The sequence below is a fragment of the Ranitomeya imitator genome, chromosome 1, assembly GCF_032444005.1.
Source record: "Ranitomeya imitator isolate aRanImi1 chromosome 1, aRanImi1.pri, whole genome shotgun sequence".
NCBI lineage: Eukaryota > Metazoa > Chordata > Amphibia > Anura > Dendrobatidae > Ranitomeya > Ranitomeya imitator.
In genome coordinates this window covers 9,251,588-9,510,521 of record NC_091282.1, presented here as the reverse complement: position 1 = coordinate 9,510,521, position 258,934 = coordinate 9,251,588, and the positions used below count along the sequence as shown (strand labels likewise).

General features: G+C 46.2%; 3 protein-coding genes across 5 annotated transcripts; 1 reads left to right on the top strand and 2 right to left on the bottom strand.

Annotated features, from left to right (window-relative positions):
* Positions 1-30,837: 30,837 nt before the first annotated feature.
* LOC138657442 (zinc finger protein 665-like) lies at positions 30,838-58,185 on the bottom strand. 2 transcript variants are annotated; one of them, XM_069745235.1, is made up of 5 exons: positions 58,077-58,185; positions 47,904-48,012; positions 38,677-38,774; positions 38,431-38,545; positions 30,838-32,867 (listed from the first exon to the last, which is right to left on the bottom strand). In XM_069745235.1, the coding sequence occupies exons 2-5, from the start codon at positions 47,971-47,973 to the stop codon at positions 31,174-31,176; spliced, it is 1,977 nt and encodes a 658-aa protein (XP_069601336.1). In that variant the 5' UTR covers positions 47,974-48,012; positions 58,077-58,185; the 3' UTR covers positions 30,838-31,173. The 2 variants fall into 2 exon arrangements, with proteins under 2 accessions (XP_069601336.1, XP_069601337.1); XM_069745236.1 differs by lacking the exon at positions 58,077-58,185 and having other exon boundaries at positions 47,904-49,199.
* Positions 58,186-129,353: 71,168 nt separating this feature from the next.
* Positions 129,354-183,046, bottom strand: LOC138657453 (zinc finger protein 84-like). The gene is made up of 5 exons (XM_069745247.1): positions 182,937-183,046; positions 169,810-169,916; positions 154,238-154,335; positions 153,991-154,105; positions 129,354-131,639 (listed from the first exon to the last, which is right to left on the bottom strand). Exons 2-5 carry the CDS (start codon positions 169,877-169,879, stop codon positions 130,156-130,158), a joined length of 1,767 nt encoding a protein of 588 aa, XP_069601348.1. The 5' UTR covers positions 169,880-169,916; positions 182,937-183,046; the 3' UTR covers positions 129,354-130,155.
* A 95-nt stretch (positions 183,047-183,141) lies between these two features.
* On the top strand, positions 183,142-258,672 carry LOC138657447 (zinc finger protein 879-like). Of its 2 annotated transcripts, none has more exons than XM_069745241.1 (9): positions 183,142-183,506; positions 184,996-185,142; positions 185,446-185,625; positions 200,216-200,339; positions 245,020-245,117; positions 245,189-245,267; positions 245,365-245,462; positions 245,585-245,702; positions 257,501-258,672. In XM_069745241.1, the coding sequence occupies exons 2-9, from the start codon at positions 185,053-185,055 to the stop codon at positions 258,622-258,624; spliced, it is 1,911 nt and encodes a 636-aa protein (XP_069601342.1). In that variant the 5' UTR covers positions 183,142-183,506; positions 184,996-185,052; the 3' UTR covers positions 258,625-258,672. The 2 variants fall into 2 exon arrangements, with proteins under 2 accessions (XP_069601342.1, XP_069601341.1); XM_069745240.1 differs by having other exon boundaries at positions 183,143-183,506; positions 184,936-185,142.
* The last annotated feature ends 262 nt before the right edge of the window (positions 258,673-258,934 follow it).

Here is a 258,934-nt window from a genome sequence, read left to right as displayed (position 1 = left end):
TCAGCAGAGCGAGTGTGAGCGAGCTGAGTGTGAGCTGAGCGTAAGTGTGGACGGCGGTAAGTGTGACTTGTGATTCAGTGACTTTGGAGTCAGGGAGTTTCCAAGGGTGGAATTACTGAATTGCTGTCTGATTTGTATTAATACTTTGTATTTATTTTTTATTTTTTTTATTGAACTGTTCTGTCTGGTGCAATCCCCATTAGGAAATGTGCTCCACGATTGTTAATGCCATCCAGTGCACATCTTGCCACATGTATGCAATCCTTGAGCAGCCGATCGAGGGTGCATACTGCTGTGCGAGATGTGAGCATGTTGTGCATTTGGAAACCCAGATTCTGACTCTAAATGTGCAGCTGGCAACACTGAGATCCATAGACAATATGGAGAGGAGTCTTCTGCTCACGGAGCAGACGCTCAATGGGACAGATGAGGGGGGGGATGATGGGATGGAGCTGCAGGACAATGAAGTAGCAAGCTGGGTGACAGTTAGGAAGCGGGGTAGAGGGAAGAGTGCCAGGGAGGCTAGTCCTGATCTGGAACACCCCAATAAGTTTGCTAAGTTGGCAGATGAGGGGGGGTGCCAGTACAGGGGTAGCACTGCTGCAGCCAGGCATGTCCTCTGAAAGCCGGGGGAGTGACTGCTCCAGTAAGGAGGGAAATAGGAGAGCAGGGCAGGCCAGACAGGTGCTGGTAGTGGGCGACTCAATTATTAGGGGAACAGATAGGGCAATCTGTCACAAAGACAGGGATCGTCGAACGGTGTGCTGCCTACCTGGCGCTCGAGTCTGACACATCGCTGATCGGGTGGACAGATTATTGGGAGGGGCTGGTGACCCAGCGGTCATGGTGCACATTGGCACTAATGACAAAGTTAGAGGTAGGTGGAAGGTCCTTAAAGATGATTTCAGGGAATTAGGCTGCAAGCTGAAAGCAAGGACCACCAACGTGGTATTTTCCGAAATACTGCCGGTACCACGTGCCACGCCAGAGAGGCAACGGGAGATTAGGGAGGTTAATAAGTGGCTCAAGAATTGGTGTAGGAAAGAGGGGTTTGGGTTCCTGCAGAACTGGGCCGACCTCTCAGTTGGCTACAGGCTCTACGCTAGGGACGGGCTGCACCTCAATGGGGAGGGTGCAGCTGTGCTGGGGGAGAGAATGGCTAGAAGGTTGGAGGAGTGTTTAAACTAGGAATTGGGGGGGAGGGTGTTCATTTTATAGGAGGGGAAGATAGTGCAGACAGAGACCTGGGCACAAATAAGGAAGTTGGGGGTGGCGGTGGCATGGGGGGTGGGGTCAGAACAGTTAATAATTTAAGAAATAGAAGTACAGAGAGGAACATAAAGTGCATGTATACTAATGCAAGAAGCCTCTCCAACAAAATGGACGAATTAGAACTAATGTTGTTGGAGCATAATTATGACATGGTGGGGATATCTGAAACGTGGCTGGATGAGAGCCATGACTGGGCTGTTAACTTGCAGGATTATAGTCTGTTCAGAAATGACCATACAGATAAGCGAGAGGGAGGGATGTGTCTATATGTCAAATCATCCTTAAAACCCATCCTGCGTGATAATATAGGTGAATTTAATGAAAATGTAGAGTCCCTGTGGGTGGAGATAAGGGGAGGGGGAAAAAAATAAAATTACTGATAGGGGTTTGTTATAAATCTCCAAAAATAATGGAAGCAATGGAGAATATCCTCGTAAAGCAAATAGATGAAGCTGCGACTCAAGGAGAAGTCATTATTATGGGGGACTTCAACTACCCTGAAATAGATTGGGGAACAGAAACCTGCAGTTCCAGCAAAGGTAATCGGTTTTTGACAATTATGAGAGACAATTACCTTTCACAACTGGTTCAGGACCCAACAGAAGGGGGGCACTGCTAGACCTAATATTAACCAACAGGCCAGACCGCATATCAAATATAAGGGTTGGGGGTCACTTGGGAAATAGTGATCACAAAATAATAAGTTTTCATGTATCCTTCAATAAGATGTGTAGTAGAGGGGTTACACGGACACTAAACTTCAGGAGGGCAAATTTCCAACGGATGAGAGAGGATCTTGGTGCAATTAACTGGTACGATATCCTGAGACACAAAAATACACAAAGAAAATGGGAGACATTTATTAGCATCCTGGATAGGACCTGTGCACAGTATATACCGTATGGGAATAAACATACTAGAAATAGGAGGAAACCAATATGGCTAAATAGAGCTGTAAGGAAGTAGGTAGTGAGGAGGCATTAAATAAATACAGAAAATTAAATAAATTCTGTAAAAAGCAAATCAAGGCAGCAAAGATTGAGACAGAGAGACTCATTGCCAGAGAGAGTAAAAATAATCCTAAAATATTCTTTAACTACATAAATAGTAAGAAACTAAAAAATGATAGTGTTGGCCCCTTAAAAATATTCTGGGTGAGATGGTGGATGAGGATGAGGAAAAGCCAATATGCTAAATGACTTTTTTTCATCAGTATTTACACAAGAAAATCCCATGGCAGACAAAATGTCTAGTGATAAAAATTCCCAATTAAATGTCTCCTGCTTAACCCAGCAGGAAGTGCGGCGGCATCTAAAAATCACTAAAATTGACAAATCTCCGGGCCCGGATGGGATACACCCTCGAGTACTGCAGGAATTGAGTACAGTCATTGATAGACCATTATTTTTAATCTTTAAAGACTCCATAATAACAGGGTCTGTGCCACAGGACTGGCGTATAGCAAATGTGGTGCCAATATTCAAAAAGGGAACAAAAACTGAACTCGGAAATTATAGGCCATTAAGCTTAACCTCTACTGTGGGTAAAATCCTGGAGGGCATTCTAAGAGATGGTATACTGGAGTATCTGAAGAGGAATAACCTCATGACCCAGTATCAGCACGGGTTTACTAGGGACCGTTCATGTCAGACTAATTTGATCAGTTTCTATGAAGAGGTAAGTTCCGGATTGGACCAAGGGAACCCAGTGGATGTAGTGTATATGGACTTTTCAAAAGCTTTTGATACGGTGCCACACAAAAGGTTGATACATAAAATGAGAATAATGGGGATAGGGGAAAATATGTGTAAGTGGGTTGAGAGCTGGCTCAGGGATAGGAAACAAAGGGTGGTTATTAATGGAGCATACTCGGACTGGATCGCGGTTAGCAGTGGGGTACCACAGGGGTCAGTATTGGGCCCTCTTCTTTTTAACATATTTATTAATGACCTTGTAGGGCGCATTCAGAGTAGAATTTCAATATTTGCAGATGACACTAAACTCTGCAGGGTAATCAATACAGAGGAGGACAATTTTATATTACAGGATGATTTATGTAAACTAGAAGCTTGGGCTGATAAATGGCAAATGAGCTTTAATGGGGATAAATGTAAGGTCATGCACTTGGGTAGAAGTAATAAGATGTATAATTATGTGCTTAATTCTAAAACTCTGGGCAAAACCGTCAATGAAAAAGACCTGGGTGTATGACAAACTTATATTCAGTGGCCAGTGTCAGGCAGCTGCTACAAAGGCAAATAAAATAATGGGATGCATTAACCCTGCTGTTCTGTTCGGTCTGGGGAGACCTATTTTGAACTTTGGTATTTTTTGGGGTGTTCAAGATGCGGTTCTGAAACTTGTGGTTGATTGACTTAAATGAGGATGGGTCGGTCTGCCACGGGTTTCAGAGCCGCATCTTGAATATTTTAAAGAATATTGAAGTTCAAAGTCGGTCATTTTTGACCAACAGAACAGCAGGGTTAAAAGAGGCATAGATGCTCATGAGGAGAATATAATTTTACCTCTATACAAGTCACTAGTTCGACCACACTTAGAATACTGTGCACAGTTCTGGTCTCCGGTGTTTAAGAAAGACATAGCTGAACTGGAGCGGGTGCAGAGAAGAGCGACCAAGGTAATTAGAGGACTGGGGGGTCTGCAATACCAAGATAGGTTATTACACTTGGGGCTATTTAGTTTGGAAAAACAAAGACTAAGGGGTGATCTTATTTTAATGTATAAATATATGAGGGGACAGTACAAAGACCTTACTGATGATATTTTTAATCATAGACCTGAAACAGGGAGAAGGGGGCATCCTCTGCGGTTGGAGGAAAAAAGGTTTAAGCATAATAACAGACGCGGATTCTTTACTGTAAGAGCAGTGTGACTATGGAACTCTCTGCCGTATAATGTTGTAATGAGTGATTCATTACTTAAATTTAAGAGGGGACTGGATACCTTTCTGGAAAAGTATAATGTTACAGGGTATATACACTAGATTCCTTGATAGGGCGTTGATCCAGGGAACTAGTCTGATTGCCGTATGTGGAGTCGGGAAGGAATTTTTTTCCCCAATGTGGAGCTTACTCTTTGCCACATGGGTTTTTTTTGCCTTCCTCTGGATCAACATGTTAGGGCATGTTAGGTTAGGCTATGGGTTGAACTAGATGGACATATAGTCTTCCTTCAACCTTAATAACTATATAGCCCTTACACAGCCTGAAGGTGTGTTTGGGGTCATTGTCCTGTTGAAAAATAAATGATGGTCTAACTAAACGCAAAATGGATGGAATAGCATGCCGCTGCAAGATGCTGTGGTAGCCATGCTGGTTCAGAATGCCTTCAATTTTGAATAAATCCCCAACAGTGTCACCAGCAAGGCACCCCCACACCATCACACCTCCTCCATGCTTCACGGTGGGAACCAGGCATGTAGGGTCCATCCGTTCACCTTTTATGCCTCGCACAAAGACACAGTAGTTGGAACCAAAACTTATCCTCAGAAGCAGAGGTGACTCTTGGTCTTCCTTTCCTGGGGCGGTCCTCATGTGAGCCAGTTTCTTTGTAGCGCTTGATGGTTTTTGCCACTGCACTTGGGGACACTTTCAAAGTTTTCCCAATTTTTTTCGGACTGACTGACCTTTATTTCTTAAAGTAATGATGGCCACTCGTTTTTCTTTACTTAGCTGCTTTTTTCTTGCTATAATACAAATTCTAACTGTCTATTCAGTAGGACTATCAGCTGTGTATCAACCAGACTTCTGCTCAACACAACTGATGGTCCCAACCCCATTTATAAGGCAAGAAATCCCACTTATTAAATCTGAGAGGGCACACCTGTGAAGTGAAAACCATTCCTGGTGACTACCTCTTGAAGCTCATCAAGAGAATGCCAAAAGTGTGCAAAGTAGTCATCAAAGCAAAATGTGGCTACTTTGAAGAAGCTAGAAAATAAGGCCGGGGTCACACTAGCGAGTTTTACGGATGTATGAGAGGCGCAAAAACTATGCACTGCCCACTGACCAATGATTCTCTATGGGGCAGCTCCTATCTGCCGTATATTTCTCTGTCGTATTTTACAGGCATAGAAAATCGCAGCATGCTGCGTTTGTCAGCGTATTGCACAAAAATCCGCCAATGAAAGTAAATGGGGGCGAGAAAAATATGGATTACACACGGACCAACAGTGTGACTTGCGAGAAATACGCACCGGTGTTCTATAGAAAAGCTGGCAATTCAGCGCGGTGTACAGTAAAATCACACTGACAGGTTAGAATAGAATAGCTGAAATAAATGTCTACACATAGAATAGGTATATATATATATATATTTATATTTCATACAGCGCTAGATAGCAGAAAAGCTGGTAATTCAATTGCCGGCTTTTGCTATCTCCTTCCCAAACCCAACAGGATATGAGACATGGTTTACATACAGTAAACCATTTTATATCCCTTATTTTTTAACATATTCCTCAATAATAATGTTCCAAGTGTCTGTGTGCAAAATTTGGGGGCTCTAGCTATTAAAATAAAGGGTTAAATCACAGAAACAATTGGCGTGGGCTCCCGCACAATTTTCTCTGCCAGAGTAGTAAAGCCAGTGACTGAGGGCAGATATTAATAGCCTAGAGAGGGACCATGGTTATAGGACCCCCCCTGGCTAAAAACATCTGCCCCCAGCCACCCCAGAAAAGGCGCATCTGGCTTTCCCACTCTGACAGAGAAAATTGCGCGGGAGCCCATGCCAATTTTTTTCCGTGATTTAACCCTTTATTTTAATAGCTAGAGCCCCCAAATTTGGCACACAGACACTTGGAACATTATTAGTGAGGAATATGTTAAAAAATAAGGGATATGAAATGGTTTACTGTATGTAATCATGTCTCATATCCTGTCAGGTTTAGGAAGGAGATAGCTTAAAAGCCAGTAATTCAATTGCCGGCTTTTGCTATCTAGCGCTGTATTAAATATATATATATATATATATATATATATATATATATATATATATATGTGTGTGTGTCTATCTGATATATATATGTTTTCATGAATATTTGAGCCCATGGATCCAGTGTATGTCCGTTTTGCAAGCCGGCGCGAAAATCTCGCTGTACGGATGCCATACGGATTACATACGGAGGTTTACATGTGCAAAATACGCTGACACACCCTGCCTACGGATGACTTATGGATCACTATATTGGGAATATTTCTGCGTATTACGCATGTAAAATACGGACCGTATTTCCCTACGCTGAGTGTGACTCCGGCCTAAGACATATTTTCAGTTGTTTCACACTTTTTTTGTTAAGTATATAATTCCACATGTTTTAATTCATAGTTTTGATGCCTTCAGTGTGAATGTACAATTTTCATAGTCATGAAAATACAGAAAAATCTTTAAATGAGAAGGTGTGTCCAAACTTTTGGTCTGTACTGTAAGTATACATCATATTACAGGATTAGGCACATGATGTGGTTCAAGCTATAGCCAAGAGCAAATAAAACTGAATACATACTGTATATGAATGAGACAAATAGAACGTGCCATGTCCGAGGATATATACTATGTACACGTCATATAACAAACATACTGTTGATAGGAACATGTCTTTCCTTTCTTGTATTTATCAGAAAAATGTTTATTTCCCGGTTTGTCTGGATACGAACACTGAAATGTTGTGAGCTTTCATTGCATTTTTCCATATTTTGGCCGACAGTCATGTGACCGCTTGTTTTTTTGTGGGACAATTTGACGTTTTTATTGGTATCATTTTTTACACATAATGTTTTTTGATCGCTTTCTATTGCGATTTTTGGAAGGCAGAATGAACAGAAAACTAAAATTCAGGATGTGTTTATGCTTTTCCACGTGTGGTAAGATTGATAAGGCAGTTTTATTCCTAGGGTCAGTTGTTACGGGTCTGCAACTCAGGACTAGGATAGAAGGGGGAAAAGCTGACCCTGAACTATGACTAGGCTGGAACACTACGATGGAGTGGGTGACCTATTCCTTGTGAATAGACCCACCGACGTTTCCTAGGCTAAACTCAAATGAAGACCTACAGGTAAGGGGAAAGGATATACCTGAACGATATAGGGACTGAGAACAAAAACAGGTAACCTCCTAGTAGGAAAATAGAGGAAGCTGCCGAAACTAATGGAAAACCAAAAACTAAACTGGCAGAACTAGAGATCCCAGAACTGCCCAATACAATACACAGAAAGCTAACAAGGCACCCAGCCAGAACACTAGCGGATTAACACTTGTCCAGCAAGGACTGGGAGGCAGGTGCTGGGTAGTAAAGGGTGATACAATCACCTGACCTAGGACAAACCCAGCACCGTGGGAAAAAGACCAGCAGCCTGAAAACCACAACAAGATGGCGGATGGTCAAAACGAAATAGATTCTAACAGTACCTCCCTTACTACGAGGATCCTCCGGATCCTCTTGGCCAAGCCTAATTCGGAAATCTGTGAAAAGCCTTAACAGCCTTGAGGCTGAGACGTCCTCAGCTTTCACCCAGGAATTATCCTAGGGACCGAAACCCTTCCAGGATACGAGATACTGCAACCTTCCTCACGGCCCCCCGAGGAAGCCCAATGCGAAACGCGCGTCGGGGCTGCTGGTGACACGCACTGGCACATTCATATGGGTAAGATTGGCGGTGTACCCTTTTTTATCTACTTACCTTCTTGATAACCCTATATAGGACTGGCTACACACTATGACTACTATACTCATAGGGATATAGCTTCATATATCGTGGCATTTTTACTCTGCAATAAGCACTTCAGGGATGTATGTTGTACTATACCCAGCTATAGGTTATCCGCTTGTTATGCCTTTGGTGTTATTACAGTGTTAGTGTCTTTTGTATACGCATCATCCCTGTACCTTGTGTTGCTGACTTGTATGTATGTGATTTATATGTTTAATAAACTTACTGTTTAATGTCTTATACCTGTATATGGGACTTTTGTACTCCTTGGTTGTTGTAGGATTGGTTAGTTTGGAGTGTCCTGGTAACTATTAGATCGTCCTTATTAATATGGGATTTTGTCCCGGTATTTAACTTTAGGATATGTATCAGTGGTATCAGTTCTTAACCTTCCTCTTTGCCACCTGGAATCAAGAATGCGTGAAATCTCACACTCGCCATCCTCATCAATTGGAGGAACAATCGGCATCGTCTCCTTATCTGGCATGTCAACTCTTTTAAGTAAAGATACATGAAAACTGAATTCTCCAGGACGAGGGGATGTCCAATCTCATCGCTGCCAAGTTGACAACCTGAACCAGTTTGAACGGTACTACAAACTTAGGCCCCAGTTTTTTAGAAGGGATCTTCAAGCGCAGATTCCTAGAGGACAACCAGACCATGTCCCCAACTACAAACAACACCTCCCTTCTTTTCTTGTCAAAATATTTCTTTGATCTCCTATTCACCTCTTCCAGATTATGGTGTACACTGGTCCAAACCCTTTCCAAATTTCCAGAAAAACTCCCCTCCTCAGGCACCGTCACCCCAATCTTAGAAAATGGACCGAAAGATGGATGTCTCCCTGTACAACAAAAAAAAGGAGAACACCCAGCCGAGGAAGACGTATGATTATTAATAGCAAACTTAGCTAATGGTAGATATTCCGACCACATCTCCTGATTGTCTGCTACAAAACATCTCAAAAACTGCTCGACGTCCTGGTTCTTCCTTTCGATCTGTCCAGTGGACTATGGATGATGACATGACGAAAATGACAAATAAACCTTTAATATGTCGCAAAAAGCATGCCAGAAACGAGCCACAAACTCTGTGGTCCTCTATCGGAAACAATGTCAATGGGAACCCCATGGAGCCTGACAATCTTTCGCAAATGCTTTAGCTAGAGTCTTGGCACAGGGTAATTTATTGAATGGAACCAGATAACACATCTTACTAAACCGATCCACAACAACCCAGATGACAGAAAAACCCTCAGAGACCGGCAGATCGGTGATAAAATTCATAGCAAGATGTGAACTAGGAACTTCCAAAGGGCAAAGCAACCCTGCAGCCGGGGCATGTGATGCCTTAGACCTAGCGCACACGGTACACTGACGCACCCATTTCATGATTTCTCTTTGCCACCCTGGCCACCAGAAACTTCGATCGATTGACTTTCTAGTTTCCGAAATCCCTGGATGACCCGCCAACTGAGACTCATGACATTCAGCAAACAAAGCTCTCTGCAAGGCTCTAGGCACAAAAAAGTTACCATACGGAGTGTTAGTTGGTGCAGCATTCTGGGCTTCTAAGATGCTATTCTCCAACTCAGAACCCAATGCTGCTACCACCGCCCCTCTCTGAAAATACATTCCTCCTTCTCAGTATTAACTGCTGGAGGGAAGCTACGAGACAAAGCATCTGCTTTGACATTCTTTGACCCAGGGATATAAGTTACAAAGAATTGGATGCGAGCAAAATACAGTGCCCACCTATCTTCACGGGCATTCAAATGTTTAGCAGCATCCAGATCTATCAGATTCTTATGATCAGTAAAAACCTGTATCGGAAGTCTGGCCCCCTCCAAAAAATGTCGCCAATGCTCAAATGCAAGTTTAATAGCCAGCAACTCTCGGTTCCCAATATCATAGTTGAGCTCAGTCTCTGAAAATTTTTTAGAAAAGAAAGCACAGGGATGCACCCCATTCTCTCTCTCCTGGAACAGAACTGCCCCCACCCCTGATGAGGCATCCACCTCTACCAAAAACGGCTTAATCTCGTCTGTCTGGATCAATGTATCTGCACCAAAATGGTATTAAAAGCATCAGCTCAGTTTGCAAAAAATTGGCCCTCACCTAACCCGAGATCCCGAAAAATGGAGACACTACGGGTCTCTGAGAATTGCGCAAGTTTTATTATTTTTTTTGCAAAGTTTGGAATTTGTTTTCACCACTTAGATAAAAAAGAACCTAGACATGTTTGGTGTCTATGAACTCATAATGACCTAGAGAATCATAATGGCAGAGCAGTTTTAGCATTTAGTGAACCTAGCAAAAAAGCCAAACAAAAAACCAGTGTGATTGCACTTTTTTTTGCAATTTCACCGCACTTGGAAATTTTTTTCCCATTTTCGAGTACACAACATGGTAAAACCAATGGAGTTGTTCAAAAGTACAACTCGTCCCACAAAAAAATAAGCCCTCACATGGCCATATTGACAGAACAATAAAAAAGTTATGGCTATGGGGAGGAGGGGAGCGAAAAACGAAAAAGGAAAACTGAAAAAAGCTCCTGGGGTTAAGGGGTTAAACATCACGTCTACATAACAAACCATATACAAGAAAAGGTTGCACTCTATCGTGCCAAAGAATGTCTAATATGAAATACATGAAATATGAATAGCAAAATGGCTTTTGAACATTAGGGAAAATATTTGAGAGACGCTTTGCACAAGATTTGGCCAAATAGTGTGAGCCCATCAACCATCGTCAAGGTGGTCTCATTAAAAACTGATGGGTCCCTGACCTCCCTGTCCAAATGTGAACACTTACCGCAGGAGCAGCTGCTCCTGGTATGCACCTATTCACACTAGTTTGGATGTGCCAGTCGTTTTTCTGTCATTTCTATGTTAGCATACGGACTGAGCACTCCTCCCGTCACCATCTGGTTTTTAATTACATCTAAATCACACTTGGTTCCGGCCAACCCATATGTAGGCTTTGCTGACAGAGGTGTCCACATTCACCCAAGCATACAGACATTGGCCTTCGGTAAGTGTTCACATTTGGACAGGGAGGTCAGGGACCCATCAGTTTTTAATGAGACCACCTTGACGATGGTTGATGGGCTCACACTATTAGGCCAAATCCTGTGCAAAGCGTCAATCAAAATTTTTTCCTAACGTTCAAAAGCCATTTTGCTCTTCATATTTCATGTATTTCATATTAGACATGCTTTGGCACGATAGAGTGCAACCTTTTCTTGTATATTATATGGAGGTAGCTGCTCCTGGTATGCACCTATTCACACTAGTTTGGATGTGCCAGTCTTTTTTCTGTCATTTACATAACAAACTATGACACAAAAATATCAGACAGATCTCATGTATTATTTAAGCCTAGAGGATATATCTGATATTAACCTTTTTTTTGTAATATGTCACCAATATTTATGTTTTTTTCTATTTGTGACTAATGGTTTACTTTGAGCTATTTTCTAAGATCTTTATGGCTTTCTAGCAAATCCCAGTTTTTCCTAATTGCATTTTTTTATCAGATTCATACTTTTTACTACTATCATTTTTTTCTGGATTGATTAATTCTAGTAGTGGTTTTTCTTTTGCCTTACTGTATGCTCCCTTTAGTAAAGCTAAAGGGTAACCCCTCTCTCTAAAGTTTTTAGTGAGTTCTTTTGCTTGTGCTTCAAAACCTGCATCACTACTGTTAATTTGTCTTAGTCTAAGGTATTGGCTAAAAGGTACACCTCTTTCTGTATGGCTGGGATGTGCACTTCTATAACGTAGGAGCAAATTAGAAGCCGTTGGTTTCTTAAAGGTTTTTGTTACAGTGTTACCATTTACTATGGTTATTTTTACATCTAAAAACTAGTTAGTGTTAGATTAGTGTGTGCTGTGAATTTCATGTTTATAGAATTATAGTTATTCGAATAGGTGACGAATTGATTGAAGTCTGATTCAGAACCCGCCCATACAACAACTATATCGTCCACGTATCGTTGACTCACACTGATATACTTGATATATGGGTTATTGACACTATAGATATAATCATTTTCGAAGCTCGCAAGAAACAAATTTGCAAAAACACAAGCGACCGGCGTACCCATCATTGTACCAGTAATAATGTTTCTGGAGGGAGCACTGGAAGATTTAAACAAAGTTCTGCAACAAGGTATTTCTAGTATCCACATCCATAGGAAGGGTATCCTTGAGGTTATACAATTTACGATAGAAATCATGGAAACATTTTGAAATTTCGGGGTTATAGTGGATTGTGCCGTCATCTCCTCTTATAGCCTGGGGATACGAGGTAGACACTCTCTCCCTAAGTTGCATAGCCAGTAATGAATGGGCCGTATTGCCCCCTTTGTAGTATTTTTGCTTCGTATATAGGAGTAGTTTATCAACTTTACATATAGAAATGTCCTTTAACCTGTTCCTAATCCCCACAACCTTCCTCAATGTCCCCAAAGAAGGCGAATCTGCCAATTTACGTTCTAGTATTTTAAGGCGAGAGGCTAGACCATTATATTCCGATTTTAGCATTCTTTTTCAATCTAGAACCCTCCTTTATGCAATCACTGCCTTGTGAGCCTCGCACAGAACCGAGGGAGAAGAGATTGAACCCTCATTAAGATGAAAGAATTCAGTGAGATGGTCCAAAAGAGTCTTTCTAATCTATTGGGCTCTTTGATTAAGAACTCATTCAGACACCGATGACACGCCCTAGTAGGGTGTTGAGTGGCTTTAAGGCCCAACACAACCAGGGCATGATTCACTTTATGAGGTAATAACTCTGGAACGCTTCAACAGATCCCGGTGATTCTGAGATTGTTTTCTCGTGACATACTGTATTTTATGATAGCGGTAAAATTTATTTGATATGACTTGTGTTTATTTGTTAAATGTTAAACGGGAATTTGGCGAAAAGTTTGAACATTTTGCAATTTTCAAACTTTTAATTTTTATGCCCTTAAATTAGAGAGTCATATCGCATAACATAGTTAATAAATAACATTTACCACATGTCTACTTTACATCAGCACAATATTGGAAACAATTTATTTATTTTTTTGTTAGGGAATTATAAGAGTTAGAAGTTGACCAGCGATTTCTCATTTTTACAACAAAATTTACAAAACCATTTTTTTTAGGGACCACCTCACATTTGAAGTCACATTTAGAACTCTATATGGCAGAAAATGCCCAAAAGTGACACCATTCTAAAAACTGCACCCCTCAAGCTGATCAAAACTGCATTCAAGAAGTTTATTAACCCTTCAGGTGTTTCACTGGAGCAGAAGCAACATGGAAGGAAAAAATGAACATTTAACTTTTTAGTCACAAAAAATTATCTTTTAGCAACAATTTTTTTTATTTTCCCAAGGGTAAAAGAGAAATTGGACCCTAAAAGTTGTTGTCCAATTTGTCCTGAGTACGCTGATACCCCACATGTGTGGGGAACCACTGTTTGGGTGCACGGGAGGGCTCGGAAGGGAAGGAGCCTCGTTTGATTTTTTCAACCTAAAATTGGCTGGAATTGCAATCGGACACCATGTCTCGTTGGACGAGCCACTGATGTGCCTAAACAGTGGAAACTGCCCCCAACAGTGACCCCATTTTGGAAACTAGACCCCCTTAGGAACTTATCTGGGCTTCCCAGAAGTTTATACCGCCCAGGCGTGAAAATAAAAAATCATATTTTTTCCACAAACATTATCGTTTAGTCCCCAATTTTTTATTTTCCCAAAGGTAACAGGAGAAATTGGACCACGAAAGTTGTTGTCCAGTTTGTCCTGAGTACGCCGCTACCCCACAAAATTTGCAAAACCATTTTTTAGAGACCACCTCACACTTGAAGTGACTTTGAGGGGCCTATATGACAAAAAATAACCAAAAATGACACCATTCTAAAAACTTCACCCCTCTTGGTGCTCAAAACCACATTCAAGAAGTTTATTAACCCTTCAGGTGCTTCACAGGAATTTTTAGAATGTGGAAGGAAAAAATAAACATTTACTTTTCTTTCATAAAAATTTTCCTTTAGACCTATTTTTTTTTTTTTTACTTTCGCAAGGGTAACAGAAAAAGGACCATACATTTTGTTGTGCAATTTCTCCTGAGCATGCTGATGCTCCATATGTGGGGGAAATCTACTGTTTGAGTGCACGGCAGAGCACTGAGGGGGATCATGGGGGGGAGGTCGTGCTGAGGTGTGGGACTTAATCGGGGGGAGGCTAGTGGGGACTGGGCAGCATGTTAGAGGGAGAGGTCAGGAGGGGCAGGAGTGGTGTTAAATATTAATTATTAATTGAATTATTCTTAGAGTATGTGCACACATTGCAGATTTGACTGTGGAATTTTCTGTGCAGATTCTGAATTTCTTGGCAGAAAACGCAGGTCAGAATCTGCATCTTTTTTTTGGTATGTGCACACGTTGCAGATTTTTGTGCAGATTTCTTCCTTTTTTTACCCCTGCAGATTTCCTTTTTTGAATCTGCTGCGTTTTCCGTGCAGATTTTTCCGCACCATCAGCACAGCATTTTTTTTTTACCATTGATTTATATTGTACTGTAAATCACTTGCAGATCTGCAGTGTTTCTGTGCGGAAAAAAAAGCTGCAGATCTGCAGGAAATCTGCAATGTGTTCACATACCCTCTCAATTCTGTACTGAGCACATTGCCTCTCGTTGACATTACATGAGTTATTTCTGTATACTTAGTTCAGAGTAAAGTCAGCACCATATAGAGAGAATACGTGCTCTGTGGGACATATATATAATCACCTCTCTTAGGAGGCGGAGGGCAGTCACGTGGGGGCTGTCACTTCCTGCCTTCTCCATCATTCTCCATGGACTTCAGACAACTTACAGAAGGAATGAACAACTGGTAGCCAAGATGACTTCCACTGAAGACAGACAGACACTTTTACCATCTCAGGAAAGAAGAGGAACAAACACTGATATGGGCAATCTGTTCGTAACTATTTCACCTATTTTATGTTTTGCTGCAATGTGGATTTTCTGTGGACAAACCAATAAACCACTACATTTTTTATGAAAATATTATATTTTTTCTTTAAGAGTAACTCATCAGAGTGGTGGAAAAGGGGGGAGTGGTTGAAAGGGGGGGGGGGGGAATTGGGCACTGAACAGTGTTTTACTCTAGTTTTAGCCATATAGGCTCCCCAGTCAGAGGCACGTTCCTTATTTAGTACCTTGCCTGCCAGTACGCTGTAGTGACCAGTACATTATGCCCAGCTCATGCTTCTGGAGACACGCAACCGTAAGTTAGGCGGGTTCTCATCACTACAGAAATGCCAAACGTGGGAGCTAAATGTGATTTAAGCACATTGGGGCTCAGAAGGGGGGTGGGTATTTGGGAGTGCAGAATTTCGGGATTTCTTTTGGGGGGTGAGGAGCCATTTCACTTTTCCAGAGCCTTTGTGCTACCAGTAACGTTGAAGCCCCCTATATTTCCGCTAACAGATGATGGACCTGAGTGGGTACCTGCTTTTTTGTGGATTGAGTTGAAGGTTTTATTGGGAACATTTTACATAACGTTTGGGATCACATTTATCCAGCGCTCTACGCTGAGCACTTAATTTGCGGTTTCCATCTAAATCTCTGAGTGACGTGACTCAGATGAAGCCCACAATGGATCCATTCTCTATAATGAGGCAGCAGAGTTACTCTGAAGTCCATCTGGCCTCTGTTCCAAGGTTTCCATTTTTTTCAGAAGTGCAAAAAACTGTGGCCGACTGCACTTTTATGCCCGATCACAGGTCCTATGGCGTCCACAGTGCCTCTATCTGCATTATTATAGAGAATCTTCCAATGGAGGTTCTGTCTGAATCATGTATTTCAGAGATTTACACGGAAACCCCGGTGTAAGCGCTCAGCACAGAGTGCAGCATAAATGTGAGCCGAGTCTTACTGCAATCTTTGGAAGGCAGAATAAAAAAAATCAACAGCATGTGAAGAATTGGTTTTATTTATTTTTTATTCCGTTCTTCGTGCGGTATAAGTGATTAAGCAACTTTATTCTTTGGGTCGGTGCAACTACAGCAAATTAACAAAAACCAGCAATTCAGGAATTGCTTTTTTTATATACCGTTCCGTGTGTGGTAATATTGATAAGGCAGCTTGATTATTCGGATCAGTACGATTACAGCGATACCACATTTATATAATTTTTTAATGTTTTGGCACTTTTACAAAATAATAACTATTTTATAGAAAGAAACTGTTTTTGCATTGCTTTATTCTGAGAGATAACTTTTTTGTTTTTCTGCTGATGGAGCTGTATGGCGGCTTGTTTTTTTTGCGGGACAAGATGATGTTTTCAGCTGTACCATTTTTATTTACATACATCTTTTTGTTCGCGTTTTATTGCACGTTTTGTTCAATGGTATGATGATAAAGCATTGTTTTTTGCCTTTTTTTTTACAGTGATCACTGAAAGGGTTAACTAGTGGGACAGATTTATAGAGCAGGTCCTTATGGACACGGTGATACAAAATATCTATTTTTATTGTGTTTTTATTTACATAAATAAATCTATTTATTGGTAAAATAATTATTTTTTTCTTTATTTGAGGATTTAAAAAAAAATATTTGTACACATTAGAAATTTTTTTTTTTTTTAACTTTATTACATTGTCCCTGGATGGGACATCTCTGTATAATGTCAGATCGCTGATCTGACACCTTGCATAGCAGAGTGTCAGATCAGGATCTGACAGGCAGGGAAGGAGGCGTCTCAGATCCTGCTCTCAGTAGGCGTTTGTCAGGGCCACAACCTTCTGTGGCCGTGCCTGCTGGCAGGACCATCGACGCTCCCTCTGCTCATACTTACCCGCTGCGGCGCACTCCTCCTGCAGGCGCGCGTCCTCTCTTTCATTCTTCTCTGCTCCCTGGTCCTCGTCGGGTGCGCGTGTGCACTGCTCACTCCAGCACTTCCTCTTTCTGTATCTCCTCTCTGTGATCCTGAAGGATCGTGACCCGGAAGTCCTTCAGAACTCCATGTTACATAGTTACATAGTTATTAAGGTTGAATCAAGACTTTAAGTCCATCTAGTTCAACCCATAGCCTAACCTAACATGCCCTAACATGTTGATCCAGAGGAAGGCAAAAAAACCCATGTGGCAAAGAGTAAGCTCCACAATGGGGAAAAAAATTCCTTCCCGACTCCACATACGGCAATCAGACTAGTTCCCTGGATCAACGCCCTATCAAGGAATCTAGTATATATACCCTGTAACATTATACTTTTCCAGAAAGGTATCCAGTCCCCTCTTAAATTTAAGTAATGAATCCCTCATTACAACATCATACGGCAGAGAGTTCCATAGTCTCACTGCTCTTACAGTAAAGAATCCGCGTCTGTTATTATGCTTAAACCTTCTTTCCTCCAGACGCAGAGGATGCCCCCTTGTCCCTGTTTCAGGTCTATGATTAAAAAGATCATCAGAAAGGTCTTTGTACTGTCCCCTCATATATTCATACATTAAAATAAGATCACTCCTTAGTCTTCGTTTTTCCAAACTAAATAGCCCCAAGTATAATAACCTATCTTGGTATTGCAGACCCCCCATTCCTCTAATAGCCTTGGTCGCTCTTCTCTGCACCCGCTGCAGTTCAGCTATGTCTTTCTTATACACCGGAGACCAGAACTGTGCACAGTATTCTAAGTGTGGTCGAACTAGTGACTTGTATAGAGGTAAAATTATGTTCTCCTCATGAGCATCTATGGCTCTTTTACTGCATCCCATTATTTTATTTTATTATGTATATAAGGCGATTCCTTCCTCTGCTCCTTGCCTGTCTGTCATTTGTGCTTCTGTGACTCAGGTCCACCTTTGTCTTTGCTCTGCCTCTTCTGAGTCTCCACTCTGTCCAGCCAGTTCAGCTTCTCTGCCTTTCCCAGGCCTCCTTGTCTCCTCGTCCAGTCCAGCCTTCCCAGTGTCCTCTCCGTACTCTGTTAGTCTGGTGTCTGTCCTGTCCTGCTTCCTTTGCGTCTTCCCCTTCCCAGTGCTCCTTTGGTCTCGCCTGTATTCAGCTCTTACCAAACTGTACTTCATCTTTCCTCGCTCTGTCGGTCTTACGCCTAGCTTCTCTATTTTGTACCTCCTACTACCTGTCTCCGGGTTCCAGCGTCTGCGGCAATAGTCTCCCTTGGGTCTGCCCCTAACGCTCCCTGTATAGAGGGTGGTCTACCTGGTCAGCTCACCCTTGGGAGGTTCGTTGTCATGGATCTTCAGGTTCACTGCAGGTGTTCCAAAAGATCTCACAGCGCTGACAAGCCACCTCCCTGCGGAAGGACCCCGTGGCCATCTTTGTGCTGGGGGTCTCCATGGAGACCATGAGAACAACGCAATTGCATCGTGTTATTCTGATAGAAGAACGCAGGGAGGGGGCTCCCTCCCTGCGCGATGCTGCTCTATGCCGCTGTCACTACTGACCGTGGCATCAGAGGGGTTAAATGCCCATGATCAGTGTTAGTACCGATTGTGGGCATTGCTGTGGGGTGTCAGCTTTCACATACAGCTGACACCCACACGCGATTGCCGCTGCACTCAGTGTGAGGCCGCAGCGATCGCGGAACCATACTAGTACTGCTCTGGGCATGAACGCACCTCCCACAGAGCAGTACTAGTATGGCGCATGTCGCAAAGGGGTTAAATTCCACTGCCACCACTAAAGCCACCTGCAGTAGTTTCTAAAGAAGAGAAAAGACTCTTCTCAAAAATCCAATCTGTCCTGTGTTTGTGGCATACAGGTTACACACATTAATAGGCTTGCCCCTTCAAGAGGTCTCCAACACAATAAATTTGCCCTGAGGATCAATAAGTGTCCCATTCACCTGTAGAAGGCAGAGTGAAGATACTAATATTGCAACCCCTCCCCACTTATTATTGCTATAAGCCGAGTAAGACAAAGGAAAGGAGCCAAGAGCAAACTTAAACTTTCCAGTCTTTTCGTAGTGGGTTTTGTTGGATGAAAGCAAGATCAGATCTCTGAGATTTAAGTTCCTGTAAGGTGAGCCAATGTTTTCTAGATCAGCAGATTTGGCTTTCAGTACCATCTTTACGCTGATGACACACAACTATACACGTCATCCCCTGACCTTACTACCGCTGTACTCCAGAACGCTAGTGACTGTCCGCAGTCTCCAACATCATGTCTGCTCTCTATCTGAAACTCAACCTCTCCAAAACTGAACTTCTTCTGCTCCCGCCATCTACTAACCTCCCTAAATCTGACATTTCCCTCTCTGTGGATGGCACCATAATAACACCCTGGCAGCAGGCGCGCTGTCTGGGTGTTGTTTGACTCCGATCTCTCCTTCACCTCCCATATACAATCTCTTGCCCGCTCGTGCCGCTTACACCTAAAGAACATCTCTAGAATCCCCCCTTTTCTCACCATGGAAACAACAAAAACCCTCAGTCGCCCTGATCCACTCCCGCCTGGACTACTGTAACGCTCTATTAATTGGCCTCCCCCTCACTCGACTTTCCCCTCTCCAGTCCATCCTTAATGCAGCAGCCAGGGTCGTCCATCTGGCTAATCGTTACTCAGACACGTCCGCTCTTCGCCAGTCATTACACTGGCTGCCCATTCATTACAGGATACAATTCAAAGTACTTGTTCTCACCCACAAAGCTCTGCACAGTGCGGCACCACCCTACATCTCCTCCCTCATTTCTGTCTATCGGCCTAACAGACCACTGCACTCTGCAAATGACTTTCAACTAACCTCTGCACTAATCCGTACCTCCCACTGCCGACTCCAAGACTTCTCCCGTGCTGCGCTAATCCTCTGGAATGCTCTACCCCAAGATATTAGGACCATCCATAATTTGCATAGTTTTAGGCGCTCGCTCAAAACACATTTGTTCAGAGCGGCCTATCACGTTCCCTAATCAAAGTTATGTTATGTTTGTGTGTGTGTAGCCCATTCTCTATCTCCATCTATCCCCCACCCCCTGAAGATGGCCGGACCATCATTTTAAATATATCACTGTAAATACACTCCTGTGCTTTGTATCTCCCCCTCCTCATCGTAGATTGTAAGCTCTCATGAGCAGGGTCATCTTATTTCGCTTTATTGTATTGTTAACGTTGTTACTTATGACTTTTGTGTTTGAAACTGTTAAACTGTAAAGCACTGCGGAATATGTTGGCGCTATATATATATAATATAAAGATTATTATTCTTATTATTTTCTAGGGGAATTCAGACCCTTATCATTCAATAAGATTAAGTGAGCCATGATGGACAGAAGAGATACTCACATAAGTCATGGACCCCGAAACCATCCTCCCACCAGGACCCACCATCAGATGAAGAAACTCCAAGTTCCTTCTGCAGAGATAAGTCCTCCAACACATCCCAACGCATCAGCTGTGCCTGGGCAAATAGAAAGCGTAGAGACTCAACAGGAGGGGGAAGACTGAGACAACATATAAAAACATACACACAAATACCCAACCAAAATAGGTTGAGTGCTATATTTCCCAGGACGGTACTCCTGGTATAGGGTTACTCCTCTGGCCGAAACTGAACCCACCAGGAATGCAAAAATAGCAATGTAGACCAAAAGAGTTCTCCTAGAGGGGAGGGTCCAAAGCCTGATGTGCCTGAAAGCAAGAAAATAAAAACGAGAGCAAAGAGCTGGGGCTCCACCAGACTATTACAAATGACACCCTGTGGATAAATCCGCAAAACTACTAAACAGCTTAAAAAAAACTAACATATTAATATACGAAAGTGTCTGTACCAGTTAGTGCTTGCTTAGATATGAAAAATGCTAAAAGAAAGATTCTTTATTATACTATAAGACATTAAACTTTATATTCAGACAACCCCCAATAAGGACTCTTTCAATGCAGTCCTTTGGAGGGTAGTCCTCTTTAACCGCTCTTTCTCCTGGACCTCTCTGCTCCTTTTTCATCCTCTGGTTCCAGACTGGGGATAGCGGTGGTCCAACCAGCAGCAGAGTGTCCCAGTCCTCTATCTTTGGTATCTGCAGACCCAAAGCTTCACAAAAAGCCAGAAGGTCATCCAGGGAATGCAGCTTTGCTGAGATTCCTTCTCTTCGAGCCATCAGGGCAAAAGGAAAGCCCCATCTGTACAGAATGCAAAGGTTCTTTTCTGTAGTGTAAAACGAGACAAATTCGGGAACAATTGGATCACAGTCCCCCCAAATATGAAATCTCTTTCTGTATCCAAGCCTTTGCCACAATCTTTTCCTTAGTCATAGGCTGCTGTCACACGATCAGTATCTGGTCAGTATTTTATATCAGTATTTGTAGCCAAAACCAGGAGTGGAACAAATAGAGGAAAAGTATAATAGAAACATCTGCATCACTTCTGCATTTATCACCCACTCCTGGTTTTGGCTACAAATACTGATATAAAACACTGACCAAATACTGCTAGTGTGACGGCAGCCATATAATAATGGAGACAGCAAATAATGTCACATGGATATGGGTTCGACCTCTTACGTTTTAAGGCACGATGAGCTCTGTCAAATTTGATAGGCGTTGAGGGAGGCTCTCCCAACACAGCATTAAAGATCTCCTGAAGGATTTATTTCGGGTTTTCTTGTTCATTAGATTCCGGAAAGCCCATTACTCTTATGCTGCACCTCCTCCCCCTATTATCCAGGTCTTCCACGTGTTCCCATAATTCTCTAACAGACCCTTGTTTTGAAGAGGTTAAATGGTGGAGATCAGCAGCAGGCCTTCATGGTATAATAGCTGCTAGGAAACCACTGCTAAGGACAGGCAACAAGCAGAAGAGACGTGTTTGGGCTAAAGAACACAAGGAATGGACATTAGACCAGTGGAAATCTGTGATTTCATAGTTACATAGTTATTAAGGTTGAAGGAAGACTTTAAGTCCATCTAGTTCAACCCATAGCCTAACCTAACATGCCCTAACATGTTGATCCAGAGGAAGGCAAAAAAAACCCATGTGGCAAAGAGTAAGCTCCACATTGGGGAAAAAAATTCCTTCCCGACTCCACATACGGCAATCAGACTAGTTCCCTGGATCAACGCCCTATCAAGGAATCTAGTGTATATACCCTGTAACATTATACTTTTCCAGAAATGTATCCAGTCCCCTCTTAAATTTAAGTAATGAATCACTCATTACAACATCATACGGCAGAGAGTTCCATCGTCTCACTGCTCTTACAGTAAAGAATCCGCGTCTGTTATTATGCTTAAACCTTCTTTCCTCCAGAGGTAGAGGATGCCCCCTTGTCCCTGTCTCAGGTCTATGATTAAAAAGATCATCAGAAAGGTCTTCATACTGTCCCCTAATATATTTATACATTAACATAAGATCACCCCTTAGTCTTTGTTTTTCCAAACTAAATAGCCCCAAGTGTAATAACCTATCTTGTATTGCAGACCCCCCAGTCCTCTAATAACCTTGGTCGCTCTTCTCTGCACCCGCTCCAGTTCAGCTATGTCTTTCTTATACACCGGAGACCAGAACTGTGCACAGTATTCTAAGTGTGGTCGAACTAGTGACTTGTATAGAGGTAAAATTATGTTGTCCTCATGAGCATGTATGCCTCTTTTAATGCATCCCATTATTTTATTTGCCTTTGTAGCAGCTGCCTGACACTGGCCACTGAATAATAATAATAATAATAATAATAATTTTTTATTTATATAGCGCCAACATATTCCGCAGCGCTTTACAAATTATAGAGGGGACTTGCACAGACAATAGACATTACAGCATAACAGGAATACAGTTCAAAACAGATACCAGGAGGAATGAGGGCCCTGCTCGCAAGCTTACAAACTATGAATATGAGTTTGTCATCCACCCATACTCCCAGGTCTTTTTCATTGACGGTTTTGCCCAGTTTTAGAATTAAGCACATAATTATACATCTTATTACTTCTACCCAAGTGCATGACCTTACATTTATCCCCATTAAAGCTCATTTGCCATTTATCAGCCCAAGCTTCTAGTTTACATAAATCATCCTGTAATATAAAATTGTCCTCCTCTGTATTGATTACCCTGCAGAGTTTAGTGTCATCTGCAAATATTGAAATTCTACTCTGAATGCCCCCTACAAGGTCATTAATAAATGTTAAAAAGAGGGCCCAATACTGACCCCTGTGGTACCCCACTGCCAACCGCGACCCAGTCCGAGTGTGCTCCATTAATAACCACCCTGTTTCCTATCCCTGAGCCAGCTCTCAACCCACTTGCACATATTTTCCCCTATCCCCATTATTCTCATTTTATGTATCAACCTTTTGTGTGGCACCGTATCAAAAGCTTTTGAAAAGTCCATATACACTACATCCACTGGGTTCCCTTGGTCCAGTCCGGAACTTACCTCTTCATAGAAGCTGATCAAAATAGTCTGACATGAACGGTCCCTAGTAAACCCGTGCTGATACTGGGTCATGAGGTTATTCCTCTTCAGATACTCCAGTATAGCATCCCTTAGAATGCCCTCCAGTATTTTACCCACAGTAGAGGTTAAGCTTACTGGCCGATAATTACCCAGTTCAGTTTTTGTCCCCTTTTTGAATATTGGCACCACATTTGCTATACGCCAGTCCTGTGGTACAGACCCTGTTATTATGGAGTCTTTAAAGATTAAAAATAATGGTCTATCAATGACTGTACTTAATTCCTGCAGTACTCGGGGGTGTATCCCATCCGGGCCCGGAGATTTGTCAATTTTAGTGATTTTTAGATGCAGCCGCACTTCCTGCTGGGTTAAGCAGGTGACACTTAATGGGGAATTTTTATCACTAGTCATTTTGTCTGCCATGGGATTTTATTGTGTAAATACTGATGAAAAAAAGTCATTTAGCATATTGGCTTTTTCCTCATCCTCATCCACCATTTCACCCAGACTATTTTTAAGGGGGCCAACACTATCATTTTTTAGTTTCTTACTATTTATGTAGTTAAAGAATATTTTGGGATTGTTTTTACTCTCTCTGGCAATGAGTCTCTGTCTCAATCTTTGCTGCCTTGATTTGCTTTTTACAGAATTTAATTTTTTGTATTTATTTAATGCCTCATCACTACCTACTTCCTTTAATTCTCTAAATCAGTGTTCCCCAACTCCGGTCCTCAAGAGCCACCAACAGGTCATGTTTTGAGGATTTCCTTAGTATTGCACAAGTGATTGAATGCTTGCTTGTCCAGGTGATGCAATTATCACCTGTGCAATACTAAGGAAATCCTCAAAACATGACCTGTTGGTGGCTCTTGAGGACCGGACTTGGGGAACACTGCTCTAAATGCTTTCTTTTTGTCCCTTACTGCGCCCCTTACAGCTCTATTTAGCCATATTGGTTTCCTCCTATTTCTAGTATGTTTATTCCCATACGGTATATACTGTGCACAGGTCCTATCCAGGATGCTAATAAACGTCTCCCATTTTCTTTGTGTATTTTTGTGTCTCAGGATATCGTCCCAGTTAATTGCACCAAGATCCTCTCTCATCCGTTGGAAATTTGCCCTCCTGAAGTTTAGTGTCCTTGTAACCCCTCTATTACACATCTTTTTAAAGGATACATGAAAACTTATTATTTTGTGATCGCTATTTCCCAAGTGACCCCCAACCCTTATATTTGATATGCGGTATGGCCTGTTGGTTAATATTAGGTCTAGCAGTGCCCCCCTTCTTGTTGGGTCCTGAACCAGCTGTGAAAGGTAATTGTCTCATAGTTGTCAGACCCCGATCACCTTTGCTGGAACTGCAGGTTTCTGTTCCCCAATCTATTTCAGGGTAGTTGAAGTCCCCCATAATAATGACTTCTCCTTGAGTCGCAGCTTCATCTATTTGCTTTACGAGGATATTCTCCATTGCTTCCATTATTTTTGGAGATTTATAACAAACCCCTATCAGTAATTTATTATTTTCCCCCCTCCCCTTATCTCCACCCACAGGGATTCTACATTTTCATTAAATTCACCTATATTATCACGCAGGATGGGTCCAAATTTGAGATCTTTGGTTCCAACCACCGTGTCTTTGTGCGAAACAGAAAAGGTGAATGGATGGACTCTACATGCCTGGTTCCCACCGTGAAGCATGGAGGAGGTGTGATGGTGTGGGGGTGCTTTGCTGGTGACACTGTTGGGGATTTATTCAAAATTGAAGGCATACTGAACCAGCATGGCTACCACAGCATCTTGCAGCGGCATGCTATTCCATCCGGTTTGCGTTTAGTTGGACCATCATTTATTTTTCAACAGGACAATGACCCCAAACACACCTCCAGGCTGTGTAAGGGCTATTTGACCAAGAAGATGGAGAGTGATGGGGTGCTATGCCAGATGACCTGGCCTCCACAGTCATCAGACCGGTTTGGGGTGAGCTGGACTGCAGAGTGAAGGCAAAAGGGAAAACAAGTGCTAAGCATCTCTGGGAACTCCTTCAAGATTGTTGGAAGACCATTCCCGGTGACTACCTCTTGAAGTTCATCAAGAGAATGCCAAGAGTGTGTAAAGCAGTCATCAAAGCAAAAGGTGGCTACATTGAAGAACCTAGAGTATAATACATAATTTCAGTTGTTTCACACTTTTTTGTTAATTCCATATGTATTAATTCATTGTTCTGATGCCTTCAGTGTGAATGTACAATTTTCATAGTCATGAAAATGCAGAAAAATCTTTAAATGAGAAGGTGTATACAAACTTTTGGTCTGTACATGTGCTAAAAAAATGAGTAAAAAGCAGTTCTAATATATACACAAACCTACAAAGAAAAGAAGTAACAACTAAAATCTAATTATTTTTATTAGATTACAAAAAGAATATAAAAACAAATAAAAAGTTGGAAAATGTACAGAGAAGCTATGTCACTTGGGTACCCCAGCATATAATAAGGAGTAATGTTGTGGGCATATCAAAATCCAAGAAATATGCAGTCAAATAGAAGGTAACAAAAACTGCTGCAGGGTTGTACAACGGCTCATAGTAATAGTAGTACTCCTTGATGCCTTGAAGTTAAGACCAATTGGCCATAAAAGTAAATGATTGACACTCCAATACTTGTATACCAAGTGTAAGACAATTAAGGTAATTCATGCAGCCACAAGGAAATTAAATAAAAAGATCACATACAGATAAGGCATATCACGACAAATGAACTGCTAGTGGAATAATGCAGAGCTGGGAAAGTAACCCGAGTGAAAATGGAGAGGACCCCTACGCGTGTTTCACATATAGCTTCTTCTGGGGAGGGGGGGTGGTTTAGGGAAACCTCGGACCCTGACCTGACTATGCCTTTGTCTTCCCCTTAGCTTACAATGATCTCTATTGTTATCTGACCCAGACTTCTTGACTACCCTTCCTCCCGGCTTGTTCAATTAGGGATTAGCTTCACAATTTTTTTTTATATATATCACATGGTGTACCTCATAACAGCATCTTGAGAGGCATTTGAATATTGGCCCCAATTACTGGAGAAATTCAGCCTCCTGGAACCTAGCAGTTCCTGCTCCCTCCCTACGACCACCGATCAATTGACTTCTTGGTCCAGAAGAGGAAACACTGCTACTGCTTCCTATTACTGTATACATAGCGCATGCCTAGTGCTGTGTATACAGTGACGGGGAAAGCAAATAAACATTTTCTGCCTTCCCTATGGGAAATCTGGCTTTAGCTGACAATCCATACAATGATCAGGTGCACTTGCTCTACTGTTCAGTGACATTTTAAAATGTCGCTGAAGAGTAGGATACGGACTGCCCGGACGTTCTCCATCTATGGGTATTCTGGAAGTAGTTAATGTACCAACACTTTGAAATGATTTTCTAAATTTGAACAGTGCACTCATACAGTCATGGCCAAAAGTATTATCACCCCTGCAATTCTGTCAAATAATACTCAGTTTCTTCCTGAAAACGATTGCAATCACAAATTGTTTGGTATTATTATCTTCATTTAAGTTGTCTTAAATGAAAAAACACAGAAAAGAATGAAGCAAAAAATTGATCTTTTCACACAAAACTCCAAAAATGGGCCAGACAAAAGTATTGGCACCCTCAGCCTAATACTTGGTTGCACAACCTTTAGCCAAAATAACTGCGACCAACCGCTTCCGGTAACCATCAGTGAGTTTCTTACAATGCTCTGCTGGAATTTTAGACCATTCTTCTTTGGCAAACTGCTCCAGGTCCCTGATATTTGAAGGGTGCCTTCTCCAAACTGCAATTTTTAGATCTCTCCACAGATGCTCTATGGGATTCAGGTCTGGACTCATTGCTGGCCATCTTAGAAGTCTCCAGTGCTTTCTCTCAAACCATTTTCTAGTGCTTTTTGAAGTGTGTTTTGGGTCATTGTCCTGCTAGAAGACCCATGACCTCTGAGGGAGACCCAGCTTTCGCACACTGGGCCCTACATTATGCTGCAAAACTTGTTGGTAGTCTTCAGACTTCATAATGCCATGCACACGGTCAAGCAGTCCAGTGCCAGAGGCAGCAAAGCAACCCCAAAACATCAGGGAATCACCATGTTTGGCTGTAGGGACCGTGTTCTTTTCTTTGAATGCCTCTTTTTTTCTCTATGTTGATGCCTTTGCCCAAAAAGCTCTACTTTTGTCTCATCTGACCAGAGAACATTCTTCCAAAATGTTTTAGGCTTTTTCAGGTAAGTTTTGGCAAACTCCAGCCTGGCTTTTTTATGTCTCGGGGTAAGAAGTGGGGTCTTCCTGGGTCTCCTACCATACAGTCCTTTTTCATTCAGACGCCAACGGATAGTACGGGTTGACACTGTTGTACCCTCGGACTGCAGGACACCTTGAACTTGTTTGGATGTTAGTCGAGGTTCTTTAGCCAACATCCGCACAATCTTGCGTTGAAATCTCTTGTCAATTTTTCTTTTCCATCCACATCTAGGGAGGTTAGCCACAGTGCCATGGGCTTTACACTTCTTGATGACACTGTGCACGGTAGACACAGGAACATTCAGGTCTTTGGAGATGGACTTGTAGCCTTGAGATTGCTCATGCTTCCTCACAATTTGGTTTCCCAAGTCCTCAGACAGTTCTTTGGTCGTCTTTCTTTTCTCCATGCTCAATGTGGTACACACAAGGACACAGGACAGCGGTTGAGTCAACTTTGATTCATGTCAACTGGCTGCAAGTGTGATTTAGTTATTGCCAACACCTGTTAGGTGCCACAGGTAAGTTACAGGTGCTGTTAATTACACAAATTAGGGAAGCATCACATGATTTTTCGAAAAGTGTGAATACTTTTGTCCACCCCCTTTTTTATGTTTGGTGTGGAATTATATCCAGTTTGGCTTTAGGACAATTCTTTTTGTGTTTTTTCATTTAAGACAAATTAAATGAAGATAATAATACCAAAGAATTTGCGATTGCAATCATTTTCAGGAAGAAACTGAGTATTATCTGACAGAATTGCAGGGGTGTTAATACTTTTGGCCATGACTGTATATTGTTGTTAATATTTGTTGGCAGATGCGGTTTAACAATAACAAATGTAAGGTTATACACATGGGAAGAAGGAATCAATATCACCATTACACACTGAATGGGAAACCACTGGGTAAATCTGACATGGAGGACTTGGGCATCCTAGTTAATGATAAACTTACCTGGAGCAGCCAGAGCCAGGCAGCGGCTGCCAAGGAAACAGGATCATGAGGTGCATAAAAAGAGGTCTGGATAAACATGATGAGAACATTATACTGCCTCTGTACAAATTATTATTATTATTTATTGTTATAGCGCCATATGTTCCATGGCGCGTTCCATGTGAGGAGGGGTATACATAATAAAAACAAGTACAATAATCTTGAACAATACAAGTCATAACTGGTACAGGAGGAGAGAGGACCCTGCCCGCGGAGGCTCACAATCTACAAGGGATGGGTGAGGATACAGTAGGCGAGGGTAGAGCTGGTCATGCAGCGGTTTGGTCGATCGGTGGTTACTGCAGGTTGTAGGCTTGCCGGAAGAGGTGGGTCTTCAGGTTCTTTTTGAAGGTTTTGATGGTAGGCGAGAGTCTGATGTGTTGTGGTAGAGGGTTCCAGAGTAGAGGTGATACGCGAGAGAAATCTTGTATACGATTGTGGGAAGAGGAGATAAGAGGGGAGTAGAGAAGGAGATCTTGTGAGGATCGGAGGTTGCGTGTAGGTAAGTACCGGGAGACGAGGTCACAGATGTATGGAGGAGACAGGTTGTGGATGGCTTTGTACGTCATGGTTAGGGTTTTGCAGTGGAGTCTCTGGGCAATGGGGAGCCAGTGAAGGGATTGACAGGGTGGAGAGGCCGGGGAATAGCGGGGGGACAGGTGGATTAGTCGGGAAGCAGAGTTTAGAATAGATTGGAGGGGTGCGAGAGTGTTATGGGGGAGGCCACAGAGCAGGGGATTGCAGTAGTCAAGGCGAGAGATGATGAGGGTATGGACTAGGGTTTTTGCAGATTCTTGGTTGAGAAATGTACGGATTCGTGAAATATTTTTGAGTTGAAGTCGGCAGGAAGTGGAAAGGTCTTGGATATGTGGTTTGAAGGAAAGATCAGCGTCAAGGATTACCCCGAGGCAGCGAGCTTGTGGGACTGGGGAGAGGGGGCAGCCATTTACGGTAAGGGATAGGTTCGTTGCGGGGGTTGCGCGAGATGGGGGAAAGATGATGAATTTTGTTTTGTCCATGTTAAGTTTCAGAAATCTAGCGGAGAAGAAGGTTAGACCGCACATAGAGTACTGTGTACAGTTTTGGGCACCGATGCTTAGGAAGGATATAATGGAACTAGAGGGAGGGCAACAAAATTAATAAAGGGGATGGGGGAACTACAAAACCCAGAGAGATTAGCAAAATTAGGATTATTTAGCCTAGAAAAAAGGCGACTGAGGAGCGATCTAATAACCATGTATAAGTATATAAGAGAAAAATACAAATATCTCTCCGAGGATCTGTTTATACCAAGGAAGGTGACTGTCACAAGGGGGCATTCTCGGCGTCTGGAGAAGTTTTTCCACCAACATAGAAGAGAATTCATTCCTTGCCTGAGGAGGTGGTGATAGCGAACTCAGTCGAGGGGTTCAGGAGAGGCCTGGATGTCTTCCTGGAGCGCAACAATATTGTATCTTACAGTTATTAGGTTCTTTAGAAGGACGTAGATATGGGGATTTATTCTGAAGGAATATAGGGTGAACTGGATGGACAAATGGCTTTTTTCGGCTTTGCTATCTATGTTACTATGCTACTTTGCAAGACTAATTGGATACATGTTTGGCTTTTTTCACGCCTCTTCACATTTATCAAGAAAATCTTCAATAAAAAATATATTGAAAATGAAAAAAGTTATATCGTCACCTCAAACTCAATGTTACTCTCAAGCCAGATAATCCATATACATACAATGAAAACACTCAGATGTTTGGGACAATTTTTAGTGAAGAAATTCCAGCTGCAAGTCTGAAAGTGGGAAAAAGCACACAAAGAAAGAAAAATTGGGAAATCCTCACAGTGTGGTAAATTTAGCGTTGCTCCATGTTAACACAACATGGATCCAATACCAAAAAAGTCACAGAGAAAAACGCAAAGATGTTTACCTGCTGAAGCCTCCAACCAAATGCACTGCAGGGTGCAGCGGACCCGATTAACGATGGCAAATGCACAGGTGCAAAAAAATACCGATGAAACAACCACTCCAGTGTTGGCTGTTTGGCATTAGTGCACAAAAAGATAAGCGATAATAGTCTGCATGTGGCGTTGTTCACACAGGCAATGCAGAGCATCTGGTTTACAGCCTATTACTAACGCACATATATGCGGGCCGCCCAGTGCTACAAAATGCATGCTGTGCGAACAGAGGCCAACAGTTTACAGAGCCATCTTGGTCCGAGGTAGGTAAACATCTCTGCATTTTTCTGTGACTTTTTTCAATTTATGGGGGGATTTTTAAGTCCTCTTTTTGTGTCGGTGAGCTTTTATTGGCCTCTGTTCGCACAGCATACATTTTGTAGCACTGGGCGGCCCGCATATATGTGCATCAGTAATAGGCCGTAAACCAGATGCTCTGCATTACCTGTGTGAACAATGCCACATACAGACTATTATCGCTTAATTCTATAATGTTTAACAATTTCAAATATCTCTGTAAAGAACTTTTTACAATTTTAACATAATTACGCCTTTTCCCCTGTGTGAAACCTTTTATGGTAAACCAGACTTGACTGATGTGTAAATGTTTTTTTACATTCCGAACATGAAAATGGCTTCTCTCCTGTGTGGATTCTCTCATGTGTAACAAGATTTGCTTTTAGTGTAAAGCATTTCCCACAAAATGAACAAAAAAATGGCTTCTCCCCTGTGTGACTTCGATGATGATCAAGAAGTCTGGCTTTAACAATAAAACATTTCCCACATTCAGAACATGAATAAGAATTATCTCCTGTGTGAATTCTCTCATGTGCAGCAAGACTTGATTTAAGTGCAAAGCATTTCCCACAAAAAGAACATGAAAATGGCTTCTCCCCTGTGTGACTTCGATGATGATCAAGAAGTTTGGTTTTAGAAATAAAACATTTCCCACATTCAGAACATGAATAAGACTTCTCTCCTGTGTGGATTCTCTCATGTGTAACAAGGTATGACTTAAATGCAAAGCCTTTCCCACAAAAAGAACATGAAAATGGCTTCTCCCCTGTGTGACTTCGAAGATGGTCACGAAGTTTGGGTTTAGAAATAAAACATTTCTCACATTCAGAACATGAATAAGACTTCTCTCCGGTATGGATTTTCTCATGTGTAACAAGACTTGATTTAATGACAAAGCTTCTTCCACAAACCAAGCAAGAAAATGGCTTCTCCCCTGTGTGACTTCGATGATGATCAAGAAGTTTGGCTTTAGAAATAAAACATTTCCCACATTCAGAACATGAAAATGGCTTCTCTCCTGTGTGAATTTTCTGATGACGAACAAGATGTGACTTATATGCAAAACATTTTCCACATTCTGAACATGAATACGGCTTCTCTCCTGTGTGAATTCTCTGATGTTTTGCAACATCAGCTTGATGTATAAAACATTTCCCACATTCTGAACATGAATATGGTTTCTCTCCTGTGTGAATCTTCTTATGATTTACTAAAGCCGAATTATCTGAAAAACTTTTCCCACATTCCGTACAAGAATATAGCTTCTCTCCTGTGTGAGCTCTCTGATGAGCTAGTAAACCAGATTTATCTGAAAAACATTTCCCACATTCTGAACATGAATAAGGCTTCTCTCCTGTGTGGATTCTCTCATGCGTAGCAAGATTTGATTTAATTGCAAAGCATTTCCCACAAAATGAACAAGAAAATGGCTTATCCCCGGTGTGACTTCGTTGATGATCAAGAAGTTTGGTTTTAGAAATAAAACATTTACCACATTCAGAACATGAATGCGGTTTCTCTCCTGTGTGAATCTTCTTATGTCTGACAAGATGTGAATTATTTCCAAAACATTTCCCACATTCCGAACATGAAAATGGCTTGTCTCTTGTGTGCCATCTTTCATGTGTTACAAAACTTGATTTATTGCTAAAGCTTTTCCCACATTCTGAACAAGAGTATGGTGGCTTCTCCCCTGTGTGAATTTTTTCACATTGAAGCTCTCTGCTTACGGTCTGATCTATACTTGTAACAATCTGAGATTGGTTAGGAGACGGTTCCTCAGGATTAGGTGGATTACATGTTAGATCTGTACAGTTGAATCCTGAATGTACGCTCGGGCTGGTGAGATTTTCTTCTTTAGAGTGCGGCTTCATATCTTCATCTTCTAATTTATAATTTACCGATAACCTGAAGCTTCTCTCAGCATTGTTATTGTCATTTTCTGTAACGAGCAAACATGAATTTTGTAAGTTTTTTCACAATCCAAAGTAGATATAATGTTACTATTAGGGTATGTTCACACATGGTATAATTGCAGTGGATTTTTTTTGCATCAAAGGAAAAATGCTGCGTACAATATGGGCATTTGAGACTTTTGATGGGTTTTCACTTTTTTTTTTTCATTAATTTGGATGGGTGAAAAAGGCTTAAAGAATTAACAAGTTGTTTATCTGAGGAAATATATTGATGCTTAAAATATGCAAGGAAATAAAAAAGCAGCATGTACGTGAGAATTCAGAAATCTCATTCATTTTATAGTACTGTAAAATACAAAATATGCTGGTTAAAATGCGCAGCAGAAACGCTGCAATAATGCCCCGTGTGAACATAGCCTTAACCCAGTCACTCCCAAGCCGCTTTTCACCTTCATAACCAGGCCATATTTTACAATTCTGACCACTATCACTTTATGTGGTAATAGTTCTGGAACACTTCAAAAGATGCCACTGATTCTGAGCCTTTTTTCATGACACATTGTACTTTAGCTTAGTGGTAAAAATTAGCTTGATATGACTTGAACTTATTTGTGAAAAGAATTGAAATTTGGCAACAAGTTTGGAAACTCTTGCAATTTTCACATTTATTTATTTTTATGCCCGTAAATCCAGTTGTGTCACACAAAAAAGTTAATATATCACATTTCTCACATGTTTACTTTACATCAGCACAATTTTTGATTTTTTTTTTCTTTTGTTAGGAAGTTAGAAGGGTTAAAAGTTGACCAGCGATTTGTCATATTTTCAACAAAATTTGCAAAGCTTTTTTTTTTTAGGGACCACATCCCATTTCAAGTCACTTTGAGGGTCTGTATGTCAGAAAATACCCAAAGATGCTCACAGTTTATTAACCCTTCAGGTCCATCACAGGAATTAATGGAATGTGGAAAGAAAAAAAAAAAACATTTACCTTTCTTCACAAAAAGTTTACTGTAGACCCAAGCTTTTTATTTTCGCAAGGGTAACAGGAAAAAAAATGGACCCCAAAATTTGTTGTGCAATTACTCCTGAACATACCAATATTCTATATGTAGGAGAAAACCTCTGTTTAGGCGCACGGCAGAACACGAAAGGGAAGGAGACACATTTGACTTTTTTGAATGTAAAATTTGCTGGAATAATTAATTAGTGGACACCATGTCACGTTTGGAGAGCCGCGGCAAACACCGCTTCTGATCGGCGGTGAAATGATCAACGTAGGTCAGACAGCTGCAGTTCCCATGCTGTCAAAAGACAGCATGAGTGCTCAGCTGTGATCTGAGGTATTAAGCTTACCTCCAGTCACTGGTGTCAGCTGATGGGACTACTGCTCCCATCAGCCGACGCCTGCTGCCGCTAATAAACAGCGAGAGCAGGAGCGGCTGATGGGTGTATTCATCAGCCAGATCCTTTGTGTAAATAATTTAAAAAAAAGGGTTCCCCTGTATTTTTGATAACCAGGCATGCAAAACTCACAGCTGGGGGGCTGCAACCCTCAGCTGTCAGCATTAGCAAGGCTGGTTATCAAGACTAGAGGGGTCCCCACAACGTATTTTTTAAATTATTTATATAATGTAAAAAACGGCATGGGGTCCCCCAATTTTTGACAACCAGTCTTGCTAAAGCAGACAGCTGTGGGCTGGTAATCTCAGGCTGGTAAGGAGCCATGGATATTGGCCCCCCCAGATCGGCTTACGTGAGTTGTGTAGAGGGCATCAGGTCAGCATACGTGAGTAGTGTAGAGGGCATCAGGTTGTTATACGTGAGTAGTGTAGAGGGCATCAGGTTGTCATACGTGAGTTGTGTAGAGGGCATCAGGTTGTCATACGTGAGTAGTGTAGAGGGCATCAGGTTTTCATACACGAGTTGTGAAGAGGGCATCAGGTTGTCATACGCAAGTTGTGTAGAGGGAATCAGGTTGTCATACGTAAGTTGTGTAGAGGGCATCAGGTTGTCATACGTGAGTTGTGCAGAGTACATCAGGTCGGCATACGTGAGTTGTGTAGAGTGTATCAGGTCGGCATACGTGAGTAGTGTAGAGGGCATCAGGTCGTTATACGTGAGTAGTGTAGAGGGCATCAGGTTGTCATACGTGAGTAGTGTAGAGGGCATCAGGTTGTCATACGTGAGTAGTGTAGAGGGCATCAGGTCGGCATACGTGAGTAGTGTAGAGGGCATCAGGTTGTCATACGTGAGTTGTGCAGAGTACATCAGGTCGGCATACGTGAGTTGTGTAGAGGGCATCAGGTTGTCATACGTGAGTTGTGTAGAGGGCATCAGGTCGTCATACGTGAGTAGTGTAGTGGGCATCAGATCGGCATACGTGAGTTGTGTAGAGGGCATCAGGTTGTCATACGCGAGTTGTGTAGAGGGCATCAGGTTGTCATACGCAAGTTGTGTAGAGGGCATCAGGTTGTCATACGTAAGTTGTGCAGAGTACATCAGGTCGGCATACGTGAGTTGTGTAGAGTGTATCAGGTCGGCATACGTGAGTAGTGTAGAGGGCATCAGGTTGTCATACGTGAGTTGTGTAGAGGGCATCAGGTTGGCATACGTGAGTAGTGTAGAGGGCATCAGGTTGTCATACGTGAGTAGTGTAGAGGGCATCAGGTCGGCATACGTGAGTAGTGTAGAGGGCATCAGGTTGTCATACGTGAGTTGTGCAGAGTACATCAGGTCGGCATACGTGAGTAGTGTAGAGGGCATCAGGTTGTCATACGTGAGTTGTGCAGAGTACATCAGGTCGGCATACGTGAGTTGTGTAGAGTACATCAGGTTGTCATACGTGAGTTGTGTAGAGGGCATCAGGTCGGCATACGTGAGTAGTGTAGAGTGCATCAGGTCGTTATACGTGAGTAGTGTAGAGGGCATCAGGTTGGCATACGTGAGTAGTGTAGAGGGCATCAGGTTGGCATACGTGAGTTGTGTAGAGGGCATCAGGTTGTCATACGCGAGTTGTGTAGAGGGCATCAGGTCGTTATACGTGAGTAGTGTAGAGGGCATCAGGTTGCCATACGTGAGTTGTGTAAGTCACAAATGAAGATGGTAGTACAGTTTGAAACATTCTTTTATACACAGGCGAGGTTTGGTGGGGCATGTGTTGCACTCATAAGTGTAAAACACTTTGCGCTTTTTTTTTTTTTGAGACCTTCCTCTCTCTTCAGTATGAAGGACCTCACAGGGGACATGTTGGCGTCGTACAATATGAGCATCTTCAATTCCGGAAGTACTGAGGCCCGCTGCTTCCTTATGTCCAAACATTAGGGCCTTAATCACTACCTGCTGGAACTGAAGATACAACGTACCGACTTGTCCTACACATAGTGATAGCACAAAAGCGTTATACATCTCCATCTGTACGATGTGCGCGGCGAGCTTGTTGTACCACACTTTGGCTTTTCTTATGGCACTGCATGGCTGGAGAATCAGGGATATCAACTCCCCCCATATCTTGTTGTACCCTAGAACACAGCCTGGTTTGGTGACCTGTGTAGTGGTACCTCGTACAGTGCTGAGGGTGGTGCCATCACCTTGTAATGGTGGTCAAGAAAAGGACATCCCTCTTGTACTTGACCACCAGCATGTTGTCACTCCATTGTGCTCTGCTCTCACCCTTTCTGAGCAGCTGCCCAAATAGTGCCCTAGGGAGGCCTTTCTGATATTTGCAGACAGTACCACACAGACAGGGTCTTGAAGAGTGCGAAGCTGATATAAAAGTTATCTTCATAGAGTTGATAAACTTGATCCAGCAGTGGGTGCACACTCAGGACAGGAGGCATTCAGGGGGTTGAATCTGGGTGTCCTTCTCTTCATAAACCCTAAACTTGTGGGTGTACCCTGAGGTACTCACACAGTTTGTACAGCTTAATTATGTACCTGGCCATCTTTCTGGACAGATATTGCCATGCGTTGTACTGTAAACGCATGGAAAGCTGCTGTGGATCCACAGCAAAATCCGCAAAGTGTGCACATAGCCTAATACTCGCCTACTTGTGCCTGAGGGTGAGGGCTTTTACTGACCCCCTGCAGTTGGCGTACCAGCAGAGATTGGGGTGGATGATGCTGTAGTGTCTCTGCTACATACAGTACATTCATTCTTGGACAATGATGGATCTGTAGTGCGCGCCATGTTTTTTGACTCCTCAAGAGCTTTCAATACCTTACAGCCGCCCTTACTAGGTAATAAGCTGACTGATATGGCGGTAGATGAGGGGATGGTGAACTGGATAAGCGACTACCTGACGGAAAGGCCGCAGTTTGTAAGGATGGGGGGGTGGTATCTGGCAGTGCTGGACCCCCTCAGGGTCTGCCCCCCTTCATCTTCACATTGTATACAGATGACTTTCAGTATAAATCAGATTTTTGTCATGTCACCTCCAAAAATTCTCAGCTGACTCAGTAATTGTAGGGGGCATTGTAGGGGGCCGGGGGGAAGAGGAATATAGAAGGGCGGTTTCTGACTTTGTGGATTGGTGCCGGACTGTCTAGAACTAAATGTAAAGAAAACCAAGGAGTTGGTGGTGAGTTATAGAAAGAAAAAGGAGGATTACTTACCGATCACTAATGCTGGCCAGGAGGTTGAGATCGTTGAGAGCTACAAATATTTGGGGGTTCACCTTGATAGTAAACTCGATTGGAAGTGTCATACGGAGGAGGTTTACAAGAAGGGAATGAGCAGACTGTACTTTCTGAGGAAGCTCAGGTCATTCAATGTGTGCAGTAAAATGCTGGAAATGTTCTACCAGTCCGCTGTGGCGCCATCTTTTTTGCTATCACATGCTGGGGCAGTAGTGTGCGAGTATCTGCTGACGCTAATAAGCTCAACAAACTTCTGAAGAAGGCAGCGTGGCTGTTGGCCTCCATCTGGACTCTTCTGAGGAGGTATTGGAGCATAGTGTGGGGCTATAATGATCAATAATACACACCCGCTATACGAGCAGAAGAGCACATTCAGGAGCTGCCTAATCTTACTAAGGTGCAAGAAGGAGAAATTCAGGAAATCGTTTGTACCTATGGGGATGTAGAATACTTTCCAAAGGATGGTAGACAATAATGACTGATTGCTGGTGCACTAATGTCAATTAACAGTGACTTATATACCTGAACCACCCACATTTATTTGTTATGTAATGTTGGTATACCTGTGCAAGATTTGTGTCCAAATATTTTATGTACTGCTGTTTGTATTGCTGCTGTAATATATATATATTACACACCCATGAAGGATGGACGTGTAACTGGTGCAGGAGAGTCCACAGAGCACCTTGTAAAGGATGTCTCTGCACCCAGCTCCCTTATATCCTGCCCTGTACATGACTCCGTGTACAGCTCCTGACTCATGTGTCACTTATATAGTATATGTATATATTTATGTTACACACCTATGAAGGATGGACGTGTAACTGGTGCAGGAGAGTTCACAGAACACCTTGTAGACAAAGTCTCTGTGCTCCCTTATATCCTGCCCTGTACATGGCTCCGTGTACAGCTCCTGCCTCATGTGTCACACAACGTATATATATTACATACCTGTGGAAACATCTTCCGGAATCTCCTCCTTCCCGTCACTCACACACGGCTGATCCCCCCTCATCATCACTTCTTCTTCTTCATCCTTCACTTTAATAATAATCAGATCTTCCCCCTGAAACATCAGATGGAACAATAAGTACAATATGAGATAAGTGGGAAATAAGAAACCACCAAAATCAATGACTAAAACTACAGGATCAGAAAAGCCCCAAACCCTCCATATACAGTGTCAGTGTCGTCTACCTGATGATCCTCCGGGATGTTGTGATTCTCCTCCGGACAGTCCTGGGGATACAGAGGACGGGGACATCTCTCTGGTGGATTTCTCCTCCTGGATCCATCTGTGGAGACACAACCACATATTGACTGATTACACAGCCCCTGTATATCTATACACCAGAAACTTCTCTATCAGAACCAGTTTTTCTGTTGCGGTCTTCTCCACAAAAATCAGAGTCCCAGGGCGTCTAGTGTAGACCTGACGTGGACAATCGCCTATGAGACAAGATGGACGGGCAGGAAGCATATAATATTTTTACAAATGTCCTGTTGGACAAAGGATTCATTCAACTTCCACCGATCATAAACACTAAGTTGTATCAGTGTGATGAACCCGCACCTCGCCTGATGTCATTATTGCGTCAGAAGGATCACATAATGCTGTTTCCCCACAATCACCAATGTGTTCCATACCCCCTGGGAACACGCAAGGTCAGCTTGGTACAGTTTTACACAAAGACCACTGTCCACATGGGCCCAGGAAGGCACGGGTAGTGAGAGGATGTGGTCCATGCAGTCACTGATGTGGCATCACACTCGCTCACAACCCTGACAGGCTTTGAGGCCCCTTTCACTAGCATCAGTGAAACAGGACTACCACCATCTCCTCGCTAGATATAAGCCCGGTCCGTTAATGGGATTATATTGGGCCAGAAACCAGCCCCGGTAGCTTGGAAGGTTAAGCCGAGAATACGGACATGTGATACGTGGATCGAGATAAAAGACCATTGGCCATGCCCTGGGGATCTTGGAAATATACACGATGTACAGCTAGGAGGTATAGTATTTCCATAACTCCTTACGAAATCATAGCTGGCTGAACAAAGGACTGAGGAGAGCATGGCTTGGATCCACAGGAGATCTTCCTGTAGAAGGTTGCATACTAGCTAGCTGGTGGGGGTATGCAGCTCACTTGTTTGAAGCTGGCCAGGTGTCATTTTACAACCGCAAATGCTTAAGGGGGTTTTATAATCCCATGCCACATAGGATACAGATCATTGACATGGAATTATATCTCCAATATTCTTCACAAGATGGGTCATAACCAAGGATGAGCAAATACCTTCAGATAACTCCTTATCCGAATAGCTATAGTGCTTACCGAATAGCTGCATTGGGAACCTGGATACCTGGAGCGCTCCCGATAATCCGCTGTTCGGCACTGCAGATGCATGTGTCGCAGCTGTGTGACAGTCACAACACATGCATGGAGAGCCTTTTTGTTGCATGTGTTGTGACTGTTACACAGCCGCGACACATGCAGCTGCAGCGCCGAACAGCGGATTAACGGGAGTGCTCCAGGTATCCAAGTTCCCGATGCAGCTATTCGGTAAGCACTATAGCTATTCGGATAAGGAGTTGTCTGAAGTTATTCGCTTATCCCTAGTCTTAACGCCTTAATAGATGATCTTAGGAGGCAGTTTTGACGCCAACGGATCCAGCCAGGCTCCTGCTACACATTGAGAATAAACACATCTTTGCTATCTTATTCCTACTAGTCATTCTATATATCTCCCCTACCTAGGGTGTTCGAACAGATCAATATCCTGGAAGGAGTTCAACCCGTTCCAGAAATCTCGAAAATGTACCCGGTGTGTGGCAAGGACATATGGTAAAATTCATATTCTCCTTACGAAATATAAAATGTCTGAATAAAGCAGCTAGACCACATAGTTTGGATCCACATGGGGTCTTATTGTACTAGCCAGTTCCTTCTTTGAAGCCAAGAAGTTGGATCCATCTGCCTGATGAGCCAGGTGTCCTGTTACAGCTGCTTGTTTTCAGGAGGAATGTAATCTTTCAATAAATCCCTCCATCCTTCAAAATTAGCATTTGTGAAAAATAAAGGGTCCCTATTTCTCTTACTAATTCTAGAGAATGAGCAGCCAACGAGCTATTGGCCATTGTGGTAGAGCAGAATCTGAAACATTGTGGTATTACTGTATGTACACACAACATCTTCAGGAGAGTGAACCTAAAGAGTTTTATCTAAAGGACGACACTTTAGGAAACGCCAGAGATTTTTTTTTAAAAACTCCATTGAACAAATGAAAAAAAAAAACACTTTGAAGCAAAGATGCTGGAAAAATAGTGAAAAAGTCGCACATGTGTTTTTAGTCTTCCCATTCAGTTCTATTATATAACACAGTATAGTGCATCCAGCTGGCAGTTCAATCTCTGGAAGTCTAAGGAGCACTCTGGACAAAAAGGGACAATTCATTTTCAACAAAAACTAATAAAAGTTATGTTTTATGAGAGATGGAGGTGTTCGGTACCCTCTGCCCAAAAGTCATTATTCTTCATATTTAAGGCCTTTCCTGGCCCCGAGCAGTGGAGATTTCGATGCTGCCTTGTCCTGCCGAACAATACTGGTTTTCTGGAGAGACACAGACTTTTTCCCTTCTCCACTGCAGGAAGAAAGTGTCTTCAAATCACTGGCAGGAGGTTTGGAAGGTAATTGCGATCCACCTTCAACCTGAAAAGGTCCACCAAAGTCCCCTGTAATAATTCTATTATTATGCCTCGCTGGCATCTCAAGGGAACTGGAGGTCTGTGCCCATTACTGATCCATTCATCTGCTCTGTCCAGTGGCGTCTCATCTAATCAGTCCATAAAACCTGGGAATTATCTGTATCAGATATTTCTTGGCCCAGACTTGATGTTTTCACTTGTGTTTTGCTCAGTGGTGGTCGGGCTCAGCCTCTTCAGCTCAGCCATGTCTCTGGTCACATTGTACTTCTGTATTTTGCTCAGTGGTGGTCAGCCTCAGGCTTCTTTCACACTTCCGTTTTACAATCTGCACAGGATCCGTCAAAATGTTATAAAGGCTATGTGCACCTGTTGTGTATGCGTCTTCAAAGCAGTTTTCCACTTCGAAAACGCATACACAACACAACTCAGGTTAAAAATAATAATAAAAAAAAAAATTTAAATAAAAAAATAAAAATCGTAATATTCTTACCTTCTGGTGTCCCACGCAGTGTTACCGATGCTCGCGATGCTCCCGGCAGCTAGCGTTCCCAGCTAGTAATGCCTTGCGTGCAATGACCTCTGATGACGTAGCATTCTCGCGGTCTTGATGACATCACGTGGGCCGGGTTGTGGGATGTAGTCAGCCCTTCAGAATTTTATGAAATTTCCAACTTCACTCCTGATGAAAGCAGAGGTTCAAGATCGCTGCCATATTTTCACCAGGATTTTACCTTTCCCCAGAGATCAAACATGACATTGCTATTGTCAGTTATCTGGCCACAATGAATTTGGAGCTTATAGGCGGTGGTTACAGTTAGGAAAAAATATGCACATTCTCGCCCTATTAGCCTTCAATTCGAAAACGTATGCCCTATCTTTATCGGATTAATACAAACTTTGATATTTAACATTTTTGTTCCACAGACATTCAGTCTATTGCAGTTGCAATATTTCTCTTACATGGACAAAGCTGTCAACTGTAAAATTATGGCATTTCCTCTGAAAGGACAATGTATTTCCTGGGGACAAAAGGCTTCTTCCACTTCTGTGTCTATGTGTAAACACATGTCCCTGCTTTTGTCCCAAAAGGAGATCTTACATGTTAACAAAGCTAGTTCCCTATTCAACTTCCTACTTGTATTAGTCTATTGCAGATCGGGGCAAAGTGCGGCCCACATCCGGCCCTCTCTGGCTGTCTCAGTCCGGTCCGACCGAAACAGCCATGGGGCTGAAAACCAGAGGTCCACTGACCGCACAGTTCCCGGCCACCCGCTGTCTCCATCTGCGCTGACTGCATTGGTGAAGGTGGGGCCTCTGGCCACTTCCTCCACCAGTCAGCATGTGAAACAGCTGACGAGATGAACTGTGTACTCAGGAAAATAAGCGCACCCGAGACATGGAGACAGGAACAGAAGCAAAGCGCCGAGATACAGGACCGAGGCGAGTATGTGGTGTTCTTTCTTTTTCATATGTATGGGATGTTTGGGTGGGCATGGGAATTTTATGGGGGTCTCATGCAGAACATGGGGATGCTATGGGGGTGTCATGCAGCACATGGAAAGGCTATGGGGGTCTCGTGCAGAACACGAGGAGGCTATGGGGGTGTTGTGCAGAACACGGGGAGGCGATGGGGGTGACATGCTGCACATGGGAAGGCTATGGGGGTGACATGCAGCACATGGGGAGGCTATGGGGGTGTCGTGCAGAACATGGGGAGGATATGGGGGTGTCGTGCAGAACATGGGGAGGCAATGGGGTGATATGTTGCCCATGACGAGGCTGTGGGGGTGATATGTAATATATGGGGAGGCTATGGGGGCCTCATGCAGTACATAGGGAGGCTGTGTGAGGTCTCATGCTGTATATAGTGAGGCTGTGGGGGCCTCATGCAGTGTACAGTACATAGGGAGGCTGTGTGGGGCTCATGCAGTATATGGGGAGGATGTGCAGGGCTTATGCTGTCTATAGGGAGGCTGTCTATATAGGGAGGCTGTGTGGGGCTCATGCACTGTATATAGGGAGGCTGTGTGAGGCCTCATGCAGTGTACATGGCGAGGCTGTGTGGGGCTCATGCTGTATATGGGGGGCTGTGTGGGGCTCATGCAGTATATATAGGGAGGGGCTGTACTCGGGTTCAAATGATATATAGCGGGATGTCAGCATACCTAATTCCGATCAATATTAAGTGATACAATTAATATAACTATCAATAATATAATATTTATAATATATCAATATTAAGTAGAATTAATTAGATGTGAAAAAAAGTAATTTAAGAAAATCTGTCAGCAGGCTTTTGCTATGTAATCTGAGGACAGCAGCATTATGTAGGGGTTCAAAAGGGATTTCAGAGATGCCAGTCTTAATAAGCTCCATGGTTTTGTTTACTTTCCAGGATCTGATCATTGCAGGACACAGCAGCACCTGCAATCTAGTCTGACTCTGCCCCTCCTGTGATAATCTGCAATAAGCTTCATGTGATTCACTACCTTTTTCTCTCTCACAAGCTCGCCTTCCTCGGCCTCACAGAAACATGGCTGACACCCTCTGACACCGCCTGCCCTGCTGCGCTGTGTTACGGCGGCCTCCACTTCACCCACACCCCTCGCCCCGGCAGCAGACATGGTGGAGGAGTGGGTCTTCTCCTTTCTTCTAACTGCACCTTTAACCCAAAGCCACCTCTACCCTCCCTTATCCTCCCCTCTTTTGAAGTCCACTCTGTCCGCATATACTCTCCCCTACAACCTCCAAGTGGCCGTCATATACCGACCTCCGGGCCCGGCCACTGCCTTTATTGACCAATTCTCCACCTGGCTTCTTCACTTTCTCTCTGTTGACATTCCCACCATCATCATGGGTGACTTCAACATTTCCACTGATATCCTTCAGTCAACAGCCTCCAAACTTCTGTCACTTACTTCATCTTTTGGACTTACTCAGTGGTCCTCTGCAGCCACCCACACAGACGGACATACCCTAGACCTGGTCTTCACCCATCTCTGCTCTCTATCTAACTTCATCACCTCACCTCTCCCTCTATCCGACCACCATCTGCTCACCTTCTCATCCCTGTCCTCCTCATCGGTCACCCATGTCCAGCAACATGCGCACCCCCGCAAAAAACCTTGCACACCTAGACACCCACACACTCTCTGACTCTATCCTACCACTGACATTAATATCCTTACTTCACGACACAGACAGTGCCACTGCTTTCTACAATTCCACTCTCCCATCAGCTATTGACGCGGCCGCCCCTCTCTTTCATGACAGAGTGCGACGTATCAATAGACAACCCTGGCACAATGACACCACTAAAAAGCTCTGGCAAGTGTCCAGGGTTGCAGAGAGGCATTTGAAAAAAAAAAAACAAATTCGCAAGACGACTTCACTGCATTCAAACCGGCAACACTCGCTTTAAAATCTGCTCTCACCTCTGCTAAACAGGCCTACTTCACAACCCTCGTATCCTCCCTATCCTACAACTGGAAACAGTTATTCAAAACCTTTAACTCCCTCCTCCGCCCTCCTCTGCCCCCTCCAACCTCCCTCATCTCTGCTGAGGATTTTGCCACACTTTAAAAATAAGATCGATCAAACAAGTTAAGTCTTCAATGTTCAACCGCAACAACCCCTTTGTATACCAGACGAATGCCCAAACCCTATAACCTCCCTCTCCAACATCACTGAAGGGGGACTTAATTGTTTCCTCTCCAAATCGCACCTCACCACCTGTGCGCTTGACCCCATCCCATCTCCTCCCCAACCTCGCCACCGCTCTTATCCCATCCCTAACCCACCTCTTCAACCTATCACTAACTTCTGGGACCTTCCCTTCTGCTTTCATGCCACAATCACGCCTATCCTTAAAAAGCCAACCCTCGATCCAACAGCTATGTCCAGCTATCGCCCAATACCGCTGCTCCCATTCGCTTCCAAACTCCTGGAGCAGCACGTCCACGCTGAACTCTCCTCCCACCTCTCATCTAACTTGCTCTTTGACAATCTACAATCTGGTTTCCGTCCCCATAACTCAACTGAGACAGCCCTGACCAAAATTACTAACGACCTACTTACAGCCAAAGATAAAGGTACCGTCACACTAAGCGACGCTGCAGCGATACCGACAACGATGTCGATCGCTGCAGCGTCGCTGTTTGATCGCTGGAGAGCTGTCACACAGACAGCTCTCCAGCGACCAACGATCCCGAAGTCCCCGGGTAACCAGGGTAAACATCGGGTTACTAAGCGCAGGGCCGCGCTTAGTAACCCGATGTTTACCCTGGTTACAATTGTAAATGTAAAAAAAAAAACACTACATACTTACATTCCCGATGTCTGGTCAGGTCCCTCGCCTTCAGCTTCCAGCACTGACTGAGCTCACCAGTCAGTGCGGGAAGCTGACGGCGAGGGACATGACCAGACACCGGGAATGTAAGTATGTAGTGTTTTTTTTTAACATTTACAACGGTAACCAGGGTAAACATTGGGTTACTAAGCGCGGCCCTGCGCTTAGTAACCCGATATTTACCCTGGTTACCAGTGAAGACATCGCTGAATCGGCATCACACACGCCGATTCAGCGATGTCAGCGGGAGATCCAGCGACAAAACAAAGTGCTGGACTTTCCCCAGCGACCAACGATCTCCCAGCAGGGGCCTGATCATTGGTCGCTGTCACACATAACGATTTCGTTAACGATATCGTTGCTACGTCACAAAAAGCAACGATATAGTTATGTGTGACGGTACCTTTACGGACAATACTCTGTACTCCTCCTTCTAGACCTGTCCTCTCGACAGTTGACCACTGCCTCCTACTACAGATCCTCTCCTCCTTTGGCATCAAAGACCTCGCCCTGTCCTGGATCTCCTCATATCTTTCCAACCGCACATTCAGCGTCTCCCACACTACCTCCTCATCCCACCCTTTGTTGGGAGTCCCCCAAGGCTCTGTTCTAGGACCCCTACTCTTCTGAATCTATACACTCAACCTGGGACAACTCAAAGTCTCATGGATTCCAGTACCACCGTTATGCTGATGACACTCAGATCTACCTCTCTGGCCCAGACAACAACTCTCTACTGTCCAGAATCCCGGAGTGTCTATCAGCCATATCCTCCTTCTCCTCTCGCTTCCTCAAACTCAATGTGGACAAATCTGAACTCATCATCTTTCCTCCATCTCATAGATCTTCCTTACCTCACCCATCTATTGCAATTAACGACATAACGCTTTCCCCTGTACCGGAAGTCCGCTGCCTCAGAGTAACTCTTGACTCTGCCCTGTCCTTCAAACCGCACATCCAAGCTCTTTCCACCTCCTGTCGACTCCAGCTCAAAAATATCTACAGAATCCATCCTTTCCTCAACCGTCAATCTAGTAAAATGCTTGTGCATGCCCTCATCATCTCCCTCCATGACTACTGCAACATCCTTTTCTGTGGCCTCCCTGCTATCACCCTTGCACCTCTCCAGTCCATCCTTAACTCTGCTGCCCGACTAATTCATCTCTCTCCTCGCTACTCCTCCGCTTCCCCCTCTGAAAATCTCTTCACTGGCTCCCATTCCCTCTGCGTATCCAGTTGAAATGACTAATACTGACCTACAAAGCCATCCATAACCTGTCTCCTCCATATATCTCTGAACTAATCTCCCGATATCTGTCCTCACGTGATCTCCGGTCCTCCCAAGACCTCCTCCTCTCCTCCACACTTATTCGCTCCTCACCCAACCGCCTTCAAGACTTCTCCAGAATATCCCCCATCCTCTGGAATTCTTTGCCCCAACACGTCCGACTATCAACCACATTCGCATCCTTCAGACGGAACCTGAAAACCCATCTCTTCAGGAAAGCCTACAGCCTGCACTGACCCCGCTGCCTCCTCACCATTACCAAAGCTACCGCCTCACCAACACCGGAGCTACCGCCTCACCAACACCGGAGCTACCGCCTCACCAACACTGAAGCTACCACCTCACCAACACGGGAGCTACCGCCTCACCAACACCGGAGCTCCTACAACCCTCAACCTACTGTCTCCTTCCCTATAATCCTGTAGAATGTAAGCCTGCAAGGGCAGGGTCCTCGCCCCTCTGTATCAGTCTGTCATTGTTAGTTTACTGTAAGTGATATCTGTAACTTGTATGTAACCCATTCTCATGTACAGCACCATGGAATCAATGGTGCTATATAAATAGATAATAATAATAATCAGCTCAATGTCTATAGACATTGTATATAGAGAACCGCAGTGTGGGCGGGGGCGACATTCTCAGCTTTTCTTCTTAGTAAATCTATAAACTCTGTGTGAAAACAGCTGCATCCAGTAATGTAAGCGTTAGATAGTTGGATTCAGGATTTCTCTGCCAAAATCCTGCTCCTCTCAGATGAGGGAACAATAACCTGCTGACAGATTCCCTTTAAAGCAGGGATGTCAAACTGCATTCCTCAAGGGCTGCAAACAGGTCATGTTTTCAGGATTTCCTTGCATTGCACAGGTGATAATTTAATCACCTGCAGAGAATGATTCCAGCACCTTGTGTAAAGCTAAGGAAATCTTGAAAACACGCACGGTCTGAGCTGAGGCCCTCGACGAATGCAGTTTGACACCCCTGGTTTAAAGGATCTTCTCTATTATTACAGAAACGTATCTACACATTGTACATGACATCAACATGGCAGCCAGCGCCCACAGTAATAACCACATATGTCCTCACCTGGTGTAAGAGGCCGGAGCTCCTCCATCATCTCCTCCTTGTGTCCTCCTAGATACTCCCACTCCTCCATGGAGAGATAGACAGCGACGTCCTGACACCTTATAGGAACCTGACAACAGCCACACCGTCATCACCCAGAATCCTCCAGTGCTGTACAATGTCCCAGCAGTCACCTCTCCGCTCATCACCCAGAATCCTCCAGTGCTGTATAATGTCCCAGCAGTCACCTCTCCGCTCATCACCCAGAATCCTCCAGTGCTGTATAATGTCCCAGCAGTCACCTCTCCGCTCATCACCCAGAATCCTCCAGTCCTGTATAATGTCCCAGCAGTCACCTCTCCGCTCATCACCCAGAATCCTCCAGTGCTGTATAATGTCCCAGCAGTCACCTCTCCGCTCATCACCCAGAATCCTCCAGTGCTGTATAATGTCCCAGCAGTCACCTCTCCACTCATCACCCAGAATCCTCCAGTCCTGTATAATGTCCCAGCAGTCACCTCTCCGCTCATCTCCCAGAATCCTCCAGTGCTGTATAATGTCCCAGCAGTCACCTCTCCGCCCATCACCCAGAATCCTCCAGTGCTGTATAATGTCCCAGCAGTCACCTCTCCGCTCATCACCCAGAATCCTCCAGTGCTGTATAATGTCCCAGCAGTCACCTCTCCGCTCATCACCCAGAATCCTCCAGTGCTGTATAATGTCCCAGCAGTCACCTCTCCGCTCATCACCCAGAATCCTCCAGTCCTGTATAATGTCCCAGCAGTCACCTCTCCGCTCATCACCCAGAATCCTCCAGTGCTGTATAATGTCCCAGCAGTCACCTCTCCGCTCATCACCCAGAATCCTCCAGTCCTGTATAATGTCCCAGCAGTCACCTCTCCGCTCATCACCCAGAATCCTCCAGTGCCGTATAATGTCCCAGCAGTCACCTCTCCGCTCATCACCCAGAATCCTCCAGTCCTGTATAATCTCCCAGCAGTCACCTCTCCGCTCATCACCCAGAATCCTCCAGTGCTGTATAATCTCCCAGCAGTCACCTCTCCGCTCATCACCCAGAATCCTCCAGTGCTGTATAATGTCCCAGCAGTCACCTCTCCGCTCATCACCCAGAATCCTCCTGTCCTGTATAATCTCCCAGCAGTCACCTCTCCGCTCATCACCCAGAATCCTCCAGTGCTGTATAATCTCCCAGCAGTCACCTCTCCGCTCATCACCCAGAATCCTCCAGTGCTGTATAATGTCCCAGCAGTCACCTCTCCGCTCATCACCCAGAATCCTCCTGTCCTGTATAATCTCCCAGCAGTCACCTCTCCGCTCATCACCCAGAATCCTCCAGTCCTGTATAATGTCCCAGCAGTCACCTCTCCGCTCATCACCCAGAATCCTCCTGTCCTGTATAATCTCCCAGCAGTCACCTCTCCGCTCATCACCCAGAATCCTCCAGTGCTGTATAATGTCCCAGCAGTCACCTCTCCGCTCATCACCCAGAATCCTCCAGTCCTGTATAATGTCCCAGCAGTCACCTCTCCGCTCATCACCCAGAATCCTCCTGTCCTGTATAATGTCCCAGCAGTCACCTCTCCGCTCATCACCCAGAATCCTCCTGTCCTGTATAATGTCCCAGCAGTCACCTCTCATCACCCAGAATCCTCCAGTGCTGTATAATGTCCCAGCAGTCACCTCTCCTCTCATCACCCAGAATCCTCCAGTCCTGTATAATGTCCCAGCAGTCACCTCTCCTCTCATCACCCAGAATCCTCCAGTCCTGTATAATGTCCCAGCAGTCACCTCTCATCACCCAGAATCCTCCAGTGCTGTATAATGTCCCAGCAGTCACCTCTCCGCTCATCACCCAGAATCCTCCAGTCCTGTATAATGTCCCAGCAGTCACCTCTCCTCTCATCACCCAGAATCCTCCAGTGCTGTATAATGTCCCAGCAGTCACCTCTCCGCTCATCACCCAGAATCCTCCAGTGCTGTATAATGTCCCAGCATTCACCTCTCCGCTCATCACCCAGAATCCTCCAGTCCTGTATAATGTCCCAGCAGTCACCTCTCCGCTCATCACCCAGAATCCTCCAGTGCTGTATAATGTCCCAGCAGTCACCTCTCCACTCATCACCCAGAATCCTCCAGTCCTGTATAATGTCCCAGCAGTCACCTCTCCGCTCATCACCCAGAATCCTCCAGTCCTGTATAATGTCCCAGCAGTCACCTCTCCGCTCATCACCCAGAATCCTCCAGTCCTGTATAATGTCCCAGAAGTCACCTTTCCGCTCATCACCCAGAATCCTCCAGTGCTGTATAATGTCCCAGCAGTCACCTCTCCGCTCATCACCCAGAATCCTCCAGTCCTGTATAATGTCCCAGCAGTCACCTCTCCGCTCATCACCCAGAATCCTCCAGTCCTGTATAATGTCCCAGCAGTCACCTCTCCGCTCATCACCCAGAATCCTCCAGTGCTGTATAATGTCCCAGCAGTCACCTCTCCGCTCATCACCCAGAATCCTCCAGTGCTGTATAATGTCCCAGCAGTCCCCTCTCCGCTCATCACCCAGAATCCTCCAGTGCTGTATAATGTCCCAGCAGTCACCTCTCCGCTCATCACCCAGAATCCTCCAGTGCTGTATAATGTCCCAGCAGTCACCTCTCCGCTCATCACCCAGAATCCTCCAGTCCTGTATAATGTCCCAGCAGTCACCTCTCCGCTCATCACCCAGAATCCTCCAGTGCTGTATAATGTCCCAGCAGTCACCTCTCCGCTCATCACCCAGAATCCTCCAGTGCTGTATAATGTCCCAGCAGTCACCTCTCCGCTCATCACCCAGAATCCTCCCGTGCTGTATAATGTCCCAGCAGTCACCTCTCCGCTCATCACCCAGAATCCTCCAGTCCTGTATAATGTCCCAGCAGTCACCTCTCCGCTCATCCCCCAGAATCCTCCAGTGCTGTATAATGTCCCAGCAGTCACCTCTCCGCTCATCACCCAGAATCCTCCAGTGCTGTATAATGTCCCAGCCAGTCACCTCTCCGCTCATCACCCAGAATCCTCCAGTGCTGTATAATGTCCCAGCAGTCACCTCTCCGCTCATCACCCAGAATCCTCCCGTGCTGTATAATGTCCCAGCAGTCACCTCTCCGCTCATCACCCAGAATCCTCCAGTCCTGTATAATGTCCCAGCAGTCACCTCTCCGCTCATCCCCCAGAATCCTCCAGTGCTGTATAATGTCCCAGCAGTCACCTCTCCGCTCATCACCCAGAATCCTCCAGTCCTGTATAATGTCCCAGCAGTCACCTCTCCGCCCATCACCCAGAATCCTCCAGTGCTGTATAATGTCCCAGCAGTCACCTCTCCGCTCATCACCCAGAATCCTCCAGTCCTGTGTAATGTCCCAGCAGTCACCTCTCCGCTCATCACCCAGAATCCTCCAGTGCTGTATAATGTCCCAGCAGTCACCTCTCCGCTCATCACCCAGAATCCTCCAGTGCTGTATAATGTCCCAGCAGTCACCTCTCCGCTCATCACCCAGAATCCTCCAGTCCTGTATAATGTCCCAGCAGTCCCCTCTCCGCTCATCACCCAGAATCCTCCAGTGCTGTATAATGTCCCAGCAGTCACCTCTCGGCTCATCAACCAGAATCCTCCAGTGCTGTATAATCTCCCAGCAGTCACCTCTCCGCTCATCACCCAGAATCCTCCAGTCCTGTATAATGTCCCAGCAGTCACCTCTCCGCTCATCACCCAGAATCCTCCAGTGCTGTATAATGTCCCAGCAGTCACCTCTCCGCTCATCACCCAGAATCCTCCAGTGCTGTATAATGTCCCAGCAGTCACCTCTCCGCTCATCACCCAGAATCCTCCAGTGCTGTATAATGTCCCAGCAGTCTCCTCTCCGCTCATCACCCAGAATCCTCCAGTCCTGTATAATGTCCCAGCAGTCACCGCTCATCACCCAGAATCCTCCAGTGCTGTATAATGTCCCAGCAGTCACCTCTCCGCTCATCACCCAGAATCCTCCAGTCCTGTATAATGTCCCAGCAGTCACCTCTCCGCTCATCACCCAGAATCCTCCAGTGCTGTATAATGTCCCAGCAGTCACCTCTCCGCTCATCACCCAGAATCCTCCAGTGCTGTATAATGTCCCAGCAGTCACCTCTCCGCTCATCACCCAGAATCCTCCAGTCCTGTATAATGTCCCAGCAGTCTCCTCTCCGCTCATCACCCAGAATCCTCCAGTGCTGTATAATGTCCCAGCAGTCACCTCTCCGCTCATCACCCAGAATCCTCCAGTGCTGTATAATGTCCCAGCAGTCACCTCTCCGCTCATCACCCAGAATCCTCCAGTGCTGTATAATGTCCCAGCAGTCACCTCTCCGCTCATCACCCAGAATCCTCCAGTGCTGTATAATGTCCCAGCAGTCACCTCTCCGCTCATCACCCAGAATCCTCCAGTGCTGTATAATGTCCCAGCAGTCACCTCTCCGCTCATCACCCAGAATCCTCCAGTCCTGTATAATGTCCCAGCAGTCACCTCTCCGCCCATCACCCAGAATCCTCCAGTGCTGTATAATGTCCCAGCAGTCACCTCTCCGCTCATCACCCAGAATCCTCCAGTCCTGTGTAATGTCCCAGCAGTCACCTCTCCGCTCATCACCCAGAATCCTCCAGTGCTGTATAATGTCCCAGCAGTCACCTCTCCGCTCATCACCCAGAATCCTCCAGTGCTGTATAATGTCCCAGCAGTCACCTCTCCGCTCATCACCCAGAATCCTCCAGTGCTGTATAATGTCCCAGCAGTCACCTCTCCGCTCATCACCCAGAATCCTCCAGTGCTGTATAATGTCCCAGCAGTCTCCTCTCCGCTCATCACCCAGAATCCTCCAGTCCTGTATAATGTCCCAGCAGTCACCGCTCATCACCCAGAATCCTCCAGTGCTGTATAATGTCCCAGCAGTCTCCTCTCCGCTCATCACCCAGAATCCTCCAGTGCTGTATAATGTCCCAGCAGTCACCTCTCCGCTCATCACCCAGAATCCTCCAGTGCTGTATAATGTCCCAGCAGTCACCTCTCCGCTCATCACCCAGAATCCTCCAGTGCTGTATAATGTCCCAGCAGTCACCTCTCCGCTCATCACCCAGAATCCTCCAGTCCTGTATAATGTCCCAGCAGTCACCTCTCCGCCCATCACCCAGAATCCTCCAGTGCTGTATAATGTCCCAGCAGTCACCTCTCCGCTCATCACCCAGAATCCTCCAGTCCTGTGTAATGTCCCAGCAGTCACCTCTCCGCTCATCACCCAGAATCCTCCAGTGCTGTATAATGTCCCAGCAGTCACCTCTCCGCTCATCACCCAGAATCCTCCAGTGCTGTATAATGTCCCAGCAGTCACCTCTCCGCTCATCACCCAGAATCCTCCAGTGCTGTATAATGTCCCAGCAGTCACCTCTCCGCTCATCACCCAGAATCCTCCAGTGCTGTATAATGTCCCAGCAGTCTCCTCTCCGCTCATCACCCAGAATCCTCCAGTCCTGTATAATGTCCCAGCAGTCACCTCTCCGCTCATCACCCAGAATCCTCCAGTGCTGTATAATGTCCCAGCAGTCACCTCTCCGCTCATCACCCAGAATCCTCCAGTGCTGTATAATGTCCCAGCAGTCACCTCTCCGCTCATCACCCAGAATCCTCCAGTCCTGTATAATGTCCCAGCAGTCACCTCTCCGCTCATCACCCAGAATCCTCCAGTGCTGTATAATGTCCCAGCAGTCACCTCTCATCACCCAGAATCCTCCAGTCCTGTATAATGTCCCAGCAGTCACCGCTCATCACCCAGAATCCTCCAGTGCTGTATAATGTCCCAGCAGTCTCCTCTCCGCTCATCACCCAGAATCCTCCAGTGCTGTATAATGTCCCAGCAGTCACCTCTCCGCTCATCACCCAGAATCCTCCAGTGCTGTATAATGTCCCAGCAGTCACCTCTCCGCTCATCACCCAGAATCCTCCAGTCCAGTATAATGTCCCAGCAGTCACCTCTCCGCTCATCACCCAGAATCCTCCAGTGCTGTATAATGTCCCAGCAGTCACCTCTCCGCTCATCACCCAGAATCCTCCAGTCCTGTGTAATGTCCCAGCAGTCACCTCTCCGCTCATCACCCAGAATCCTCCAGTCCTGTGTAATGTCCCAGCAGTCACCTCTCCGCTCATCACCCAGAATCCTCCAGTCCTGTGTAATGTCCCAGCAGTCACCTCTCCGCTCATCACCCAGAATCCTCCAGTGCTGTATAATGTCCCAGCAGTCACCTCTCCGCTCATCACCCAGAATCCTCCAGTGCTGTATAATGTCCCAGCAGTCACCTCTCCGCTCATCACCCAGAATCCTCCAGTGCTGTATAATGTCCCAGCAGTCACCTCTCCGCTCATCACCCAGAATCCTCCAGTGCTGTATAATGTCCCAGCAGTCACCTCTCCGCTCATCACCCAGAATCCTCCAGTGCTGTATAATGTCCCAGCAGTCACCTCTCCGCTCATCACTCAGAATCCTCCAGTCCTGTATAATGTCCCAGCAGTCACCTCTCCGCTCATCACTCAGAATCCTCCAGTCCTGTATAATGTCCCAGCAGTCACCTCTCTGCTCATCACCCAGAATCCTCCAGTCCTGTATAATGTCCCAGCAGTCCCCTCTCCGCTCATCACCCAGAATCCTCCAGTGCTGTATAATCTCCCAGCAGTCACCTCTCCGCTCATCACCCAGAATCCTCCAGTCCTGTATAATGTCCCAGCAGTCACCACTCCGCCCATCACCCAGAATCCTCCAGTCCTGTATAATGTCCCAGCAGTCACCTCTCCGCTCATCACCCAGAATCCTCCAGTGCTGTATAATCTCCCAGCAGTCACCTCTCCGCTCATCACCCAGAATCCTCCAGTCCTGTATAATGTCCCAGCAGTCACCTCTCCGCTCATCACCCAGAATCCTCCAGTGCTGTATAATGTCCCAGCAGTCACCTCTCCGCTCATCACCCAGAATCCTCCAGTGCTGTATAATGTCCCAGCAGTCACCTCTCCGCTCATCACCCAGAATCCTCCAGTGCTGTATAATGTCCCAGCAGTCTCCTCTCCGCTCATCACCCAGAATCCTCCAGTCCTGTATAATGTCCCAGCAGTCACCGCTCATCACCCAGAATCCTCCAGTGCTGTATAATGTCCCAGCAGTCTCCTCTCCGCTCATCCCCCAGAATCCTCCAGTGCTGTATAATCTCCCAGCAGTCACCTCTCCGCTCATCACCCAGAATCCTCCAGTCCTGTATAATCTCCCAGCAGTCACCTCTCCGCTCATCACCCAGAATCCTCCAGTGCTGTATAATGTCCCAGCAGTCACCTCTCCGCTCATCACCCAGAATCCTCCAGTGCTGTATAATGTCCCAGCAGTCTCCTCTCCGCTCATCACCCAGAATCCTCCAGTCCTGTATAATGTCCCAGCAGTCACCGCTCATCACCCAGAATCCTCCAGTGCTGTATAATGTCCCAGCAGTCTCCTCTCCGCTCATCACCCAGAATCCTCCAGTGCTGTATAATGTCCCAGCAGTCACCTCTCCGCTCATCACCCAGAATCCTCCAGTGCTGTATAATGTCCCAGCAGTCACCTCTCCGCTCATCACCCAGAATCCTCCAGTGCTGTATAATGTCCCAGCAGTCACCTCTCCGCTCATCACCCAGAATCCTCCAGTCCTGTATAATGTCCCAGCAGTCACCTCTCCGCCCATCACCCAGAATCCTCCAGTGCTGTATAATGTCCCAGCAGTCACCTCTCCGCTCATCACCCAGAATCCTCCAGTCCTGTGTAATGTCCCAGCAGTCACCTCTCCGCTCATCACCCAGAATCCTCCAGTGCTGTATAATGTCCCAGCAGTCACCTCTCCGCTCATCACCCAGAATCCTCCAGTGCTGTATAATGTCCCAGCAGTCACCTCTCCGCTCATCACCCAGAATCCTCCAGTGCTGTATAATGTCCCAGCAGTCACCTCTCCGCTCATCACCCAGAATCCTCCAGTGCTGTATAATGTCCCAGCAGTCTCCTCTCCGCTCATCACCCAGAATCCTCCAGTCCTGTATAATGTCCCAGCAGTCACCTCTCCGCTCATCACCCAGAATCCTCCAGTGCTGTATAATGTCCCAGCAGTCACCTCTCCGCTCATCACCCAGAATCCTCCAGTGCTGTATAATGTCCCAGCAGTCACCTCTCCGCTCATCACCCAGAATCCTCCAGTCCTGTATAATGTCCCAGCAGTCACCTCTCCGCTCATCACCCAGAATCCTCCAGTGCTGTATAATGTCCCAGCAGTCACCTCTCATCACCCAGAATCCTCCAGTCCTGTATAATGTCCCAGCAGTCACCGCTCATCACCCAGAATCCTCCAGTGCTGTATAATGTCCCAGCAGTCTCCTCTCCGCTCATCACCCAGAATCCTCCAGTGCTGTATAATGTCCCAGCAGTCACCTCTCCGCTCATCACCCAGAATCCTCCAGTGCTGTATAATGTCCCAGCAGTCACCTCTCCGCTCATCACCCAGAATCCTCCAGTCCAGTATAATGTCCCAGCAGTCACCTCTCCGCTCATCACCCAGAATCCTCCAGTGCTGTATAATGTCCCAGCAGTCACCTCTCCGCTCATCACCCAGAATCCTCCAGTCCTGTGTAATGTCCCAGCAGTCACCTCTCCGCTCATCACCCAGAATCCTCCAGTCCTGTGTAATGTCCCAGCAGTCACCTCTCCGCTCATCACCCAGAATCCTCCAGTCCTGTGTAATGTCCCAGCAGTCACCTCTCCGCTCATCACCCAGAATCCTCCAGTGCTGTATAATGTCCCAGCAGTCACCTCTCCGCTCATCACCCAGAATCCTCCAGTGCTGTATAATGTCCCAGCAGTCACCTCTCCGCTCATCACCCAGAATCCTCCAGTGCTGTATAATGTCCCAGCAGTCACCTCTCCGCTCATCACCCAGAATCCTCCAGTGCTGTATAATGTCCCAGCAGTCACCTCTCCGCTCATCACCCAGAATCCTCCAGTGCTGTATAATGTCCCAGCAGTCACCTCTCCGCTCATCACTCAGAATCCTCCAGTCCTGTATAATGTCCCAGCAGTCACCTCTCCGCTCATCACTCAGAATCCTCCAGTCCTGTATAATGTCCCAGCAGTCACCTCTCTGCTCATCACCCAGAATCCTCCAGTCCTGTATAATGTCCCAGCAGTCCCCTCTCCGCTCATCACCCAGAATCCTCCAGTGCTGTATAATCTCCCAGCAGTCACCTCTCCGCTCATCACCCAGAATCCTCCAGTCCTGTATAATGTCCCAGCAGTCACCACTCCGCCCATCACCCAGAATCCTCCAGTCCTGTATAATGTCCCAGCAGTCACCTCTCCGCTCATCACCCAGAATCCTCCAGTGCTGTATAATCTCCCAGCAGTCACCTCTCCGCTCATCACCCAGAATCCTCCAGTCCTGTATAATGTCCCAGCAGTCACCACTCCGCCCATCACCCAGAATCCTCCAGTCCTGTATAATGTCCCAGCAGTCACCTCTCCGCTCATCACCCAGAATCCTCCAGTGCTGTATAATCTCCCAGCAGTCACCTCTCCGCTCATCACCCAGAATCCTCCAGTCCTGTATAATGTCCCAGCAGTCACCTCTCCGCTCATCACCCAGAATCCTCCAGTGCTGTATAATGTCCCAGCAGTCACCTCTCCGCTCATCACCCAGAATCCTCCAGTGCTGTATAATGTCCCAGCAGTCTCCTCTCCGCTCATCACCCAGAATCCTCCAGTCCTGTATAATGTCCCAGCAGTCACCGCTCATCACCCAGAATCCTCCAGTGCTGTATAATGTCCCAGCAGTCTCCTCTCCGCTCATCCCCCAGAATCCTCCAGTGCTGTATAATCTCCCAGCAGTCACCTCTCCGCTCATCACCCAGAATCCTCCAGTCCTGTATAATCTCCCAGCAGACACCTCTCCGCTGTCCTGTATAATGTCCCGTGAGATGAGGAGCAGACGCTGCACATCCCCCACACAACACTGAGGAGCCGCAGTCACAGGGAGCAGGAGCCTCCACAGGAACAGCTCTGATCTCACCCCACACTCTCCTCTCACAGATTTACCACAAACCCTCCTGTAATCTCACCGGAATGGCGGGAAATCTGCTGCTGGCTGACACCAGAGAACACGAGCTGCGCACAACCAGGACGGAGCTGCTGCACTGAGAGAGGAAGGACCTGTGGTGACGTCACCGTCAGGTGACCAGGGGGCGGGGCTCAGAAGAGAAGTGGTGGAGGAGCTGTGGTAACATCACTATCATGTGACCATGGGTGAGAGTGATGTCACAGGAGGGGGCGGAGCCTCTTCCTCCAAAGACCAGACAATGATATCAGGAAGCCGAAGAGGATGAAGTTGGTTTCTTATTCTCAGTTTTCTATACATCAAACCCAGTGGCTGAGGGGGAGGGGAAGCTGAGGAGCTGCAGGTTTATATCAGTCTCCTCTGTACCAGAGAGGAGGGTGTGTGTGTGTACGCATCTGTAGTGTGTGTGATATCTGTAGTGTGTGTGTGATATCTGTAGTGTGTGTGTGATATAAAAATAATAATAATAATAATGATAATCTTTATTTTTATATAGCGCTAACATATTCCGCAGCGCTTTACAGTTTTGCACACATTATCATCACTGTCCCCGATGGGGCTCACAATCTAAATTCAGTATGTCTTTGGAATGTGGGAGGAAACCGGAGAACCCGGAGGAAACCCACGCAAACACGGAGAGAACATACAAACTCTTTGCAGATGTTGTCCTGGGTGGGATTCGAACCCAGGACTCCAGCGCTGCAAGGCTGCTGTGCTAACCACTGCACCACTGTGCCGCCCTTGATATCTGTAGTGTGTGTGTGATATCTGTAGTGTGTGTGTGATATCTGTAGTGTGTGTGTGTGTGATATCTGTAGTGTGTGATATCTGTAGTGTGTGTGTGTGTGATATCTGTAGTATGTGTGTGATATCTGTAGTGTGTGTGATATCTGTAGTGTGTGATATCTGTAGTGTGTGTGTGATATCTGTAGTGTGTGTGTGATATCTGTAGTGTGTGTGATATCTGTAGTGTGTGTGTGATATCTGTAGTGTGTGTGATATCTGTAGTGTGTGTGTGATATCTGTAGTGTGTGTGTGATATCTGTAGTATGTGTGTGATATCTGTAGTGTGTGTGATATCTGTAGTGTGTGATATCTGTAGTGTGTGTGTGATATCTGTAGTGTGTGTGTGATATCTGTAGTGTGTGTGATATCTGTAGTGTGTGTGTGATATCTGTAGTGTGTGTGATATCTGTAGTGTGTGTGTGATATCTGTAGTGTGTGTGTGATATCTGTAGTGTGTGTGTGATATCTGTAGTGTGTGTGTGATATCTGTAGTGTGTGTGTGTGTGATATCTGTAGTGTGTGATATCTGTAGTGTGTGTGTGATATCTGTAGTGTGTGTGTGATATCTGTTGTGTGTGTGTGATATCTGTAGTGTGTGTGATATCTGTAGTGTGTGTGTGATATCTGTAGTGTGTGTGATATCTGTAGTGTGTGTGTGATATCTGTAGTGTGTGTGTGATATCTGTAGTGTGTGTGTGATATCTGTAGTGTGTGTGTGATATCTGTAGTGTGTGTGTGTGTGATATCTGTAGTGTGTGATATCTGTAGTGTGTGTGTGATATCTGTAGTGTGTGTGTGTGTGATATCTGTAGTGTGTGTGTGTGTGATATCTGTAGTGTGTGATATCTGTAGTGTGTGTGTGATATCTGTAGTGTGTGTGTGTGTGATATCTGTAGTGTGTGTGTGATATCTGTAGTGTGTGTGTGATATCTGTAGTGTGTGATATCTGTAGTGTGTGTGTGATATCTGTAGTGTGTGTGTGATATCTGTAGTGTGTGATATCTGTAGTGTGTGTGTGATATCTGTAGTGTGTGTGATATCTGTTGTGTGTGTGTGTGATATCTGTAGTGTGTGTGATATCTGTAGTGTGTGTGTGTGTGATATCTGTAGTGTGTGTGTGATATCTGTAGTGTGTGTGATATCTGTAGTGTGTGTGTGATATCTGTAGTGTGTGATATCTGTAGTGTGTGATATCTGTAGTGTGTGTGTGATATCTGTAGTGTGTGTGTGATATCTGTAGTGTGTGATATCTGTAGTGTGTGTGTGATATCTGTTGTGTGTGTGTGATATCTGTAGTGTGTGTGATATCTGTAGTGTGTGTGTGATATCTGTAGTGTGTGTGTGATATCTGTAGTGTATGTGATATCTGTAGTGTATGTGATATCTGTAGTGTGTGTGTGATATCTGTAGTGTGTGTGTGATATCTGTAGTGTGTGTGTGATATCTGTAGTGTGTGTGTGATATCTGTAGTGTGTGTGTGATATCTGTAGTGTGTGTGTGATATCTGTAGTGTGTGTGTGATATCTGTAGTGTGTGTGTGATATCTGTAGTGTGTGTGATATCTGTAGTGTGTGTGATATCTGTAGTGTGTGTGTGATATCTGTAGTGTGTGTGATATCTGTAGTGTGTGTGATATCTGTAGTGTGTGTGATATCTGTAGTGTGTGATATCTGTAGTGTGTGTGATATCTGTAGTGTGTGTGATATCTGTAGTGTGTGTGTGATATCTGTAGTGTGTGATATCTGTAGTGTGTGTGTGATATCTGTAGTGTGTGTGTGATATCTGTAGTGTGTGATATCTGTAGTGTGTGTGTGATATCTGTAGTGTGTGATATCTGTTGTGTGTGTGTGTGTGATATCTGTAGTGTGTGATATCTGTAGTGTGTGTGTGATATCTGTAGTGTGTGTGTGATATCTGTAGTGTGTGATATCTGTAGTGTGTGTGTGATATCTGTAGTGTGTGATATCTGTTGTGTGTGTGTGTGTGATATCTGTAGTGTGTGATATCTGTAGTGTGTGTGTGATATCTGTAGTGTGTGATATCTGTAGTGTGTGTGTGATATCTGTAGTGTGTGTGTGATATCTGTAGTGTGTGTGATATCTGTAGTGTGTGTGTGATATCTGTAGTGTGTGTAATATCTGTAGTGTGTGTGTGATATCTGTAGTGTGTGTGTGATATCTGTAGTGTGTGTGTGATATCTGTGGTGTGTGTGTGATATCTGTAGTGTGTGTGTGTGATATCTGTAGTGTGTGTGTGATATCTGTAGTGTGTGTGATATATGTAGTGTGTTTGTTAGTTATCTGTAGTGTGTGTGTGATATCTGTAGTGTGTGTGATATCTGTACTGTGTGTGGTATCTGTAGTGTGTGTGTGATATCTGTAGTGTGTGTGTGATATCTGTAGTGTGTGTGATATCTGTAGTGTGTTTGTTAGTTATCTGTAGTGTGTGTGTGATATCTGTAGTGTGTGTGATATCTGTAGTGTGTTTGTTAGTTATCTGTAGTGTGTGTGTGATATCTGTAGTGTGTGTGATATCTGTAGTGTGTGTGATATCTGTACTGTGTGTGGTATCTGTAGTGTGTGTGTGATATCTGTAGTGTGTGTTGTCACGATTCCCCTGACCGCTGTCACCAATGGGTCAGGAGTCACACCGTGACCGTCACCCCTATGTCACGGATTGAGGTGACTTTAGGCCAACAGATGGCTATCACATGTGCAGGGGGGCTTATCTTAGTTATCCCTCCACTCCACGATGTGATGAAAAACCACACACAAGGCTATTGACCTCTTAGTTTACAGCAGGGGCTTATTCTAGGTATCCCACTGCTCTTCAATATACCACGAACTGCAGGGATTTATGTATATCCCGCTTACAGTTCCACTTAACCCTTGCAGCTCTCTGGCGCCCCCTTACTCTCAGGTCAGATTAGGTACTGCACCCTGGGTAATTAGTCGCCAGGAAGGCTGCCTGCTATGTACTGGCTATTGGGCACGCTGCAGCGACGCAATAACTACTCCCACTCAGGCAGGAACAATAATTATCAAACCCGCAGTTGCTTCAGCATAATCCAACAGTCAGCACACTTTCGCTGCCACCAGCTTCGATTAAGCGGGTCCGAAGCTAACCCAACACAACAGTAACAGTAGCGTTTTCCCTTCAGAAGACAGGGTAAGTTTAGAGCATGGATGAACGAACTAATATATAATAGTATATTCCATTGAAATTAATTTGGCAGTGCTTTATCAAAAATATTTTATAAAGAAGTTACAAATGAGACAATTGCAAATATGTACAAGGGTAATTATAACATAAAGGGAATAAATGAGAAAAAGCAACACTTACATGTTCAAAGCATGACAGGCAACCAGGCTAGGGCAGTTTTTCCCATACGTCCCAGCTCATTTGGACGTGAGCAGGGCTCTTCCAGGACAAGACAAGAAATCAAGCAGCAAGTGACTACTCAGAGCCTGCCAGACACTTAAAACATTAAGGCTGTGACATCACAGAAAGGCTGGCTTATCCAGACCCTCCTCTCTCTACATTCTGCCTAAACTTTAAACTATTCTCTCTAATTTCTATAACTTCACTACAAAACACGTCATAGTTCTAACAAACCCATCAATCATCTCGGGTTAACGTGAGCATTCTAATGAGATCAAATATGTCCTATCTGGGATACATATTTACAGAGAAAACCCTACTTCTTTACCAGACGGAGTTAGAAGCCCGAGTTTAAAGGGATGGGTACCTACACCGAGTGGGAATACGAATATATATTTTCGTGTTCTTACCGTAAACATGGTGCATAATATCGTACCAAAACCAAACAAAGGATCTTTCATGAATTTTGGAGCCACTTTACCAGTTCTGACTAGTGAAGGTGGGAGGGGTGAGGGACTTTCCTCTGAGCCTGGAATTTACGACCCCAGGGCAATAAAACCCCCTTCTAGCATACAGTCCGTAGCCCAGAGAGAAACAAGTAGAGTCAGCTAGTGAAGGGGGGGTTTAGCCCACCTCATGAGCTGATGAGCAACTAAACTTATATGATATTTCATACCATATCGTGACATGTGTGTGATATCTGTAGTGTGTGTGTGATATCTGTAGTGTGTGTGTGATATCTGTGGTGTGTGTGATATCTGTAGTGTGTGTGTGTGATATCTGTAGTGTGTGTGTGATATCTGTAGTGTGTGTGTGTGATATCTGTAGCGTGTGTGTGATATCTGTAGTGTGTGTGTGATACCTGTAGTGTGTGTGTGTGTGTGATATCTGTAGTGTGTGTGTGATATCTGTAGTGTGTGTGTGATATCTGTGGTGTGTGTGATATCTGTAGTGTGTGTGTGTGATATCTGTAGTGTGTGTGTGATATCTGTAGTGTGTGTGTGATATCTGTGGTGTGTGTGATATCTGTAGTGTGTGTGTGTGATATCTGTAGTGTGTGTGTGATATCTGTAGTGTGTGTGTGTGATATCTGTAGCGTGTGTGTGATATCTGTAGTGTGTGTGTGATATCTGTAGTGTGTGTGTGTGATATCTGTAGTGTGTGTGATATCTGTAGTGTGTGTGTGATATCTGTAGTGTGTGTGATATCTGTAGTGTGTGTCTGATATCTGTAGTGTATGTGATATCTGTAGTGTGTGTGATATCTGTAGTGTGTGTGTGATATCTGTAGTGTGTGTGTGATATCTGTAGTGTGTGTGTGATATCTGTAGTGTGTGTGATGTCTGTAGTGTGTGTGTGATATCTGTAGTGTGTGTGTGATATCTGTAGTGTGTGTGATATCTGTAGTGTGTGTGTGATATCTGTAGTGTGTGTGTGATATCTGTAGTGTTTGTGTGATATCTGTAGTGTGTGTGTGATATCTGTAGTGTGTGGGTGATATCTGTAGTGTGTGTGATATCTGTAGTGTGTGATATCTGTAGTGTGTGTGTGATATCTGTAGTGTGTGTGATATCTGTAGTGTGTGTGTGTGATATCTGTAGTGTGTGTGATATCTGTAGTGTGTGTGTGATATCTGTACTGTGTGTGTGATATCTGTAGTGTGTGTGATATCTGTAGTGTGTGTGTGATATCTGTAGTGTGTGTGTGTGATATCTGTAGTGTGTGATATCTGTAGTGTGTGTGTGTGATATCTGTAGTGTGTGATATCTGTAGTGTGTGTGATATCTGTAGTGTGTGTGTGATACCTGTAGTGTGTGATATCTGTAGTGTGTGTGTGTGATATCTGTAGTGTGTGATATCTGTAGTGTGTGTGTGATATCTGTAGTGTGTGTGTGATATCTGTAGTGTGTGTGTGATATCTGTAGTGTGTGTGATATCTGTAGTGTGTGTGATATCTGTAGTGTGTGATATCTGTAGTGTGTGTGTGTGATATCTGTAGTGTGTGATATCTGTAGTGTGTGTGTGATATCTGTAGTGTGTGATATCTGTAGTGTGTGTGTGATATCTGTAGTGTGTGTGTGATATCTGTAGTGTGTGTGTGATATCTGTAGTGTGTGTGATATCTGTAGTGTGTGTGATATCTGTAGTGTGTGTGTGATATCTGTAGTGTGTGATATCTGTAGTGTGTGATATCTGTAGTGTGTGTGTGTGATATCTGTAGTGTGTGTGATATCTGTAGTGTGTGATATCTGTAGTGTGTGTGATATCTGTAGTGTGTGTGATATCTGTAGTGTGTGTGTGATATCTGTAGTGTGTGTGATATCTGTAGTGTGTGTGATATCTGTAGTGTGTGTGTGTGATACCTGTAGTGTGTGTGTGTGTGTGATACCTGTGGTGTGTGTGAGATATCTGTAGTGTGTGTGATATCTGTAGTGTGTGTGAGATATCTGTAGTGTGTGTGTGATACCTGTAGTTTGTGTGATATCTGTAGTGTGTGTGTGATACCTGTAGTTTGTGTGATACCTGTAGTGTGTGTGTGTGTGATACCTGTAGTGTGTGTGTGTGTGTGTGATATCTGTAGTGTGTGTGAGATATCTGTAGTGTGTGTGTGATACCTGTAGTTTGTGTGATACCTGTAGTTTGTGTGATATCTGTAGTGTGTGTGATATCTGTAGTGTGTGTGTGTGTGTGTGATACCTGTAGTGTGTGTGTGATATCTGTAGTGTGTGTGATATCTGTAGTGTGTGTGATACCTGTAGTGTGTGTGATATCTGTAGTGTGTGTGATATCTGTAGTGTGTGTGATATCTGTAGTGTGTGTGTGTGTGATACCTGTAGTGTGTGTGTGATATCTGTAGTGTGTGTGATATCTGTAGTGTGTGTGTGTGTGTGATACCTGTAGTGTGTGTGTGTGATACCTGTGGTGTGTGTGAGATATCTGTAGTGTGTGTGTGATACCTGTAGTGTGTGTGTGTGTGATACCTGTAGTGTGTGTGTGTGTGATATCTGTAGTGTGTGAGATATCTGTAGTGTGTGTGTGATACCTGTAGTTTGTGTGATATCTGTAGTGTGTGTGTGATACCTGTAGTTTGTGTGATACCTGTAGTGTGTGTGTGTGTGTGTGATACCTGTAGTGTGTGTGTGTGATATCTGTAGTGTGTGTGAGATATCTGTAGTGTGTGTGATACCTGTAGTTTGTGTGATACCTGTAGTGTGTGTGTGTGTGATACCTGTAGTGTGTGTGTGTGTGTGATATCTGTAGTGTGTGTGAGATATCTGTAGTGTGTGTGTGATATATGTAGTGTGTGTGATACCTGTAGTTTGTGTGATACCTGTAGTGTGTGTGTGTGTGTGATACCTGTAGTGTGTGTGTGTGTGTGTGTGATATCTGTAGTGTGTGTGAGATATCTGTAGTGTGTGTGTGATATATGTAGTGTGTGTGATACCTGTAGTTTGTGTGATATCTGTAGTTTGTGTGATATCTGTAGTGTGTGTGTGTGTGATACCTGTAGTGTGTGTGTGTGTGATATCTGTAGTGTGTGTGTGATACCTGTAGTTTGTGTGATATCTGTAGTGTGTGTGTGTGTGTGTGAGTGATATCTGTAGTATTTACTGGGGAATGCATTTACTGTGTGTTTTGTATTTAGTGTATGGGGGTATTTACTGTGTGTGTGGAGGTGTTTACGGTGTATGGGTAGTAATAGGCTATGTGCACACGTTGCGGATTAGGCTTAGGAATTTCTGGTTCGGATTCTGCCTCTCCTGGCAGAAAACGCACCTGTGGATTTGTTGCGTTTTTTTGTGCGGTTCCGCAGCGTTTTTTGTGCGTTTTTTACCCCTGCGGTTTTCTATAATGGAATGGGTACAAAAATGCTGCAGATTCACAAAAAAGAAGTGACATGCTACTTCTTTTAAACCGCAGCGGATTTTCCGCAAAGTGTGCACAGCATTTTTTTTCTCATTGATTTACATTGTACTGTAAATCAATTGCGGATCTGCAGCGTTTCTGCACCGCAAAAAACGCGAATCCGCAATGTGTGCACATAGCCTTAGGAAATATTTACTGTGTGTATGGGGGGGGGGGGGTATTTACTGTGTGTGGATATTTACTGTGTTTGAAGGGGTATTTACTGTAACGGGCAGAAGGGGATTTACTATGATGGGGGTATTTAGTATAGCACGGCTGTGTGAGATTTTGTGTAACGGTATGATTTGAGGACACAAATTTGGGGAGCAAAGGAAGGGACAGGTGCAGACACGATATGGGGAGTGGGAGAAATTAGAAGACACAATATGAGGAGGAAGGTATGAGATGGGGGATGGGTGCAGACATTATGGTGAGTGGTGGTATAGGTGTGGACACAGTATGGGAAGTGAGGGTGATGGGATGGGCGTGGACACAGTATGGGGAGTGAGGGTGATGGGATTGGCGTGGACACAGTATGGGGAGTGAGGGTGATGGGGTGGGCGTGGACACAGTATGGGGAGTGAGGGTGATGGGATGGGCGTGGACACAGTATGGGGATTGAGGGTGATGGGATGGGCGTGGACACAGTATGGGGAGCGAGGGTGATGGGATGGGCGTGGACACAGTATGGGGAGTGAGGGTGATGGGATGGGCGTGGACACAGTATGGGGAGTGAGGGTGATGGGATGGGCGTGGACACAGTATGGGGAGTGAGGGTGATGGGATGGGCGTGGACACAGTATGGGAAGTGAGGGTGATGGGATGGGCGTGGACACAGTATGGGGAGTGGGGGTGATGGGATGGGCGTGGACACTTTATGGGAAGTTGGAGGAATATGTGAGGATGCAGTATGGTTGGAAAAAGTGTGAGTGGTTACAGAATAGAGACTGATTAGTGTGGAGGGTGTAGCATGGGGGAACAGTGTAAGGGCACAGCCAGGAGGCAAACAGTATACCGAGGAGGAGTGTGATAAGGGGGCACAGTATAGAGACTGGGCCCTATGGGGGTGACTCAGTGTGAGAGAACAGCGTGAAGTATGGAAAGAAGGGGGCAGTGTGAAGAGCATGTGCCATAAGACGGACAGTGTGGGGTAATATTTTGTGCAGGGAATATAGTGACGGGCAATTGTTATTTAGGGTTCAGGGTAAGGCAGATATTTTATAATGACACTGCAATCTTTAAGGGCGTCATGTGGGGAGGTGCTGAACAAGACCGGAGAAGATAGAAGTCTGCAGAGACGGCTGTGGATGAGAAAACTCATGAAGTCTGGACAAGATGAAGAAAAGAAGGAGAACGACTCCAGAGATGACGTCATCTATAAGGTACCTGGATGTAAATGTTTTCTGTTATACTAATTCTCATATTTTTATGTTAAGCGCATTAAAGGGAACCTGTCACCCCCAAAATCGAAGGTGAGCTAAGCCTGCCAGCAACAGAGGCTTATCTACACTGCGTGCAGAATTATTAGGCAAGTTGTATTTTGATCACATGATGCTTTTTATACATGTTGTCCTACTCCAAGCTGTTCAGGCTTGAGAGCCAACTACCAATTAAGTAAATCAGGTGATGTGCATCTCTGTAATGAGGAGGGGTGTTGTCTAATGACATCAGAACCCTATATAAGGTGTGCTTAATTATTAGGCAACTTCCTTTCCTTTGGCAAAATGGGTCAGAAGAGAGATTTGACGGCTCTGAAAAGTCCAAAATTGTGAGATGTCTTGCAGAAGGATGCAGCAGTCTTGAAATTGCCAAACTTTAGAAGCGTGATCACCGAACAATCAAGCGTTTCATGGCAAATAGCCAACAGGGTCACAAGAAGCGCGTTGGGCAAAAATGGTGCAAAATAACTGCCCATGAATTGAGGAAAATCAAGCGTGAAGCTGCCAAGATGCCATTTGCAACCAGTTTTGCCGTATTTCAGAGCTGCAACGTTACTGGAGTAACAGAAAGCACAAGGTGTGCGATACTCAGGGACATGGCGCAAGGTAAGGAAGGCTGAAAAACGACCACCTCTGAACAAGAAACATAAGATAAAATGTCAAGACTGGGCCAAGAAATATCTGAGGACTGACTTTTCAAAGGTTTTCTGGACTGATGAAATGAGAGTGACTCTTGATGGGCCAGATGGACGGGCCGGAGGCTGGATCAGTAAGGGGCAGAGAGCACCACTCCGACTCAGACCCAGCAAGGTGGAGGTGGGGACTGGTATGGGCTGGGATCACCAAAGATGGACTTGTGGGACCTTCTCGGGTTGAGGATGGAGTGAAGCTCAACTCCCAGACCTACTGCCAGTTTCTGGAAGACAACTTCTTCAAGCAGTGGTACAGGAAGAAGTCGGTATCGGTCAAGAAAAACATGATTTTCATGCAGGACAATGCTCAATCACATGCCTCCAACTACTCCACAGCGTGGCTGGCCAGTAAAGGTCTCTAAGAAGAAAAAATAATGGCATGGCCCCCTTGTTCACCTGATCTGAACCCCATAGAGAACCTGTGGTCCCTCATAAAATGTGAGATCTACAGGGAGGGAGAACAGTCCACCTCTCGGAACAGTGTCTGGAGGCTGTGGTGGCCGCTGCACCAATGTTGGTCGTAAACAGATCAAGCAACTGACAGAATCTATGGATGGAGGCTGCTGAGTGTCATCAGAAAGAAAGGGGGCTATATTGGGCACTAATTTTTGGGGTTTGTTTTTGCATGTCAGAAATGTTTACTTCTAAATTTTGTGCAGTGATATTGGTTTACCTGGTGAAAATAAACAAGTGAGTTAAGAATATATTTGGTTTTTATTAAGTTGCCTAATAATTCTGCACAGTAATAGTTACTTGCACAAACAGATATCCTCCTAAGATAGCCAAATCTAAAAAAAAAAACCACAACAACCTCCAAAAATATTAAGCTTTGATATTTATGAGTCTTTTGGGTTGATTGAGAACATAGTTGTTGATCAATAATAAAAATAATCCTCTAAAATACAACTTGCCTAATAATTCTGCACACAGTGTACACATTCTGTAATGCATTCTGTAATGCTGTAGATAAGCCTCCGATGTATCCTAAAAGATGAGAAAAAGAGGTTAGATTATACTCACCCAGGGGCGGTCCCGGTCCTGTCCGATGGGTGTCGAGGTCCCGCTCCGGCACCTCCCATCTTCTTACGATGACGTCCTCTTGTCTTCACGCTGCGGCTCCGGTGCAGGAGCACTTATGTGCCCTGTTGAGGGCAGCGCAAAGTACTGCAGTGCGCAGGCTTCGGGCCTCTGACCTTTCCCGGCGCCTGCGCACTGCAGTACTTTGCTCTACCCTCAACAGGCCAGATAAAGTACGCCTGTGCCGGAGCCGCAGCGTGAAGACAAAAAGAGGACGTCCTAGTAAGAAGATGGGAGGCCCCGGACTGGAACGCGACGCCCATCGGACCCGGACCAGCAGCAGGACCGCCCCTGGGTGAGTATAATCTAACTTCTTTTTCTCATCTTTCAGGATACATTTGGAGCTTATCTACAGCATTACAGAATGCTGTAGATAAGCCCCTGATGCCGGTGGCCTTAGCTCACCTTCAATTTTGGGGGTGACAGGTTCCTTTTAAAGGGGATGTCCAAGTTTGTGCTGAGTCTGCAGTCTTTCTACGTGACTGCAGACTTCTGAATTCTCACAGTGCGCACTGCACACTCTCTGGTGCTGGTGATCTGCATACATGCGGTCACATGCTGACTAGACATGTGTGGCCATGAAAATGAATTGAGCGAGGCCAGAAGTATCCAAATCACATACTTGTGCAAAGGAGAATTGTAAATGTGTGCAGTGCCTGTGCTGTGAAAATTCAGAAGCCTGCAGCCACCTATAGTGACTGCAGACTTTCATCTAAAACCTGGACGCACCCTTTAATTATACAAGAAGCCAATCCTATGCCCACTGTCAGGATTCAGCTCTGCTTGCTGCAGCAGTCATCACATGGCCGCTTCACTCGGATGCGATTTTCATACTGTTGGGTAACAACGAGCTTCTCTTTCTGCTTCTCTCAGTTTTTAACTGAACATTGAATTAGTGAGAGCAGTTCGTTGGCACGTGATTAAGTGTACAAATCGCATATGTGCTTGGGGGGCTGGGGGCGCCCCGGGTGCCAGAAAACTTATACACCTCTGGCAGCAGTTAACAGCCACCGGCCAATCACAGGCTGGCAGCTGACGTCAGCGCGCACGTCACCGACGTATGATGTCACTTGTTATACGCTGGAATGACGCTGCACACCTCAGCCGAATCGTGGGTGAGGACATCGCCTTTTTTTTTTTTGTTTGTAAAGCTGTGGTATGGGGCACATTATACCAGTATGGGGGTGCATTATACTACTATGTGGGGTGCAGGGGAAGCATTATACTTCTATGGGGTTGCTGCATTATACTACATATGACACTTTATAGGAGGACTATGAGGTGCATTTTACTATTATGAAGTACTATGGGGTGCATTATACTTTATATATATTTATATATTATATACTTTTATATATTTTTTTACCATCCTGCAGATTTTATTGTATATATCAACATATCTCATATTTTATGTTTATTTTAGGACCTTTCTGGTCTAATTTACATATGTCATGTGATTCCTTCTGTCTTTTTGATTGGTCGTTAGAGATTTATAAACTTGTCTTGCTGGTGGTAAGATGAGAGCTTTGACAAAGATCACTGCTGTGATCGAACGTGTCGCTCTGTCTGCTCACGTCATATATTGTCCTGGATTCTCACATGGAAATTTTAATGATTTTCTAAATAAAGGAGTATTCTACTCACCAGTAGACCAGACCCGCACTTCACATTGTGGAGTTATTGGGAAACCCGTCTGCAGGGACGTCCTCACCAGTAGACCGGACCCGCACTTCACATTGTGGAGTTATTGGGAAACCTGTCTGCAGGGACGTCCTCACCAGTAGACCGGACCCGCACTTCACATTGTGGAGTTATTGGGGAAACTATCTGCAGGGACGTCCTCACCAGTAGACCGGACCCGCACTTCACATTGTGGAGTTATTGGGGAAACTATCTGCAGGGACGAACTCACGAGTTGACCGGACCCGCACTTCACATTGTGGAGTTATTGGAGAAACTATCTGCAGGGACGTCCTCACCAGTAGACCGGACCCGCACTTCACATTGTGGAGTTATTGGGGAAACTATCTGCAGGGACGTCCTCACCAGTTGACCGGACCCGCACTTCACATTGTGGAGTTATTGGGAAACCTGTCTGCAGGGACGTCCTCACCAGTAGACCGGACCCGCACTTCACATTGTGGAGTTATTGGGGAAACTATCTGCAGGGACGACCTCACGAGTTGACCGGACCCGCACTTCACATTGTGGAGTTATTGGGGAAACTATCTGCAGGGACGTCCTCACCAGTTGACCGCACCCGCACTTCACATTGTGGAGTTATTGGGGAAACTATCTGCAGGGACGTCCTCACCAGTAGACCGGACCCGCACTTCACATTGTGGAGTTATTGGGAAACCTGTCTGCAGGGACGTCCTCACCAGTAGACCGGACCCGCACTTCACATTGTGGAGTTATTGGGGAAACTATCTGCAGGGACGACCTCACGAGTTGACCGGACCCGCACTTCACATTGTGGAGTTATTGGAGAAACTATCTGCAGGGATGTCCTTACCAGTTGACCGGACCCGCACTTCACATTGCGGAAACTATCTGCAGGGACGTCCTCACCAGTAGACCGGACCCGCACTTCACATTGTGGAGTTATTGGGGAAACTATCTGCAGGGACGTCCTCACCAGTTGACCGGACCCGCACTTCACATTGTGGAGTTATTGGGGAAACTATCTGCAGGGACGTCCTCACCAGTAGACCGGACCCGCACTTCACATTGCGGTTTATTGGGGAAACTATCTGCAGGGACGTCCTCACCAGTAAACCGGACCCGCACCTTCACATTGCGGTTTATTGGGGAAACTATCTGCAGGGACGTCCTCACCAGTAGACCGGACCCGCACTTCACATTGCGGTTTATTGGGGAACTATCTGCAGGGACGTCCTCACCAGTTGCCCGGACCAGCACTTCACATTGCGGTTTATTGGGGAAACTATCTGCAGGGACGTCCTCACCAGTAGACCGGACCCGCACTTCCATGCAGCAGGACTAACTGTACGTTTTGGTTTTTAAAGCCATAATTGTTTTTTCTTAAAAAGCCATGAGCTGCTTTTTGCTGAGAGTTTGACTGCCCCACCACTGATGGGACAGGCGATGGCAGATTTTCCAGAGGAAAAATCTATCTTCGTAATGTTCTTTGTAATGTTAGGCAATATTCACATTTTTTTTTTTGTTCTAATGGTTTACAATATTCTGACGACCTGTGACAGAGCTGGAATAAATGTGTTGCATGTACTTATGTCTTGCTACATCAATTAAGGAATGTTCCCCTCAGACCTCCTGGAGACTTCACAACCCTGGATCAGACCTAAATCACAGGACAATAAAACCTCACCCTCCTTATCTATGAACAGTCCCAATATTTATGGCCACAACTGTGTCCCCCTCCCATATCGATAGTTCTGCGTCACTTGTCTTATTTCCTCTTGGTTCTGTAGAATATGGGACTCTTCACATGTGTCTCATGCTCGTATAACAATCAGACGAGTGCGATCCTGTAAATATTGGCCGCACGAGTAGCAATGTTCTTCTATCAGGCCGGGCCGATCGGTGGAGTCACAGCTGGATTCGGATGGGTGTGAGCAGAAAACATTGGACTCCGTACGGCCCATTAGTGCGACATTTCTAAAGATGCAATTCTGTCATATGGAACATTGAAAATGGTCCTGGAAAAGATGAATAAAATCTGGGCGAGCTCAGCACTGAGGACTGAGAACAAATCCTGCCGCTCTCCTGGATGAGGATGGCAGCGCTTTCTGTATACACTGCTGTCAGCCTCCTCTTATACTGAAAACCCAAATAAAGACCATAAGAAAAATATATACAGGTCCTTCTCAAAAAATTAGCATATAGTGTTAAATTTCAATATTTACCATAATGTAATGATTACAATTAAACTTTCATATATTATAGATTCATTATCCACCAACTGAAATTTGTCAGGTCTTTTATTGTTTTAATACTGATGATTTTGGCATACAACTCCTGATAACCCAAAAAACCTGTCTCAATAAATTAGCATATCAAGAAAAGGTTCTCTAAACGACCTATTACCCTAATCTTCTGAATCAACTAATTAACTCTAAACACATGCAAAAGATACCTGAGGCTTTTATAAACTCCCTGCCTGGTTCATTACTCAAAACCCCCATCATGGGTAAGACTAGCGAACTGACAGATGTCAAGAAGGCCATCATTGACACCCTCAAGCAAGAGGGTAAGACCCAGAAAGAAATTTCTCAACAAATAGGCTGTTCCCAGAGTGCTGTATCAAGGCACCTCAATGGTAAGTCTGTTCGAAGGAAACAATGTGGCAGAAAACGCTGTACAACGAGAAGAGGAGACCGGACCCTGAGGAAGATTGTGGAGAAGGACCGATTCCAGACCTTGGGGAACTTGAGGAAGCAGTGGACTGAGTCTGGTGTGGAAACATCCAGAGCCACCGTGCACAGGCGTGTGCAGGAAATGGGCTACAGGTGCCGCATTCCCCAGGTAAAGCCACTTTTGAGCTACAGAGAAGCAGCACTGGACTGTTGCTAAGTGGTCCCAAGTACTTTTTTCTGATGAAAGCAAATTTTGCATGTCATTCGGAAATCAAGGTGCCAGAGTCTGGAGGAAGACTGGGGAGAAGGAAATGCCAAAATGCCTGAAGTCCAGTGTCAAGTACCCACAGTTAGTGATGGTGTGGGGTGCCATGTCAGCTGCTGGTGTTGGTCCACTGTGTTTCATCAAGGGCAGGGTCAATGCAGCTAGCTATCAGGAGATTTTGGAGCACTTCATGCTTCCATCGGCTGAAATGCTTTATGGAGATGAAGATTTCATTTTTCAGCACGACCTGGCACCTGCTCACAGTGCCAAAACCACTGGTAAATGGTTTACTGACCATGGTATTACTGTGCTCAATTGGCCTGCCAACTCTCCTGACCTGAACCCCATAGAGAATCTGTGGGATATTGTGAAGAGAAAGTTGAGAGACACAAGACCCAACACTCTGGATGAGCTTAAGGCCGCTATTGAAGCATCCTGGGCCTCCATAACATCTCAGCAGTGTCACAGGCTGATTGCCTCCATGCCACGCCGCATTGAAGCAGTCATTTCTGCCAAAGGATTCCCGACCAAGTATTGAGTGCATAACTGAACATTATTATTTGTTGGTTTTTTTGTTTGTTATTAAAAAACACTTTTATTTGATTGGATGGGTGAAATATGCTAATTTATTGAGACAGGTTTTTTGGGTTATCAGGAGTTGTATGCCAAAATCATCAGTATTAAAACAATAAAAGACCTGACAAATTTCAGTTGGTGGATAATGAATCTATAATATATGAAAGTTTAATTGTAATCATTACATTATGGTAAATAATGAAATTTAACACTATATGCTAATTTTTTGAGAAGGACCTGTAGGTTCACCTCCAAAATAAGCGAATGAGCCAAAAAGATAAGTACAAATCCCAGAGTAAAATAGATTGATTTTATTAGTATATAAATCAAAATATTCAGGCAAAGGAATACAGAACAAGGCAGAGTCAGCTCCAAGCAACCTCCACCATAATCAGTCAGTACAGGTGAATATGATGACATATTCCATAGACAGCCACATGCAATAATAGATAACAATATTCATCCAATGTATAGACATAAAAGAAAGCAATCCTAGCATTGAATACAATTTTTTTATAGGCAGGTGCACCAGCAGGCCCTGGAATGATAAAATGTATATGTGCAAGGACCACGGTGTGGCAAGGGCCAGGAAAAGGGAGGTCAATCCTGTAAAGTAGAATGTGCTGAAGTGCCTAGCAAATAGGAATATCTAAGTCTAGCATGACCCTTGCAACAGCAGGGTCCTAGACCAAGTACAGAGCAATTATTATAGTGCTGCCAGTGCCTGTGGTATGGGGGAGGATGCCATAGGAGGGAAACCCCTGTTGTTGGAAGAGTATATGGAGTCACGTGGACATAAATGGGAGAGTTCTGTAAAATCTCACTTTATAACTTCTGTAGTATGATTGTAAGGGTCTGTGCAGACGTTGGCGGATTTGACTGCGGTTCTGCAGCAGTTTTCCATGCGGTGTACAGTACCATGTAAAGCTATGGAAAACAAAATCCGCCGTACACATGCTGCGGGAAATTCCACACGGAAACGCTGCTGTTTATTTGATGTCAATTCTTTGTGCGGATTCCGCAGCGGTTTACACCTGTTCCATTATAGGAATCCGCAGATGTAAAACCGCAGGTGGAATCCACACAAAAAACGCTGGAAATCTGCGCATAAAAATCCGCAACGTGTGCACATACCCTAAATGCCTGATTGTTTAATACGCCTATAAAAGCGCACCTGGTTGTAACATCCACTGCTGGAGAAAGGCTCCATGTGAGCCGAAACGTCACCCCAGACGTGAGGGTCTGAATAAACGCTACCCCTTATTTTCACCGCAAGGAGTTTGGAGTGCTGCCTTCATTTTAGTCTTCTATATAGATGTGTTTGTGTTTTGAGTCCTAGTCACGAAAAAAAGCCTCCTGTAATCCCATTTCTTCCTGTGCATCACTGTAACCCTTCACTGCAGGGGCTACTCTGCAGGTAAATGGTCTCTAATGCCCGCTGTAGGGTCTTCTCCAGCTTGCAAGTTATTCTCTGTCCATGGGATGGATTACTGTACAATCTCGGGGGAACTCGCCAATCCTGAGGACAGAGTCTCTGGAGCCCTGTGTGAATCATGTGCTTCTTCTCCATTTATTCATGATGGGAGCTGTGGGGGCGGCCACATGTTTCTCTTGTCCAGTATCTCACATATACGTAATCACTTCCAAACGTCAGAATACCCCATTAATCCCATATCTGTAGGTAATCAGATTGTTTTGGACACGTCTGATTCTCTTCGTCTGATTCTCTTTAACCCCTTTCTGACCTCGGACGGGATAGTACGTCCGAGGTCAGATCCCCCGCTTTGAGGTGGGCTCTGGCGGTGAGCCCACATCAAAGCCGGGACATGTCAGCTGTTTTGTACAGCTGACATGTGCACGCAATAGCAACGGGCGGAATCACAATCCACCCGCTGCTATTAACTAGTTAACTACCGCTTCTGGCCATCAGGATGGAAAGGAGCGCATTGGTGACCCCAGTCATGTGATCGGGGGTCAGCGATGTGTCGCCATGACAACCATAGAGGTCTATTGAAGACCTTTATGGTTGTTGATGCCGGCTTGCTGTGAGCGCCACCCTGTGGTCGGCGCTCATAGCAATGCAGGAATTCTACTACATAGAGGTGATGCTCAGATCGCTCCTATGTAGCAGAGCCGATCGAGTTGTACTAGCTTCCCATGTCGGCTATTGAAGCATGGCAAAAGTAAAAAAAAAAATAAAATAAATTATGAAAAAAATAAAAAAAATAGAAGCTTTAAAGGGAACCTGTCACCTGAATTTGGCGGGACAGGTTTGCGGTCATATGGGCGGGGGTTTCGGGTGTTTGATTCACCCTTTCCTTACCCGCTGGCTGCATGCTGGCGCCAATATTGGGTTGAAGATCATGCTGTGTCCTCCGAAGTACACGCCTGCGCAAGGCAATCTTGCCTTGCGCAGGCGTGTACTACGGGGGACACAGCATTAAGTTCAACCCAATATTGCGGCCAGCATGCAGCCAGCGGGTAAGGAAAGGGTGAATCAAACACCCGAAAACCCCGCCCATATGACCGCAAACCTGTCCCGCCAAATTCAGGTGACAGGTTCCCTTTAAATCACCCCCCTTTTCGCTCCATTCAAAAAAAAAAAAAAAAAAAAATCAAACCTACACATATTTGGTATCGTTGTGTTCAGAATCGCCCGATCTATCAATAAAAAAAGCATTAGCCGGCGTAGAGAAGCAAAATCAAAACGCCAGAATTACTTTTTTTGGTTGTCGCGACATTGCATTAAAATGCAAGAACGGGCGATCAAAAGAACGTATCTACACCAAAATGGTATCATTAAAAACATCAGCTCGGTACGTTAAAAAAAAGCCCTCAATTGACCCCAGATCATGAAAAATGGAGACGCTACGGGTATCGGAATATTGCGCAATTTTATTTTTTTTTTTTAGCAAAGTTTGGAATTTTTTTACCACTTAGATAAAAGAGAACCTAGACATGTTTGGTGTCAATGAACTCCTAATGACCTGGAGAATCAAAAAAGCCCCCAAAAAAACACGCATGGGATTGCACTTTTTTTTTGCAATTTCACCGCACTTGGAATTTTTTTTCTAGTACACAATATGGTAAAACCAATAGTGTTGTTCAAAAGTACATCTTGTCCCGCAATAAGCCCTCACATGGCCATATTGATGAAAAATAAAAAAGTTACGGCTCTAGGACGGAGGGGAGCAAAAAACTAAAGCGCAAAATCAAAACTCCAGGGGTGAAGGGGTTAATCAAAAATTTTCTTTGTATCCACCGGAAAAGTTGTCAATGTAAAAATCACGGAAGTTCTGGTTATTCACTGTCAACAGGTAACTTCAAATACTACGAATCTGTATGATCTCACATTGTAAATGACTACATAGCAAAACATGTGCTTCTAATCCAATAATCATTAACGTTTATACAGGCAGTCCCTGTGTTACTAATTGTATTCTGTAGGTTTGTTCCTAACCTTAATTAGCATTTTATTTGTAATGGGTCTTGTAAAATAATAACAAAATAATAATACTCTCCTAATCACTGAGCTCTCAGGCTGCCTGTATTTTACAGCTGTGTTTGTAAGCCAAGAAGTAGACGCAGAGAAAAGTATAATGGAGCCACATCTTAACATTTCTTGCCAAGACCCTCACTTCTTACTTTAAGTCATTTTAGCCAAATATTTAAGCAACATAAAGTGAAAAAATATTTTACTTCATGTGAACAAAATGGCAGAACAGGTTTTATTGTTTTCCAATTATAAACAAGGTTTTCGGTTTTCTTAGGATTAATTATTAAAGTATTGAACATGGAATCGTTTCTGGTGTCCCCTGACTTCGCTAATAACATGTCAGCCTTCCACTTACACACCTTATTAATAAGCATTAACACCACACTGTGAAGGTTGTAAATGTGAAGCGTTACAGATTTATTTCTATAAAACGTCTCAAATATTTTATTTTTGTTGATTGCTCATAACACAGAAAAAAGAAAGTCATCTAAAAAAAGAGACTTCCCTTGCAAAGCATTGTAATAAACTTGCAGTTACTCACACCTATACAGTTACGTTTCCAAATTTGTAATAAAATATTAACACCTGCGCTAAACTGAGATTAAGTGGCTAAAAAATGAGCTTTTGATAGAGTACTCCACTAAATAAAAGTTATGTATTTATTAAAACAATGTTTCATTACACTTATAAGAGATAAATAACTAGTAAAAATGCAAAAATATGTATTTATGCAAAAAAATGATGTTGGCGAAGAAATTTTTTGTGTGAAAAATGTGCTGTTGGGAATTATAAGATATTATATAATAAAGATAAAAGAAAAAAGAACGGGGGGTGGGGGGGTAAGGGGGAGACAATTTAGGGATATCTGACCCTATGTACAGGTACGTTAAAATTCGCCCAACGTGATTATAAAAATTGGTATCAAAAAGGTGGGTTTAAAACGCATAGAGTTCTATCTCATGATTCAATCCTTTTGGAGCTAAGCAATCGAGAGTAAAAATCCATCTGGATTCCACTCTGGACATTGCCTTCAGATAATCACCCTCCCTGGGGTTTTGGTGGACCCTCTGAATCCCATAGGAGACTCCTGAACAGGAGTTATGTACTTCGGCAAAATGGCGTGATAGTGGGTGTCCCTTAAATCCTTTGTTGATATTATCGAGATGCTCCTTTATTCTGTCCATTAAGGGTCTTTTTGTTGTGCCCACATACAACTTGTCACATGGCAAATTAATATAGATCACCCCTGTTTGATTGACATTTATTTTTGTATTCAATTTATATTGGTTAATTTTATTTGAATCCATGAAGGTAGTGTATAGTTCCTTCTTCATAGCTGTACGTTTGCACCAGGAGCATTAGCCGCGTGGTATAAAACCAGATGTTTGAGTTGAGGGATTTAACCATGATGGTTCCCTCTTCTTATTGATAGTTGGTATAACGGCTTTTGTTGTAGGTTCTAGCATAAGGCCTAGGGTTTGAGCTTTTGTATAGACAAACTTAGGTTGTTTTGGTAGGAGATCACCAATACATTTGTCTCCTTTATCACGTGAGGTTTGATCACACAAAATGAAATAAAGTGACCTAGACCATGGTACTTATAAAAACTAACAGTTTTATTAGAAAATAATTCTTTTAAAAACAGGGTATGATTATGGAAAAAGAGGGTACTGGACCATATAAACGAGGGACAAAAATGCCATAGGCTACATCCAAACAGTGGGCCGACACAACAAACAGGCATGAAAACACACCAGTGGAATATATACCATATGTACATTACAACCTATATGTATGATATATGTGATGAGAAAACCATCTAATGAAGTGTGCTCATGTTATCCATACTATCCTGAGGTGGGCTATGCTCATCCTCTGATGTGGCACATGATTCTCTACAATAGGCACTATGTATTGTACAGGGATGGGTGAATTACCTTAAGGTCAGCCACGCGGGTGAAGGCCTCGGCGTCCCTCTGCCCCGACGCGCGTTTCGCACTGCTTCTTCGGGAGGCGTGTCAGGGCAGGAGGCTAGCCGATTTAAATGTGGTGGGCAAGATGTTGATTGGATATGGGGCACTCCATTCACTTGGATCAGGTGGATATTAATGGCCGTGATTGTTCGCGCTGTTGCATAGACGCCGAATCTTGGCGTATTGGTGTGCGGCCATAGGAGCCCCAAACAGGAAACTCCCATATTTACTCCCATATACTCCCATATACTCCCATATAACTCCCAGGAAACTCTGGACACACACGCCCACATCCTCCCTCTCAGCTGTGAGCCCTTAGGTGCCCATAAATTCATAGCCATGAGTCTGACCAGACGTGTCTGACCATCTTAGAAATTGCATTTTTAAATTGCAGTTTTTTAATTGCTATGAATTAGACTAGAATTGGACTGGAATTGACTGGAAGGTAAAGGAATAGAAAACCACTATAATGTTTCGGTTTCTCTTCACATTCACCCCCATACTACTTTATTTCTTCCTAACTCCTGTAGTCCCTCCACCCAGTAAGGAACTAGTCATTTCTCCCTCCATCCTCCCCAGTCATCTCACCTCCTCCACAGAACTATTCCTCCACATACAATCCTTTCTCGCCAGGCACACACGGCCACATCATGACCTATCCAGCTCACACCTTCTAACACTCTGTCTGCTGCTCCTCATTGCTGGCGACATATCCCCAAATCCTGGCCCTACTCATCACATCCCCACACTCATTTCTAATCCCCTGCCACGATCCTCTACACATCCTCGCAACCACAGTAACCTCATACCCATTCATCCAGTCCCCACTCCCCCAATTTCCCTATCTGGAGCACTATGGAACGCACGCTCTGTCTGCAATAAACTGTCATTTATCCATGACCTCTTTATCAATAACAAACTCTCCTTCCTCGGCATCACTGAAACCTGGCTCACCCCTTCTGACACAGCCTCCCCTGCGGCACTCTCTTACGGTGGCTTCCACCTTTCTCACACACCCCGCCCCAGCAGCAAACATGGCGGAGGAGTTGGTTTTCTCCTGTCAGATAACTGCTCCTTCACCCCAATCCCACTGCCACCCTCTGTTACCCTCCCTTCCTTTGAGGTGCACTCTGTGCGCATCTACTCCCCCTCCAACCTCCAACTGGCTGTCATCTACCGTCCCCCAGGGCCAGCCACCACCTTCTTCGACCACTTCACCACCTGGCTACTCCATTTCCTCGCCGCTGACATCCCCACTATCATCATGGGCGACTTCAACATCCCCATTGACACTTCCCTCTCAGCTGCCACTAAACTTCTATCCCTCACTTCCTCCTTTGGCCTTACTCAATGGTCTTCTACAGCCACCCACAAAGATGGTCACACACTGGACCTCATTCTCACCCGCCTCTGCTCCCTATCTAACCTCTCAAACTCACCTCTTCCTCTTTCTGACCACAACCTACTTACATTCTCTTCCCTTTCCACTCCTTGTCTACAACCCCCACCCCACAAACTCTCACACCCTCGCAGAAATCTTAAACACCTTGATCTTCACTCACTCTCTGAATCCCTCCTCCCTCTCACAGACATAAGCTCCCTACACAATGCGGATGATGCTGCCGCTCTATATAACACCACAATAGCTGCAGCTTTGGAATCTCTTGCCCCTCTCACACATACCAAAGCTCGCAAAATCAACAGACAACCCTGGCACACCAGCATGACCAAAGAACTGAGGCGAGCTTCCAGAGCTGCTGAGCGCAGATGGAAAAGATCCCACTCCATCGAGCACTTCATCGCATTCAAACAGTCCCTCACTGCTTTCAAAACCACGCTCGCCACAGCAAAACAAACCTACTTCTCATCTCTCATATCCTCCCTGTCTCACAACCCCAAACAGTTATTCAACACCTTCAACTCTCTCCTCCGTCCCCCAGCACCTCCTCCCTCCCCACTCATCTCAGCTGAAGACTTTGCCTCATTTTTCAAGCAGAAAATTGAGAACATCAGAGACAATTTTAGTAAACAACCCCCAGAACCCTTCCTCCCAACTACCCAGCCCTCCACCTCCAAAACCAACTTCTCCACCATTACAGAAGATGGACTCTCCACTCTACTCTCAAGATCGCATCTCACCACCTGTGCACTTGACCCACTCCCATCCCACTTCATCCCAAACCTCACCACAGTCTTCATCCCAACCCTAACCCATCTCTTTAACCTATCACTAACAACTGGCATTTTCCCCTCAAGCTTTAAACATGCCTCAATCACACCTATCCTCAAAAAGCCCTCTCTTGACCCATCCTCTGCATCTAGCTATCGCCCTATATCACTTCTCCCCTTTGCCTCAAAACTACTGGAACAACATGTCCATCTTGAACTGTCCTCCCATCTATCTTCCTGCTCCTTCTTCGACCGCTTTCAATCAGGCTTCCGGTCACACCACTCCACTGAAACTGCCCTAACTAAGGTCACCAATGACCTATTAACCGCCAAGAGCAAGCGACACTACTCTGTCCTCCTCCTCCTGGACCTGTCCTCTGCCTTTGACACAGTGGACCATTCCCTGCTGCTGCAGACCCTCTCATCCCTTGGAATCACAGAATTGGCCCTATCCTGGATCTCATCATACCTAACTGACCGTACATTCAGCGTCTCCCACTCACACATCACCTCCTCACCTCGCCCCCTATCTGTCGGAGTCCCGCAAGGTTCAGTTCTAGGACCCCTGCTCTTCTCCATCTACACCTTTGGCCTGGGACAGCTCATAGAATCTCACGGCTTTCAGTATCATCTCTATGCTGACGACACACAGATCTACATCTCTGGACCAGATATCACCTCCCTACTAACCAGAATCCCTCAATGTCTGTCTGCTATTTCATCCTTCTTCTCCACTAGATTTCTAAAACTTAACATGGACAAAACAGAATTCATCATCTTTCCCCCATCTCACGCGACCTCCCCAACGAACCTATCCATTACAGTAAACGGCTGCCCACTCTCCCCAGTCCCACAAGCCCGCTGTCTTGGGGTAATCCTTGACACTGATCTCTCCTTTAAACCACATATCCAAACCCTTTCCACTTCCTGCCGCCTCCAACTCAAAAATATTTCACGGATCCGCACATTCCTAAACCAAGAATCTGCAAAGACCCTAGTCCATGCCCTCATCATCTCCCGCCTTGACTACTGTAACCTCCTGCTCTGTGGCCTCCCCTCTAACACTCTTGCACCCCTCCAATCTATTCTAAACTCTGCTGCCCGACTAATCCACCTGTCCCCCCGCTATTCCCCGGCCTCTCCCCTCTGTCAATCCCTGCACTGGCTCCCCATCACCCAGAGACTCCAGTACAAAAACCTAACCATGACATACAAAGCCATCCACAACCTGTCTCCTCCATACATCTGCGACCTCGTCTCCCGGTACTTTCCTGCACGCAACCTCCGATCCTCACAAGATCTCCTTCTCTACTCCCCTATTATCTCCTCTTCCCACAATCGCATACAAGATTTCTCTCGTGCATCCCCCCTACTCTGGAATGCTCTACCACAACATATCAGACTCTCGCCTACCATCGAAACCTTCAAAAAGAACCTGAAGACCCACCTCTTCCGACAAGCCTACAACCTGCAGTAACCACCGATTGACCAAACCGCTGCACAGCCAGCTCTACCCTCACCTACTGTATCCTCACCCATCCCTTGTAGATTGTGAGCCCTCACGGGCAGGGTCCTCTCTCCTCCTGTACCAGTTGTGACTTGTATTGTTAAAGATTATTGTACTTGTTTTATTATGCATACCCCTCCTCACATGTAAAGCGCCATGGAATAAATGGCGCTATAATAATAAATAATAATAATAATAATAATAATAATATTGCTATGGTGTACGGAAACCGGAAGTTCCATTCACAAGCTGTGTTGTACGGATACCGGAAGTGCGACTAGAGGGGCTCCAGTGGATAGATGCGGCTAAACAGATGCCGGAAATCCAAACCGGAAGCTCCCATGTCGCAGTGTACGGACACCGGAAACAACACAGCAGGGGATATGGTGTACGGATGCCGGTTGTATCCCAGCGTAGACTAAGGTGGGCGGACTCTACAAGATAAAATGGACATATCGGCGCCTGCGCAGATCTGCATAGACCTGTCACAATGGATGATCGGATCGCAGTCATGGGGTTAGAGAAAGCAGATCGTCCAAAAGTGCGACTATGCCTTCTCGTTCCCCTAGTGTCCGCTCGCCAATCATCCCAGGCGCACTGTCCATAATGAGCACTGAAGGATGAAATGAAACAGGGGTCTCAATCTAATCTAAATGAGTGACCTAATAGCGATGGTGGAATAAAGTGGAAAATGTAGCCTAACTCCTAAAGGGGTGGAATGAAAGCATTAAACCCTACCTCTGTTGAGTGTATAAATTAAAGTGGCAGATTAAAAAAAAAAAAAACGGCCATTGTTTTTTGGATAATATTAATAAAACTCTTATGGCCAGAAAAAAATTGTGCAAGTAAGGGGAGTTGATAAATCTGTTCATGAAGAGTAGGAGGGTCCCCATTGTTTTTAGTTTTATAAATTAGAGTTTCCCTAGGAATACTCTGTACCTCTTGTCGGGCTTTGTGTAGAGCCGATAAGTTGGACCCTTTCTCTTTAAATTGTGCCACTAAATTGTCAGTTTGCATGTGATAATCCTCAATGTTGGTACAATTCCGTCTTGAAAAACCCAATAACAATAGTACGGAATCTCAGAGACATATAAACACCAAAACAGAAAACAGAGATCCCTAAAAAATAACTTTTAATAATACCATAAAAAACTATATTTATCCAAGATATTAAAACAGTATTAAATGTACCTAATGGACCCTAGCATGAACTACAATGAGTCCTACCTGGCAGTGGAGGTTGGCACCCTACTTTTCTGCGGTTGGCGCCCCCACTCCTCGACGGCTAACCCTTTAAGGCCCTATTAAGGACCTAGAATAGAAGAAAGGCTAAATACGCCCTACTCTCAACACCTATACTAATCACCTGCCTGCCAGTGGAGGTTGGCACCCTACTTTACTGCGGTAGGCGCCCCCACTCAACGGTGGCTAGCCCTAGGGTCCCTAATAATCCCTAACATAAAGGATAGACAAACAGATATTGTCCCACAAACACCGCGATACCCGTAGAAGAGAGAAAAAAAAAAAAAAAAACACAAAACGAGAAAATAAGATCCCAGAAATAGATAAATAATAAATTTAGAAATCATAAGAAATAGCACTGTACTCTAATGCTATACCACAAAGGGTAAGCCAATAATGTTATAGTGGAGGCACTATGTTAGCCTCCAGGTAATATGATACTGCCCAAATACGGGTATGCTGGGTGCAGCAATTTTAATGTCCACAAACAGAAACCCAGCACTCAACTGAGGAACCACTCTCGTGACATTGTATATCAGTATTTGATGTCAAAATAACAGATAGTATGTGTCCATAAATATGGCACAACAACCATGACACAGAGTGGACAAAAAAGACAAGCTACAAGGCAGCACCTGGGATCACAATCACCACTAAACAATAAAGTGGCGAAACTTCATCAAAATATATAACACATGAGAATTTAAGGACACAATCGTCCTCATGGTGCAGAAATAGACAGTCAGACTTAGATGTCACCAATATACTCATCTATTTGTTGTATTCTCATGGTTTGAACCCGGCTGCTGCCACAAAATCCAGAGCGGTACTATGGACCTAACCAGCATCTGTCAGATGGTCCCCAAGCAATGCCCGACGCGTTTCCCCCCCATAGGGAATGGCGGGGGTTCATCAGGGGTAATGCAGTCACATAAAAGATGAAGGTGCTGTAACGGCAAACGCCACTCACCAAGACCGCCTTTTTATACAAACACAGGGCGCACCCTGGAAGCGTCGGCCGGACTGTGCCGGAAATGACGCCGCCAGGGCGCTCAGAACACAAGGCGTCGCATCATGTGAGCCCTGGCCACACAAAAATGGAGGAGCGGCCAGAATACGACCACAGGAAAAATGGCCAACACTCCCCGCGCATGCGCATACCAGCGCTCTGTTACAAAAGAGTCACACGCATACGGTTACATAGAGATAATCAAGACCGCAGCGCAGGCGCACTAATAAACCCCAGCAGACGCTGGGCAATAGCAGTGCACCACTGAAGGCCAATGTATTGTGCTACACAGCGCGGCAAAATACTAACCCGGCCACTTAGAAATGGAAGAGCGGCCATAGAACCGGCCACACCATTATGGCCAAATTCAAATATGAATACGCATAAGAGGCGCTCTGTATAAACAGAGTGCAAGCAATTACATCATAATAGCGCATGCGTGCTAGAGTGCCCCAGCAAATGCAAGGTAATATCAGGAGCTGGGGGTAAACATGTATTATGAGACCACAGCCGTGATCTATACATACAATAAATGGTGAATGGCCTATGGACAAAACTACAACGAATAAATAAAGTCAAAATAACAAAAGATAACAAGATAAGAGTCGATCAATGCGACCCTAACAATACATAAAGTATAAATATACATGGCCATAAATAAATACAAAGACCCACCCTGCATGGCTATATGAAACTAGCAAAAGACAACTGCTCATTAAGGCCCAGAGGGCTCACGGATTGAAGTAAATATGTCCACCTGGCCTCACGTTGTAGTATCCTTCTATCAAAGTCACCGAGTCTGACCGTAGGAGTGATTACTTCAATGACCTTAAATGAAAGACACCTACTGTCACCTCCATGATCAATGTTGACGTGTCTCGCTAATGGTGTATCTCTATTGTGTCTAATATCACCAAGGTGTTCACTCATGCGAATACGTAGTTCACGTTTGGTTTTACCAACATAGTCCCTGGGACAAGAACACGTGCAGAGATACACCAAGCCAGCAGTTCTACAATTGGCAAACTGTCTGATAGAAAATATCCTGCCTGTAGCCGAACTGCTGAAAGTTTTGGACACGTCAACGTATTTACAAAAAGAGCAATGCCCGCATTTGAAGGTACCTGTGGATCTATTGGCAAGCCATGTACTCTGTTTTTTAGGGGGGATAAAGTGACTATGCACGACACTATCTTTGATAGATCTACCCCTTCTATAGGTAATTGACGGATGGGAAGAAACAAATTTGCCAATAACAGGGTCAGAATTAAGTATCCGCCAGTGTCGCTTAAACACTTCATAGACCCTATTAGATTGGTCATCAAAGGTACCAATTAACCGTGTAATGGTTGAACCCTCAATTTCAGTCTTTGGTACCAACAAGGATGATCTATTAGATCTTAGAGCTGCATGGTAAGCGGAGTCAACCACATCTTGTGGATAGCCCCTTACCCTAAAACGGTCCCTAAGTTCAAGCGACTTCCTCTCAAAATCATTTAGGGAGGAACAGTTCCTACGAAGTCGCAGGAACTGTCCTTTAGGGATACCCCTCTTTAGCGGAAAAGGGTGGTGGCTCTCCCATCTCAGCAAGCTATTTGTAGCTGTTGGTTTACGGAAAATAGTTGTGCTGAGAGAGCCATCTCCTTGTCTACAAATATTGACATCAAGAAAGTTTATGCTTTGTCCCCCGATCTCAAAAGTAAAAAATAAGCCTTCGATAGTAGTGTTGAGATATGCCACGAAGTCGGAGAAGGAACAAGCATCACCCCTCCAGAGGACCAGGATGTCATCGATAAATCGGCCCCAGAAAATAATCCTGGGGCTCCAGATCTCATCCTCATCTTTAAATATCAATGTGTCCTCCCACCAGCCCAGGAGCAAATTAGCGTAAGTAGGAGCACAGGGGCTCCCCATCGCTGTGCCCCTGAGCTGGTGGTAGTACTTCCCGCCAAACAGGAAGTAGTTCCGCTGTAACACAAAACCAAGAAGCTCCAAAAGAAATGTGTTATGACGTCCACAATGAACGCCCCTGCTACTGATGTAATGTTCAATGGCCCCAAGACCATCCTTGTGTCGGATACTACTGTACAATGCCTCCACATCAATGGAGGCGATGATGGTATCAGGTTCAACCATGACCCCCTCCAACTTAGTTAGTAAATCACTCGTATCCCTTATATAAGATGGCAGGGCCGTGACAAAAGGTCTTAAAAGTCTATCTAGGTAGATGCTCGAGTTTTGGGATAAAGCATCTACCCCTGATACTATAGGCCGGCCCTTCAGGGGATTGTACCCCTTATGGATTTTAGGTAAAGCATAGAAGGTTGATACCATAGGGAACTTAGGTAAAAGAAAACTGAATTCACTTTTAGATATAAGTTTAGACTCAAAAGCCCGTGTCAGCAGCCTAGATAGTTCGGCAGTATAGTCAGCCGTCGGGTTGCCCTTTAATATCTCATAAGATGATACATCAGATAAAATAGACATGCACATTTTAGTATAATTCTCGTAATCCATAATGACCGTATTACCACCTTTATCGGAAGGTTTAATAACTAAAGATGTATTGTTCTTAAGGTCATTCAGAGATCTCCTCTCTGAAGAGGTCAAATTGGGATGAGTTGGATCCAAGCTCGGAATGATACTATTGATCTCATCCGTTACCAATTTTTGGAACACATCAATGCTACCGAAATCACAGGATGGTGGCATTCTACTGCTGGTTGGTTTGAGATCCGAGAAAGGGCCCTCACCCGCGACTCTGCTGCCTTCTTCACTAAGCTCCGTAAGGATATCAAGATCACTTAGGTCCTCAACCGAGATACCCAGTTGTTGACATTTTTGTGAGTCATTTTTGTAGAAGAAATTCCTCCACCTAAGCTTCCTAGTGAAAAGATTAAGGTCCTTGATCCAAGTAAACGGATCAAAACGCATAGTTGGAACAAAGGTAAGACCCTTTTTAAGCACTTGTTTCTCAGACATGGTGAGTATATATGACGACAGGTTAATAACCTGATTGTCGTCCTGTTCGAACTGTGTCACTGCTAATGGTGGCTGATAGGGTTTCGGTTTCGTAGATGGTACATAAACCCCCCCCGGTCCTCTAAAAAAGAAGAGGAAGACGAGGAGGTAGAGGGTTGATAACCCCTGTCTGATCCATAATTTTGCCATCTCCGTCCACCCCTTCGACCACGATTCTTTGGTCTAGAAAACTGTTTGGACAATGCCCCCCTTGGTGCTGAATCTATGTCCGAAGAGTCAATGTCAGAGGAGGAAATATCCCCCCTCGTTGCTGTAGTAACCTGTAAGGAAGGATAGGCCCTCTTCTCCTTAAATTCTGAACAATCCTTCACAAAGCGTTTATGCTTCCTCTCCTTAATTTCTAGATGGAATTTTTCAACAGAGTTTTTGAGGGATTCCTCCTTATTGATAAATTCAGGGTCACTCTTAAACTTCAGGATATTATCCACAAGTTCTTTTAACTTAGTTGAGGAGTTTTCTAGAGTCTTTTTCTCTTCCTCTAAAAGTATGTGCATAAACCTCAATGATGAGGCCACTGACTCTTCTTCCCACTTAGCTAGTAGTGTGGGGGATACGCACCTAGGGGCTGGTAGCAAGTGTATTCTAAGACCACGTGGTACAATTTTATGTTTCATATAGTTGTCCAAAGATTGGACCTCCCACCATGACTTTATATTATTCTTATATGCTGCCAAAAGATCTGCAAACAGTGACCTCAGGGTTGGGGTGGATGAGGAGCCACTCTGACCCTCAATGTCAGAAAATACTTCCCTAGCATCATCAAGCCATCTTTTATTGTCCAGTGGTCCTGAAAGAAAACTGGCCATCACAAAAAAACTTGAAAAACCCAATAACAATAGTACGGAATCTCAGAGACATATAAACACCAAAACAGAAAACAGAGATCCCTAAAAAATAACTTTTAATAATACCATAAAAAACTATATTTATCCAAGATATTAAAACAGTATTAAATGTACCTAATGGACCCTAGCATGAACTACAATGAGTCCTACCTGGCAGTGGAGGTTGGCACCCTACTTTTCTGCGGTTGGCGCCCCCACTCCTCGACGGCTAACCCTTTAAGGCCCTATTAAGGACCTAGAATAGAAGAAAGGCTAAATACGCCCTACTCTCAACACCTATACTAATCACCTGCCTGCCAGTGGAGGTTGGCACCCTACTTTACTGCGGTAGGCGCCCCCACTCAACGGTGGCTAGCCCTAGGGTCCCTAATAATCCCTAACATAAAGGATAGACAAACAGATATTGTCCCACAAACACCGCGATACCCGTAGAAGAGAGAAAAAAAAAAAAAAAAACACAAAACGAGAAAATAAGATCCCAGAAATAGATAAATAATAAATTTAGAAATCATAAGAAATAGCACTGTACTCTAATGCTATACCACAAAGGGTAAGCCAATAATGTTATAGTGGAGGCACTATGTTAGCCTCCAGGTAATATGATACTGCCCAAATACGGGTATGCTGGGTGCAGCAATTTTAATGTCCACAAACAGAAACCCAGCACTCAACTGAGGAACCACTCTCGTGACATTGTATATCAGTATTTGATGTCAAAATAACAACTAGTATGTGTCCATAAATATGGCACAACAACCATGACACAGAGTGGACAAAAAAGACAAGCTACAAGGCAGCACCTGGGATCACAATCACCACTAAACAATAAAGTGGCGAAACTTCATCAAAATATATAACACATGAGAATTTAAGGACACAATCGTCCTCATGGTGCAGAAATAGACAGTCAGACTTAGATGTCACCAATATACTCATCTATTTGTTGTATTCTCATGGTTTGAACCCGGCTGCTGCCACAAAATCCAGAGCGGTACTATGGACCTAACCAGCATCTGTCAGATGGTCCCCAAGCAATGCCCGACGCGTTTCCCCCCCATAGGGAATGGCGGGGGTTCATCAGGGGTAATGCAGTCACATAAAAGATGAAGGTGCTGTAACGGCAAACGCCACTCACCAAGACCGCCTTTTTATACAAACACAGGGCGCACCCTGGAAGCGTCGGCCGGACTGTGCCGGAAATGACGCCGCCAGGGCGCTCAGAACACAAGGCGTCGCATCATGTGAGCCCTGGCCACACAAAAATGGAGGAGCGGCCAGAATACGACCACAGGAAAAATGGCCAACACTCCCCGCGCATGCGCATACCAGCGCTCTGTTACAAAAGAGTCACACGCATACGGTTACATAGAGATAATCAAGACCGCAGCGCAGGCGCACTAATAAACCCCAGCAGACGCTGGGCAATAGCAGTGCACCACTGAAGGCCAATGTATTGTGCTACACAGCGCGGCAAAATACTAACCCGGCCACTTAGAAATGGAAGAGCGGCCATAGAACCGGCCACACCATTATGGCCAAATTCAAATATGAATACGCATAAGAGGCGCTCTGTATAAACAGAGTGCAAGCAATTACATCATAATAGCGCATGCGTGCTAGAGTGCCCCAGCAAATGCAAGGTAATATCAGGAGCTGGGGGTAAACATGTATTATGAGACCACAGCCGTGATCTATACATACAATAAATGGTGAATGGCCTATGGACAAAACTACAACGAATAAATAAAGTCAAAATAACAAAAGATAACAAGATAAGAGTCGATCAATGCGACCCTAACAATACATAAAGTATAAATATACATGGCCATAAATAAATACAAAGACCCACCCTGCATGGCTATATGAAACTAGCAAAAGACAACTGCTCATTAAGGCCCAGAGGGCTCACGGATTGAAGTAAATATGTCCACCTGGCCTCACGTTGTAGTATCCTTCTATCAAAGTCACCGAGTCTGACCGTAGGAGTGATTACTTCAATGACCTTAAATGAAAGACACCTACTGTCACCTCCATGATCAATGTTGACGTGTCTCGCTAATGGTGTATCTCTATTGTGTCTAATATCACCAAGGTGTTCACTCATGCGAATACGTAGTTCACGTTTGGTTTTACCAACATAGTCCCTGGGACAAGAACACGTGCAGAGATACACCAAGCCAGCAGTTCTACAATTGGCAAACTGTCTGATAGAAAATATCCTGCCTGTAGCCGAACTGCTGAAAGTTTTGGACACGTCAACGTATTTACAAAAAGAGCAATGCCCGCATTTGAAGGTACCTGTGGATCTATTGGCAAGCCATGTACTCTGTTTTTTAGGGGGGATAAAGTGACTATGCACGACACTATCTTTGATAGATCTACCCCTTCTATAGGTAATTGACGGATGGGAAGAAACAAATTTGCCAATAACAGGGTCAGAATTAAGTATCCGCCAGTGTCGCTTAAACACTTCATAGACCCTATTAGATTGGTCATCAAAGGTACCAATTAACCGTGTAATGGTTGAACCCTCAATTTCAGTCTTTGGTACCAACAAGGATGATCTATTAGATCTTAGAGCTGCATGGTAAGCGGAGTCAACCACATCTTGTGGATAGCCCCTTACCCTAAAACGGTCCCTAAGTTCAAGCGACTTCCTCTCAAAATCATTTAGGGAGGAACAGTTCCTACGAAGTCGCAGGAACTGTCCTTTAGGGATACCCCTCTTTAGCGGAAAAGGGTGGTGGCTCTCCCATCTCAGCAAGCTATTTGTAGCTGTTGGTTTACGGAAAATAGTTGTGCTGAGAGAGCCATCTCCTTGTCTACAAATATTGACATCAAGAAAGTTTATGCTTTGTCCCCCGATCTCAAAAGTAAAAAATAAGCCTTCGATAGTAGTGTTGAGATATGCCACGAAGTCGGAGAAGGAACAAGCATCACCCCTCCAGAGGACCAGGATGTCATCGATAAATCGGCCCCAGAAAATAATCCTGGGGCTCCAGATCTCATCCTCATCTTTAAATATCAATGTGTCCTCCCACCAGCCCAGGAGCACATGTTTACCCCCAGCTCCTGATATTACCTTGCATTTGCTGGGGCACTCTAGCACGCATGCGCTATTATGATGTAATTGCTTGCACTCTGTTTATACAGAGCGCCTCTTATGCGTATTCATATTTGAATTTGGCCATAATGGTGTGGCCGGTTCTATGGCCGCTCTTCCATTTCTAAGTGGCCGGGTTAGTATTTTGCCGCGCTGTGTAGCACAATACATTGGCCTTCAGTGGTGCACTGCTATTGCCCAGCGTCTGCTGGGGTTTATTAGTGCGCCTGCGCTGCGGTCTTGATTATCTCTATGTAACCGTATGCGTGTGACTCTTTTGTAACAGAGCGCTGGTATGCGCATGCGCGGGGAGTGTTGGCCATTTTTCCTGTGGTCGTATTCTGGCCGCTCCTCCATTTTTGTGTGGCCAGGGCTCACATGATGCGACGCCTTGTGTTCTGAGCGCCCTGGCGGCGTCATTTCCGGCACAGTCCGGCCGACGCTTCCAGGGTGCGCCCTGTGTTTGTATAAAAAGGCGGTCTTGGTGAGTGGCGTTTGCCGTTACAGCACCTTCATCTTTTATGTGACTGCATTACCCCTGATGAACCCCCGCCATTCCCTATGGGGGGGAAACGCGTCGGGCATTGCTTGGGGACCATCTGACAGATGCTGGTTAGGTCCATAGTACCGCTCTGGATTTTGTGGCAGCAGCCGGGTTCAAACCATGAGAATACAACAAATAGATGAGTATATTGGTGACATCTAAGTCTGACTGTCTATTTCTGCACCATGAGGACGATTGTGTCCTTAAATTCTCATGTGTTATATATTTTGATGAAGTTTCGCCACTTTATTGTTTAGTGGTGATTGTGATCCCAGGTGCTGCCTTGTAGCTTGTCTTTTTTGTCCACTCTGTGTCATGGTTGTTGTGCCATATTTATGGACACATACTAGTTGTTATTTTGACATCAAATACTGATATACAATGTCACGAGAGTGGTTCCTCAGTTGAGTGCTGGGTTTCTGTTTGTGGACATTAAAATTGCTGCACCCAGCATACCCGTATTTGGGCAGTATCATATTACCTGGAGGCTAACATAGTGCCTCCACTATAACATTATTGGCTTACCCTTTGTGGTATAGCATTAGAGTACAGTGCTATTTCTTATGATTTCTAAATTTATTATTTATCTATTTCTGGGATCTTATTTTCTCGTTTTGTGTTTTTTTTTTTTTTTTCTCTCTTCTACGGGTATCGCGGTGTTTGTGGGACAATATCTGTTTGTCTATCCTTTATGTTAGGGATTATTAGGGACCCTAGGGCTAGCCACCGTTGAGTGGGGGCGCCTACCGCAGTAAAGTAGGGTGCCAACCTCCACTGGCAGGCAGGTGATTAGTATAGGTGTTGAGAGTAGGGCGTATTTAGCCTTTCTTCTATTCTAGGTCCTTAATAGGGCCTTAAAGGGTTAGCCGTCGAGGAGTGGGGGCGCCAACCGCAGAAAAGTAGGGTGCCAACCTCCACTGCCAGGTAGGACTCATTGTAGTTCATGCTAGGGTCCATTAGGTACATTTAATACTGTTTTAATATCTTGGATAAATATAGTTTTTTATGGTATTATTAAAAGTTATTTTTTAGGGATCTCTGTTTTCTGTTTTGGTGTTTATATGTCTCTGAGATTCCGTACTATTGTTATTGGGTTTTTCAAGTTTTTTTGTGATGGCCAGTTTTCTTTCAGGACCACTGGACAATAAAAGATGGCTTGATGATGCTAGGGAAGTATTTTCTGACATTGAGGGTCAGAGTGGCTCCTCATCCACCCCAACCCTGAGGTCACTGTTTGCAGATCTTTTGGCAGCATATAAGAATAATATAAAGTCATGGTGGGAGGTCCAATCTTTGGACAACTATATGAAACATAAAATTGTACCACGTGGTCTTAGAATACACTTGCTACCAGCCCCTAGGTGCGTATCCCCCACACTACTAGCTAAGTGGGAAGAAGAGTCAGTGGCCTCATCATTGAGGTTTATGCACATACTTTTAGAGGAAGAGAAAAAGACTCTAGAAAACTCCTCAACTAAGTTAAAAGAACTTGTGGATAATATCCTGAAGTTTAAGAGTGACCCTGAATTTATCAATAAGGAGGAATCCCTCAAAAACTCTGTTGAAAAATTCCATCTAGAAATTAAGGAGAGGAAGCATAAACGCTTTGTGAAGGATTGTTCAGAATTTAAGGAGAAGAGGGCCTATCCTTCCTTACAGGTTACTACAGCAACGAGGGGGATATTTCCTCCTCTGACATTGACTCTTCGGACATAGATTCAGCACCAAGGGGGGCATTGTCCAAACAGTTTTCTAGACCAAAGAATCGTGGTCGAAGGGGTGGACGGAGATGGCAAAATTATGGATCAGACAGGGGTTATCAACCCTCTACCTCCTCGTCTTCCTCTTCTTTTTTAGAGGACCGGGGGGGGTTTATGTACCATCTACGAAACCGAAACCCTATCAGCCACCATTAGCAGTGACACAGTTCGAACAGGACGACAATCAGGTTATTAACCTGTCGTCATATATACTCACCATGTCTGAGAAACAAGTGCTTAAAAAGGGTCTTACCTTTGTTCCAACTATGCGTTTTGATCCGTTTACTTGGATCAAGGACCTTAATCTTTTCACTAGGAAGCTTAGGTGGAGGAATTTCTTCTACAAAAATGACTCACAAAAATGTCAACAACTGGGTATCTCGGTTGAGGACCTAAGTGATCTTGATATCCTTACGGAGCTTAGTGAAGAAGGCAGCAGAGTCGCGGGTGAGGGCCCTTTCTCGGATCTCAAACCAACCAGCAGTAGAATGCCACCATCCTGTGATTTCGGTAGCATTGATGTGTTCCAAAAATTGGTAACGGATGAGATCAATAGTATCATTCCGAGCTTGGATCCAACTCATCCCAATTTGACCTCTTCAGAGAGGAGATCTCTGAATGACCTTAAGAACAATACATCTTTAGTTATTAAACCTTCCGATAAAGGTGGTAATACGGTCATTATGGATTACGAGAATTATACTAAAATGTGCATGTCTATTTTATCTGATGTATCATCTTATGAGATATTAAAGGGCAACCCGACGGCTGACTATACTGCCGAACTATCTAGGCTGCTGACACGGGCTTTTGAGTCTAAACTTATATCTAAAAGTGAATTCAGTTTTCTTTTACCTAAGTTCCCTATGGTATCAACCTTCTATGCTTTACCTAAAATCCATAAGGGGTACAATCCCCTGAAGGGCCGGCCTATAGTATCAGGGGTAGATGCTTTATCCCAAAACTCGAGCATCTACCTAGATAGACTTTTAAGACCTTTTGTCACGGCCCTGCCATCTTATATAAGGGATACGAGTGATTTACTAACTAAGTTGGAGGGGGTCATGGTTGAACCTGATACCATCATCGCCTCCATTGATGTGGAGGCATTGTACAGTAGTATCCGACACAAGGATGGTCTTGGGGCCATTGAACATTACATCAGTAGCAGGGGCGTTCATTGTGGACGTCATAACACATTTCTTTTGGAGCTTCTTGGTTTTGTGTTACAGCGGAACTACTTCCTGTTTGGCGGGAAGTACTACCACCAGCTCAGGGGCACAGCGATGGGGAGCCCCTGTGCTCCTACTTACGCTAATTTGCTCCTGGGCTGGTGGGAGGACACATTGATATTTAAAGATGAGGATGAGATCTGGAGCCCCAGGATTATTTTCTGGGGCCGATTTATCGATGACATCCTGGTCCTCTGGAGGGGTGATGCTTGTTCCTTCTCCGACTTCGTGGCATATCTCAACACTACTATCGAAGGCTTATTTTTTACTTTTGAGATCGGGGGACAAAGCATAAACTTTCTTGATGTCAATATTTGTAGACAAGGAGATGGCTCTCTCAGCACAACTATTTTCCGTAAACCAACAGCTACAAATAGCTTGCTGAGATGGGAGAGCCACCACCCTTTTCCGCTAAAGAGGGGTATCCCTAAAGGACAGTTCCTGCGACTTCGTAGGAACTGTTCCTCCCTAAATGATTTTGAGAGGAAGTCGCTTGAACTTAGGGACCGTTTTAGGGTAAGGGGCTATCCACAAGATGTGGTTGACTCCGCTTACCATGCAGCTCTAAGATCTAATAGATCATCCTTGTTGGTACCAAAGACTGAAATTGAGGGTTCAACCATTACACGGTTAATTGGTACCTTTGATGACCAATCTAATAGGGTCTATGAAGTGTTTAAGCGACACTGGCGGATACTTAATTCTGACCCTGTTATTGGCAAATTTGTTTCTTCCCATCCGTCAATTACCTATAGAAGGGGTAGATCTATCAAAGATAGTGTCGTGCATAGTCACTTTATCCCCCCTAAAAAACAGAGTACATGGCTTGCCAATAGATCCACAGGTACCTTCAAATGCGGGCATTGCTCTTTTTGTAAATACGTTGACGTGTCCAAAACTTTCAGCAGTTCGGCTACAGGCAGGATATTTTCTATCAGACAGTTTGCCAATTGTAGAACTGCTGGCTTGGTGTATCTCTGCACGTGTTCTTGTCCCAGGGACTATGTTGGTAAAACCAAACGTGAACTACGTATTCGCATGAGTGAACACCTTGGTGATATTAGACACAATAGAGATACACCATTAGCGAGACACGTCAACATTGATCATGGAGGTGACAGTAGGTGTCTTTCATTTAAGGTCATTGAAGTAATCACTCCTACGGTCAGACTCGGTGACTTTGATAGAAGGATACTACAACGTGAGGCCAGGTGGACATATTTACTTCAATCCGTGAGCCCTCTGGGCCTTAATGAGCAGTTGTCTTTTGCTAGTTTCATATAGCCATGCAGGGTGGGTCTTTGTATTTATTTATGGCCATGTATATTTATACTTTATGTATTGTTAGGGTCGCATTGATCGACTCTTATCTTGTTATCTTTTGTTATTTTGACTTTATTTATTCGTTGTAGTTTTGTCCATAGGCCATTCACCATTTATTGTATGTATAGATCACGGCTGTGGTCTCATAATACATGTTTACCCCCAGCTCCTGATATTACCTTGCATTTGCTGGGGCACTCTAGCACGCATGCGCTATTATGATGTAATTGCTTGCACTCTGTTTATACAGAGCGCCTCTTATGCGTATTCATATTTGAATTTGGCCATAATGGTGTGGCCGGTTCTATGGCCGCTCTTCCATTTCTAAGTGGCCGGGTTAGTATTTTGCCGCGCTGTGTAGCACAATACATTGGCCTTCAGTGGTGCACTGCTATTGCCCAGCGTCTGCTGGGGTTTATTAGTGCGCCTGCGCTGCGGTCTTGATTATCTCTATGTAACCGTATGCGTGTGACTCTTTTGTAACAGAGCGCTGGTATGCGCATGCGCGGGGAGTGTTGGCCATTTTTCCTGTGGTCGTATTCTGGCCGCTCCTCCATTTTTGTGTGGCCAGGGCTCACATGATGCGACGCCTTGTGTTCTGAGCGCCCTGGCGGCGTCATTTCCGGCACAGTCCGGCCGACGCTTCCAGGGTGCGCCCTGTGTTTGTATAAAAAGGCGGTCTTGGTGAGTGGCGTTTGCCGTTACAGCACCTTCATCTTTTATGTGACTGCATTACCCCTGATGAACCCCCGCCATTCCCTATGGGGGGGAAACGCGTCGGGCATTGCTTGGGGACCATCTGACAGATGCTGGTTAGGTCCATAGTACCGCTCTGGATTTTGTGGCAGCAGCCGGGTTCAAACCATGAGAATACAACAAATAGATGAGTATATTGGTGACATCTAAGTCTGACTGTCTATTTCTGCACCATGAGGACGATTGTGTCCTTAAATTCTCATGTGTTATATATTTTGATGAAGTTTCGCCACTTTATTGTTTAGTGGTGATTGTGATCCCAGGTGCTGCCTTGTAGCTTGTCTTTTTTGTCCACTCTGTGTCATGGTTGTTGTGCCATATTTATGGACACATACTAGTTGTTATTTTGACATCAAATACTGATATACAATGTCACGAGAGTGGTTCCTCAGTTGAGTGCTGGGTTTCTGTTTGTGGACATTAAAATTGCTGCACCCAGCATACCCGTATTTGGGCAGTATCATATTACCTGGAGGCTAACATAGTGCCTCCACTATAACATTATTGGCTTACCCTTTGTGGTATAGCATTAGAGTACAGTGCTATTTCTTATGATTTCTAAATTTATTATTTATCTATTTCTGGGATCTTATTTTCTCGTTTTGTGTTTTTTTTTTTTTTTTTCTCTCTTCTACGGGTATCGCGGTGTTTGTGGGACAATATCTGTTTGTCTATCCTTTATGTTAGGGATTATTAGGGACCCTAGGGCTAGCCACCGTTGAGTGGGGGCGCCTACCGCAGTAAAGTAGGGTGCCAACCTCCACTGGCAGGCAGGTGATTAGTATAGGTGTTGAGAGTAGGGCGTATTTAGCCTTTCTTCTATTCTAGGTCCTTAATAGGGCCTTAAAGGGTTAGCCGTCGAGGAGTGGGGGCGCCAACCGCAGAAAAGTAGGGTGCCAACCTCCACTGCCAGGTAGGACTCATTGTAGTTCATGCTAGGGTCCATTAGGTACATTTAATACTGTTTTAATATCTTGGATAAATATAGTTTTTTATGGTATTATTAAAAGTTATTTTTTAGGGATCTCTGTTTTCTGTTTTGGTGTTTATATGTCTCTGAGATTCCGTACTATTGTTATTGGGTTTTTCAAGTTTTTTTGTGATGGCCAGTTTTCTTTCAGGACCACTGGACAATAAAAGATGGCTTGATGATGCTAGGGAAGTATTTTCTGACATTGAGGGTCAGAGTGGCTCCTCATCCACCCCAACCCTGAGGTCACTGTTTGCAGATCTTTTGGCAGCATATAAGAATAATATAAAGTCATGGTGGGAGGTCCAATCTTTGGACAACTATATGAAACATAAAATTGTACCACGTGGTCTTAGAATACACTTGCTACCAGCCCCTAGGTGCGTATCCCCCACACTACTAGCTAAGTGGGAAGAAGAGTCAGTGGCCTCATCATTGAGGTTTATGCACATACTTTTAGAGGAAGAGAAAAAGACTCTAGAAAACTCCTCAACTAAGTTAAAAGAACTTGTGGATAATATCCTGAAGTTTAAGAGTGACCCTGAATTTATCAATAAGGAGGAATCCCTCAAAAACTCTGTTGAAAAATTCCATCTAGAAATTAAGGAGAGGAAGCATAAACGCTTTGTGAAGGATTGTTCAGAATTTAAGGAGAAGAGGGCCTATCCTTCCTTACAGGTTACTACAGCAACGAGGGGGGATATTTCCTCCTCTGACATTGACTCTTCGGACATAGATTCAGCACCAAGGGGGGCATTGTCCAAACAGTTTTCTAGACCAAAGAATCGTGGTCGAAGGGGTGGACGGAGATGGCAAAATTATGGATCAGACAGGGGTTATCAACCCTCTACCTCCTCGTCTTCCTCTTCTTTTTTAGAGGACCGGGGGGGGGTTTATGTACCATCTACGAAACCGAAACCCTATCAGCCACCATTAGCAGTGACACAGTTCGAACAGGACGACAATCAGGTTATTAACCTGTCGTCATATATACTCACCATGTCTGAGAAACAAGTGCTTAAAAAGGGTCTTACCTTTGTTCCAACTATGCGTTTTGATCCGTTTACTTGGATCAAGGACCTTAATCTTTTCACTAGGAAGCTTAGGTGGAGGAATTTCTTCTACAAAAATGACTCACAAAAATGTCAACAACTGGGTATCTCGGTTGAGGACCTAAGTGATCTTGATATCCTTACGGAGCTTAGTGAAGAAGGCAGCAGAGTCGCGGGTGAGGGCCCTTTCTCGGATCTCAAACCAACCAGCAGTAGAATGCCACCATCCTGTGATTTCGGTAGCATTGATGTGTTCCAAAAATTGGTAACGGATGAGATCAATAGTATCATTCCGAGCTTGGATCCAACTCATCCCAATTTGACCTCTTCAGAGAGGAGATCTCTGAATGACCTTAAGAACAATACATCTTTAGTTATTAAACCTTCCGATAAAGGTGGTAATACGGTCATTATGGATTACGAGAATTATACTAAAATGTGCATGTCTATTTTATCTGATGTATCATCTTATGAGATATTAAAGGGCAACCCGACGGCTGACTATACTGCCGAACTATCTAGGCTGCTGACACGGGCTTTTGAGTCTAAACTTATATCTAAAAGTGAATTCAGTTTTCTTTTACCTAAGTTCCCTATGGTATCAACCTTCTATGCTTTACCTAAAATCCATAAGGGGTACAATCCCCTGAAGGGCCGGCCTATAGTATCAGGGGTAGATGCTTTATCCCAAAACTCGAGCATCTACCTAGATAGACTTTTAAGACCTTTTGTCACGGCCCTGCCATCTTATATAAGGGATACGAGTGATTTACTAACTAAGTTGGAGGGGGTCATGGTTGAACCTGATACCATCATCGCCTCCATTGATGTGGAGGCATTGTACAGTAGTATCCGACACAAGGATGGTCTTGGGGCCATTGAACATTACATCAGTAGCAGGGGCGTTCATTGTGGACGTCATAACACATTTCTTTTGGAGCTTCTTGGTTTTGTGTTACAGCGGAACTACTTCCTGTTTGGCGGGAAGTACTACCACCAGCTCAGGGGCACAGCGATGGGGAGCCCTTGTGCTCCTACTTACGCTAATTTGCTCCTGGGCTGGTGGGAGGACACATTGATATTTAAAGATGAGGATGAGATCTGGAGCCCCAGGATTATTTTCTGGGGCCGATTTATCGATGACATCCTGGTCCTCTGGAGGGGTGATGCTTGTTCCTTCTCCGACTTCGTGGCATATCTCAACACTACTATCGAAGGCTTATTTTTTACTTTTGAGATCGGGGGACAAAGCATAAACTTTCTTGATGTCAATATTTGTAGACAAGGAGATGGCTCTCTCAGCACAACTATTTTCCGTAAACCAACAGCTACAAATAGCTTGCTGAGATGGGAGAGCCACCACCCTTTTCCGCTAAAGAGGGGTATCCCTAAAGGACAGTTCCTGCGACTTCGTAGGAACTGTTCCTCCCTAAATGATTTTGAGAGGAAGTCGCTTGAACTTAGGGACCGTTTTAGGGTAAGGGGCTATCCACAAGATGTGGTTGACTCCGCTTACCATGCAGCTCTAAGATCTAATAGATCATCCTTGTTGGTACCAAAGACTGAAATTGAGGGTTCAACCATTACACGGTTAATTGGTACCTTTGATGACCAATCTAATAGGGTCTATGAAGTGTTTAAGCGACACTGGCGGATACTTAATTCTGACCCTGTTATTGGCAAATTTGTTTCTTCCCATCCGTCAATTACCTATAGAAGGGGTAGATCTATCAAAGATAGTGTCGTGCATAGTCACTTTATCCCCCCTAAAAAACAGAGTACATGGCTTGCCAATAGATCCACAGGTACCTTCAAATGCGGGCATTGCTCTTTTTGTAAATACGTTGACGTGTCCAAAACTTTCAGCAGTTCGGCTACAGGCAGGATATTTTCTATCAGACAGTTTGCCAATTGTAGAACTGCTGGCTTGGTGTATCTCTGCACGTGTTCTTGTCCCAGGGACTATGTTGGTAAAACCAAACGTGAACTACGTATTCGCATGAGTGAACACCTTGGTGATATTAGACACAATAGAGATACACCATTAGCGAGACACGTCAACATTGATCATGGAGGTGACAGTAGGTGTCTTTCATTTAAGGTCATTGAAGTAATCACTCCTACGGTCAGACTCGGTGACTTTGATAGAAGGATACTACAACGTGAGGCCAGGTGGACATATTTACTTCAATCCGTGAGCCCTCTGGGCCTTAATGAGCAGTTGTCTTTTGCTAGTTTCATATAGCCATGCAGGGTGGGTCTTTGTATTTATTTATGGCCATGTATATTTATACTTTATGTATTGTTAGGGTCGCATTGATCGACTCTTATCTTGTTATCTTTTGTTATTTTGACTTTATTTATTCGTTGTAGTTTTGTCCATAGGCCATTCACCATTTATTGTATGTATAGATCACGGCTGTGGTCTCATAATACATGTTTACCCCCAGCTCCTGATATTACCTTGCATTTGCTGGGGCACTCTAGCACGCATGCGCTATTATGATGTAATTGCTTGCACTCTGTTTATACAGAGCGCCTCTTATGCGTATTCATATTTGAATTTGGCCATAATGGTGTGGCCGGTTCTATGGCCGCTCTTCCATTTCTAAGTGGCCGGGTTAGTATTTTGCCGCGCTGTGTAGCACAATACATTGGCCTTCAGTGGTGCACTGCTATTGCCCAGCGTCTGCTGGGGTTTATTAGTGCGCCTGCGCTGCGGTCTTGATTATCTCTATGTAACCGTATGCGTGTGACTCTTTTGTAACAGAGCGCTGGTATGCGCATGCGCGGGGAGTGTTGGCCATTTTTCCTGTGGTCGTATTCTGGCCGCTCCTCCATTTTTGTGTGGCCAGGGCTCACATGATGCGACGCCTTGTGTTCTGAGCGCCCTGGCGGCGTCATTTCCGGCACAGTCCGGCCGACGCTTCCAGGGTGCGCCCTGTGTTTGTATAAAAAGGCGGTCTTGGTGAGTGGCGTTTGCCGTTACAGCACCTTCATCTTTTATGTGACTGCATTACCCCTGATGAACCCCCGCCATTCCCTATGGGGGGGAAACGCGTCGGGCATTGCTTGGGGACCATCTGACAGATGCTGGTTAGGTCCATAGTACCGCTCTGGATTTTGTGGCAGCAGCCGGGTTCAAACCATGAGAATACAACAAATAGATGAGTATATTGGTGACATCTAAGTCTGACTGTCTATTTCTGCACCATGAGGACGATTGTGTCCTTAAATTCTCATGTGTTATATATTTTGATGAAGTTTCGCCACTTTATTGTTTAGTGGTGATTGTGATCCCAGGTGCTGCCTTGTAGCTTGTCTTTTTTGTCCACTCTGTGTCATGGTTGTTGTGCCATATTTATGGACACATACTATCTGTTATTTTGACATCAAATACTGATATACAATGTCACGAGAGTGGTTCCTCAGTTGAGTGCTGGGTTTCTGTTTGTGGACATTAAAATTGCTGCACCCAGCATACCCGTATTTGGGCAGTATCATATTACCTGGAGGCTAACATAGTGCCTCCACTATAACATTATTGGCTTACCCTTTGTGGTATAGCATTAGAGTACAGTGCTATTTCTTATGATTTCTAAATTTATTATTTATCTATTTCTGGGATCTTATTTTCTCGTTTTGTGTTTTTTTTTTTTTTCTCTCTTCTACGGGTATCGCGGTGTTTGTGGGACAATATCTGTTTGTCTATCCTTTATGTTAGGGATTATTAGGGACCCTAGGGCTAGCCACCGTTGAGTGGGGGCGCCTACCGCAGTAAAGTAGGGTGCCAACCTCCACTGGCAGGCAGGTGATTAGTATAGGTGTTGAGAGTAGGGCGTATTTAGCCTTTCTTCTATTCTAGGTCCTTAATAGGGCCTTAAAGGGTTAGCCGTCGAGGAGTGGGGGCGCCAACCGCAGAAAAGTAGGGTGCCAACCTCCACTGCCAGGTAGGACTCATTGTAGTTCATGCTAGGGTCCATTAGGTACATTTAATACTGTTTTAATATCTTGGATAAATATAGTTTTTTATGGTATTATTAAAAGTTATTTTTTAGGGATCTCTGTTTTCTGTTTTGGTGTTTATACAATTCCGTCTTACTCTCATAAATTTTCCCTTAGGAATGTTAGCCATACCGGTAAATGGCAGCTATCGATGTGAATAAAGCTGTTAGAGTCCACCTCTTTGCGGAATCACCTTGTAGTTAGTCTTTTATTGTCTACACAAATAGTGAGGGTCCAGGAAATTTACACTAGTTCGACTAAGTACGGGTGAACTCCAAGCCAAAATCATTTGTGTTCAGGCTAGAGAGGAATGTTTTTAGTTCATCAAGTGTACCCTGCCAAATAAATAGAATATCATCTATAAAGCACCGCCAAAGTTTATGGCCCTTACATAGAGTGTCAGGTTTATAAATATTCTCATGTTCCCACCTCCCTACGTATAAATTAGCATAGCTTGGTGCAAAGCGAGTACCCATTGCGGTCCCGTGCGTTTGTAAATAGTAGTTTTTCATACATGAAATAATTATGGGTTTAAATAAAATCAATACAGTCTACAATGAATTTGATTTGTGTTTCCTTATATGAACCCAAATTATGGAGGAAGAAATTTGCTGCCTGGCAACCTAATTGCGGATCAATCACTGTGTACAATAATTTGATGTCTAACGTACCCAGGATAAAATTGTCATTCCATTCAAACTGATCAAAGATTTGTAGGGTATGGGTGGTGTCCTTTAGGTGGTGGCAGGTAATAGGGGCATGCATTTTTGTAAGTGGGTGTCTACACAACGGGATAGATTCGCTGTCAGGCAGTTAATGCCCGAGATAATGGGTCTCCCAGGAGGGTTTGTTTTGTCTTTATGAATTTTTGGAATGTGATAGAAAATTGCTACGGACGGGGTCTTATTATTGATGAATAGGAATTCCTTCTTGGCGAGGATACCTTAGGCTTTGCCTTTTAAAGCTAATATATTAAGTTCCCTAGTCTATTTAATAGTGGGATCCATAGATATTTTTTTGTAGGTGATAGTATCTCCCAGGAGCCTTAATGGTTCATTGTGGTACATTGAGCGGTCAAGCACTACAGTGCCACCACCTTTATCAGCAGGGCGAATGATAATATGGTTATTTTCTTAAAGTTTGATGATGGACGATTCTATTGCGGATGATCCAGCAGCACCAGTCTAATAGGTGAGAACCTCCCCAGCATCCAGCACAGCGATCATTGTGAGCCCAACAGCCCAAATCTTCTCCCGACTACGTGCAGCCGCACCACCAATGGCAACACAAGGAAGTGTCTGTTAGTAGTTACACGCTCCTCACTGTGTGCGCCGTGGTGATATACCTTAATCAGCACAAAACAGCAATATCATCTGTAATTGTAGAGATTTTATTCAGTGACTCAGCTGTAAAGTGCAAACCCAGTCCACTGCAAGCAGGCAGGTGGGAGATATTTGTCAAATCCTCTATACAAATTGTGTATTTGATTTATATAGCACCTCGGGGCACTTAACAGCAAATCCCAAGGATCTGACTGCTCCGACAAGGATCTACCCTTACTAGTCATACTTCTAGTGAGTATTTCTATGGACATTATCAATAGGACCATAGCACACTGAACATTGAGAGATATGTATCACCTATTTTTTCAGCAACCCTTTCTAACAAGCACTAAAATCTCCTGCTGACCCCACAGAGATCAAACATATCTCTTACCAGTACTATATATTTATTAACCACCATTTTCTCAACCATTTTTCTAGCTATCTCACTTGTCTATAGGTACACTTAATCCACCTCTCCGGTCTTTCACAGACAAGAGCATCATTCCCAGTACAAGTGAGTACTTATCTATTAAAAGCTGTACATAATATCGATTTATCTATCCCCCATTTTTTAGCCACTTAATCTCAGTTTAGCGCAGGTGTTAGGCTATGTGCACACGTAGAATGCGTTTTTTGCTGCAGATTTATCGTGGATTTACCGCGGTTATTCTGCGGATTTCACTGCGGGTTTACAACTGCGGTTTTCTATAGGAGCAGCTGTAAAACAGCTGCGGAATCCGCAGAAAGAAGTGACATGCTGCGGAATGTAAACCGTTGCGTTTCCGCGCGTTTTTTTCCGCAGCATGTGCACAGCGTTTTTGGTTTCCCATAGGTTTACATTGTAATGTAAACTCATGGGAAACAGCAGCTGCGGATCCGCATCGTGTGCACATACCCTTAATCTTTTATTACATTTTCCAAATCTCATTAATCACAGGGACCAACACAAAACCTGTTTAAACATCAGCTGCTTCTGAGTCTTCGCTCCCCTCCCTCCTCGGGTGAAGCGCCAGTGTAAATCCTCTCTTAACTTACGTTTCCAAATTTAATGGATCATTAAAATCATGCTACAAGTGGAGAGGTAAAGAATTCAAAGTATATATTTTTAATGCTACATCTGCATGCGACTATATATGATGCAATATTTTTATTTTAATTATGTTTCAATTTCCTTGATTTAAGATTGCTAACATCAGAGAAAAATGGATCCGAGAGTTCACAAGAGTAATAGCGCTATACAGAGGTGGACTAAGAACAGTCAAGTGATATTATGATACAACTAAATTTCCTTTGTTTTGTGATGGTGAAGCCAATGAACTGTCAAGAAGAAGGTTGTATCCAACAAGAAAAGATATCGCAAATATTGTAAAATTGAGGCAAGATAATCAAAATTCCTTGTTGGATCAATAAAGCATTAGAAAGTTGTTAATTCTGTGGGAAAAGCAGATGCTAGAAGATCATTTGTTTTTTTAAGAGAAAATACCACCACGGATGAGAAACATGATCAGCAAACATTTTTATTTTGCTACCAAGCACATTGGCAGAGAAAAATCTTGAGTATGCATGGAAGCATAGTGCTTTTGGATGCTCCCTATAGGACTATTTGATATGCACTGCCGTTATACTTCCTATGTATAAGAGCAAATGTGTGTTACTTGGTAGTCGGAGCTTGTGTAACACAAGACCTCAGATTGCATCCAAGAGGCATTGCGTATGTTTCAGTCATGGAACCCTGACTGGAAGTCAGATAACTTCACGGTTGATTTTTGCTTGGAGGAAATCAATGCATTTGCTAAAATATTTCCAAATAATAAATGTATATAACGGTACAGCGGTACAGTTTTTGGAATTTATTAATATATTTTCTCTTTCCCCCATGACGGCACCACAAAGAGAAGGGATCCGCCCCAGAGGGACAGGAAACCCACAGATAATAAAGGCAATACCTCTCTCCTGCATCAGTTGGCCCTGGGACCTGAACTTAGTTCTTACTGCGCTAACCATAGCTCCCTTTGAACCTCTGTCGGAAGCCCCGCTGAAAATGATATCCCTTAAAACCTCTCTACTTGTAGCTTTAACATCAGCATGCAGAGTTAGCAATATACAGGCTTTGTTAGCATACCCAGCCTTTCACACAGATACTGGAGGATAGAGTTCTTAAAAATGACCCAGCCTATCTTCCAAAAGTGGCATCGCAGTTCGACAGGTCGCAAGAAATCTCCTTGCCCTCTTTCTGCTCTAATCCCCAAAAATGGGGGGAAGAAGCCCTACATACATTAGACGTAAAAAAAATGCCTAATCCAGTATCTGGTAGCTACAAGTGTAGGAAGGATAGGTCTCTTTGCATGCTTGCAGGGTCCATTAAGAGGACAAAAGCATTAAAGGCCACACTGGCAAGGTGGATAAGAGATGCTATCACCCTATCATATTCCTCATGTGGCACATCCGTTCCGGAGATCACAGCCCATTCGACTAGAGCAGTGGCGACTTCCTGGGCAGAAAGAGCCAGTGCCCCGATGGAGAAGACCAAGTAGCGGCTCTACATATCTGCTCTCTCTACAGTCTTTAACCATTATCGGCTGTACCTGGCCTTTTCAGATCTTACCTTTGGGAGAAGGGTTCTGGAGGCAGTGGTCCCCCCAATGTACAATCTGGAGGCAGTGGTCCCCCCCAATGTACAATCTATGTAATTCTCTCCGTGGTGCCGTCATGGGGGGGAAAGAGAAAATCATACTTACCGATAACTATTCCTCTGATCCCATGACTGCACCCGTACATTCCCTCCCTTCACGTGTGAGTGTGCACACTGACATTAGTTTGATAAATAGCCATGTGGTGTCTCTATTTTAATGTTAAATAATTTTTTGTTTTGTATAACTATTCCACTTGCAGTCTGAATTTCTGTTAATGCTCTATAAACCAACTGATGCGGGAGAGAAGTACCGCCTTTCTTATCTGTAGGTTTCCTGTCCCTGTGGGGTGGATCCCCTCTCTCCATGGTGCCGTCATGGCATCAGAGTAATACCATTATCGGTAAGTGACTACGATTTTCTAGGGTTTCTTTTTAACAAAACTTGTATATAGAGATAGTATCCTTACACGAGTTCACCAATATTTCATTAGACAGGTTGCCAGCACACTGAGTGGTTTGACCTGTTTATTGCATACAATGCCAAGCTCTGAAAGCTCCAATTTACTTTAATGGGACAGACCAAGGCCCTATGACGAATATGCCTCATTTACCAGGTCTAAGAAGATAATGCAGCACTCTCCTGACCCTCATAGCATTTTCAATAAACAAATCTAATATTGATCTCCTATCGTAATGATGATTGGACATCAATGTGTAACTACCCAAAATAAATGCTGGAAGAAAGCATTTGTGAATGATGTTTCCTAAATTTTGAAAAATTTGAAGCCACTTTTTACAAGGTTGATGAATTTCGATTGTGAGCCCCAAATAGGGACATCGATGCTGAAGTCTCTAAAGCGCTGCGAAAACAAATTGCGCTATAAGTTGAGTAAAATAAAACAACAAAAATCTGTTAAACTCTAAAAGATGATAATCTAAGACTTGCATACCTTATTTGAGCGTTCTCAAAGGTTCTTAAAATTATCTTTAAACACCTCACCCATCATAGTCAGTAAATCTGTTGGGAGTGCTACTTTAAAGCAAAAGATGGAGCGTATACACTGCACACTCAAATCGATGCACGAGAAAGTTTCTTGAAGACGGAGCACATTATTGGAAGTATTAATAGTGCTCCTTAAGTGCGAACATCATGTGACTTCTCGGTTTGATAACTTTTTTTTTTATAAAGCACATGCGCTCTAAGTGTATTCTGGGGCGCTATACAACGCCTGGTGTATCATACAATAATACATACATACACCCACCAGGAGTGGTATAGCGCCCTAGAATACACTTCATGCCATATGCTTCATATTCAGCTACTTTTTGAAAAAGTTGTGTCAAACAGGAAAACATTATTTTTACAGAGAAAAGGCATGGACAGAGTGGGTGAAAAAAGATGATGTGTCACAGCATCAGGTCATTTTGGAGGACGCTTCGCAATATTGCTTATGCAAATACAATCGAACCTTTCAATAATGCGTTGAAAGCTTTTAAGTGACATTTGGAAGAAAAAAACAGTTTCAGCAATGGTTTTCAACTAAATGGCTCAAAAGGTTATACTTTATCTAAAATGTTTAGTCATTGGCAACAGGAAGACATATGGACTTGACATGAGCTGCAGCCATTCTCTCACTAAAGGTGACATCACTGATGAATACACATTAGGCAGAAGTGCCAAAACTGACTAAAATAAACCTTTTGCTACCTACAGGAATCAGTCACAGGGAAACTTTTTGAAAAGGAAGCTGCATGTTGTGACAACAAAGCAGTTTTTATTTTAGACAGTTTAGAACATTTTGGACTATTATCTAGGCAGCACTTTGTCGCATCTACTCATATACGTTATGCTTGACACTAATCTGTAATCAGCACTTGACTGCTTAACAAATAAATGTTTTAGTAATATACTGCAGGGTCAGCAGACTAAAGGCCCCTTCACATTAAGCGACGCTGCAGCGATACCGACAACGATCCGGATCGCTGCAGCGTCGCTGTTTGGTCGCTGGAGAGCTGTCACACAGACCGCTCTCCAGCGACCAACGATGCCGGTAACCAGGGTAAACATCGGGTAACTAAGCGCAGGGCCGCGCTTAGTAACCCGATGTTTACCCTGGTTACCATCCTAAAAGTAAAAAAAACAAACAGTACATACTTACCTACCGCTGTCTGTCCTCCAGCGCTGTGCTCTGCTCTCCTCCTGTACTGACTGTGAGCACAGCGGCCGGAAAGCAGAGCAGTGACGTCACCGCTCTGCTTTCCGGCTGACCGAAGCTCACAGCCAGTACAGGAGGAGTGCAGAGCACAGCGCCAGGGACAGACAGCGGTAGGTAAGTATGTAGTGTTTGTTTTTTTTACTTTTAGGATGGTAACCAGGGTAAACATCGGGTTACTAAGCACGGCCCTGCGCTTAGTTACCCGATGTTTACCCTGGTTACCAGTGAAGACATCGCTGGTTCGGTGTCACACACGCCGATCCAGCGATGTCCACGGGAGATCCAGCGACGAAATAAAGTTCTGGACTTTGTTCAGCGACCAACGATGGCACAGCAGGGGCCTGATCGTTGGTCGCTGTCACACATAGCAATTTCCTTAACGATATCGTTGCAACGTCACCAAAAGCAACGATATCGTTAACGATATCGTTATGTGTGAAGGTACCTTAAGTAATATATGTAAAAACAACAGTTAAAAGTGAAATGGAGAACGAGATAATACACATGTAAGAAAGACGAATGTTCACACTGGCAAAAGAGACAAAACCTACAAAGGACACAATGATCACAAACCCCACACTATTAAAACTAGACAGTGTAGGACCGTCCTGTATAGGGTCACCTTGTTGCAGGTGGGATGGCTTTTATACTTTTTTTTTTTAATGAAAAACAGTTTACTAAGTACCCTACGTTATTCATATGCAACTTTCTACTTATTTAATGACGGTAAGGTATGTGATCATTTTGTAGGTTTAAGTAATATGTTTATTAAAACTATTTTTATGTTTCATATCTTCTACACAGATGTGGGCGCATGTTTTTTTAACTAAAAGTGTGCAGTTTAGAATTACAACAAATAATGGAATAGAAAGGCTGCATGAAACCTTAAAACCTGCCTGCGTGGTTACAGAGACTGCACACTTGGGGAATTAATACAAGTGCTTAATTCACGTTTCTTTCCAGAGAGTTATAAAAAGTAAGATTATTTTTATTAATTTACAGTTATTTACACTATAGGAGAAATATTGATAAACACGACCAGAACAGTAAAGTACCTGTAATCTAGAATTGGGCTATCTACAGTATTCTGTTGACATACAATAGTAGTTATTAATAAGTTTAGATTACTACTACAGAATTGGTTACACTAGGTGTAATAAAAGACTATTATACTCCCAAATTATTCTAATAATGTCTTATTTCTTGTCAGCTACATACAACTAAATGTCCAAGGGTCAGAACATTACAGAAAATTTCAGGAGGACCTGCCGCCATTCCTAAAAAAACAGGCCAAGAGATTTTGTTAAACCTATTCTGAGGAGGTGGACAAGTAACCTAAATGAAGAAAATATTACTCCTTTAAATGAGCAGACTGGCAAATTTGATGTCAAAAGTGAATCTATTTTGGAAATAAAGCATACAGTTATCTTAGGGGGCGAAGCTCCCTCGTGTACATTCATGGATTGGAAAAAATATCTATGGCCATGCAAACGGGTGTGATTTTGCGTTTATTGCTGGCACCGGGATAAATAAACCCACTATACACTGAAAATGCATCACTTGTGTTAGACAAGGACTGCAAAACACAGAACACGATGACATTGACCAAAAAGGTCTGTTTGGTCCAATACAAGAAACATCCCTTACCCCTTCGCCGAAGAACTAAAAAATACAATTAAAATGTGTCCAAACCTATAGAAAGGTTATAGACCATAATAAATATATATATTTGGGCAACATGACCAATTTACAGAATTGATAATGGTGAAGAGATTTTTTTAAAAGTTACATTATGTGCCAAAAGATCATGGATTACCAATCATTCAGTCGCCCAAACAAACAGAAAGAATAGCGATAAAGCCACTGCCGACCAGAAAATATGGAGGACCCAAGCTGCCAGGTGCAAAGAGATTTGGACAGCAAGCTGAGGCACAAAAATGTGACATCTGGAATAATACAACTGCATCTGATCAAAAATTTACGGAAAAAGAAGCTATGTCTAAATGCGGGGAATGGATTTTGGTGCATGGCATAAAACTGTCCCACCAAGATAGACGTGAGGTCTGTGATGGCAGTTGGTTGCATGAGAACTTGATTAATGTATCCCAGTACTTAATATCAAAACAGCATCCAACTTTTGGCTTCGTGGACACATTGATCCTAATACACAGCAGCAGCGTTGATGTTCCTGTAGTGGAGCACATGCTTCAGATTCATCACTTCGGTGACGCATCTGGGACCAAAGATACAATCTATGACTCAATCCCATTTTCAGGAATTGCAGAGATTCTTTGCAAACCAATTGTAAAAATGTATGGTCATCTTTTTTTTACAGGAATAAATAAGGTTTTGACAGTTAATTAGGGTTGTGCACAAAAACAGGATGGTGCAAGTGATTGTGGTCTCTTTGCAATAGCAAATTGTTTGGCTTTAGCCAGAAAAAAAAAGACCCCACAAAAATGTTTCTCATTCAAAACCAAATGAGCATTTGGTGGAATGCTTGGACCAGCAAAATCTTCAACTTTTTTCCATATTCTGCCTCGTAAAACAAGTCAAAAGTAAAAAAAAAATCGTCTCACATTGTATTGCATCTGTCTTCTGTATACTTCAGAGGGATGATACAGTGTGACAACTGCAAAATGTGGCTTCACTTTACATGTTCACAAATATCAGCAAAGGAGAAACGAGTTGCTGCAAAAATACATTTTTTTTATGTAAATTATGCAAACAATGTTTTTTAGTGTAATTTCTCGGACTACAGTATTTCAGTCAACTGTAGTGTAAATTTGTAAAAAAAAAAATTTTTTTCTATGTTTATTATTGGACAAAGTTATCTAAAAAAAATTTAAACTACATCATGGTTGTTTTTCATAAAAAAAAAAAAAATAAAAAAATAAAAAGCATTCATGTTCACAGCCGCTTGGGTATCTCGACTTTCTTAAGCTATATTAACATTTAAGAAAAAATGGAACACACTGGCGCTATACTATAAGGGGGGGGGGGGGGGGGGTTTCTCAGGTGATGCAGGTATTTAGGCAGTCCTGTGCCTGTTCTGCCAAAATGAGGGTAAACTGATTTGATGTAAAATGCCGCGCTACCAGAGCCTAAGAACCAATGAATGGCTGCCTTAAACGAATAGATAAATAAAATAGTTATTTATATATTCATTTATCCAGCTAACTAAATCTCACACCCGTAGGATGTGATATGAATACCCCCTAAAAATAAAAATAATTTTTTTTATATTGATCACAGTTCATTTGCCGTTATTAGGGTACACCAGACTGTTTACTGTTGGTATGTCATTCCGTATGAATTTTCTTCCCTATATATACACATATATCCACATACATCCAGTATTGCATTTGTACTAGTAATATTAGTATTTTTATCGTGGGGGTGTAGCAAGGTGGTCACATTATAACAATGGGGTGCGGCAATTTAATTGAAACCACAGCCAGGATGGGGCTCGCAGCGGGGCGCCCATAGAGGTGTTTATATACTGAGCAAGTTACGTGGGGTGGTAACCCTGATGAAGGAGTGCGCTACACTCCGAAACGCGTTGGTTAGTCTTTTTCCCCAGCAAGGCTCCGTAGGCCTGTGACGTCACACGCTGTTTTGACAGCGTCGGCTATCTTTTTCCAGTGTAACCAGGGACGCCTCCGGCCGGGACGTTCCCTGGCTCTGCACTGTGCAGCAGCAACTTTCACCAAACGCGGGCAGCACAAGCCGACTTGCTCCTACCCTATTACAGACCCCTGCAAGCCACCTTTCTTCCACCTTCGCCGGAGATATCGGTGGAGGGCGGCACTCTGTTCCCGGCACTCACTGTGGACATTGTATGCAGACAGCAGCAGCTGGTGTGAGCCTGTTTTTCCCCCACTAGCTTCTACAAGCCACCTTGCCTCAACACTCACGGGCATCGCTCTATTTCAACCACGGACGGCTTCAAATCCATTTAGGTTGGCGGGCACCCCATGCGGTAAGATACCTACCTATTACAGCTATAAGCACGCAGTTACTATACATCAAATCACTGTGGTCACTATATTTGTGCATTTTGCATTATGCGGTTTGTGCGCGCTGGATAGGCAGCGCATTATTTAGTATTGTATGTGCGCCAACTATTTTTATTTTTAGGGGGTATTCATATCACATCCTACGGGTGTGAGATTTAGTTAGTTATTTATATATTCATTTATCCAGCTATTTTATTTATCTATTCGTTTTAGGCAGCCATTCATTGGTTCTTAGGCTCTGGTAGCGCGGCATTTTGCATCAAATCAGTATATTAACATTTACGCTTTTTCTAAGTTTTTGGGGAATAAAAAGAGCTAGCAATGAAATGACAGCATTCAATGCAAATAGAAGCAGTTCGAGTTAGTAACTTACAGCGGACTTTCTTTCTGATTTAGTCTGTCACTTTTTCAGTCCTTCCCATCTGTCCCCGACAGACATGACAACTCCAGACATGACTCATCTACAGATATTGGAACTATGGATAGCCAAACACGAATGGTAAAGTTTGTGGTTTGGACGGGATAACTAGTGTCTGGTACCGATTCCCAAACACGGACTTCTAACTGGAAATCCGTTTAATGTTTGGATTTGGCAAATAGCTTGTTGAAAGGCTACAGCGCAGCCACCCCTCTGGAGGGAGGCGCTAGTCCGGTCCTCCTACTTAAGGAGCCCAAGGCAGAAGTTCAAGTAAGGTAGAACAAACTGTGGGTAGCATGGACTCTGATCCTTCCCTCTCTGCGTCTGTGGAGCCCAGCACTGTTCCGATCCCTGTAAGCATACAGGCACTGGATCCCCTCCATGGTGTAGGTAGAGATACTTAAATCCTTTTTACAGTCTCCTCTCTTTCAGGGGGACAAGGAACCTGCACCAAGGAGTAAATACAAGGCCACTAGCCCTAAATGTGCGATATGTGGAAAAAAGCTCTCCTCACGTGGAAATCCCCTGTCTGGAGTGTATAGAGATGGTTCTAAAGGAAGAACAACTCTCTTTAAGAGAAGAAATTAAAAGGGATAGTACGTCAGGAGATACAATCTTCCCTAGCATCCTTCTCCCATGCAATACCTGATCCTAGTGTCCCTCCGGCAGCAAGAAATAAAGAGGATTTGGACTCCCAGGCATCCATGCCAGAGGAATTCCTAGAAGAAGGCGAGCTGAGACCTGGCCCAGAGATACAGGAGAAGAGATATTACTTTCCTCCGAAAACATGGAGGAACTCCTCACGGCTGTGAGAAGAACCATGGAAGTGGAAGAGCAAAAGCCAGCACTTATAGTGCAAGAATAAATGTTTGGAGGTCTCCGATCAAAAAGGAAGCTGGTTTTCCCAATACACAAGCATATCCGGGAGCTGGAAGAATGGGAAATTCCAGAGAAAAGATTAAGCATTCTCTCAGAGTTAAAAGAATAAATTCCTAGTGGATGACGAGACTGCAGAATGCTGGTCCAAGGTGCTGAAGGTAGACGTTCAGGTTGCCTGGGTGGCCAAGAGAACTACCTTGCCGTTTGCGGATTCCTCTCAGGTAAAGGATCCTCTAGAGTGCAAAATGAAGGGAATCCTCAGGAAAACCTGGGAAACATCAGCAGGATTACTAAACACAAATGCGGTCTTTACATCAGTAGCCAGATCCAGGTCTTGCTGGTTGCGGCAGCTGTAATTATTGTGTTTTGCACAGGTTTTGGCTTTGGTATTATGGACTATAGAGCCAGAGAAAAGTCCTGGCTTGGACAAGCTGAACAAGTTTTTGGACAGGATGGGACTGGTGGTATGCGGGACAGTGATCACGGGAGCGATACACTATTTGACTCCACTAGGAGCATGTTGATGAAAAGAACAAGACTTTGGTGGAATAGGATGTTTTTAGAAAAGTATATATCAAGGAATATGATCCCCAGAGGGCTCAGGGTCCAAATGATGCCCACCTTCCCCATAGATGATCAGGAGTTTATCCTGGGAAGGAAGGAGGCATGTAGCACATGTTCAGAGACTCTTATGAAATTGTTGGTGGGCCTTAATACAAAATCAATAAATAATCTGGATAAGGACATTGATCAAACATTATCAGAATTACGCACTAAGTGTTCTGAAGACAAATTAAAAACATGAAGTTCAACGTGAGAAAGCTTTGGATACTGTTAAGAAAATTAGTGAGACAGACCTCTAAATTTAATAGGGATCTAAAAGACTACCAAACCAAACATGTATACCAATGGAGAAAGATGCCATCGTATCCCCAGCATATGCAACGCAGTATGTCCAGCTCTTCGGTTTCCTCGCTTAGTGCACAATCAGATACCTGTGTATCATCAGCGGTCACACGCTCAGGCGCTAATTATAAAAGGACGAGAAATCACAACTTTCATCCCTACAAAAGATAAAAGCACCGTTCATCCAATACGGGTAACAGGGATAATAAGGTAATCAACCTGAGCAATCATGTATTGTCAACGGCAGATTGCTCACTCCTTTATAAAGGCCTATCTTTCTCTCCGATGGCAGGGTTTGACAGATTCACCACTGTTAAAGACCTTCACATTTTGGCTCGTTCAACTGCTATTCAAACGTTATTTCTATGACGATGACCTACATAAATTGTTCCCAACAGAAACTGAACAGTCAGCACTGAGGATTCTTGAGGAACTGTCTAGCGAACATCTGACTACTAAAGGAGGTAGGATACCTCAATCAATTCATGTGCATTCCAAAACGTTCCCCCCCTTTGTCCAACTGTAGTGCTATTGATTTATTTGAAAAAGTTGTAAGCAATGAACTCGCTCAAATTCCTCAATATATACAATCTGACAACTTAACTAGGGAGGAGAGGGTGCGGCTTGGTTATCTACGAAGTCTTCCTGATGTGATCAAGCCAGCAGACAAGGGAGGTAATATTGTAATATGGCCTAAAATAATGTATGAAAAAGAAGCTATGCACCAGTTGTCAAATGCAATTTGTTATAAAAACCTAACAAAATCTCCGAGTTGTGAGCAAAAGGCGGAAAAGGGATTGTAACTAGAGCCATGGATAATGGCATCACGAAAGATCTCCTTACAGCACTTACTGTTATAGAACCAACCATACCAACCTTATAACTGCTTCCCAAAACGCACAAAAACCTGCAGACCCCAACCGGGGCACCCGATTATCTCGGGGAAGGGAAACTATTTGGAATGCATAAACAAATGGATTGATTCAATTTTACAACCACTTGTTGAAGAATTACCATCATTCCTCAAAGACACCAATCAGTTTCTTCGCGAGACAGATAACCTCATATTGGATGATGATACTATCATGGTAACTCTAGATGTTGAGTCCCTATACACTAGTAAAAGGCATAGTGACGGTTTATGAGCCAGAGTTTTTTCTTTCCATGTCAAATTGTTCCCCTGACTTAAGAGCCTTTCTACTGGAAGTCCTTGAGTTTACACTTAAACACAACTTTTTCACTTTTAGGGGGTCCTTCTTCCTGCAGCTCCAGGGTACAGCCATGGGAGCACCCGTTGCACCCTCCTATGCCAATCTGTTCCTGGGGATGTGGGAGAGGGACCTCCTATTGTCTGACCAACAGTCATCTAAGGGGCGCGTCCTACTTTGGACGCGCTACATAGATGAAATTTTTTGGGTCTGGCAAGGCAGCCATAGTTCTCTTGAAGAGTTTGCTGTAGGCCTTAATGATAACTTCAATATTCATCTGACTGCCACGTCAAATAAAGACAAAATTGAATTTTTGGACGTGACATTAAATCGAGGTAGAGAGGGTACTATTCAGACGAGTGTTTTTAGGAAACCCACATCAACAACCATGTTGCTTCATGCATCCTCCTCCCATCCTGGTCATATGGTCTGGTCGGTTCCAGTTGGTCAATTTTTGTGTCTCAGACGTATATGTTCAACAGACGAGGACTTTGAGATACAAGCTAGGGATCTCAAGAGCCGCCTTAAGGGAGCGAGGATATAGCCGTCTTATAAAAAAAAAGCCTATCTCCGGGCCAAACATAGTAAGAGAGATTCCTTACTGTATAAGACAAGTAATGAGGTACAGATAACAGATGAAGTTAGATTTGTGACCAACTTATAATTCCCGCTCTCAACATGAACGAAAAACATTGGAAGAGTCCTGACCCATCTTAAGGACAGACCCAATCATTGCAAAATTAATAACCGACAAACTACGAATTACATATCAGAGGGCCAAAAATCTGCGTGACAACTTAGTACGGAGTCACTATGTGAGAGATCCCCCCCAACACATTTCTAGATGGTATCAGGGATAAGAGGAAGGGTGGATGCAAAGCCTGTGGCTATTGTGTGGCATGTGTAAACATAGCCAGGGAAGACATGTTTGTTGACTCCTGGCACAAAAGAATTTAAGATATTAAAAACGAATACATGTATATCTAAAAAATGTGATTTATTACGCATCCTGCCTCTGTCCACTGATATATGTAGGATTGACTACCCGGCAGTTAAACGTCAGGGTCAGGGAACACGTGCTAGGTATACAAGCAGCGGTTAATGAAGAGGATATATCCTCTCTTAAGATAATACAGAGACACTTCAAGCAATATCACAATTGTGATAGTACTGTCCTCCGTGTTAAAAGGTATCGACATGATCGACTTGGGGATTAGAGGAGGCAAGACCTCACAACGTCTAGCACAATTAGAAACCCGTTGGATATGGACCCTGAAGTCAGTACATCCTCAAGGTCTTAATGAGACTATTAGTTACGGGCCGTTCCTGTGATTGCTGTTTCGTGCGGGTGCGTGCAGTCACGTGATTGTGCTTGACTTTAAATTTGTTTTTATTATTTTAGATTTATATTCACGCTTTGCCCGGTGTTGGTGTTTGACTCCGCCTCCATATTGTCTCGCTCTGCCCATGAACTTTGAAATACAGCCGTGATCTAATTATATGCTATGATTTTGGAATAATTGTATAATAATATTACTTAACTTATGTACAGGGTGGAGCGCGGTAATTTGCTGATTTGGGAATGAAATAAAAAAATTATGATCATTAGAAAAATTTATTTTATATTTTAATTATACTGAACAGTAATGGAATTTTTAAATTACATGGTTTTAAATAGTGTATCTGGCAAATGTCGACCTTTGCTATCCACACACTGCTGCATACGTTTTCTGAAGTTTTCATGAACTCTAACAAGCATGTCCACTGGTATTCTGCCAATTTCAGCTTCAATATTGTTCCTTAGGTCTTCCAAGGTGTTGGGACGGTTGATATACACCTTAAGACTTCAGGTAACCCCAAAGGAAAAAAAATCGCATGGGGCTAAATCTGGTGAGCGTGCTGGCCAGTTCACATCTCCCCTCAAAGAGATAAGCCGTCCAGGAAACATTTGCCTCAAACAATTCATGGTAACCCTCGCTGTGTGTGCAGTGGCACCATCCTGTTGGAACCATGTATCCTCTAGTTCCATTGCCTCAAGAGCCGGCTGAAAATAATCCTGTATCATAGACAAGTACCGTTCGGAGTTCACAGTTATGGCACGACCATTATCCTGAAAAAAGTAAGGACCAATGATGCCTACTCGTGATATGGCGCACCACACAGTGACGCGGTCCGAATGCAGAGGTCTCTCGTGAACTTCTCTGGGGTTTGTTTCACTCCAGTAACGCATATTTTGTTGTACACATGACACATTCCCTGCTGTTCTGAATGCATTCACCCAATTTGCAATTGATTGCCGTCCAGGAACACGTCCGCGTGGAGGAACAGCGAATTGTAAACGAAAAGCACGCTGCACTGCAATGATCGAGTGGGCATTTGAAAAATACGCTTCAACACAAAATTACCTCTCCTCACGTGTCCACTGCATGATGGCAACTGAAAGGCAGAGGAATACAAATCTCCCATCAGCCACTGTAAGCCACACCCACTCTCCCCTCTCTTCGACCGACAGTGCCGCCACAGCATGCAGTGCAAAAAAGCAAATTACCGCGCTCCACCCTGTATATGCACGTGAATTTGGATATACATGTCATGTTTTATTAGACAAAGTTGACATATTCTAGTACATGCAATTTTGAATGCTCCATATGGGCTATATGATCACGATATGTATTGTGCATGCATTCCATTTAGGAAACTTAATTTGTGGTTAAAATGTAACATGGTGGCTATTATGTGCCCAGGATTTGTTATTGATATAGCGTGGGTACCCTTGTAATTCCATAGTAAGGATTGCTATTTGAGTCTAGTCACGTTGGGTATAATTTACCACATACCATTGGCTAGGATGCTTCTTATTTGGCAGTAGAAGACACTGACGATAGGTAGGCAGAGTTAACGGGGCACAACCATGTACACACCCGCGCCTGGCCCCGGCACGCTGTGCGGCTCTTGGCATCTCTTGCGGGGAGGTTGTCATGGTATCCTGTGTCGGCACCTCCGCTTGACGCCGACGCTTAAAACATCCTGATATAGATGTGTTGAAATGTACTAAGATACATCATACTGACTCATCCATTTTTTAGAGGTCGGACAGCGTTTTCATTGTTGATAAGATTCTGCCGAATACCTAATTTGGGATATATGCATACTATAAATACTGAATGTGGTATGTTCTGATCCAAACGTCATTTTTTGCACAGTTGCACTTTCTGCCTGTATTTGCACGTTCTCCAGTAGCCCCATCTTACAATAAAGGATTCTTGTATTTATATATTTGATTGTTGTGTCACTTTTTGTGGTTTCCACAACTCCCTGTTTTGGTTGGGGCAGCTAGGTCACCTGGCAGCAGGGACCCTAGATAAGAGATCCTCACCTCACTACCCCTTCTCCAAAATGCTACAGCTTTTCTGGCAGACGCCTCAGCGGAAACCCTCAGAGTAGCGGCAAGATTAACTCAGCGAGATGAACCTTGTGGCTAAAATCATGGAGTGGGAAAGTAGCATCTAAGATCAAGCTATGTTCCATACCCTTTAAAGGGAAAATATATGTTCGGGACAGCTCTGGATGACTAATTGGAGGTTTCAGACAAGAAAAAGTCACTGCACGAGCGAAAGTGCCAAAAAGAGGTTCGTTTGGCCCCTACAGGAGCAGTCTTTCCAGTATAGAGTAAAGGAAAGACGGGAAGGTGGAACTACCGCAAAGGAGGCCGGAGCAGAAATTTCTCTCCCAGGGCCAGCATCAGGGTAAACCATGATGCTCAAAGGAGCGTAGGAGGTTGCATTTCTCATTTCCATCCACAATGGCGGGAGATATCCACCAACCCATGGGTCCTAAGATCCATCCAGGAAGGGGTGAAGATAGAATTTACCTCCTACCCTTCACAGAGTAAGAATTACGTAACTCTCTGCACAAACACTCCAAGGTGCCCTGGAGTCAGGCCTCAGAAACTTAAGACCTCAGGAGCAATTTCGCTAGTCCCGGAGATGGAGAACAGGGGTTACTACTCCAGGCTTTTTTTTTTTTCTTAAAAAAACAAAAAAAACAACAAAAACACACCAAAAGGATTCCACCAGATTATAATAAACTTGAAGCCTCTGAACCAATATATCTGTCATAGGAGGTTCAAGATGGAGTCCATCAAGTCGGCAGTTTCTCTGATAGAGAAAAAGTTTGCCATGGCAACAATAGATCTGCGGGACACATACTAACATGTCCCGATCCTTCCCAACTATAGGAATTACCTGAAATTTGCAGTTGCCCAAGCGGAGCGGATAACTCATTACCAAATCAACATACTCCCATTTGGAATATCGTTGGCACCCCGAATATTCATGAAAATTATGACAGAGTTCATGACTCATATCAGAAGTCAGCAGATTTGTATCATCCCATAACTTGACGACTTTCTGTTGGTAGTACCATCAGTAAGGGCATTACAGGAGCACATAGAGACAACTTCTCAGAGTCTGACGTCACTGGGATAGCAAATAAATCAACAGAAGTCAGATATGATTCCCTCTACAAAAGACTTTCTTAGAGGAGTTCTCCTGGATTCTCAGGGACAAACATCCTACTTGCCCAAAGACAATATGTCAAAAGGCTCTCTGCTAGGATTCGAACTCATGACATCATATTCAACAGACAAGCAGATTCAACTGAGGGCAAAGAAACATCCTGCGGAGCAGAAAATCGGTGTTCATGAGATTTGCCATGTTGGTCCTCAGCTCTATGAAATCTTGTATCCAGTCAGTAGCCTGGGCCCAGGCTACACCAGAGACCTGAAGAGTTATGTGCAAGCAGGACGATTCCCCCAGATCACTGGACAAGAAGGTGTTGATACCGGCCCAAATACAGATATCATTATCCTGGTGAAACAACCCAAGGAAACTGAATAACGGAGTGCCTTGGATCCAGACCCCGCTAATCACCATTGAAGTAGATGCCAGCAAAAGGGGAAGGGGTGCCGTAGTCTCTCAGACATCCTTCCAGGGTCTCTGGTCAGCCCAAGTCAGCAGAAAATCTGCAAACTTCAGAGAGTTGAAGGCAGTGGTAGAGACCCTCAAGGCAGCAACATCAGTGGCCCGAGGTGCTCACGTGAGGGTCTATTCGGACATTGTAACCACGATAGCACACCTACATCACAAGGGAAGTTCGAAGCATGAATACCTAAAGGGTATCTAAGCAAGAATATTTTCCTGGGCTGAAAAGAATCTTCTCTGTGTGTCATCCCTTCATATAAAGAGAACAGACAACAAGCGAGCATACTTCCTGAGCAGAAGAGATATCAACCCGGGAGAGTGGAGTCAGAATCCGGATGTGTTCCAGATGTTGACCAGGAGATGGGGCTATCCAGAGGTCGATCTGTTTGCGGGACGCGAGAATGCAGAAGTGACCCACTATTTCTCACTCAACCGAGATGAGCATAGACGCCTTCGTTCACCAGTGGCAATTCAATCTGGCTTGAGCCTTTCCCCCAATCCCAGTCTTACCAAGGAATCTACAGAAAATAAGATGCGAACAGACCAGAGTCATTCTAGCGGCAACCCTCTGGCCGAAGAGAAGCTGGTACGGTACCATAACTAGCCTGTGTGTTGATGGGCCTCTAATCCTTACACCAATCGAGGATCTTCTACACCAGGCACCAGTCTATCAACCAGACATAGAGAACTTGCATCTAGTGGCATGGCTTCTGAGTTCTCGATTCTGAGGGTCAAGGGTCTCTGAGTCATTAACACGCTACAGAAAAGTAAAAAGCCGGTGACAAACACCATATACCAAAAAACATGGAAGATGTTTGTCATGGTGTGCACCAGACTGGCCGGATCCCCAACAGGCCAATATTGCACAGATCCTAGATTTTCTGCAGGAAGGTTTAGGAAAACGACTCAGACCCAGTACTCAAAGTACAGGTGGCGGAGTTGAGATCATACTTTGACCAGGCCCTTGCTGAACATCGGTGGGTGAGATGGTTCTTGATAGCAGCTACATGACTTCGTCCTAGACTGGTCAGTCTGGTCCCCGCCTGGGTCCTCCAATATCGTTCTTAAAGGATTAATGCTTCCACCATTTGAACCCCTACCCTCGATAATGTTGGACAAGCTGTCCTGGGAAATGCAATCACAATGGCCAGGAGAGTGGGGGAGTTACAGGCTCTTTAAATAGGGGAGCCCTACCTCAGGATATTAGAAGACTGGCTGGTGTTCTGACTCGATCCGACATTTTTGCCAAAAGTGGTTTCAGACTTTCATAGAAATCAGGATATAATAATACCTTCCATCTGCCAGATCTCAAAGAACAAAAAAAAAAGAAAAAAAAGAAGAGTTCCATTCTCTTGATGTAAGGCTAGGTTCCCATTGCGTTAATGGGACAGCGCTAACGGACAGCGTTGCACGGCGAAATTAACGTCCATTAAAGCCCATTGACAGCAATGTTATTTGTTTTTGTAGCGCATCGCTAGCGCGTGCCATTTTCGGCACGCGCTAGCGATGTGCCGTTCATTTGTGACGCACCTCGGACGCTATGCGCTTAACGGATTGTCCTAACGCAATGGGAACCTAGCCTAAGGAGAGTGGTCCTACATTATCTCCACATAACCAAAGAGTGGAGGAAAGATAAGAACCTGTTTTTTTTCCTCTATTCTGGCCATAGGGTTAAATAGACAACCAAGACTACCTTGGCAAATTGGATGAAGAAAGCAATCACTGAAGCTTATCAGGTGCAAAATCTCACACCTCCACAGAAGTTCATGGCTCATTCCTCCAGAGTAGTAGTAGTTTCATGGGTGGAAAAAGCCAGCACCTCCATTGAACAGATATGCAGAGCCGCTACCTTGTCATTTGTCCACACCTTTGTCAGACATTATAAGCTTGGTTTAACATCCATCAAAGATAGATCATTTGGAAGAAAGATTCTCCAGGTGGTAGTCCCTCCCCAGACATTAGTCTTTGGTATTCCTCCTGTGTGCTGTCATGGGGGTTATTAGAAAAAACAGAATTAGACTTACCGGTAATTCGGTTTCTACTAACCTACCATGACAGTATGGGTAATTCACCCCCCTTTTACTCAATTATTGGATCTAGTAGTAATAAATATGTTAAAGCATTCATACTATTGAGGTCCTTTATAACAGAGGTCCCCAACTCCAGTCCTCAAGGCCCACCAACAGGTCATGTTTTCAGGATTTCCTTTGCATTGCACAGGTGATCCAATCATTACCTGGCCAAAACTAAGGAAATCCTGAAAACATGACATGTTGGTGGGCCTTGAGGACTGGAGTTGGGGACCTCTGCTTTATAACACTAGGGAAAGGATGTGGGAGGGGCTATTTGACCTCTTTCGTATTTCCTGTCCCTATTAGGATGAGATGACATCCTCCTGTGTGCTGTCCTGGTAAGTTATTAGAAACCGAATTACCGGTAAGTCTAATTCTATTTTTGACAGTTTTTTTTTTTTATAAATTGACAACTTGCTTTTCGCTCAGGGTCTGACTGTTGGTGCGCCCTCTGTTCACCAGTGAAATTCTCCCAGTGAACTCGCTTCTGCACCGTGAGACTTTCTCATAGTGCTAGCGGGGATCTCACCGCAGCTCAGCCCAGCTGGGAATGCAGCTCCAGTGACCGGCAGTAACCTCGATGATGTCACTGACGCTGCGCTTGCAGCAGCTCACTCATCAGTGGTCCTCAGCCTGGACGGTCGCATCTTGAACCGTGCAGAAAGAAAACTTTATCCTCAAACATGGATTACGGCGTGGGTGCAGAACAGTGGACAGGTGAGGGATATTGTTGTTTTATTACAGGAGACGAGGGATTCAGTGGAATCCCACACCGTTGTTGTTTTTTTAATTATTTAAATACGGCGTGGGGACCCTTCTATTCTTGATAACCAACCTTGCTGTAGTTGACAGCTGAGGGTTGCAACCCCCAGCTGTGAGTTTTGCCTAGCTATTTATTAAAAATGCAGGGGAACCCATGACATTTTATTTATTTACAGCGCAGGCTTCTGAGTAACCCCATCAGCCGCTCCTGTTCTCACTGTTAGCAGGCGTCAACTGATGGGAACAGTAGACCCATCAGATGACACCAGTGACCTTAAACTTCATACCTTCGATCACAGCTGCACGCTCACATTTTGTCATCTGACAGCATGAGAACTGCGGCTGTTTTACCAGCGGTGATGATTTTTACCACTGATCACGCACATGACAGAATGACAAATACCCGGTGTTCAGGGGGGCCGAACCTGAACAGTAACATGGACTTCTTTGTGAAGTCCATGTTCGGTGTTCACGCCCTAACAGTAGGTGTTCGGGAACGGATGCCGAACTTTACAGTTTGAATTCGTCCATCTCTACTGACTACATTACAGAAGCACACAGCTGACAGACACAGTGCCACACCAAACTGGACCAAGTCCTAGTCCTAGTCTGTGTACAGATTCCACAAACCTGGGCTTCATCCCAGAGAATACCAGGATAGGAATTTTCTACATGCTTCCTGAGATTCGTAAAAACCAGGTAACCAGGAAGGCCAATCGTCTCAGGGATGGGAACACTCACTGAAAACATCTCCGAGTAGAAAATGTCCTTAAACCGCTGGTAAGCAGGAGAGCCAGCTATTTTTAGGACACCACAGACCTTTTAAAAAAAAAAAAAAAAAAAAAAAAAAAGTAATCTACAATAGGTCCTCCCCTAAGAATGCCATCTTAGCCACTATGGATGTGGAATACCTATATTCAAACATCCCACATGAAGATGGACTATATGCCTACCGAATGTTTCTTGAAGCTAATCAGATCCCTTCTGTAGTCTGTATTAAGACTCACCAGATTGATCCTTTCACAGCTTTCTCTCTTTCGACGAGGAGATATATCTACAACACACCGAAACTACTATGCCAACCTTTTCATGGCTAAACTGAAAAATTACTTTTTTAGCATCCTGCTTCATTAAACCCTCGGCCTATTTCCGTTTTATCGATGACATCTTAATAATATGGACTGAGTCTGAACAAGAACTTATAAAATTCCATTACAATTTCAATACATTTCACCCCACAATAAACATGACATTGGACCAATCAAAAACGGAAATCAATTTTCTGAATACCACCATAAAAATTCAAAATGACATCGGTGTATTGGAAACCAATTGACCGATCCACATACCTCAGTTAGGACATCTTCCACCCGAAACACATTGACAAGTCCATAGTCTATAGCCAGGCCCTTACATATAATCGTATCTGTTCCATCATTTTTATTACAAAAAGAATATACAGATAAAGATGGAAAACGTACAGAGAAGCTATGTCACTTAGGTAACCCAGCATATAATAAGGAGTAATGTTGTGGGCATATCAAAATCCAAGGAATATGCAGTCAAATAGATGGTAACAAAAACTGCTGCAGGGTAGTACAACGGCTCATAGTAATAGTAGTACTCTAGAAGTTAAGACCAAGCGGCCATAAAAGTGAAAGAATAACACTCCAATACAAAGCATAAGACAATTAAGGTAATTAATGTAGCAACAGAGAATACATAAGGAGAATTAAGTAACTACAGAAAAGGCATCTAACGATAAATGACCTGCTAATGGAATGAGGCAGAGCTGGGCATGCAACATTTCACAATGTGTACCTCATAATATGAACTTGGGAGACATTTAAACACTTTTTTCCTCGAATTTTCCCTGTAACTGCTTCTGGTATATTGGCCCCAGTTACTGGAGAAATTCAGCGTCCTCGGACCTAGCAGCTCCTTCTCCCTCCCTACGACCAGCAATCAATTGACTTCTGGGTCCAGAAGAGGAAGCACCGCTACTGCTCCCTATTACTGTATACATAGCGCATGCCTAGTGCTGGTTTCACACCTCTTTTCATATTTATCAAAAAAATCTTCAATAAAAAAATATTGAAAATGAGAAATGAAAAATGAGTCATCTCAAACTCAACATTACTCTCAAGCCACAGAATCCATGTGCATACACTGAAAACCCTCAGAAGTTTGGGACAATTTTCAGTGAAGAAATTCCAGCTACAAGTCAGCAAAGTGTATATATAAATTGGGAAAAAGCACAAAAAAAAAAAAAAAAAATTGTTAAGAGCCTCACAGTGTGGTTTGGATCTCTAAGGGGGTCATACATGACAGTTCCTACTGTGGATCTTTCTTTAAATAAATTATTGCAAAATGTATTTTGTAGTGTTTTCTTCAGCTTCACCATTTTCAGATTTTGTCTGGATGATGATGACTATTGATATATAAAAATATCATACAATAATATACAGCAAGGTTCAAGGAAGCTTCACTACTTGGAGAGGAAAAAAAACGTTTTCCTCTCCTTTATCTGAAAAACTGTTTATATATTTCGATCACATATCATTTTGGGGTTTAGCAAATTAAAGCAAAATCTTCCTCCAAAAAAAGCTTTAAGACGCTACGAATAATCTAAGGCTATAGTTTTCTCTTAATATGAATTCTTTAAGTTTCAAAATTCGATTTGCCTGTAAAACATTTTACACATATAAAGCATCAAACGACTTCTCACCTTTGTGACTCCTTTGATGACTTCAGTAGTCTGACTTTAGTGGTAAAACATTTCCTGACTTATAAACACAAAGTCAGCTGTCCACTTTAACCCCTTAAGGACCAGGGGTATTTCTGTTTTTGCATGTCCGTTTCTTGCTCACCTCCTTTCCAGAAGGACAAATTGGACTTTTGATCGAAACCATTGGTTTTGCCATAAATTGTATAGTCCCAAATTTTTAATTTTTTTTTTTTAAATCCATGTTCACTAAATGCTAAAACGGACCTGCCATTCTGATTCTCCAGGACATTACGAGTTCACAGACACCAAACATGTCTAGGTTCTATTTTATTATAGTGGTGACAAAAAAATCCAAAAGTTTGTTAAAAAAGAAAAGAGCGTTGTTTTCCGAGCCCCGTAGCATCTCCATTTTTCATGATCTGGGACTGGGTGAGGGCTTATTTTTTGCGTGCCGAGCTGACATTTTTATTGATGCCATTTTGAGATGGATCCAAGCTTTTGATCACCCATTATTACATTTTATTATAATGTTGCAGCAACCAAAAAAATGCAGTTCTGGCGTTCTGATTTTTTTTTTTTTTTCATTAACCCCATTTACAGTTATTTATTCATTTAATATAATAACAAATCGGGAGAATCTGAAAACGGTGACATCAAATATGTGTATTTTTTTTATTGCTTTAACTTATTTTCATTTTTAAAAACTTTTTTTACTTGCTTCAATAGTCTCAATGGCAGACTAGAAGATTAGATCTGATCGCATGGGATACACATAGCTATGTGTAACAAAAATGCTCATCTGGTACGCAGGGTTAAAGGTAGAAAATCGGTGACAGGAGCGCTGAAAGGAGACACTGACACTGGATAAAGTTTAGCCACAACGCGTTTCAAACGGACATGTCCATTGAAACTCGTGGTTAAACTTTATCCAGTGTCACCTTTCAGTGCTCCTGGCACTTCCCTTATCCCCCTGCAGCTGCCTCCTCAGCACTCCTAAATGACCTCCTTACATTGACTCTGATTCATCTGGTATGTAGGCACTCATAGCAGTTCGGCAATGACAACCACAGGGGTCTCCTACAGCCCTAATTATCATGCCAACCCATCAGCGACCCGCGGTCATGCGACACGGGCACTGATGAGCGGAGCCAAGATGTGCATCCGGTTTGCGAGAGTTAAAGGCCGCTGTCAGAGATTGACAGCAGCATTTAGATAGTTAAAAGCCACAGGTAGAAGAGGATTCCATCAAAGGCTGTTAGGGGCATATGACAGCTGATCACATCAGCTGTCATGTGCCGGAAAAGGTGCGGGCTCATCGTCGGAGCCCAAACCAAAGTGGGGGAGGCGTGCTATGATGGATATAGCACGTCATAGGTCATTAAGGTCTTTATTCTTTGATGCTGAGCAAGCTCAAATATCTCTGTAAAGCACTTTCTACATTTCAACACGATTACGCCTTTTCCCCTTTGTGTATCCTCTTATGGTAAATCAGAGTTGACTGATGTGCAAATTGTTTGTTACATTCTGAACATGAATAAGGCTTCCCTCCAGTGTGATTTCTCTCATGTTTAACAAAATTTGATTTAAGTGTAAAGCATTTCCCACAAAATGAACAAGAAAATGGCTTCTCCCCGGTGTGACTTCGATGATGATCAAGAAGTATGGATTTAGCAATAAAACATTTCCCACATTCAGAACATGAAAAAGACTTCTCTGTGTGAATTTTCTCATGTGCAACAAAACTTGATTTAAGTGCAAAGCATTTACCACAAAAAGAACATGTATATGGCTTCTCCCCTGTGTGACTTCGATGATGATCAAGAAGTTTTGTTTTAGAAATAAAATATTTCCCACATACCGAACATGAGTAAGACTTCTCACCGGTATGGGTTCTCTCATGTGTAACAAGACTTGATTTAATTACAAAGCTTCTTCCACAAACCAAACAAGAAAATGGCTTCTCCCCTGTGTGACTTCGATGATGATCAAGAAGTTTTGTTTTAGAAATAAAACATTTCCCACATTCAGAACATGAAAATGGCTTCTCTCCTGTGTGAGTTTTCTGATGTTGGACAAGATTTGACTTGCATCTGAAACATTTCCCACATTCTGAACATAGGTACGGCTTCTCTCCTGTGTGAATTCTCTGATGTTTTGCAACATCAGCTTGATGTATAAAACATTTCCCACATTCTGAACATGAATATGGTTTCTCTCCTGTGTGAATCTTCTTATGATTTACTAAAGCCGAATTATCTGAAAAACTTTTCCCACATTCTGTACATGAATGTAGCTTCTCTCCTCTGTGAGCTCTCTGATGAGCTAGTAAACCAGATTTATCTGAAAAACATTTCTCACATTCTGAACAAGAATATGGCTTCTCTCCTGTGTGGATTCTCTCATGTGTAGCAAGATGTGATTTCATTGCAAAGCATTTCCCACAAAACGAACAAGAAAATGGCTTCTCTCCTGTGTGACTTCGATGATGATCAAGAAGTTTGGCTTTAAAAATAAAACATTTCCCACATTCAGAACATGAAAATGGCTTTTCGATTGTGTGCCATCTTTCATGTATAACAAGACTTGACTTATTTTTAAAGATTTTGCCACATTCTGAACAAGAGTGTGGCTTCTCCCCTGTGTGAATTTGTCTGTGTGTATGAAGACTTGAGCTTGTTGCAAAATGCTTTCCACAGAGTCCACATTGAAGCGCTCTGCTTCCTGTCTGATCTGTACTTGTAACAATCTGAGATTGGTTAGGAGACGGTTCCTCAGGATTAGGTGGATTATATGTTAGCTCTGTAGAGTTGAAACCTACATTTTCACTAGGGCTGGTAAGATTTTCTTCTTTAAAGTTGGGCTTCATATCTTCATCTTCTAATTTATAATTTGCTGATAACCTTAAGGTTCTCTCATAACTATTATTGTCATTTTCTGTAAGGAGTAAAAATATACAATTACAAATTAAAAACAACAAGTTTTCCAATTGAGTCAGGAAAAAAAAAAACACAAGCGCATGCAGGGGGTTTCTGAAATATCATAGCCTTACAGTGATGGCAAAAGCTATGTGCACACATTTCAAATTGCCTCGCGGCATTGACCCCAGATGACGTAGCATCACACGAGACCGCTACATCATCACAGGTCACTGTCGCAAGGCATTACTGGGAAAGGGAGCATCGCGAGGAGCGGGAATGCCGGAAGGTGAGAATATCACGATTTTTTATTTTAATTCTTTTTTTTTTTTCCATAAGTACCGTATATACTCAAGTATAAGCCGAGATTTTTAGCCCAATTTTTTGGGCTGTAAGTCCCCCTCTCGGCTTATACTCGAGTCATACCCAGGGGTCGGCAGGGGAGGAGGAGCAGTCTAATTATACTCACCTACTCCTGGCGCGGTCCCTGCAGGTCCCTGGCTTCCCCGGCGCCAGCATCTTCTTCCTGTACTGAGCGGTCAAATGGTACCACTCATTACAGTAATGAATATGCGGCTCCGCCTCCTATAGAGTTGGAGCCGCATATTCATTACTGTAATGAGCGGTAACGGTGACCGCTCAGTACAGGATGAAGCTGCGGCGTCGAGGAAGCAGGGACTGCACAGTGCCTGGAGCAGGTGAGTATAGTGGGGAGGGGAACGCAGTGCTGCGCGATATTCACCTGCTCCCCATTCCGGTGCCGCTCCGTCTTCTGCAGTGACGCTCAGGTCCGAGGACGCGGTGACGTGGTTAGTGCGCGCCTTCTGATTGAACGCCAGTGCTGAAGATGGAGCGGCGTAGGGAACGAGGAGCAGATGAATATTGAAAGTGCCGAAGGCCTGAGCGACGGAGAGGTGAGTATGTGATTTATTATTTTTATCGCAGCAACTGCAAATGGGGCAAGTGTCTGTACGGAGCATCTATGGGGCCATGAAGTTTGTGCAGCACTATATGGGGCCATAACGTTTGTGCAGCACTATATGGGGCAATAAAGTTTGTGCAGCACTATATGGGACCATAACATTTGTGCAGCACTATATGGGGCCATAACATTTGTGCAGCACTATATGGGGCAAGTGTTTGTATGGAGCATCTATGGGGCATAACGTTTGTGCAGCACTATATGGGGCCATAACGTTTTTGCCCCATATAGTGCTGCACGTGTCTGTATGGGGCCATAATTAACGTTTTTGGAGCATTACGGTATATGGGGCAAGTATCTGTATGGAGCATCTTATAGGGCCATAATCAGCATTTGTGCAGCATTATATTGGGCAAATGTGTCTATGGAGCATCTTATGGGGCCATTATTAACCTTTATGCAGGATTATATGGGGCATATTTTAATATGGAGCATCTTATGGGGCCATTATGAACTGTATGGAGCATTATATGGGGCTCCTGATTCAATATGAATATTCAAAAACACTTAACCTACTGATGTCTCAATTTTACTTTTATTGGTATCTATTTTTACTTTTGACATTTACTGGTAGCTGCTGCATTTTCCACCCTAGGCTTATACTCGAGTCATTGTTTTCCCAGTTTTTTGTGGCAAAATTAGGGGGGGGTCGGCTTATACTCAAGTATATACGGTATATGGTTCTCAGGGCCTTGAGGAGAGTCTCCTCTCCTCCACCCTAGGTACCAACCGCACATGAGCCGCTTACGTCCTGCATGGTGGGCATAGTCAATGCGGGAACTAAGCGGATCAATGCATTCTTATGTGTGCGGAATCCCCGCGATACCGCACAAAGAATGAACATGCTGTGTTTTTTTTCCGGAATGCGAATCCACCGTGGAAAAAAACGCAGCATGTGCCCCAAAAAATCCAGAATGCATCAAAAATGATGGGATGCTTATGTAAGCTTTTTTAGTGTTTTTTCAGCGGAAAACAGCTAAAAAAGTTAAAAATCCTGAACGTGTGCACATAGCCTGAAAAGCAGCTTTTAATTTGCATAAAAAAGCAGAAAGTTTTTTTGCAATCAACATAACTGGGTCCGGCCATGGACAAAGCCAGATGAGAATTTTTTTTTTAACACACAATGTAGTGAATTAAGGGGGGAAAAAAAACAAAACAAAAAAAAAAGTGCAGTGAAAATGTGAAAAAAAACAAAAACAAAAAAACCAATTTCACCATTGTTTTTAGTTTTGGTTTCACTTTGCTCATTGTGTGGTAAAAATGACTCCGCTCCACGAACCTCCGGGTCAGTACAATTCCACCAATACAAAACTTGTCGTGTTTTTATTACTTTAGTATTGCAAAAAAACAAAAACATTTTGCTTAGGACAATTTTCTGAGAAACATGACTTTCTTATTTTTCGGTCCATTGAGCAGGGTGAGCACAGTACGAGCCCTGGTGCAACGAGCACAGTACGAGCCCTGGTGCAACGAGCACAGTACGAGCCCTGGTGCAACGAGCACAGTACGAGCCCTGGTGCAACGAGCACAGTACGAGCCCTGGTGCAACGAGCACAGTACGAGCCCTGGTGCAACGAGCACAGTACGAGCCCTGGTGCAACGAGCACAGTACGAGCCCTGGTGCAACGAGCACAGTACGAGCCCTGGTGCAACGAGCACAGTACGAGCCCTGGTGCAACGAGCACAGTACGAGCCCTGGTGCAACGAGCACAGTACGAGCCCTGGTGCAACGAGCACAGTACGAGCCCTGGTGCAACGAGCACAGTACGAGCCCTGGTGCAACGAGCACAGTACGAGCCCTGGTGCAACGAGCACAGTACGAGCCCTGGTGCAACGAGCACAGTACGAGCCCTGGTGCAACGAGCACAGTACGAGCCCTGGTGCAACGAGCACAGTACGAGCCCTGGTGCAACGAGCACAGTACGAGCCCTGGTGCAACGAGCACAGTACGAGCCCTGGTGCAACGAGCACAGTACGAGCCCTGGTGCAACGAGCACAGTACGAGCCCTGGTGCAACGAGCACAGTACGAGCCCTGGTGCAACGAGCACAGTACGAGCCCTGGTGCAACGAGCACAGTACGAGCCCTGGTGCAACGAGCACAGTACGAGCCCTGGTGCAACGAGCACAGTACGAGCCCTGGTGCAACGAGCACAGTACGAGCCCTGGTGCAACGAGCACAGTACGAGCCCTGGTGCAACGAGCACAGTACGAGCCCTGGTGCAACGAGCACAGTACGAGCCCTGGTGCAACGAGCACAGTACGAGCCCTGGTGCAACGAGCACAGTACGAGCCCTGGTGCAACGAGCACAGTACGAGCCCTGGTGCAACGAGCACAGTACGAGCCCTGGTGCAACGAGCACAGTACGGGCCCTGGTGCAACGAGCACAGTACGAGCCCTGGTGCAACGAGCACAGTACAAGCCCTGGTGCAACGAGCACAGTACGAGCCCTGGTGCAACGAGCACAGTACGGGCCCTGGTGCAACGAGCACAGTACAAGCCCTGGTGCAACGAGCACAGTACGAGCCCTGGTGCAACGAGCACAGTACAAGCCCTGGTGCAACGAGCACAGTACGAGCCCTGGTGCAACGAGCACAGTACAAGCCCTGGTGCAACGAGCACAGTACGAGCCCTGGTGCAACGAGCACAGTACGGGCCCTGGTGCAACGAGCACAGTACAAGCCCTGGTGCAACGAGCACAGTACGAGCCCTGCTGTTATAAACAGCAGTCACCTTCATGCATTCATCTTATCCTATTTAACACCACATTACTGCAGTATATAGAGATATCGCGGTTCTACTGAGGCTCAACCTCTCACAAGAGGTTCTTCAGAAGAGGGACCTTCAGAAGGCCCTGGACAGCCAGAGTAACACAGAATTTAATACTGTACATCCCGCCTTGCTTAAATAAATGGTCACTAAGAAGCACACAGCCCAGAATGGATAATAAAACACGGCTTATTTTACAAGAAACTCACAAATTACCATTAAAAAAAAATAACAGTATGAAGACCACAAGAAAAGGTTTTATAAAGTACTAGATGGTGGCCCGATTCCAACGCATCGGGTATTCTAGAATATGCATGTCTACGTAGTATATTGCCCAGCCACGTAGTATATGGCCCAGCCACGTAGTATATTGCCCAGCCACGTAGTATATTGCCCAGCTACAGTTGTGTCCAAAAGTATTGACACCCCTGCAATTCTGTCAGATAATACTCAGTTTCTTCCTGAAAATGATTGCAAACACAAATTCTTTGGTATTATTATCTTCATTTAATTTGTCTTAAATGAAAAAACACAAAAAGAATTGTCCTAAAGCCAAATTGGATATAATTCCACACCAAACATAAAAAAGGGGGTGGACAAAAGTATTCGCACTGTGCGAAACTCATGTGATGCTTCTCTAATTTGTGTAATTAGCAGCACCTGTGACTTACCTGTGGCACCTAACAGGTGTTGGCAATAACTAAATCACACTTGCAGCCAGTTGACATGGATTAAAGTTGACTCAACCTCTGTCCTGTGTCCTTGTGTACCACATTGAGCATGGAGAAAAGAAAAAAGACCAAAGAACTGCCTGAGGACTTGAGAAACCAAATTGTGAGGAAGCGTGAGCAATCTCAAGGCTACAAGTCCATCTGCAAAGACCTGAATGTTCCTGTGTCTACCGGGCCCAGTGTCATCAAGAAGTGTAAAGCCCATGGCACTGTGGCTTAACCTCCCTAGATGTGGACGGAAAAGAAAAATTGACAAGAGATTTCAACGCCAGATTGTGCGGATGTTGGATAAAGAACCTCGACTAACGTCCAAACAAGTTCAAGCCGCCCTGCAGTCCGAGGGTACAACAGTGTCACCCCGTACTATCCATCGGTGTCTGAATGAAAAGGGACTGTATGGTAGGAGACCCAGGAAGACCCCACTTCTTACCCCGAGACATAAAAAAGCCAGGCTGGAGTTTGCCAAAACTTACCTGAAAAAGCCCAAAACGTTTTGGAAGAATGTTCTCTGGTCAGATGAGACAAAAGTAGAGCTTTTTGGGCAAAGGCATCAACATAGAGTTTACAGGAGAAAAAAAGAGGCATTCAAAGAAAAGAACACGGTCCCTACAGTCAAACATGGCGGAGGTTCCCTGATGTTTTGGGGTTGCTTTGCTGCCTCTGGCACTGGACTGCTTGACTGTGTGCATGGCATTATGAAGTCTGAAGACTACCAACAAGTTTTGCAGAATAATGTAGGGTCCAGTGTGAGAAAGCTGGGTCTCCCTCAGAGGTCATGGGTCTTCCAGCAGGACAATGTCCCAAAACACACTTCAAAAAGCACTAGAAAATGGTTTGAGAGAAAGCACTGGAGACTTCTAAGGTGACCAGCAATGAGTCCAGACCTGAATCCCATAAAAGACCTTTGGAGAGATCTAAAAATGGCAGTTTGGAGAAGGCGCCCTTCAAATATCAGGGACCTGGAGCAGTTTGCCAAAGAAGAATGGTCTAAAGTTCCAGCAGAGCATTGTAAGAAACTCATTGATGGTTACCGGAAGCAGTTGGTCGCAGTTATTTTGGCTAAAGGTTGTGCAACCAAGTATTAGGCTGAGGGTGCCAATGCTTTTGTTTGGCCCATTTTTGGAGTTTTGTGTGAAATGATCAATGTTTTGCTTTTGGCTTCATTCTCTTTTGTGTTTTTTCATTTAAGACAACTTAAATAAAGATAATAATACCAAAGAATTTGTGATTGCAATCACTTTCAGGAAGAAACTGAGTATTATCTGACAGAATTGCAGGGGTGTCAATACTTTTGGCCACAACTGTACGTAGTATATTGGCCAGCCACATAGTATATTGCCCAGCCACGTATGTAACAGGTTAAAAAAGACTTAAAATAAAAAATAAACATATACTCACCATCCGAGAGCCCCTTGTAGTCCTGTTGCCTGTGTGCGGTGCATGCGGCAGCTTCCGGTCCCAAGGTTGGTATGAGCGCAGGACCTGTGATGACGTCGCGGTCACATGACTGTGACGTCATGGGACCTGCCGCTTGCACTGCCGATGAGAGGACGTGACGGCGGAGGGTGCTGCATACGCATTATCAATAGTAAAAAGTTGGTCACACAGGGTTAATAGCTGCGTTAATGGAGTGCGTTACCCGCGGCATAACGTGGTCCGTTACCGCTGGCATTAACCCTGTGTGAGGGCTGACTAGAGGGGAGTAAGGAGCGAGCATTTTTCCGCCGGACTGTGCCGGTCGCTTATTGTTCGTGGCTGTTTTGCCGCGACCAATCAGCGACTTGGATTTCCATGACAGACAGAGGCCGCGACCAATGAATATCTGTGACAGACAGACAGACAGACGGAAGTGACCCTTAGACAATTATATAGTAGATTTTTCTCATGTAAACGTAAACTATCATTTGGACATAAAAAAAATTATTAAAAACTTTGAGGACTCTCATAACGCAGAATGGCGAACTATATACTATATATAAATTAAAGACAATTTTTGATTCATGGCTTTTAGTTCGTCATGGTTATAACTTTTTATTTCATTTTTTATATGTCCTAAAAAAAAGCCCCCCCTCTGAAAACTGCAGAGGGTCTTGCAAAAAACAAGTCTGTACACAACTCGACCTATACAAATATTAACCCCTTCATGACCGGGCCAATTTTTACAATTCTGACCACTGTCCCTTTATGAAGTGATAACTCTGGAGCTTCATCGGATCCCGGTGATTCTGAGATTGTTACCGTATTTTTCGGACTATAACATGCACTTTTCCCCCCCCAAAGAATGTGAGGAAAATGGGGGGTGCGTCTTATAGTCGTAATGCAGGCTTACCGGCAGTGGTGTGGTGGCGGCAGAGGCGCGGGGATAATGAGCGGTATGGCGTGAGCAGGGTTACCTTCCACAGGTGAGGTGACGCAGCGGCCCGGTATCCAATGTGAGCAGCAGAGCCGGGTTAATCACCGGTTTCTCGGTGGCGGCGGCCATCTTCTTGAGACGTGCGTGCGCAGATGGAGTGCTCTGCTTCCCGGGGCTTTAGGAAAATGGCCGCGGGAGGCAGCGCGTGCGCAGATGGAGATCGCGGTGGCCATTTTCCTGAAGCCGAGTTCGCAGATTTAGATCTCGGATTCAGGAAAATAGCCGGCACGATCTCCATCTGTGCACACGTGGCCTCCCGCGGCCATTTTCCTAAAGCCGCGGGAAGCAGAGCACTCCATCTGCGCACGCACGGTCTCAGGAAGATGGTCGCCGCCACCGAGAAACCGGTGATTAACCCGGCTCTGCTGCTCACATTGGATACCGGGCCGCTGCGTCACCTCACCTGTGGAAGGTAACCCTGCTCACGCCATACCGCTCATCATCCCCGCACCTCTGCCGTCGCCACACCACTGCTGCAACCCCCCATGGACACCAGGCCGTGGGCGTCGCCCACCTAAGCAGGAAGGGACCCTGCCCAGAGTGTGCAAATCAGTCATCAAAGCAAAAGGTGGCTACTTTGAAGAACCTAGAATATGGTGACCGGATGTGGAGCTGAGCAGACGTGCGAGGCTCGAGCTCCCTAACCACCAGTTATCATAAGCGGCCCAAAGTATAGTGAGGTGACCGGAGGAGGTCAGATCCGAAGACAAGATAAGCCAGGCGGTGGTGCGCTGCAGGAATGAAGCGAGGGAGAAGGAGGGGGCAGGCGCCCAGCAGGGTCCTGGTTTTTGAAGCAGCCGGTAGCTGGATCCAAGATGGCGACCGCAGCTCTCACCACGCCGCAGCAGCAGGAGAAACAGCAGTGTGAAGCAAAGGTCAGAGCTGAACAGTGAATCACTCCACCAGCCCCAAACTCCCAGCAAAGCTGCAAGCACCCTGAGCACACAGAGCTATTCACCAACGCTGCAGTCCCTGCTGGGAATGCTGAAGGTTCAGAGCCTGAAGATTTACAGCCACTAAACACAGCCCTGACCGTCTCCTCAGACTCTCCTATTACAGACTCCAATCCTGCCCCTGTCACTGTAGCCACACTCAGATCCCTGCTGGGAGACCTGAAGCAAGCCATTCACACTGATATCACAACGGCTTTCACTGAGCTACATAAAGAAATTACGCAGATTGGCGACAGAACCTCGCGCATAGAGGGGAAACTGGAGGAATATACTGCGGCGCATAACCAACTAGTAGACGCGCATAATGAAGCGGACGAAGAAATCATGGCCCTGAAACTTGCAGATCTAGAAGACCGATCCAGGCGCAATAACCTACGTTTCAGAGGAATCCCTGAGAGCGTGTCAGTTGATACACTAAAGGAGTTTCTAATGGACTTCTTCACAATTCTGGTGCCGTCAGCAGAACAGAGGGACCTGCTGATTGACAGGGCACATCGGATCCCTCAACCAAAGTCTGCTCCCAGCTCCGCACCGCGAGACGTGATAGCCAGGCTGCACTTCTACCACTTCAAGGAGGCAGTAACCAAGGCAGTCACAGCAAGGCAAGAACTTCCAGAAAGATTCCAGAACATCCTAGTGTTCACAGACTTGTCTGCGACAACCCTGAACAGGAGGCGAGAATTCTCATCCGCAACCAAGATTCTACGGGACAACAGTATTGTCTACAAGAGGGGATATCCAATAAAGCTCATCGTGATGAAAAACGGAACTTCACACGTCCTTGCGTCTCCCAGAGAGGCCATGACCCTGCTCCAGGAATGGTCCCTGACATCAGTGGATGAAGATACCAGCTCCCAACTAAAGAAAAGACCCCCGAAACTGAACAAGGAATGGACCTGATTCTCACGCAAATACTCTAACTATACGTATCCCCTATGTGCCTATGCCGGGACACCACATTTATTTTTTTTTTTGCCTAGCTGGCAGATTGAAGGGGCATGAGAATAACGCTTTTGTTTTTTCTATTCTCTCCCTCCTTTAATACTGGATAGGAACGACTATCCAGTTGGTTCATGTAGAACCGGACTGTGAGTTGTACAAGCTGTACTTGATCTAGTTGTTGTTAATTACTTTAACCCCTTTGTTTCCCTTATTATCATCCTGTACCTGGTGACTGATTTAAATTTTTTTTCTTTTTTGTAACTGATGGCATTTCAAATATCTAGCATTAATGCGAAAGGCCTAAATAGCCCTTTCAAGAGATCGCTATTAAGGAAAGAAGCCCCAGGCACTCAAAGCGGACATACTATGTGTCCAAGAAACTCATTTAAACCTTGAAGATACACAGACTACAACATAAAAATCACCCCCATATCTACGCGTCATATGCGGTGAAAAAGAAGAGAGGGGTAGCGATTGCAATAAAAGACACTGCAGCGTTCCAGCTTGTTAATAGCGTTCTGGATGATGAAGGCAGATATGTAATATTGATATGTAATATCAATAATAAGGTGTATACAATTGCATCTATATATGCACCCAATACAGGTCAAATCACTTTAATTAAAGACCTCATAACTAAATTATCCAAAATAAAACAAGGATCCCTGCTAATCTGTGGAGATTTTAACATTGTCCCGATCCCCAATATAGACAAATCTTGGTGCTCAAAGAAATATCAGAAGAATTCTATGACACACGGAGGGTCCTTCATGCTTCTGAAAGGGATTATACGTATTACTCCCACCCACATAAAGTATATTCAAGAATAGATCTAATAGTAGTGGATAAATGGCTCCTACAAAATATACAAGATTGGGAACATAACCTGGTCGGACCACGCTCCTGTAACATGCCAAGTTAAAGAGACGTACAATAATTTAACTTATTCTCCGTGGAGAATTAATAACTTTTTAGAAGCCTCAGATAATATTAAATCCCAACTTAACGACCTTCTCCAGGAATTTTTTTATATCAATAGTACCCCCGACATATCCCCCACCACAGTGTGGTGCGCCCACAAGGCCGATATAAGAGGGCGGCTAATACAGATAGCAGCGCAACACAAAAAACTGAGAATGCGACAAATAGACGAGCTTAATAAAAATATAGCAACATTGGAAACCATCCATAAACATAGCCCATCACCCACGGTATATAGAAAACTACAAAAGGCGAGATACGAACTATATCAGCTATTCCAATATAAATATGAGCATAATTTGAGGCGGAATAAAGTGAAATATTATTGGCAGGGGAATAAAGCGAGTAAAATACTCGCCAATAAGATTAAAGCGAGATTAACAAAGCAAAAAATAGCTCACATACAAGATGATCAAAAGAACAAAATATACAACCCCAAAGAAATTGCGAATACTTTCCCAAGATATTATGCACGTAAGGAAAGAAATATGCGGCACTCACCCCAATTCAGCAGTGGAAGGCGTGAACTTTAATGGAGAACAAACAGATACAAAAATCCATTAAAACATCAGGTGAGCAGGAGGGTGCGGTGTTGGAGCTTGGACGACGGCCGTTTCGCACACCAGGTGCTTCGACGGGTCCAGGTAGACCTAGTGCCGTCCTGTTCTATATACTTGTGCGGTTTCCCAAGATATTACTTCTCACTCTACAATCTCAAGACTGATAACCTTACCCCACAACCCAACGCTGAGCTAATTAATAATTTCCTGAATAGCATATCCCTACCCCAAATCCCAGAAGATAAATTGATGCCAATAAATCAATCTATAAGCCAAAAAGAAATCCAACAAACCATTCAAGCAACAAAAAATAATAAATCCCCAGGACCGGATGGTATAACTAATGAATACTTGAAGTTATTCAACCAAATACTGTCCCCACATCTATTATTAGTCTTCCAAAATATATTTGAAACGGGCAAAATACGAGAAGAAATGTTACAAGCGACTATAGTCCCCTCCCCAAGCCAGGAAAAACGCCCGACCATCCAAGTAATTTCAGGCCAATATCCCTTCTAAATACTGACCTCAAGCTGTACTCAAAAATCCTAGCAAATAGACTCTGCGATGTGATCCCTTCCCTGGTGCACAGAGACCAGGTTGGATTTATCAAATCTAGACAGACATTGGATGGCACCAGACGAGTGATTGACCTCATCCATGTGGCGGGGAGGGACCGGGCGCCTTCTCTGCTCCTAACCCTGGATGGCACCAGACGAATGATTGACCTCATCCATGTGGCGGGGAGGGACCGGACGCCTTCTCTGCTCCTATCCCTGGATGGCACCAGACGAGTGATTGACCTCATCCATGTGGCGGGAGGGACCGGACGCCTTCTCTGCTCCTATCCCTGGATGGCACCAGACGAGTGATTGACCTCATCCATGTGGCGGGAGGGACCGGACGACTTCTCTGCTCCTATCCATGGACGGCACCAGACGAGTGATTGACCTCATCCATGTGGCGGGGGGGACCGGACACCTTCTCTGCTCCTATCCATGGACGGCACCAGACGAGTGATTGACCTCATCCATGTGGCGGGGAGGGACCGGACGCCTTCTCTGCTCCTACCCCTGGACGGCACCAGACGAATGATTGACCTCATCCATGTGGCGGGGGGTGGGGGAGGACCGGACGCCTTCTCTGCTCCTACCCCTGGACGGCACCAGACGAATGATTGACCTCATCCATGTGGCGGGGGGTGGGGGGGGACCGGACGCCTTCTCTGCTCCTATCCCTGGATGGCACCAGACGAGTGATTGACCTCATCCATGTGGCGGGGAGGGACCGGACGCCTTCTCTGCTCCTATCCCTGGATGGCACCAGACGAATGATTGACCTCATCCATGTGGCGGGGGGGACCGGACGCCTTCTCTGCTCCTATCCCTGGACGGCACCAGACGAATGATTGACCTCATCCATGTGGCGGGGAGGGACCAGACGCCTTCTCTGCTCCTATCCCTGGATGGCACCAGACGAGTGATTGACCTCATCCATGTGGCGGGAGGGACCGGACGCCTTCTCTGCTCCTATCCCTGGACGCGGAGAAGGCGTTCGATCGGGTGCATTGGGGATACCTGTTTGAGGTTCTGGCCAGATTCGGATTTACGGGTAATATTGCTAAAGCAATCACTCTGCTATATTCTCACCCATCAGCGTCGGTTTCTGTCTCTGGAATGATGTCGGACAGGTTTACTGTTACTAACGGGACGAGACGGGTGTCCGCTATCACCCCTTATATTCGCCTTGGTGATTGAACCTCTAGCGGAGAAAATTAGATCACACTCGGTGATATCAGGAATTCAGGTGAATAAAACGGAACACAAAATAAGTTTATTTGAAGGTGCTCTGCATCCCCAACCGAGGACATGTTGCCACACATCCAGCACACAGCCTTCGCTGCTTAATACCTGCAGGCGCACCTCCGGCCTCCCCCGGTAGTGTTACCATCTACTTCCGGGTCACAAGCGCTGATGGGACACCGAGCCAGCGCTGCGCTCATGCGACCCAGGGCGGCACTGCCCGACCCCGGGGATCACGATATCCATATGGCCAGACGAGGAGGGGTCTGCAAGCAGGACACCCCGACGCTGCTTCCAGTGACCCCGTCTCTGCCGTTCCCGCAGACACCGCGCAGAGGCTGAAGGACCTGGGTAAGAACTTCGTGCTTTAGCACCTGTCTGTTCCCATCTAGGACAGGAACCCAAACTGGAGTGGTGAGGGGGACCGCCCCTTTAAATCCTGTAGATTCCTGTCCAGATGGTGGGCGGATCCCCTCTCGCGTAGGGTGCTGTCGTGGCGATAGGAAAAATCTAATAAATTCACTGTATGAAGAAATAACTGAAGTAATGATACATCTGGTTCGGCCGGAATGGAGGATGAAGGATGGGAGATTTTACTAATGAAATTCTCACCGCACAAATCAGTAACAATCCTGAAAAGGAGAAAGAATTGGAAGCATCTAAAGAGACCAGCATGGATGAACACAGAACTTATCACTTGATAAAGAGGAAGAAAATAAATGTATATTAAATGGAAATAGGGGGGCATATCTAAAGAATACAATGCTGTCTGCAGGGAATGCAGGGCAAGAGTTAGATGAACTAAAGCCAGTAATGAAGTGAGGCTTGCAAGGGAAACCAAAAGGATTTTGGGGGTCAAAACCAAGAGAAAAGTGAAAGATGGTATAGGATTTTTACAGGAAGAAAAAGGTGAAGTGGTCAAAAATGATGTTAAGAAGACGAACTTTTAAATTCCTATTTTGCATCTGTGTTCTCTAAGAAAGCAAATGTAACATCAACTGATCTTCACGGTGCCATCGAAGCAATAAAAGTATCCACACTAGCCATAAACAGAGATGGTAAGGGAACACTTAGCTAATTTACATATCCTGGTCCAGATGAATTACATCCGAGGGTACTAAGAAGTATTGTTTCTCCTTGCGGAAAGAGACAAATTAAGCATGTCGAGGTGAGGAGACTTAAAGCCGCAATGCTCCTCTGGGAAATATGCAAATTGTCTCTTCAGAGAGGAAGAGGACTAGAACTCTAGAACTAGAATGGCTTTAAGTCTCTTCACCTCGACATGCTTATCAAGTCACTCTCCGCAAGTAGAAATGATACTTCTTGGATCCCGGTCAGACTCCTCTCAATCAGCCAAACCAGATCTCCACTTTGCACTGACGAGGGGCAGTACCCCAAAACACAGTGTCTGCAAATTGAGATTCTGGTTTGGCTATTATCCTAAGTCATGTGACAAGGCTCGTTAAAGGGTCGACATTGACTGTTAGGATTGCTACTTCCAATAGGTGGCACTAGAGTTCTAGTCCTCTTCCTCTCTGAATAGTCAATTTGCACCCTAGGGTACTGAAAGAGTTACCAGAGGAAATTGCAGAACCACTAGCCAGAATCTTTGAAAATTCCTGGAAACCAGGAGAAGTCCCAGAAGATTGGAAAAGGGCAAATGTTGTTCCTATATTCAAAGAAGGAAAGAAAACAGAGCCAGGAAGTTACAGGCCAGTGAGCCTTACTTCTATACCAGGCAAGATCTGTGAACAAATTATTAAACAGCATACATGTAAGTACTTGGATAAGAATACAGTAAGTAACCAGAGCCAGCATGGGTTTGCAGCAAGCAAGTCATGCCAGACTAATCTAATTTCCATCTATGATGGAATCACTGACTGGGTGGATCAGGGAAATGCGGTAGATACAGTAGATCTCGATTTCAGAAAAGCATTTGATAAAGTACCTCATACTATCTTTATTGAAAAAAATGACCAAGTATGGGATTCACAAGGCTACAGTTAGGTGGATTCATAACTGGCTCAGTGATCATAGTAAAAGAGTGGTGATAAATGGTTGCACTTCAAATTGGAAGAGTGTTTCAAGTGGGGTACCACAAGGCTCTGTCCTGGCACCAGTGTTGTTCAACATTTTTATAAAAGATCTAGATAAGAGAACTGAATGTAAACTGATTAAATTTGCAGACGATGCAAAGCTAGGAGGGATAGCTAACACTAGAGAAGACAGAGAAAGGATTCAGAAGCATCTAGATAAGCTTGAACAACAATGGACGAAGACAAATAGAATGGCATTCAACAGGGAGAAATGCAAGAATCTACATCTGGGCAAGAAAAAGAAAAATTACATCTATAGAATGGGAGGAATAGAACTAAGCAACAGCACGTGTGAAAAACACTTGAGTATACTAATAGATCACAGACTGAACGTTAGTCAACAGCAAAAAAGGCAAACAGTTCCAAGATGTATTAAGAGAAGCATAGAGTCTAGATCACATGAACTAATTATCCCCCTCTACTCCTCTATGGTCAGATCTCATCTGGAATACTGTGTTCAGTTCTGGGCACCATATGTTAAAAAAAGACATTGAAAAAACTGGAGCAAGATCTGAGAAGAGCTCCCAAAATGGTGAGCGGACCGCAAAGTAATGTCCTACAAGAAACGATTAAAAGATCTGAAAATGTTTAGCTTGCATAAAAAGAAGGCTAAGCGGAGACTTAATAGCGGTCTACAAATATCTGAAGCGCTGTCACAGTGTAGAGGGATCATCCTTATTCTCATTTGCGCATGGAAACACGAGAAGCAATGTAAAGAAACTGAAAGACAGAAGATACAGACCTCAATTTTCAGTAAGCCAGGAGGAATAGACTTCTCTACATGTTAACTTTTGAATACATGTGTTTGTTTTCTTGACCAGCCAAAGAACAGACTTTTGTTCATATAAGCCTGTAATGTTGACTTTTAAGCTGATACTTGTTGTAACAAACTGTGCTGTTATCCTGGATGACAGAAATGAGGATTGCGGATATGCTGAATACACATTGTGCAGGCCAGCTAGTTTGTTGACTTGAAAAACAGAGGAGGAAAAAACATGCAAATTAATTAAATCATGAGAGTTAACCTGTCCCTTGACCTGTGAATGATGGACAATTGTGAATTATATGAGGAGACTTTGCCTCTACCATTAGATACATCCAGTTATCGAGACTGCCAAAAGAGCCAGAGATCAAAAAAATATAAATTAAAAAAAGAGACTCTTTACAAGACAGTAGCCAAGACATCATGGCTCCATCACGAGGGACACAGATTTGACATTCTACAGAATGCCAGCTTAGGTGACCACGGCCCTGGCAGAAAGAATTCAGATCTGCTCCATTGACCATCACCATGGATATATTTGGAGTAGTCAGGATTTGGACCCATCTACTACATAATTGTCTAAGGGTCACTTCCGTCTTTCTGTCTGTCCTTCTGTCTGTCACGGATATTCATTGGTCGCGGCCTCTGTCTGTCATGGAATCCAAGTCGCTGATTGGCCTCCCCAGCTGCCTGTCATGGCTGCCGCGACCAATCAGTGACAGCCACAGTCCGATTAGTCCCTCCCTACTCCCCTGCAGTTAGTGCCCGCTCCATACTCCCCGCAGTCACCGCTCACTCAGGGTTAATGCCAGCGGTAACGGACCGCGTTATGCCGCGGGTAACTCAATCAGTATCCGCCGCTATTAACCCTGTGTGACCAAGTTTTTACTATTGATGCTGCCTATGTAACGTCAATAGTAAAAAGATATAATGTTAAAAATAATAAATCATCATATACTCACCTTCCGCTGCCTTTCCCGCTCCTCGCTACGCTCCGGTGACCGCTCCATGCAAGCGGCAGGTTCCGGTGGCAATGATGGTATGGGAGAAGGACCTGCCATGACGTCACGGTCATGTGACCGAACTACAAGGGGCCCTCGGAAGGTGAGTATATGTTTATTTTTTAACCTGTGACATACGTGGCTGGGCAATATACTACGTGACTGGGCAATATACTACATGGCTGGGCAATATACTACGTGACTGGGCAATATACTACGTGACTGGGCAATATACTACGTGACTGGGCAATACACTACGTCGCTGGGCAATACACTACGTCGCTGGGCAATACACTACGTCGCTGGGCAATACACTACGTCGCTGGGCAATACACTACGTCGCTGGGCAATACACTACGTCGCTGGGCAATACACTACGTCGCTGGGCAATACACTACGTCGCTGGGCAATACACTACATGGCTCTGTGCTGTATACTATGTCACTGGGCAATATACTACGTGGCTGGGCCAGGGTCGGACTGGGGCACCGGGACACCGGAGAATCCTCCGGTGGGCCCCGCCCCCAACTCCTGCCTCCTTCATTTGTGCCTGCCCTGAGAGCTGTGTGCTGCTGACCCTCACTTCAGCCTCACAGTCAGAGGAACAGCTGACTGTGAGGCTGAATCTGAGAGCAGACAGCACACAGCAGCTGTCCCGCAGTCACCTGTTTCCTGTGCTGCGTCTCTCTGCTCCTCTTTCACAAAGCCCTGGGCAGCAGTGTAAATGCTGATTGGCTGCAATTCAGCCAATCGGTGTTAGTTTTCTTTGTGTGACCTGACAGCACAGCTCAGGCAAGGAGCTGTGCTGTGATTGGTCAGCAGTCCTACCCAAGCAGGACACGGCATGGCAGTGGAGCAGAGGGAGTCTGATGTCTGCAGTCAAGGGACTGTAAGTACATAACTCTATGATGCCGGCACCCAGAGTAGATCTCCGGCCACAGAGGCAGTTAGGGGAGGGGGCCCCATGCATCCTAAAGGTGACACAGGGGAGGGGGCCCACAGTGATATTCTAATTTTCTTGTGGGTCCCCTCCTCCATTGTGTCAACCACCTCTATTTTACTGTGGCTCCCCTTTCCCTCTCTGAGTAGGCCCATAGGAAATCAGAGGTGAAATAGTGGGGGAGGGGCCCCCAGAATATTGGGTGACACAGCGGTGAAGGGGGTCCTCAGGTGATTAACACCTTTACAACATCAGCCTTACATGTATGGCGCGTGTTAAATGCCAGTGTCAATCTCTGACTGCAGCATATAACACATGCCAGCATGCGTGCGCATCATTCTCGCGCCCATGATGTGATCGTGGGTCGCCGATGGGTTGTAATGACAGCCAGGGGTCTTTTTCCTGTGGCGGGCTTTAAAGGAGACAGTGATTTCTGCTATATGCAGTGATGCTGTGGCATCACTGTATATAATAGCACATGCGATCGGATGATCGCATCCTCATGTCCTCTAAGGGGGCTATCTGTACCAGTGAAAGGTAAAAACAAAATTTTAAAAAATTCCTAAAAGTTCATATCACCCCTTTTTATCCAATTGAAAATAAATATATTTAAAAAACAAACAAACAAAAAAAACCAACAACCCATATTTGGTATTGCTGGGTTCAGAAAAGTCCGATCTATCAAAATATAAAAACAATTAACTCGATTAGTAAACACCGTAAACAGAAACAACTCAAGAATTCCAAATGTCCTTTTTTCAGGTCACCACAATTCCACAAAAAAAGCTGTAACAAGTGATGAAAAAAAAACAAACAAAAAAAAAAAAAAAACACAGCTATCCCAAAATCATACTAATAAAAACAATGTCTCGCCCCCAACAAAAAGCTTCCCTGTGTGTAATAAAATACGGAGCAGTCGCCGTCTTCTGCCGCTGTGTCGTTGCTTCTGTCTTCATTGCAGTGGAATATGGACACCGGTAAGTATTTTACTACATATACTGGACCTACATTACTGCTCTCCTGTGTGGTGTAGTATATAGAGGATCTGTCAGCTCTCCTGTGTGGTGTAGTATATAGAGGATCTGTCAGCTCTCCTGTGTGGTGTAGTATATAGAGGATCTGTCGGCTCTCCTGTGTGGTGTAGTATATAGAGGATCTGTCAGCTCTCCTGTGTGGTGTAGTATATAGAGGATCTGTCGGCTCTCCTGTGTGGTGTAGTATATAGAGGATCTGTCAGCTCTCCTGTGTGGTGTAGTATATAGAGGATCTGTCAGCTCTCCTGTGTGGTGTATTATATAGAGGATCTGTCAGCTCTCCTGTGTGGTGTAGTATATAGAGGATCTGTCAGCTCTCCTGTGTGGTGTAGTATATAGAGGATCTGTCAGCTCTCCTGTGTGGTGTAGTATATAGAGGATCTGTCAGCTCTCCTGTGTGGTGTAGTATATAGAGGATCTGTCAGCTCTCCTGTGTGGTGTAGTATATAGAGGATCTGTCAGCTCTCCTGTGTGGTGTAGTATATAGAGGATCTGTCAGCTCTCCTGTGTGGTGTAGTATATAGAGGATCTGTCAGCTCTCCCGTGTGGTGTAGTATATAGAGGATCTGTCAGCTCTCCCGTGTGGTGTAGTATATAGAGGATCTGTCAGCTCTCCCGTGTGGTGTAGTATATAGAGGATCTGTCAGCTCTCCCGTGTGGTGTAGTATATAGAGGATCTGTCAGCTCTCCCGTGTGGTGTAGTATATAGAGGATCTGTCTGCTCTCCTGTGTGGTGTAGTATATAGAGGATCTGTCAGCTCTCCTGTGTGGTGTAGTATATAGAGGATCTGTCAGCTCTCCTGTGTGGTGTAGTATATAGAGGATCTGTCAGCTCTCCTGTGTGGTGTAGTATATAGAGGATCTGTCAGCTCTCCTGTGTGGTGTAGTATATAGAGGATCTGTCAGCTCTCCTGTGTGGTGTAGTATATAGAGGATCTGTCAGCTCTCCTGTGTGGTGTAGTATATAGAGGATCTGTCAGCTCTCCCGTGTGGTGTAGTATATAGAGGGTCTGTCAGCTGTCCTGTGTGGTGTAGTATATAGAGGATCTGTGTGCCCCAAGAATAATTTTTCTCTGGTGGGCCCAAGGTACTCCAGTCTGATGCTGGGCTGGGCAATATACTACGTGGCTGGGCAATATACTACGTGACTGGGCAATATACTACGTGACTGGGCAATATACTACGTGGCTGGGCAATATACTACGTGACTGGGCAACATACTACGTGACTGCGCAATATACTACGTGGCTGGGCAATATACTACGTGGCTGGGCAATATACTACGTGGCTGGGCAATATACTACGTGGCTGGGCAATATACTACGTGACTGGGCAATATACTACGTGACTGGGCAATATACTACGTGACTGGGCAATATACAATGTGGCTGGGCAATATACTACGTGGCTGGGCGATATACTACGTGGCTGGGCAATATACTACGTGGCTGGGCAATATACTACGTGGCTGGGCAATATACTACGTGGCTGGGCAATATACTACGTGGCTGGGCAATATACTACGTGGCTGGGCAATATACTACGTGGCTGGGCAATATACTACGTGGCTGGGCAATATACTACGTGGCTGGGCAATATACTACGTGGCTGGGCAATATACTACGTGGCTGGGCAATATACTACGTGGCTGGGCAATATACTACGTGACTGGGCAATATACTACGTGACTGGGCAATATACTACGTGGCTGGGCAATATACTACGTGGCTGGGCAATATACTACGTGGCTGGGCAATATACTACGTGGCTGGGCAATATACTACGTGACTGGGCAATATACTACGTGACTGGGCAATATACTACGTGACTAGGCAATATACTACGTGGGCATGCATATTCTAAAATACCCGATGTGTTAGAATCGGGCCACCATCTAGTTGATCATATGAGCCCCATGGATAAGCTTGTTAAAGCCAGGGATGGGACTCACCGGTCACCTGACTCCATTGAGAGGTTTGGAGAAGCTGGGTTATGAACCTCCGGTCACCGGGTCTTGTACCTCAATGGACTGTCATCTTCCTAACCTTGTCGTTACCTCCTCTCTGTGCCTGCCACAGGTGGGGTAGTCGGCCCAGGAAGCTCTGAAGTAACAGCAGCGCTTATCCCGACGAGTCAGCGGGAGGGTAAGACTGTCATTTTGCACCATCTTGGGTATTTTATTGGGACTGTTCTATTTGTTATCTGCCTGTTTTGTTGCTCGATAAAGTATTGCCCTCACCCTGCGTTGCCCGAGTAGTATTACGCCCATGATAAGAGGAGAAAGGGCGTGCGGTGTTACGATCCCTTGTCCATGTGATTCCAGAAGCGGACTAAGGCACCCGCTGAGACCCTGCGCCTTCACAGACACGATGACCCTGGAGGTCACTTCCAACTCTAACATTCTATGACTGAGGTTACAGCAGTGAAAGGTGTCACATTTAATGTGTTTAAAAAAAGAAGAAAAAAAAAGAAAAAGAAAAAGAAAGAAGTGCTGTTTTCTCCATTTATTCCCCTGAAGAATTTATCAGTTATCAAGTTTTATCTACCCCAGAAATGGCGCCACCAATGTTGGAAAAAATGCTTTGTAGTAAGGACCCGAATATAGTCGGTCAAAGATATTAGACAAAAAAAAAAAAAAAGGAGCATGAACCGCACCTCCAAAAATCATAGGCTGATCTAAAGCTGATAAGCAAAAATTTATATAACTGAACATGAGGTTCACGGCTTTCAGTATCATCTCTATGCTGACGACACACAGATCTACATCTCTGGACCAGATATCACCTCCCTACTAACCAGAATCCCTCAATGTCTGTCCACTATTTCATCCTTCTTCTCCACTAGATTTCTAAAACTTAACATGGACAAAACAGAATTCATCATCTTTCCCCCCATCTCACGCGACCTCCCCAACGAACCTATCCATTACAGTAAACGGCTGCCCACTCTCCCCAGTCCCACAAGCTCGCTGTCTTGGGATAATCCTTGACACTGATCTCTCCTTTAAACCACATATCCAAGCCCTTTCCACTTCCTGCCGCCTCCAACTCAAAAATATTTCACGGATCCGCACATTCCTAAACCAAGAATCTGCAAAGACCCTAGTCCATGCCCTCATCATCTCCCGCCTTGACTACTGTAACCTCCTGCTCTGTGGCCTCCCCTCTAACACTCTCGCACCCCTCCAATCTATTCTAAACTCCGCTGCCCAACTAATCCACCTGTCCCCCCGCTATTCCCCGGCCTCTCCCCTCTGTCAATCCCTGCACTGGCTCCCCATCACCCAGAGACTCCAGTACAAAAACCTAACCATGACATACAAAACCATCCACAACTTGTCTCCTCCATACATCTGCGACCTCGTCTCCCGGTACTTACCTGCACGCAACCTCCGATCCTCACAAGATCTCCTTCTCTACTCCCCTCTTATCTCCTCTTCCCACAATCGTATACAAGATTTCTCTCGCGTATCACCCCTACTCTGGAACTCTCTACCACAACACATCAGACTCTCGCCTACCATCGAAACCTTCAAAAAGAACCTGAAGACCCACCTCTTCCGACAAGCCTACAACCTGCAGTAACCACCGATCAACCAAACCGCTGCACGGCCAGCTCTACCCTCACCTACTGTATCCTCACCCATCCCTTGTAGATTGTGAGCCTTCGTGGGCAGGGTCCTCACTCCTCCTGTACCAGTTGTGACTTGTATTGTTAAAGATTATTGTACTCTTTTTACTATGTATACCCTCCTCACATGTAAAGCGCCATGGAATAAATGGCGCTATAATAATAAATAATAATAATAATAATAATGAGGTTCTTAGTTTAACATTCTGATCAGACTGTAGGAAGCCTTTATATCCAGCCCTGTACATGGCTCCGTGTACAGCTCCTGCCCCATGTGTCACTTATACAGTATATATATATTACACAACTATGAAGGATGGACGTGTAACTGGTGCAGGAGAGTCCACAGAACACCTTGTAGAGGTCATCTCTGTGCACCCAGCTCCCTTATATCCTGCCCTGTACATGGCTCCGTGTACAGCTCCTGCCTCATGTGTCACTTATACAGTATATATATATTACACAACTATGAAGGACGGACATGTAACTGGTGCAGGAGAGTCCACAGAGCACCTTGTAGAGGACGTCTCTGTGCTCCCGGCTCCCTTATATCCTGCCCTGTACATGACTCCGTGTATAGCTCCTGCCTCATGTGTCACTAATACAGTATATATATTACACACCTATGAAGGACGGACGTGTAACCGGTGCAGGAGAGTCCACAGAGCACCTTGTAGAGGATGTCTCTGCACCCAGCTCCCTTATATCCTGCCCTGTACATGACTGTGTACAGCTCCTGCCTCATGTGTCACTTATACAGTATATATTACACACCTGTGGAAACATCTCCCGGACTCTCCTCCTTCCCGTCACTCACACAGGGCTGATCCCCCGTCATCATCGCTTCTTCTTCTTCATCCTTCACTTTAATAATAATCAGATCTTCCCCCTGAAACATCACATGGAACAATAAGTAGAATATAAGATAAGTGGGAAGATAAGAAACCACCAAAATCAATGACTACAACTACAGGATCAGAAAAGCCCCAAACCCTCCATATACAGTGTCAGTGTCGTCTACCTGATGATCCTCCGGGATGTTGTGATTCTCCTCCGGACAGTCCTGGGGACACAGAGGACGGGGACATCTCTCTGGTGGATTTCTCCTCCTGGATCCATCTGTGGAGACACAACCACACAGTGACTGACTACACAGCCCCTGTATATCTATACACCAGAAACTTCTATCAGCCCCAGTATTTCCATGTTGTGGTCTTCTCCACATAAATGAGGGTCCCAGTGCGTCTAGTGTAGACCTGGTGTGGACTATGGCCTATGAGAGAAAATGGACGGGCAGGAAGTCCTCATTATAATATTTTTACAAATGTCCTGTTGGAGAAAGGATTCATACAACTTCCACCGATCATAAACACTAACTTGTGTTAGAATTAGATAAAATCCATTGTCTGTATTTCTCTTGTAGAGAATGAGCCACCAGCGAGGTACTGGTCACTGTGGTGGAGCAGAAGCCGCGATACTGTGGGATCACTGTATGTGCACACGACGTCTTCAGGAGGTGAGCCCGCAGAGGTTTAGCTACAGGACGACACCTTGTACTTCTGTGTCTTGCTCAGTGGTGGTCGGGCTCGGCCTCCTCACCTCGGTCTTGTCTCTGAGCACTGATCTTCTACTTCTATGTCTTGCTCAGTGGTGGTCGGGCTCGGCCTCCTCACCTCGGCTGTGATTTGTAACTAAACCTTCCATGGTTCTGTGATCGCCCCAATATCGTAGTCAGTGACACTTTCTTAACTCTCTAATCTGTTACTTATCACTCTGATAATTCTCTTTTTTGGTTCATTTTGCCCGAGGAAAACAAGCTGCCAATAAACCTGCACACCCTGATAAAGGGCGGGACATCCAGAGGCCACACCCCTAATTACATACAGACATCACCTGATTTGCGTAACCCAATCAGCATTCAGGTTTACAGGGCAGAGGTGGAAATGTGCAGAATAACGATGGCCACAAAACTCCCTGCCGGATAATTCTGCACCCGGCAAAAGAAAGGTGAAGAGACGGAATTAAAGGGGATCTGTCCGCAGGCTCCTACTATGGAATCTGTGATGTGGAAACCTATAGGGAAGGTTTAGGACAAGTGATGAGCGAATATTCTCGTTACTGGAGATTTCCCCCGCACACTTGGGGGTCCTCCTAGTATTTTTTAGTGCTCGGAGATTTAGTTTTTATTGCCGCAGCTGAATGATTTACATCTGGTAGCCAGCATAAGTACATGTGGGGGTTCCTGTTATGATCAGGTGACCTTGGAGCAGCATGAAAACTTTCACTGGAGTAGGTGGTAACTATACTGACCGCAAACCCTGAACTTAACACCGCAACTAGAAGTATCCGTGGAGTGTACCTAACAAAACCTAGACACCTCGTCACAGCCGGAGTGTGTGCCACAGAAAAAGAAACAGACACTTATCTTTGCTGAATTGGCAGCTGAGCAGGAGAAGCCAGACAGAGATCCAACACTTCACAAGAAACATTGACAACTGGCAAGTACTAATGAATCCTGCACACCTAAATATCCCAGTCAGAACAGCAATCAGCAGATACACCTGGCCAGGACTGTGACTCAGAGACAACTGCATTCCCACCTACAACCACTGGAGGGAACCCAAGAGCAGAATTCACAACAGGTTCCCTAGTAACCAGGTAACCTCCATGTCACGATATGGTATGAAATATCATAAGTAGTTCTCTAGCCTGTGTGGGCTAAGCCCCCCTTCTTGGAGTAACAGTTTGTAGCTGCAAATTCCTGGCTTTCCTTCTCTGAGAGTATGAGGGAAGAGAGGTTTTATTGCCGAATGGAATTTACGACTAGCATTTCCTGTGTAAGCTCTTGTTCAGCTATAAGGAAAAGTGGCTCCAAAAATTCATGAAAGATTCTTTGTTTAGTTTTTGTTAGATATTAGGCAAACGATTTAAGCTAGAAATACGAAAATATATATTCGTAGTCTCACTCGGTGTAGCTACACATCTCATGACACTCGGGCTTCTAACTCCATCTGGTAAAGAAGTAGGGATTTCTCTGTAAATATGTATCCCAGATAGGACATATTTGATCTCATTAGAATGCCCACGTTAATCTGAGATGAATGAGGAGTTTGGTCTGACTCTGACATGTTTTGTAGTGAAGTTATAGAAATCAGAGAGAATAGTTTAAAGTTTAGGCAGAATGTAGAGAGAGGAGGGTCTGGATAAGCCAGCCTTTCTGTGAGGTCACAGCCTTAATGTTTTAAGTGTCTGGCAGGCTCTGAGGAGTCACTTTCTGCTAGATTTCTTCCTGACTTCTTGTCCTTTCCTGAAGCCAGCAGCATCCCATGGACTGTGATATATGGAAACTGCCCTAGCCTGATTGCCTGCAATGCGTTGAACATGTGAGTGATACTTTTTTCTCATTTAATCCCTGTTTATTTCATAATTACCCTTGTACATATTTGCAATTGTCTCATTTGTAACTTCTTTATAAAATATTTTTTCATAAAGCACTGCCTAATTAATTTCAATGGAATATACTATTATATATTAGTTCGTTCATCCATGCTCTAAACTTACCCAGTCTTCTGAAGTGAAATATGCTACTGTTACTGTTGAGTTGGGTTAGCTTCGGACCCGTTTAATCGAAGCTGGTGGCAGCGAAAGTGTGCAGACTGTTGAGCGATGCTGAAGCGACTGCGGGGTTAATAATTATTGTTCCTGCCTGTGTGGGAGTAGTTATCGCGTCGCTGCAGCGTGCCCAATAGCCAGTACATAGCAGGCAGCCTTTCTGGCGACTAATTACCCAGGGTGCAGTACCTAATCTGACCTGAGAGAAAGGGGGGCGCCAGAGAGCTGCAAGTGTTAAGTGGAACTGTAAGCGGGATATACATAAATCCCTGCAGTTTGTGGTATATTGAAAGCAGTGGGATACCTAGAATAAGCCCCTGCTGTAAGCTAAGAGGTCAATAGCCTTGTGTGTGGTTTTTTTTCATCACATCGTGGAGTGGAGGGATAACTAAGATAAGCCCCCTGCACATGTGATAGCCGTCTGTTGGCCTAAAGTCACCCCGATCCGTGACGTAGGGGTGACGGTCACGGTGTGAATCCTGACCCATTGGTGACAGCGGTCAGGGGAATCGTGACAATTGGTGGCAAGGCGGTGGGATATCTTAGAGCATTAGTGATTTGGTTTGAGTAATCATTCCTCTCACTAAAAACTTGCAGAAAGTTCTTGCGAGGACTCTGCGCAAATAAGTTTGGAGAACGAACTCAGTGCTTTTTAGTTGTGAGACAATTGCGTACTGGTAATTATCCCCTCCCCTTCTCTTCGTTTTTCTATCCTATCTTTTATTTGGCAACCATGGCTGCGAAAGGGGAAGCCTGGTACAACCAGCAGAAGAAGGACTTTCTTGCTGGGATATGCACGTGCCATGGCCTGAACCCCCAGGGTAAGACCAAGACTCAAATGGTCGCTGAACTGGTGCAATTTGAAGCAGACCAAGCCAGGTCACAGAGCCCAGAGGCCGCAGAAGCCAGCACAAGCGAACATGGTGCTGCAGCAGAGGTCCAACCACTGAATACGGGCCCTACTGGCAACCAGGGGGGTGCAGACCTCCTCCTGCAGCTGGCTCTGCAACAATGCTCCGCAGATGACCTAGAGAGACGTCTGCAGCTGATCCAGCAATACCAGGAGCGAGCCGAGAGAGAGGCCCGAGCCGAGCGGGAGGCTGAGAGAGCCGAGCGCCAAGCCCAGCGAGCTCATGAACTGGAGATGCTCCGGCAGGGGGGGATGCCCTCCACCGCCCAGAGACGTGAGCCCAGCAGCGCTCAGATACCTAAGCCCCGGCCCGATCACTTTCCTGTTATGGAGAAGGACGGGGACTTGGACACTTTTCTGCGGGCCTTTGAGAAAGCCTGCAGGCAGTACCAGCTGCCTACAGATGAATGGGCCCGATACCTGACACCAGGGCTGAGAGGTAAAGCTCTGGAGGCGTTTGCTGCCCTCCCTCAAGAACAAGATGGTGACTATGAGGCCATCAAAAAGGCTCTGATAGCCAAGTACCAGCTTACACCCGAGGTGTACCGTAGAAAGTTCCGGACCCTCCAACGTGGCCCACACGACAGTTACAGTGATGTGGTGCATGGACTGGGGACCCACTTTGACCAGTGGACCCAAGGACTGTCAGTGACCACCTTTGCACAGCTGCGAGACCTGATGATCAAAGACCAGTTCTTTCATCTTTGCCCAGCTGAGGTGCGACAGTTCGTGATGGACAGAGAACCCAAAGACGTGACGAAAGCAGCACAGATTGCCGATGCCTATGAGGCCAACCGTAGATCGGAAGGGCGGAAGCCAGTCACCACCAGCTGGAGAGGGGGTAAGCCTGCAACCAACGCCAGTACCCCTGCCAGCCAACACACCAGAGGTCCTGGCCCCGTGGCCAACAGCACCAGACCGACCACCGAACCTCGCACGTGTTACACCTGCCGTCAGACTGGTCATATCAGTCCCTCCTGCCCAACCAAGCAGAAGAACACCCAAGCCAAGGCCCCAGGGCCTAATGCAGCAGTTCTTTTAGTGGGTGGTGTGGTTGGGAGGGTGTGTGACAACGTACAGCCCGTCACTGTGGGAGGCCATGTTGCTACAGGCCTCAAAGACACCGGGGCTGAACGAACCCTCATCCGACCCGAACTGGCGGCCCCTGAAGAAATCATTCCGGGGAAAACCCTAACTGTCACTGGGATTGGGGGCATCAGCTGTCCCTTACCGATGGCCCGGGTTTTTATTGATTGGGGTGCTGGGAGCGGGGTGAAGGAAGTGGGGCTGTCTGATAATTTGCCCACTGATGTTTTGTTGGGGACTGATTTGGGGAGGTTGGTTGCCCACTACGTCACTGATACCCCTCCCCAATCTACTAATGAGGGTAAAGTTAACCCTGATGATGATGATGATGGGAGATCGCATGTGTTACCTGATCATGCTTTATCTTGTAATGATGCATCTATTAACCATTCTTTCCCTAGGATTGTTGGTGAAAATGTTGTACCTGTGCCAGCTGAACCTGATAATGATTTTTCTGTGAAGGTTAATGTGTCCATAGGTACAGGCGTGCCCAGCCACGTCGCTCTGCGGAGTGAGACGGCTGAGGAACCCCTAACAGGGGCAAGTGTCGGTGCTACAGGAAATGGGGAGATGCATGGGAACCGTGAGGAAGGTGATGCCATGAAAGTGACCAGTGCCACCGAGGAAGGTAACTGGCCCATAAGTAGCACTGCCCCTGAAGTGTTGGGGGTGGATGGGGAGGTAGAGCCCATAGCAGCGCCGGCTGATGGGCCTGTAGAAATCCCCGGGGAGACAGCCTACGTAGCTGCAGTCACCCGCAGTCAGAGTGCCCGGAACGCAGATAACGGTCAGCCTTCCGGACCCTCCTCAGTCATTACTGTGACTGAACCAGAGGTGGACCCAGAACAGGTCCAAGAGGGTTCCTGTGGGGAAGGGACCCTGACGTCGCTTCTGGCTTCCCCTAGCCAGGAGTTTCAGGCCGCTCTGCACACAGATGCGAGCCTAGAGAGTTTGAGACAACTCACCGGGACGCGCTTCTCCGAGACTGATAAGGAGAAGGTGTTCTGGGAACAAGGAAGGTTGTACCGGGAGACAGTACCCGGAGAATCACAAAAGGAGTGGTTGAGGGAAAGACAGCTGGTCGTCCCGCAGCAATTCCGGGGTGAGTTGTTGCGGATTGCCCATGAGATCCCGCTAGCTGGACACTTGGGGATCAGCAAAACTAAGGCCCGGCTGTCTCAACACTTCTATTGGCCTAAGATGGGGACAGATGTGTCAAACTACTGCCGCTCCTGTATCACTTGTCAAAGAGTGGGGAAGGCGGGGCCTGCTCTTAAGGCTCCCCTGATCTCTTTGCCAGTGATAGAGGAGCCTTTCCAGAGGATCGCGGTGGACATTGTGGGCCCGCTGGCCGTCCCCAGCAGCTCTGGAAAGCAATATATCCTTACTGTGGTAGACTACGCTACCCGGTACCCAGAGGCAGTAGCTCTGTCGTCAACTAGGGCAGATAAGGTGGCGGATGCCCTGTTGGCCATCTTTTCACGTGTAGGGTTTCCCAGGGAAATGCTTACTGATCAAGGGACCCAATTTATGTCTCGCCTAATGGAGGCTCTCTGTAAGAGAATGCAGGTGAAGCACCTGGTATCGAGTGCGTATCACCCACAGACCAATGGCTTGTGTGAACGCTTCAATGGTACCCTCAAACAGATGCTACGCATGCTGGTTGAGACTCAAGGGCGCGACTGGGAGCGGTACCTCCCACACCTGCTGTTCGCTTACCGAGAGGTTCCGCAGGCCTCGACGGGGTTCTCACCCTTCGAGCTCCTGTACGGCAGGCGAGTCCGGGGACCCCTTGGGTTGGTAAGAGAATTCTGGGAAGAGGAGCCGAACCCTTCTGAAGTGTCCATAGTGGAGTATGTCATGCGCTTCCGTGACAAGATGCAGACCTTGACGCAGTTGGTGCATGACAACATGACGCAGGCTCAGGCTGATCAGAAGCACTGGTACGACCAGAACGCCCGGGAGCGGACCTACCACGTGGGTCAAAAGGTGTGGGTGCTGGTCCCTGTACCAACGGATAAGCTTCAGGCAGCCTGGGAGGGCCCGTACGTCGTCCACCAACAGCTCAACCCGGTCACGTACGTGGTCACGCTTGACCACGCTCGGGGTAGGCGAAAGGCCTTTCACGTCAACATGATGAAGGCTCATCACGAACGTGAACCTTTCGTCCTACCGGTCTGCAGCTTACCCGAAGACGGGGAGGAAGACACCCTCCTGGACTTGCTGGCCCAAGCCAAGGCCAATGGGTCCATCGAGGATGTGGAGGTAAGCGCCTTGTTAACTGAACCCCAGCGGGTGCAGTTGCAAACCACACTGGAACCCTTCCGGGTCGTATTCTCCAACCGACCTGGGAGGACTGAGTTAGCAGTCCACGAGGTGGACACCGGGAATCACGCCCCACTACGGCGAACACCCTATCGAATCTCTGACCAGGTGCAGCAGACTATGCGCCAAGAGATCGATGAGATGTTACAGCTGGGGGTGATTCGACGGTCAAAGAGCGCGTGGGCATCACCTGTAGTTCTCGTGCCAAAGAAGGACCGGACCACCCGGTTCTGCGTGGACTACAGGGGACTCAACGCCATCACAGCCTCGGATGCGCACCCAATGCCGCGCATGGAGGAGCTGCTTGAGAAGTTAGCTGGCGCAGATTACCTAACAATAATGGATCTGAGTCGAGGATACTGGTAGATTCCCCTGAGGCACAGGAGAAGTCCGCCTTTATCACACCCTTTGGACTGTACGAGTCCACGGTCATGCCCTTCGGCATGAAGAATGCCCCTGCCACTTTCCAGCGGATGGTCAACCTCCTGCTTCAGGGACTGGAGACGTACGCCGTGGCGTACTTGGATGACATTGCCATCTTCAGTCCCTCCTGGAAGGAACACCTGCAGCATCTCGAGGAGGTGCTCAGGCGAATTCACCAAGCAGGACTGACTATCAAGCCGGGAAAGTGTCAGATGGGCATGAGGGAGGTTCACTACCTGGGGCACCGGGTAGGCGGGAACACCCTGAAGCCAGAGCCTGACAAAGTGGGAGTGATCGTGAACTGGCCCACTCCCGTGACCAAGAAACAGGTGATGTCCTTCTTGGGCACTGCAGGGTACTATAGGCGCTTCGTAAAGCACTATAGTAGCCTGGCAAAACCTTTGACGGACCTCACCAGGAAGAAGCTACCTCACATTCTCAACTGGACAGATGGCTGTGAGGGGGCCTTCCAGGTGTTGAAAACCGCACTGTGCAACGCCCCTGTGTTGAAAGCAGTCGACAGCAGTCGACCGTTCTTGGTGCAGACCGACGCCAGCGAGTTTGGCCTTGGTGCTGTGCTCAGCCAGGTTGACTCGGAGGACCAAGAGCACCCCGTGTTATACCTGAGCCGGAAACTTTTGCCGAGGGAAGTGGCCTACTCCACAATTGAGAAGGAGTGCCTGGCCATAGTCTGGGCCCTGCAGCGCTTGCAGCCCTACTTGTATGGTCACACTTTCACTGTGGTGACCGACCACAACCCTCTTCGCTGGCTAAACGCCATGTGCGGAACCAACGGCAGGTTGCTACGCTGGAGCCTTGCCCTTCAGCAGTTTGACTTCACCATTGAACATAAAACGGGCAAAGAGCATGGGAATGAAAACGGACTCTCCCGCCAGGGTGAACCTACTGAGGTGCCCATGGAGGCATACCGTGGGGTACTGCCTCCCTAGCGCACACCAAAAGGGGGAGGTGTCACGATATGGTATGAAATATCATAAGTAGTTCTCTAGCCTGTGTGGGCTAAGCCCCCCTTCTTGGAGTAACAGTTTGTAGCTGCAAATTCCTGGCTTTCCTTCTCTGAGAGTATGGGGGAAGAGAGGTTTTATTGCCGAATGGAATTTACGACTAGCATTTCCTGTGTAAGCTCTTGTTCAGCTATAAGGAAAAGTGGCTCCAAAAATTCATGAAAGATTCTTTGTTTAGTTTTTGTTAGATATTAGGCAAACGATTTAAGCTAGAAATACGAAAATATATATTCGTAGTCTCACTCGGTGTAGCTACACATCTCATGACACTCGGGCTTCTAACTCCATCTGGTAAAGAAGTAGGGATTTCTCTGTAAATATGTATCCCAGTTAGGACATATTTGATCTCATTAGAATGCCCACGTTAATCTGAGATGAATGATGAGTTTGGTCTGACTCTGACATGTTTTGTAGTGAAGTTATAGAAATCAGAGAGAATAGTTTAAAGTTTAGGCAGAATGTAGAGAGAGGAGGGTCTGGATAAGCCAGCCTTTCTGTGAGGTCACAGCCTTAATGTTTTAAGTGTCTGGCAGGCTCTGAGGAGTCACTTTCTGCTAGATTTCTTCCTGACTTCTTGTCCTCTCCTGAAGCCAGCAGCATCCCATGGACTGGGATATATGGAAACTGCCCTAGCCTGATTGCCTGCAATGCGTTGAACATGTGAGTGATACTATTTTCTCATTTAATCCCTGTTTATTTCATAATTACCCTTGTACATATTTGCAATTGTCTCATTTGTAACTTTTTTATAAAATATTTTTTCATAAAGCACTGCCTAATTAATTTCAATGGAATATACTATTATATATTAGTTCGTTCATCCATGCTCTAAACTTACCCAGTCTTCTGAAGTGAAATACGCTACTGTTACTGTTGAGTTGGGTTAGCTTCGGACCCGTTTAATCGAAGCTGGTGGCAGCGAAAGTGTGCAGACTGTTGAGCGATGCTGAAGCGACTGCGGGGTTAATAATTATTGTTCCTGCCTGTGTGGGAGTAGTTATCGCGTCGCTGCAGCGTGCCCAATAGCCAGTACATAGCAGGCAGCCTTTCTGGCGACTAATTACCCAGGGTGCAGTACCTAATCTGACCTGAGAGAAAGGGGGGCGCCAGAGAGCTGCAAGTGTTAAGTGGAACTGTAAGCGGGATATACATAAATCCCTGCAGTTTGTGGTATATTGAAAGCAGTGGGATACCTAGAATAAGCCCCTGCTGTAAGCTAAGAGGTCAATAGCCTTGTGTGTGGTTTTTTTTCATCACATCGTGGAGTGATAACTAAGATAAGCCCCCTGCACATGTGATAGCCGTCTGTTGGCCTAAAGTCACCTCAATCCGTGACGTAGGGGTGACGGTCACGGTGTGAATCCTGACCCATGGGTGACAGCGGTCAAGGGGGAATCGTGACACCCCACATGTAAACAAGATGGCTAACAGATCTAAATCATTCAGCTGCATCAAGAAAAACAAACTCCGAGCATTAAAAAATACTCGGAGGACCCCCGAGCATGCTCGAGAAATCTCCAGTAACGAGTATATTCGCTCATCACTATGTAGGACTAGAGCAGAAGCCGTGTCTGTCCGTGTCCGATCCTTGTCTGGTCTCAGATTCCGGTCACAAGTCTTTATTACAGAGATAAGAGTGGGAGGAATGGCTTTTTACATTACCTGAGGGAGGAGAGATTTACCTTGGGAAGAACAAGGTCGTAAATTATGGATTCTGCCAAATTCCTTTCTCCCCAGATTACTATACTCAGAGACAAATCATTGTGTAACACACAGACCCTCTATATAGAGACAGCGCTCGGTGTTATTGATATTATGAATAACACTTATAAAGCGAATACTAACTACAGAATTATCAGATATAGAGGGAGATGTAACTGTCTAGTAATAATAAGAGTATAAATATTTACCGTAACACCTGAGGACAGCAGCATGAGGAAGGGGTTAAATATCAGATTTCAGTAACGCTTCTCTTATCAAGCTGTGACATTATATTTACTTGCAATTATTGCTTTCGCACCAGGATCTGATCATTGCTGGACACAGCAGCACCTGCAATCTAGTCTCACTCCGCCCCTCCTGTGATAAGCAGCTCAGTGTCTACAGACATTGTATATAGAGAACCGCAGTGTGGGCGGGGGCGACATTCTCAGCTTTGCTTCTTAGTAAATCTATAAACTCTGTGTCAGAACAGCTGCATCCAGTAATGTAAGCCTATGTGCACACGATATGGATTTTGCTGCGGAAACAGTTCAATGTAAACGTATGGGGGAAAAAAAAACGCTGTGCACATGCAGCGGAAAAAAACGCAGCATGTCACTTCTTTTGTGCGGATTTACAACTGCCCTTATTGAAAACCGCAGTTGTAAATCCGCAGTGGAAACCGCAGGAAAACCGTGGTAAATCCACAGCGGTTTTATCAAATCTGCTAGATTCCGCTGCAGAAAAATCCGCAGTGGACCCAGACTACATGTGCACATAGCCCAAAGCTTTAGATAGTTGGATTCAGGATTTCTCTGCCAAAATCCTGCTCCTCTCAGATGAGGGAACAATAACCTGCTGACAGATTCCCTTTAAAGCAGGGGTGTCAAACTGCATTCCTCAAGGGCTGCAAACAGGTCATGTTTTCAGGATTTCCTTGCATTGCACAGGTGATAATTTAATCACCTGCAGAGAATGATTCCAGCACCTTGTGTAATGCTAAGGAAATCTTGAAAACACGCACGGTCTGAGGCCCTCGAGGAAAGCAGTTTGACACCTCTGGTTTAACCCCTTTACCCCCAAGGGTGGTTTGCACGTTAATGACCAGGCCAATTTTTACAATTCTGACCACTGTCCCTTTATGAGGTTATAACTCCGAAACGCTTCAACAGATCCTGGTGATTCTGACATTGTTTTCTCGTGACATATTGTACTTTATGATAGTGGTAAAATTTCTTTCATAGTACCTGCGTTTATTTGTGAAAAAAACGGAAATTTGGCGAAAATTTTGAAAATTTCGCAATTTTCAAACTTTGAATATTTATGCAATTAAATCACAGAGATATGTCACACAAAATACTTAATAAGTAACATTTCCCACATGTCTCCTTTACATCAGCATAATTTTGGAACCAATTTTTTTTTTTGTTATGGAGTTATAAGGGTTAAAAGTTGACCAGCAATTTCTCATTTTTACAACACCATTTTTTTTTAGGGACCACGTCTCATTTGAAGTCATTTTGAGGGGTCTATATGATAGAAAATGCCCAAGTGTGACACCATTCTAAAAACTGCACCCCTCAAGGTGCTCAAAACCACATTCAAGAAGTTTATTAACCCTTCAGGTGTTTAATAGGAATTTTTGGAATGTTTAAATAAAAATGAACATTTAACTTTTTTACACAAAAAATTTACTTCAGCTCCAATTTGTTTTATTTTACCAAGGGTAACAGGAGAAATTGGACCTAAAAAGTTGTTGTCCAATTTGTCCTGAGTACGCTGATACCCCATATGTGGCAGTAAACCACTGTTTGGGCGCATGGGAGAGCTCGGAAGGGAAGGAGCGCAGTTTGACTTTTCAATGCAAAATTGACAGAAATTGAGATGGGACGCCATGTTGCGTTTGGAGAGCCACTGATGTGCCTAAACATTGAAACCCCCCACAAGTGACACCATTTTGGAAAGTAGACCCCCTAAGGAACTTATCTAGAGGTGTGGTGAGCACTTTGACCCACCAAGTGCTTCACAGAAGTTTATAATGCAGAACCGTAAAAATAAAAAATCATATTTTTTCACAAAAATTATATTTTTGCCCCCAATTTTTTATTTTTCCAAGGGTAAGAGAAGAAATTGGACCTCAAAAGTTGTTGTCCAATTTGTCCCGAGTACGCTGATACCCCATATGTGGCAGTAAACCACTGTTTGGGCGCATGGGAGAGCTCGGAAGGGAAGGAGCGCCGTTTGACTTTTCAATGCAAAATTGACAGGAATTGAGATGGGACGCCATGTTGCGTTTGGAGAGCCACTGATGTGCCTAAACATTGAAACCCCCCACAAGTGACACCATTTTGGAAAGTAGACCCCCTAAGGAACTTATCTGGATGTGTGGTGAGCACTTTGACCCACCAAGGGCTTCACAGAAGTTTATAATGCAGAGCCATAAAAATAAAACAAAATTTTTTTCCCACAAAAATTATTTTTTAGCCCCCAGTTTTGTATTTTCCCTAGGGTAACAGGAGAAATTGGACCCCAAAAGTTGTTGTCCAATTTGTCCTGAGTACGCTGATACCCCATATGTGGGGGGGAACCACCGTTTGGGCGCATGGGAGGGTTCGGAAGGGAAGGAGCGCCATTTGGAATGCAGACTTAGATGGAATGGTCTGCAGGCGTCACATTGCGTTTGCAGAGCCCCTAATGTACCTAAACAGTAGAAACCCCCCACAAGTGACACCATTTTGGAAAGTAGACCCCCTAAGGAACTCATCTTGATGTGTTGTGAGAGCTTTGAACCCCCAAGTATTTCACTACAGTTTATAACGCAGAGCCATGCAAATAAAAAATATATTTTTTTCCACAAAAATTATATTTTAGCCCCCAGTTTTGTATTTTTCCAAGGTTAGCAGGAGAAATTGGACCCTAAATGTTGTTGTCCAATTTGTCCTGAGTACGCTGATACCCGATATGTGGGGGGGAACCACCGTTTGAGCGCATGGGAGGGCTCGGAAGGGAAGGAGCATCATTTGGAATGCAGACTTAGATGGATTGGTCTGCAGGCGTCACATTGCGTTTGCAGAGCCCCTAATGTACCTAAACAGTAGAAACCCCCCACAAGTGACCCCATATTGGAAACTAGACCCCTCAATGAACTTATCTAGATGTGTTGTGAGAACTTTGAACCCCCAAGTGTTTCACTACAGTTTATAACGCAGAGCCGTGAAAATAAAAAATCTTTTTGTTTTCCCACAAAAATTATTTTTTAGCCCCCAGTTTTGTATTTTCCCAAGGGTAACAGGAGAAATTGGTCCACAAAAGTTGTTGTCCAATTTGTCCTGAGTACGCTGATACCCCATATGTTGGGGTAAACCCCTGTTTGGGCACACAGGAGAGCTCGGAAGGGAAGGAGCACTGTTTTACTTTTTCAACGCAGAATTGGCTGGAATTGAGATCGGACGCCATGTCGTGTTTGGAGAGCCCCTGATGTGCCGAAACAGTGGAAACCCCCCAATTATAACTGAAACCCTAATCTAAACACACCCCTAACCCTAATTCCAACGGTAACCCTAACCACACCTCTAACCCTGACACACCCCTAACCCTAATCCCAACCCTATTCCCAACTGTAAATGTAATCTAAACCCTAACCCTAACTTTAGCCCCAACCCTAACTGTAGCCCCAACCCTAACCCTAACCCTAGCCCTAACCCTAGCCCTAACCCTAACCCTAACCCTAACCCTAGCCCTAACCCTAGCCCTAACCCTAGCCCTAACCCTAGCCCTAACCCTAACCCTAGCCCTAACCCTAGCCCTAACCCTAGCCCTAGCCCTAGCCCTAACCCTAGCCCTAACCCTAGCCCTAACCCTAACCCTACCCCTAACCCTAGCCCTAACCCTAGCCCTAACCCTAGCCCTAGCCCTAACCCTAGCCCTAACCCTAGCCCTAATGGGAAAATGGAAATAAATACATTTTTTTTTATTTTTCCCTAACTAAGGGGGTGATGAAGGGGGGTTTGATTTACTTTTATAGCGAGTTTTTTAGCGGATTTTTATGATTGGCAGCCGTCACACACTGAAAGACCCTTTTTATTGCAAAAAATATTTTTTGCAATACCACATTTTGAGAGCTATAATTTTTCCATATTTTGGTCCACAGAGTCATGTGAGGTCTTGTTTTTTGCGGGACGAGTTGACGTTTTTATTGAAAACATTTTTGGGCACGTGACTTTTTTTATCGCTTTTTATTCCGATTTTTGTGAGGAAGAATGACCAAAAGCCAGCTATTCATGAATTTCTATTGGGGGAGGCGTTTATACAGTTCCGCGTTTGGTAAAATTGATAAAGCAGTTTTATTCTTCGGGTCAGTACGATTACAGCGATACCTCATTTATATCATTTTTTTATGGTTTGGTGCTTTTATACGATAAAAACTATTTTACAGAAAAAATAATTATTTTTGCATCGCTTTATTCTCAGGACTATAACTTTTTTACTTTTTTGCTGATGATGCTGTATGGCGGCTCTTTTTTTGCGGGACAATATGACGCTTTCAGCGGTACCATGGTTATTTATATCTGTCCTTTTGATCGCGTGTTATTCCACTTTTTGTTCGGCGGTATGATAATAAAGCGTTGTTTTTTGCCTCGTTTTTTTTCTTTTTTTCTTACGGTGTTTACTGAAGGGGTTAACTAGTGGGACAGTTTTATAGGTCGGGTCGTTACGGACGCGGCGATACTAAATATGTGTACTTTTATTGGTTTTTTTTTTTTTATTTAGATGAAGAAATGTATTTATGGGAATAATATTTTTTTTTTTTTTCATTATTTTGGAATTTTTTTTTTTATTTTTTTTACACATTTGGAAAATTTTTTTTTTACTTTTTTACTTTGTCCCAGGGGGGGACATCACAGATCAGTGATCTGACAGTTTGCACAGCACTCTGTCAGATCACTAATCTGATAGGAGTGCAGGCTGCTTCACAGTGCCTGCTCTGAGCAGGCTCTGTGAAGCCACCTCCCTCCCTGCAGGACCCGGATCCGCGGCCATCTTGGATCCGGGGCTCGAGCAGGGAGGGAGGTGAGGAGACCCTCGCAGCAACGCGATCACATCGCGTTGCTGCGGGGGGCTCAGGGAAGCCCGCAGGGAGCCCCCTCCCTGCGCGGTGCTTCCCTGCACCGCCGGCACATCGCGATCATCTTTGATCGCGGTGTGCCAGGGGTTAATGTGCCGGGGGCGGTCCGTGACCGCTCCTGGCACATAGTGCCGGATGTCAGCTGCGATAAGCAGCTGACACCCGGCCGCGATCGGCCGCGCTCCCCCCGTGAGCGCGGCCGATCGGCTATGACGTACTATCCCGTCCAGGGTCAGATAAGCCCAGGGCACCTCGACGGGATAGTACGTCTAAGGTCACAGAGGGGTTAAAGGATCTTCTCCATTATTACAGAAACGTATCTACACATTGTACATGACATCAACATGGCAGCCAGCGCCCACAGTAATAACCACATATGTCCTCACCTGGTGTAAGAGGCCGGAGCTCCTCCATCATCTCCTCCTTGTGTCCTCCTAGATACTCCAACTCCTCCATGGAGATAGACAGCGACGTCCTGACACCTTATAGGAACCTGACAACAGCCACACCGTCATCACCCAGAATCCTCCAGTCCTGTATAATGTCCCAGCAGTCACCTCTCCGCTCATCACCCAGAATCCTCCAGTGCTGTATAATGTCCCAGCAGTCACCTCTCCGCTCATCACCCAGAATCCTCCAGTGCTGTATAATGTCCCAGCAGTCACCTCTCCGCTCATCACCCAGAATCCTCCAGTCCTGTATAATGTCCCAGCAGTCACCTCTCCGCTCATCACCCAGAATCCTCCAGTCCTGTATAATCTCCCAGCAGTCACCTCTCCGCTCATCACCCAGAATCCTCCAGTGCTGTATAATGTCCCAGCAGTCACCTCTCCGCTCATCACCCAGAATCCTCCAGTGCTGTATAATGTCCCAGCAGTCACCTCTCCGCTCATCACCCAGAATCCTCCAGTGCTGTATAATGTCCCAGCAGTCACCTCTCCGCTCATCACCCAGAATCCTCCAGTCCTGTATAATGTCCCAGCAGTCACCTCTCCGCTCATCACCCAGAATCCTCCAGTGCTGTATAATGTCCCAGCAGTCACCTCTCCGCTCATCACCCAGAATCCTCCAGTCCTGTATAATGTCCCAGCAGTCACCTCTCCGCTCATCACCCAGAATCCTCCAGTGCTGTATAATGTCCCAGCAGTCACCTCTCCGCTCATCACCCAGAATCCTCCAGTGCTGTATAATGTCCCAGCAGTCACCTCTCCGCTCATCACCCAGAATCCTCCAGTCCTGTATAATGTCCCAGCAGTCACCTCTCCGCTCATCACCCAGAATCCTCCAGTGCTGTATAATCTCCCAGCAGTCACCTCTCCGCTCATCACCCAGAATCCTCCAGTCCTGTATAATCTCCCAGCAGTCACCTCTCCGCTCATCACCCAGAATCCTCCAGTCCTGTATAATGTCCCAGCAGTCACCTCTCCGCTCATCACCCAGAATCCTCCAGTGCTGTATAATGTCCCAGCAGTCACCTCTCCGCTCATCACCCAGAATCCTCCAGTGCTGTATAATGTCCCAGCAGTCACCTCTCCGCTCATCACCCAGAATCCTCCAGTCCTGTATAATGTCCCAGCAGTCACCTCTCCGCTCATCACCCAGAATCCTCCAGTCCTGTATAATCTCCCAGCAGTCACCTCTCCGCTCATCACCCAGAATCCTCCAGTGCTGTATAATGTCCCAGCAGTCACCTCTCCGCTCATCACCCAGAATCCTCCAGTGCTGTATAATGTCCCAGCAGTCACCTCTCCGCTCATCACCCAGAATCCTCCAGTGCTGTATAATGTCCCAGCAGTCACCTCTCCGCTCATCACCCAGAATCCTCCAGTCCTGTATAATGTCCCAGCAGTCACCTCTCCGCTCATCACCCAGAATCCTCCAGTGCTGTATAATGTCCCAGCAGTCACCTCTCCGCTCATCACCCAGAATCCTCCAGTCCTGTATAATGTCCCAGCAGTCACCTCTCCGCTCATCACCCAGAATCCTCCAGTGCTGTATAATGTCCCAGCAGTCACCTCTCCGCTCATCACCCAGAATCCTCCAGTGCTGTATAATGTCCCAGCAGTCACCTCTCCGCTCATCACCCAGAATCCTCCAGTCCTGTATAATGTCCCAGCAGTCACCTCTCCGCTCATCACCCAGAATCCTCCAGTGCTGTATAATCTCCCAGCAGTCACCTCTCCGCTCATCACCCAGAATCCTCCAGTCCTGTATAATCTCCCAGCAGTCACCTCTCCGCTCATCACCCAGAATCCTCCAGTCCTGTATAATGTCCCAGCAGTCACCTCTCCGCTCATCACCCAGAATCCTCCAGTGCTGTATAATCTCCCAGCAGTCACCTCTCCGCTCATCACCCAGAATCCTCCAGTCCTGTATAATGTCCCAGCAGTCACCTCTCCGCTCATCACCCAGAATCCTCCAGTCCTGTATAATCTCCCAGCAGTCACCTCTCCGCTCATCACCCAGAATCCTCCAGTCCTGTATAATGTCCCAGCAGTCACCTCTCCGCCCATCACCCAGAATCCTCCAGTGCTGTATAATGTCCCAGCAGTCACCTCTCCGCTCATCACCCAGAATCCTCCAGTGCTGTATAATCTCCCAGCAGTCACCTCTCCGCTCATCACCCAGAATCCTCCAGTGCTGTATAATGTCCCAGCAGTCTCCTCTCCGCTCATCACCCAGAATCCTCCAGTGCTGTATAATGTCCCAGCAGTCACCTCTCCGCTCATCACCCAGAATCCTCCAGTCCTGTATAATCTCCCAGCAGTCACCTCTCCGCTCATCACCCAGAATCCTCCAGTCCTGTATAATGTCCCAGCAGTCACCTCTCCGCTCATCACCCAGAATCCTCCAGTCCTGTATAATCTCCCAGCAGTCACCTCTCCGCTCATCACCCAGAATCCTCCAGTCCTGTATAATGTCCCAGCAGTCACCTCTCCGCTCATCACCCAGAATCCTCCAGTGCAGTCCTGTATAATGTCCCAGCAGTCACCTCTCCGCTCATCACCCAGAATCCTCCAGTCCTGTATAATCTCCCAGCAGTCACCTCTCCGCTCATCACCCAGAATCCTCCAGTGCTGTATAATGTCCCAGCAGTCACCTCTCTGCTCATCACCCAGAATCCTCCAGTGCTGTATAATGTCCCAGCAGTCAGCTCTCCGCTCATCACCCAGAATCCTCCAGTCCTGTATAATGTCCCAGCTGTCACCTCTCCGCTCATCACCCAGAATCCTCCAGTGCTGTATAATGTCCCAGCAGTCTCCTCTCCGCTCATCACCCAGAATCCTCCAGTCCTGTATAATCTCCCAGCAGTCACCTCTCCGCTCATCACCCAGAATCCTCCAGTCCTGTATAATGTCCCAGCAGTCACCTCTCCGCTCATCACCCAGAATCCTCCAGTGCTGTATAATGTCCCAGCAGTCACCTCTCTGCTCATCACCCAGAATCCTCCAGTGCTGTATAATGTCCCAGCAGTCAGCTCTCCGCTCATCACCCAGAATCCTCCAGTCCTGTATAATGTCCCAGCAGTCACCTCTCCGCTCATCACCCAGAATCCTCCAGTGCTGTATAATGTCCCAGCAGTCTCCTCTCCGCTCATCACCCAGAATCCTCCAGTCCTGTATAATCTCCCAGCAGTCACCTCTCCGCTCATCACCCAGAATCCTCCAGTCCTGTATAATGTCCCAGCAGTCACCTCTCCGCTCATCACCCAGAATCCTCCAGTGCTGTATAATCTCCCAGCAGTCACCTCTCCGCTCATCACCCAGAATCCTCCAGTCCTGTATGATGTCCCAGCAGTCACCTCTCCGCTCATCACCCAGAATCCTCCAGTGCTGTATAATCTCCCAGCAGTCACCTCTCCGCTCATCACCCAGAATCCTCCAGTCCTGTATAATGTCCCAGCAGTCACCTCTCCGCTCATCACCCAGAATCCTCCAGTCCTGTATAATGTCCCAGCAGTCACCTCTACGCTCATCACCCAGAATCCTCCAGTCCTGTATAATCTCCCAGCAGTCACCTCTCCGCCCATCACCCAGAATCCTCCAGTGCTGTATAATGTCCCAGCAGTCACCTCTCCGCTCATCACCCAGAATCCTCCAGTGCTGTATAATGTCCCAGCAGTCACCTCTCCGCTCATCACCCAGAATCCTCCAGTGCTGTATAATGTCCCAGCAGTCACCTCTCCGGTCATCACCCAGAATCCTCCAGTCCTGTATAATGTCCCAGCAGTCACCTCTCCGCTCATCACCCAGAATCCTCCAGTCCTGTATAATGTCCCAGCAGTCAACTCTCCGCTCATCACCCAGAATGCTCCAGTCCTGTATAATCTCCCAGCAGTCACCTCTCCGCTCATCACCCAGAATCCTCCAGTGCTGTATAATCTCCCAGCAGTCACCTCTCCGCTCATCACCCAGAATCCTCCTGTCCTGTATAATATCCCAGCAGTCACCTCTCCGCTCATCACCCAGAATCCTCCAGTGCTGTATAATCTCCCAGCAGTCACCTCTCCGCTCATCACCCAGAATCCTCCAGTGCTGTATAATCTCCCAGCAGTCACCTCTCCGCTCATCACCCAGAATCCTCCTGTCCTGTATAATATCCCAGCAGTCACCTCTCCGCTCATCACCCAGAATCCTCCAGTGCTGTATAATCTCCAAGCAGTCACCTCTCCGCTCATCACCCAGAATCCTCCAGTGCTGTATAATGTCCCAGCAGTCACCTCTCCGCTCATCACCCAGAATCCTCCAGTCCTGTATGATGTCCCAGCAGTCACCTCTCCGCTCATCACCCAGAATCCTCCAGTCCTGTATAATCTCCCAGCAGTCACCTCTCCGCTCATCACCCAGAATCCTCCAGTGCTGTATAATGTCCCAGCAGTCACCTCTCCGCTCATCACCCAGAATCCTCCAGTCCTGTATAATCTCCCAGCAGTCACCTCTCCGCTCATCACCCAGAATCCTCCAGTGCTGTATAATGTCCCAGCAGTCACCTCTCCGCTCATCACCCAGAATCCTCCAGTCCTGTATAATGTCCCAGCAGTCACCTCTCCGCTCATCACCCAGAATCCTCCAGTCCTGTATAATGTCCCAGCAGTCACCTCTCCGCTCATCACCCAGAATCCTCCAGTGCTGTATAATGTCCCAGCAGTCACCTCTCCGGTCATCACCCAGAATCCTCCAGTGCTGTATAATGTCCCTGCAGTCAACTCTCCGCTCATCACCCAGAATCCTCCAGTCCTGTATAATGTCCCAGCAGTCACCTCTCCGCTCATCACCCAGAATCCTCCAGTGCTGAATAATGTCCCAGCAGTCACCTCTCCGGTCATCACCCAGAATCCTCCAGTGCTGAATAATGTCCCAGCAGTCACCTCTCCGGTCATCACCCAGAATCCTCCAGTGCTGTATAATGTCCCAGCAGTCACCTCTCCGCTCATCACCCAGAATCCTCCAGTGCTGTATAATGTCCCAGCAGTCACCTCTCCGCTCATCACCCAGAATCCTCCAGTCCTGTATAATGTCCCAGCAGTCACCTCTCCGCTCATCACCCAGAATCCTCCAGTGCTGTATAATGTCCCAGCAGTCACCTCTCCGCTCATCACCCAGAATCCTCCAGTCCTGTATAATGTCCCAGCAGTCACCTCTCCACTCATCACCCAGAATCCTCCAGTCCTGTATAATGTCCCAGCAGTCACCTCTCCGCTCATCACCCAGAATCCTCCAGTCCTGTATAATGTCCCAGCAGTCACCTCTCCGCTCATCACCCAGAATCCTCCAGTGCTGTATAATGTCCCAGCAGTCACCTCTCCGCTCATCACCCAGAATCCTCCAGTCCTGTATAATCTCCCAGCAGTCACCTCTCCGCTCATCACCCAGAATCCTCCAGTCCTGTATAATGTCCCAGCAGTCACCTCTCCGCTCATCACCCAGAATCCTCCAGTCCTGTATAATCTCCCAGCAGTCACCTCTCCACTCATCACCCAGAATCCTCCAGTCCTGTATAATGTCCCAGCAGTCACCTCTCCGCTCATCACCCAGAATCCTCCAGTCCTGTATGATGTCCCAGCAGTCACCTCTCCGCTCATCACCCAGAATCCTCCAGTGCTGTATAATGTCCCAGCAGTCACCTCTCCGCTCATCACCCAGAATCCTCCAGTCCTGTATAATCTCCCAGCAGTCACCTCTCCGCTCATCACCCAGAATCCTCCAGTCCTGTATAATCTCCCAGCAGTCACCTCTCCGCTCATCACCCAGAATCCTCCAGTGCTGTATAATGTCCCAGCAGTCACCTCTCCGCTCATCACCCAGAATCCTCCAGTGCTGTATAATGTCCCAGCAGTCACCTCTCCGGTCATCACCCAGAATCCTCCAGTCCTGTATAATGTCCCAGCAGTCACCTCTCCGCTCATCACCCAGAATCCTCCAGTGCTGTATAATGTCCCAGCAGTCACCTCTCCGGTCATCACCCAGAATCCTCCAGTCCTGTATAATGTCCCAGCAGTCACCTCTCCGCTCATCACCCAGAATCCTCCAGTCCTGTATAATGTCCCAGCAGTCAACTCTCCGCTCATCACCCAGAATGCTCCAGTCCTGTATAATCTCCCAGCAGTCACCTCTCCGCTCATCACCCAGAATCCTCCAGTGCTGTATAATCTCCCAGCAGTCACCTCTCCGCTCATCACCCAGAATCCTCCTGTCCTGTATAATATCCCAGCAGTCACCTCTCCGCTCATCACCCAGAATCCTCCAGTCCTGTATAATGTCCCAGCAGTCACCTCTCCGCTCATCACCCAGAATCCTCCAGTGCTGTATAATCTCCAAGCAGTCACCTCTCCGCTCATCACCCAGAATCCTCCAGTGCTGTATAATGTCCCAGCAGTCACCTCTCCGCTCATCACCCAGAATCCTCCAGTCCTGTATGATGTCCCAGCAGTCACCTCTCCGCTCATCACCCAGAATCCTCCAGTCCTGTATAATCTCCCAGCAGTCACCTCTCCGCTCATCACCCAGAATCCTCCAGTGCTGTATAATGTCCCAGCAGTCACCTCTCCGCTCATCACCCAGAATCCTCCAGTCCTGTATAATCTCCCAGCAGTCACCTCTCCGCTCATCACCCAGAATCCTCCAGTGCTGTATAATGTCCCAGCAGTCACCTCTCCGCTCATCACCCAGAATCCTCCAGTCCTGTATAATGTCCCAGCAGTCACCTCTCCGCTCATCACCCAGAATCCTCCAGTGCTGTATAATGTCCCAGCAGTCACCTCTCCGGTCATCACCCAGAATCCTCCAGTGCTGTATAATGTCCCTGCAGTCACCTCTCCGCTCATCACCCAGAATCCTCCAGTGCTGAATAATGTCCCAGCAGTCACCTCTCCGGTCATCACCCAGAATCCTCCAGTGCTGTATAATGTCCCAGCAGTCACCTCTCCGCTCATCACCCAGAATCCTCCAGTGCTGTATAATGTCCCAGCAGTCACCTCTCCGCTCATCACCCAGAATCCTCCAGTCCTGTATAATGTCCCAGCAGTCACCTCTCCGCTCATCACCCAGAATCCTCCAGTCCTGTATAATGTCCCAGCAGTCACCTCTCCACTCATCACCCAGAATCCTCCAGTCCTGTATAATGTCCCAGCAGTCACCTCTCCGCTCATCACCCAGAATCCTCCAGTCCTGTATGATGTCCCAGCAGTCACCTCTCCGCTCATCACCCAGAATCCTCCAGTGCTGTATAATGTCCCAGCAGTCACCTCTCCGCTCATCACCCAGAATCCTCCAGTGCTGTATAATGTCCCAGCAGTCACCTCTCCGGTCATCACCCAGAATCCTCCAGTCCTGTATAATGTCCCAGCAGTCACCTCTCCGCTCATCACCCAGAATCCTCCAGTCCTGTATAATGCCCCAGCAGTCCCCTCTCCGCTCATCACCCAGAATCCTCCAGTCTTGTATAATCTCCCAGCAGTCACCTCTCCGCTCATCACCCAGAATCCTCCAGTGCTGTATAATGTCCCAGCAGTCACCTCTCCAGTCATCACCCAGAATCCTCCAGTGCTGTATAATGTCCCAGCAGTCACCTCTCCGCTCATCACCCAGAATCCTCCAGTGCTGTATAATGTCCCAGCAGTCACCTCTCCGCTCATCACCCAGAATCCTCCAGTGCTGTATAATGTCCCAGCAGTCTCCTCTCCGCTCATCACCCAGAATCCTCCAGTCCTGTATAATGTCCCAGCAGTCACCTCTCCGCTCATCACCCAGAATCCTCCAGTGCTGTATAATGTCCCAGCAGTCACCTCTCCGGTCATCACCCAGAATCCTCCAGTCTTGTATAATCTCCCAGCAGTCACCTCTCCGCTCATCACCCAGAATCCTCCAGTGCTGTATAATGTCCCAGCAGTCACCTCTCCGCTCATCACCCAGAATCCTCCAGTGCTGTATAATGTCCCAGCAGTCACCTCTCCACTCATCACCCAGAATCCTCCAGTGCTGTATAATGTCCCAGCAGTCTCCTCTCCGCTCATCACCCAGAATCCTCCAGTCCTGTATAATCTCCCAGCAGTCACCTCTCCGATCATCACCCAGAATCCTCCAGTCCTGTATAATGTCCCAGCAGTCACCTCTCCGCTCATCACCCACAATCCTCCAGTGCTGTATAATCTCCCAGCAGTCACCTCTCCGCTCATCACCCAGAATCCTCCAGTCTTGTATAATCTCCCAGCAGTCACCTCTCCGCTCATCACCCAGAATCCTCCAGTGCTGTATAATGTCCCAGCAGTCACCTCTCCGCTCATCACCCAGAATCCTCCAGTGCTGTATAATGTCCCAGCAGTCACCTCTCCGCTCATCACCCAGAATCCTCAAGTGCTGTATAATGTCCCAGCAGTCACCTCTCCGCTCATCACCCAGAATCCTCCAGTCTTGTATAATCTCCCAGCAGTCACCTCTCCGCTCATCACCCAGAATCCTCCAGTCCTGTATAATGTCCCAGCAGTCACCTCTCCGCTCATCATCCAGAATCCTCCAGTGCTGTATAATGTCCCAGCAGTCACCTCTCCGCTCATCACCCAGAATCCTCCAGTCCTGTATAATCTCCCAGCAGTCACCTCTCCGCTCATCACCCAGAATCCTCCAGTCTTGTATAATCTCCCAGCAGTCACCTCTCCGCTCATCACCCAGAATCCTCCAGTGCTGTATAATGTCCCAGCAGTCACCTCTCCGCTCATCACCCAGAATCCTCCAGTGCTGTATAATGTCCCAGCAGTCACCTCTCCGCTCATCACCCAGAATCCTCCAGTCCTGTATAATCTCCCAGCAGTCACCTCTCCGCTCATCACCCAGAATCCTCCAGTGCTGTATAATGTCCCAGCAGTCACCTCTCCGCTCATCATCCAGAATCCTCCAGTCCTGTATAATGTCCCAGCAGTCACCTCTCCGCTCATCACCCAGAATCCTCCAGTCCTGTATAATGTCCCAGCAGTCACCTCTCCGCTCATCATCCAGAATCCTCCAGTGCTGTATAATGTCCCAGCAGTCACCTCTCCGCTCATCACCCAGAATCCTCCAGTGCTGTATAATGTCCCAGCAGTCACCTCTCCGCTCATCACCCAGAATCCTCCAGTGCTGTATAATGTCCCAGCAGTCACCTCTCCGCTCATCACCCAGAATCCTCCAGTGCTGTATAATGTCCCAGCAGTCACCTCTCCACTCATCACCCAGAATCCTCCAGTCCTGTATAATGTCCCAGCAGTCACCTCTCCGCTCATCATCCAGAATCCTCCAGTCTTGTATAATCTCCCAGCAGTCACCTCTCCGCTCATCACCCAGAATCCTCCAGTGCTGTATAATGTCCCAGCAGTCACCTCTCCGCTCATCACCCAGAATCCTCCAGTCCTGTATAATCTCCCAGCAGTCACCTCTCCGATCATCACCCAGAATCCTCCAGTCCTGTATAATGTCCCAGCAGTCACCTCTCCGCTCATTACCCAGAATCCTCCAGTGCTGTATAATGTCCCAGCAGTCACCTCTCCGCTCATTACCCAGAATCCTCCAGTGCTGTATAATGTCCCAGCAGTCACCTCTCCGCTCATCACCCAGAATCCTCCAGTGCTGTATAATGTCCCAGCAGTCACCTCTCCGCTCATCACCCAGAATCCTCCAGTGCTGTATAATGTCCCAGCAGTCACCTCTCCGCTCATCACCCAGAATCCTCCAGTGCTGTATAATGTCCCAGCAGTCACCTCTCCGCTCATCACCCAGAATCCTCCAGTCCTGTATAATGTCCCAGCAGTCACCTCTCCGCTCATCACCCAGAATCCTCCAGTGCTGTATAATGTCCCAGCAGTCACCTCTCCGCTCATCACCCAGAATCCTCCAGTCCTGTATAATGTCCCAGCAGTCACCTCTCCACTCATCACCCAGAATCCTCCAGTCCTGTATAATGTCCCAGCAGTCACCTCTCCGCTCATCACCCAGAATCCTCCAGTCCTGTATGATGTCCCAGCAGTCACCTCTCCGCTCATCACCCAGAATCCTCCAGTCCTGTATAATCTCCCAGCAGTCACCTCTCCGCTCATCACCCAGAATCCTCCAGTCCTGTATAATCTCCCAGCAGTCACCTCTCCGCTCATCACCCAGAATCCTCCAGTGCTGTATAATGTCCCAGCAGTCACCTCTCCGCTCATCACCCAGAATCCTCCAGTGCTGTATAATGTCCCAGCAGTCACCTCTCCGGTCATCACCCAGAATCCTCCAGTCCTGTATAATGTCCCAGCAGTCACCTCTCCGCTCATCACCCAGAATCCTCCAGTCCTGTATAATGCCCCAGCAGTCCCCTCTCCGCTCATCACCCAGAATCCTCCAGTCTTGTATAATCTCCCAGCAGTCACCTCTCCGCTCATCACCCAGAATCCTCCAGTGCTGTATAATGTCCCAGCAGTCACCTCTCCAGTCATCACCCAGAATCCTCCAGTGCTGTATAATGTCCCAGCAGTCACCTCTCCGCTCATCACCCAGAATCCTCCAGTGCTGTATAATGTCCCAGCAGTCTCCTCTCCGCTCATCACCCAGAATCCTCCAGTCCTGTATAATGTCCCAGCAGTCACCTCTCCGGTCATCACCCAGAATCCTCCAGTCTTGTATAATCTCCCAGCAGTCACCTCTCCGCTCATCACCCAGAATCCTCCAGTGCTGTATAATGTCCCAGCAGTCACCTCTCCGCTCATCACCCAGAATCCTCCAGTGCTGTATAATGTCCCAGCAGTCACCTCTCCGCTCATCACCCAGAATCCTCCAGTGCTGTATAATGTCCCAGCAGTCACCTCTCCACTCATCACCCAGAATCCTCCAGTGCTGTATAATGTCCCAGCAGTCTCCTCTCCGCTCATCACCCAGAATCCTCCAGTCCTGTATAATGTCCCAGCAGTCACCTCTCCGCTCATCACCCAGAATCCTCCAGTCCTGTATAATCTCCCAGCAGTCACCTCTCCGATCATCACCCAGAATCCTCCAGTCCTGTATAATGTCCCAGCAGTCACCTCTCCGCTCATCACCCACAATCCTCCAGTGCTGTATAATCTCCCAGCAGTCACCTCTCCGCTCATCACCCAGAATCCTCCAGTCTTGTATAATCTCCCAGCAGTCACCTCTCCGCTCATCACCCAGAATCCTCCAGTGCTGTATAATCTCCCAGCAGTCACCTCTCCGCTCATCACCCAGAATCCTCCAGTCTTGTATAATCTCCCAGCAGTCACCTCCCCACTCATCACCCAGAATCCTCCAGTGCTGTATAATGTCCCAGCAGTCACCTCTCCGCTCATCACCCAGAATCCTCCAGTGCTGTATAATGTCCCAGCAGTCACCTCTCCGCTCATCACCCAGAATCCTCCAGTGCTGTATAATGTCCCAGCAGTCACCTCTCCGCTCATCACCCAGAATCCTCAAGTGCTGTATAATGTCCCAGCAGTCACCTCTCCGCTCATCACCCAGAATCCTCCAGTCTTGTATAATCTCCCAGCAGTCACCTCTCCGCTCATCACCCAGAATCCTCCAGTCCTGTATAATGTCCCAGCAGTCACCTCTCCGCTCATCATCCAGAATCCTCCAGTCTTGTATAATCTCCCAGCAGTCACCTCTCCGCTCATCACCCAGAATCCTCCAGTCTTGTATAATCTCCCAGCAGTCACCTCTCCGCTCATCACCCAGAATCCTCCAGTGCTGTATAATGTCCCAGCAGTCACCTCTCCGCTCATCACCCAGAATCCTCCAGTGCTGTATAATGTCCCAGCAGTCACCTCTCCGCTCATCATCCAGAATCCTCCAGTGCTGTATAATGTCCCAGCAGTCACCTCTCCGCTCATCACCCAGAATCCTCCAGTCCTGTATAATCTCCCAGCAGTCACCTCTCCGCTCATCACCCAGAATCCTCCAGTGCTGTATAATGTCCCAGCAGTCACCTCTCCGCTCATCATCCAGAATCCTCCAGTCCTGTATAATGTCCCAGCAGTCACCTCTCCGCTCATCACCCAGAATCCTCCAGTCCTGTATAATGTCCCAGCAGTCACCGCTCCGCTCATCACCCAGAATCCTCCAGTCCTGTATAATGTCCCAGCAGTCACCTCTCCGCTCATCATCCAGAATCCTCCAGTGCTGTATAATGTCCCAGCAGTCACCTCTCCGCTCATCACCCAGAATCCTCCAGTGCTGTATAATGTCCCAGCAGTCACCTCTCCGCTCATCACCCAGAATCCTCCAGTGCTGTATAATGTCCCAGCAGTCACCTCTCCGCTCATCACCCAGAATCCTCCAGTGCTGTATAATGTCCCAGCAGTCACCTCTCCGCTCATCACCCAGAATCCTCCAGTGCTGTATAATGTCCCAGCAGTCACCTCTCCGCTCATCACCCAGAATCCTCCAGTCCTGTATAATGTCCCAGCAGTCACCTCTCCGCTCATTACCCAGAATCCTCCAGTGCTGTATAATGTCCCAGCAGTCACCTCTCCGCTCATCACCCAGAATCCTCCAGTGCTGTATAATGTCCCAGCAGTCACCTCTCCGCTCATCACCCAGAATCCTCCAGTGCTGTATAATGTCCCAGCAGTCACCTCTCCGCTCATCACCCAGAATCCTCCAGTGCTGTATAATGTCCCAGCAGTCACCTCTCCGCTCATCACCCAGAATCCTCCAGTGCTGTATAATGTCCCAGCAGTCACCTCTCCGCTCATCACCCAGAATCCTCCAGTCCTGTATAATGTCCCAGCAGTCACCTCTCCGCTCATCACCCAGAATCCTCCAGTGCTGTATAATGTCCCAGCAGTCACCTCTCCGCTCATCACCCAGAATCCTCCAGTGCTGTATAATGTCCCGTGAGATGAGGAGCAGACGCTGCACATCCCCCATACAATGCTGCCCGTCCCCAACACTGAGGAGCCGCAGTCACAGGGAGCAGGAGCCTCCACAGGAACAGCTCTGATCTCACCCCACACTCTCCTCTCACAGATTTACCACAAACCCTCCTGTAATCTCACCGGAATGGCGGGAAATCTGCTGCTGGCTGACACCAGAGAACACGAGCTGCACACAACCAGGACGGAGCTGCTGCACTGAGAGCGGAAGGACCTGTGGTGACGTCACCGTCAGGTGACCAGGGGTGGAGCGTATAAATAGTTACTGCCCTGTTCTGACGTCCCGTCATGTGATCAGGGGGCGGGGCTCAGGAGAGAAGTGGTGAAGGACCTGTGGTGACGTCAGTGACGTAATTCGTGTATCATGGCAGGTCCTTCTCCATGTGTGTTCAGTCACTGACTGCTGCTGAGTAAGATGGTAGAGATCGGGCCCAGACTGTGAGGCTCCTCATCACCGAGCAGCGTCCGGTACACAGGCAGAGCCACCAGCAGCCCAGACACTGCAGACTCCGCCATCTCCACACACAACAGGACTGGGCTGCGGCTCAGCTCTCAGTACAGCAGCCCCGCCCCCCGGTCACATGACGGTGACGTCACCCCAGGTCCTTCCGCTCTCAGTGCAGCAGCTCCGTCCTGGTTGTGTGCAGCTCGTGTTCTCTGGTGTCAGCCAGCAGCAGATTTCCCGCCATTCCGGTGAGATTACAGGAGGGTTTGTGGTAAATCTGTGAGAGGAGAGTGTGGGGTGAGATCAGAGCTGTTCCTGTGGAGGCTCCTGCTCCCTGTGACTGCGGCTCCTCACTGTTGTGTGGGGGATGTAGAGCTGCACAGATGTGGAGACGTGTTGTAGATTCTCAGGCATCTTGGATATGAAATGAACATGAATTATGTGGAGATAATAGAGGAAATGACCACAGATCCCAGATCCTCTATATTCCATGTTCCTTCCCCACCTATAACGCCACATTCACACGTTCCTTTTTTATCCCTGCAGATTTATCGCGGCTTGTCCTGCGGTTTCCGCCTATACTATTGATGCTGCATATGCAGCAATATGCAGCATCAATAGTAATGTTAAAAATAATAAAATCATGATATACTCACCCTCTGACGTCCCGATCTCCTCGGCGCTGCAGACTGCGGTCCAGTTCCAAAGATGCTGTGCGACCAGGACCTTCGGTGACGTCACTGTCATGTGACCGCGACGTCACCAAAGGTCCTGGTCGCACAGCAACTCTGACCGGACGGCCGCGTGCAGCTCTGAGACTTCCGAGGTGAGTATAACATGATTTTTTATTTTAAATTCTTTTTTTTAATACAAATATGGTTCCCGGGGCCTGGAGGAGTCTCCTCTCCTCCACCCCGGGTATAACCCGCACATTATCCGCTTACTTCCCGCATGGTGTGCACAGCCCCAAGCGGGAAGTAAGCGGATCAATGCATTTCTATGGGTGCAGAATCGCTGCGATTCTGCACAAAGAAGTGACATGGTCCTTCTTTTTTTCCGCAGCAATTCTGCGCGTTTTTTTTCGGGTTTTTCTGCATCATGTACACTGTGGTTTTTGTTTTCCATAGGGTAACATTGTACTGTACCCTGCATGGAAAACAGCTGCGGACCCGCAGCAGCAAAATCGCCGCGGTTCCGCAGTAAAAACCGCATAGTGTGAACATGGCCTAAAGCTCAGGGAATATAATATAATATACACCGGATTATCTGGGATCTGTGCTCATTTCCTAATTGTCTCCATATAATTAATGTTCATTTCATATCCAAGATGCCTAAGAATCTACAACACGTCTCCACATCTGTGCAGCTCTACATTATTATGTCCATTCTTTTTAGTGCCTCCCATGTGCAGCGTCTGCTCCTCATCTCACGGCCCCCGCTGGGAGTGTAGTTACCACGGTGACCGACCTCTGCTGGGAGTGTAGTTACCACGGTGACCGTCCTCTACTGGAGGTGTAGTTACCACGGTGACCGTCCTCTGCTGGAGGTGTAGTTACCACGGTGACCGACCTCCTCCTACCAGGCAGATGATGAGCGGTCAGATCGGCGGAGGAGGCCGCGGTGGAGTTTTGTGGCTTTTCCTCCAGATTCCTCCTGATAAATGTTGATATTTGGCAGAATTTAGTGATTGTCGTTCTGTCGTCCCCGGTGATTTCCATCTTCTCCTTCATCATGAAGACGCCGGCAGGACGAGATCCCTCCAGCTGATCCAGTGCTCATCCCTCCTCCTCCTGAATGACCCCGAGGATGGACGAGGACAGGGATGAGACCACCAGAAGATTATTCCACTTCGCCCTGGAGATCATCTCCCTGCTGAGCGGAGAGGTAACTCCTCTACATTTCTATCAGCTTTATTGTGTTCTGTGACAAGTCCGACATCCAGAATAGAGAGAAGGATTCTTTACTGTAAGAGCAGTGATTGTGTGGAGCTCTCTGCCCGGAGGAGTTGTCATGGGGATTCCCTATAAGAGCTGTAGAGGGGCCGGGATGTCTGTCCGGTGGGTAATAATATTCCCGATTATGGCCCCAGATTACCGGAGACGGTTATTGATCCCGGGATTTCTACTGATTGTCAGATCTGGAGTCGGGAAGGAATTCTTCTCCCTAAGTGTCTCTCTCCATACACAGGATTACACAATAGTGAGGAAGACACCGGGGGACGGTGTGACTCCCATCATCCATCTCCAGGAGTCAGGAGGGCGGAGCACGGGCCCCATCACAGAGCCTCCCCCGCACTCCCTGCTACATGAGAGGAACAAGAAGATCCTGGAGCTCAGCAACAAGATGATTGAGCTGCTGAGCGGAGAGGTGACTGCTGGGAGATTATACAGGACTGGAGGATTCTGGGTGATGGGCGGAGAGGTGACTGCTGGGACATTATACAGCACTGGAGGATTCTGGGTGATGAGCGGAGAGGTGACTGCTGGGAGATTATACAGGACTGGAGGATTCTGGGTGATGAGCGGAGAGGTGACTGCTGGGACATTATACAGGACTGGAGGATTCTGGGTGATGAGCGGAGAGGTGACTGCTGGGACATTATACAGCACTGGAGGATTCTGGGTGATGAGCGGAGAGGTGACTGCTGGGACATTATACAGCACTGGAGGATTCTGGGTGATGAGCGGAGAGGTGACTGCTGGGACATTATACAGCACTGGAGGATTCTGGGTGATGAGCGGAGAGGTGACTGCTGGGACATTATACAGCACTGGAGGATTCTGGGTGATGAGCGGAGAGGTGACTGCTGGGACATTATACAGCACTGGAGGATTCTGGGTGATGAGCGGAGAGGTGACTGCTGGGACATTATACAGCACTGGAGGATTCTGGGTGATGAGCGGAGAGGTGACTGCTGGGACATTATACAGCACTGGAGGATTCTGGGTGATGAGCGGAGAGGTGACTGCTGGGACATTATACAGCACTGGAGGATTCTGGGTGATGAGCGGAGAGGTGACTGCTGGGACATTATACAGCACTGGAGGATTCTGGGTGATGAGCGGAGAGGTGACTGCTGGGAGATTATACAGGACTGGAGGATTCTGGGTGATGAGCGGAGAGGTGACTGCTGGGACATTATACAGGACTGGAGGATTCTGGGTGATGAGCGGAGAGGTGACTGCTGGGACATTATACAGCACTGGAGGATTCTGGGTGATGAGCGGAGAGGTGACTGCTGGGACATTATACAGCACTGGAGGATTCTGGGTGATGAGCGGAGAGGTGACTGCTGGGACATTATACAGGACTGGAGGATTCTGGGTGATGAGCGGAGAAGTGACTGCTGGGAGATTATACAGCACTGGAGGATTCTGGGTGATGAGCGGAGAGGTGACTGCTGGGACATTATACAGCACTGGAGGATTCTGGGTGATGAGCGGAGAGGTGACTGCTGGGACATTATACAGGACTGGCGGATTCTGGGTGATGAGCGGAGAGGTGACTGCTGGGACATTATACAGCACTGGAGGATTCTGGGTGATGAGTGGGGAGGTGACTGCTGGGACATTATACAGCACTGGAGGATTCTGGGTGATGAGCGGAGAGGTGACTGCTGGGACATTATACAGCACTGGAGGATTCTGGGTGATGAGCGGAGAGGTGACTGCTGGGACATTATACAGCACTGGAGGATTCTGGGTGATGAGCGGAGAGGTGACTGCTGGGACATTATACAGGACTGGAGGATTCTGGGTGATGAGCGGAGAGGTGACTGCTGGGACATTATACAGCACTGGAGGATTCTGGGTGATGAGTGGGGAGGTGACTGCTGGGAAGGTGACTGCTGGGACATTATACAGGACTGGAGGATTCTGGGTGATGACCGGAGAGGTGACTGCTGGGACATTATACAGGACTGGAGGATTCTGGGTGATGACCGGAGAGGTGACTGCTGGGACATTATACAGCACTGGAGGATTCTGGGGGATGAGCGGTGAGGTGACTGCTGGGACATTATACAGCACTGGAGGATTCTGGGTGATGAGCGGAGAGGTGACTGCTGGGACATTATACAGCACTGGAGGATTCTGGGTGTTGAGCGGAGAGGTGACTGCTGGGACATTATACAGCACTGGAGAATTCTGGGTGATGAGCGGAGAGGTGACTGCTGGGACATTATACAGGACTGGAGGATTCTGGGTGATGAGCGGAGAGGTGACTGCTGGGACATTATACAGGACTGGAGGATTCTGGGTGATGAGCGGAGAGGTGACTGCTGGGACATTATACAGCACTGGAGGATTCTGGGTGATGAGCGGAGAGGTGACTGCTGGGAGATTATACAGCACTGGAGGATTCTGGGTGATGAGTGGAGAGGTGACTGCTGGGACATTATACAGCACTGGAGGATTCTGGGTAATGAGCGGAGAGGAGACTGCTGGGACATTATGCAGGACTGGAGGATTCTGGGTGATGAGCGGAGAGGTGACTGCTGGGACATTATACAGGACTGGAGGATTCTGGGTGATGAGCGGAGAGGTGACTGCTGGGACATTATACAGCACTGGAGGATTCTGGGTGATGACCGGAGAGGTGACTGCTGGGACATTATACAGCACTGGAGGATTCTGGATGATGACTGGAGAGGTGACTGCTGGGACATTATACAGCACTGGAGGATTCTGGGTGATGAGCGGAGAGGTGACTGCTGGGACATTATACAGCACTGGAGGATTCTGGGTGATGAGCGGAGAGGTGACTGCTGGGACATTATACAGCACTGGAGGATTCTGGGTGATGAGCGGAGAGGTGACTGCTGGGACATTATAGAGGACTGGAGGATTCTGGGTGATGAGCGGAGAGGTGACTGCTGGGACATTATACAGCACTGGAGGATTCTGGGTGATGAGTGGAGAGGTGACTGCTGGGACATTATACTGCACTGGAGGATTCTGGGTGATGAGCGGAGAGGTGACTGCTGGGACATTATACAGCACTGGAGGATTCTGGGTGATGAGCGTAGAGGTGACTGCTGGGACATTATACAGCTCTGGAGGATTCTGGGTGATGAGCGGAGAGGTGACTGCTGGGACACTATACAGCACTGGAGGATTCTGGGTGATGAGTGGAGAGGTGGCTGCTGGGAGATTATACAGCTCTGGAGGATTCTGGGTGATGAGCGGAGTGGTGTCTGCTGGGACATTATACAGTACTGGAGGATTCTGGGTGATGAGGGGAGAGGTGACTGCTGGGACATTATAGAGGACTGGAGGATTCTGGGTGATGAGCGGAGAGGTGACTGCTGGGACATTATACGGCACTGGGGGATTCTGGGTGATGAGCGGAGAGGTGACTGCTGGGACATTATACAGCACTGGAGGATTCTGGGTGATGAGTGGAGAGGTGACTGCTGGGACATTATACAGCACTGGAGGATTCTGGGTGATGAGCGGAGAGGTGACTGCTGGGACATTATACTGCACTGGAGGATTCTGGGTGATGAGCGGAGAGGTGACTGCTGGGACATTATACAGCACTGGAGGATTCTGGGTGATGAGCGGAGAGGTGACTGCTGGGACATTATACAGGACTGGGGGATTCTGGGTGATGAGCGGAGAGGTGACTGCTGGGACATTATACAGCACTGGAGGATTCTGGGTGATGAGTGGAGAGGTGACTGCTGGGACATTATACAGCACTGGAGGATTCTGGGTGATGAGCGGAGAGGTGACTGCTGGGACATTATACAGGACTGGAGGATTCTGGGTGATGAGCGGAGAGGTGACTGCTGGGACATTATACAGGACTGGAGGATTCTGGTTGATGAGCGGAGAGGTGACTGCTGGGACATTATACCGCACTGGAGGATTCTGGGTGATGAGCGGAGAGGTGACTGCTGGGAGATTATACAGCACTGGAGGATTCTGGGTGATGAGCGGAGAGGTGACTGCTGGGACATTATACAGCACTGGAGGATTCTGGGTGATGAGCGGAGAGGTGACTGCTGGGACATTATACAGGTCTGGAGGATTCTGGGTGATGAGCGGAGAGGTGACTGCTGGGAGATTATACAGCACTGGAGGATTCTGGGTGATGAGCGGAGAGGTGACTGCTGGGACATTATACAGGACTGGAGGATTCTGGGTGATGAGCGGAGAGGTGACTGCTGGGACATTATACAGGTCTGGAGGATTCTGGGTGATGAGCGGAGAGGTGACTGCTGGGATATTATACAGGACTGGAGGATTCTGGGTGATGAGCGGAGAGGTGACTGCTGGGACATTATACAGCACTGGAGGATTCTGGGTGATGAGCGGAGAGGTGACTGCTGGGACATTATACAGGACTGGAGGATTCTGGGTGATGAGCGGAGAGGTGACTGCTGGGACATTATACAGGACTGGAGGATTCTGGGTGATGAGCGGAGAGGTGACTGCTGGGACATTATACAGCACTGGAGGATTCTGGGTGATGAGCGGAGAGGTGACTGCTGGGACATTATACAGTACTGGAGGATTCTGGGTGATGAGCGGAGAGGTGACTGCTGGGACATTATACAGCACTGGAGGATTCTGGGTGATGAGCGGAGAGGTGGCTGCTGGGACATTATACAGCACTGGAGGATTCTGGGTGATGAGCGGAGAGGTGACTGCTGGGACATTATACAGTACTGGAGGATTCTGGGTGATGAGCGGAGAGGTGGCTGCTGGGACATTATACAGGACTGGAGGATTCTGGGTGATGAGCGGAGAGGTGACTGCTGGGACATTATACAGGACTGGAGGATTCTGGGTGATGAGCGGAGAGGTGACTGCTGGGACATTATACAGGACTGGAGGATTCTGGGTGATGAGTGGAGAGGTGACTGCTGGGACATTATACAGGACTGGAGGATTCTGGGTGATGAGCGGAGAGGTGACTGCTGGGACATTATACAGGACTGGAGGATTCTGGGTGATGAGCGGAGAGGTGACTGCTGGGACATTATACAGCACTGGAGGATTCTGGGTGATGAGCGGAGAGGTGACTGCTGGGACATTATACAGGACTGAAGGATTCTGGGTGATGAGCGGAGAGGTGACTGCTGGGACATTATACAGGACTGGAGGATTCTGGGTGATGAGCGGAGAGGTGACTGCTGGGACATTATACAGCACTGGAGGATTCTGGGTGATGAGCGGAGAGGTGACTGCTGGGACATTATACAGCACTGGAGGATTCTGGGTGATGAGCGGAGAGGTGACTGCTGGGACATTATACAGCACTGGAGGATTCTGGGTGATGAGCGGAGAGGTGACTGCTGGGACATTATACAGGACTGGAGGATTCTGGGTGATGAGCGGAGAGGTGACTGCTGGGACATTATACAGCACTGGAGGATTCTGGGTGATGAGCGGAGAGGTGACTGCTGGGACATTATACAGCACTGGAGGATTCTGGGTGATGAGCGGAGCGGTGACTGCTGGGACATTATACAGGACTGGAGGATTCTGGGTGATGAGCGGAGCGGTGACTGCTGGGACATTATACAGGACTGGAGGATTCTGGGTGATGAGCGGAGAGGTGACTGCTGGGATATTATACAGCACTGGAGGATTCTGGGTGATGAGCGGAGCGGTGACTGCTGGGACATTATACAGGACTGGAGGATTCTGGGTGATGAGCGGAGAGGTGACTGCTGGGACATTATACAGCACTGGAGGATTCTGGGTGATGAGCGGAGAGGTGACTGCTGGGACATTATACAGCACTGGAGGATTCTGAGTGATGAGCGTAGAGGTGACTGCTGGGAGATTATACAGGACTGGAGGATTCTGGGTGATGAGCGGAGAGGTGACTGCTGGGACATTATACAGCACTGGAGGATTCTGGGTGATGAGCGGAGAGGTGACTGCTGGGAGATTATACAGGACTGGAGGATTCTGGGTGATGAGCGGAGCGGTGACTGCTGGGACATTATACCGCACTGAAGGATTCTGGGTGATGAGCGGAGAGGTGACTGCTGGGACATTATACAGCACTGGAGGATTCTGGGTGATGAGCGGAGAGGTGACTGCTGGGAGATTATACAGGACTGGAGGATTCTGGGTGATGAGCGGAGAGGTGACTGCTGGGACATTATACAGCACTGGAGGATTCTGGGTGATGAGCGGAGAGGTGACTGCTGGGAGATTATACAGCACTGGAGGATTCTGGGTGATGAGCGGAGCGGTGACTGCTGGGACATTATACAGGACTGGAGGATTCTGGGTGATGAGCGGAGAGGTGACTGCTGGGACATTATACAGGACTGGAGGATTCTGGGTGATGAGCGGAGAGGTGACTGCTGGGACATTATACAGCACTGGAGGATTCTGGGTGATGAGCGGAGAGGTGACTGCTGGGACATTATACAGCACTGGAGGATTCTGGGTGATGAGCGGAGAGGTGACTGCTGGGACATTATACAGCACTGGAGGATTCTGGGTGATGAGCGGAGAGGTGACTGCTGGGACATTATACAGGACTGGAGGATTCTGGGTGATGAGCGGAGAGGTGACTGCTGGGACATTATACAGCACTGGAGGATTCTGGGTGATGAGCGGAGAGGTGACTGCTGGGACATTATACAGCACTGGAGGATTCTGGGTGATGAGCGGAGCGGTGACTGCTGGGACATTATACAGGACTGGAGGATTCTGGGTGATGAGCGGAGCGGTGACTGCTGGGACATTATACAGGACTGGAGGATTCTGGGTGATGAGCGGAGAGGTGACTGCTGGGATATTATACAGCACTGGAGGATTCTGGGTGATGAGCGGAGCGGTGACTGCTGGGACATTATACAGGACTGGAGGATTCTGGGTGATGAGCGGAGAGGTGACTGCTGGGACATTATACAGGACTGGAGGATTCTGGGTGATGAGCGGAGAGGTGACTGCTGGGACATTATACAGCACTGGAGGATTCTGGGTGATGAGCGGAGAGGTGACTGCTGGGACATTATACAGCACTGGAGGATTCTGGGTGATGAGCGGAGAGGTGACTGCTGGGACATTATACAGCACTGGAGGATTCTGGGTGATGAGCGGAGAGGTGACTGCTGGGACATTATACAGCACTGGAGGATTCTGAGTGATGAGCGTAGAGGTGACTGCTGGGAGATTATACAGGACTGGAGGATTCTGGGTGATGAGCGGAGAGGTGACTGCTGGGACATTATACAGGACTGGAGGATTCTGGGTGATGAGCGGAGAGGTGACTGCTGGGACATTATACAGGACTGGAGGATTCTGGGTGATGAGCGGAGAGGTGACTGCTGGGACATTATACAGCACTGGAGGATTCTGGGTGATGAGCGGAGAGGTGACTGCTGGGACATTATACAGGACTGGAGGATTCTGGGTGATGAGCGGAGAGGTGACTGCTGGGACATTATACAGCACTGGAGGATTCTGGGTGATGAGCGGAGAGGTGACTGCTGGGACATTATACAGCACTGGAGGATTCTGGGTGATGAGCGGAGAGGTGACTGCTGGGACATTATACAGGACTGGAGGATTCTGGGTGATGAGCGGAGAGGTGACTGCTGGGACATTATACAGCACTGGAGGATTCTGGGTGATGAGCGGAGCGGTGACTGCTGGGACATTATACAGCACTGGAGGATTCTGGGTGATGAGCGGAGAGGTGACTGCTGGGACATTATACAGGACTGGAGGATTCTGGGTGATGAGCGGAGAGGTGACTGCTGGGACATTATACAGGACTGGAGGATTCTGGGTGATGAGCGGAGAGGTGACTGCTGGGACATTATACAGGACTGGAGGATTCTGGGTGATGAGCGGAGCGGTGACTGCTGGGACATTATACCGCACTGAAGGATTCTGGGTGATGAGCGGAGAGGTGACTGCTGGGACATTATACAGCACTGGAGGATTCTGGGTGATGAGCGGAGAGGTGACTGCTGGGACATTATACAGGACTGGAGGATTCTGGGTGATGAGCGGAGAGGTGACTGCTGGGACATTATACAGCACTGGAGGATTCTGGGTGATGAGCGGAGAGGTGACTGCTGGGACATTATACAGGACTGGAGGATTCTGGGTGATGAGCGGAGAGGTGACTGCTGGGAGATTATACAGGACTGGAGGATTCTGGGTGATGAGCGGAGAGGTGACTGCTGGGACATTATACAGCACTGGAGGATTCTGGGTGATGAGCGGAGCGGTGACTGCTGGGACATTATACAGGACTGGAGGATTCTGGGTGATGAGCGGAGAGGTGACTGCTGGGACATTATACAGCACTGGAGGATTCTGGGTGATGAGCGGAGAGGTGACTGCTGGGACATTATACAGCACTGGAGGATTCTGGGGGATGAGCGGAGAGGTGACTGCTGGGACATTATACAGGACTGGAGGATTCTGGGTGATGAGCGGAGAGGTGACTGCTGGGACATTATACAGCACTGGAGGATTCTGGGGGATGAGCGGAGAGGTGACTGCTGGGAGATTATACAGGACTGGAGGATTCTGGGTGATGAGCGGAGAGGTGACTGCTGGGACATTATACAGCACTGGAGGATTCTGGGTGATGAGCGGAGAGGTGACTGCTGGGAGATTATACAGGACTGGAGGATTCTGGGTGATGAGCGGAGAGGTGACTGCTGGGACATTATACCGCACTGAAGCATTCTGGGTGATGAGCGGAGAGGTGACTGCTGGGACATTATACAGCACTGGAGGATTCTGGGTGATGAGCGGAGAGGTGACTGCTGGGACATTATACAGCACTGGAGGATTCTGGGTGATGAGCGGAGAGGTGACTGCTGGGAGATTATACAGGACTGGAGGATTCTGGGTGATGAGCGGAGAGGTGACTGCTGGGACATTATACAGCACTGGAGGATTCTGGGTGATGAGCGGAGCGGTGACTGCTGGGAGATTATACAGGACTGGAGGATTCTGGGTGATGAGCGGAGAGGTGACTGCTGGGACATTATACAGGACTGGAGGATTCTGGGTGATGAGCGGAGAGGTGACTGCTGGGACATTATACAGCACTGGAGGATTCTGGGTGATGAGCGGAGAGGTGACTGCTGGGACATTATACAGCACTGGAGGATTCTGGGTGATGTGCGGAGAGGTGACTGCTGGGACATTATACAGGACTGGAGGATTCTGGGTGATGAACGGAGAGGTGACTGCTGGGACATTATACAGCACTGGAGGATTCTGGGTGATGAGCGGAGAGGTGACTGCTGGGAGATTATACAGCACTGGAGGATTCTGGGTGATGAGCGGAGAGGTGACTGCTGGGACATTATACAGCACTGGAGGATTCTGGGTGATGAGCGGAGAGGTGACTGCTGGGACATTATACAGCACTGGAGGATTCTGGGTGATGAGCGGAGAGGTGACTGCTGGGAGATTATACAGCACTGGAGGATTCTGGGTGATGAGCGGAGAGGTGACTGCTGGGAGATTATACAGGACTGGAGGATTCTGGGTGATGAGCGGAGAGGTGACTGCTGGGACATTATACAGGACTGGAGGATTCTGGGTGATGAGCGGAGAGGTGACTGCTGGGAGATTATACAGGACTGGAGGATTCTGGGTGATGAGCGGAGAGGTGACTGCTGGGAGATTATACAGGACTGGAGGATTCTGGGTGATGAGCGGAGAGGTGACTGCTGGGACATTATACAGCACTGGAGGATTCTGGGAGATGAGCAGAGAGGTGACTGCTGGGACATTATACAGGACTGGAGGATTCTGGGTGATGAGCGGAGAGGTGACTGCTGGGACATTATACAGGACTGGAGGATTCTGGGAGATGAGCGGAGAGGTGACTGCTGGGAGATTATACAGCACTGGAGGATTCTGGGTGATGAGCGGAGAGGTGACTGCTGGGACATTATACAGGACTGGAGGATTCTGGGTGATGAGCGGAGAGGTGACTGCTGGGACATTATACAGCACTGGAGGATTCTGGGTGATGAGCGGTGACTGCTGGGACATTATACAGCACTGAAGGATTCTGGGTGATGAACGGAGAGGTGACTGCTGGGACATTATACAGCACTGGAGGATTCTGGGTGATGAGCGGAGAGGTGACTGCTGGGACATTATACAGCACTGAAGGATTCTGGGTGATGAGCGGAGAGGTGACTGCTGGGAGATTATACAGCACTGGAGGATTCTGGGTGATGAACGGAGAGGTGACTGCTGGGACATTATACAGCACTGGAGGATTCTGGGTGATGAGCGGAGAGGTGACTGCTGGGACATTATACAGCACTGGAGGATTCTGGGTGATGAGCGGTGGCTGCTGGGACATTATACAGGACTGGAGGATTCTGGGTGATGAGCGGAGAGGTGACTGCTGGGAGATTATACAGCACTGGAGGATTCTGGGTGATGAGCGGTGGCTGCTGGGACATTATACAGGACTGGAGGATTCTGGGTGATGAGCGGAGAGGTGACTGCTGGGACATTATACAGGACTGGAGGATTCTGGGTGATGAGCGGAGAGGTGACTGCTGGGACATTATACAGCACTGGAGGATTCTGGGTGATGAGCGGAGAGGTGACTGCTGGGACATTATACAGGACTGGAGGATTCTGGGTGATGAGCGGAGAGGTGACTGCTGGGACATTATACAGCACTGGAGGATTCTGGGTGATGAGCAGAGAGGTGACTGCTGGGACATTATACAGGACTGAGGGATTCTGGGTGATGAACGGAGAGGTGACTGCTGGGACATTATACAGCACTGGAGGATTCTGGGTGATGAACGGAGAGGTGACTGCTGGGACATTATACAGGACTGGAGGATTCTGGGTGATGATCGGAGAGGTGACTGCTGGGACATTATACAGGACTGGAGGATTCTGGGTGATGAGCGGAGAGGTGACTGCTGGGACATTATACAGCACTGGGGGATTCTGGGTGATGAGCGGAGAGGTGACTGCTGGGACATTATACAGCGCTGGAGGATTCTGGGTGATGAGCGGAGAGGTGACTGCTGGGACATTATACAGCACTGGAGGATTCTGGGTGATGAGCGGAGAGGTGACTGCTGGGACATTATACAGGACTGGAGGATTCTGGGTGATGAGCGGAGAGGTGACTGCTGGGACATTATACAGCACTGGAGGATTCTGGGTGATGAACGGAGAGGTGACTGCTGGGACATTATACAGGACTGGAGGATTCTGGGTGATGAGCGGAGAGGTGACTGCTGGGACATTATACAGCACTGGAGGATTCTGGGTGATGAGCGGAGAGGAGACTGCTGGGACATTATACAGCACTGGAGGATTCTGGGTGATGAACGGAGAGGTGACTGCTGGGACATTATACAGGACTGGAGGATTCTGGGTGATGAGCGGAGAGGTGACTGCTGGGACATTATACAGGACTGGAGGATTCTGGGTGATGAGCGGAGAGGTGACTGCTGGGACATTATACAGGACTGGAGGATTCTGGGTGATGAGCGGAGAGGTGACTGCTGGGACATTATACAGCACTGGAGGATTGTGGGTGATGAGCGGAGAGGTGACTGCTGAGAGATTATACAGCACTGGAGGATTGTGGGTGATGAGCGGAGAGGTGACTGCTGGGACATTATACAGGACTGGAGGATTCTGGGTGATGAGCAGAGAGGTGACTGCTGGGACATTATACAGCACTGGAGGATTCTGGGTGATGTGCGGAGAGGTGACTGCTGGGACATTATACAGGACTGGAGGATTCTGGGTGATGTGCGGAGAGGTGACTGCTGGGACATTATACAGGACTGGAGGATTCTGGGTGATGAACGGAGAGGTGACTGCTGGGACATTATACAGCACTGGAGGATTGTGGGTGATGAGCGGAGAGGTGACTGCTGAGAGATTATACAGCACTGGAGGATTGTGGGTGATGAGCGGAGAGGTGACTGCTGGGACATTATACAGGACTGGAGGATTCTGGGTGATGAGCAGAGAGGTGACTGCTGGGACATTATACAGCACTGGAGGATTCTGGGTGATGTGCGGAGAGGTGACTGCTGGGACATAATACAGGACTGGAGGATTCTGGGTGATGTGCGGAGAGGTGACTGCTGGGACATTATACAGCACTGGAGGATTCTGGGTGATGAGCAGAGAGGTGACTGCTGGGACATTATACAGCACTGGAGGATTCTGGGTGATGAGCGGAGAGGTGACTGCTGGGACATTATACAGCACTGGAGGATTCTGGGTGATGAGCGGAGAGGTGACTGCTGGGACATTATACAGCACTGGAGGATTCTGGGTGATGAGCGGAGAGGTGACTGCTGGGAGATTATACAGGACTGGAGGATTCTGGGTGATGAGCGGAGAGGTGACTGCTGGGACATTATACAGCACTGGAGGATTCTGGGTGATGAGCGGAGAGGTGACTGCTGGGACATTATACAGCACTGGAGGATTCTGGGTGATGAGCGGAGAGGTGACTGCTGGGACATTATACAGGACTGGAGGATTCTGGGTGATGAGCGGAGAGGTGACTGCTGGGACATTATACAGGACTGGAGGATTCTGGGTGATGAGCGGAGAGGTGACTGCTGGGACATTATACAGCACTGGAGGATTCTGGGTAATGAGCGGAGAGGTGACTGCTGGGACATTATACAGGACTGGAGGATTCTGGGTGATGAGCGGAGAGGTGACTGCTGGGAGATTATACAGGACTGGAGGATTCTGGGTGATGAGCGGAGAGGTGACTGCTGGGAGATTATACAGCACTGGAGGATTCTGGGTGATGAGCGGAGAGGTGACTGCTGGGACTTTATACAGCACTGGAGGATTCTGGGTGATGAGCGGAGAGGTGACTGCTGAGAGATTATACAGGACTGGAGGATTCTGGGTGATGAGCGGAGAGGTGACTGCTGGGACATTATACAGCACTGGAGGATTCTGGGTGATGAGCGGAGAGGTGACTGCTGGGACATTATACAGCACTGGAGGATTCTGGGTGATGAGCGGAGAGGTGACTGCTGGGACATTATACAGCACTGGAGGATTCTGGGTGATGAGCGGAGAGGTGACTGCTGGGAGATTATACAGGACTGGAGGATTCTGGGTGATGAGCGGAGAGGTGACTGCTGGGACATTATACAGCACTGGAGGATTCTGGGTGATGAGCGGAGAGGTGACTGCTGGGAGATTATACAGCACTGGAGGATTCTGGGTGATGAGCGGAGAGGTGACTGCTGAGACATTATACAGCACTGGAGGATTCTGGGTGATGAGCGGAGAGGTGACTGCTGGGACATTATACAGGACTGGAGGATTCTGGGTGATGAGCGGAGAGGTGACTGCTAGGACATTATACAGCACTGGAGGATTCTGGGTGATGAGCGGAGAGGTGACTGCTGGGACATTATACAGGACTGGAGGATTCTGGGTGATGAGCGGAGAGGTGACTGCTGGGACATTATACAGCACTGGAGGATTCTGGGTTATGAGCGGAGAGGTGACTGCTGGGACATTATACAGCACTGGAGGATTCTGGGTGATGAGCGGAGAGGTGACTGCTGGGAGATTATACAGGACTGGAGGATTCTGGGTGATGAGCGGAGAGGTGACTGCTGGGACATTATACAGGACTGGAGGATTCTGGGTGATGAGCGGAGAGGTGACTGCTGGGACATTTTACAGCACTGGAGGATTCTGGGTGATGAGCGGAGAGGTGGCTGCTGGGACATTATACAGGACTGGAGGATTCTGGGTGATGATTGGAGAGGTGACTGCTGGGACATTATACAGGACTGGAGGATTCTGGATGATGAGCGGAGAGGTGACTGCTGGGAGATTATACAGGACTGGAGGATTCTGGGTGATGAGGGGAGAGGTGGCTGCTGGGACATTGTACAGCACTGGAGGATTCTGGGTGATGAGCGGAGAGGTGACTGCTGGGACATTATACAGCACTGGAGGATTCTGGGTGATGAGCGGAGAGGTGACTGCTGGGACATTATACAGCACTGGAGGATTCTGGGTGATGAGCGGAGAGGTGACTGCTGGGAGATTATACAGCACTGGAGGATTCTGGGTGATGAGCGGAGAGGTGACTGCTGGGACATTATACAGGACTGGAGGATTCTGGGTGATGAGGGGAGAGGTGGCTGCTGGGACATTGTACAGCACTGGAGGATTCTGGGTGATGAGCGGAGAGGTGACTGCTGGGACATTATACAGCACTGGAGGATTCTGGGTGATGAACGGAGAGGTGACTGCTGGGACATTATACAGGACTGGAGGATTCTGGGTGATGAGCGGAGAGGTGACTGCTGGGACATTATACAGCACTGGAGGATTCTGGGTGATGAGCGGAGAGGTGACTGCTGGGACATTATACAGGACTGGAGGATTCTGGGTGATGAGCGGAGATGTGACTGCTGGGACATTATACAGGACTGGAGGATTCTCGGTGATGAGCGGAGAGGTGACTGCTGGGAAATCATACAGGACTGGAGGATTCTGGGTGATGAGCGGAGAGGTGATTGCTGGGACATTATACAGCACTGGAGGATTCTGGGTGGTGAGCGGAGAGGTGACTGCTGGGACATTATACAGCACTGGAGGATTCTGGGTGATGAGCGGAGAGGTGACTGCTGGGACATTATACAGGACTGGAGGATTCTGGGTGATGAGCGGAGAGGTGACTGCTGGGACATTATACAGCACTGGAGGATTCTGGGTGATGAGCGGAGAGGTGACTGCTGGGACATTATACAGCACTAGAGGATTCTGGGTGATGAGCGGAGAGGTGACTGCTGGGACATTATACAGGACTGGAGGATTCTGGGTGATGAGCGGAGAGGTGACTGCTGGGACATTATACAGCACTGGAGGATTCTGTGTGATGAGCGGAGAGGTGACTGCTGGGACATTATACAGCACTGGAGGATTCTGGGTGATGACGGTGTGGCTGTTGTCAGGTTCCTATAAGGTGTCAGGACGTCGCTGTCTATCTCTCCATGGAGGAGTGGAAGTATCTAGAAGGACACCAGGATCGGTACCAGGATGTGATGATGGAGGAGCTCCGGCCTCTTACACCACGAGGTGAGAGGCTCCTTGTTGGCTCCGGTGGATGTGATGACGTCTCTCCGGCGTCGTCCTATAATAGATGAGTTTTCTCCAGATTTGCTCCGGTTTTCTCTACATTTTCTCCGTCTGACAACAGCTTTCATTTCCTGATTATTTCCTTCTGATCTGTGAGTCGCGGTTTCTCCGCTGTTGTTTCGTCTTCATCAGTCTTGAGTCTTCGTCCTTCTTCTTTCAGAATCTTTCTCCTTCCTTAGAGCCTCGGTCACATTTTCTCTGCAGATGTCCCGTCCTTCTGTCCGTTCTGTCCTGTGAGTTCTTTCCCTAAGTCTGTCGTGGATTGTTACTCAGCAGAGTCGGGGTTAATTTACAGGTGATTTTCCCCCTAATCCGCTGTCGCTCGTCCGTCCCTCGGAATCTCATCATCGGTCGTGGTCGGCGTCCGGCTCCTCCTTCTTGGCTGACACTTGTGCCCCATGGGAAATAAGATATGCAAATTTCCTCTCCCCAGATACAGAGAAGGGTCTCTAGCGCCTCCTATAGGACGCAGCAATCCCAGAAATCAATATCAATGTTTCAGCCTCATCCTGATGGGGCAAATTTCCATTTTTGCAGTTTTTCCTCCTCTTCTTCCATAAGACATAACATTCTTATTTTCCATCCACAGACGTTTGAGATCTTGTGTTTTTTTGCATCATGGATTTTTCATTTTACCGTATAATGAGCTGAAAAACAGGAAAAAAATTACCGATAAGGGGAAATGGTTAATAAAAATATTTATTTTCCACATTTTTTGGGGGATTTTGCTTCTCGGCATTTATTGGGCGGTAATAACGACCTCGCTGTGATCTTCTGGGTCAGTTATGGTGACACCAATCTTGTGTGTGGTTTTATATATTTTCTGGATTATAATATCAGCCGTTTCCCTGAGACCGATCACTTTATCTTCCGTTATCGGAGCGGTGTGACGGCTTGTCTTGAATGGAGCGCTGACCTTTTTATGGGGCCATTTTGGGGGCACCTGTGACTTTCTTTTGTTTTTTTTTAATGGCGTTTACCATGTGAGATAAATCCTGACATGGCAATGACAAATGTTTTTTGGGGTTTTTTTGTCCTTAATTTGGGTAATAATAAAAAAATAATGGGGATTTGATCCGGCGATCCTGTAAATTCTGGGCTTCATAGGAAAACCTTGGCGGCATGAATAGAGATCTGTTGTGAATTCTGTGGCTGAGTTCACTTCTGTGGTCACAAGTGGTATTGCAGTCTCTGGGCTTCCTCCCTCAGGTGTTTTGGTGAGCTCGTTGGCTGCCTTGCTATTTAGCTCCACCTGAGTCTGTCTTCCTTGCTCCTTGTCAATGTTCCAGTGTTGGATCTGAGCTACTGCATCTTTCCTTGGGCCTGCTGCTCTGCTAGATAAGTGCTTCTAGTTTGTTTTCTGTTTTTTCTGTCCAGCTTGCTATTAACTTTTGCTGGAAGCTCTGAGAAGCAAAGGGGTGCACCGCCGTGCTGTTAGTTCGGCACGGTGGGTCTTTTTGCCCCTTTGCGTGGTTTTCGTTTTAGGGTTTTTTTGTAGACTGCATAGTTCTCTTTGCTATCCTCGCTCTGTCTAGAATATCGGGCCTCACTTTGCTGAATCTATTTCATTCCTACGTTTGTCTTTTCATCTTGCTAACAGTCATTATATGTGGGGGGCTGCCTATTCCTTTGGGGTATTTCTCTGAGGTAAGTCAGGCTTGTATTTCTATCTTCAGGCTAGTCAGCTCCTCAGGCAGTGCCGAGTTGCATAGGTAGTTATAGGCGCAATCCACTGCTGCTTATAGTTGTGTGAGGATAGATCAGGTACTGCAGTCTACAGAGATTCCACGTCTCAGAGCTCGTTCTATTGTTTTTGGTTATTGCCAGATCTCTGTATGTGCGCTGATTACTGCACGCTGTGTTGCCTGATTGCCAGCCATAACAGTACAAGGAGCCACACCAATGATTCCCAATAGAGGGAAAAAAGAAATCCTGACATCATTTTTTTTTCTTAGCTCTGTCTTCAGTCTTTTTTTTCCCCTAGACATTAGAGTGCTTCAGGACACAGCTGTGGACATGGATATTCAGGCTCTGTGCTCCTCAATGGATAATCTCGTTGTAAATGTACAAAAGATTCAAGATACTATTGATCAGAAATCGATGCTAGAACCAAGAATTCCGATTCCTGATTTGTTTTTTGGTGACAGAACTAAGTTCCTGAGCTTCAGAAATAATTGTAAGCTATTTTTGGCCTTGAAACCTCATTCTTCTGGTAATCCTATTCAACAGGTTTTGATTATTATTTCTTTTTTGCGCGGCGACCCACAGGACTGGGCGTTTTCTCTTGCGCCAGGAGACCCTGCATTGAGTAGTGTCGATGCGTTTTTCCTGGCGCTCGGATTGCTTTACGATGAGCCTAATTCAGTGGATCAGGCTGAGAAAAATCTGCTGGCTTTATGCCAGGGTCAGGATGATATAGAAGTATATTGTCAGAAATTTAGAAAGTGGTCAGTACTCACTCTGTGGAATGAATCTGCACTAGCGGCTTTGTTCAGAAAGGGTCTCTCTGAAGCTCTTAAGGATGTAATGGTGGGATTTCCTATGCCTGCTGGTTTGAATGAGTCTATGTCCTTGGCCATTCAGATCGGTCGTCGCTTGCGCGAGCGTAAATCTGTGCACCATCTGGCGGTATTGTCTGAGAGTAAACCTGAGCCTATGCAGTGCGACAGGACTATGACTAGAGTAGAACGGCACGAACACAGACGTCTGAACAGACTGTGTTTCTATTGTGGTGATTCTACTCATGCTATTTCTAATTGTCCTAAACGCACTAGGCGGTTCGATAGCTCTGCCGTTATTGGTACTGTACAGTCCAAATTCCTTTTGTCCATTACCTTGATGTGCTCTTTGTCATCGTATTCTGTCATGGCGTTTGTGGATTCAGGCGCTGCCCTGAATCTGATGGATTTGGATTATGCTAAGCGTTGTGGATTTTTCTTGGAGCCTTTGCGGTGTCCTATTCCGTTGAGAGGAATTGATGCTACACCTTTGGCCAAGAATAAGCCTCAGTACTGGGCCCAGCTGACTATGTGCATGGCTCCTGCACATCAGGAAGTTATTCGCTTTCTGGTACTGCATAATTTGCATGATGTGGTCGTGTTGGGGTTGCCATGGCTACAAACCCATAATCCAGTATTGGATTGGAACTCTATGTCGGTGACCAGCTGGGGTTGTCAGGGAGTACATGGTGATGTTCCATTTTTGTCTATTTCGTCATCCATTCCTTCTGACATCCCAGAGTTCTTGTCAGACTTTCAGGATGTATTTGAAGAGTCCAAGTCTGATGCCCTACCTCCGCATAGGGATTGTGATTGTGCTATCGATTTGATTCCTGGTAGTAAATTCCCTAAGGGTCGTTTATTTAATTTGTCCGTACCTGAACACACCGCTATGCGCAGTTATGTGAAGGAGTCCCTGGAGAAGGGACATATTCGCCCATCGTCGTCACCATTGGGAGCAGGGTTCTTTTTTGTAGCCAAGAAGGATGGTTCGCTAAGACCGTGTATTGATTACCGCCTTCTTAATAAGATCACTGTTAAGTTTCAGTATCCCTTGCCATTGATTTCTGACTTGTTTGCTCGGATTAAGGGGGCTAGTTGGTTTACTAAGATTGATCTTCGTGGTGCGTATAATCTGGTGAGAATCAGGCAGGGAGATGAATGGAAAACGGCATTTAATACGCCCGAGGGTCATTTTGAGTATCTGGTGATGCCGTTCGGACTTGCCAATGCTCCATCTGTTTTTCAGTCCTTTATGCATGACATTTTCCGTGAGTATCTGGATAAATTCTTGATTGTTTACTTGGATGACATTTTGATCTTCTCTGATGATTGGGAGTCTCATGTGAAGCAAGTCAGAATGGTTTTCCAGGTACTGCGTGCTAATTCCTTGTTTGTGAAGGGATCAAAGTGTCTCTTCGGTGTGCAGAAAGTTTCATTTTTGGGGTTCATCTTTTCCCCTTCTACTATCGAGATGGATCCGGTTAAGGTTCAGGCCATCCAGGATTGGACTCAGCCGACATCTCTAAAAAGTCTGCAGAAATTCCTGGGTTTTGCTAATTTTTATCGTCGCTTCATCTGTAATTTTTCTAGCATTGCCAGACCATTGACCGATTTGACTAAGAAGGGTGCTGATTTGGTTAATTGGTCTTCTGCTGCCGTGGAAGCTTTTCAGGAGTTGAAGCGTCGTTTTTGCTGTGCCCCTGTGTTGTGTCAACCTGATGTTTCTCTTCCGTTCCAGGTCGAGGTTGATGCTTCTGAGATTGGTGCAGGGGCGGTTTTGTCACAGAGAGGTTCTGGTTGCTCAGTGTTCAAACCATGTGCTTTCTTTTCCAGGAAATTTTCTGCTGCTGAGCGTAATTATGATGTGGGCAACCGAGAGTTGCTGGCCATGAAGTGGGCATTCGAGGAGTGGCGTCATTGGCTTGAGGGTGCTAAGCATCGCGTGGTGGTTTTGACTGATCATAAGAACCTTACTTATCTTGAGTCTGCCAAGCGCTTGAATCCTAGACAGGCCCGTTGGTCGTTATTTTTTGCTCGTTTTGATTTTGTGGTTTCATACCTTCCGGGCTCTAAAAATGTGAAGGCGGATGCTCTGTCTAGGAGTTTTGTGCCCGACTCTCCGGGGTTATCTGAGCCGGCGAGTATCCTCAAGGAAGGAGTCATTGTGTCTGCCATCTCCCCTGATTTGCGGAGAGTGTTGCAGAAATTTCAGGCTAATAAACCTGATCGTTGTCCGGCTGAGAAACTGTTCGTCCCTGATAGGTGGACTAGTAAAGTTATCTCTGAACTTCATTGTTCGGTGCTGGCCGGTCATCCAGGAATCTTTGGTACCAGGGAGTTGGTTGCTAGATCCTTCTGGTGGCCATCTCTGTCACGGGATGTGCGTGCTTTTGTGCAGTCCTGTGGAATTTGTGCTAGGGCTAAGCCCTGCTGTTCACGTGCCAGTGGGTTGCTTTTGCCCTTGCCGGTCCCGAAGAGGCCTTGGACACATATTTCGATGGATTTAATTTCTGACCTTCCCGTTTCTCAAAAAATGTCGGTCATTTGGGTGGTCTGTGATCGCTTTTCTAAAATGGTCCATCTGGTGCCCTTGGTTAAATTGCCTTCCTCCTCTGATTTGGTGCCTTTGTTCTTCCAGCATGTGGTTCGTTTACATGGCATTCCTGAGAATATTGTTTCTGACAGAGGTTCCCAGTTTGTCTCGAGGTTCTGGCGAGCCTTTTGTGGTAGGATGGGCATTGACCTATCTTTCTCCTCGGCCTTCCATCCTCAGACTAATGGCCAGACCGAACGAACCAATCAGACCTTGGAAACATATCTGAGATGTTTTGTTTCCGCTGACCAGGATGATTGGGTGTCATTTTTGCCGTTGGCTGAGTTCGCCCTTAATAATCGGGCCAGCTCGGCTACCTTGGTCTCTCCATTTTTCTGCAATTCTGGGTTCCATCCTCGTTTCTCTTCAGGACAGGTTGAGTCTTCGGACTGTCCTGGTGTGGATTCTGTGGTGGACAGGTTGCAGCAGATCTGGACTCAGGTGGTGGACAATTTGACCTTGTCCCAGGAGAAGGCTCAGCTTTTCGCTAATCGCAGACGCCGTGTGGGACCCCGACTTCGTGTTGGGGATCTGGTTTGGTTATCTTCTCGTCATATTCCTATGAAGGTTTCCTCTCCTAAATTTAAACCTCGTTTTATTGGTCCGTATAGGATTTCTGAGATTCTCAATCCGGTGTCTTTTCGTCTGACCCTCCCAGACTCCTTTTCCATACATAATGTATTCCATAGGTCGTTGTTGAGGAGATACGTGGCACCTATGGTTCCATCTGTGGAGCCTCCTGCCCCTGTTTTGGTGGAGGGGGAATTGGAGTATATTGTGGAGAAGATTTTGGATTCTCGTGTCTCTAGACGGAAACTCCAGTATCTGGTCAAATGGAAGGGTTATGCTCAGGAAGATAATTCCTGGGTTTTTGCCTCTGATGTCCATGCCCCAGATCTTGTTCGTGCCTTTCATGTGGCTCATCCTGGTCGGCCTGGGGGTTCTGGTGAGGGTTCGGTGACCCCTCCTCAAGGGGGGGGTACTGTTGTGAATTCTGTGGCTGAGTTCACTTCTGTGGTCACAAGTGGTATTGCAGTCTCTGGGCTTCCTCCCTCAGGTGTTTTGGTGAGCTCGTTGGCTGCCTTGCTATTTAGCTCCACCTGAGTCTGTCTTCCTTGCTCCTTGTCAATGTTCCAGTGTTGGATCTGAGCTACTGCATCTTTCCTTGGGCCTGCTGCTCTGCTAGATAAGTGCTTCTAGTTTGTTTTCTGTTTTTTCTGTCCAGCTTGCTATTAACTTTTGCTGGAAGCTCTGAGACGCAAAGGGTGCACCGCCGTGCTGTTAGTTCGGCGCGGTGGGTCTTTTTGCCCCTTTGCGTGGTTTTCGTTTTAGGGTTTTTTGTAGACTGCATAGTTCTCTTTGCTATCCTCGCTCTGTCTAGAATATCGGGCCTCACTTTGCTGAATCTATTTCATTCCTACGTTTGTCTTTTCATCTTGCTAACAGTCATTATATGTGGGGGGCTGCCTATTCCTTTGGGGTATTTCTCTGAGGTAAGTCAGGCTTGTATTTCTATCTTCAGGCTAGTCAGCTCCTCAGGCAGTGCCGAGTTGCATAGGTAGTTATAGGCGCAATCCACTGCTGCTTATAGTTGTGTGAGGATAGATCAGGTACTGCAGTCTACAGAGATTCCACGTCTCAGAGCTCGTCCTATTGTTTTTGGTTATTGCCAGATCTCTGTATGTGCGCTGATTACTGCACGCTGTGTTGCCTGATTGCCAGCCATAACAGAGATCTGCTTCAGGCTCCCGAAAGTTATGGCAATCCATTGCTGGGACCCTGCGATCAAGTGACTGACTGGCAGCAGAATGGGACACCCAATCGCTTACCTGGTACTGTCAGGGTGTCAGCGGCAGGGAACTGGTTAAACAGCAGTAATCAGAGCTCGCTCCACAGACGCGCACCTGGCCTCCTCCATGCATGAATATAGGATATCAGGAAGGGGTTAAAGAGCCTTATCACATGATGTCAGAATACACGGGAAGGAGGTCCTAGGTTCAAGGGTGCAACGGCCGCATAATGTCAGAAGGTCCGCTCTTCCTCTTCATGGGGTCTGATCAGAATGATATAAGTGGGATGGTGACGAAGGTGTTGGCCCCGCAGGGACATCGGGCCTCACAATGGTGGGGGGTAATAAGTTTTTAGGTCTCCCTTAACCCCATCAGGACATGTTCCGGTCACCATGCTGAATCACACGGTGACCAAGTAAAGATGGCTAATGTTTCCGAGAGCAGACTTTACCTGCACTTTGTTACCAGGGGCTGTACTGCCCCAATGCATCGGCAATCACTGTGATTGGCTGCTCAATTCTGAGCTTCCTGGCAATAAAGTTGCCATAAAAGAGATCTAATGTGGCAAGCTCTGATTGGTTGTGTCCGAGACAGAACCAATCATAGCAGTGATATTGATTGGGTGATCGCAGCGTCACCTGTTTATTAACCCTTATTTTGCCAATTGGCTAATCAATCCTCCTGCAATCGTCTTTGATCCAGAGCCTTAGTTCGTGTGCTGTACTGTGAGCGATGACACCAAAGCACTTTTTTGAGGGCGCCTTTTACATGAGCGCGCCCTGCGTCCCTCATCTGCCTTCTGTATTCTGCGCTGAGCTCAATTTTCGGTGCACTTTTTTTTGTGACACGTTTGCGCTTCCCGCAGCCGTAGTTCTCTGATCAGTGTTGCTGATCACAGTTTTTTAATAGTGGAGCAGCGTAAAAAGAATGAATAATAGTCGTTATTACTGAGTAGCCTTATAGTGTTGAGGTAGCCCCTTCCAAAAGGAGCTAATTTCATCTGAGATAGTTTATATCTCTAATCTGCCATTATTGCTCCAAATTAATATGAAATAAATACGATGCATCGGAGCCAAGGAAATACACACAGCCGGTGTCTGTCCGTGTCCAATCCTTGTCTGGTCTCCGGTCCCGGTCACAAGTCTTTATTACAGAGATGAGAGAGTGGGAGGAATGGCTTCTTACATCACAGAGATGAGAGAGCGGGAGGAATGGCTTCTTACATCACAGAGATGAGAGAGTGGGAGGAATGGCTTCTTACATCACAGAGATGAGAGAGCGGGAGGAATGGCTTCTTACATCACAGAGATGAGAGAGCGGGAGGAATGGCTTCTTACATTACAGAGATGAGAGAGCGGGAGGAATGGCCTCTTACATCACAGAGATGAGAGAGCGGGAGGAATGGCTTCTTACATTACAGAGATGAGAGCGGGAGGAAAGGCTTCTTACATCACAGAGATGAGAGCGGGAGGAATGGCTTCTTACATTACAGAGATGAGAGAGTGGGAGGAATGGCTTCTTACATCACAGAGATGAGAGAGCGGGAGGAATGGCTTCTTACATTACAGAGATGAGAGAGTGGGAGGAATGGCTTCTTACATCACAGAGATGAGAGAGCGGGAGGAATGGCTTCTTACATTACAGAGATGAGAGCGGGAGGAATGGCTTCTTACATCACAGAGATGAGAGAGCGGGAGGAATGGCCTCTTACATTACAGAGATGAGAGCGGGAGGAATGGCTTCTTACATCACAGAGATGAGAGAGCGGGAGGAATGGCTTCTTACATTACAGAGATGAGAGAGTGGGAGGAATGGCTTCTTACATTACAGAGATGAGAGCGGGAGGAATGGCTTCTTACATCACAGAGATGAGAGAGCGGGAGGAATGGCTTCTTACATCACAGAGATGAGAGAGTGGGAGGAATGGCTTCTTACATTACAGAGATGAGAGAGCGGGAGGAATGGCTTCTTACATTACAGAGATGAGAGAGTGGGAGGAATGGCTTCTTACATCACAGAGATGAGAGAGCGGGAGGAATGGCTTCTTACATCACAGAGATGAGAGAGCGGGAGGAATGGCTTCTTACATCACAGAGATGAGAGAGTGGGAGGAATGGCTTCTTACATTACAGAGATGAGAGCGGGAGGAATGGCTTCTTACATCACAGAGATGAGAGAGCGGGAGGAATGGCTTCTTACATCACAGAGATGAGAGCGGGAGGAATGGCTTCTTACATCACAGAGATGAGAGAGCGGGAGGAATGGCTTCTTACATCACAGAGATGAGAGCGGGAGGAATGGCTTCTTACATTACAGAGATGAGAGAGCGGGAGGAATGGCTTCTTACATTACAGAGATGAGAGAGCGGGAGGAATGGCTTCTTACATCACAGAGATGAGAGAACGGGAGGAATGGCTTCTTACATTACAGAGATGAGAGAGCGGGAGGAATGGCTCCTTACATTACAGAGATGAGAGAGCGGGAGGAATGGCCTCTTACATCACAGAGATGAGAGAGCGGGAGGAATGGCTTCTTACATCACAGAGATGAGAGAGCGGGAGGAATGGCCTCTTACATCACAGAGATGAGAGAGCGGGAGGAATGGCTTCTTACATCACAGAGATGACAGAGCGGGAGGAATGGCTTCTTACATTACAGAGATGAGAGAGGGAGGAATGGCTTCTTACATTACAGAGATGAGAGAGCGGGAGGAATGGCTTCTTACATCACAGAGATGAGAGAGCAGGAGGAATGGCTTCTTACATCACAGAGATGAGAGAGCGGGAGGAATGGCTTCTTACATTACAGAGATGAGAGAGCGGGAGGAATGGCTTCTTACATCACAGAGATGAGAGAGCGGGAGGAATGGCTTCTTACATCACAGAGATGAGAGAGCGGGAGGAATGGCTTCTTACATCACAGAGATGAGAGAGCGGGAGGAATGGCTTCTTACATCACAGAGATGAGAGAGCGGGAGGAATGGCTTCTTACATCACAGAGATGAGAGAGCGGGAGGAATGGCTTCTTACATTACAGAGATGAGAGAGCGGGAGGAATGGCTTCTTACATCACAGAGATGAGAGAGCGGGAGGAATGGCTTCTTACATCACAGAGATGAGAGAGCGGGAGGAATGGCTTCTTACATCACAGAGATGAGAGAGCGGGAGGAATGGCTTCTTACATTACAGAGATGAGAGAGCGGGAGGAATGGCTTCTTACATTACAGAGATGAGAGAGCGGGAGGAATGGCTTCTTACATCACAGAGATGAGAGAGCGGGAGGAATGGCTTCTTACATCACAGAGATGAGAGAGCGGGAGGAATGGCTTCTTACATCACATTACCTGAGGAAGGAATGGCTTCTTACATTACAGAGATGAGAGAGCGGGAGGAATGGCTCCTTACATTACAGAGATGAGAGAGCGGGAGGAATGGCTTCTTACATTACAGAGATGAGAGAGCGGGAGGAATGGCTTCTTACATCACAGAGATGAGAGAGCGGGAGGAATGGCTTCTTACATCACAGAGATGAGAGAGCGGGAGGAATGGCTTCTTACATCACATTACCTGAGGGAGGAATGGCTTCTTACATTACAGAGATGAGAGAGCGGGAGGAATGGCTCCTTACATTACAGAGATGAGAGAGCGGGAGGAATGGCTTCTTACATCACAGAGATGAGAGAGCGGGAGGAATGGCTTCTTACATCACAGAGATGAGAGAGCGGGAGGAATGGCCTCTTACATCACAGAGATGAGAGAGCGGGAGGAATGGCTTCTTACATCACAGAGATGACAGAGCGGGAGGAATGGCTTCTTACATCACAGAGATGAGAGAGCGGGAGGAATGGCTTCTTACATCACAGAGATGAGAGAGCGGGAGGAATGGCCTCTTACATCACAGAGATGAGAGAGCGGGAGGAATGGCTTCTTACATCACAGAGATGAGAGAGCGGGAGGAATGGCTTCTTACATCACAGAGATGAGAGAGCGGGAGGAATGGCTTCTTACATCACAGAGATGAGAGAGCGGGAGGAATGGCTTCTTACATTACAGAGATGAGAGCGGGAGGAAAGGCTTCTTACATCACAGAGATGAGAGCGGGAGGAATGGCTTCTTACATCACAGAGATGAGAGAGCGGGAGGAATGGCTTCTTACATTACAGAGATGAGAGCGGGAGGAAAGGCTTCTTACATCACAGAGATGAGAGCGGGAGGAATGGCTTCTTACATCACAGAGATGAGAGAGCGGGAGGAATGGCTTCTTACATTACAGAGATGAGAGAGCGGGAGGAATGGCTCCTTACATTACAGAGATGAGAGAGCGGGAGGAATGGCCTCTTACATTACAGAGATGAGAGAGCGGGAGGAATGGCTTCTTACATTACAGAGATGAGAGAGCGGGAGGAATGGCTTCTTACATCACAGAGATGAGAGAGCGGGAGGAATGGCTTCTTACATCACAGATGAGAGAGCGGGAGGAATGGCTTCTTACATCACAGAGATGAGAGAGCGGGAGGAATGGCTTCTTACATCACAGAGATGAGAGCGGGAGGAATGGCCTCTTACATCACAGAGATGAGAGAGCGGGAGGAATGGCTTCTTACATCACAGAGATGAGAGAGCGGGAGGAATGGCTTCTTACATTACAGAGATGAGAGCGGGAGGAAAGGCTTCTTACATCACAGAGATGAGAGCGGGAGGAATGGCTTCTTACATCACAGAGATGAGAGAGCGGGAGGAATGGCTTCTTACATCACAGAGATGAGAGCGGGAGGAATGGCTTCTTACATTACAGAGATGAGAGAGCGGGAGGAATGGCTTCTTACATTACAGAGATGAGAGAGCGGGAGGAATGGCTTCTTACATCACAGAGATGAGAGAGCGGGAGGAATGGCTTCTTACATCACAGAGATGAGAGAGCGGGAGGAATGGCTTCTTACATTACAGAGATGAGAGAGTGGGAGGAATGGCTTCTTACATTACAGAGATGAGAGAGCGGGAGGAATGGCTTCTTACATCACAGAGATGAGAGAGCGGGAGGAATGGCTTCTTACATTACAGAGATGAGAGAGCGGGAGGAATGGCTTCTTACATTACAGAGATGAGAGTGGGAGGAATGGCTTCTTACATCACAGAGATGAGAGAGGGAGGAATGGCCTCTTACATTACAGAGATGAGAGAGCGGGAGGAATGGCTTCTTACATTACAGAGATGAGAGCGGGAGGAATGGCTTCTTACATTACAGAGATGAGAGAGCGGGAGGAATGGCTTCTTACATTACAGAGATGAGAGCGGGAGGAATGGCTTCTTACATTACAGAGATGAGAGAGCGGGAGGAATGGCCTCTTACATTACAGAGATGAGAGTGGGTGGAATGGCTTCTTACATCACAGAGATGAGAGCGGGAGGAATGGCTTCTTACATCACAGAGATGAGAGAGCGGGAGGAATGGCTTCTTACATTACAGAGATGAGAGCGGGAGGAATGGCTTCTTACATTACAGAGATGAGAGCGGGAGGAATGGCTTCTTACATCACAAAGATGAGACAGCGGTAGGAATGGCTTCTTACATTACAGAGATGAGAGAGCGGGAGGAATGGCTTCTTACATCACAGAGATGAGAGAGCGGGAGGAATGGCCTTTTACATTACAGAGATGAGAGAGCGGGAGGAATGGCTTCTTACATCACAGAGATGAGAGAGCGGGAGGAATGGCTTCTTACATCACAGAGATGAGAGCGGGAGGAATGGCTTCTTACATTACAGAGATGAGAGAGCGGGAGGAATGGCTTCTTACATCACAGAGATGAGAGCGGGAGGAATGGCTTCTTACATCACAGAGATGAGAGAGCGGGAGGAATGGCTTCTTACATTACAGAGATGAGAGCGGGAGGAATGGCTTCTTACATTACAGAGATGAGAGCGGGAGGAATGGCTTCTTACATCACAGATGAGAGAGCGGGAGGAATGGCTTCTTACATTACAGAGATGAGAGAGCGGGAGGAATGGCTTCTTACATTACAGAGATGAGAGAGCGGGAGGAATGGCTTCTTACATTACAGAGATGAGAGCGGGAGGAATGGCTTCTTACATTACAGAGATGAGAGAGCGGGAGGAATGGCTTCTTACATCACAGATGAGAGAGCGGGAGGAATGGCTTCTTACATCACAGAGATGAGAGAGCGGGAGGAATGGCTTCTTACATTACAGAGATGAGAGAGTGGGAGGAATGGCTTCTTACATCACAGAGATGAGAGAGCGGGAGGAATGGCTTCTTACATCACAGAGATGAGAGCGGGAGGAATGGCTTCTTGCATCACAGAGATGAGAGAGCGGGAGGAATGGCTTCTTACATCACAGAGATGAGAGCGGGAGGAATGGCTTCTTACATCACAGAGATGAGAGAGCGGGAGGAATGGCTTCTTACATCACAGAGATGAGAGAGCGGGAGGAATGGCTTCTTACATTACAGAGATGAGAGAGTGGGAGGAATGGCTTCTTACATCACAGAGATGAGAGAGCGGTAGGAATGGCTTCTTACATCACAGAGATGAGAGAGTGGGAGGAATGGCTTCTTACATTACAGAGATGAGAGAGCGGGAGGAATGGCTTCTTACATCACAGAGATGAGAGAGCGGGAGGAATGGCTTCTTACATCACAACGATGAGAGAGCGGGAGGAATGGCTTCTTACATTACAGAGATGAGAGAGCGGGAGGAATGGCTTCTTACATCACAGAGATGAGAGAGCGGGAGGAATGGCTTCTTACATCACAGAGATGAGAGCGGGAGGAATGGCTTCTTACATCACAGAGATGGGAGAGCGGGAGGAATGGCTTCTTACATTACAGAGATGAGAGAGTGGGTGGAATGGCTTCTTACATCACAGAGATGAGAGAGCGGGAGGAATGGCTTCTTACATCACAGAGATGAGAGCGGGAGGAATGGCTTCTTACATTACAGAGATGAGAGAGCGGGAGGAATGGCTTCTTACATCACAGAGATGAGAGCGGGAGGAATGGCTTCTTACATCACAGAGATGAGAGAGCGGGAGGAATGGCTTCTTACATCACAGAGATGAGAGAGTGGGAGGAATGGCTTCTTACATCACAGAGATGAGAGAGCGGGAGGAATGGCTTCTTACATTACAGAGATGAGAGCGGGAGGAATGGCTTCTTACATTACAGAGATGAGAGAGCGGGAGGAATGGCTTCTTACATTACAGAGATGAGAGAGCGGGAGGAATGGCTTCTTACATCACAGAGATGAGAGAGCGGGAGGAATGGCTTCTTACATTACAGAGATGAGAGAGTGGGAGGAATGACCTCTTACATTACAGAGATGAGAGCAGGAGGAATGGCTTCTTACATCACAGAGATGAGAGAGCGGGAGGAATGGCTTCTTACATCACAGAGATGAGAGAGCGGGAGGAATGGCTTCTTACATTACAGAGATGAGAGAGCGGGAGGAATGGCTTCTTACATCACAGAGATGAGAGAGCGGGAGGAATGGCTTCTTACATTACAGAGATGAGAGAGTGGGAGGAATGGCTTCTTACATCACAGAGATGAGAGAGTGGGGGGAATGGCTTCTTACATCACAGTGATGAGAGCGGGAGGAATGGCTTCTTACATCACAGAGATGAGAGAGCGGGAGGAATGGCTTCTTACATCACAGAGATGAGAGAGTGGGAGGAATGGCTTCTTATATCACAGAGATGAGAGAGCGGGAGGAATGGCTTCTTACATTACAGAGATGAGAGCGGGAGGAATGGCTTCTTACATTACAGAGATGAGAGAGCGGGAGGAATGGCTTCTTACATCACAGAGATGAGAGAGCGGGAGGAATGGCTTCTTACATCACAGAGATGAGAGAGCGGGAGGAATGGCTTCTTACATCACAGAGATGAGAGAGCGGTAGGAATGGCTTCTTACATTACAGAGATGAGAGCGGGAGGAATGGCTTCTTACATCACAGAGATGAGAGAGCGGGAGGAATGGCTTCTTACATCATAGAGATGAGAGCGGGAGGAATGGCTTCTTACATCACAGAGATGAGAGAGTGGGAGGAATGGCTTCTTACATCACAGAGATGAGAGAGCGGGAGGAATGGCTTCTTACATTACAGAGATGAGAGCGGGAGGAATGGCTTCTTACATCACAGAGATGAGAGAGCGGGAGGAATGGCTTCTTACATTACAGAGATGAGAGCGGGAGGAATGGCCTCTTACATTACAGAGATGAGAGAGCGGGAGGAATGGCTTCTTACATCACAGAGATGAGAGAGCGGGAGGAATGGCTTCTTACATCACAGAGATGAGAGCGGGAGGAATGGCTTCTTACATCACAGAGATGAGAGAGCGGGAGGAATGGCTTCTTACATTACAGAGATGAGAGCGGGAGGAATGGCTTCTTACATCACAGAGATGAGAGCGGGAGGAATGGCCTCTTACATTACAGAGATGAGAGAGTGGGAGGAATGGCTTCTTACATTACAGAGATGAGAGAGTGGGAGGAATGGCTTCTTACATTACAGAGATGAGAGAGTGGGAGGAATGGCTTCTTACATCACAGAGATGAGAGAGCGGGAGGAATGGCCTCTTACATCACAGAGATGAGAGAGCGGGAGGAATGGCTTCTTACATTACAGAGATGAGTGCGGGAGGAATGGCTTCTTACATCACAGAGATGAGAGCGGGAGGAATGGCTTCTTACATTAGAGATGAGAGCGGGAGGAATGGCCTCTTACATTACAGAGATGAGAGAGCAGGAGGAATGGCTTCTTACATTATAGAGTTGAGAGAGCGGGAGGAATGGCTTCTTACATCACAGAGATGAGAGAGTGGGAGGAATGGCTTCTTACATTACAGAGATGAGAGAGTGGGAGGAATGGCTTCTTACATCACAGAGATGAGAGAGCGGGAGGAATGGCTTCTTACATCACAGAGATGAGAGAGCGGGAGGAATGGCTTCTTACATCACAGAGATGAGAGAGCGGGAGGAATGGCTTCTTACATTACAGAGATGAGAGAGTGGGAGGAATGGCTTCTTACATCACAGAGATAAGAGAGCGGGAGGAATGGCTTCTTACATCACAGAGATGAGAGAGCGGGAGGAATGGCCTCTTACATCACAGAGATGAGAGAGCGGGAGGAATGGCTTCTTACATCACAGAGATGAGAGAGCGGGAGGAATGGCTTCTTACATCACAGAGATGAGAGAGCGGGAGGAATGGCTTCTTACATTACAGAGATGAGAGAGCGGGAGGAATGGCTTCTTACATTACAGAGATGAGAGAGCGGGAGGAATGGCTTCTTACATCACAACGATGAGAGAGCGGGAGGAATGGCTTCTTACATTACAGAGATGAGAGAGCGGGAGGAATGGCTTCTTACATCACAGAGATGAGAGAGCGGGAGGAATGGCTTCTTACATCACAGAGATGAGAGCGGGAGGAATGGCTTCTTACATCACAGAGATGGGAGAGCGGGAGGAATGGCTTCTTACATTACAGAGATGAGAGAGTGGGTGGAATGGCTTCTTACATCACAGAGATGAGAGAGCGGGAGGAATGGCTTCTTACATCACAGAGATGAGAGCGGGAGGAATGGCTTCTTACATTACAGAGATGAGAGAGCGGGAGGAATGGCTTCTTACATCACAGAGATGAGAGCGGGAGGAATGGCTTCTTACATCACAGAGATGAGAGAGCGGGAGGAATGGCTTCTTACATCACAGAGATGAGAGAGTGGGAGGAATGGCTTCTTACATCACAGAGATGAGAGAGCGGGAGGAATGGCTTCTTACATTACAGAGATGAGAGCGGGAGGAATGGCTTCTTACATTACAGAGATGAGAGAGCGGGAGGAATGGCTTCTTACATTACAGAGATGAGAGAGCGGGAGGAATGGCTTCTTACATCACAGAGATGAGAGAGCGGGAGGAATGGCTTCTTACATTACAGAGATGAGAGAGTGGGAGGAATGACCTCTTACATTACAGAGATGAGAGCAGGAGGAATGGCTTCTTACATCACAGAGATGAGAGAGCGGGAGGAATGGCTTCTTACATCACAGAGATGAGAGAGCGGGAGGAATGGCTTCTTACATTACAGAGATGAGAGAGCGGGAGGAATGGCTTCTTACATCACAGAGATGAGAGAGCGGGAGGAATGGCTTCTTACATTACAGAGATGAGAGAGTGGGAGGAATGGCTTCTTACATCACAGAGATGAGAGAGTGGGGGGAATGGCTTCTTACATCACAGTGATGAGAGCGGGAGGAATGGCTTCTTACATCACAGAGATGAGAGAGCGGGAGGAATGGCTTCTTACATCACAGAGATGAGAGAGTGGGAGGAATGGCTTCTTATATCACAGAGATGAGAGAGCGGGAGGAATGGCTTCTTACATTACAGAGATGAGAGCGGGAGGAATGGCTTCTTACATTACAGAGATGAGAGAGCGGGAGGAATGGCTTCTTACATCACAGAGATGAGAGAGCGGGAGGAATGGCTTCTTACATCACAGAGATGAGAGAGCGGGAGGAATGGCTTCTTACATCACAGAGATGAGAGAGCGGTAGGAATGGCTTCTTACATTACAGAGATGAGAGCGGGAGGAATGGCTTCTTACATCACAGAGATGAGAGAGCGGGAGGAATGGCTTCTTACATCATAGAGATGAGAGCGGGAGGAATGGCTTCTTACATCACAGAGATGAGAGAGTGGGAGGAATGGCTTCTTACATCACAGAGATGAGAGAGCGGGAGGAATGGCTTCTTACATTACAGAGATGAGAGCGGGAGGAATGGCTTCTTACATCACAGAGATGAGAGAGCGGGAGGAATGGCTTCTTACATTACAGAGATGAGAGCGGGAGGAATGGCCTCTTACATTACAGAGATGAGAGAGCGGGAGGAATGGCTTCTTACATCACAGAGATGAGAGAGCGGGAGGAATGGCTTCTTACATCACAGAGATGAGAGCGGGAGGAATGGCTTCTTACATCACAGAGATGAGAGAGCGGGAGGAATGGCTTCTTACATTACAGAGATGAGAGCGGGAGGAATGGCTTCTTACATCACAGAGATGAGAGCGGGAGGAATGGCCTCTTACATTACAGAGATGAGAGAGTGGGAGGAATGGCTTCTTACATTACAGAGATGAGAGAGTGGGAGGAATGGCTTCTTACATTACAGAGATGAGAGAGCGGGAGGAATGGCTTCTTACATCACAGAGATGAGAGAGCGGGAGGAATGGCCTCTTACATCACAGAGATGAGAGAGCGGGAGGAATGGCTTCTTACATTACAGAGATGAGTGCGGGAGGAATGGCTTCTTACATCACAGAGATGAGAGCGGGAGGAATGGCTTCTTACATTAGAGATGAGAGCGGGAGGAATGGCCTCTTACATTACAGAGATGAGAGAGCAGGAGGAATGGCTTCTTACATTATAGAGTTGAGAGAGCGGGAGGAATGGCTTCTTACATCACAGAGATGAGAGAGTGGGAGGAATGGCTTCTTACATTACAGAGATGAGAGAGTGGGAGGAATGGCTTCTTACATCACAGAGATGAGAGAGCGGGAGGAATGGCTTCTTACATCACAGAGATGAGAGAGCGGGAGGAATGGCTTCTTACATCACAGAGATGAGAGAGCGGGAGGAATGGCTTCTTACATTACAGAGATGAGAGAGTGGGAGGAATGGCTTCTTACATCACAGAGATAAGAGAGCGGGAGGAATGGCTTCTTACATCACAGAGATGAGAGAGCGGGAGGAATGGCCTCTTACATCACAGAGATGAGAGAGCGGGAGGAATGGCTTCTTACATCACAGAGATGAGAGAGCGGGAGGAATGGCTTCTTACATCACAGAGATGAGAGAGCGGGAGGAATGGCTTCTTACATTACAGAGATGAGAGAGCGGGAGGAATGGCTTCTTACATTACAGAGATGAGAGAGCGGGAGGAATGGCTTCTTACATCACAGAGATGAGAGAGCGGGAGGAATGGCTTCTTACATCACAGAGAAGAGAGAGCGGGAGGAATGGCTTCTTACATCACAGAGATGAGAGAGCGGGAGGAATGGCCTCTTACATCACAGAGATGAGAGAGCGGGAGGAATGGCTTCTTACATTACAGAGATGAGTGCGGGAGGAATGGCTTCTTACATCACAGAGATGAGAGCGGGAGGAATGGCTTCTTACATTAGAGATGAGAGCGGGAGGAATGGCCTCTTACATTACAGAGATGAGAGAGCGGGAGGAATGGCTTCTTACATTATAGAGTTGAGAGAGCGGGAGGAATGGCTTCTTACATCACAGAGATGAGAGAGTGGGAGGAATGGCTTCTTACATCACAGAGATGAGAGAGCGGGAGGAATGGCTTCTTACATTACAGAGATGAGAGAGCGGGAGGAATGGCTTCTTACATTACAGAGATGAGAGAGCGGGAGGAATGGCTTCTTACATTACAGAGATGAGAGAGTGGGAGGAATGGCTTCTTACATTACAGAGATGAGAGAGCGGGAGGAATGGCTTCTTACATTAGAGATGAGAGCGGGAGGAATGGCCTCTTACATTACAGAGATGAGAGAGCGGGAGGAATGGCTTCTTACATCACAGAGATGAGAGAGCGGGAGGAATGGCTTCTTACATTACAGAGATGAGAGCGGGAGGAATGGCTTCTTACATCACAGAGATGAGAGAGCGGGAGGAATGGCCTCTTACATTACAGAGATGAGAGAGCGGGAGGAATGGCTTCTTACATTACAGAGATGAGAGAGCGGGAGGAATGGCTTCTTACATTACAGAGATGAGAGCGGGAGGAATGACTTCTTACATTATAGAGTTGAGAGAGCGGGAGGAATGGCTTCTTACATCACAGAGATGAGAGAGCGGGAGGAATGGCTTCTTACATTACAGAGATGAGAGAGCGGGAGGAATGGCTTCTTACATTACAGAGATGAGAGAGTGGGAGGAATGGCTTCTTACATCACAGAGATGAGCGAGTGGGAGGAATGGCCTCTTACATTACAGAGATGAGAGAGCTGGAGGAATGGCTTCTTACATCACAGAGATGAGAGAGCGGGAGGAATGGCTTCTTACATTACAGAGATGAGAGAGCGGGAGGAATGGCTTCTTACATCACAGAGATGAGCGAGTGGGAGGAATGGCTTCTTACATTACAGAGATGAGAGAGCGGGAGGAATGGCTTCTTACATCACAGAGATGAGAGAGCGGGAGGAATGGCTTCTTACATCACAGAGATGAGAGCGCGGGAGGAATGGCTTCTTACATCACAGAGATGAGAGAGCGGGAGGAATGGCCTTTTACATTACAGAGATGAGAGCGGGAGGAATGGCTTCTTACATCACAGAGATGAGAGCGCGGGAGGAATGGCTTCTTACATCACAGAGATGAGAGAGCGGGAGGAATGGCCTTTTACATTACAGAGATGAGAGAGCGGGAGGAATGGCTTCTTACATCACAGAGATGAGAGAGCGGGAGGAATGGCTTCTTACATTACAGAGATGAGAGAGCGGAAGGAATGGCTTCTTACATCACAGAGATGAGAGCGCGGGAGGAATGGCTTCTTACATCACAGAGATGAGAGAGCGGGAGGAATGGCTTCTTACATCACAGAGATGAGCGAGTGGGAGGAATGGCCTCTTACATTACAGAGATGAGAGAGCGGGAGGAATGGCTTCTTACATCACAGAGATGAGAGAGCTGGAGGAATGGCTTCTTACATCACAGAGATGAGAGAGCGGGAGGAATGGCTTCTTACATCACAGAGATGAGAGAGCGGGAGGAATGGCTTCTTACATTACAGAGATGGGAGAGCGGGAGGAATGGCCTCTTACATCACAGAGATGAGAGAGCGGGAGGAATGGCTTCTTACATCACAGAGATGAGAGCGGGAGGAATGGCTTCTTACATCACAGAGATGAGAGAGCGGGAGGAATGGCTTCTTACATTACAGAGATGAGAGCGGGAGGAATGGCTTCTTACATCACAGAGATGAGAGAGCGGGAGGAATGGCTTCTTACATCACAGAGATGAGAGAGCGGGAGGAATGGCTTCTTACATTACAGAGATGAGAGAGCGGGAGGAATGGCTTCTTACATTACAGAGATGAGAGAGCGGGAGGAATGGCTTCTTACATTACAGAGATGAGAGAGCGGGAGGAATGGCTTCTTACATTACAGAGATGAGAGAGCGGGAGGAATGGCTTCTTACATCACAGAGATGAGAGAGTGGGAGGAATGGCTTCTTACATCACAGAGATGAGAGCGAGAGGAATGGCTTCTTACATTCCAGAGATGAGAGAGCGGGAGGAATGGCTTCTTACATCACAGAGATGAGAGAGCGGGAGGAATGGCTTCTTACATCACAGAGATGAGAGAGCGGGAGGAATGGCCTCTTACATCACAGAGATGAGAGCGGGAGGAATGGCTTCTTACATCACAGAGATGAGAGCGGGAGGAATGGCTTCTTACATTACAGAGATGAGAGAGCGGGAGAAATGGCCTCTTACATCACAGAGATGACAGAGCGGGAGGAATGGCTTCTTACATTACAGAGATGAGAGAGTGGGAGGAATGGCTTCTTACATTACAGAGATGAGAGCGGGAGGAATGGCTTCTTACATCACAGAGATGAGAGAGTGGGAGGAATGGCTTCTTACATCACAGAGATGAGAGAGCGGGAGGAATGGCCTCTTACATCACAGAGATGAGAGAGCGGGAGGAATGGCTTCTTACATCACAGAGATGAGAGAGTGGGAGGAATGGCTTCTTACATCACAGAGATGAGAGAGCGGGAGGAATGGCCTCTTACATTACAGAGATGAGAGAGCGGGAGGAATGGCTTCTTACATTACAGAGATGAGAGAGCGGGAGGAATGGCTTCTTACATTACAGAGATGAGCGAGTGGGAGGAATGGCCTCTTACATTACAGAGATGAGAGAGCTGGAGGAATGGCTTCTTACATCACAGAGATGAGAGAGCGGGAGGAATGGCTTCTTACATTACAGAGATGAGAGAGCGGGAGGAATGGCTTCTTACATCACAGAGATGAGCGAGTGGGAGGAATGGCTTCTTACATCACAGAGATGAGAGCGCGGTAGGAATGGCTTCTTACATTACAGAGATGAGAGAGCGGGAGGAATGGCTTCTTACATCACAGAGATGAGAGCGCGGGAGGAATGGCTTCTTACATCACAGAGATGAGAGAGCGGGAGGAATGGCCTTTTACATTACAGAGATGAGAGAGCGGGAGGAATGGCTTCTTACATCACAGAGATGAGAGAGCGGGAGGAATGGCTTCTTACATTACAGAGATGAGAGAGCGGGAGGAATGGCTTCTTACATTACAGAGATGAGAGAGCGGGAGGAATGGCTTCTTACATCACAGAGATGAGAGAGCGGGAGGAATGGCTTCTTACATCACAGAGATGAGAGAGCGGGAGGAATGGCTTCTTACATCACAGAGATGAGAGCGGGAGGAATGGCTTCTTACATCACAGAGATGAGAGCGCGGGAGGAATGGCTTCTTACATCACAGAGATGAGAGAGCGGGAGGAATGGCCTTTTACATTACAGAGATGAGAGAGCGGGAGGAATGGCTTCTTACATCACAGAGATGAGAGAGTGGGAGGAATGGCTTCTTACATTACAGAGATGAGAGAGCGGGAGGAATGGCTTCTTACATCACAGAGATGAGAGCGCGGGAGGAATGGCTTCTTACATCACAGAGATGAGAGAGCGGGAGGAATGGCTTCTTACATCACAGAGATGAGCGAGTGGGAGGAATGGCCTCTTACATTACAGAGATGAGAGAGCGGGAGGAATGGCTTCTTACATCACAGAGATGAGAGAGCTGGAGGAATGGCTTCTTACATCACAGAGATGAGAGAGCTGGAGGAATGGCTTCTTACATCACAAAGATGAGAGAGCGGGAGGAATGGCTTCTTACATTACAGAGATGGGAGAGCGGGAGGAATGGCCTCTTACATCACAGAGATGAGAGAGCGGGAGGAATGGCTTCTTACATCACAGAGATGAGAGCGGGAGGAATGGCTTCTTACATCACAGAGATGAGAGAGCGGGAGGAATGGCCTCTTACATCACAGAGATGAGAGAGCGGGAGGAATGGCTTCTTACATTACAGAGATGAGAGAGCGGGAGGAATGGCTTCTTACATTACAGAGATGAGAGCGGGAGGAATGGCTTCTTACATTACAGAGATGAGAGAGCGGGAGGAATGGCCTCTTACATCACAGAGATGAGAGTGGGAGGAATGGCTTCTTACATCACAGAGATGAGAGCGGGAGGAATGGCTTCTTACATCACAGAGATGAGAGAGCGGGAGGAATGGCTTCTTACATTACAGAGATGAGAGCGGGAGGAATGGCTTCTTACATCACAGAGATGAGAGAGCGGGAGGAATGGCTTCTTACATCACAGAGATGAGAGAGCGGGAGGAATGGCTTCTTACATTACAGAGATGAGAGAGCGGGAGGAATGGCTTCTTACATTACAGAGATGAGAGAGCGGGAGGAATGGCTTCTTACATTACAGAGATGAGAGAGCGGGAGGAATGGCCTCTTACATCACAGAGATGAGAGCGGGAGGAATGGCTTCTTACATTACAGAGATGAGAGAGCGGGAGAAATGGCCTCTTACATCACAGAGATGAGAGAGCGGGAGGAATGGCTTCTTACATCACAGAGATGAGAGAGCGGGAGGAATGGCTTCTTACATCACAGAGATGAGAGAGCGGGAGGAATGGCTTCTTACATCACAGAGATGAGAGAGCGGGAGGAATGGCTTCTTACATCACAGAGATGAGAGAGCGGGAGGAATGGCTTCTTACATCACAGAGATGAGAGAGCGGGAGGAATGGCTTCTTACATTACAGAGATGAGAGAGTGGGAGGAATGGCTTCTTACATCACAGAGATGAGAGAGCGGGAGGAATGGCTTCTTACATCACAGAGATGAGAGAGCGGGAGGAATGGCTTCTTACATCACAGAGATGAGAGAGCGGGAGGAATGGCCTCTTACATCACAGAGATGAGAGAGCGGGAGGAATGGCTTCTTACATCACAGAGATGAGAGTGGGAGGAATGGCTTCTTACATCACAGAGATGAGAGAGCGGGAGGAATGGCTTCTTACATTACAGAGATGAGAGAGTGGGAGGAATGGCTTCTTACATCACAGAGATGAGAGAGCGGGAGGAATGGCTTCTTACATTACAGAGATGAGAGAGCGGGAGGAATGGCTTCTTACATTACAGAGATGAGAGAGCGGGAGGAATGGCTTCTTACATCACAGAGATGAGAGAGCGGGAGGAATGGCTTCTTACATCACAGAGATGAGAGAGCGGGAGGAATGGCTTCTTACATCACAGAGATGAGAGAGCGGGAGGAATGGCTTCTTACATCACAGAGATGAGAGAGCGGGAGGAATGGCTTCTTACATCACAGAGATGAGAGAGCGGGAGGAATGGCTTCTTACATCACAGAGATGAGAGAGCGGGAGGAATGGCTTCTTACATCACAGAGATGAGAGAGTGGGAGGAATGGCTTCTTACATTACAGAGATGAGAGAGCGGGAGGAATGGCTTCTTACATCACAGAGATGAGAGAGCGGGAGGAATGGCTTTTTACATTACAGAGATGAGAGAGCGGGAGGAATGGCTTTTTACATTACAGAGATGAGAGAGCGGGAGGAATGGCTTCTTACATTACAGAGATGAGAGAGCGGGAGGAATGGATTCTTACATTACAGAGATGAGAGAGTGGGAGGAATGGCTTCTTACATCACAGAGATGAGAGAGTGGGAGGAATGGCTTCTTACATCACAGAGATGAGAGAGCGGGAGGAATGGCCTCTTACATCACAGAGATGAGAGAGCGGGAGGAATGGCTTCTTACATCACAGAGATGAGAGAGTGGGAGGAATGGCTTCTTACATCACAGAGATGAGAGAGTGGGAGGAATGGCTTCTTACATCACAGAGATGAGAGAGCGGGAGGAATGGCTTCTTACATTACAGAGATGAGAGAGCGGGAGGAATGGCCTCTTACATTACAGAGATGAGAGAGCGGGAGGAATGGCTTCTTACATCACAGAGATGAGAGAGCGGGAGGAATGGCTTCTTACATTACAGAGATGAGAGAGCGGGAGGAATGGCTTCTTACATCACAGAGATGAGAGAGCGGGAGGAATGACTTCTTACATCACAGAGATGAGAGAGCGGGAGGAATGGCTTCTTACATCACAGAGATGAGAGAGCGGGAGGAATGGCTTCTTACATCACAGAGATGAGAGAGCGGGAGGAATGGCTTCTTACATCACAGAGATGAGAGCGGGAGGAATGGCTTCTTACATTACAGAGATGAGAGCGGGAGGAATGGCTTCTTACATTACAGAGATGAGAGCGGGAGGAATGGCTTCTTACATTACAGAGATGAGAGAGTGGGAGGAATGGCCTCTTACATTACAGAGATGAGAGAGCGGGAGGAATGGCTTCTTACATTACAGAGATGAGAGCGGGAGGAATGGCCTCTTACATTACAGAGATGAGAGAGCGGGAGGAATGGCTTCTTACATCACAGAGATGAGAGAGCGGGAGGAATGGCTTCTTACATTACAGAGATGAGAGAGCGGGAGGAATGGCCTCTTACATCACAGAGATGAGAGAGCGGGAGGAATGGCTTCTTACATCACAGAGATGAGAGCGGGAGGAATGGCTTCTTACATTACAGAGATGAGAGAGCGGGAGGAATGGCTTCTTACATCACAGAGATGAGAGTGGGAGGAATGGCTTCTTACATTACAGAGATGAGAGCGGGAGGAATGGCTTCTTACATTACAGAGATGAGAGCGGGAGGAATGGCTTCTTACATTACAGAGATGAGAGAGCGGGAGGAATGGCCTCTTACATTACAGAGATGAGAGTGGGAGGAATGGCCTCTTACATTACAGAGATGAGAGAGCGGGAGGAATGGCTTCTTACATTACAGAGATGAGAGCGGGAGGAATGGCCTCTTACATTACAGAGATGAGAGAGCGGGAGGAATGGCTTCTTACATCACAGAGATGAGAGAGCGGGAGGAATGGCTTCTTACATTACAGAGATGAGAGAGCGGGAGGAATGGCTTCTTACATTACAGAGATGAGAGAGCGGGAGGAATGGCTTCTTACATCACAGAGATGAGAGAGCGGGAGGAATGGCTTCTTACATCACAGAGATGAGAGAGCGGGAGGAATGGCTTCTTACATCACAGAGATGAGAGAGCTGGAGGAATGGCTTCTTACATCACAGAGATGAGAGAGCGGGAGGAATGGCTTTTTACATTACAGAGATGAGAGAGCGGGAGGAATGGCCTCTTACATTACAGAGATGAGAGAGCGGGAGGAATGGCTTCTTACATCACAGAGATGAGAGAGCGGGAGGAATGGCTTCTTACATTACAGAGATGAGAGAGCGGGAGGAATGGCTTCTTACATTACAGAGATGAGAGAGCGGGAGGAATGGCTTCTTACATTACAGAGATGAGAGAGCGGGAGGAATGGCTTCTTACATCACAGAGATGAGAGCGGGAGGAATGGCTTCTTACATTACAGAGATGAGAGAGCGGGAGGAATGGCTTCTTACATCACAGAGATGAGAGAGCGGGAGGAATGGCTTCTTACATCACAGAGATGAGAGCGGGAGGAATGGCTTCTTACATTACAGAGATGAGAGAGCGGGAGGAATGGCTTCTTACATCACAGAGATGAGAGAGCGGGAGGAATGGCTTCTTACATTACAGAGATGAGAGCGGGAGGAATGGCTTCTTACATCACAGAGATGAGAGCGGGAGGAATGGCTTCTTACATTACAGAGATGAGAGAGCGGGAGGAATGGCTTCTTACATCACAGAGATGAGAGCGGGAGGAATGGCTTCTTACATTACAGAGATGAGAGAGCGGGAGGAATGGCTTCTTACATCACAGAGATGAGAGAGCGGGAGGAATGGCTTCTTACATTACAGAGATGAGAGAGTGGGAGGAATGGCTTCTTACATTACAGAGATGAGAGAGCGGGAGGAATGGCTTCTTACATCACAGAGATGAGAGAGTGGGAGGAATGGCTTCTTACATCACAGAGATGAGAGAGCGGGAGGAATGGCTTCTTACATTACAGAGATGAGAGAGCGGGAGGAATGGCCTCTTACATTACAGAGATGAGAGAGCGGGAGGAATGGCTTCTTACATCACAGAGATGAGAGAGCGGGAGGAATGGCTTCTTACATTACAGAGATGAGAGAGCGGGAGGAATGGCTTCTTACATTACAGAGATGAGAGAGCGGGAGGAATGGCTTCTTACATCACAGAGATGAGAGAGCGGGAGGAATGGCTTCTTACATTACAGAGATGAGAGAGTGGGAGGAATGGCTTCTTACATTACAGAGATGAGAGAGCGGGAGGAATGGCCTCTTACATCACAAAGATGAGAGAGCGGGAGGAATGGCTTCTTACATTACAGAGATGAGAGAGCGGGAGGAATGGCTTCTTACATCACAGAGATGAGAGAGCGGGAGGAATGGCTTCTTACATCACAGAGATGAGAGAGCGGGAGGAATGGCCTCTTACATTACAGAGATGAGAGAGCGAGAGGAATGGCTTCTTACATCACAGAGATGAGAGAGCGGGAGGAATGGCTTCTTACATTACAGAGATGAGAGAGCGGGAGGAATGGCTTCTTACATTACAGAGATGAGAGCGGGAGGAATGGCTTCTTACATTACAGAGATGAGAGAGCGGGAGGAATGGCTTCTTACATCACAGAGATGAGAGAGCGGGAGAAATGGCTTCTTACATCACAGAGATGAGAGAGCGGGAGGAATGGCTTCTTACATTACAGAGATGAGAGAGCGGGAGGAATGGCTTCTTACATTACAGAGATGAGAGAGCGGGAGGAATGGCTTCTTACATCACAGAGATGAGAGAGCGGGAGGAATGGCTTCTTATATTACAGAGATGAGAGCGGGAGGAATGGCTTCTTACATTACAGAGATGAGAGCGGGAGGAATGGCTTCTTACATCACAGAGATGAGAGCGGGAGGAATGGCTTCTTACATCACAGAGATGAGAGCGGGAGGAATGGCTTCTTACATTACAGAGATGAGAGCGGGAGGAATGGCTTCTTACATCACAGAGATGAGAGAGCGGGAGGAATGACTTCTTACATCACAGAGATGAGAGCGGGAGGAATGGCCTCTTACATTACAGATGAGAGAGCGGGAGGAATGGCTTCTTACATTACAGAGATGAGAGAGCGGGAGGAATGGCTTCTTACATCACAGAGATGAGAGAGCGGGAGGAATGGCTTCTTACATTACAGAGATGAGAGAGCTGGAGGAATGGCTTCTTACATCACAGAGATGAGAGCGGGAGGAATGGCTTCTTACATTACAGAGATGAGAGCGGGAGGAATGGCTTCTTACATTACAGAGATGAGAGCGGGAGGAATGGCTTCTTACATTACAGAGATGAGAGCGGGAGGAATGGCTTCTTACATTACAGAGATGAGAGAGCGGGAGGAATGGCTTTTTACATCACAGAGATGAGAGAGCGGGAGGAATGGCTTCTTACATTACAGAGATGAGAGAGCGGGAGGAATGGCCTCTTACATTACAGAGATGAGAGCGGGAGGAATGGCTCCTTACATTACAGAGATGAGAGAGTGGGAGGAATGGCTTCTTACATTACAGAGATGAGAGAGCGGGAGGAATGGCCTCTTACATTACAGAGATGAGAGAGCGGGAGGAATGGCTTCTTACATTACAGAGATGAGAGAGCGGGAGGAATGGCTTCTTACATCACAGAGATGAGAGCGGGAGGAATGGCTTCTTACATTACAGAGATGAGAGAGCGGGAGGAATGGCTTCTTACATCACAGAGATGAGAGAGCGGGAGGAATGGCTTCTTACATCACAGAGATGAGAGCGGGAGGAATGGCTTCTTACATTACAGAGATGAGAGAGCGGGAGGAATGGCTTCTTACATCACAGAGATGAGAGAGCGGGAGGAATGGCTTCTTACATTACAGAGATGAGAGCGGGAGGAATGGCTTCTTACATTACAGAGATGAGAGAGCGGGAGGAATGGCTTCTTACATCACAGAGATGAGAGCGGGAGGAATGGCTTCTTACATTACAGAGATGAGAGAGCGGGAGGAATGGCTTCTTACATTACAGAGATGAGAGAGCGGGAGGAATGGCTTCTTACATCACAGAGATGAGAGAGTGGGAGGAATGGCTTCTTACATCACATTACCTGAGGGAGGAGAGATTTACAGTGGGAAGAACAAGGTTGTAAATTATGGATTCTGCCAAATTCCTTTCTCCCCAGTTCTACCCAGATTACTATACTCAGAGACCAAGCATTGTGTAACACACAGACCCCTCTATATAGAGACAGCGCCCCGTGTTATTGATATTATGAATAACACTTATAAAGCGAATACTAAATGCAGAATTATCAGAGATATAGAGGGAGATGTAAGTGTCTAATAATAATCAGAGCAAAGTATAAATATTTCCCATAACAATAGGTTGGTAGGAAGCGCATTAGGAGAGCGGACGTCAGCGTTTTAGTGACGTCCATATTTCTTAATTCAGAAAAGCTTTATATGTAAAATATTAATGTAGTGAATGCTGATGTAATATTTTTATACTAAGTTTTCTTCACTTCTGATTTTTTTTTTCAAAATGTTTACCTTTTTTTCTTTTTAAATTTCCTAATAAATAGTTCCCTTTACACACGCCCCACACAATACACATGTAAAAGCTCCACTTACACATCCACACTGGTGAGAAGAAGATAATTCTACTGGCCCATTCGTGAAGAAGAGGCCGTTCATCAGAGGAGGGAGACGCTTTCCTTGCCTCCAACACATTCAGGCAGTGAGGACGATCCCACGTTCCTCTATTTTTCTTCCTCCTCCTCATCTAATAAGGAGGGACCCACAGTAAGGCGCCTTAAGACCGAGGCAACACCTTCAGCAATCGATCCCATGTGGACTCCACCCTCCCAAAGAATTTTCAGCCTCTTGTTCCGGATTTCATGGACAGCTCAGGATTCCTGTTTTTTCAGTACAGGCCTCACTGAAATTGGCTTCTTCAGTGTGAATATAAGAAATCTTTTGGCATCCCAGACAAATTTATACTCCCAATTTTCACCCCAAATCCCCCATCCTCATACGCCATATGGACCCCTTTACGTGCAGCAGAGATGATGACATTTTAATGTCTTGTTGGCATATAGTCAGAAAACCAGAGCTTCGGCAATACGGGAGTACTGATATTCTCTACAGCTCACCGGTATCTGTATGGCCGAGACAAGGACATGATTTGACACCATCTAAAAATGTTTGCATTATGGTGATAACGTGCAGTGTCCTCACGACTCACGAAACAATTCTATCTTTGATCGTCTATATAAAATTCAGCCAGTAGTTGAACACTTCAGCAGAAAATTAGCTGAGACCAAGACCTCCATAGATGAATCTATGATTCATTTCTAAGGAGGCTACAACTCCGACAATACCTGCCCAGTAAGAGGACAAGGTACGGAATTAAGATGTGCGAGAGTACGTCATTGTACACCCACAGATTTAGGGTCTACGAAGGGAGGAACACCCAGATTGACCTCCCCCTGTGCTGGAGGTGAGTGGGAATATTGTGTAGGAATTACTGCACCCACTGCTTCGTCAGGGTTATCACCTCTACTTGGATAACTTCTACACCAGCATCCCACTCTTCAAGACCTTCTCTGTCAGAGGAAATGTTACATGTGGCACGATGTGAAAAAATCAGAACAGCCTCTCTAAGCCGCTAATTGGTCAACTGCTGGGAGAGGGTGAAAGCAGAGCCCAATTGTCATGGTTAGGACAGGGTTACTGACCTGCCCTCTCAGGGTTAGTTGTTGTGGCCTCCTTTTGGATCTGGGAGGGATATTTATACCCACTCTGCACTAGGATTCTCTGTCAGTTATACTTTTGTTGTGTCTGTGTGCCTGACCCCCTGGGGTGCGTGTGCATGCTCTGTTGTTCGATTCTCTCGGCTTCTCTGCTTTGTGTTTCTATCCATTCGCTTACTGGGCTTTCTGACCTCCGGCTTCTACCTATTATCCCTGTGTCTCGCCCTCCAGTACCTAGCTTGTCTCCCGGTTATTGACCTTGGCACGCTTGACTACTCTTCGGCGCCGTTCGTCTCCTTTGTGCCCTGGCGCCTGGCTCCGCCAGTGGCCACTCCCCCTCTGTCACAGGTCTTGCTTGCTACCCAGTGAGTTCTGCTCTGGGCTCTCTTACTGCGGCAAGTAGCCTCCTGGCAGTAGTTACACACGGGATCCGTGACATTAATGCAGCGGCAATGTGCGGGATGTCCTTATCTCAATCACAGTACACCGTGACATCAGGTGTTATGTCACTGTCAGAGGCACCACAACACAAGTCCCAAAGCCAGATTGTATCTTCGATTATAATTAGTACATGGGGGTATAGATCTCCCAGATCAAGTCCACAAAACCATACAGTGCCATGCAAACAGCAAAAGTATGGTACAAAAAGCTGTCGTGCCCATTGTACAATGCTTTTGTGCTGTTCCGATCTGCAGCCAACACGGGGACCTTCCTTCATTTTTAGGAGGTAGTCATCAAGGCCCTAATGTTTGGCACTCGGGGAGGTGAGGGTCCCAGTACTTCTACAACTGATGGAGCCTGTAATGTACCAGGGCATATGTTTCCGGTGAGGTTCTCTAATCTGCGAGGAATAAAAGATCATAGAGAAGGTGCAGAGTATGCTCCAAGAGGGGAGTCCGAAAGGACACAACTTACCATTGTGAAACCCGCCCTGAGAAACCTGGCCTTTACATTAAAAATTGCTTCAAAGTGAAACACTGTTAGGACTGGCGGAACGCACCAAGAAAGGTGATATATAGATGCGTTCGCAGTCCGGGGTCCACCGTGCAGGTGAAAACCTGCTGCTAGTAAATACAGACTATATGACGGTACACTAAAGTATATACACGCGGGTTAAACCTCACCCAGCGTGAAGGGAGCAATCCTGTTGCGTCACAAGTTCGCGGTACCGCACCTAAAGCACGAGCGAGTAGTCAGCGCACTCAACCTCAACTGGGATTGAAGTCCGATTAGACCCTCGCTGGCACTACACCGCAACTGGGTGTATAAGGAAACTAAATATAAATTTATAAATGCTCACGAGTGCGAGCAATGCCGCACTGACGGACGCCACCAACCACACAGGCTTGGGTATGGAAGGCGCAAGGCAAGCGCACGGCGCCATACAGGCGGACACAGCAAGAGGACGCTGTAATGTGTGTATCGTGCAGATGATTAGTCGGGCGCTAGATAGCTACCAACATCCGCGAGCAGACAACAACTCTAGGGAGGGATATTTAGGAGCTTTCATCCATCGACATACATTCATCTACACACACACATATATCTTAATGAGACAATACTAGCGCATGGCCGTGCGGTCATGCGCAGTTTATATAGTTGCAGCACAGGAAGTGGCCACAGAACTTTTGCCCTTCCAAGACCTGCCAAGAGGACCAATGGAATGTGCCGCAGAGACTGAGCACATGACCCTCGATCTCCAACGGGAGATCTTACCCTGGGCATGCTCAGTATGTGCAGACAAGGACTTAGTCCCAGAGAAGTCCGCTCGCTGCTGACCAGTACTGGCTTTAATGGCAGAGACTGGAGAAGCAGCCGTAACTCTCAGAACAGAGTGAGAATGAGCATGACGCTGGGACCGACGTCCCTGCTGAGCAGACTCCACTGCGGCTGGAGGAGAATGGGAGACCGCAGCGGAGATGGATCGAGATTCCCCCTGTGCAGCAGAGGAAACTCGACTCCTAGGGCCCTTCACTACGTTCGAAGGCAGCAATGAGCTGCGGGGCCTGAATGTGCTCAACAGGCTCCCAGGTCCTATCCTCGGGGCCATAACCCTTCCAGTCTACCAAATAAATTTTTTTACCACGCACCACCTTGCACCCCAAAATAGCGTTCACCTCATAATCGTCCGTAGACGAACCCGATGTCCCAGCAGATGACTCGGAAAACCGGGACATATACACGGGTTTCAAGAGGGACACATGAAAGGTGTCGGTGATACCCAGGCGTGGCGGAAGGGCCAAACGATAGACCACTGGATTAACCTGCTCGAGGACCTTGAATGGGCCCAAGTAGCGAGGAGCAAATTTAGTGGACTCAACTCGCAGCCTGATGTTACGGGCGGAGAGCCACACCAAGTCGCCAGGAGCAAAGGTCGGAGCGGGGCGCCGATGAGCATCGGCGGAGGACCTCATTCTCTCCTTAGAGGCCCGAATGGCATCCTGAGTGCGGTCCCAAATATCCCGTGCCTCCACAGCCCAGTCTGCCACCCTGGAGTCGGCGGAAGACACGGGCATAGGCACAGGTACCCGTGGATGTTGACCATAGTTGAGGAGGAATGTGGTTTGTCCAGTGGAATCGGCTACGGCGTTGTCCAGTGCAAACTCAGCCCATGATAGCAAGGATGCCCAGTCATCCTGCCTGGCTGAAACAAAATAGTATGTGACCAAGGTCTGGTTGGCCCTCTCTACCAACCCATTCGTCTCGGGATGATAAGCGGAAGAGAGATTCAACTCAATACTGAGAAGACGACAGAGCTCTCTCCAGAACCGAGACGCAAACTGGGGACCCCGGTCACTGACAATTTTGTCTGGCATACCATGCAGGCGGAAGATATGTCTAATGAACAACGCTGCCAAGGCCCGTGCAGAAGGTAACCGTGGTAGCGGCACCAAATGCACCATTTTTGAGAAATGATCGGTAATGACCCAAATGATGGTACAGCCGCGAGACTTGGGCCAACCCACAACAAAGTCCATCCCAACCATCTCCCAGGGCCTATCTGCCACCGGCAAGGGATAGAGCAAACCAGCTGGCCTTTGACGCGGAGATTTATTTTTGGCGCAGGAGACACACGCCAGAACATAATCCCTGACATCCCGGACCATATGCGGCCACCAGTACGTCCTCGCCAGTAGCTCAGATGTCCTCTTTGTCCCAAAGTGACCACCCACCCTGGACGAATGAGCCCAAGAGAGAACCTCCGGTCGCAAATTAATGGGCACAAAAGTCTTGCCCGGAGGCACAGACTCTAGCGAAACCGGCGCCACGGTTCTCAGGCTCTCGGAAGGGACAATAAGCCGAGGCTCCTCTTCCTCCTCCTCAGTTGACATAAGGGAGCGAGAGAGAGCGTCAGCACGGATATTCTTCTCCCCGGCGAGATAATGAAGGGAAAAGTGGAACCGGGAGAAGAACAGGGACCATCTGGCCTGGCGAGAATTTAGCCGCTGGGCTGTCTGCAAATAGACCAAATTTTTGTGGTCCGTGTAAACTTGGAAGGGAAACCGCGCACCTTCCAGAAGGTGTCTCCACTCCGAAAAGGCCAACTTCATTGCTAGCAACTCCCTATCCCCGATGGAGTAGTTCCTCTCCGCTGGCGTGAAGGTCTTAGAGAAGAAGAAGCATGGATGCTTCCGACCTTGAGCATCCTTTTGGTAGAGGACTGCTCCAGCACCAACGGACGAGGCATCCACCTCCATTAGGAATGGCTTATCCACATCGGGACGATGTAAGATGGGAGCGCTAGCAAAGTGGGACTTAATAGAAGTGAGGGCCTTGGAGACCTCTTCCGACCACAATTTGGGATTCGCTCCCTTCTTGGTGAGGGCTACCAAGGGAGCTACCAGAGTTGAGAAGTGGGGAATGAACTGGCGGTAATAGTTTATGAACCCCATAAAGCGCTGCACCGCTTTAAGAGAATGGGGCTCTTGCCAGTCCATCACAGCCTGTAGTTTGGCAGGATCCATAGCCAATCCCTGGGCGGAGATGATATAGCCCAGGAAAGGTAAGGACTCCTGCTCAAACACACACTTCTCCAACTTCGCATAAAGAGAGTTTGCCCGTAGGAGGTCGAAGACTTTGCCAACATCTCTCCGGTGGGAGTCAATATCTGGAGAAAAGATGAGAATATCATCCAGATAGACTACAACCGAGGTGGAAAGCATATCCCGGAAGATGTCGTTGACAAAGTCTTGGAAAACGGCAGGTGCATTACAGAGCCCGAAGGGCATCACCAGATACTCATAGTGCCCATCTCTGGTGTTAAATGCCGTTTTCCACTCGTCCCCCTCACGGATGCGAATCAGGTTATAAGCACCCCGCAGATCTAGTTTAGTAAACACTCTAGCTCCCCGAAGCCTATCGAAAAGCTCAGATATCAAAGGCAAAGGGTACTTGTTCTTAACTGTGATAGCGTTAAGACCCCTGTAGTCTATGCATGGACGTAGTTCTCCATTCTTCTTCTGCACGAAAAAGAACCCTGCCCCAGCAGGTGACACTAACTTCCTGATGAACCCTCTTGCCAGATTCTCTTGTATATACTGAGACATTGCCTCAGTTTCCGGGAGAGATAATGGATAGACTCGACCCCGGGGAGGCTCAGCACCAGGCAAGAGATCAATAGGACAGTCATAGGGGCGATGGGGCGGAAGAGTCTCCGATGCCTTTTTGGAGAACACGTCTGCATAAGACCAATATTGCTTGGGGAGAGAAGAGAGATCTGCGGGTACCTCTGTAGTAGTAACCTGAACGCACTCTCGATGACACCTGTTCCCACAAGATTCACCCCATCCCAGAATTCTGCCTGAGGACCACTCGATGTGAGGAGAGTGGTACCGTAACCAAGGTATCCCCAAGAGAACCTCATCAATTCCCTTAGGAATGACGAGTAGAGATATAATCTCCTGATGAGATGGTGACATGGACAGAGTAAAAGGGATAGTTTGATGTGTAATCTGTGCGGGCAGTGTCGACCCATTCACCACTCGTACCGTTACTGGTTGAGATAGCATGACCAGAGGAATTGTGTGACGTTGGGCGAAGGCTGAAGACATAAAATTGCCCTCCGCCCCAGAATCCACGCAAAGTTCTACCGAGTGAGAGGATGAGCCCAATGTTATTGTCCCCTTAAAGGACAATTTGGAGGCAAACGTCGCCGTGTCTAGTGCACCTCCACCAACTACCACTAGACGCTGACGTTTCCTCGACCGCTGGAGACACCTGGAGGCAAGATGTCCAGATTGTTGGCAAAGATGACAAATCTGGAGTGCACGAGCGGTCCGGGACTTAGATCCCGCTCGTGACTCTACCACAGGCTCATGGGGCTCAGGAGCCTGGTCTGGAGATTCCAAAGGTTTGGCGAAGGTGGGAGCCAGCCGAAACCTCTGCGTACACTGGACTCGCTCTAACCTCCGCTCGTGAAAACGGAGATCAATACGAGTGGATAGAGTTATTAATTCCTCCAGTGTGGCGGGAATCTCCCTAGTGGCCAGGGCATCCTTAACGTGGTCAGCCAGCCCCCTCCAAAATATTGGAATGAGGGCTTTATCCGACCACTCCAGCTCAGATGCTAAGGTGCGGAAGTGGACGGCAAAATGACTGACCAAGGACGAGCCCTGAGTCAATGCCAACAATTGGAGCGCCGTATCATGGGTGACACGAGGTCCCAAAAAGACCTGTTTCAGAGTGCTCAAAAACAACGGAGCACTCTGCACCACATGATCGCCACGCTCCCATAGCGGCGTAGCCCACTGCAACGCCCTGTCCGACAGAAGAGACACTATAAATCCCACCTTAGCCTGCTCTGTAGGAAAACGAGAGGCCAGAAGCTCGAGATGGATAGAGCACTGACTCACGAAACCCCTACAAGACTTACTGTCACCAGAGAATTTCTCTGGAAGCGGGAGGCGAGTTAGAGTTGGGACAGGAGCGGCAGTGGACAAACTGGCTGCGGCTACGCTAGCAGCCTGAACAGCTACAGCAGTGACATCCACAGCTGAAGTTGAACGCTCAAGAGCCGCCAACCTTCCCTCCAGCTGCTGGATGTACCTCTGTACACGCTGGTCGTCCGCCATTTACTAGCCAGACCCTGGCGCTAGTATTATGTTAGGACTGGCGGAACGCACCAAGAAAGGTGATATATAGATGCGTTCGCAGTCCGGGGTCCACCGTGCAGGTGAAAACCTGCTGCTAGTAAATACAGACTATATGACGGTACACTAAAGTATATACACGTGGGTTAAACCTCATCCAGCGTGAAGGGAGCAATCCTGTTGCGTCACAGGATCGCGGTACCGCACCTAAAGCGCGAGCGAGTAGTCAGCGCACTCAACCCCAACTGGGATTGAAGTCCGATTAGACCCTCGCTGGCGCTACACCGCAACTGGGTGTATAAGGAAACTAAATATAAATGTATAAATGCTCAGGAGTGCGAGCAATGCCGCACTGACGGACGCCACCAACCACACAGGCTTGGGTATGGAAGGCGCAAGGCAAGCGCACGGCGCCGTACAGGCGGACACAGCAAGAGGACGCTGTAATGTGTGTATCGTGCAGATGATTAGTCGGGCGCTAGATAGCTACCAACATCCACGAGCAGACAACAACTCTAGGGAGGGATATTTAGGAGCTTTCATCCATCGACATACATTCATCTACACACACACACATATATCTTAATGAGACAATACTAGCGCATGGCCGTGCGGTCATGCGCAGTTTATATAGTTGCAGCACAGGAAGTGGCCACAGAACTTTTGCCCTTCCAAGACCTGCCAAGAGGACCAATGGAATGTGCCGCAGAGACTGAGCACATGACCCTCGATCTCCAACGGGAGATCTTACCCTGGGCATGCTCAGTATGTGCAGACAAGGACTTAGTCCCAGAGAAGTCCGCTCGCTGCTGACCAGTACTGGCTTTAATGGCAGAGACTGGAGAAGCAGCCGTAACTCTCAGAACAGAGTGAGAATGAGCAAGACGCTGGGACCGACGTCCCTGCTGAGCAGACTCCACTGCGGCTGGAGGAGAATGGGAGACCGCAGCGGAGATGGATCGAGATTCCCCCTGTGCAGCAGAGGAAACTCGACTCCTAACAAACACACGTCCAAAAATTGATAAAATTTGGTTTTACCCTGTTGACACAACACACTTTTATAATCTGATGTTTTCCGCACATCTTACACATAACACCACATTATAAATTCACACACCAGTAACACCAAAATCATTATTATCATTACTATATCTATGCGTCTAGATACATTTCTTGAGGGGTCTAGTTTCCAAAATGGGGTCACTTGTTTCCTATTTAGGCACATCGGGGGCTCTGCAACTGTGACATGATGCCCGCAGACTATTTCATTAAAGTTTGTGCTCAAAAACATCTCTCCTTCCTTTCTGAGCCCCGTAGCGTGTCCAAACATAGAACCAAAAACACATGGGCTACTTGCACAGTGAACAAGTCTGTAGAAACCTGTTCACACCACCAAGAAACTTGAAGACACAAAAAGAGCACAGCGAGGTCAAAAATACTCTGTTGTAAAGAAGTCACAGTAAATAAGCAAGTGCTAGTCAAAAAATGAAAAAAAAAAATACAGGGTATTTAGTTAATACGTTTTTTTGCAAAAAATGTATGATAAGCTGCTCCACATAATTTTTTTTTTCATTTTTTGACTAGCAGTTTACTGTGACTTCTTTACAACAGAGTATTTTTGACCTCGCTGTGCTCTTTTTGTGTCTTCAAGTTTCTTGGTGGTGTGAACAGGTTTCTACAGACTTGTTCACTGTGCAAGTAGCCCATGTGTTTTTGGTTCTATAATTGTTCTCTTGTTTCTACAAGACTGGGGAGTCTGTTATGATCTGGTGGTTTAGGAGCAACATGGGACGAGCTCTGAAGGAAGTGGTACCTGTACTGACCGCAGTCCCTAAGCTCAACACAACACTAGAAGTAGCCGTGGGATGCTCCTGACACTCCCTAGGCATCTCGTCACAGCCTGAGAACTAACTACCCCTAAAGATAGAAACAGGAAAACTATCTTGCCTCAGAGAAAATCCCCAAAGGATAGATAGCCCCCCACAAGTAATGACTGTGAGTGGAGAGGGAAAAGATATACACAGAATGAACCCAGGATGAGCACAGGAGGCCAGTCTAGCTAGAGAGATAGGACAGGATGGAATACTGTGCGGTCAGTATAAAACACTACAAAAAATCCACACAGAGTTTACAAAAATCTCCACACCTGACTAAAGGTGTGGAGGGTAAATCTGCTTCCCAGAGCTTCCAGCACACAGAATTAATTCATACTGACAGGCTGGACAAACATAGAAAGCACAGAACGGATAAGTCCACAACCTGTGGACAGAAAAGAGCAAGCAAGGACTTAGCTTTGCTGAACTGGTCAGGATAACAGGGAAATCCGAAGAGATGTGAATCCAAACAGGAACCATTGACAAGTTGCACCAGCTGAAGGAAAGAGCCAGGCTAAATAGCCGAGCAGAATAGACAATCAGTGGAAGCAGCTGCTGACTGCTAAATCCAAGGAGCAGCCATTCCACTTAAAACCACCGGAGGTAGCCCAAGAGCAGAACTCACAAAAGTGCCACTTACAACCACCGGAGGGAGCCCAAGAGCGGAATTCACAACAGGAGTCCACCACTCCTCTGTGGGCCATTTGCATAGAAGCTGTTCCACCCTGGATGTTCTACATGGATATTTCCTCTCTGAACCCTGCTTATACAGGTACTATACAGATGATCAGGTTTTTAAATACATCAGATAGGGATTATATACATTAGACAGGACTGCTCTATATGGGTATACCTTGACGATTGGTGGAGCAGCTTAATATACATTTTTTTGCAATAAAAATGTATTAACCAAATACCCTGTATTTTTTTTTCCATTTTTTGACTAGCACTTGCTTATTTACTGTGACTTCTTTACAACAGAGTATTTTTTACCTCGCTGTGCTCTTTTTGTGTCTTCAAGCGTGTCCAAACAGTAGTTCCCATTAGATATAGGCTATCTGCATACTCTGTATGAATTGCAAAACACATATTGGGGTCCATTTGCTCCTGTTAGACTTGTGAAAATGAAACATGTTGGTCTAAAGCAACATCTTTGTTGGAAAATTCAAATTTTTTAATTTTCACCGTTCAACATTGTAAAAAAAAAAAAAAGTGACGTGGTCCCCACCAAAAAAGGTTTTGTAAATTTTGTTGGAAAAGGTGAGAAATTGCTGATAAAATTTTAACCCTTTGTAAAATGGTTGCTTCGGTGATGTAAGCTCAGGACCGCATAATACAGCACATATAGTGCTGAGTGTTATTAGGGCATTCCAGGGCCAGGTTTTATGAGCGGTCATAAGAGATGGGTGGGAATGACGGCTCACATATCCCAGCCCCAGGGCCGTGGTTTGGCAGATAAAATGGAGACCGAGTGTCTCATGCACAGTCTGTGACTGGAGGTGTGGAGGCCTCCAGTGTTTTGCTAAAGGCACTGACCTGAGCAGGTGGGCCCGCAGTACTATATGGACTGTTTTTTTTTTTCTGTTTGTTCTCACTTTGTGCCGGAAAAGGCCATTGTCACGCCGATAACTGCGTTAAGGGCAGGACGGCGTACTGGGACCCGCACCTGTCCCTGCCACTATAATGGGGCCCTGACTTTCCCTTATCTCAGGGGTACCTATGATGGTTAGGAGGCCTGAGCCGCCAGCATATCCCTGTCTCCTGTGCAGGCCCTATCAGTGGCCCCCTCTCCCCCCCCAGGGAGGTGGACCTCACCAGTGTATAAATACAACAATAAACAGGGTATACAGACAAGGTAACTAAAAGTCTCAAAATCACCAAATGCTCACACAACCACAGAGGAAACACAGAGATGGGAAGAGAAGGAAAAAACTAGGAAGGAAAACCGGTTTAACAAGCAACCAAAACAGCAGACACCGATCTCTGTAAATAAACCTCCAAGCTCCTAATAACACGCTCCTTCAACCTCCAAGCCATGCAGCAGAACTGATCACTGACAATAGCTGTATTCAAGGCTGGGTCTATATAGAGGAGAAGATTACAAAATCCACTTCAGCTGAGAGACCCAGCTCTCAGCAACTCAGCAAGAAGATTAACTCCTGCACTGCTGGCACAAAGCAGCCAGGTCAGAATACAGGAGAAGAGCTTCTGTTCACTGTGTGTGAATGAAGCCCAGAGCGCTGCGGTTCTCTGGAACCTCTCTGTCGCGGTAGCCCCGTGACAGCCATCTTTTGTTTAAGCAGGTTTACGGAGTTAATAAACCTGACTGGACTTTTTTATGAAACCGCTTCCTATGCCTGCCTCAACCGCAGCTGGCTGAGTGCAAAACCCTACACCTTATAACTTCCTAACAAAAAATCATTTTTCTAAAATGATGCAGATGTAAAGTAGACATGTGGCAAATATAATTTATTATATTTTATGTGACATGACTCTCTGGTTTACCCCCTTCTACATGATATACCGGCTCCCTGACTGTGATGTGGGCTCACACGCCGAGCCTGCATCTTTGCCGGCAGATTATGGTTGATCATCTTATGCCTCTTAAAGTCACGGATGGAGATGACCTTTTCGTGTGACTCTTAACCTGTCAAATGTCGCTGTTAATCCCTGACAGTGGCATTTACTGTGCGCCGGCAAGGGGTGCGTCGTTCCACCCCAAGGCTTGCCATGACAGTCTGGTGTCTGCTGAAGACCCCCGGCGCCTGTCATTACAATCCTCCTGTGAGCGCGAGCCCATGGCCGGCGTTCATAGGGGATATGAATATCATAAGCGATCAGACGATTGCAGCTTAAAGTCCTCTAAGGGAACTATTCAATACGGTAACAAGTAGGAAAAAAAAAGAATTTTTAAAAAATATGAAGGAAAAAAAACCCGGCGCACTCAAATCACTCCCCTTTTGCCCCACGGAAAATAAATAAAAAAATACACTTATTTGATATCGTTATGTTTATATAAAAATATAAAATAAATTAATCGGTAAACGACATAATGAGAAGAGAAATCGAAACATTGCAATAAGAGGTGATCAAAACATCGTATCTACTAGTTATGAGTGAAGGTGCTCGGGTAACGTCTTATCGGCGCACGCTCATGTGTTATCCGAGCATCTGGGAGTGCTCGTACATTATGTTCCAGTCCCTGCGGCTGCATGATTGGCAGCTGTTAGACAGGAAACCCCCACACGTGTTGTCTAACAGTCGCAAATCATGCAGCCGCAGGGACTGGAACATAATATGCGAGCACTCCCAGATTCTCGGATAACACCCAATCATGCTCAGACGTTACCCGAGCACGTTTCGCTCATCACTGGTATCTACCCCAAAATGGTATCAATAGAAATGTCAGGTCAGTGCACAAAAAATAAGTCCTCAGCCAGCTCCATGTCCTGAAACATGGAAACATTATGGTTCTTGGAAAATGGCGACCAAGAAAGAGATTTTTGTTTTTTTTGGAACGGATTTCATAATTTTTTTTTAATAGAATCATAGAATGGTAGAGTTGGAAGGAACCTGGGTCATCTGGTCCAACCCCCTGCTCAAAGCAGGATTCACTAAATCATCCCAGACAGATGTCTGTCCAGCCTGTGTGATGACTTCCATTGAAGGAGAATTCACCACCTCTCGTGGCAGCCTGTTCCACTCATTGATCACCTTCACCGTCAAAAAGTTTTTTCTAATATCTAATCTGTGTCTCCTCCCATTCAGTTTCATCCCATTGCTTCTAGTCTTTCCTTGTGAAAATGAGAATAAAGATGATCCCTCTACAATGTGACAGCCCTTGAGATATTTGTAGACAGCTATTAAGTCTCCTCGCAGTCTTCTTTTTTGCAGCTAAACATTCCCAGATCCTGTAACCGTTCCTCATAGGATATGGTTTGCAGACCGGTCACCATTCTGGTTGCTCTTCTCTGAACTTGCTCCAGTTTGTTGATGTCTTTTTTAAAATGTGGTGCCCAAAACTGGACACAGTATTCCAGATGAGGTCTGACCATACAGGAGTAGAGGACAATAATTACTTTGCGTGATCTAGACTGTATGCTTCTGTTAATACATCCCAGAATTGCATTTGCCTTTTTTGCTGCTGCATCACACTGTTGACTCATGTTCAATTTGTGATCTATTAGTATACCCAAGTCTTTTTCTTTTTCACATGTGCTGTTGCTTAGCCCTATTCCTCCCATTCTGTATATACTTTTTTCATTTTTATTGCCCAGATGTAGTACTTTGCATTTTTCCCTGTTAAAAACCATTCTGTTAGTTGCTGCCCACTGCTCCAGTTTATTTATATCTTTTTGAATCCTCTCTCTTCTCTAGTATTAGCTATCCCTCCTAGCTTTGTGTCATCAGCAAATTTAATCAGTGTACCCTCAATTCCTTAATCTAAATCATTGATAAAGATGTTGAACATTACAGGGCCCAGGACAGAACCCTGTGGTACCCAACTGAGACATTCTTCCCACAGGATCTGCAGCCATTTACGACCACTCTTTGGGTCCGATCACTAAGCCAGTTATGAATCCACCTAACAGTTGCCTTGTCCATTCCATACTTAGTCATTTTTTCAATAAGGATTGTGTGAGATACTTTGTGAAATGCTTTGCTGAAGTCAAGATATACTATATCTACAGCATTTCCCTGATCCACCCAGTCAGTGATTCTGTCATAGAAGGAAATTAAGTTAGTCTGACATGACTTATTAGTTACAAACCCACGCTGACTCTGGTTAATCACTTCATTCTTATCCAGGTACTTACATACATGTTATTTAATAATTTGTTCAAAGATCTTTCCTGGTATAGAAGTCAGACTCACCGGCCTATAGTTCTCTGGGTCCACCACCTTCCCCTTTTTTGAAGATAGGAACAACTTTTGCTCTTCTTCAGTCTTCTGGGACTTCTGTTCTCCAAGAATTTTCACCATTTAAATAAAAAAAATAAACCGGTACATGTTTGGTATCTGCCTACTTGTACTGAGCTGGGGGATCATATTGCCAGGTCAGCTTCACTGTATAGGGAACATGGTAAATAAAAAAAAAACCTCAAAAAAACAATTGTGACATTTACACTTTTTTTTGCAACTGTCCCATTAAAAACGAGCCCTTGTATTGCTATAGGGATGGAAAGTAAACCATTATTACTATATCGAGGCGGATGTTGAGATTTATCTCTCTTTAAAAAAGAATAAAAACACAGTAATTCGTCTATTAATAGGAGGACGGCAGGTTTTCTCCTTTTAGAGTGATCCCAGAGGATCCTGTCCAAGAGGAGGGAGGCCGTGTCCTCATGGTGACGTCATGAGCTCTCAGAAAACAATCACTGGTAAATGGTAACCGTCCTTCCCTCAATCTCCATAACGGCGAATTAGGAGAGAAGAGACTGCTGGATAGAAATGTGGAGCTTTCTCCAGCTCCTCTGTGGTTCCATCCCTGGTGGAGAGGAAACTTGGAGAAGTTGTGTTTATTAGTCCGGCTCCTCCATCTGACTGACGAGGGTCTTCTCTGTCCTCTCCTCAGGGTCCTCATCCTCCGAGTGCAGAGCAGAGAGCATTAGGCTTTGGCCTTGATGATTATCACTTCATACTTGGGGCCACAATGTGCTGGGACCTCGGTACCGGTGGTGAGGACCACAACAATGTAATTTAGTCCCTGATACATAAACCTAGAATTACCGGTTCTGAGAGATGTGTCTCATATATAGACAGATACACAGCAGGTGATGTATTCAGTCTGTGTCTCCACAGATGGATCCAGGAGGAGAAATCCACCAGAGAGATGTCCCCGTCCTCTGTATCCCCAGGACTGTCCGGAGGAGAATCACAACATCCCGGAGGATCATCAGGTAGATGACACTGAAGCCTCCACAACATCTGACCATGAAGTGATGGGACCTGAGCTCATTTTACTTTTTAGGATGAAGATCTGGTTGATATTCAGGTTGAGGTTATACATGGAGCACAAGAGGCGATCGCAATATGGGCCGATCAGCAGGGTGAGGAGGGGAGACTGTCATGTCTGTTCTGTGGTCATCTACTACTACTCCCATCATCACATGACACAATCTATTCCATCACTGTGTGTCTCCACAGATGAATTCATGAGGAGAAATCCACCAGAGAGATGTCCCCGTCCTCTGTGTCCCCAGGACTGTCCGGAGGAGAATCACAACATCCCGGAGGATCATCAGGTAGACGGTGCTGAGCCCTGTACCGGATCTGTATATGGGGGGACATTTCTGATCGAGGTCATAGAGGTCACAGATTTTGGTGGTTTCTTGTATTGTGCTGATTGTTACATCTGATATATCAGGAGGAAGATCCGACTAACAATAAAGTGAAGGATGAGACAGAAGAAGAAGTGATGACGAGGGGGGATCAGCCGTGTGTGAGTGACGGGAAGGAGGAGATTCCGGGAGATGTTTCCACAGGTGTGTGATAATGACCGGCATGATGATGATGACCTGCATGGGATGAGGATGATAACCAGCGTGTGATGAGGATGACTGGTATGTAATAATGACGGTGGTGTGTGATATTGTGTGGAGTCTCCAATGCAGTGAAGCGTTATCCGCAACACAAGAGTCCGGTGATGGCGCGGCTGCTCCTGTAGAGTCCGGCGGTGCGCCGATGAATAACGGGGCCGCCGTCACACCTCTTCTTAATAAATTACAAAGCACAAATTTATATACCGTACATCCGAAAAACGAAAAAAAGCTATAGCCTTAAAATATTAACATTTTTTTCCCGTCTCCCATGACAGCACACCTGAGAGAGGGATCCGCCCAGTCGGGACAGGAAACCTACCGAAACAAAAGGGCGGTACCTCTCCCTCGCTTCAGTTGGGTTTCTTGTCCTGATGGGAACCCTTGTGCTGAATCACGGCGGTACTTTTTTATTTTTAACGTGCTTGATTGAAGATCCTCTTACCCACTCCCGTCCCGGCACTTGAAGCGCAGGCAAAACGCCTGTGTGTCGGCCTTCGGGTTGCTGGTAGCGCCGTCCCCAGATCCCTCGGGCTCTTGGTCCGCGCGGGCGTTGGTCCAGCGCAGTCCGGATCTCTGGAGCCATTCTGCGGCTGCCACGCCGCTCTCTCCCCCTCTGCTGGGCGACTTCCGGTGCGCGGCTGGCGTGCGGCAACAGAGCACGCTGGGAATGGGCGTGCCTGCTTGACGTCAGAGAGGAGCGCTGGATCCAAGATGGCGGCGCCCATGGAGTAAGACGCCGGTGATAATGCAAGCTTTCCGGCGGTGTTTTTTTGAGGGGGAGAGGAGCGACTATAGTTACCGGAAGAGGCGGGGAGCGCTGTGGAAAGACCCCTTATTAAGGGGGTGGCTGCACTAGATCGCTGCTCATTTCCATACAGTTTCCAGAGATGGAGGGTATGGAGCAGCAGCAGCAGTTATTACAGCAGCAGCAGCAGCAAGAGCCCTTATCAGGCGATACATCTGCTCATCATCATGCGAAAAAAAATAGCCGTTCAAGTGGAAGGAGCAGCAATCGTCCTAGTCGGACGTCTCAGGACTCTTCATCATCCAGGAGGAATGTTCCCCGTGCTCCCAGTCCGCCTCGGAATCCGGTACCCTTTATGGTCAGCGGGTGGTGAGTGATCTACGTGAATGTCACCCTGGTGGTAATGGGCTACATTTTCTGTTTGCTTGGCAGGCGCCGAGGAAGGCTAGCTCCAAGACAAAGAATAAAGAATGTGCCCTTTGTAAAGTCCCATTGGCAGTTCAGTGGCAGAAAAGTCTTTGTATAGATTGTATTCAAAAAACTATCCAGGATGAGACCCCTGACTTTGCCTCTAGTCTTAGAGCAATAATCAGAGCCGAAGTACAAGACTCTGTTAAAGCAGCCCTTAAGAAAAAGGGTAGTAAACACCCTGAACCAGTTTCGGTTTCTGAAGTGTCTCCTTCTGATGAAGAAGGTCAGGAGGAACCGTTATCTCCCTGCCCCTCTTCTCCTAAGTCCTCTGACTCCTCTTCTGATAGTGATGTGGGGGGTCGTCTGTGCTTTCTTACTGAGAACACGGACAAGCTAGTAAAAGCCGTTAGAGCTTCAATGGGCCTTAAGGATGAGAAAGCGGCCAAGTCCCTGGAGGACATAATGTTTGGTGGTTTAGAGGAAAAGAGGAAACGTACCTTTCCAGTCAATTCTAGAATAAAAGCCCTTATAGAAAAAGAGTGGAAGAAACCAGAAAAATCGGGTAACCTTCCCTCGGCTTCTAAAAGACGTTACCCCTTTGAGGATAAAGATTCAGAGACTTGGGATAAGGTTCCAAAAATCGATGGTGCGGTTGCTAGATCATCTAAAAAGTTATCCCTTCCCTTAGAAGATTCCGGCGTGTTAAGGGATCCCTTAGATAAAAAAGCAGATGGGTTCCTAAGACACACCTGGGAAGCAACCGCAGGGGGCTTAAAACCAGCAATCGCAGGAACCTGTGTCTCTCGCTCCCTTATTGTCTGGTTGCAGCAGATAGAGGAGCAACTGAAGTCGAAGGCCCCGAGAGATGAAATTCTAACAAATGTAACTTTGGCTAAAGGGGCAGCTGCCTTCGTAGTGGATTCCTCAGCAGACTCTGTAAGACTGGCAGCTAGGGCCGCAAGTTTATCTAATGCGGCTAGACGTGCTCTCTGGTTGAAGGGATGCCCGGGGGATTTACCTTCAAAAAATAGACTTTGCTCTATACCATGTGATGGCCATTTTCTCTTTGGTCAAAAGTTGGAAGACATTTTAGAGAACGCCCCAAAGAAAAACCCCGGAGGAGCAGCTAACCTTGGAGGCAGAGGTACTGGAGCTCGTATCAAAACGGGTTCTAGTGGAGGTCCCGGGGGAAGAGCAGGGAAAAGGTTTTTACTCTCCTCTTTTTCTCATACGAAAACCAGATGGGTCCCTGAGAACTATTATCAATTTAAAGAACCTAAATCGGTCAGTAGTAAACTGCTCCTTCAAAATGGAGTCGGTGAATACGGCCATAAAACTCTTGTTCCCAGGTTGCTTCATGGCGGCCATAGACCCAAAGGACGCCTATTACCACGTCCCAATTCATCAAGACCACCAAAAATTCCTAAGACTGGCGGTTTATATACAAGGTTGTCTCAGGCATTATCAATATGCTGCCCTACCATTCGGCCTATCAATAGCACCGAGAATTTTCACAAAATTAGTGTCAGAGGTCATGTCCTTCCTCCGCTCCCAGAATGTAGTTATAGTTCCGTATCTGGACGACTTCCTTGTAATAGGGAACTCATCAACACATTGCCAGACACAAATAGAACAAGTCATATCGACGCTACAGCAGTTGGGGTGGAAAATAAATCTTGCCAAGTCAAGGTTGACGCCGGAGCTAGTGCAATCTTTTCTGGGTTTAGTCCTGGATTCCAGGCGTCAGCTTTGTCTTTTGCCAGAAAACAAACTGGTCAAAATTCAAAATCTTGTAGAGTCAGCAATTCATCACCCCGTAATGACATTGAGAAGGGCAATGTCGCTGTTGGGTTCTCTAACATCATGTATACCGGCAGTAAGATGGGCACAGTTCCATCTAAGACAATTACAATGGGAGTTCCTGTCAGCGCAGAGGTGGTTAAAAGGGCATTTAGAGGGGAAACTATGCCTTTCATCAGAAGTAACAGATTCCCTAAAATGGTGGGCGGTAAGAGACCATTTGATATCAGGGGTCCAGTGGATAACTCCGATAGATCAAATCATAACCACAGATGCAAGCGGTTCAGGATGGGGAGCTCATTTGGGGACTCTCTCAGTTCAGGGATCTTGGTCCCAATCAGAATCACAACAAGCGTCAAACCTGAGAGAGTTATGGGCAGTAGAAAAAGCTGTGAAACATTTCCTACTCTTCCTCCAGGGTCATCACACCAGGGTCATGTCAGACAATCGCGCTGTAGTCGCATATATCAACCACCAAGGGGGGACGAGATCCCCTTCCCTGATGAAGTCAGCATCTGTCCTCCTACAACTAGCGGAGCTCCACCTACTCTCCTTCTCGGCTCTCCACATAAAGGGGGTCGAGAATACAAAAGCAGACTACCTAAGTCGCAAAACACTGAAGCAAGGAGAGTGGTCTTTGAATCCCCTGGTGTTTCAACAGATAGTGCAGGCTTGGGGCCTACCTGTGATAGATTTGTTTGCCACCCTAAACAACAGGAAGGTAGAGAACTTCTGTTCACTAGACCCAAGAGAAAAACCCTTTGCAGTAGATGCCCTCCACATACAATGGAATTTCAGTCTCGCATATGTGTTTCCACCAATAGCGATGATTCCGACGGTAGTGAGAAAAATCAGAATGGAGCAGGCGAGAGTAATTTTGATTGCTCCATTCTGGCCAAAAAGACCTTGGTTCTCCCTCCTGAGACAAATGTCAGTGACCGATCCATGGATTCTGCCAGAGATTCCGGACCTGCTTACTCAGGGTCCAATATGCCACTCTCAAGTGAAGGGCTTCCATCTTGCAGCCTGGAATTTGAGAGGGCATTACTGAGTAGGCAGGGGTTTTCACCAGGGCTTGTCTCCACCTTGTTGAAAAGTAGAAAACCAGTTACATCAAGGATATATGGCAGGACATGGAAAAAGTTTCTAGATTTTTCAGGGCAACCTTTGGGGGACAAAGCTCCTGTGGGTACTATTTTAGAATTTTTACAGGCGGGGTTGCAGTTGGGATTAGCAACTAATACGCTCAAGGTACAAGTGTCGGCATTAGGAGCCTTGTATAACTGTACTCTGGCCTCCAATAGATGGGTGTCCCGCTTTATTAAATCGTGTAGTAGGTCTAGACCAGTGGTAATTCAGAGGGTTCCTCCATGGGATTTAAATCTGGTGTTAGAAGCTCTGACTAGTGATCCGTTTGAACCCTTGCAGGAGTCATCAATAAAAATACTTACACTTAAGACAGTACTTCTGGTAGCGTTGACATCAGCCCGTAGGGTGAGTGACTTGCAAGCCCTGTCTATCTCCCCTCCTTACACACAGATATTTGATGACAGAGTAGTGCTCAGACCGGATCCGGCATATCTGCCGAAAGTAGTTCTTAAATTCCATAGGAGTCAAGAAATTGTGTTGCCCTCTTTCTGTAATAATCCTAAGAACCCAGGGGAAGAGAAATTTCATACGCTTGACGTAAGAAGAGCTATTTTACAGTATCTATCTCTGACTAGTCAGTGGAGGAAGGATCAATCACTATTTATAGCTTTCCAGGGTAGCAGGAAGGGATATGGGGTATCCAAGGGTACTATTGCTAGGTGGATTAGGGAGGCCATTTCCTTATCCTATGCTTCTCATGGTACCCCGATTCCTGAAGGCATCAAGGCTCACTCCACCAGAGCCGTGGCTACTTCCTGGGCAGAAAAAGCAGAGGTATCGATTGATCAAATCTGTAAGGCCGCTACCTGGTCCTCACCGTCTACCTTCTTTAGACACTACCGGCTAGATCTATCCTCCTCAACTGACCTTACCTTTGGTAGAAGGGTGCTGCAAGCGGTGGTCCCTCCCTAAGGTGTTCCTTTCTCCAAAAATCTCTCAGGTGTGCTGTCATGGGAGACGGGAAAACACCAAGGTTACTTACTGGTAGCCGGTTTTTCCGGAGCCCATGACAGCACCTGTATATTCCCTCCCTTCTTTTGTCACCCTTTGGTGCGCACTTTTAGTTGGGTGTTTTTTGTTATTATTATAATGTGGTGATGGATTACCATGTGTACTAACCAAGGAGGCCTCTCATGCTCTGAAAACCAACTGAAGAGAGGGAGAGGTACCGCCCTTTTGTTTCGGTAGGTTTCCTGTCCCGACTGGGCGGATCCCTCTCTCAGGTGTGCTGTCATGGGCTCCGGAAAAACCGGCTACCAGTAAGTAACCTTGGTGTATTCCAAACATTTTTTAAAAACAACACGTTTAGCAAAGAAGTAACAAGGAATATATAAAATCCGTGAAAACACAATGTGCAAACTATGGTCGGACCAGCCTAAGAAGTAATGGCGCTACGGGTTATATGGTAGGTAAGCAACGTACGAGTATACAAGGGATCAATATAAAGTGCACAGAAAGGGAAGGGAATAGGAAAACCCTATGCGAGTAGTCAAAAGAATCTGGAGTGTCAAAAACTATGACAGGTAAAAGAATGCATAACCTAAGTGGAATGGATGACAAGTAAAAATGAAAGTGCTGTGTTATCCACAGTGGTAAGGTGTCTAATTTCAAGGTGCAGGTGCAGTCTAATAAAGAACCAAGGGGTTAAGTTAACCCAAGCTAATCAAAGCAGCTATATACAACCCAGTAACTATACCAGCCTCGAAAAAGCTGAATGCGAAACGCGCGTCGGGGAATCGGTCCATCCCAAAGAGGTAATGTGCCTTCGCCACTGGGCGGTATAGTTACTGGGTTGTATATGGCTGCTTTGATTACCTTGGGTTAACTGGGTAGAAAACGAGGAACTGTAAGTGCACAGAGCTGTATAATATGATGGTGCAGTATATGAGGGAGGAGGAGGACGGCTGCTTTAACAAAGACAAACGAGCGCCATGAAACCAGGTGAAGAATAGATATGTAACTGGTGACGCCCAGCAGACTGTGGGAGCCTAATAGGATGTGGTGCTGCCCCGTAGGTCATCGCACAGGAAAGGCAGGGGAGGGTGGGTAGACGTATTACTGTACCCCCCCCCCATACCACTGCACTGGTCACCCCGGAAGCAGGGGAAGGGACCACGGATATAGTGTTATAAGCCATCAGTGATATATAGTGTTATAAGTAGTGTTGAGCATTCCGATACCGCAAGTATTGGGTATCGGCCGATATTTGCTGTATCGGAATTCCGATACCGAGTTCCGATATTTTTGTGATATCGGGAATCGGTATCAGGATTAAGATTCATGTGTAAAATAAAGAATAAAAATAAAAAATATTGATATACTTACCCTCGGACGCGCCCTGGTTGTCACCGCTGCAACCGCCATGCTTCCCTTCCTAAAAATGAGCGCGTTAAGGACCTTCGTTGACGTCGCGGCTTGTGATTGGTCGCTGAGCGGTCATGTAATCCAGAATAACATCCTTCAGAAACCCTTCAAATATTTTACCAACAATAGTGGTTAGACTTACTGGCCTATAATTTCCAGGTTCACTTTTAGAGCCCTTTTTGAATATTGGCACCACATTTGCTATGCGCCAGTCCTGCGGAACAGACCCCGTCGCTATAGAGTCCCTAAAAATAAGAAATAATGGTTTATCTATTACATTACTTAGTTCTCTTAGTACTCGTGGGTGTATGCCATCCGGACCCGGAGATTTATCTATTTTAATCTTATTTAGCCGGTTTCGCACCTCTTCTTGAGTTAGATTGGTGACCCTTAATATAGGGTTTTCATTGTTTCTTGGGATTTCACCTAGCATTTCATTTTCCACCGTGAATACCGTGGAGAAGAAGGTGTTTAATATGTTAGCTTTTTCCTCGTCATCTACAACCATTCTTTCCTCACTATTTTTTAAGGGGCCTACATTTTCAGTTTTTATTCTTTTACTATTGATATAGTTGAAGAACAGTTTGGGATTAGTTTTACTCTCCTTAGCAATGTGCTTCTCTGTTTCCTTTTTGGCAGCTTTAATTAGTTTTTTAGATAAAGTATTTTTCTCCCTATAGTTTTTTAGAGCTTCAATGGTGCCATCCTGCTTTAGTAGTGCAAATGCTTTCTTTTTACTGTTAATTGCCTGTCTTACTTCTTTGTTTAGCCACATTGGGTTTTTCCTATTTCTAGTCCTTTTATTCCCACAAGGTATAAACCGCTTACACTGCCTATTTAGGATGTTCTTAAACATTTCCCATTTATTATCTGTATTCTTATTTCTGAGGATATTGTCCCAGTCTACCAGATTAAGGGCATCTCTAAGCTGGTCAAACTTTGCCTTCCTAAAGTTCAGTGTTTTTGTGACTCCCTGACAAGTCCCCCTAGTGAAAGACAGGTGAAACTGCACAATATTGTGGTCGCTATTTCCTAGATGCCCGACCACCTGCAGATTTGTTATTCTGTCAGGTCTATTAGATAGTATTAGGTCTAAAAGTGCTGCTCCTCTGGTTGGATTCTGCACCAATTGTGAAAGATAATTTTTCTTGGTTATTAGCAGAAACCTGTTGCCTTTATGGGTTTCACAGGTTTCTGTTTCCCAGTTAATATCCGGGTAGTTAAAGTCCCCCATAACCAGGACCTCATTATGGGTTGCAGCTTCATCTATCTGCTTTAGAAGTAGACTTTCCATGATTTCTGTTATATTTGGGGGTTTGTAACAGACCCCAATGAGAATTTTGTTACCATTTTTCCCTCCATGAATTTCGACCCATATGGACTCGACATCCTCATTCCCTTCGCTAATATCCTCCCTTAAAGTGGACTTTAGACAAGACTTTACATAGAGACAAACCCTACCTCCTCTCCGATTTTTACGATCCTTTCTAAACAGACTGTATCCCTGTAAGTTAACTGCCCAGTCATAGCTTTCATCTAACCATGTCTCGGTTATTCCCACTATGTCAAAGTTACCTGTAGATATTTCTGCTTCTAGTTCTTCCATCTTGTTTGTCAGGCTTCTGGCGTTTGCGAGCATGCAGTTTAGAGGATTTTGTTTTGTTCCAATCTCCTCGCTGTGGATTGTTTTAGAAATGTTCTTACCTCCCTTCTGAGTATGTTTTCCTGTTTCTTCTTTGTTCGAGTCTAATGTTTTTCTTCCCATCCCCTTCCGATATTTGTGTCCCATTGACTTGTATTGGTATCTGATATTGGTATCGGCGATATCCGATATTTTTCGGATATCGGCCGATACCATCCGATACCGATACTTTCAAATATCGGACGGTATCGCTCAACACTAGTTATAAGCCATCAGTGTTATATAGTGTTATAAGCCATCTGGATGCCTTTCTGGAAAAGTATTGTAAAAGAATGGGGAGACAAAGAGCGCAATAGGGTCTTATCCACGTTACACAGAGGAGAATATATACCAAAATATGCTCACCTGGTTAGGATGAGATTAGAGCATATAGATAGCGGCTGCTGCAGATCCACAGGTCTTCACCGACCAGAGAAAATAATGTCTTCAAAAGGAGATTTGTAGTTAAAATTCTGCGCTGCCGCTAAGATGAATTTCAGGAGAGTAAAGTTGATTCACAGTGGTTTTATTCAACGCGTTTCAGGGGTCTCATGCCCCCTTCATCAGGAAAAACCACGGTGGTATTTCCTGATGAAGGGGGCATGAGACCCCTGAAACGCGTTGAATAAAACCACTGTGAATCAACTTTACTCTCCTGAAATTCATCTTAGCGGCAGCGCAGAATTTTAACTACAAATCTCCTTTTGAAGACATTATTTTCTGGAAAAGTATAATGTTACAGGGTATATACACTAGATTCCTTGATAGGGCGTTGATCCAGAGAACTAGTCTGATTGCCGTATGTGGAGTCGGGAAGGAATTTTTTTCCCCAATGTAGAGCTTACTCTTTGCCACATGGTTTTTTTTTGCCTTCCTCTGGATCAACATGTTAGGGCATGTTAGGTTAGGCTATGGGGTGAACTAGATGGACTTAAAGTCTTCCTTCAACCTTAATAACTATGTTACTATGTATTCACTTTCATAAAAACCACAAAAATGCACCAAGAGGGTGCAGCGGACCCAAGTAAAATGGCAACTACACAGGTGCAATAAAACCAAATGAGACAGCCAGCGTTCAATCAGGGATTGGCCATGTGGCACACCAGTGCAAATATAATAATAATCTGTATGTGGCAATTCACTTTCACCCCTCCCAGATGCTGCTAATTGCAGCTCAGCATCTGATCTAGTAGTCTTCGGCTGCCAAGCTGTGATTGTCATCATCTGGGCAGGCTGGAGAAAGCGCAGGTCAGCAGAGATGATGGAAGAATGCAGAGATTTCACATAGTGCGCTCTAGGAGGAACAAATATGAACATCTCTGCAAAGGAGTGACGCAGCGTTGAGCAGAAGAATCATCAGAGCTCAGGGATTTTTACAAGGTATTGATCCCAATTTTTTTTGTTTTCTAACAGTTGACCGATCCTCTTTAAAGTGTGCCTGTAACTAGGATTAACCTCTTCATGCACCTTCAATGCTGTTGCAGTCTTCTAAGATTTCCCAGTATGCCCTTAGGCATACTGAGGACATGATTACGGTGGCTGGAGCGCGACTTCTCCTGGATGTACGGCCACCTTTGTGACTAGTCTATCTCATTTACATATAGTAATAAATATTAAAACTCCATTTTTAATTGCGTGGACACTTTTCTACACTAAGGGCATAATAGGAAGTTTGAGAGAGTGAAATGGCACTGGTGGTATATTGAGGGGGTAAATCCTGATGGCGGGGTCCCTTTAAGAACTATTTATTTTCTCTCTAATCTCTGCCACCCCTGACTTGTGCCAATGTTACCAGTTTGTAAGTGTTCTTCACTTTACCCGTCATTGTGTTAATGTTATGGCACGTACAGTGCCTTTGGAAAGTATTTGGCCCCCTGGAAGTTTTCAACCTCTTCCAACATATCAGGCTTCAAACATAAAGATACCAAATGTAAATTTTTGGTGAAGAATCAACAACAAGTGGAACACAACTGTGAAGTTGAATGAAATTTATTGGTTGTTTTAAATTTTTGTGGAAATTGAAAAACTGAAAAGTGGGACGTGCAATATTATTCGGCCCCTGTAACTTAATACTTTGTTGCGCCCCTTTTGCTGCGATTACAAGTCTCTTGGGGTTTGTCTCTATCAGTTTCGAACATATAGAGACTGAAATTCTCGCCCGTTCTTCCTTGGCAAACAGCTCGAGCTCAGTGAGGTTGATGGAGATCGTTTGTGAACAGCAGTTTTCGGCTCTTTCCACAGATTCTCCATTAGATTGAGGTCTGGACTCTGACTTGGCCATTCTAACACCTGGATACGTTTATTTGTGAACCATTCCATTGTAGATTTTGCTTTATGTTTGGGATCATTGTCTTGTTGGAAGACAAATCTCCGTCCCAGTCTCAGATCTTTTGCAGACTCCAACAGGTTTTCTTCAAGAATGGTTCTGTATTTGGCTCCATCCATCTTCCCATCAATTTTATCCATCTTCCCTGTCCCTGCTGGAGAAAAGCAGGCCCACACCATGATGCTACCACCACCATGTTTGACAGTGTGGATGGTGTGTTCAGGGTGATGAGCTGTGTTGCCTTTACCCCAAACATATCGTTTGGCATTGTTACCAAAAAGTTTCATTTTGGTTTCATCTGACCAGAGCACCTTCTTCCACATGTTTGGTGTCTCCCAGGTGGCTTGTTGCAAACTTTAAACAACACTTTTTATGGATATCTTTGAGAAATGGCTTTCTTCTTGCCACTCTTCTATAAAGGCCAGATTTGTGCAGTGTACGACTGATTGTTGTCCTATGGACAGACTGTCCCACCTCAGCTGTAGATCTCTGCAGTTCATCCACAGTGATCATGGGCCTCTTGGCTGCATCTCTGATCAGTCTTCTCCTTGTGTGAGATGACAGTTTAGAGGGACGGCCGGGTCTTGGTAGATTTGCAGTGGTATGACACTCCTTCCATTTCAATATGATCGCTTGCACAGTGCTCCTTGGGATGTTTAAAGTTTTGGAAATCATTTTGTATCCAAATCCAGCTTTAAACTTCTCCACAACAGTATCACGGACCTGCCTGTTGTGTTCCTTGGTCTTCATGATGCTCTCTGTGCTTCACACAGAACCCTGAGACTATCACAGAGCAGGTGCATTTATATGGAGACTTGATTATACACAGGTGGATTATATTTATCATCATTAGGCATTTAGGACAACATTGGATCATTCAGAGATCCACAATGAACGTCTGGAGGGAGTTTGCTGCACTGAAAGTAAAGGGGCCGAATAATATTGCACGCCCCACTTTTCAGTTTTTGAATTTCCACAAAAAATTTAAATAACCAATAAATTTTGTTCAACTTTACAATTGTGTTCCACTTGTTGTTGATTCTTCACAAAAAATTTACATTTGGTATCTTTATGTTTGAAGCATGATATGTGGGAAAAGGTTGAAAAGTTCCAGGGGGCCAAATACTTTCGCAAGGCACTGTAGTTGTCTTCCTTATTACCGGTACTTTCACTGACGAGGGATTTCATTGTGAGCTCCATAAAATAAATGTAAAATCTCTTTTATGTTGTTAAAAAAACATCCAATTTATCTTTCATCTTTATAGGAAATTCTTGTGAAAATAACGGTTTATTACTAAATTGTAATAAAGAAGATATCAGGAAGCACTCTAATGGAGAAAACCTCATTACCCTTCATGGACCTCCTGGACTTCACAGCACTTCACTTTCTTATAGTCCTCCTAATCATGAGGAGCCCTCTCCGGAGCAAACTCGCATTGTTACTATAATTCCAGGTGACAAAGTGGTTACCAGATTTCAGGGTGACAAGCAAATTTCTAAAAGCTCAGATTTTTTAACACAAAGAAAGTACAAAGGAGAGAAGCTATACTCCTGTTCAGAATGTGAGAAATGCTTTACAAAGAAATCACAATTTGTTAGACATGAGAGAATTCATACCGGAGAGAAGCCGTATTCATGTTCTGAATGTGGGAAGTCCTTCACAGATAAAAATAATCTTATTAGACATCAGAGGATTCATACAGGAGAGAAGCCATATTCATGTTCAGTATGTGGGAAATGCTTTACATCTAAATCCAAATTTGTTAGACATGAGAAAATTCACACAGGGCAAAAGCCATTTTCTTGTTTGGAATGTGGGAAGTCCTTCACATATAAATGGAGTCTTATTGCACATCAGAGAATTCATACTGGAGAGAAGCCATATTCATGTTCAGAATGTAGGAAATGCTTTACATATAAATGTAATCTTATTTCACATCAGATAATGCACATAGAAGAGAAGCCGTATTCATGTTCTGAATGTGGGAAATGCTTTAGAAATAAATCACATCTTGATAAACATAAGAGAATTCACACTGGAGAGAAGCCGTATTCATGTTCACTGTGTGGGAAATGTTTTAAAAATAAATCAAATTTTGGTAAACATCAAACAACTCACACCGGGGAGAAACAATTTTCATGTTTACAATGTGAAAAGTGCTTTACATATAAATCACAACTTCTTAACCATCAGACAATTCACACAGGAGGAAAGCCGTATTCATGTTCCAAATGTGGGAAATTGTTTACATGTAAATCAAGTCTCACTTCACATGAGAAAATTCACACTGGAGAGAAGCCGTATTCATGCTTACAGTGTGAGAAACGTTTTATACAAAAATGTAATCTTGTTCGACATAACAGAACTCATGAAAAAAAGAAACTGTAGTTATGTTAACTATGTTTTGTACACTTTAATAAACATTGGAAGAACTGAGAGTGTTGTGTATGTATTTTCAGGGCAGTTGAAGCCATTGGATCACTTTAAATTTTTGCAGAATCTGATTTTATCGAATCGAATCCATAACAAATTTTGAAAAGAAAAATATTAGGAAATAGAAAATTAACTCCTTTCTTACTTCGGACGGGATAGTATGTCCGAAGTCAAATCCCCTGCTTTGATGTGGGCTCCGATGGTGAGCCCGCATCAAATCCAGAACATGTCAGCTGTTTTGAACAGCTGACATGTGCCCGCAATA

Coding starts and splice junctions, on each gene's coding strand:
- LOC138657442 (XM_069745235.1), bottom strand. CDS start 47,973: ATGGAGGAGTGGGAGTATCTAGGAGGACACAAGGAGGAGATGATGGAG. Junction 38,775..47,903: donor GCTCCGGCCTCTTACACCAG/GTGAGGACATAT, acceptor GTGTCTCCACAG/ATGGATCCAGGAGGAGAAAT. Junction 32,868..38,430: donor TCCGGAAGATGTTTCCACAG/GTATGTAATATA, acceptor TGCTCGTTACAG/AAAATGACAATAACAATGCT.
- LOC138657453 (XM_069745247.1), bottom strand. CDS start 169,879: ATGGAGGAGTTGGAGTATCTAGGAGGACACAAGGAGGAGATGATGGAG. Junction 154,336..169,809: donor GCTCCGGCCTCTTACACCAG/GTGAGGACATAT, acceptor GTGTCTCCACAG/ATGGATCCAGGAGGAGAAAT. Junction 154,106..154,237: donor ACATCCCGGAGGATCATCAG/GTAGACGACACT, acceptor GTGATGTTTCAG/GGGGAAGATCTGATTATTAT.
- LOC138657447 (XM_069745241.1), top strand. CDS start 185,053: ATGACCCCGAGGATGGACGAGGACAGGGATGAGACCACCAGAAGATTA. Junction 200,340..245,019: donor CCGGCCTCTTACACCACGAG/GTGAGAGGCTCC, acceptor GTGTCTCCACAG/ATGGATCCAGGAGGAGAAAT. Junction 245,268..245,364: donor AATATGGGCCGATCAGCAGG/GTGAGGAGGGGA, acceptor GTGTCTCCACAG/ATGAATTCATGAGGAGAAAT.